Below are 243,793 nucleotides of genomic sequence, written 5' to 3'. Positions count from 1 at the left end.
ATTTTTTCCTTAATATGCTTACATTTCCATTCCACTTTGCCCACAGAATTTTAGCCTACTGTTGTATATTTTTTATGTTTGAAAGTCTTTTGTTGATCATCCTGTCATATTCCTCTGCAACTAAATTATTATATAAAAATTTATTTAAATATTTCTATGACCATAATGTTCTATATTGGAGAAGGCAATGGCACCCCACTCCAGTATTCTTGCCTGGAAAATCCCATGGATGGAGGAGCCTGGTGGGCTGCAGTCCATGGGGTCGCTAAGAGTCGGACACGACTGAGCGACTTCACTTTCACTTTTCACTTTCATGCGTTGGAGAAGGAAATGGCAACCCACTCCAGTGTTCTTGCCTGGAGAATCCCAGGGACGGGGGAGCCTGGTGGGCTGCCGTCTATGGGGTCGCGCAGAGTCGGACACAACTGGAGAAACTTAGCAGCAGCAGCAGCAGCAATGTTCTATATGGGGAATTTCTTTTGAACTGAGCTACCACTGCAATTGTGGTGCTGGAGCAGCAAGCAGCCAAGAGGAGACACCCCACGTCCAAGGTCAGGAGCAGTGGCTGTGCTTTGCTGGACCACCTGTGAAGAGATACCCCACATTCAAGGTCAGAGAAACCCAGTAAGATGGTAGGCGGTGGAGCAGATGTAAGGAGACACCCCACATCCAAGGGCAAAGGAGAAACCCCAGCAAGACAGTAGGAAGGGCGATTTCGTGTTAGGATCAAACCCCATTCCTGCCAGAGATGCTAAGAGGGTTCAAACAAACCTTGTGTACACCAGGACCCAGGGACCCCACAGAGACTGAGACAGAACTGTGTTTGAGCATCTCCTGTGGAGGTACAGGTCAGCAGTGGACTGCCACAGGGACAGGGGCTCTGGGTGCAGCAGACTTGGGTATGGCATAAGCCCTCTTGGAGGTCGCCATTAATTCCACCATAGAGCTGCCAGAACTTACACAGGACTGGGAAATAGACTCTTGGAGGGTACAAACAGAACCTTGTGCACCAGGACACAGGAGAAAGGAGCAGTGACCCCACAAGAGACTCACCCAGGCTTGCCTGTGAATGTCCAGAAATCTCAAATAGAGGCATGGGTTGGTGGTGGCCTGCTGCAGAGTTGGGGGCACTGAGTGTAGCAGTACATGCATGGGATCTTTTGAAGGCAGTTACCATTATCTTCATTACCTCCATAATAGTTTGGCCCCAGGTAAACAGCAGGGAGGGAACACAGCTCCACCCATCAACAGAAAATTGGATTAAAGATTTACTGAGCATGTCCCTGCCCATCAAAACAAGACCCACTTTCCCCCTCAGTCAGTCTCTCCCATCAGGAAGCTTCTATAAGCCTCTTATACTTCTCCATTAGAGGGCAGACAGACTGAAAACCACAATCACAGAAAACTGACCATTCTAATCACATGAACCACAGCATTGTCTAACTCAGTGAAACTATGAGCCATGCTGTCTAGGGCCACCCAAGATGGACAGGTCATGGTGGAGAGTTCTGACAAATTGTGGTCCACTGGAGAAGGGAATGGCAAACTACTTCAGTATTCTTAGTTTGAGAACACCATGAACAGTATGAAAAGGCAAAATGATAGGACACTGAAAGATGAACTCCTCAGGTCAGTAGGTGCCCAATATGCTTCTGGAGATCAGTGGAGAAATAACTCCAGAAAGAATGAAGAGACAGAGCCAAAGCAAAAACAACACCCACTTGTGGATGTGACTGGTGATGGAAGTAAAGTCCAATGCTGTAAAGAGCAATATTGCATAGGAACCTGGAATGTTAGGTCCATAAATCAAGGCAGATTGGAAGTGGTCAAACAGGAGAGGGCAAGAGTGAACATTGACATTTTAGGAATCAGCAAACTAAAATGGACTGGAATGGGTGGATTTAACTCAGATGACTATTATATTTACTGCTGTGGGCAAGAATCCCTTAGAAGAAATGGAGTAGCCATCATAGTCAACAAAAGAGTCTGAATTCAGTACTTGGATGCAGTCTCAAAAACGACAGAATGATCTCTGTTCATTTCCAAGGCAAACCATTCAATATCACAGTAATCCAAGTCTATGCCCCAACCAGTAATGTTGAAGAGGCTGAAGTTGAACAGTTCTATGAAGACCTACAAGACCTTCTAGAACTAACACCCAAAAAAGATGTCCTTTTCATTATAAGGGACTGGAATGCAAAAGTAGGAAGTCAAGAAACACCCAGAGTAACAGGCAAATTTGGCCTTGGAATAAAGAATGAAGCAGGGCAAAGGCGTTATTCTGTGCCAAGAGAACACTGGTCATAGCAAACACCCTCTTCCAACAACACAAGAGAAGACTCTACACATGGACATCACCAGATGATCAACACTGAAACCAGATTGTTTATATTCTTTGCAGCCATAGATGGAGAACTCTATACAGTCAGCAAAAACAAGACCAGGAACTGACTGTAGCTCAGATCATGAACTCCTTATTGCCAAATTCAGACTTCAGTTGAAGAAAGTAGGGAAAACCACTAGACCATTCAAGTATGACCAAAATCATATCCCTTATGATTAAACAGTGGAAGTGAAAAATAGATTTAAGGAACTAGATCTGATAGACAGAGTGCCTGATGAACTATGGATGGAGGTTCATGACATTGTACAGGAGACGGGATCAAGACCACTCTCAAGAAAAAGAAATGCAAAAAAGCAAAATGGCTGTCTGAGGAGGCCTTAACAAATAGCTGTGAAAAGAAGAGAAATGAAAAGCAAAGGAAAAAAGGAAGGATATACACATTTGAATGCAGAGTTCCAAAGAATAGCAAGAAGAGATAAGAAAGCCCTCTTCAGCGATCAGTGCAAAGAAATAGAGGATAACAACAGAATGGGAAAGACTAGAGATCTCTTCAAGAAAATTAAAGATACCAAAGGAACATTTCATGCAAAGATGGGCACAATTAAGGACAGAAATGGTATGACCTAACAGAAGCAGAAGATATTAAGAAGAGGTGGCAAGAATACACAGAAGAACTGTACAAAAAAGATTTTCATAACCCAGATAATCATGATGGTGTGATCATTCACCTACAGCCTGACATCCTGGAATGTGAAGTCAAGTGGGCCTTAGGAAGCATCACTATGAACAAAGCTAGTGGAGACGATGGAATTCCAGTTGAGCTATTTCAAATCCTAAAAGATGCTATTGTGAGAGTGCTACACTCAATATGCCAGCAAATTTGGAAAACTCAGCAATGGCCACAGGACTGGAAAAGGTATGTTTTCATTCCAATCCAAAAGAAAGGTAATGCCAAAGAATGCTCAAACTACCACAGGATTGTACTCATCTCACACACTAGTAAAGTAATGCTCAAAATTCTCCAAGCCAGGCTTCAGCAATACATGAACCATGAACTTCCAGATGTTCAAGCTGGATTTAGAAAAAGCAGAGGAACCAGACATCAAATTGCCAACTTCCATTTGATCATAGAAAAAGCAAGCAAGTTCCAGAAAAACATCTATCTCTGCTTTATTGACTATGCCAAAACCTTTGACTGTGTGAATCACAATAAACTGTGGAAAATTCTGAAAGAGATAGGAAACCTAGACCACCTCACCTGCCTCTTGAGAAACCTGTATGCAAGTCAGGAAGCAACAGTTAGAACTGGACATGGAACAACAGACTGGTTCCAAATAGGAAAAGGAGTATGTCAAGGCTGTATATTGTCACCCTGCTTATTTAACTTATATGCAGAGTACATTATGAGAAACGTGGGGCCGGAGGAAGCACAAGCTGGAATCAAGATTGCCGAGAGAAATATCAATGACCTCAGATATGCAGATGACACCACCCTTATGGCAGAAAGTGAAGAAGAACTAAAGAGCCTCTTGATGAAAGTGAAAGAGGAGAGTGAAAACATTGGCTTAAAGCTCAACTTTCAGAAAACTAAGATCATGGCATCTGGTCCCATCACTTTATGGCAAATAAATGGGTAAACAGTGGAAACAGTGTCAGACTTTATTTTGGGGGCTCCAAAATCACTGCATATGGTGATTTCAGCCATGAAATTAAAAGACACTTACTCCTGGAAGGAAAGTTATGACCAACCTAGACACCATATTAAAAAGCAGAGACATTGCCTTAACTACAAAGGTCCATCTAGTCAAGGCTATGGTTTTTCCAGTGGTCATGTATGGATGTGAGAGTTGGACTATAAGGAAAGCTGAGTGCCAAAGAATTGATGCTTTTGAACTGTGGTGTTGGAGAAGACTCTTGAGAGTCCCTTGGACTGCAAGGAGATCCAACCAGTCCATCCTAAAGGAGATCAGTCCTGGGTGTTCATTGGAAGGACTGATGTTGAAGCTGAAACTCTAATACTTTGGCCACCTGATGCAAAGAGATGACTCATTGGAAAAGACTCTGATGCTGGGAAAGATTGAAGGCGGGAGGAGAAGGAGATGACAGAGGATGAGATGGTTGGTTGGCATCGCTCATTGGACTCAATGGACATGAGTTTGGGAAACTCTGGGAGTTGGTGATGGACAGTGAGGCCTGGTGTGCTGCAGTCCATGGGGTCACAGAGAGTCGGACACAATTGAGTGACTGAACTGACCATTGCAATAATTAGTAATGTACATCTGATCAAAATAACACACATAAATTTTGATAAACTTTATACATGAAAAGTAAATGCAGAAATGTGTTTAAGGTAGTGATTTCTACGTTTAATTAGTTTGTGTATCTGTGAACAAATATTATTTTCTGCTACAATGATAGTGTTCATCATTTCTGTTACATATTCTGTTTTTTTTTTTTTTTTTTTTTTTTAAGATATACAGTGGGGCTTCCCTGGTGGTTCAGATGGCAAAGAATCTGCCTGCAATGTGAGAGAGCCAGGTTTGATCCCTGGGTTGGGAAGGGATTGCTACCAATTCCAGTATTCTTGCCTGGAGAATTCCATGGACAGAGGAGCCTGGCAGGCTATAGTTCATGGGATTGCAAAGAGTTGGACACGACTGAGTGACTAACACTAACACAAGTACAGTAGCTGTGCATGTCACATATATAAACAAATGGGAATGGAGGTAGTTTGCTTGTATTGTGCAGCAATGCTCTACTTTGAACTCCTGAGTGATTTACCAAAAATGAAGGACTGATAAAATACCGAAGATGATTTAAGAGGCTTATCAGCTGACAAGTCAATTAGGTTCTCATTTAGTTTTCTTGAAAACAACTGAAAACCACTTGAATTGCAGAAGGATTTATTAACCACCCATTAAGGTCATTCCCTTTCTCAATACCTGCACCATATTTCAAATCATTTCTTTGTCATTTTGTGTCATCCCAGAGGCAACACAGTAAAACTGGTAAATGGATGAACAGCTGGCCTCTATTATGAATGAGAGTGGGAGATTGGCAAAAGGGAAGACCTTGACTCAGGCTAGATCTCAGGCAGGTCCATTTTATGACAAAAGTGTATACGGAGGTTGACATCCGCAAAGTAGCCTTCATGCATCCTTTGAAAACCTTCATCTCCCCTCAGAGGAACACCACACTAGCTTGAGGGTCTCTGTGTCACATTAGTACAAAGCTCCTGAACAATGTGAGATTTCTCCTATAATTTTGTCCTTCCTATACCTTTTGATTATAAGCAGATGTTAATAAGACCAGGAAATGTTTGACAAATGAGGCAGAGAGTTAGTTCTTCTTTCTGTTCCAGGTATTTCTATGTACCTCATTTTCTCTAATAAAAATGGGGGCTTGCATCACTCCAAAATATGACACGGTTGAACAGATTATTAAATAGTCTGAGACTTCTGATTGGAATTTCAAAGGGAGTATGCATTCTCAAACACCTAGCATTTTATTGTAGAGCTTATGTTTTCTGATATTTTGAAAAGTATAGCTTTCCCGTCGCAAGGCATGATATTAGAGGGAAGGATAAAACATAATAAAAGGGGGAAAATGGTGAGTTTGAGAGCAGCTTCTAAAGAATTCCAGTTGTATTTATTCCCTGTTCTTTTGTACCTCTTGTTTCTGGCCACGTAAATGGGAACATCTTTCAAATGACACAATCAGGTGGTTTAAGAGAGTAAAGAAAATGTTATTAAGGTCAGAAGTGTCCTCTCAAGGGCCACAGTCCTTGAAGCTGTTGGAATATTTCACATGCTAGATGAATCTTTTTTAAAGTCTTCTTTTCTCAAATAAAAGTCTTCTTTTCCATTGCAATCTAAATTATTGATCTTAGAAGTTTTAAAGAACTCAACTATAATTTAAATTTAAAACACCAGAGTTTACAAAGTCATAGAAAAAGCTTCACTCAAGTAATTCAGGCCCTTCTTTTGTTGTCCAGTGACTAAGACTTCAAACTCCCAATGCAGGAGGCCCAGGTTCCATCTCTGGTCAGAGAACTAAATCCCACATAACACAACTAGGAGTTCAAATGCCAAAACTTGGGATCCTAAATGCTGGAAGTAAAACCTGGTGCGGCCAAATAAATAAATATTTTTAAAAATAAAATTGTTAAGAAAGAAATTCAAAACCTAATTCTTCCTATCTTTACTTTGGTTGTCTATTTTTCTTTTGAATTATTTAAATAATCTATCATATTCTTTGGTTGATACTGACTGGAACAGTAAATAACCCTTTTCTTATTGATACATTATATATTAATGAGGTTTGATTTTTATATCTACAAAGTAAACAAAAATATGTAAAAATTCACATATAATACCTTCAGTTCAGTTCAGTCGCTCAGTCGTGTCTGCCTCTTTGCTAACCCATGAATCACAGCACGCCAGGCCTCCCTGTCCATCACCAACTCCTGGAATTCACTCAGACTCACGTCCATTGAGTCAGTGATGCCATCCAGCCATCTCATCCTCTGTCATCCCCTTCTCCTCCTGCCCCCAATCCCTCCCAGAATCACAGTCTTTTCCAATGAGTCAACTCTTCGCATGAGGTGGCCAAAGTACTGGAGTTTCAGCTTTAGCATCATTCCTTCCAAAGAAATCCCAGGGCTGATCTCCTTCAGAATGGACTGGTTGGATCTCCTTGCAGTCCAAGGGACTCTCAAGAGTCTTCTCCAACACCACAGTTCAAAAGCATCAATTCTTTGGCGCTCAGCCTTCTTCACAGTCCAACTCTCACATCCATACATGACCACAGGAAAAACCATAGCCTTGACTAGACAGACCTTTGTTGGCAAAGTAATGTCTCTGCTTTTGAATATGCTATCTAGGTTGGACATAACTTTCCTTCCAAGGAGTAAGCATCTTTAAATTCCATGGCTGCAGTCACCATCTGCAGTGATTTTGGAGCCCCCAAAAATGAAGTCTGAAACTGTTTCCACTGTTTCCCCATCTATTTCCCATGAAGTGATGGGACCAGATGCCATGATCTTCATTTTCTGAATGTTGAGCTTTAAGCCAACTTTTTCACTCTCCACTTTCACTTTCATCAAGAGGCTTTTTAGTTCCTCTTACTTTCTGCCATTAGTATCTATTTAATATTCCTCTTCAGAGAAGGCAATGGCACCCCACTCCAGTACTCTTGCCTGGAAAATCCCATGGACGGAGAAGCCTGGTAGGCTGCAGTCCATGGGGTCGCTAGGAGTCGGACACGACTGAGCGACTTCACTTTCACTTTTCACTTCCATGCATTGGAGAAGGAAATGGCAACCCACTCCAGTGTTCTTGCCTGGAGAATCCCAGGGATGGGGGAGCCTCGTGGGCTGCTGTCTTTGGGGTCACACAGAGTCGGACACGACTGAAGCGACTTAGCAGCAGCAGCAGCAATATTCTTCTTCCTAGAAGGAAGTGTATGTGATTTTTTAAAAAGTCAGAGTTTGGACTGAGAAGACTTGAGACTGATTATGATTTTAGACAAGCCACTTAATTGAACTTCTTTTTGCTTATCTATGAAATAGTGATAACATTTTTCCTCTCTGACATTATTACATGTATGTGAAAGACATATGTGAATGTAGAGTGAATGTAAATACATATACTCAAAAATACAGACCAATGAAAATAATTCTCTCTGCTCTACTTTGTGGAGTTTAAATTTTAAGGAAATGACAAAGAAGATTTTAAAAGTCTAGTCTTACTTATAAAGGATCATTTATGTCATATATATACATATGGTTTATTTATGCTTTTAATAATGAAACTGTTTATTTATGCTTTTAATAATGAAACTAGGGAAAAAATCAGTTCAGTTGAACACATAAATAATTTTATCAACATAGTATTTTCAGAGAAAGAATTCACTTCATTGAACTATCACAACACTGAATTTCACAGTTAAACCCACATGCAGATTGTAGGATAATTTTACAGAAAGTGTTTTGATGGAATGTGTTAAATATAAAATAATCCAATGCAATTTCCATTTAGCACATTGTACAAAATGAATTCTTCAATGGAATTAACAAGTTCATAATCTCTCCCATAAGGTGCTATGTATTCAAAGTGCTCTGTAGCAATGAGGTTGAGATCAGAGAAAAAATACTGTAGAACTCCACACAAACGCAGCTTAGCAATAAATGAAATTGGATATAATGGAGAGGAAACCTATTTTTAATGTAAGACAGTGGAGATCTATGATGTGCCATGAGTGATATTCATCCTTAAAAGGGGGTGGGGCTGAAGGATTTCACATACATATCATTACAGTCATAATAAAAATGAGTTTAAAGTTGAGGTCATCACTTTTATAGTGACCATCATTTCCTCAAGTGAAAAGGGAGAAGAGACACAGAGGGTAGAAGAGACAGAAAGAGACAAAGTTCACAATACCTCTGCAATCCATTTTCCAACTGAGACTAATCTTCAATACAATCAATAGTCCGTGACAGCAGTTTTCAGACTATAGTGTACATCAGAATTACCCAGAGGGCTTGTTAAAACACCAATTGCTCTGCCCCACCCACAGAGTTTCCAATTTAGTAGGTATGAGACGAAGGCAGGAATTTGTATTTGGAACAGTTCTGGGTAATGCTGATATCCTGATCAAGGCCGCGTTTTGCGAACCACTGGTCCATTATATTAATACCTTTGATCACTGAATGACTCCTTTATTAAAATGAAACACACCTCTAAAGATAAAAAAAAATAAAGATAATATGCCTGATTTTTAGGGACATAGGGCAACCAGTGTGGACTGTATAATGATTAGGGAAGCAATTCTCAACTTTTTCTACATAGTAAAATCAACTGAAAAATTAAAACAACAAAACAAAAAACTAATGCCTACACCTATCTAAAACTAATTAGATCTGAATCCTTGGGGTAGGATCAAGGATTGATTCATTCATGAAAGTGCCCCATGAAAGTCTAATGTGTAGTGTAACTGGAGAATCACTGCTTTAGGACATCTTCTTTCACCTCCTTACGTAATGAAAAGATAGCCAAACATATGCACCCTTCGGGACACCGGTGTATGAACAGAGATATCACAGGGAAATTGAAATCCCCAAGAGACACAGCTACACAACTATTTCTAGTGATATGGGGGGCAGGGGTAATTTAGAAAGCAGTCATGACCGTTGATTTGCAGTGCACTGCAGGGTTAGTTTCACAGGTTTGAAATAACAGAACCTGGGAAGGTGAGCAGCATGCTAATTTAATCCAAGTTTCTTTTCCACTGAATGACACCAACCAGAGTCTAGAGTCTAGAATGTTGGCATACAGGCTGATGTGCAATGTTTACCTGCTATAATGATTGTTACTCATTTTACTCGGCTAAATTATTTACTACATTAATTTAATTTGAGTGGCCCTATAAATAAGTCCCTCAAGGATAAAATGCTGCAAGCATTTACCTGTTCACCTCAGAAAGCAAGACTATAGAAACATGCAAAAAGAAAGGGCATTTTGAAATAAGATTTAGACCTTAAATTACTGATCTGGCATAAATAGAAATATACTATTCTACTATGGCATAATAGACTATTTATAAGTAAAAAAACATGCCATGGAACCCTTTTCTGGAAGGACTTACAGGTCTGGAACAATCTTTAGCACTGAAGGTACCTGGAAGAACATTTAGAGCTCATTTTCACAGACAAAGCCAAAGATTTTAAATCAAATGCTCATGTATGAAGCTGGGACTAATATGTGATTTTAAATAAATAGGAATTTAAAGAAACCCCAGATATCAGGACTGGGCCTTTCGGGTAATCTTTGGTAAGAGTCAAGCTTTTGAAAATGATAAGTTTGATTTGAATATAGACATGTTAACTGTGTAGAATTAGGTAAGAGCCTTCCAATCCTCCATCAGAAACCAGCACTCTAGGAAGGAGCTGAGCACCTCTTCTCAAGGTGCATGAGATGCTACAGACCAGCTGGCAGATTGGGAATCACTCAGACAAGCACAGGGATTAAAAAAAAAAAAAGTCCCGGTGAGATATTCAGGTGAATCCTTCTCCTCCACTCCAAGTCTTCTGGAAGACGTCTTGAAAATATCCTGAAAGACAATAAAAAGCGTAGAACTATGAATATAATCACTCAGAATAGTAGAAACCAGGCGTTAAGTATACATCATGCAAATAGTAGAAACACAAGGAAATGCTAGAAATAATTTTGGTCTTTAGTTACATCATCAGTATTTTACAGATATATTTTTTTAACAGGCTTCAAATATTTTAATATATTTTACTAATTTATGCTATATATATTTATTAAACTTCACAGAACTTCAGAAATGAAGACAGAGAGCCCATATAAAGGCAAAGTAAGCCTTTTTCCTTTTGTCCCCATGGCACACGCTCTCCTCTGTATCCATCTTCCTGCCCCTGTAAGGGAGAGGAGGAGGATCTCACTGCTTGAGAGCCGTGCTTGCAAAGGCAGAGGCTGGGATTTAGAGTTGTACCAGAGGTAGAAATGGGTCCCTGTATGCCTCTGGTCTGCCTGTCCATCTCACCCAGCCCCTATCCTGATGGGCTCAGCAGCCCCTGGAACTGAAGCCTGTGTGTGCAGGCACTGATAAAGGGATGAGACAGCCCACAGGAGAAGAGACCCCAGGTGGGATATCTGTGTAATCCTACAAACAGGTTGAGCTTAAACTCACCATCAGCCATGAAGTCTCTTAGGCCTTCCCCGGACTCAAGGAAACATCCAGGTCCTCACTTCCTCTTTGCACAGAAAGCTCTTGCTTCTCTTGGATTTCCCTGCAGTTGGGCTTTTCAGAAAGTGTTTCTGCATCCTGTGGACTCTCTCTCCTGGCCTCTGACCCGCTCTCTTGGGATAATTCTAGTCTAAATTCTTCAGCTTCCCCTGACTCCTGCTCCCCATCAGGACTCCCCTTCCCTGCCTCCTCCCCCACCAACTCAGACTCAGCCCCTAGGGTTGTTTCAGCCTTCTCTGCCTCCCCAGCTGGCCCTGGCTTTGGAACCTTCCCTTCCAGGTTAAAAGGTTCCTCTGGAGCCTCAACCTCAGCCTCCAATGCCGAAATCGCAGTCATCTCCTCTGCCACTGGTACATCCTCCCCGCTCAGCACTATCCCCTCTACAGCCACCTTCTCTGCAGCTGCTGTTTCTCCTGGCATCTCATCCACTGTGTGCCAAGCTTCCTCCCCAGCAACATCTGAAAAGGAGGAGACTTTATTTGCTTCTATTTTCCCCTCAGCAGAATCGTCCTCCCTCTCTGCAACTTCTTCTGATGCTCCTCCTCCTTGATGGGGATCTTCCACAGTCATAACCACGCCATGCGCGCTCCCGTCCCCCTTAGGGACCCCGTTCTTCGGCACTCCTGTCCCCAGCGTGCACTCTTTATCCACCTCCTCCTCTGCAATCTCATCCATCACTTCACGGAGTTTTCCTGCCATCATGGAATCTCCCTCAGGAACATCTTGGGTCAAGGCTGTGACGGCTACTCCCTCTGGCCCCTGTAAAGGCCCGTCTTTATTCCTCCCCTCCTGGTTGGTGACCACGTGTTGATCTTTGGTTGCAGACCCTTGGGCCTCACCTGCACCCCTGGGAGTCTGTGCTTTCCCTGTGGACTTGGTTTCGGGGGCTCCTGACACCCTCTCTCCTGCAGGGGTAGACTCCTCTTCCTGCTCTTCGTGGGCCACATTCTCACTAAAGAGCAGCTCTGTTGAGCCTCTGTGCTCTGTGGTTCCGGCATCTCTCAGTCTTTCCCCTCCTTCCCCTTTCCCCCAAACCGTTGTGTTTTCTAGGGAATTTTCAAATCCAGGGGCCGCTTCAAACATGTCTACCTCCTGGTCTCTCAGTGAGTCCTCTCCTTGTTGCCCTGCGTCTTCAGTCACCTCAGATGCCACCGTGGCTGCTTCACCCTCGGCATCACACTCCGTTTCATTTGGGGAGGCTTGTGTCTCTTCCTCTGGTCTTTCTTCCTGCACAGGTTCCCCTGCTTTCCCTTTAAGATTTTGTTCCTCTTCTAAAGTGTCTTCATCCTGAAGCACCTTTGCCCTTGTCACCTCTTCTCTCTCAGATTCAGTTTCCCCCAGAGGTGTTTTTGAACTCTCAGCTTTCCTCTTGTCTCTCTTTTCTGAGTCTAATTCCTCAGGTAACATTTCTTTCCTATCATCATCTGTATTAGACTCTGACTCCATCACCATCCCCTCCTTTTCCACCTGGTCCTTACGAAGTCCTTCCAGGCTGTCCACTGAACTCCCCATCTGAGTAGCCTCAACTTTCTCAGAAGTGGAGGAGCTCAAAGGTGTCTCCATTCCTGTGACTGCCTCTCTCTCTTTGGTCGGCTCGTCTCGCCCCAGCATTGCCTCTTCTAAACCCTCCTCTCTGTCGGATGTAGCGTCTTCCATGGGTCCCCTGTCCTCTAGGTCTGTACATGCTTCCTCTTCACTGTCCTCCACGCCCAGCTTTGCAGACCCAACTGCACTCACAGCCGCGCTCTCAGACTTTCCCTTCTCTGGCCTCACTGCCTCTCTTAGGGCCGCTGTCTCCTGAGCACACCCTGAGTTCAGAGCTGCTGCCTGGCTTGCCAGCACTGCCCTCTCTGAAGCCTGCCCACCTTCAGAAGCTGCCTGCTCCATCTCCAGCACTGTTTGCATCAGGGCCCGTGCCTCAGCAGCCTCACCTTCATTCAGACCTCCAGAGTCTTTTGCTGCTTCTCCTTCTCTGGCACCTAACCCTTCTTTATCCTGCCTTCTATCCCCTTCTGCTTCTGCCTCTGCCTCAACTGCTATGCCCTGAGAGAGCTCTCTTTGCTCCGTAAACTGTCCTACTAATGCCAGCTGTTCTACTTTTGGCTTCCCCTGCCCCGAGGGAACCTCATTAACCCCGGCTTTTCCCTGCTGTGCTGTATCCCCTTTTCCTTCTGTGTCAGCATTCCTGTGTTGAGGACTTTCACCTTCCTCCACTGCTTCTTTCATCTCCAGGGTATGCTCTTCTGATGCAACTTGCTTGGATTTCTTGTTTGAGCTGAGTACAGTCCTTTCCTCCACCACTAGATTCCTATCCAGTGCTATAAAATAAGGTTAGAAATCAAGGTTACTTTAATCAAAGTGCAGGAGGAGACATTACATATAATTTTCTATATATAAGAGATATTTATGTATAATATCAAGGGGCTACTGATATTATATTTCATTTCCTCAACTCTAGGATTCCATCAGCTGTAACATGCACCATGATTTAATAATGGCTTTTCGTGATGAAAAAAGAAGAAAAAAAAGAGCTATCAAATTTAATGGACACACATTGATATTAAAGGAAATTGAACATCAGAACTGTTGAAAACAAACAAACAAAAAAATCCATGCCTTAGAATAATAAAATCTCTCTCCCTCCCTCTCTTTCTTATACACACACACACACACCCCATACACACATACATATATCCCACTTTCAAATGAAATATTAGGACTTGCAGAAAAAATTATGCAGCAAGGAAAATAGTGAGGATTTCATTTTAGCAATCATTGTTCCCTACAGGACCATAATATGCTTGTTCTCAGCCTAGGTTTCTTATACTCATGTGAGCATTTAGCAACAGAATCATAATACAATATGAACTGATCATTATCCCATACATTGCTCCCATTAAAGCTGCTGCTGCTGCTAAGTCACTTCAGTCGTGTCCAACTCTGTGCGACCCCATAGACGGCAGCCCACCAGACTCCCCCATCCCTGGGATTCTCCAGGCAAGAACACTGGAGTGGGTTGCCATTTCCTCCTCCAATGCATGAAAGTGAAAAGTCAAAGTGAAGTCGCTCAGTCATATCCGACCCTCAGCGACCCCATGGACTGCAGCCATCCAGGCTCCACCGTCCATGAGATTTTCCAGGCAAGAGTACTTGAGTGGGGTACCATTGCCTTCTCTGCCCATTAAAGCTACTATATCTAAATTTAGTCATCAAATAACTTCGTAGCTCAAGGTAAGACTTTTTACTATAGATACAAATTTGTGTTGTAGGTCAGAATACCTCCCCTCTACCTTCAGAATTTGATTTGCCTTTGGCAAAAGAGGATCACAGAGCAAGACAGGACTTTGTAGTCTGGGACAATTTTCAACATAAATAACCTACTTGAAGCATTTCATAAGTTTCTCATCCATACTTTCCTGCAAATCTGGGTGTGTTAGCTATCATACTTCAATAAATATAAGTTCAGTGTGTTTCTTAAAAGGCTCCAGATAGATTTCTTATCCTTTAGCAAATATGTGCATTTCTGTTACAGTGATCCACGTAAAATAAATAAAAGCATTCCAGACCAAAGGCCAAAGCATTTAAAATTTTCAAATGCAGAATAATACTTAGGGAGATTAGAGCTTCTCAAATGGTCCTCTCAATGCTTTCTATCAATCTAATCTTCTTTGTTTGTAGAGAACACTGGAATAGATTCTACAAAATAAGTTATAATGCCAGGATGCCGACTTCCAAATGGTATAAATGTATAATGTAGGCAAGTGTGTCTTCCTCATGGTTTTCTCTTGCTTGCCCTTTTGGCTAACCATCTCACCCCTACCCCATCACCAACAATCTCCCAGAAACTGAAAGCCCTGATCTTACTCACTTCATCCTTACTCTGTTACTCCATCTGGGACTGTCCTATAACTGCAGTTCCTCTCCTAACACCACACATGACTGTCCTTTGTTCCTCCTCTTGGCCTCTTACCAGCTATTAAAACAAGCCATTATGAAGTTAGAAAATAACAGCTGATATTAAATTTCCCTTTAAAAATGTATTTGGAAGGTAACTTTTGATATATTCATTCAAAGGAGTAATAGAAACTTCTCCAGGAGAAGGGATAAGCTAAACCCACTCCAGTTTTGGGGGGCTTCCCTGGTGGCTCAGTCAGTAAAGAAGCCCACTTGCAATGCAGGAGACCTGGGTTCAATCTCCCTGGGTTGGGGAGATCCCCTGGAGGAGGGCATGGCAACCCACTCAGTATTCTTGCGTGGAGAATCCCCATGGACAGAGGAGCCCGGGAGGCTGCAGTCCTTGGGGTCGCAAAGAGTCAGACGCAACTAAGCACACAGCACAACACAAACCTCAGGTCTATAAGTAGGGTGCTGTTAACTTTTATAGGAGGTCCTCAGCATACCACAGCAGCTATTTATTATATTAAATGTAGAGCCAAATGGGCTTCCATGGAGCCAGTTCACCTGAAAGAATATGGTTTGTTTTATTTCCTTACAGATTACTAGATTTAAAACAAAATTAAATGAAAGCCATGAGAAACAACATACCAAGTCTCTTTAATAGTATATCTATTACTATTCAAATTCCTGCATGAAAGTATACTTCAATAGTCAGTTATAAAAAACATTTAAGGAAAGTCCTCTGTTTTGCTAAGTTGACCTCTAAATTTATGGATTAATTAAAGCACATTCAGGAATACAGCAGGGTAATAAAATTGCCTAGCCACTATGTAATAACATATTGTGCCTAAATTCTCAGAGAAAAAGTGCTAGTGGCATCTAGCTGAGTTATTACACACACACACACACACACACTCATAGGGCAGTCAGACATGACATTCCTGAAGCAAGGGAGAAAGCGTAATTGAAGCCCTTCTAAGAAATATCAATACAAAAACATGATGTGTTTTTGCTAGTAACCTCATGGGCTTTTGAAAAAAAAAATGAATATAAGAAACCAAGCAATATTCAAAAACAGGGGCAATTTGATTTAGTGACTGAGTGTGTACTTGGGAGTCAGACAGATCTCGGTGAGAATACCAGCTCTGCCACATAATTGTGTGAACTTGGGAAACATATCTCTAAGCCTTCATTCTCTTATCCATAAAGCGATAATAGCAATCCTTAACTCACAGAATCTTTGTAAGAACAAACCATAAAATGCTTGGCACACTGCCTGGCACACAGAGAGCCCTAACAAATCTTCCTTCCACATTCCCCTCTCACTGCATACAATATGTGATATTTTCTTGCTTGAATCAGATTTAATAGACAACAACTACTCTGCCTGCATTGTTGAGGAGGTATGTTAGAACTCCTCTGGTTGAATGGCCACTATGAAAGCCTTGGGTTCTTGAAGCCCAGAGTCCTTCTGCAACTCAGTCCACTCAAGTTCAGGTGTCACCTGGCCCTCTCCACGTTCCCTGGGGGAACTTGAGCTCAGGGAGCCAGCCTAAGTGCAAATCATCTGGCTGCTACTATTTGCCTTGAGTAACAAAGTCCTTTTTCTCTGAGCCAGGAATCTTGTATCTTCTAATGCATCTGTGAGACTGGCTAATTTGTCTGCTTGAAAATAGAGTAAAATCTCAAATACCTTAGAGGGCTTGATGCCCATCATTAAAAATTGGATGTGGGGGGTAATGTGACCACATGATGAACACAATGAAGCCCCCTCTCCCTCCCCCTACTTCCACACACACATACATGTATTTAAATCGGGCTATTTTAAAAAAATTATTTACTAAATACAGGGAAACCTGATTTCAAGGACACAGGCTGTGTGACTAGATATATATGTGTCTGTTGAGTCACTCCAATAGGCACTCCTGCAGCTGGAACACTCATCATCAAAAGCCAGGTCATTTGCTGATGGCAATGAATTCTTGCCTAATTTTAAAAAATAAGGAGTTCAAATAAATCACCATGAAATGTGTCTGGGCTCTTCAAGTCTCCAATGGGTCAGTTAGGCACATCCACCTAACTGGGAGACATGCTAAGAAATAATATTGGTCTGAAAATCCCTACCAATATTTTCTGTTATTTGCAGTCCTTTTTTATTATCTGAAATCCTTTTTTAAAAAACAAACTCTAGGCACCAATGTTTTCAAAAAAAGGATGATAACTTTCATATCTGATGTCAGCTCCAAAGCTCCTCTTAATGCCGCTCAACCACCTCCTGCCATCACATTCACTGGTCAAAAAGAAAATAAAGACGGAAAGAAGGATAAGAAGATGAAAGATGGAAATGGCACTGCCTTTTGCAGAGGCTTTCTGAAGATCTTTCCTAGGTAATGATGCACCCTTACCTGCACCTGTGTCAGTCTCCAGCTTCCTTGAGAGTTCCTCTCCTTCTGTGCTGCTAACACCAGCCTTGGAGTCATAGTGGCAGTGGAGGCTAGAGTCCACAGCTTCAGCTACTACCTGTTCAACTGATTGGAGACCACATAAAATACCAAAAGGTATTAAAAACAGGTCAAGGAAACATTGTAAATGAAACAGCAGCAAGTGGGGTTAATTTAAAAGCATTCACATTAAGATCCTGTTTTTAAAATGTCAGGATTAAACAATGCTCAAGCTATGATTTCAAAATGAAAACAAATAGGAAATCATGAAGAAATCCATGCAAAGAGATACTTACATAAAAAAAAAAAAAAAAGGCAACAGCCAGAAGCAGTGACAGATTTGCCAAAGGCACATGCAATGAAATGACTGTAAAGGAATTTAGTTGCCTTTTCCTTTTTAGAAACGTGTTATGGCTTTTATAATCCCAATCATCACTATTCTTTTAGATCTCTAAAACTACCAGGACTGACTATACTATAAGCATTTCGTCCGTTAGTAGATATTTCAGTGATGTGACTCCAACACTCCATGTGGACAGAGCAGAAAAGATATTGCATAATTCCTATAAATTTGACAGTAAAAGCTGCTGTAGACATTTCTGTTTACCTGCACTGATTACTAGCACTGAGCTTTAGGAATGCAAAGACCTAAAGAGTTCAAGTTCCACACTAACTGTGTCACCTTGAGTAAGTTCTTTGGCCTAAGGCTCAGCCTCAACTTCAGTATACTCATCTGTCAAAAAAGAGATATCTTAGTGATTATATTGGGAGCATTAAATGAAATAATACCTGTAGAACATGTTTATATTTAACTTATTAACAAGTGCCTAAGCACCTAATGGGGCTTCCTTGGAGGCTCAGTTGGTAAAGAATCTGCCTACAATGAGGGAGACCTGGGTTTGATCCCTGGGTTGGGAAGATCCCCTGGAGAAGAGCATGGCAACCCACTCCAGTATTCTTGCCTGGAGAATCCCCATGGACAGAAGAGCCTGGCGGGTTACAGTCTGTGGGGTTGCAAAGAGTCGGACATGACTGAGTGACTAAGCACAAGCACCTAATACATAATAATAGATGAAATGATGAGTATGTTTATTGCAAGTATTATCTCCCACTTTCATATAATTCTAGGCAACCTGTAATATCCGTTAAGTTTGTCTTTAGTTTCTGGCACAACCCTGTCTACATCCCTTGCTTATCATCTGATGACCTGTGTCTCCAAATCTCTGACAGCTATCATTACACCACTTCCTGGTTAACAAAAGCTCACAAAAGAATACTAGACCTAGATTATCCCTTTTATATAAAAACATAGTTTCTCCAAAATATCCTCCCTCTCTATCTTTCTCTCCCTTTCTTTCCTTGCCTCCCTTTTCTCTTACTTCCTTGCTTTCTGTCCTCTCAGATAGGCTGATGCAGTTGATCCAAAGATTGTACTTCAAAAAAAGCAGAACTAGAATGTGATCCCTTGCTCAATTTAAGGTGAGTTGCTAAGAGGCAGTTAGTTACTTACTCATCCCTCTGTGTTTGGAAACAAATAGTGAGATATCTGATTCACATGGCTTTCAGGGAAAAAATGGAATGACTTAACTACATTAAGAGAAAAAATATGGAAGTGAAAAGAAGTGCTTCACATAGGCCAAATGTATGCTCTGTAAGAAGTCTTTGAGCATCAGTTTTCCTCACTCATCCAATCCACCGAATACAAAAAGGTTTTTTTTTTTTATAATAATATAGTTTAGAGATGACATCAACTCATGACAATTAGGTTATCATTGTTTTTTTTAAACCAAGTCAATCTTTATTTTAGTAACTTTATAACATAGTATATATAAGTTAGATATCATCTTTCCCACTACACTAATGCTGGCACTGTTTAACTAGAGAGTCTAGATAAACAGTGTTTTAGGTCTTTGTGTATAAATCTGCTTGGTCCACTAAGCAACAGGTTGGCAGGACAGGAGGGTGGGGCGGAATCTGATTTGGTATCAATTACTGAAGCTCTGTTTCATCAGAGCCAACAGGACATCTAGGCTTTTCCCCAAGTAGTCCACAAGCTATAAAGAAATATGGTTTACTATAGTTACAGAATCGTTATGTTGTATATCTGAAGTTAATATAATGTCGTGTGTCAATATTACCTTAATAAAATATTTAATATGATTTACAATAATAATAACTAAAATAAACAATTAGCAGCTATTGAACCAAAAGACTATTCTAAGAAGCCAAATAGTACTAGCATAATCTATAAATTACAGACTCACTCAGAATTTCCTGAAGCTTGTAGTCCTTCTCTCTCAGGACTGTAATCACCACTTGCCCACGTCAGCTAGTTTCCCCCAGGAGGGTTAGGCTTTGGAAGTTGATGAGAGCCTGTACAGTTAGGTGCTGCCTGATTCAGGTTTAGCAAAAATGGGACACTGGCCTGAGCATCAAGGATTTATTAGGTGTGAGATCAGAAAAGGCCTCACTTGGTTACTTTTTTCTCAGATGTTCTTCTGAAACTGAAACTTAAAAAGCAAGACCTCAGCCAGCATCTAACCTTGACCATTTCCCACCTACTGTAAGGGAGGACCATGCATGCTGAGACTCCCATGTCAGCAGTGTGACACATCGCCCTGTTTCCTCTATCTATTTAGCCCTTCATCCCTCAAGGCTCTGCTCCTTCACCTTGCTATAAAGATGACCATTAAAAGCAAAGAGAACTGTCAGTTCCCATAGCATCTGCAGCAAAATGGAAGAGGCTCATACAAAGAATTTCATAGGAAAACATCTTTTCCACTCAAATGTTATAGGGTATTTTGAGATATTTTTAAAATACCAAAATATTATTACATTACAGTATTAGCTTTCTATTATGAAAACAAACATTTTAAAAATAATATATGTTATTTTCCCCAAGTATGAAAAGAGTACATATTCACTACTTGAAGCTTGAAATAATAACGATAAAAAAATACAGAGACAATACAACTAAATACAACAATATCCTAGTTTCACCATTCAGAAACAACTAGTAGTCAACATTTTGGCAGGTTTCTAAGTATTTTTTTTTCACTTTACTACATCTATAGATAACATTTTGTATCCCATTTTATTCATTTAGCAAAATATTGTGACCGTTTCCATGTATCATTTAATAAGAACTATTCTTCAATAACTGCACAGAATATTCTAATAAAGTTTTACTAAAATGTGGTTGACCAATTGCCTGGTGTTAAATGTTGAATTGTTTCCATTTTTTGTGATTATAAAGCTACTTCAAATACAGATCATAATTATTTTATTATTTCTGACTATTGCCTCAGTATAAATTCCTGGAATTGGAATGATTGGGTCAAAGAGCATGATAACTTTTAGATGCTTTTGATATATGTTTCTCTATGTTCTTCAAAAAAGGAGGTCAATTAATAATTTCACCTCTAATGATAAGGAGTCTTATGTCCCTGTACTATTGCTGACAGCTTCTCAGTTTCCACCAATTCCTTCTAAATTTGATAATTTAGTCATTGAAAAGTGGTGGCAAGGATATGGTTTTCAACATTAGTAGGCAAGCTTTCTAAATTCATTCCCTTTCCTCTGCTTCTTTTGAAGCTAAACAAATCAGCAGTTCTGTATCAGAAGAAAGTTTTGCCAAGAAATGTTTATCTGAATTTTAAGAGCCTAAGAAGGCCATAAAAACAGAGTAAATATATATCCAGGTTTATTCCAAGTTCCCAGTCACTTTGAAAACTATGACTGTTCTTTGATCACTTTTTGTGTCGCCAATCAATTATCTTCCCGGCAACTCCCCGTGACAAAATTCATGACTAACATCATTTCCTACACAGTGAAGATGTTCATATGTTACCTTTGGCATTGAAACATGGCTTACAAAAACCCAGGATTAATTACAACTCAAGACCACACCTGTTCAAAGATAACAGATTCAGAAAGCTAAGGTCTATCCTCTACACAGTGGTGAGAATAATCTTTTCACAACTTTCCACTCATGTCATTTGTATGCTCTGATTTTTCCAGTGACTTCCTATCACAGAATAAAATCCTCCTAATGGCATAAAAGTTTTTTTCCCTCTGGCCTCATCGTCTCCCACTCTCAGCTTGTCCATTCTGCTCCTGTCACAATGACCTCCTTCCAAATTCTTCACTCAAAAACTATGCTCCCAATTTAGACTCTGCATTTGCTGGGCTCTCTGCTTCTTGTGCTTCTTCTTCAAATGACAGAGTGACTTTCCCCTGCACCTCATTTCCCTCTCTGCTCAAATGTCCCCTCACTGAGAGAGGCCAGCCCTAAAAAATACTACCCCTTCCTCAAACCATCACTCTATCTCCTTACCTTGATTTTCTTTTCTGCTAGCACTTAGCCCATATGCTCCATTACATGTTTGTTTTTCACTTGTTGGGCATATCTCTTCCCAGAATATAAACTTCAATATAGGCAAGCACTTTGTTACGGTCACACTGAGAACAGTGTGGCATAAACAGATACCTAACAAATATTTCAGAAGGAATCTATGAAAACAAATAGCTATATGCTTTCACAATTCACTCAGAATAAAAATAAAATATAAAAACAAACAAACAAAAAACAACAAAAAAGAAATTGTATTTAGAACTGCAACTCTTAATGCATGATTTTCTTGTTCTTTTATCAAGACCATTCTATCCTGCCTCAGATCAGATCAGATCAGTCGCTCAGTCGTGTCCGACTCTTTGCGACCCCATGAATCACAGCACGCCAGGCCTCCCTGTCCATCACCAACTCCCGGAGTTCACTCAGACTCACGTCCATGATGATAAAAATTGCATTTTATTTAAATCCTACTATTTAGGTTTATATTACTTGGCCAAGCACTATGACTTCTTCTGATTCAAATATGAAAGTATAAAATGCCTACTTCTATATACATTTTACATTATATAAAACTTTATTAATATTTTATTTATATTCATAATGTATAAATTATATTAACTTCACATATTAAGGCACATAAATTATTCCACCATGAGAATACAATGTGTCAAAATGCATTAAGACAGTTTAAACTAAAAATAACAGAGAAAACTAAACACATTTAAATAACACTATGCTCTATAATACTGAATTAACTCCCAAGGACACCATCTCATTGCAGCTAGCAACTATAATCTTTTACTTTACCCACTTCACTGCATACGACTTATCTTTTCTATAAATTCACCTGATTTTTTGGTGGACTGGACAAAACCTAATTAAGTGTGACATATTATAAAATACTTAGAAGGAAGCTACCACTTTATGTTATCAACATGAAAGGTATGAAGGCATTAAATGCAGTACTTTACAAATTTATCCATTGCTATAAGTGAAAACAATTCAGATTAAGTTAAGTTAGACACAACAAAACATCATTAATTGTGTGTGACTTTTTGGCACAGAGACGTTCTTAACATAATCACAATTTTTATTTGAAGTCTAGTGGAAAATGATTAATTCAGTGCTATGCAAAATGAGATAGAATCTTTTACACATTATCTCAGCCCCCATTTCATTTCAACCTAAGGTTCTAATCAGGGAGCTAAGTAAAATATTAAAATATACACATTTCAGTCTTCACTAGCTTCTGGTTTAATTTATATAAGCTATGTTTTGCAGCAGAGTCACCTAAATGACCTTCATTTCAAGCACATAACTTTGGTTCCATCCCTTTCTCCCTCAGCCACCTAACTGAAGATTTAATTAAGGAGAAGGAACCACCATAACCTCTCTGCTTGGTATCAATATAACACATGATGCATTCAAGACCTGGTTTATTTTATCTGAAATTTTCTTAGGAATGTTTACTCATATAAAGACTTTGAGAATAGTTGTCATTACCTATTATTTTAAATATTTACAAATTTATTGCATCATTTCCTGGAGTTTATTTTAAAAACATCAGTACTCAACTGTCATTAATCTACTAATCCTTAGGGGTTTTGATGCCATAATTCTTTTACATTATCCTGAGTATTTTACAAGGTTCTTGTGCTATTTTGCTTATAAATGTCTCATTTTCCACTGTCTTTTAATCTCTCTGCCTTTAGGTCTCTCTAACCCAGAAATTTTATTCCTTTGTGGAAAATAGGCCATAAAACAAATCTACCAATTCTTACACAGAAAGCAATATTTAAGAAAAGTTGCAAAGTTATAAGATACTAAGGCAATACAATGGCATAAAATGTACAGTAAATAAGAATAAAAGTACAGTTATATATGCAGATATGAAAAGATATTCAAGATATAGTGTTAAGTGAAAAACAACAACTTGTAAAACAAATGTGTTTCTATCGGCATATAAAAATGACATCTGTATATATAATATATAATATGATACATTTAGATATGTTTATATAGAGAGAAACTTTTCTGAAATCATGCACACAAAAAAATACTTATCCACAGTTTTTGCTCAGGAAATAGAAAAAAGGCCAGGCAAGGAAAACCCTAGCTTTCATCTTATTCTCATCTATTCTGTGTTATGAAAACTTTTCAACCAATCTTTTATAATAAAAAAATTTTTTTTCAAAAACTTTAAAATGTCTATTACCTTTGATCCAGAAATTAAACTTCTTGGAAACTAGCCTAAGAAAATAATTGTTAATTTTAAATTATCTTAGGTAATAAGATATTAGGGTATGATTAACAGTAGTGAAAATAGGGGAAAACTTATGGAAATGGTAAAATTATGAAAAAAACACAGGATAGAATAATACACAGACATTAAACATATTCATGAAGATTACATAATAACATAAAAATGTTTATGGTATAAAGTTAGGAATAAAAAGCAAAATACAACATTTTATAGAATTTATGACAACATAGATTTGTAAACTCTAACTTTAGAAATAAAAAGCCTGACCAAATGTTGAAAGTGATTTTTGTGTGTGATAAATCCACAGATATTTTGAAGACCATTTTTCACAATCTCCTAAATGTTATTTTGTAAACTATTAATGAAAAATAAACACCAAAAGAGGTCTGGTACATACATACAGTTCAGTTCAGTCACTCGGTCGTATCCGACTCTTTGCGACCCCATGGACTGGAACATGCCAGGCTCCCTGTCCATCACTAACTCCTGGAGCTTGCTCAAACTCATGTCCATTGACTCGGTGATGCCATACAACCATCTAATCCTCTGTCTTACCCTTCTCCTCCAGCCTTCAATCTTTCCCAGCATGGGGGTCTTTTCCAATGACTCAGTTCTTTGCATCAGGTGGCCAAAGTATTGGAGTTTCAGCTTCAGCATCAGGATCTTCCCAATAAATACTCAGGACTGATTTCCTTTAGGATAGACTGGTTGGATCTCTTTGCAGTTCAAGGGACTCTCAAGAGTCTTCTCCAACACCACAGTTCAAAAGCATCAATTCTTCGGTGCTCAGCTTTCTTTATAGTCCAACTCTCACATCCATACATGACCACTGGAAAAACCATAGCTTTGACTAGATGGATCTTTTTTGGCAAGCAATATCTCTGCTTTTTAATATGCTGTCTAGATTTATCATAGCTTACCTTCCAAGGAGCAAGTGTCTTTTAATTTTATGGCTGCAGTCACCATCTGCACTGATTTTGGAGCCCCCCAAAATAAAGTCTCTCACTGTTTCCATTGTTTCCCCATCTGTCATGAAGTGATGGGACCAGATGCCATGATCTTCATTTTCTGAATGTTGAGTTTTAAGCCAACTTTTTACTCTCCTCTTTCACTTTCATCAAGAGGCTCTTTAGCTCTTCACTTTCTGCCATAAGGGTGGTGTCATCTGCATATCTGAGGTTATTGATATTTCTCCCAGTAATCTTGATTTCACCCTGTGCTTCATCCAGCCCAGCTTTCACATGATGTACTCTGCATAGAAGTTAAATAAGCAGGGTGACAATATACAGACTTGACATACTCCTTTCCCGATTTAGAACCAGTCTGTTGTTCCATGTCCAGTTCTAACTGTTTCTTCTTGACCTGCAAACAGATTTCTCAGGAGGCAGGTCAGGTGGTCTGGTATTCCCATCTCTTGAAGAATTTTCCACAGTTTGTTGTGATCCACATAGTCAAAGGCTTTGGCGTAGTCAATAAAGCAGATGTTTTTCTGTAACTCTCTTGCTTTTTCTATGATCCATGGATATTGGCAAATTGATCTCTGGTTCCTCTGCCTTTTCTAAAACCAGCTTGAACATCTGGAACATTCACAATTCACATACTGTTGAAGCCTGGCTTGGAGAATTTTGAGCATTACTTTACTAGCATGTGAGATGATTGCAATTGTGTGGTAGTTTGAACATTCTTTGACATTGCCTTTGTTTGGGATTGGAATGAAAACTGACCTTTTCCAGTCCTGTGGCCACTGCTGAGTTTTCCAAATTTGCTGGCATATTGAGTAGCCAGCAAATTTTGTAGCACTTTCACAGCATTATCTTTTAGGATTTGAAATAGCTCAACTGGAATTCCATCACCTCCACTAGCTTTGTTTTAGTGATGCTTCCTAAGGTCCACTTGACTTCAGACTCCAGGATGTCTGGCTCTAGGTGAGTGATCACACCATTGTGGTTATCTGGGTCATGAAGATCTTTTTTGAATAGTTCTTCTGTTCTTGCCACCTCTTCTTTATATCTTCTGCTTCTGTTAGGTCCATATAATTTCTATTGTGCCCATATTTGCATGAAATGTTCCCTTGGTATCTTTAATTTTCTTGAAGAGATCTCTAGTCTTTCCCATTCTATTGTTTTCCTCTATTTCTTTGCACTGATTCCTGAGGAAGGCTTTTTTATCTCTCCTTGCTATTCTTTGGAACTCTGCATTCAAATGGGTATATCTTTCCTTTTCTCCTTTACCTTTAGCTTCTCTTCTTTTCTCAGCTATTTGTAAGACCTCGTCAGACAACCTTTTTGCCTTTTTTGCATTTCTTTTTCTTGGGCGTGGTCTTGATCACTGCCTCCTATAATATGTCACTAACCTCCAGCCATAGTTCTTCATACATTAGATCATAAGAAAGTCATAAACCTTGCCATCTAATGTTGAACCCATTTGAATGAAAAGATAACAAAATGTTTTAAAATTATAGATCTGATCAAGTCAAGAACACAGATTTCCCATAATAGTTGAGAAAAACAATAAACCTGTACACTTTTCATTTCACAAATCCGGAGGGAAAACCCACTTTTTTCCAAGTGACATGATTCTAGTTGAATGCTTCTATTAGTCCACGTATCACATAATTAGAGCCCATATTATGTGCAGATTATTTTACAGAAAGCTGTCTACTTTCATAAATCCAAGTAAACAATCTAGTTTTCTGATGTGGAAATAAATGAAATAATAATGTCAATGTTGCTACTGAACTTTAACATTCTACCTTTTGGGTCAGCAGTTTGCTAAATTGTACAAATATTCTAGATTATATTCCATGTACCAGAATTGAACAATGAAATCCAAGATCAAACTTTTGAATTATTTTATTAAAGAGCTTCAAATGTATTTTAATAGGAGTCCTAACTCACATATGGGAAAATCATTTTGAAAATGTAGGGGGTCTTAATGTTATAATTCTAGGGCAGAGGTTGGCAAACTTTTTCTGTGAAGGGCCAGACAGTGAATCCTGAGGGCTTCGTGGGTGATAAAGTCTCTGTTGCAGCTACTTAACTCTGTTCTTGCAGAGCAAAAGCTGCAACTGAGAATATGTAAATAAATAAGCATGACTCTTTTCAATGAAACTTTATTTTCTGGAACTGTAATATGAATTTAATATAATTTTCATGAGTTATCATATATTCCTTTGATTTTTTTCCAATCATTTAAAAACAAAAAAAATATTATCTCACAGGCAATACAAAAAGAAAAGTGGTAGACCAGATTCAGCCTGTGGGCTGAAGTTTGTCAAACTGTTCATCAGAGTTTTTAACTTATTCTAAGCTAATATCCCTTGCTACTTCCCCATATTCAGCATGCTTTTATCCTCCTCCATCCCACCTTCAAAATCCTATCTAACCTTTAAAGTCCTCAAATATGTCCTTCATGAAAACTTTCTACGTGTTCTTTATCAAATGGGCCTTCTCTTCCTTTGAAACTTTCATTTGTACTTTCTCTGGTTTTTATACATGACTACTGACCTTGTCCAGTTATGTATATGCCAAGCCTTCCTCTTAACATTTTGTGGATGAACCCACTCCAGTTCAGTTCAGTTCAGTCACTCAGTCATGTCCGGCTCTTTGCAACCCCATGGACTGCAGTACGCCAGGCCTCCTTGTCCGTCACCAAGTCCCAGAGTTTACTCAAACACATGTCCATTGAGTCAATGATGCCATCCAACCATCTCATCCTCTGTCGTTCCTGTTCTCTCCTGCCTTCAGTTCTGTCCCAGAATCAGGGTCTTTTGAAATTAAACCGTCTCTTACACATTTCTTGTTGATCATGGTGCATGGCAGAAGGTTAATGATGATGGTTGAATGGAAAGATAACTATTTGACATCAGTTCCTGGATATGGGCCCCAGTGGTTTAATAAAAGCTTTTAAGTTTCTTAAAAAATATTGTAGACATTAAAAGTATTCATAAGATTTAAAACATAGACGGATTTTAGCAATATTAAAATGTGACAACAAATTTTATGTCGGAGTCAAAAAGAATGCCCACCATGTTGGTAGAGAAGATAGATGGAGAGATGGGAGAGATATAAGGCATGGGGTGCTATGTGAGAGCCAAATATCCACAGGACACAACTTAGTCCTTTAACTGTCCTCCTAGAGTTGAAAAAAGTATCAGACCATCCACTGCCTGTGGTATCAGGGCCTGATTATCCTGGGACACGTCTTAAGACTTTCAATGTCACATTGAACTTCTTATACACCCAGGAAACCCCTGGATCAGAAAGTTACTCAGCTTCAGACAACTCAAAATTAAGTTTGGAGATTTCTACGAAATCTTTAAATTTTCATTTAACTCTAAATTCCTACTGCACAGATGCAATAGGAGATGTTCAGAAACTGGAGCCACTCTCCCTAAATTCACATTCTAGGAATGTTTCTTATTATCTATATGATCCTTGACATCTTACTTAACCTCTCCAAACCACAATTTTGTCATCTGTTAAAAAAAGAGACAATGACAAGAGAACCTAACTCATGGGGATATTGGACCATTGTGAGGATTAGGCAAGTTTCTCTATCTAAGTACTTAGCACTATTACATAGAAATCATCTATCAGTGTTAGCTATATATACAGGTGACTGCATATTTAGAAAAGAACAAATAGCATTGCTAATATTAAATAACCTCTAAGAAGCCACGCATACCCTTGCCTTCAGACATGTATTTTATTTGATTTTTGAGATAGAACTGCCATAGGAAGGAATTACAGAAAATAGGAGACAAGTTATATAAGAATTATCAAGTAATTTTTTAAATGCAGTAGAAGGAAAACAGCAAGCTGAAAATACATGTATGGTTATGTGACATAGAGAGAAATAGGAAAAAATTGAATCCTTCTGGCATTATCGCAACAGTATTTCCCAAGCTTTGGCAGAATGCAGTGATCAAGATCAGGTTCCATGCACAGGGACAATGGCAGGTCAACTCAAAGGCCGTACTTACCACCTTTATCCACCCTATGGGGACCTGCCTTTTTGTCCTTCACCTTAGCAGTGCTTTCTTCCCAAAGCTTACTCTTCCTCTTTTCCTTTTCTTCCTTGGAAACATGTTCCCTGGACTTCTCAAATAAGCTCTCTGCAATCATTCCAGTTCCTTTCTCTGCTTCTTGTTCAAGAACATTCTCCAAATTTTCCTCTATCAGCAGAGGCTTGGTCTCCATATCTGTTTTTATTATTTCTTGTTCTTCAATTTCTGGAGAATCCTCAGTTGGAAGGTGGGTTTTTCCTGGCTTATCATTTTCACTCAACTCTTGAGAAGATGGACTTCTGACACTTTCATCTGGACTGTTTTCAGCGTTGGTCTCCTGGTCCCCCACTGCAGATTCATCTTCACTAGAACTAGAATATGGGTGACTTCTGGATGAGGTTGATGAAGCAGTTTTTCCATCTATGAAAAATAAAAATGATGATATCACTGTATTTTCATAAGGGGAAATTTAATAATTATTGTGGGAATTACGTTCATAATTAATCATATTGACATTTTAAATATAGTTTAGTAGATTTGATTCCCTTTTCCCATATATTCCACATACTTATCATGATAAAGAAAAATCTATGTAATCTGTGAGTCTGTAAAAATTTTTAGTAGAAAGTCACATTTGAAAACAAATAGTGTTTATTTTTGGAGAGCCATATCATTGGAAAAAAACTATCTGTTTTGTTATAGAAGAAATGGAATAATCTTTTACTTGTTCAGCAGAAGCATTTATTTCATTATCATCTTGGGTAGCCACAGTATTCTCTGTACATAAAGTTTATATTTTTATCTATTGCAACACCCACCATACTAGTATAGTCTGGTAGCTGAGTATAGTAAAAATATCCATCGTTGTTGTTGTTCAGTCACGCAGATGTATCTGACTCTTTGTGACCCCATGGACTGCAGCATTCCATGCTTTCCTATCCTTCACCATTTCCTGGAGTTTGCTCAGATTCATGTCCACTGAGTCAGTGATGCCATCCAACCATTTCATCCTCTGTCACCCCCTTCTCCTCCTGCCCTCAATCTTTCCCAGCATCAGTTATCTTTGTATTTGCATAATACCTAGATACTTAATAAATATTTTGAAATAATGCTCATGTGTGTGTGTGCACGCGCATGTGTGTGTGTAGAAGGAAATGTCTTTTTTCGGGTTCCCCAGAAGCAGATGCTGATGAGGATGCACAGGCAAGTGATGAAATGAGAATATGCTCCAGGAGAAGTTCTTCCAGCGGGGGGGAAGCAGGGAAGGGAAGGGAAGAAGTCAATCAAGGGAGCTATTTCAAGCAACATCTCAGCCTCAGCCCAAACTCAGGGGAAACTCTGTAGTCTAAATTATATTAAAATTTTTCCTCCCTGGAGGACTCTGGGCTCACACACTCTGCTCCAGTTAGACATGGCTACAGGCCACCCTGGGGGGACATAAACTCCTTGGCACTTTCAAGCTCTTTGTGCCTCAGGGTGAAGCCAATCCGGTAGCCCAGGGCTGTCCTCTGAAGAAGACAGAGGATGCAGAGCTGGAAATGGGCACACAGAATCAATAAAAGAGATTCTAGGAGATTTATGAAGTATGCTGATGTGATGCTACAGATACCCAGTCTAGAAACTTACCACAGCCAAAAATGGTTTAGCATTTGCTACCTGCAAACACTTCAAAGTATCTCCAAGACAGTCACACACACACTGACTCTATAAGGAAGATGTGCTGCCTCAATGTCACGGCATACACTGCCATGGGCCAGAAAAATACAAACCTGCCTTTGATTGTTTTAACCAAATAGATCCACGTTATAATTGTTTTTTACAAAATACGTTTTTTTATTTCCCAAATGAAAGAGCCCACACTTACAAGCTGCTGAGCTTTCTTGTTTTCTCTTCTCTGTGTGCTCTGGACTCTCTTTGTTTCTTTCTTTTCTGCTTGGCAGCTACCCAGATGGCTATAGCAGCTGAGGCAGAGTTTAAGGGAAGAAATACCTGTCTTTACTCTTATCCTCTTTCCTCCAGCCCCAACGGCTCTCCATGACAAGGTTTAGCATTTTAAGTATAGTCACTGAGACATATCAGAGTCTCCACAAAGATTTCAGAGATGCTACCCAGCAGTAAAAAACAAACTCCAAAAAGCCTTTAAGCAACAGAACCCCTTAAGTACAATTCCATTTGTTCTTATCACTCAACTACCTTGACAGGCACCAGATGACCACTGTTTCTCAAAGGAGTCACATACTTCAGCGGCTCATTTTTTATCTCTGTTGTATAAGATCTAGATGTGCTGTTTCTCGGTAGGGAATGTACCGATCAAGGACAGACGTTCTCTATCTTATTTGTACTAGTTGAGAAACTTCAGGGACTATGATCTCCCCCTCTCTTCAGTGTGTCTCACATTTGTTTTTTTTAAGAAAAGAAAAACAACTCCTGTTTGCTAGTGGTTTGATCAGTGGTTTTCATTAACTGCACAATTAGCTAGGACACAATGTTATATTGATACTTGTTATACATCCAAAAATATCCATATCTATCATCTGAATGTTGACATGAAGATGCTCATTTTTGGCTCTGCTGCTGCTGCTGCTAAGTCATTTCAGTCGTGTCCGACTCTGTGCGACCCCACAGACGGCAGCCCACCAGGGTCCCCTGTCCCTGGGATTCTCCAGGCATGAACACTGGACTGGGTTGCCATTTCCTTTAGCTCTGAGTGTTGTTCATATAATTTAAAAAATGAAGGCTCCTCTTTCTTTAGCAGCTTCTATTAATTATTTTATTTCAAAGGCTGAAACGAGCTATGGTTCATTTTTGAGTCAGTCCTTAAGAGAAGAAAGATCAGCAGAATGAATGGCGAGGCTATTTGACCTCCCTTATAAACTCATTTCAGTTTTCAAATTTCTCTCCAACCTCCTTGCATAATCTTGTTTCACTCTCATTTCTTATTTTCATCTTCATACAGATGCTGGGGCAAGGCTTTGCCTACAAAAAAGCTCAAGGTGCTTTAGGGCCACGGAATGGGATTTTCAACACTAATTTTATTTATTCTCTTAGAAATAAAGTTTTTATGTAAAAATTTTTATATAAAGGAAGTTTGAGAGCAGACATGTAAATTGTAATTTTTTTCATCAGGAGGGAAAAAATTTGTCTTGGAGGCATGTTAGGAGACTTCACTGTCTCCTACCTGGAGTAGGAAATGGCAACCCACTCCAGGATTCTTACCTGGAAAATTCCATGAACAGAGGAGCCTGGTGGGCTACACAGTCCAGGGGATCTCAAAGAGTCAGACACAACTGAGCAACTGAGCATGCACTGCCTCCTACCAAAATTCCATTAGTCTCTTCAACGCTCCTTTAGGTACTGATGCTAAGAATTTACCCTTGGTCTCCATGGTAGCGACCTGACTTGCACGCATTCCCTAAGTCCTCTGCCAAAACCATCATGTTTGGTGCCACAGCTCTACCTCCTAAGAAGGATCCCTAACTTGTCTCTCTCCACATTCAATCAACCCCAAATCCCTTCACTATCTTTTCTCTTCATGTAATCATAACTACACAGTGATAATAATATCTTCTTTTACATCACTATTTTGCACATAAGATTGAGAGAAAACACTATGTTTTTCTGTAAAACAACCCTAGGTGCTCCAATCATGACTAAGCTACTCATTACCTACGACTTTGGTTATGCTACTTCTCTAAGCCTCTGTTTTCTTGGCTGTAAATTCTACCTATTGTTCTCAATAAATAATTACAGAAATTACATGATAAAATTAATCTCACCAAATCAAATAATAATTTCTTTATGATTTTTAGTCTTCTTCCCTAATATCATACATGATAGTCAGTTCAGTTGCTCAGTCAGGTCCGACTCTTTGCAAGCCCATGAACCGGAGCACACCAGGCCTCCCTGTCCATCACCAACTCCGAGAGTTTACCCAAACCCACGTCCATTGAGTCGGTGATGCCATCCAGTCATCTCATCCTCTCTCATCCCCTTCTCCTCCTGCCCTCAATCTTTTCCAGCATCAGGGTGTTTTCAAATGAGTCAGCTCTTCATATCAGGTGGCCAAAGTATTGGAGTTTCAGCTTCAACATCAGTCCTTCCAATGAACACCCAGGACTGATCTCCTTTAGGATGGATTGGTTGGATCTCCTTGCCGTCTAAGGGACTCTCAAGGGTCTTCTCCAACACCGCAGTTCAAAAGCATCAATTTTTCAGTGCTCAGCCTTCTTTATAGTCCAACTCTCACATCCATACATGACCACTGGAAAAACAAAAGCCTTGACTAGACCAACCTTTGTTGGCAAAGTAATGTCTCTGCCTTTTAATATGCTGTCTAGGTTGGTCATAACTTTCCTTCCAAGGAGTAAGTGTCTTTTAATTTCATGGCTGCAATCACCATCTGCAGTGATTTTGGAGCCCAAAAATAAAGTCAGCCACTGTTTCCACTGTTTCCCCATCTATTTGCCATGAAGTGATGGGACCGGATGCCATGATCTTAGTTTTCTGAATGTTGGGCTTTTTCACTCTCCTCTTTTACTTTCATCAAGAGGCTTTTTAGTTCCTCTTCACTTTCTGCCAAAAGGGTGGTGTCATCTGCATATCTGAGGTGATTGATATTTCTCCTGGCAATCTTGATTCCAGCTTATGCTTCATCCAGCCCCGCATTTCTCATGATGTACTCTGCATATAAGTTAAATAAGCAGGGTGACAATATACAGCCTTGACGTACTCCTTTTCCCATTTGGAACCAGTCTGTTGTTCCATGTCCAGTTCTAACTGTTGCTTCCTGAGCTGCATACAGGTTTCTCAAGAGGCAGGTCAGGTGGTCGTGGTTTCCCACCTCTTTCAGAATTTTCCAGTTTATTGTGATCCACACAGTCAAAGGTGTTGGCATAGTCAATAAAGCAGAAATAGATGTTTTTCTTGCTTTTTTGATGATCCAGTGGATGTTGACAATTTGATCTCTGGTTCCTCTGCCTTCTCTAAAACCAACTTGAACATCTGGAAGTTCACAGTTCATGTATTGCTGAAGCCTGGCTTGGAGAATTTTGAGCACTACTTTACTAGCGTGTAAGATGAGTGCAATTGTGTGGTACACTTTGAGCATTCTGTGGCATTTCTTTTCTTTGGGATTGGAATGAAAACTGACCTTTTCCAGTCCTGTGGCCACTGCTGAGTTTTCCAAATTTGCTGATATATTGAGTGTAGCACTTTCACAGCATTATCTTTTAGGATTTGAAATAGCTCAACTGGAATTCCATCACCTCCACTAGCTTTGTTCGTAGTGATGCTTCCTAAGGCATGATAAGTAACATTCTAATAAATCTTTCTTGTGATTTCACCCTGTACATTATATTATGAATAGTAGTCACAGTCACCATTTAATGAGTAAAATAAGACAAAACTTGATCATGATTATGCACCTACTCTACACCAAGCAATAAGGTAAGCACTTTACAAGCAATTCATTTAATCCCAAGGAATACTTATCTTCTTTTTATTGATTTAGAAGGTAAAAACTACAGAAGTTAAATAATATCCACTGTCCATTAGCTATAAAGGAACAATTTTTGTAAAATACTGCTTTTGTAATGAGATGTTTCCCCCCGAGTTCAATCCCTGGGTCTGGAAGATTCCCTGGAGAAGGGAATGGATACCCACTCAAGTATTCTCGCCTAAAGAAGTCCATGGACAGAGGAGCTTGGTGGGCTACAGTCCATGGGGTTGCAAAGAGATGGACACAAGTGAGCAACTAACACTTTCACATTTTCAATGATATGTTTGTATTTGGTGTAAGGGAGAACATATGTCCTCTCTTGATAATGAAATGAGTTCATTATCAGTGCATCAGTAAGATAAATATATACATTACTTTGTAAGGGTAAATATCTAAAATAAATTCAGATGTAGCAGGAGGAGAAGAAGCAAGCTTAAAAGTTCCTCCATATTTAACTTTAATTGGGTTTTCTAAACATTAATATGAATACTTAAAATACTGAGAATATAATCAAATCATGTATCACACTGTGCTGCTTAAGTCTTTTTCAATTTATCCATTAATGTAGTCCACCAGCCATGCATTTCACAAGATTTTATTGAGTGTCTCAATAATATCACTGCCATGTACAAGGCAGATTCAAAACTATAGAGAAGCACCTCATAGATAAGTAATTTATGGGAACTAAAAGATGATGCTGTATTTAAGTATCCATCTGAAAGCCATCCTACTTCAGTGATCCAAAAGTGAAGATAAAATGAGGAATTCTTATAGTTAAGAAAAATTAAAATGTGACTAACCATGCAAAAAAATGCAGATTTCTGACCAAAAGCTGCCTACAATCTTCCCCTAACCCTCTGTTGTCTAAGGATTACTGAAGTCCACAGAGTGTGGTTTCAGAGCATATGCAATTTCAACATAGAAGGAGCATCATTCCCTCATATCCATCTCTTCAAGCCCATAGTCAGACCCAGAAAGGAAGAGTGAGATATCTGAAGTATGTCAGGTAAAGAGAATATTTTTGTGACACTGAGATTTTTAAAGTATTTAAGGCCGACTGCTTCAATAGAGTGAAAAATAGCACAAGTGAAATATTATCTTTTTTACTAGAAAAAAATTGCTTTAATTCTTGTTCCTTTCTTTGTGTTATGGGAACAGATGCCGCCTCTGTCTCTCTCCCTCCGCTTCCCCCCGTTCTCTTTCTCATAAGGAGCTACTTAGTCTTTACCTCTTACTCATAGGTACTATCAGCCAAACTGTCCACAAAAGTCTGTTCTCAGCAACATGACACTTTCCCCCTCAACCTTATAACATTTATCTATGACAATGTATTTTCAAGTGGTGAATTAGCTCCCAGGGTTGTCAACACAAACGCAGAGAAAAGGAAGCTGTCATTCTTTTTAAATGAAGGGAAGTCTCACACATCATTCTCAAAGTAGGGTCTTCTCTTAGTGGGTGCTCAGTCCCTGGCACTCCATCACTTGTGAGCCGCTCAGCACAGGGTATTTATCAAGGCAGGCCGATACAATTGTTTGCTGGCAGTTTAAATGGGGCCGACTTGTCACGGGAGTGACAGCCTGGGCAATTGTTTGCCCTCTGGGAACAGGTGCAGGCAGGTTCAAATGAAACGCATCCAAACACTAACAGCAAGATTCTTAATCATGTCAATAAAAAGGATGTACCAGTGTCTAGGATGCAGTGGTCACAATATGCCTCTTAGACTTTTGAAGATGAAATGCTGTCTGGCTTTTCAATAGAGCGTACCAAGGAATCTATTATGTCATTATCATTTTTAATACACATTTCTTGTTTGCCGGATGAAATCTCTAATTCTGATACTCTGCATGCTAAAAAGAATATTTTTGAATAACACAGGGTCAGGTTATCAAAATAATGGGATGGAAAATAAAAGAGCCTGTAGGTGGAAGAAAGAAATGGTAATAAGCAATGAGATTTTTACTTCAGAATAATGGCAAAGATTAAATGTAAATCTCAGGAATGCAAAGGAGCTCTTAAAAAGGATTGTTAAAAAATGTCATTACTGAAAGAAAAATAGTTAACCAGTTTAACTTGGGGCTTTTAAATGTCCCAACATTGTGGACTAGATTCTACATGTTCTGATAGTTTTCGTTACATAACTATTTAAAATATTATGTATTCTATACCTACCTTATGCAGCTAACTCTACACAATGTTTTGAATAAAATTCTAATAATAATCACATAGTGTAAATGTAACTAGATAGCATGGCACTGACAAAAGTATTTTGGGACTCTTGGTGTTAATCAAGTAATTCTTAATATTCACAAAATATCCTTTAGGAAATTGCCTCTGTGAGAAATAACAAAAACAACACTGTCTTAGCTTTTGTAGTATAATTAATCTGTGTGTTATTAATTTGGGTGATTAATTTTAAAGGCAAAATTTAACACACATGGAACTGTAAGTGGAAAATGAATTATGGCATGATAAAGTTTCATAAAATAAAGAGCTCAGTGAAGGCTGTGGAAGTAGGAGAGTCTCATGGAAGAGGAGGGCAATGAACTGGAAATGAGCAACAGGCCGGGGAGTGGATCAATGGAAGAGAAAGGTAAATTTAGGTAAAATTAAAATTTTTCCATTTTATTTTCTTCTGTTTAAAAGCAAAACAAAATCACAAAACAGAAGCTAAAAAATAGAATAAGATGAAGAGCTCAAGATAAATGCCTCTTTAAAATATACATTCTTAAGGAAACAAAATCCTTTTATTAGAGGCATTTGCATTAATTTTAGACAAGTAGATGTTGACTGATTTGGAGAAACGTTACATTGTTTTTCTCCAAAATCCAGGCTCTGAATTTTGCGTCTTGGCTCCACCACTTTCCAGCTGTGTGAGTTACTTAATCTCATTATTTCCAAGTTTCTTTACTTGTAAAATGGAGGCAAAAAGTACCTGCTTTTTTAAAAGTTGTTTGAGGTAAATCAGATAATTCATGTGAAATAGTTAATATGAGCTCGGCACAAAATCGAGTCTTATAAACAATACCTATAGGATTCTTTCCTAAACATGGGATTCCAGTTATTTAACTGCAAGCAGTATTCAGTGTTAAAGCTTACCCATCATTGTCAGCTATTCAATAATCACAGGTCTAAATGATTAAAGCTTTCCCTCCAAGTAAAATTCAAGTACTGCATATATCTTTGTCTGCTTGAACATTAAAAAATTATTCGATCTTGGAAGAAATTCATTTGATCCCAGGAAGGAAGTTGATAACACAGCACAAAAATAATCCTCAGATGACCATATATTGAAATAATGTACTGACTCTTGACAAAATCAATAGATGACAATTCCCTACCATCATTGAAGAGATAAAAAATTGAGTTCCTCTTTGTTTTGACTAGATTATATTTATACACAAACACATTTTCAAACTGTTTTCCCGGTTCAAGTATAGTGTCTTTAAAATAGGATTCAGGTGACATCACTTTTCCATACAATTCTTTTAACTTTTTCTATATCATATAGGAATATGAATTAAATTCAACATTTACATTCAAGATGAGAAAAGAAACATATATTAGGCATGCCTAGAAATATAAAATGTTAAGTACTGAGAAATTTAAAAGGCTTAATTTAAGACTTTACTAAAAATTTTCAGTGCCTGACTATTAATATACAGTAGCTCTTTCAACTGTAATTGAAATGGCAGCAAATCTTTTCAAATGTATTGAAAGTTAAAGTCATTCTAGTTTTTCACATTGTGTTTTTTACAATGTGTTGTCACATTGTGCTCTTCACATTGCTTCACTCTTTGCTTTGACTATCAGGAAGTTCAGGATTATTTTAACTCAAGGGTAGTCATGATCCCCTATGCAGCTCCTAGCAAAATTATCTTCTCTCTTACTCTAAATAATTTCTGTTCTTTATTTTGTCTGCATGAAATTTTAGGATAGGTTTTCTTAAATTCTTTCTTGAAGAGGACAAAGTGACAAACTATTTGTTCTTGTGATTACTTCATTACTTAATTTACTCTTATTTTGTATAATTCAAATATATCCCTTGAATTCAAACTTTTGATATTTTTATACAGGAAAAAATTTGAGAGGTGAAAAATGGAGAAAATGGACAGCAATTCAAAAACTCATCATAATGTGACCTCATTTCTCTAGTTTAAAGCAAACTGCATAGACATACACACACTTAAATATAAGAGGCTATTATTATCACTGATAAAATGCCCAGAATGTACCAGGGAAGATATATCATTTATTTACTAAGACCTACATAGCCTTGGCCAAACATTTTCAAGGGACAAAGCCAGAAATGGATTCCTTCTTTGGATATTATCTTAGTAACTTGACATGTTTTTAAAAATCTTAAAAATTCAAGATATGCCACATATAATGAGGGTTTTTTTATCTACCTGAAATATTATGTATTTTCCCTATGAAATTCAGAATCATTTTAGGCTTGAATATTGTACAGGGGAAATTTTATCAATCTTTCCATAAACTGATATACCAGCATCTTGTGTTCAAAGTAAATTTAAAAAAAATGAGCATAAATGAGGGAGAAATTTTCAACTTTCCTTTAATTGAATAGGAACCACTTTTCATTTTCCAAAGCCAAAAGAAATGGTCTATATGTGTGTGCACATAAGAGAACACTGAAAAAAAATTTTTTTTAATGAGGTAACTTTCTAAGTAAACAGGAGATGTGTCACTACAAGTTTTACCTGACGCCTTGCTGGAAAATCCCAGCAAATTAAAGAGAAAGGATTCCATAATGGGTATCTATGGAAGATGGGGTGACCAGCACCTTCTGGTAAGGGTACCACGTTCTAAACAGTCTTAAAGGAGGCTTATCTCATTAAATATAAGGGAAAGTAGCGACACTTGCTAAACAGCCTATGCCGCATGATAAGCTAAACAACTTGCCTTGTTTATCATCTTCCAATTCACTCTCCGAGCATCCATCACCCTCATCTTTCACATTGTCATCAGCATCTGGTGCCTTCCACAAAGAGGTTTCACTTTCCCTTTCAGGGTCTAAATGATCTTTTTCATCCTCCGAGGGTGACTTCGACATTTCATTCATTTGATCATCAGCCTGTCCTTCTTCATTAGCTTTCCCATCTTGTTTCTCTTCGTCTGCTTCAAAATCTTCTTCATATTCTGAGAAAAGAAAATCTCCACTATGAGAATGAAAATAGAATCCCTAATACTGAGCCCATTTCACTTAATGAGGACTTTGACTCCATTATCCTCTGCTCTCTGGGCCTTTCTGCACTTCTTTTTCACACAATTAGTGAACATGGAAAACTAATAGCAAATGATCAAAGATAGCAATCAGTTACATATACAAGAGCACTAAAGAAATGAAGCTCCAAATGACGAGCCTGAAACCCAATAAAAGCTCATTTACAAATGGACATCGTCATCTACAATAACCAAAATGGACAAGAGAAGGACTCGATAGAAAACAATAAATTAGAAATAAATTAAAAATGAAGAGAACAGGATTATAATAATGAAAGTTAATTTGGAGACCCAGTGAGGTCATATTTTATAGGAAGAATGTTCAAAATATTTGGATATCAAGTTAATGAATAGTGAAGTAGAAAAATTCAATTAATCAAGCCCAAAGGCCCTGAGAAGTAACACTGTGAATAGTAAATTCTTTGAGAGTACCAAACGGACATCAAAAAGGCATTATGAAGGATTCTATACCTGGGCTAGAACTGAAATCATATGCATTATTCATTCCTACAATCAATAAAATAATTACATTCCAAGGATAAAAATTCTTATAAAATAGAATATGCTTGTCACAATCATGAATTTGCTTCATTCCCTACAGAAGTGTAACACATCTGCAGCAGGAAAAGGAATCTGTCACATCAGATAAACGCCATCTGTCCCTTGTGGTTATAATTTTTCACCTTTCATATTTAATTATTCCCCTTTTTCTTCCACCAAAAACTAAAAATCTTGAAGTGACAACATGCCAAGGATAGACAGCAAAAGGATTTCATGCAGAACCAATTAAGCAAATAAACAATTATCTTTAAAATAAAGATTACAGGGAAAATAAAGGTTTCCCTTTTTCTGTGTTTTAGTTATTAGATAGTCTGGTTTCTTCTCCAGTGGTGGGAGCCTCTTGGGAGAGAAACTTAATTCAGAAATGCATGCCCTGTGCATAAGTAGAAAGCTCTTTCAATGCAGAGAAGGTACGAGGGTCATGTTAGAAGAAAAGTGAAATCAAAAACTGTAACAAAAAAGCAAACAAAGAGAACTTGTGAGAATATTTTCATGAAAGAGAGTTAATATGTAAAAAGAGAAATGCAAATTATCATAGGACAAAATTATAAAATAAGCAAGAAGATGAAAAATTTGGTTTCTATTGCGTAATATAAACAGAAAGTACTAATGAAAACAAATACCTTGATTCAAATATTTCAGGCCAAGTAAGAGGATAACTCCTCACTTGGTCCAGTAAGGTTCTCTTTATTGAGAACTTCCCAGGTGGAAGAGGATAAAATCGCAAGATTAAAGACATTATAGTAATACAGCCCCTGCCTATCAACGGATATCCAATTTTTGTAGAGGAAATAAGACATAGATACACAAGAAATACTGTACTCATGTTTGAATAGTTTTTATACATGACCCTCAGTAAGTCTAGTTCTAACACTATTGGGCTTGATTGCTGTAGATTTTTATATAGGACTCTTGATTAATAATGTGAAATAATGTCAAACAAGTGGAATAGAGTCAAATTTAAGAGAGAAAAGTCATTTGGAGATTGTGGAAGTCTTCCTAGGGAGTAGCTGAAGTTAGCCACAGAACACACACACACACAGAAACACATCAGAAACAGGTATTTGCTGCTGGTCATAGGATAAGCAGAGACAGATAGTACATGAATAAATTGCTTCAGTTTCATGAACTATTACAGAGTGGTGAAGTATGAGGGTTTTGGAGTCACACTGTCATGTGTCCAGGTACCAAACACAGCTGTGTGATCTCAATTTGCTGAACATCTTTAAGTTTCAGTTTCTTCATTTATGGTATGAGTGGTACCTGCCTCACAAAACTGGGGAATATTAAAAGCAACAATGCTTAAAATGTGCTCAGTATAGTGCCAAGGAAAGTAGGTACCTAACAAATATTGTTTTGTTGTTTTAGTTGCTAGGTGGTGTCTGATTCTTTCGTGACCCCATGGACTGGAGCCTGCCAGGCTCCTCTGTCCATGGGATTTCCCAGGCAAAAATGTTGGAGTGAGTTGTCATCTCCTTCTCCAGGGGATCTTGCCCACCCAGGGATCAAACCCTGGTCTCCTGCACTGTCAGGTGGATTCTTTACCACTGAGCCCTCAGGGAAACCCAAATAAATATTAGAGATCAGTAGTAATTGTGATTGACTGGGGAGTGGAGGGAGTTGGTAGTAGCACAGGAGAAATCACACACAATATGTGCTATATTGACAGCAATACACTCTAACGGTGGCACCTGATTAAAATGAGAGAAGTACAGTGTCCACAATTAGGACACAATTGCAGTCATATTATTGAAGCAGAGGAAAAATCCCTGCATCCTTTTTGGCAGGAGCTTCAGTGCTTTCTCTCAAATAGGAAATTCAAAGCTGCCCCAGCTTTGTTCTATCATCACAGTTAAATACTAGTCTTCTATTAACCAGGAGCTCTGCATTAGCATCAGAGCTCAAAACAACTCCTTCATCTATCTACTCATGTTTTCAGTATGAATGAACTAGTGGCATGCTTTCTGGATCCCTTTTCATAATTTCTTCTGTTTCTGCATTTCATCTTTATTCTCCCTGAGAATGTAATTAGGTTGTTGTTTACCATCCCCACTAATGAGGAAGCAAGTCAGTGCAAGGTCAACATCAATCCAGCCGCAACTCTGCCTGGCTGACCTCCACACAGGCTTCTTGCTGCCCTGACCATCAGTGACTGTTTTACAGAGAGCTGAAGACTTTATCAGCTTTTTCTCCTTTCTTTTAAATGGAAATGGGCATTTAAAATCCATTAGAAAGATCTTGAGAAAAGCTGTATTACAGGCATAAAGTATGCTACTCATAGCACCATTTTGGTTTAAGAAAAAAAGTACAGAAATTGAACATGGCCCAAATAAACATACCTATATGTCCTGAAATAGATGGGGGAAAAGTGGAAACAGTGACAGACTTTATTTTCTTGGGCTCCAAAATCAGTGCAGACAGTGACTGCACTATGAAATTAAAAGACACTTGCTCCTTGGAAGAAAAGCTATGACAAACCTAGACAGTGTATTAAAAAAGCAGAGACATCACCTTGCCAACAAAGGTCCATATAGTCAAAGCTATCGTTTTTCCAGTAGTCATGTACTGATGTGAGAGTTGGACCATAAAGAAGGCTGAGCTCTAAAGAATTGATGCTTTTGAACTGTGGTGCTGGAGAAGACTCTTGAGAGTCCCTTGGACTGCAAGGAGATCAAGCCAGTCAATCCTAAAGGAAATCAACCCTGAATATTCACTGGAGTTGACTTACTGGGTATTAAAGGTAGCAGAGTATGCCACCACACACTATGCCACTTGGGCATAAGGATTATTTTGAGCTGAAGGCAACTGAGAAGTTGTAAATAGAAGAGCTCTCAGCCCTCATCCTATTTCCCTAAAAGCAAGGCATAAATTTTTCTCTTAATTAATTAATTTTTTTAACTGTGCTGGGTCTTCCTGGCTGTGAGAGGGCTTTCCCTGGCTGCCGAGAGCGGGGGCTACTCTCTACTTGTGGTGCCCAGACTTCTCATTGCGTTAGCATCTCTTATTGTAGAGCAAGGGCTCTAGAGTACATGGCTTCAGTAGTTGGGATGCACAGGCTTAGCTGCCCCTGATAGCATTTGGGATCTTCCTGGACCAGGGATCAAACCATGTACCCTACATTGGAAAGTGGCTTCTTAACAACTGGACCACCAGGGAATCCCAGGACATAAATTTTTGAAGGTGTCTCCCCTTTCCTCTCTCCCAGGAAGGACAGAAGTTAATCATAGGAGGCAACTCTGATCCTTAACAGCCCAAAGATGGCACCAAAGAAATCAACATAAATTTCACTGAAACTAGCCCTTATATAATGTTAGTTTCCACATAATATTTGCTTTCCCACAATTTGCTGTCCCTGAAAGCTCAAAGTTCTTTTCCTTTGCCTCGTCACTTCTTGAAAAAATGTATTATTCTTTTGTTAGATGCCACATAAGCCCAAGTTCTAACCACCACTTTGAGTTACTCAGCTTTGAGTGCTCCCGTCCATATGCACAATGCACCTGCTAACACGCTTCTGTTTGCCCTTTTTGATCTCCTATTGGTTTTATTTACATGGACACAGCTAATGAACCTGAGATGGGTAGAGGGAAAGCCATTTTTCCTTTCCTACAGTATGAATCCTAGCTCTGCTACTTTCTCTCTGTATGTCTGAGCCTTATTTTCCTAAAATGGAGAGAGTAATAATATATACTACATCAAAGGAAAGCTATTACAAACCTAGAGAGTGTATTAAAAAGCAGAGACATTACTTTGTAGCAAAGGTAATGTAGTCCATATAGTCAAAGGTCCATATAGTCAAAGCTTTGGTTTTTCTCATAGTCATGTACAGATATGAGAGTTAGACCATAAGGAAGTCTGAAATGTCTTAGAATTGCTTTTGAACTGTGGCACTGGAGAAGACTCTTGAGAGTCCCTTGGACAGCAAGGAGATCCAACCAGTCAAGCCTAAAGTAAATCAACCATGAATATTTATTGGAAGGACTGATGCTGAAGTTGAAGCGCCAATACTTTGGCCACCTGATGGAAAAGACCCTGATACTGGGAACGATGGAGGACAAGAGGAGACAAGAGTGACAGAAAAAGAGATGGTTGGATGGCATCACTGACTCAATGGGCACAAGTTTGAGCAAATTCTGGGAGATAGTGAGGGCAGGAAAGCTTAGCATGCTGCAGTTAATGAGGTTGCAAAGAGTTGGACATGACTTAGTGACTGAACAACAGCAACAACATCAAAAGATGAGGATGTGTGTATATACATATAAGGTAAAGAGATATATATATACACACACATACATATGTGTGTGTATGTTTAAAGGGGAAAGAAGGGAGGAGAAGGAGGCAGAAGAGGAGGATTAGAAGGAAGAAGATGCAGAGGAAGGAGGAGAGCAGGGAAGGGGAGGGGAGGAGAGGGAAGGCAAGAGAAGAAAAAAATAAAAAAAAACAAGAAATGCAGACAGGCTCCAGGACCCCAGGCCTATATTTTCAAATGTTTTCAGTTATGGAATATTCTTTCATTGTATAATCATACAGGCTGTGCCTTCCTGATGCCAAAGTATCAATTTCATCAGAGCAAATACATCAGTTCAGTTCAGTTTAGTTTCTCAGTCATGTCCAACTCTTTGTGACTCCATGGACTGCAGCACACCAGACCTCCCTGTCCATTGCCAGCTCCCAGAATTTACTCAAACACATGTCCATTGAGCCTGTGATGTCATCCAACCATCTTATCCTCTGTCGTCCCTTTCTCCTCCTGCCTTCAATCTCTCCCAGCATCAGGGTCTTTTCAAATAAGTCAGTTCTTCTCATCAGGTGGCCAAAGTATTAGAGTTTCAGCTTTAGCATCAGTCCTTCTAGTGAATATTCAGGACTGATTTCCTTTAGGATGGACTGGTTGGATCTCCAGTCCAAGGGACTCTCAAGAGTTTTCTCCAACACCACAGTTCAAATACATCAGATACTGAAAAAAATAGGTAAAATTCTGGTCTCTCCCTGCAGAAGTGAACAGAGCCTCTGCCCACACAGATACAAACTCTTCCCTGACTCCCCTAAAAGCACCTCCAACCTCCTGGAGTTAGGCAGCCCTCCTCTAAGACAACTTACACTGAGTGAAAGTGAAAAGTCGCTGAGTCGTGTCCAACTCTTTGCGACCCCATGGACTGTACAGTCCATGGAATTCTTTAGGCCAGAATACTGGAGTGGGTAACCTTTCCCTTCTCCAGGGGATCTTCCCAACCCAGGGATAGAACACAGGTCTCCCACATTGCAGGTGGATTCTTTACCAGCAGAGCCCAACTCAACAAGGGGAGCCCAACTCAACAAGAGGAGCCCAACTCACATAGAACTCCTCACAAAACAGTGGAGGAAGGTGATCAGGGAGAGTCCTCCTTGCAACAGAGTTGCCTGAGGATCAAAACTGAGTAACAACATTTAATGGATATTTTTGCAAATTTTCATAATTACATTCTAAAGACTTCAACAAAAGAACAGCAACAACAAAAGAAAACCGTGTCATGCATTACCGTATTTAAATATGTTTTCTTGGTCATCTTCCCAGACATCTTGCCCTGGTTTTTCTTTACATTCCATTTCTTCCACAGCGGTTCTCACTTCACTGAGCCCTGCGTGTAGTTCTTGAGCTGAAACAATGGCTGAAGCTGAGGCTTTGCTCCCCTCCATCTCTCTCCTTCTTGGTATCAGGTACTCTCTATCCTTTCTCAGTTTCCCCTCACCCTTCTTCTGTCCCTCTTTTTTCTCAGCGTTCTTTTCTTTCCTGGGTTTTGGAGAAGTTGTTTTTTTGTCAAGGCCCATTGCAATAATGCACCTAGGAAAAACATTAACATAAAGAGTGATTAATCTTTATGCACAGCAGAACCGCAAAGATCTTTAAACTACTTCTCTTACCCCAGTAAGAAATGTTACAAGAAACATATTTATTATAGTGTACATAGTTAATTACAAATTAACTACTTTTTCCTTATTAATATAACAATCTTGTAAGTAAACACAAAAAAATTCTTAGTTTTACCTACAATAATAAAAAAGAAAAGGAAGCAACTTAATAACTATGAATTATAGTCTCAAACTAAGCTTTGTGCCTTAAAGTATATTTTTGGCTCTATAATAGAGTCAGGTAGAGAGATAGAAATTTAAGTCTTTAAATTAGAATTATGTGATAAATGGACATTCAGGTTTATCAGAAAAAGGAAGCTGAGATAATAGTTATCAGAAGACGTCATTCAGTCTTTGATAATGTATTATTCCAACATCACAATCAAAAAAAGACTTATATATAAAGTTGAATCTAAATAATTGACTTTTTTTTAAGAAACAGTCAAATATTTTCACACCCTTTAAACAAATACTTCAGGAGCCTGAACGCTTATTGTAATAGAATTGTCATCATTACTTTTAGAATGGTCTTTTGAAGCCTGTGGGCTTCCCTGATGGCTCAGACAATAAAGAATCTGCCTGCAAAGCAGGAGACCTGAGTTCCAATCCCTGGGTCAGGAAGATCCTCTGGAGAAGGGAATGGTAACCCACTCCAGTATTCTTGCCTAGAGAATTCCATGGACAGAGGAGCCTGGTAGGCTGCAGTCCATGGGGTTGCAAAGAGACACAACTGAGCAACTAATACATAACAACTTTGAAACCTGTACCACAATCTTTTGTTGATTTTTGTTTGCAATAAGTTTTTGTGCTTTGAAAATGGCAGTGATCTCTAGAGGTCATATGGTCATTCAAATTCAAATCTGGTGAGCCAGCAGATGATATGAATGTATTAAGACATTAAAAAATATTTTTAAAAATCAGTTATAAAAAAGATAAGATCAATAAATTCTTCTATAGTTTTTTCCTGTTTCTCAAGATAATATCAAAATAGGAATTGTAATTATGATAATACACATTAATAAATATAGTGACTATGATAACAATAAAAGTATCAAGTGCTCCTTCTGTGCCAGTCTCTTTGCTAGGTACTTTGTATACATGATCTTATAGGATACATTCCCCTACAGACCAATTAAGAATTATCATCATCACTCTACAAACGAGGAAACTGAGGCTTTAAGGGTTCCATGACTTGCCCAGTTTTACCCAGCAGGTCAATGATGAAACTGGATTTCAGCTCATGACTATTAGACTCCATCACCTCACAGTCTTCTCAGATGACTGCTTACACAGACAAATGTCACACGGCCGGGCTTACCACCAGGGCAAGTACTCACACTCTCACCAGAGACTAACACAAAGTGAGAAGTTTTTACCAAGGCCTAGAGACAATCTGTAACCCCAAACAGGTTCCTGGTAGTTACTGGTCTCCCTACTCCTCCTCTAGAACTTTGCCCAGTTATTTCTCTCCATGTCACACAACTCATGGTGAACTGAGCCAATTAGAGTGGGATTAGAATGTAGTCAAGACTTGTCAGTCCAGGAAGAATCAAAACAATATGTAAAAATCTGAAAATCGTCTCAGTGTGAATCAAAACTAATGGCAATTTCTTCAAATGAAGATCGTGCTAAATTTCAGCCATCCCTAGGCTAGCAGTAGCAAATATGAGGGCTTAGTTAATCACTTATCCTTTCACTATCTCCCCATAAAATAAGGCTAAATGGATAGGCACTCAAAGTAACTATCAGGGGCTGTGAAAAATGGGATAATAAGAACACACTTACCTCACCCATATTAGCATGATAAAGTATTTCTCAACTATAATGATGATATACTTAGCACATTGCTTTCCTTGGAATAAAGGTGTCATGAATCTTCAAAGACTATGATTACTAGCATTGCCTTCTGTTCAAGCTGTTCTTCCCTTATCAATGGCAACACCAAATCCATTGATTTGGAGCCTCTGATATGCTGTTACTTTTAGTTTATGTTGTGACTGTGTAGAGGCTTTGATGCCTCCCTACTGCCTGTGCAGACGTTTTATGGCCCATCTGCTTAAGGGAATTAGACAAACAAAGTGGGTAACATCTGTGCTCTCCTCGTCACTGACTACCTATTTGACTTCTGAGTATAATTTGAGGTGTTGATTCTGATTACTGAAGCTCAAAGCAGTATGCATTCTACTTGGTTAGGCAATTTTTCTTCCTGTGTTTCACTTCAGCAACTGAAAATAACTACCATGCCTCTTCAAAGAGGTCCCATGATTGAGGGATGGGTACCAGTGTGGAACCTCCATACTTTGGTAATGAACACTGCTGAACTTTTCTTGTTTTCTAAGGACCTCAAAACAGGTAATTCCAAATCACTTTTTAAAAATAGAACTCCCTATTGTTTTAGTTGCCCTTCTTCTCATAATAAAAGTTCAAGGAACCAGTATGTTTTAAGTGAATTAAAATGAACTTCATTTTTAACAAACTGGGAGAAGGAAAGCACATCTCTCAAAATAACTAAAGAAAGGTATTATTATGGGTGTGACAAAAGTTACAGAATAGTATAAGTGATATCAATCTCCTGAGGGATAGTTTTAACTTTTACCGGAGTTCTGCAGTGTTGGTGCTTCTGGAATAAACAAAGTCATCTCAAGTAGAGTAGAACCAAACAAGCAAGGCTGTAGCCCTCACTGGTCCAACCCTGCCCCATTTAAACCAATCTGCATTGAATTGACTTTCACCTGAGCTGCAGCACGGACACATCAAATGACACCACATGTTCTACTTGGGACATTCACAGATTTCATTTGGAGAAATTATTATGAAGCTAACAAAACGCTGGAAACCAATGTCCTGTGACAACTGTGCATTTTAGTTGAGGGTCAAGAGTTATCTGGAGTAACAGGCAAATTCAGCCTTGGAGTACAAAACAAAGCAGGTCAAAGGCTAACAGTTTTGCCAAAAGAAAGCACTGGTCATAGCAAACACCCTCTTCCAACAACACAAGAGAAGACTATACACATGGACATCACCAGATGGTCAATACTGAAATCAGAATGATTATATTCTTTGCAGCCAAAGATGGAGAAGCTCTATACAGTCAGCAAAAACAAGACTGGGAGCTAACTGTGGCTCAGATCATGAACTCCTTATTGCCAAATTCAGACTTCAATTGAAGAAAGTAGGGAAAACCACTAGACCATTCAGGTATGACCTAAATCAAATCCCTTACAATTATACAGTGGAAGTGAGAAATAGATTCAAGGGATTAGATCTGAGAGACAGAGTGCCTGATGAACTATGGATGGAGGTTTGTGACATTGTACAAGAGGCAGTGATCAAAACCATCCCCAAGAAAAAGAAATGCAAAAAGGCAAAATGGTTGTCTGACAAGGCCTTACAAATAGCTGAGAAAAGAAGATGCAAAAGGCAAAGGAGAGAAGGAAAGATATACCCATTTGAACGCAGAGTTCCAAAGAATACCAAGGAGAGATAAGAAAGCCTTCCTCAGGAATCAATGCAAAGGAATAGAGGAAAGCAATAGAATGGGAAAGCCTAGAGATCTCTTCAAGAAAATTAGAGATATCAAGGGAACATTTCATGTAAATATGGGCACAATAAAGGACAGAAATCTTATGGACCTAACAGAAGCAGAAGATATAAAGAAGAGGTAGCAAGAACACACAAGAAATATGCAAAAAAGATCTTCAACCCAGATAACCATGATGGTGTGATCACGCACCTAGAGCCAGACATCCTGGAGTCTGAAGTCAAGTGGACCTTAGGAAGCATCACTATGAACAAAGTTAGTGGAGGTGACAGAATTCCATTTGAGCTACTTCCAATCCTAAAAGATGATGCTGTGAAAGTGCTGCACTCACTATGCCAGCAAATTTGGAAAACTCAGCAGTGGCCACAGGGCTGGAAAAGGTCTGTTTTCATTCCACTCCCAAAGACAATGCCAAAGAATGCTCAAACTACTGCACAATTGCACTCATCTCACACGCTAGCAAAGTAATGCTCAAAATTCTCCAAGACAGGCTTCAACATTGTGTGAACCGTGAATGTTCCAGATGTTCAAGCTGGGTTTAGAAAAGGCAGAGGAAACAGAGATCAAATTGCCAACATCATGGAAAAAGCAAGAGAGTTCCAGAAAAACATCTATGTCTGCTTTACTGACTATGCCAAAGCCTTTGGCTGTGTAGATCACAACAAACTGTGAAAAATTCTTCAAGAGATGGGAATACTAGACCACCTGACCTACCTCCTGAGAAATCTGTATGCAGGTCAAGGAGCAACAGTTGGAACTGGACATGGAACAACATACTTTTCCAAATCGGGAAAGGAGTACATAAGGTTGTATACTGTCACCCTGCTTATTTAACTTATGTGCAGAGTACATCATAAGAAATGCTGGGCTGGATGAAGTGCAAGCTGGAATTAGATTGCAGGAAGAAATATCAATAACCTCAGATATGCAGATGACAACACCCCTATGGCAGAAAGCGAAGAATTGAAGAGCCTCTTGATGAAAGTGAAACAGGTGAGTAAAAAAGTTGGCTTAAAACTCAACATTCAGAAAACTAAGATCATGGAATCTGGTCCCATCACTTCATGGCAAATAGATGCATCAACATGGAAACAGTGAAAGACTTTATTTTTTGGTCTCCAAAATCTGCAGATGGTGACTGCAGCCATGAAATTAAAAGACACTTGCTCTTTGGAAGAAAAGCTATGACCAACCTAGACATATTAAAAAGCAGAGACATTTCTTCACCAACAAAGGTACATCTAGTCAAAGCCATGGTTTTTCCAGTAGTCATGTATGGATGTGAGAGTTAAAGAAAGCTGAGCGCCAAAGAATTGATCCTTTTGAACTGTGGTGTTGGAGAAGACTCTTGAGAGTCCCTTGGACAGCTAGTAGATCCAACTAGTCCATCCTAAAGGAATCAGCCCTGAATATTCATTGGAAGGACTGATGCTGAAGCTGAAACTCCAATACTTTGGCCACCTGATACGAAGAACTGACTCATTTGAAAAGACCCTGATGCTGGGAATGATTGAAAGTGGGAGGAGAAGGGGACAAGAGAGGATGAGATGGTTGAATGGCATCACTGACACGATGGACATGAATTTGACTAGGCTCTGGGAGTTGGTGATGAACAGGGAAGCCTAACATGCTGCAGTCCACGGTATCACAGAGTCGGACACAACTGAGTGACTGAACTGACTGACTGAATACACGTTACTCTTAAATATCAAAACCATTTTATTTGTTGATGTTGTTCAGTCTCTAAATTGTTTCTGACTCTTTGAGACCTGATGGACTGCAGCATGCCAGGCTCCTCTATTCTTCAGTATCTCCCAGAGTTTGCTCAGATTCATGTCCATTGAGTCATGTTTTCATTGACTCCACTGAATCATGTTTTCATCGACTCCACTGAATCATGTTTTCATCAGACTCCATTGAGTCTGATGTTTTCTAACCATTTTTTCCTCTGCATGCCCTTCTCCTTTTGCCTTCAATCTTTTCCAGCTTGAACATTTCAAAGAAAGAAGCTAGAGGAAACCAAGTGAAATCATATAAAGAATTGTACAGATACTCCTAAGAATTGAATAGGAGAGTAGATGCCATCAATCAGATTTGGGTACTGATTATTAAACCTCCATAGAAAGTGTTTAGGACCAAACATTTTACAGCTTGGATTTATACAGCAATTCCCAGTGAGTGCTACGTGTTCACACATGCGTGATTGTATGAGAATTCATTAGCTTTCCTGCGAGTTAAACAGAAATGTGTTAAATGACTTGCCCACAAATATGGAGAATGCGTATTTGACTTGGAACGAAAAGCAACTGCAGGCATGGCCTAAGTACACCTCAGCATTCCTACCACTTGCCCTAGACCATTCACTGTGCCACTTGTACCTCTTCTCTCACCTATAATTTCCAGATTCTTCCTCCCTTAGCCTTAACCTCAGCTGACAAATTCTTGTTTGACCAGAAAATAGAGACAATCAGCAGAGAACTTCCAGGTGGTCCAAAAACATACACCAGTTTACATCTCTTTCTGCCCTATAGCCATCTTTCTTCTTGTTACTTCATCTAAGGCTAATACCTCCATTTGAGCCCCAGGTCCCATCTCTTCTCATCTACTCAAGCACTAAATATCTCCCTCTATATCATGCCTGATCAATGCTTTTCTTCCTCAGGTATTAATACTATCTATCAGCTTTTAACCATATTATAATATCTCCAATCTTAAAAAATAATAAGTCCCTCTTGGGCCCCTGCATCCTCCCTCCTGGCTGCCACCCAATTTCCATCCTTCAGAGCAAAACTCTTTAATAAGAGCTGTCTATAATCTCTGGCCTCAGCTCTTCTCCAATTGTGTATTAAACCCACTCCAATCAAAGGTGCATTCCTACCACTCCCTTATAGCAACTTGTGTCAAGATCACCAATAACCAGCACATTACCAAACCATGCTCAATCCAGAGTCTTCACTTTGCTTCACCTAGCCACACCTTAGACCCAGTTGATCATGCCTAATTCTTTAAACATTTTGTTCATTTCCAGGACATTGCTTTCTCTAGGTTCTCTGTCTAATCATTGGCCTTCCTTCCCTAGGCTTTTTTCCTGGTTCCTCTTTATCTTCCTTCCCTTTGAATGAAAGTGACAAGAGCTCATTACTCAGACATATTCTCTTTCTGCCTTCCATTCTTAAGCAGATTTATCCCATCTTATGACTTTAAATGCCATCCATATGTAAACCATTCTCAAATTTATATCTCCAGCCTGGACATCTCACCAGACAACAGATTAACTGATCCAACTACTTATTCAACATTTCTACTTGACTCCAACTCAATGTATCTAAAACCAAAATGCCTTCCTTCCACTCCCAAACCTACATCTTCTAGTCTTTCCTGTGTTAACTGGGCATCTTTCGAGTTGTTTAGGCTAAAAACTTTTCAATCACTCTGACTTAGCTCTTTATCTCATGCCCTGCATCCAATCCATCAATAAATCCTATAAACCCTACCTTCAAAATTCATCTAGAACCTAATTTCTTATAACTCTTTCCACTATTGTCTTGCCTCTAGATTAAAGTAGTTTCCACCATTTCCCCACCCTCCCTAGTTTATTTTTTCCATAAGAGCTACTGTCAGATCATGACAGGCCATTGCTCAAAACCTACCTTAGAGGCTTCCCATCCCCCTCAGAATAAAAGTCAAAGTCTTTGCAGTGACCATAGGACTCTGCATGACTTGACCCCACTGTCTCTCTGACCTCATCTTCTATCACTGTCCCATTCCTCATTTGTGCTCTGACCACACAGGCTTACATACACCAAGCATAATCCTGTCTCACACACTTTGTCTATGCTTTTCCTCTACCTGAAAACCTATTTTAAAAAGGGAACATTTTTTCTGGTTTCTGCTTGAAAGACATCAGAGAGGCTTTTGTTATCCATCCTACATAATAGAATACTGCCTTCTGACCCTTTATTCCTTTTATCTCCCTTACCTTATCTTGTGTTTATGTTTATTACCATCTCATATATATTAAAAGAAGACAGAGCACCAAAGAATTGCTGCCTTTGAAGAACTGTGGTGCTGGAGAAGACACCTGAGAGCTCCTTGGACAGCAAGGAGATCAAACCAGTTGATCTTAAAGGAAATGAACCTTGAATATTCTTGAAATCAGTCCTTGAAAGGACGGATGCTGAAGCTGAAGTTCCACTATTTTGGTCACCTGATACAAACAGCTGACTCATTGGAAAAGTCCTGATTCAGGGAAAGATTGAGGGCAGAAGGAGAAGTGGGCATCAGAGGATGAGATGACTGGATGGCATCACCAATGCAATGGACATGGACTTGGGCAAACTCCAGGAGATGGTGAGGGACAGAGTCCTGGCATGCTGCAGTCCATGGTGTTACAGAGAGTCAGACATGACTGGATGACTGAATAACATACATTAATTGGTTGGTGTACTATTGGTATATTGGCATTGATTTATTGGTATATTACTTGCACTTCCCCAATCAGAAGACGCTCCATGGGTCAGATTCTTTGATTGGCTTACTCCCATGTTCTATCTTGGCACAGAATCAATTAATTTTCCATGAGTACTTTCAGGAGAAAGTTAAACAAAGCCTACAAGAAAATGTACTGATCTCAAATAGAATGTCCAATATGAAAACGGATAAATAGTAGTCAGAACTGACCTGTTTACATGTATTTTTTTACGCCTGAGATTGAAACTAGTGGCATGAAAATGATCTTTGGGCTACACAATAATGCAGGCATAACTCTAATACACATAACCTATAATATCCAATTGTATAAGCTGGATACTTGACACATGCTCTGGAGCTCAACCCAAAATCAATTACTACAAGGAATGAGGTGGGAAAAAAGCCTCCCTCTTTCCCTTTAGAAACAGAACTTAAGCATCATGAGGAAAGGAAGGGGCAGAAAAGAAATAGAATTTGAAACACCACCAGCTTTTATCCCCACTATATAACACAACTGAAAATCTACTTTTCATCTTATAATTTTAAATACAACACACAGGATTGTGATAAACAACCTTAACCCTAGATATTTTAGGCTCATCTACATTAATATGATTCTTAACAAATTGTGCTGAGAAATACATCAGTAAAAGCATACAAAGGAGCATGTAGCAAAACCTGCCCTCTCCCAAAGGACATTTGTTTCCATACTTGTAACAAGGCGATGATCTCTCGACACACACAAACCCGAAGTAGCCTCGTTTGCCTCCAAGTCTGGAACCTTTTCGATGCTTATATTCACAGCAGGAGCTTAACCTGTTCACCTGTATCCCATTCAGGAAAAAGGTGAGGCTGAACGGGAAACCTTGGTGCCTTTTGGAAATAAACTGAAAGGTCTCTGGAATTTAAAAAGGAAATACATTAGTGAAAGCAACTGACCTTGAACTAGCGTGTTCTAAATCACATTTTTCTGGTAGATAAGTACAATATTATTTTCTAGATCTCCTTTTTTTTTTTTTACCTGAGGACAATTTTTAATCACAAAAACACATTCTATTACATATATATAGTCTAACAAATACTCCAAGGTATTATAAAACTCTTTGACTTGTAATAAAATAATAAAACCTAAAATTATATGAACACTTAATATGGCCAGACATTACGCTTGATTACTTTGGATGTATTATTTCTAGACAACCATATGAAGTGTAGATATTACCATCATCAGTTTCTATAATGCAGAAATTTAAGTTTAGATGGATTCAGTAATTTAGCCAAGATCATACAGTAGGAGAGTCAGTGTTTGAATCCAAACATCTCTCTGGACTCCACACCTCTATGTTGCTATGCTATCTACCAATAAAGCACATAATGAAAGGCGACTATGAGCTCAGTGATGCTTCTATATGACTATCTTTTAATTCAGTAGTGTTTTTAAATAAATTTATTTTTTAGTGGTGACTCAAAACATCCTGATACATATATGGATGAAGCAGAATCATTCTATCCTTAGTCCATTCTCAGTTCTACCTAGATTTGAGATCCTTTCTTGATCCCCTACCCACCCAAAAGTCTCACCAATAAATTAAGAACCACTACTTGTAATTAACAGGTTTTAATCGTTCCATGTCTCTATAGTGCTCTTTGAAGAAGTCTCACCCTAGACATTCCAAAACCCAATTCTCCAGGTAAGAATACCAGAGTGGGATGCCATTTCCTCCTCCAGGGGATTTTCCCAACCCAGGGATCAAACCCACATTTCTTGTGTCTCCTCCATTGGCAGGTAGATTCTTTACCATTAGAACTACCTGGAAGCCCTCTAGCAGGGAAGAACATGCCATAAGTAAACTGCAGTTTCACGGTCAGTGGAGGATGACTTGATTTGGAAAAAAAAAAACTAAAAAACTTTGGTCAGTGGCATTATGAGTAATAATCTACAATCTCAGAAGCAAATTAACAGGGAAGGTCAGAGGTTCTTCTAACCATGAGATTGTAGTTCTAATTAGAGGAAGCAACAGGTCAGCAGACTAGCCAGAAATTTAACAGGGAGATACAGGCAATAAGGCAGTCACAGACACATTCAATAAGCTTTCCACACATCCCCAGCTAACTGGAAGCAGCATGGATTGAAGTAGGCCCAATCTATTTACACATCCCTGTCCTACTGGGAGCTTGCACCTGTGTACAAAGGAAATATGAGAGCCTGGTGGAAAATAAAAGTTGAAACATACCTGAAAACTGTCTGAACTTTGAATGTACTCCTGAACCCACTATAGTGGGTTGAATATTGCCCTCCAAAAATTCATGAATACTCAGAACTTCAGAATGTGACCTTATTCTGAGATAGGGTCTTTGTAGATATAATCAGGGAAGGCTCAAGATGAGATTATCCAGAATTTGTTTTGTCCTAAATCCAATGACTGATGTCCTTATAAGAAGAGAAGAGGATACACACACACAGATACGCAGAGAAGAATGACACGTGAGGATAGAAGCACAGGTTGAAGTGATGGAGCTGCATGCCATAAAACACAAAGGATTTTGCTAAGGATCACCAGATGTTGGAAGAGGCAAGGAAAGATTCTCCCCTTAAGCTTTTAGAGGGAGCATGACCCTGCTAAGACCTTAATTTTAGACTTCTGGCCTCCAGAACCACAAGATGATAAATTTCTATTGTTTTAAGCCACCAAATTTAGGAGCATTTTCTATGTCAGCCCCAGGAAACTAATAAACCTACAGAGAGATTCATTGGCAGAAGACAGAGGGTATATTGGCTCAAAGTGTTTACTCTGACAAATCATTGGATGATCACTAAACTATGAAAATACAGAGACAAGCCTAAGAGATTAGCCTAAAAAATATAAACAAAATTAAAAATAATCAGAGCAGAGACATTAATAGCTATATACCAATGAAAGAGGGCATGAACTTCAGATTTGTTCTAGATAAGCTACTAAACAACAACAAAACCAAGAATAACTTTCCAGAGGGAAAGTGGAATTCAGAATCCACAGCTGCTGTAATACATGATCTAAAATGTCAAGTTTTCAACAACAGCAAAAAAAAAAACCTCAAAAAGAAACTGGAGAGGGTGTGACCCATTCTCAGGAAGTGAAAGCCAACAAACCCACTCCTAGGATGTAGCTCAAGAGAAATGGTAACTGATGTTTACACAGAAATCTTGTCTTTGTAAATCATTGCAGCATGATTTATAATAGTCCCAAACTGGGAAAAGTGCAAGTGAAGTGAACTCACTCAGTCATATCTCTTTCTGACCCCATGGACTGTAGCCAACCCATGGTATTTTCCAGGCAAGAATACTGGAATGTGTTGCCATTTCCTTCTCCAGAGGATCTTCCCAACCCAGGGATCGAACCCAGGTCTCCTGCATTGCAGGCAGACTCTTTACTTTCTGAGCCACCAGGGAAGCCCACCAGGGAAACAATACAAATGTCCACCAATTGGGTAAATGAATAAAATGTGGTAGATCCACAAAATAGAATATATTCAGTGCTATGAGAAGAGAGCAACTATTGATAAATGCTACAATGGATGACTCTCAAAAATACTATACCTATGGCTGATTCATGTCGATGTATGGCAGAAACCAACACAATATTGTAAAGCAATTATCCTCCAGCTTCCCAGGTGTCTCAATGGTAAAGAATCCACCAGCCAATCAAAGAGACATAGGTTTGATCCCTGGGTCAGGAAGATCCCCTGGAGAAGGAAATGGCAACCCACTCCAGTATTCTTGCTGGGAAATCCCATGGACAGAGGAGCCTGGTGGGCTACAGTCTATGGGGTTGCAAAGAGTCAGACACAACTTAGTAACTAAACAACAACAAAAAATAAATTAATTAAATTTTTAAAAATTATATACAATAAGTTTTAAAACTCCATATGCTAACTGAAAGAAGCAAGATACAAAATCCTACCTATTGTATGATTTCATTTACAAAAGGTCCAGAGAAAGCAGACCTGTAGAAACTAAAAGCAGATCAGTGCTACCCTGGGGCTGCCTATGAGAGTGAGGATTCATTGTCAAAGCGTGGGCACAAAGGAAAACAGAGATAATGACTGCACAGCCCTATAAAATTCCTAAATATCAGTGAATTGTCCACTTAACAGTGGATGAACTTTATGGAATGCAAGCTACACCTATTTTTAAATTTTTTAAAAAAAATCAATATATAATAGCAAGAAAAAAAAAAAACAGTTAACATAAGTCAAGGTACAATAAGATACTTCAGTTTTAGGTACAAAGAACCATGACCAATCAAGAGAGAGGGATAAAACAGAATAGAAGTCAGCTGAGAAAACTTCACAACCTTAATCTGAATCTTAAAAGATGGGTAAGATTTGAATTTAAAATACAGTTTTGATTTTAAAATTCTTTGTCCTGTTACAAAGAAAAGAGCACAGGAAAAGATCAGATAACAGTGTGTGGTGGGGATGGGAGGAGGAGGCAGGAGGACCAGAGAAGCAGCTCCTGCGCTTGTGAAGATGTAGTGAGCGATGCACAAATAGTTACAACAGGATCAGGTTATGGAAATACAAGAAAATGGGGCAGAAAGGGATTATAAGAGAGCCAGAAAAAAGGTACTTTGTTCTTGATATCTACATGAACCCAGGAGGCCAACTTCTGCCTTATTTGAAAGGATGAATGGTAAATAAAACTGCTGTGAAGAACTGTACTCTTTACAAGTAGCAAAAATATTCTGTGACTTCACAGGTGTACATAATACACAATCAATCTATGGCCTGATGTCTAAAATCAAACTGCAAGACATCATGAATCACTATGATAATGAAAGATGCACTTGCTATGTTCCTAAATAATTAATTGTATTGTTATACTCATCCAAAAGCAAGACAAATTAACAAATGCCACATTTTTAATGAGTTTACTGCTCCAAGCATAATGCTAAAGGCCCTTTTTCTTAAAGCACAAATCTAAAAACCTATTCACATTTCACTGAATCACACACAGCTTTGATTTGTAAAAGGGCAGATGGGCAGATTCTTTTCAGTCCAGTTAAATTGCTAAGATTGCTGAACTACAAGTCAACTTGAAGCCACCCAACTTTTTCAGGTTTGAACTTTCCTAGCAATCAAGGGCAAGCTGAGATAAAATTATTGTGTGGACAGGATTCAATTATTTAAGTCCCCATTCCATCCTATTACTTAAGATTGTCCAATGACATAACATAAAGTCAGTCCTAGGATCAATATGCACGCAAAATAACAGTCAGCTGAGTAACACTCTCCAGTAGCCTTTTGCAATCTTATCACACAGTGTATATCATCTCCCAGAAAATCCTTCAGCCGTCTTGTTCTTTTTTCAATTGTATGTACATTTTCCAAAGTCAAAAAGCCATTCGATATGAATTCTGTTGAATAAAGCATGATCCAAGACCCAGGAAAATTTTCATTATGTTAATTCCAATTTGAGGCTATAGCTAATTTTAGAAATTCTAAATTAATAGTTGAAAATGACACTTTCAAAAAATAAGTGCAATCATTTATCATTAGGGGTTTCATAGCCCTCATATTATAAAAATATTTGAAACCCTTTGCTACTGAGAATAGCTAACTGGGGCCAGATAGTATTTAATACTAAACAAGGGCCCTGCACATAGCGGCGGGGAGGGCTGGAATCAGCTCTCAACCCCGGTCAGAGCTGGGAGTGTGACCTCGGGGAGGTCGGTACCTCTGAGGCCTCTCCTTTTTCTCATCTACACAATAAAAGGAACAAATACTCAAATGCTATGACAAAATAAAACAAAGTAAATTCTATTTCTGGCAAGTACACAAAATGGGAAAAATAATTTCTAGCGTTATTTTTTAAAAGACATTTTTTACACTTTTATAAAGAAAAATTTTTTTCATTATAAAACTATATAGTTCATTATATAATTTGATATGTATATAATTAATTATAATATATAATATTTTCCTCTAAGTTAAAACCAACATTCAAATGTTTATCCTTTCTTATGTTGGAAAGTTTTCAATATTTTATCCCTAAATATGTATAGTTTTTTTTAAGTTCTAGAACTTTTTTAAGTTAATAGTCACTGTTTTTGATTGATGAGGGAAATCAGAAAGTCAAAAATAAAAACACCATGCTTACTTCCAACTCCTCCTTTCAATCTCTAAGTCTATATCTAGATTACCCAAATATAAATATTTCTTTTAATCAGTAAAAACTCTATCACTTTCTAAAGAGTTTCTTAAGCAAGGAAATAACAAATACAGTCCTATAAAAACACTTCCTTTTAATTGCAGTTCTACAGAACTAAATATTGACCAAAAAACACTTTGGTATAATATGTGAAATCCTATGCAGCCATGAAATTAAAAGACGCTTACTCCTTGGAAGGAAAGTTATGACCAACCTAGAGAGCATATTCAAAAGCAGAGACATTACTTTGCCAACAAAGGTCCATCTAGTCAAGACTATGGTTTTTCCAGTGGTCATGTATGGATGTGAGAGTTGGACTGTGAAGAAAGCTGAGCGCCAAAGAATTGATGCTTTCAAACTGTGGTGTTGGAGAAGACTCTTGAGAGTCCCTTGGACTGCAAGGAGATCCAACCAGTCCATTCTGAAGGAGATCAGCCCTGGGATTTCTTTGGAAGGAATGATGCTAAAGCTGAAACTCCAGTACTTTGGCCACCTCATGCAAAGAGTTGACTCATTGGAAAAGACTCTGATGCTGGGAGGGAATGGGGGGAGAAGGAGAAGGGGATGATAGAGGATGAGATGGCTGGATGGCATCACCGACGTGATGGACATGAATTTGAGGGACCTCCGAGAGTTGTTGATGGACAGGGAGGCCTGGCGTGCTGCAATTCATGGGGTGGCAAAGAGTCGGACACGACTGAGTGACTGAACTGAACTGAACTGATATTGGATATAAAAATTATCTTATGCTAACAAACATGGATTTATAATCAAAGGGAAATGAAAATGTAATAAAAGCATTTAGCCAAATTTTGTACTGCATTATTTAGGTGTGGTCCATCCTGAATGTTACTGGATTTGTGATTTATCTCAGCATACTTCTAAAGAACAAATTGCCAATCTAATATTTTTCTCTTAGGATAATGTATGATATAATTCACTATGGCAAGCCAAATAGTTAACTTGTAATTTGGGGGACAGTTATTCGTGCAACATTTTAATGATCATATATCTATATCTCAAGATTAATCTGTTACTGGGTTAAATCACTCCAAATTCTTTCTTCCACAATCTGCAAGAGTAATTGCTGCTTCAGTTTCAATCATGGAGCAGTAAATCTGGATTTACTTTTAGGCAGCTGGTTTATAAGTCCCTGGATATGCATAATTTTATACAGTGATTGAAGTCATTTTGATATTATATCAACAATAGCTTATCTATAGCATCAACTGCAAGCAATTAAAAAAATTCACATTTTATGTGTACCTTTTTCAAGTAGCTTGCCTGTGTAGACACACAGGTTTTCTCCACCACAGTGCTGTTGATAAACTTTTATTTCATCCCGGAAATCTGAGTGATCATAAGCTAGGTGCACACTTTTCCCCAAATAGATCATTGTAATAGCTGCATTACTATGTAGTGGTGTTTTATGAATCCTTCTTGAATCCTAGAATAAACAAAAAGGGGGACTTATTAACTAATCTCCTTCTAATCAGAATGTGAAGACATTGTAATACAAAGAATACAAAAGGCTATTTTTAGGTACCTAGCAAAAAAAACCTTTATAACATGTCAACATATACAGTGCACAAAAAGTCAACCCCATTACAAAATGAATACTCTTAACAATTATAACATACATACACTTTGGCTTTGTATTTTTAATGTAAATTCTGGGCATCTGGACAAAGTTTGTCACCTTTTAGCTCACGTATGTGTCTTTTTTTCATGCAACAAAAACATCAATGATGTGAAGAGGAAAACTACTCTTGGTTCTTTTAGCTGGTTCCCAAATAAAAATTTAAATCAAATTAATTAAATAATATTGGTGACATAATTTTCTTCTAATCCAAATTGACGTTCACTGTGATTTAGCAATTGTTTTTATAATTGAGTGTTATCTTTTTATGTTTGTGCACTGACAAGACATCCTTCCCTGTGTTTATTCTATGTGAGAGGGAGAGACATACATTTGATTATTCCTGCAGTCACCCTGAGGATCAGGAATAATATATGTCAGATATTTGGGATTATCCAGTTTAATAGGAGCCATTCAGTTCAATGAAAAACCAACACTATCAATATTAGCCTTAAATAGCAAACAATACATCCAACCAAAAAATATCACCTCATAAGCCTATCTGATATTCTATGGCACTGACCAATTTAAATTATGTATAAAATAAACAATAAACTCAAATGTGAGATTAAATATCCAAAGCCTTACCTCCTGGTTTATATTCTGAAGTATTTTTTCATAGTAGTGAATAAGCACACTGTTTGCCTAACCTCTAAGAGGAAGACAGGGAAAGGGAAGTAAGAAAAGGAAGAGGAAGAAGAGGCAGTGAAATAGAATGGCTCCTTGAAAGACTTCAAGAGGTCCCAGTAAGAATATTGTAGGCTGCTAGAACTATACAGATACAAGGCATTACTTTTAATCTACTTCACTTTTCTAAAAGTCAATTTTTAGCTAAATTAAAAATGTGAAGAGACCAGCTTTCAGTGAATCCAAGGCAATGATCTGAGTTTGATTTCATTGACTTACAGATGCCTTGGAAACATGCATTTTATTGAGAATGACAAAGCTAAAAAAAAAAAAAAATTCTGAAGGAACTTCTATAATACTTCTATCTCTAAATCCATTTCCTTCTACCTTGGAGTATTCTTTCTTTTTTTTCATTCACTTTTATTTCTTTGAAACAAAAACCAGAGGAGGTAAATTTGATGAAATTCTGCAAATGACAGTCTGAGATTTAAAATTTGAGTGCACTGTCTTGCCTGTGGACAGAGCTCCCAAATAGAGAGAGATAATCCAGGGAACTATTTCAGGGACTTCGGGAGCCATGACAGCAAATCAGCAAACTGGATAATTCTCTGCAGACTAGAAACTTCACTCTGCATCACAGTTGAAAGCATAGGTATGATGGCAGGCCCAGCTCCTAGTTGCAAAGTCATCCCATGTTTCCTCTTGCCTGAGCGACTATGGAGCTGTGACACGCACGTGTGCAGCCCAACCCACAATCACCAGCCTAAGGCAAATCCAGCTCCAAGCTCCCACTAGAGCATTTAATGATATGGAGGATTAAATAAGAACATCGCACTTCGTTAAGCAATACTTTCTGAAGTGGCATGGATTCACAGGTAGTCCTGAGAGCTTCTAGGAGATAAGCACTACATAAATACGAGGTAATAGTGGGATTAGAGTGGAGGAAGGGCCCGCCTCATCAGTGCAAAAGGAAAACCTGGATGGAAGAATGTTTAAAAATAAAATCAAGGAAAGCTCTTCACCCTTTTCATTTACTCATATTCATATTTTTTCTGCTAAAGTATATTTCTGATAGCAACATCTCTTTTCTCTTGGGTCTGGTTGCTTCATTCCTTTTTAAAAGATTCCCCAATCATTGCCACCAAGTAACACCTTCTGTGTTCTAATAGGAGGCCTAAGTGACAGCTCATGATTAAATACATCCACTAAGAAATGAACGATTGTTTCTTGCAGTTGACTAAACTGCCTCTAAACTTACAGTCTTCCCAGGTTATAATGAACTCAGACTGATGAAACTTTAACAAGGTTTCATGGCCCTTTCTGTGGTCCTCAAGCAAGTATCAGAAGCTTCCATGAAAATTCAGTTGCATTTCAAGAACAGGAGCAAGTCTCAAGCTTCTGTACATCTAAGGATTATCTCTCCTACTTCCTTGACCAGTTGCTTATGACTTTGCTTCTCATTTCTTTTCAGATTTCTCAAGCAAGTATAATCCGAACTGACAAAAAGCAAGCCTATTGAGTAGTGAACCAGTCAGCTACTATATATTTGTAATACTTAGCATTCAGTGGATATATTAAATTTTCACTGGCATCTCTTTATCCCTGCCCAGGTATACATAACAGGTAGATTTTAAAGACTGAATAAGTGTCAAAGTTCCTGTTTTTGTTGATGTGTTGGGCAGCCCCTCCTCTCTATCTATAAGACAAGCCCTGATGAACTCTGAACATCATATCGTACCTGGACCACTGTAATTAACTTGCAGTTAGAATGCTAGAAAAAAAAGAGCATAAATTTGAGCTGTTCCAGGAAATCTGGATGTATGATTACCTTACTAATTGACCCCCACACTTTTATCCTATTGTCCTTCAAATTCTCCCTCCTCCTGGATATCAGAGTGATCTGCTGCTGCTGTTACTGCTGCTAAGTTGCTTCAGTCATGTCCGACTCTGTTTGACCCCACAGACGGCAGCCCACCAGGCTCCCCCATCCCTGGGATTCTCCAGGCAAAAACACTGGAGTGGGTTGCCATTTCCTTCTCCAATGCATGAGAGTGAAAAATGAAAGTGAAGTCGGTCAGTTGTGTCCGACTCTTCGCGACCCCATGGACTGCAGCATACCAGGCTCCTCCGCCCATGGGATTTTCCAGGCAAGAGTACTGGAGTGGGATGCCATTGCCTTCTCCATCAGAGTGATCTACTGTCACTAAATAGATCATGTGACTCTCCTGCTTAAAGTCTTCCAATGATCCCCAATATCCATGGGATAAGGTTCACTATTCCTCAGACAGTAAAAAAAAAAAGTCTTATAGTCTCTAACTCCTACTATCTTTCAACTATTGCAATTTCTTGTATTACATCTAAAGGTACAGCAACTGAATTAATTGTAATGGTCCACACATGACCAACATGCTTTTAATCTCAAGGCCTATATAACTGTATGAGTCACATGGCATTGACCTGTTTCCTTGTATTCCTCTCTCTCAGTAGATAAGGACAGTATCTTACCGATCTTTATGCCCCACCCCCTATGTCTTGTCAGTGCTGACAGCTGTGCTGTGCTGTGCTTAGTTGCTCAGTCATGTCCGACTCTTTGCAACCCCATGGACTGTAGCCCACCAGGCTCCTCTATCCATGGGGATTCTCCAGGCAAATATACTGGAGGGGTCGCCATGCCCTCCCCCAGGGCATCTGCCCAACCTAGGTATCCAACCCAGGTCTCCCACATTGCAGGTGGATTCTTTACCATCTGAGCCACCAGGGAAGCCTAGGAATGCTGGAGTGAGTAGCCTATCCCTTCTCCAGGGGATCTTCCCTACCCGGGAGCCAAGCTGGGGTCTCCTGCATTGCAGGCAGATTCTTTACCAGCTGAACTACTAGGGAAGCCCACTGACACCTAGTAAAAGCCTAATAAACATTGATCTGACTGGACACAGCCATAGAACAATTAGAGATTCCACATTCTGACCTTTGCTGAGACAAAAGCAGGCTGACCCCACCCAAAATCAGAAGCTTTCTACATTTATAGGAATTCAATAGGTACTAAAGCATTAAAAGTGATTCATGGTGTCCTGTTAAACAAGACACCACCTTTGTTGATTAAGCCTGGATATTGATAAAAAGCCTGGCCATAAAGAGCGGCAGACAGTCTTCATGTTGACTCTTGATTCAGGTCTTGCGCAGTCACTAAGTCAAGCCCAACTCTGCGACCCCACGGACTGCAGCCCGCTTGGCTCCTCTGTCCATGGGATGTCCCAGGCAAGAATATTGGAGTGGATTGCCATTTCTTTCTCCAGGGGATCTTCCCGACCCAGGGATTGAACCCATGTCTCCTGCACTGACAGGCAAATTCTTTACCACTGAGCCACCAGGGAAGCCCTATTCAAGTCTTTAGGAGAGGAAATTCTGACTTGAGCTAGAAGAGTGTTGCAATGTTCATACTCTAATGTTTCAGGAAGCCGCTGGTTGTGATGGAAACCTGTCTTCAATCTCCTCATTTAGTTCTGCTCTTTCCCTTCTCTTTCTCACTGGCTTTAACTTGTTCTCTCCTTCTCCTTCCTTTGCTTTTACCATGCATCTTCCTTGCACTTTATCCCTGCCTGTTTTTCTTATTACTGTATGACCTATATCTCATGCAAATTCCTGACCTAACCCCAAATGCCTTGGTCTTTCTGGACTTCTGGAGGAATCTGAGCTCCAGATTTTGAGGACGCTGAACTGACACTGTATCCTTTACTTCCTCATCTCCCTCAACAGAATGAATTCATTAAGTCTGTTAAGACCAGAAATTATCCAGCTGGATTTTGATTTTGGTGAGAAGGCCCCCAAATCGGACCCTCTTAGTAGTGGTCTGCCCTGACTCCTAGAAGCATTTCTGGTTCTTCCTTTCTTCTAGGGTGTTGTTCCACAATGCCAGCTGCAAAGATATTTTGATTGTTGAATTGACTTTTTTTATACTGTTTTTAAGTTCTTTTTAGTTATGTAGTTACCAAACTACAGTGCTAATTTTAAGCAAAAGCATTGTTTAAAAGAAAATGTTGCCTAAAATAAATCAAGCCTGCCATGAAATATGTTGAATTACAATATATTAAAATCATGCGATGTTTTTCCTTTTTCATTCTCAAATCTTAGTCTACTGATGAGAAAAACTAAGAGTAAAAATACCAAGGTAATGCACTGGCTAGGAGAAATTTTTAAACTATTTTAAATTTTAAAAATATTACTTAAATTAAGTCAAACAAAAGAAATGCGTGATTTCCCCACAAAGCTAATATTTGTTAGGCTTTATTTGTTACTGGAGAAAAGGGATCTATACCTGAAAGGCATAATTATCATCTACAATATTTACCTAAGCTAAAAAGTATAACTAAAACTTACTCTTTGCATGGATAATAAAGCAATACCCATTTATGAACACACTGCTAATAAACATGTGACTAAATGTAAATAAAATCAAACACCTGCTCTCAACAAGCTTTATAACCTGGGAGTAGAATTAAGAATAAGGGTACATGAATATTTATGCTAAGCAGAAAATATTAAAGAACATAGGAAAAGTAACAAAGTCCTCTTGAAGGGAAGAAGAGATGGAATCCTTTTACTGTGTACAGAAATACAGTATAGAGCATAAAGTCTTTGAGAAGATCAGGGAAAGATAGGTAGGGAAACACATTCTTCTTATCTGTTATGCATTCTCAGTCAATTCATAGAATATCTGGCATAAACTAATTTTTAAAAAGTATATACCTGAGATGGGGAAGTAGAAGACCAACCAGTTGAGGGTATAGAAAATAGTTCAACCAGTGTGGAGATTTCTTAAAAAACTGGAAATAGAACTGCCTTATGATCCAGCAATCCCACTGCTGGGCATACACACTGAGGAAACCAGAAGGGAAAGAGACACGTGTACCCCAATGTTCATCGCAGCACTGTTTATAATAGCCAAGACGTGGAAGCAACCTAGATGTCCATCAGCAGATGAATGGATAAGAAAGCTGTGGTACATATACACAATGGAGTATTACTCAGCCATTAAAAAGAATACATTTGAATCAGTTCTAATGAGGTGGATGAAACTGGAGCCTATTATACAGAGTGAAGTAAGCCAGAAGGAAAAACATAAATACAGTATACTAACGCATATATATGGAATTTAGAAAGATGGTAACAATAACCCTGTGTACGAGACAGCAAAAGAGACACTGATGTATAGAACAGTCTTATGGACTCTGTGGGAGAGGGAGAGGGTGGGAAGATGTGGGAGAATGGCAATGAAACATGTAAAATATCATGTAGGAAACGAGTTGCCAGTTCAGGTTCGATGCATGATGCTGGATGCTTGGGGCTGGTGCACTGGGACGGCCCAGAGGGATGGTATGGGGAGGGAGGAGGGAGGAGGGTTCGGGATGGGGAACACATGTATACCTGTGGCGGATTCATTTTGATATTTGGCAAAACTAATACAATTATGTAAAGTTTAAAAATAAAATAAAATTGGAAGAATAAAAAAAAAAAAAAAAAGAAAATAGTTCAACTTGGCTTGGCTACGAGCAGAGAGAAAGCTGGAAAAGGGCCAAAATCAGAAGCCCTTAAATGCTAGTACACTAAGCATGCCCCTTTATTCTGATGTTTTGACATCTGGGTCCTTGCTGACCCTGGGATATAGCTCACCCAAGACTAACCAGTTCCTAGACATGGGCTTCCCTGGTGGCTCAGTTGGTAAAGAATCCGCCTGCCCAATGCAGGAGATGCAAGTGACTCTGGTTCAATACCTGAGTCAGGAAGATCCCCTAGAGAAGGAAATGGCGACCCACTCCAGTATTCTTGCCTAGGAAATCCCACGGAAAGAGGAGCATGGCAGGCTACCGTCCATGGGGTCACAAGAGTTGGACACAACTTTGTGACTAAACCAATAGACATAATAAATGACTTGCCTAGGAGAACATTTATCACATATAAACCAAACAACTGAGAGCCTATATCCACCCTCCCCCAGTCTCTAACAAACTGGGCCCACATTCCGCTACCCTTACCAGGCACCAGACAACTGAGGACAGCCCAACACCGAAGCCTGCCAAAATCATTCATACCATCCTGTCCTAAGCCTGCTTACCCCCCGTTGCCTGATCCTTCCTCAGAAACCACAACAGATGCTCTTTCCCACCTTTTCCTCCCACCCTCACTCCTGACAGTCCTGGTGCTTCCCTGGGTGACCCTACAAGGCCTGGTGTGATGGTTAATTTCATCTATCAACTTTGCTGAGCCACAGTGCCAGATATGTGGTCAAACAATATTCTAGATGGATGCCTGACTAAAATAAACAGGGATTTCCCTTTCTCTTGAGAACTGTAAGTGACAAACTTAAAGGCAAGTATCCTGATCTATAGGTCGCAACATAGGTGAACAATAATGTGACATTTTAAAGCAGGCAGACTACACCTCACTTTCATTAGGAAAGCAGAAGCTAGTGAAAGATTTTAAGCAGGCAAGAAAAAAGCTGGAAGCCAGTATACAAAGTTTAATTTTAACACCATTATATAGAATCTACTACTACTGAGATGGACTGTGCTTACACTCCTCTCCCATTCCTGCCTTTAACTCTCTGCTTCCTGATTTTGTTTGCTAACTTCCTATCCATGTTTCAGGCATCTGTAATTGCATAGGGCTTATCTGAAGTCTGGAAGGTAGACAGGGGAACTCAGGCAAATAGGAGAAAGCTCCAGACTAGTTCAAGCCTGGAGAAACTCTTTGCCCTCTCTTTCATAAAACATATAAGAAATTAAAGCAAACTATGTTTCATTTTTTAATTGATAAACATACTGTTTAAGTGGGTTCTTATTTGGACTTCCCTGGTGGCTCGAGTGGTAAAGAACCAGCCTGCAATGTAGAAGATATGGGTTCGATCTTTGGGGTAGGAAGATCCCCTGGAGTAGGAAATGGCAACCAACTCCACTATTATTGCCTTGAGAATCCCATGGATAGAGGAGGTTGGCAGACTACAGTCCATGGGGTTGCAAAGAGTAGGACACAACTGAAGCAACTTAGAATGCATGCAATTTCTTATTTGAAAGCCTTTATTTCCACATCTATAAACACTATATAGGACATCCACGTTTTTCAGTAGGCAGCTGTGTAGAATAAGTGATAGGCAGTCCTGAGTGGAAACACAAAAATCTGCAGATCAGTGAGGTAAAACTCAGAGTAAAATCTAACTAGTCGCAGAGATTCCATAGAAGCATTATAAGCTCTCTAGGTATTATATATTCACATTATAAAGCAACAGGGTACAGAAGCAATGTGCTGGGCTGTGAAATTTACACTATGTCATTTGGCTTCCTGGATCATGGCCTAGAGACAGAGACCAAAGAAGCCAGGGATCCTGTTCTACATATGCACAGAGGAACAGGTGATGGGCCGCCAACAAGCCATATTTCTTTGGCTCTTTCTTTTACCTCTTTCTTTTAAGAGCATTTTCTTTGGGATGGTAGTCATGAAAGTATGAATTTAATGTGTAAATTAATCATGAGAGCCACCTTTCCTTAAATGAGTCTTTTCTAGATCAAATATAAAATAAATCCAAATATTTAAATGAAAATACATGATTTACCCCACTGTGCCAATTTCATTCTTAAACCCAGGACCTAAGAGCTAGTGACAAATCCCAGAGACATCTAGAAAACTACTGAAGCCATGTGAGAAGATGATCACATCTTGAATTTTGAATAGAAAGACAAGTGTCAAGGTCTAAGCCTATGGTGATGTCCAGGTTTAGGGGTGAAGATGAAAGAGATGTAGAGGAGCACGACAGTAGGTAAAAGGAGAGAGCAAAGAACCATGAAAGTAGAGTGCCACGAGGCAAGAGAGAGAAGCTTCACGGAGGCGGCAGCAATAACATAAGATACTACTATCAAAGGAAAATCATGGTAAGTAGAAAATATAAACTAAGATGGTAGAAATAATTCTAAACATACTGCAAAATAAAATAAATCAGTAATTAAACTCACTAATTAAATGGACAGATTCTCAGTTGAAATAAACAGAAAGCACACATATGCTACATAAACATATTTAAAGTCTAAAGCTTTAAAGACATTGAAGAGTGAAAGTAAAAGGAATATAAATATATATATATTCATATATATATAAATAATCTTTCTGTGATTGTGGTTTTCCTAGATAGGAAAAAAGTTGAAACAGTGACAGATTTTATTTTCTTGGACTCCAAAATCACTGCAGACAGTGACTGCAGCCATGAAATTAAAAGATGCTTGCTCCTTGGAAGCAAAGCTACGACAAATCCAGACAGCATATTAAAGAGCAGAGATATGACTTTGCCGACAAAGATATGCCTAGTCAAAGCTATGGTTTTTCCAGTAGTCATGTACAGATCTGAGAGTTGGACCATAAAGAAGGCTGAGTGCCAAAGAACTGATGCTTTTGAACTGTGGTGCTTGAGAAGACTCTTGAGAGTCCTTTGGACTACAAGGAGATCCAACCAGTCAATCCTAAAGGAAATAAGTCCTGAATATTCATTGGTAAGACTGATGCTAAAGCTGAAGCTCCAATACTTTGGCCACCTGATACAAGGAGCCAATTCATTGGAAAAGATCCTGATTCTGGGAAAGATTGAGTGCAGGAGGAGAAGCGGGCAACAGAGGATGAGATGGTTGGATGGCATCATTGACACAATGGACATGAGTTTGAGCAGACTCCGGGAGATAGTGAAGAACAGGGAAGCCTTGTGTATTGCAGTTCATGGGGTCTCAAAGAGTCAGACACAACTTAGCAACTGAACAACAATATATAATCTAAAGAAAATAAGGAGAAGTACTATTAGACAAATAGATTTTGAGGCCAAAAGTAATAATAAAGAGGATCTTTTTTTAATAATAAAGAATATTTTCACCAGTAAGTTAAAGTATCCTAAATCTGAGGGCATATAAGTATGAGTATTGAGGGCAAGTATTCTCAATATTTACAAGACAGAACTCAGTTAACTACAGAAAGAAACAGACAAATCCACAACTACAGAGAATTAATTCTCACTAGAACTCAAGAACTAAGAGACCACGTGGATAAAAAGAATAATAAGGATGTAAAATTATGAGTAACACAATTGGACATTTCTTACCTATTGGAAGAATTCTGCTCCCAACAATTAGAAAAGCACATTCTTTACAAAAACTGAGCCTATCTTAGCCCACAAAGCAAATCTCCACAAGTACCAAAGGATCAAAATCATACAGAACAAGATGCTTTTTAAGAGTAGCATTCAGTGAACAAAAGGAGTTCTAGGATTTAAAATATGGCAGGAAAAGAAAAATGTCAATAACCCACAGATATAGAGAATGGGCTTGTGGTTGCGGAGGGGAAAGGGGTTGGGGAAGGAAAGGTTGAGAGCCTGGGATTAGCAGATGCAGACTATCATACACAGGACTGATAAACAACAAGGCCCTAATGTCTAGCATGCATGTGTGCTCAGTCCTGTGCAACTCTTTGCAACCCTATGGACTATAGGCTGCCAAGCTCCTCTGTCCATGGAATTACCCAGGTAAGAATACTGGAATGGGCTGCTATTTCCTTCTCCAGAGGATCTTTCTGACCCAGACATTGAACCCACATCTCCTGCGTCTCCTGCATTGGCAGGTGGTTTTTTTTTAACCACTGAGCAATCTGGGAAGTCCAATATATAGCACAGGGAACAAGATGCAATATCCTGTGAAAAATCATAATGGAAAAGGATATGATAAAGGATATATAACTGAGTCACTCTGCTGTACAGTAGAAATTTAACAGAACATTCTAAATCAACTATACTTCAATAAAACTTTAAAAAAGAAAAATGTCAATAGAATGTGTGGAAGATAAAATTGAAGAAATCTCCCAGCAAGTAGAACAGAGAGGTAAAGAAGTAGAAAATATGAGAGAAAAGCTAAGAATATTAGAGCATCAGTCTAGTGGTACCAACATTCTCAAAATAAGATTTCCAAAAAGAGAGAATAGAAGTTAAAAAAAAAAAAAAAAGACCAAGTCAGACTGAAGCCTTGTGAACTCAAGAGCTAGACACACCAAGGTCTGTCAGAGCCAGGATGCCTGCTGACAGCCGTTGTGTTCCTAACCTGAAGTAGAATGCCCAGGGGAAGCTGGCTCAGATGCTTATCTATGCTTCACTGGTCATGACCACAGGGTGGAGAAGTTGCTGCTCTCTCCTCTGTGCACAGCTACAGAAGCCCATTTGCCTGAGTATATTCTGGCTGGACATCCAGCATCTACCTCACATGAGGACTTCACTAGATGCCCTGATTCTGGTGAGCCCCATTTTTCTAAGAAAATTAAAAGACACTTGCTCCCTGGAAGAAAAGCTATGACAAACCTAGACAGCATATTAAAAAAGCAGAGACATTACTTTGTTGACAAAGGTCTATAATAGTCAATGCTATGGCTTTTCCAGTAGTCATGTATGGATGTGAGAGTTGGACTGTAAAGAAAGCTGAGTGCCAAAGAATTGATGCTTTTGAACTGCAGTGTTGGAGAAGACCCTTGAGAGTCCCTTGAACTGCAAGGAGATCAAACCAGTCAATCCTAAAGGAAATTAGTCCTGAATATTCATTGGAAGGACTGATGATGCTGAAGCTCTAATACTTTGGCCACCTGATGCAAAGAACTGACTCATTGGAAAAGACCCTGATGCTGGGAAAGATTGAAGGCAGGAGAAGAAGGGGATGACAAAGGATGAGATGGTTGGATGGCATTATGGACATGAGTTTAAGCAAGCTCTGGGAGTTGGTGAAGGACAGGGAAACCTGGCATGCTGAAGTCCATGGGGTTGCAAAGACTTGGACACGACTGAGCGACTGAACTGAACTGATTTTTTTAGAAACACTCATGACCTGACCTCTCTTACTTCCCTGCCAGGAGCTCTTAAAACTGTAAGGAACCAAACCTAAATGGTGACCCACAGCTCTATTCAGCTTATTTTCTCCTGGAAATATTAGCCTTTCATTACGATGCTAAGTTTGAGCTTTTTTATGAAGTTTTATGCATATAAATAATAGAACTCCAAAGAAAAGCAGGGACTCAATTAACACATTTGTCAGTATACTGCTTGCTCTGAGAAGGAGTCAGGGATGTAACAAGGCAGGAAATAGGGGGCTTATCATATGACAAAAGTCTGCTACTTGTTGAGAAGTAATGGTATATACATAGATTTTTAATTGTTGTTTAACCTGAACATAAAGATTTTACATATTCTTATGGTTTATATGATATTTAAACATTTTTTAGAAAAGTAGGACTGGGTAGAGTTTATCCTAGTAATATATTTTTAACATTAGAAAATAAAATCTGCCACCAAATAAGGACAATGAAGGAGAAGGCAATGGCACCCCACTCCAGTACTGTTGCCCGGAAAATCCCATGGATGGAGGAGCCTGGTAAGCTGCAGTCCATGGGGTTGCTAAGAGTCAGACACAACTGAGCAACTTGACTTTCATTTTTCACTTTCATGCATTGGAGAAGGAAATAGCAACCCACTCCAGTGTTCTTGCCTGGAGAATCCCATGGACAGAGAAGACTGGTAGGCTGCAATCCATGGGGTCGCACAGAGTCGGACACGACTGAAGCGACATAGTAGTAGTAGTAGTAATAAGGACGATGAAGAAATTACAGTTCTTGCAAATGGAGGCCACAGCCTTTAAGACAGCATGTTTGTTGGCCTGGTGGAGACAAATGCCAGCATTCAAAGAATACATAGTAAATTTGTGGATTAGTAGATTCTAATATCATGGCTCCAAATATTCACTGCCACCTCTTTATAAGAGGATGATACCTACACTCTATGTCAGGCTTTGGTTATGGAATTCAAGTGTAAGTGACAAGTATCACTCCTGAATGGAATCTACAAAGCATTCCATGACTCTGTTTGTCCACGAGGCAAACACACCCCAGGCAGGGATGATTCATCCAGTCTGGGTCTCAGAATTGCCACTGAACACCAACTGACAATAATGATAAAAAGAAGTTGCTGCTGTAATCTGAGTCATCTGGGGTTGCTTGTTAGAAGGAAGCTATAGTAAACTAGACTGCAGAGAACTCTGTAGTAGGAAAGGAGATAACAGAAGTCCCAGGCTACAGAATATGAGTAAAGGATTTAGTTACTCTATATAAGGCGTGGGTATATAGAGAGACAGATGGATATTAGAGGAAAGAATAAACATCCAAATAGGAGAGAAGAATGACAGACAGTGCAAAGTGCCATGTAATGGGAAAAATACGCTCAAGGAACAGGGCTGGGGGAGGAAGGGGAGGGAACCTCCAGGATGAAGGATACAATGCTCTGTCAGAGACCGTTACAAAGATAGAGAATTGGTGAAAGGTAGATTGAAAGAAGGAAACCTAAGCAAGCAAGAGGAAAGTGAAAGTGAAGTCTCTCAGTCGTGTCCGACTCTTTACAACCCCATGGACTGTAGCCCACCAGGCTCTTCAGTCCATGGGATTTTCCAGGCAAGAGTACTGGAGTGGGTTGCCATTTCCTTCTCCAGGGGATCTTCCCAACCCAGGGATCAAACCCAGGTCTCCCGCACTGCAGGCAGACGCTTTACCATCTGAGCCACCAGGGAAGCAAGAGGAAGACAGTCACAATTTTTAGAGAAGGTTATTGGTGAGGATAGCTGCTAGGAGAGAGATGTGGATGGGGGTAAATAAAGCACTTGAACTAGGCTGGTTTTGAGGAGCCAGCATGCTATCAATGTGCAGTGTTGGAACTTCACTCCCTGATTCTCCAACAGTGAAATGTTGACCCAGCCAGTTGCTAGTAACCACAAAAATTGCATATAACAGCTTATTGGTTGTGTATTTACACTATAAAGTAAGAGATTTTTGACCTTCATACTAGCCTGTATCTGTAAAAGTGTAAATGCCCTTAGAGCTACATTCTTTATCAGTATTTTGAAGAATGATTACAACAAAACAATATATTTTAAGGACATGGAAAGGAAAATATTTAGAAATATTATACAGTAATTTGCCAAAAATTATTAAAAGTGAGTTTTAATATTTTATATGGCACATTGCGGTTTTCAATATGTTACTGAATATTCACAAATTAAACGTTAAATACTTCCTGACATGATTTAATGGCAAACTGAAGGACATAAATGATTTGGAAATGGGTATAGTACAAACTAAATTTGAGTATAAGATTTACTTAATTTTTTTGTCAATTATGCTAAATTATTCAACTGTATTACTCAAATATCTGGTTTAGGATTCATTCAAGTTTACAATTACTATATTTACAAAATTATTATATTTTTTATGCAAGTCATTTGGTATCAATTTCCCTAGATTCTGTTACTGCACATCTAGAAATCTAAAAGTGCAATGTAATCGGTACTAAATTAATGAAAGAAAAGTTGATTCCATAATCACCTTAGTAAAGACAGGTTCTAAGCCATTTGGAGCAGTGGTTGGACGAAATCTTCTCCTTCTCCATGTTTCAGGTCTATTTTCTCTTGTGATTTTTCCACTAGTGGGAGGAAGTGGAGGAGGAATAGGCATAATGTAACGGTTAATGCTCGGAAATTGGTATCGATTCATTCCCTGTGAATTGTCCATGGAGTTCCTGAACTTCATCATTGCCTTCTTGCCCTATAATTAGATTTCATGACATAAGAATGAGTGAAACAGATTTGGTAACCCAACATAACTCAAAATTACAGACAAGACTATGATTGACATTGCAGGCAAACACAACTGATATTAACAGGCAAACAAAGTGAAAGTAAAGTCGCTCACTCATGTCTGACTCTTTGCAACCCAATGAACCCCTGCCAGGCTCTTCCATCCATAGGATTTTCCAGGCAAGAATACTGGAATAGGTTGCTGTTTCTTTCTCCAGAGGATCTTCCTAACCCAGGAATCAAACATGGGTATTCTGCACTGCAGGCTGACTCTTTACTCTCTGAGCCACCAGGGGAGCCCCACTTAATAGCCCTGTAGAGATATCCTCAAGAAAATTAGAGATACCAAAGATGGGCTCAATAAAGGACAGAAATGGTATGGACCTGACAGAAGCAGAAGATATTAAGAAGAGGTGGCAAGTATACACAGAAACTATACAAAAAAGATCTTCACAACCCAGATAATCACGATGGTGTGATCACTCACTAGAGCCAGACATCCTGAAATGTGAAGTCAAGTGGGCCTTAGGAAGTATCACTATGAACAAAGCTAATGAAGGTGATGGAATTCCAGTTGAGCTTTTCTAAATCCCAAAAGGTGATGTTGAGAAAGTGCTACACTCAGTATGTCAGCAAATTCGGAAAACTCAGCAGTGGCCACAGGACTGGAAAAGGTCAGTTTTCATTCCAATCCCAAAGAAAGGCAATGCCAAAGAATGCTCAAACTACCACACAATTGCACTCATCTCACACGCTAGTAAAGTAATGCTCAAAATTCTCCAAGCCAGGCTTCAACAATACGTGAACTGTGAACTTCCAGATGTTCAAGTTGGTTTTAGAAAAGGCAGAGGAACCAGAGATCAAATTGCCAACATTCGCTGGATCATTCAAAAAGCAAGAGAGTTCCAGAAAAACATCTATTTCTGCTTTATTGACTATGCCAAAGCCTTTGACTGTGGGGATCACAATAAACTGTGGAAAATTCTGAAAGAGATGGGAAACCGAGACCACCTGACCTGCCTCTTGAGAAACCTGTATGCAGTTCAGGAAGCAACAGTCAGAACTGGACATGGAACAACATCTGATTCCAAATAGGAAAAGGAGTAGGTCAAGGCTGTATATTGTCACCCTGTTTATTTAACTTCTATGCAGAGTACATCATGAGAAACGCTGGGCTGGATGAAGCACAAGCTGGAATCAAGATTTCCAGGAGAAATATCAATCACCTCAGATATGCAGGTGACACCACTCTTATGGCAGAAAGTGAAGAGGAACTAAAAAGCCTCTTGATGAAAGTGAAAGAGGAGAGTGAAAAAGTTGGCTTAAAGCTCAACATTCAGAAAACTAATATCATGGCATCTGTTCCCATCACTTCATGGAAAATAGATGAGGAAACAGTGGCTGACTTTATTTTTCTGGGCTCCAAAATCACTGCAGATAGTGATTGCAGCCATGAAATTAAAAGACACTTACTCCCTGGAAGGAAAATTATGACCAACCTAGACAGCATATTAAAAAGCAGAGACATTACTTTGCCAACAAAGGTCCATCTAGTCAAGGCTATGGTTTTCCCTGTAGTCATATATAGATGTGAGAGTTGGACTATAAAGAAAGCTGAGTGCAGAAGAATGATGCTTTTGAACTGTAGTGTTGGAGAAGACTCTTGGGAGTCCGTTGGACTACAAGGAGATCCAACCAGTCCATCCTAAAGGAGATCAGTCCTGGGTGTTCTTTGGAAGGACTGATGTTGAAGCTGAAACTCCAATATTTTGGCCACCTGATGCGAAGAGCTGACTCATTTGAAAAGACCCTGATGTTGGGAAAGATTGAGAGCAGGAGGAGAAGGGGACGATAGAGGATGGTATGGTTGGATGGCATCGCTGACTCAATGGATATGGGTTTGGGTAAACTCCAGGAGCTGGTAATAGACAGGGAGGCCTGGTGTGCTGCAGTTCATGGGGTCGCAAAGAGTCAGACATGACTGAACAACTGAACTGAACTGAATCACATTTCATAACATAAGAATGCATGAAGTAGAAGTGGTAACCTAACATAATTCAAAATTACAAACTCAAAATTACAGGCATTGACATTATATGCAAACACAACTGATATTAATAGGCAAACGTAAGACACCTCAACCTGTTGAAAAATGGCATTTTGCAGTATCCATAGCAAATCAAATTTTCATGGATTTCTAAACTTATTTAAGTATATATTTTAAACCGAACATATAATCATGGCATTTTTATTGGTCTTTGAGGATTTTACCTCAGAGATTCATTAAATCTACGAGGACCCAGTACAGTGAAACAATTTAGAATCAATAGGTTTGAAGTGTTGTACTTCAAGACAGGATTGGGTAGTCCACTCAATGATGGGATATTTGCACTTTTTCTTTTACATTGATTTCACCCATCCAGGTGTTACAACATTCCTTGATAATATGGTTTCAAGGAATCTAAAACCTTGACTCTGACCCAAAGTCTCTATTCAAGTTATTTTTACCTAGAAATTTAACTTGTAAGAACAAATTTTACCCAGTTAACTGCACAAGTACATTTATGTAAGTGTGTAATAGGATATACACACACAGGTACACACACAAATATGTCTAAAAAATTTAATTGATCAGCTTGGGATTGACATGTACACACTGCAATATAAAATAAAATGTTTGTCCTTGACAAAAAGAGAAAAAAAATTTAGTTGAACTACCAAGTCCATCAGTAAAAGGATAATTAAATAAAATTTGCTTTATTATAAAAGATTCTCATCAAGCTTTAAAAAGAATATTATTAATCTATTCTTTCGGAGTCCTGACATAAAAAGCTCCATGCAGCATGGTCATACATTTCATTTAAATAATTTATATGTGGATTTTGATAAAATCAGGGATGACTGGAAGACTCTGAACACAGGGTTGCCTTTAAGGATTTGGATTATTTGTGGGAGTGGAGCATATAAATTTAGTCAACATTTAGTATCTTAATGACTAAAAAGTACCTAATGTATAATCAAAAATTTTAGTTTCACGTGTATTTGAGCCTCTGAATTTTCGCATATTGATAATTTTTGTATATCTGAGGTAGTTTTCAAACTTTAGATTATCTTTAATCATTTAAATCTGTCTTATACCAATTTATTTAGTATTGTTTTAAATTTATTTTCAGCCAATTTATCTTTTATTTTGAGATGCTTAAATTGTAAAAAGTTATTTTTAAGAAAGAGAAGTCATTCCCCAAACATTCTCATTGCTATTAAACAAAAGCAGATTAAATAAAGGCATGGGTACTTCATACTTTGATTGAAATCAACATTTTTATGAACAGAAGGTATTTAGATAGATATTCACCAAGGGGCTTAGAATTATTAGATTGCTTGATGTTGCAGGTATTATTTACGCTCTCATTTTTTTCTTACATTTTCCAATTTTTCTCTGCTGGTGTGCACTGACATTGTAATAACAAATATAAATTAAAGAAGTGAAAATAAGATAATAAAACAATAAAATCAATGAATTCAGAACTTTTTGGTCTTGGGAGGTTCTACTTTTAATTTCTAAGTAGTTATCCATCATTGGCATGCCTTATTTGGTAATGAAGTTTAGTAAATTTTTTAAAAATTAAACTTCTACTCCATACCTTTCTTTTTTTTCTAGCCCAAAGAATCTTGGACATCTCCCTATGGCAGTATAAATAATTTGCCTTATTTTTAAATATTATTTAATATGCTACAACATTTTTAAACAATAAATTCTTAGGTGTCTTCCAAATGTTCACTATTGGAAATATTATAATTCTAAAGTTCCTGAATCTATTTCTCTTCACATGCATGTATGTTCCTAGGATAAATTTCAATATGCTAAAATGCTTGAGCATGTTCATTTAAAATGTTGATAAATATTCCCATACTGCCTTCACAAATAGTTGTACCAATTTCTGTTCTTATCAATAGTGTATAAGAAACTCTCATTCCAAGTATAATCATTTTCAGTCATGTCATTAATTTACTCAACAGCATCTCAACCAATCTGTTTTGACCAAATTGCTTTTGCCTAAATCAAAGATCCTTGCTCCTAATACTTGGAAAATTCAACTTACTTAAGTATGTCACACCTTCAAACAATTCCCCCATACATATCTTTTACTATTTAGTTGGTGCTTACTACATACTCAGCAGTCATGCAAACTATTATTCTTTAGGAATTTCTTGTCTGATTTTATATTAAGTAATTTTCATCATCAGTGCCATTGAAAGAATTACATGTCTTTCTTGGTGGTATATTTTGACTGTGTACATCGCAGTAGAAACTCCAAAAAGTCAGAGAACATTGTCTGCTTTGATAATTGATATATTACTAATGCCTAGAGCAGGACCCAGTCAATAGTAAATGCCCAATTAAATTCCACTGTATGAAAAATGTTAAGTTTAGCTGGTTGAAATTAACATGGAATTGATCTCAACCTTGTCAGCACGTATGAGCTACCATTTTTTAATTAATTTATTTTTTACCTGAAGGATAACTGCTTTACAGAATTTTATTGTTTACTGTCAAACCTCAACATGAATCATAAGCTACCATTAAATGTCAATCCCTTACTCACTCACATTCCCAAACTTGGAAATGGTTAAATAAAAGGTCCTGTAAAGATTTAATTAATAAATCTACCCAGTGCCTCAGAGCAGATTTGGAAAATCACCTAAAAGAAAAATCATTTACTAGTCAGAAGAAATTGAATATTACCTGATTGATAATGGTCACATATCTAACAGAAAGTGGGTCCGATCAAGTAGAGTTAATAGATAATAGGAATTTAGAAAAGAATATAATCACCTTGGCAAACATGGAGAGTGCCCATCTGAGTACTATCTAAGGGAGAGGAAATCCCACCCATTGGACTTTGAATATTTCCAGTCCTAAAGGCAAAGTTATCCCTGGAGGATTCAGAGGGCTTTAGCCAAAGACCTTTGAGCTTTCTGGTACCTTTGGCAAGCCCATTCCTAAGATGAGACAGATGCATCAGGCTAAGACAGCCTGATGCCATTAACATTCCATTCTACCATATCCCTTCATTCTGGTTCTGTACTCTCTAGGCAACCTTCTCATTGTTATCTGGCTTCCCATCTAGGTCTGCCTACAAGGGGAAAATGTACTGTTTCTACAAGCTTTGATTTGTTTGATATCTGGTGAATTAATGGCCCCTAATTATGATTTGACTCCCTATTTTGATTTACAATAGTGATAAAAATGGGCTTGTCATGTCTTAGTTTAGTTAGCTTGAGACAATATCTCAGGACCTGACGATTCCTGGACACTAGCTTGAAATGGGAAATCTCTGGACATTTAAAGTGGAGATCAGATCCTAGAAAGTGTCAACCGAATTGGCTTATGACCCAGTAACTTCTGCCCAGCTCTAAGTAGTATTCCCTAGACAAAATGCCACCACTTTTTAATTTATCCTTCTTTCCAAGAATGTACTATTAAATTAACTAAAGTAAGGTTTGTGAAAAGTGCTTCACCAGCTAAAAAACATATTAGTTGGATTAAAATATTTATCATTTGGGGGTTATATTTATACTTTTAATGTGAAAGATAATTTATTTCAATTAATTTCTTAGTGACAAAGTCATCTGTCAGCTTTAAGTAAAAACATCTTAATTTCATATGTCTTATGTTTCCTAATAATAAATGGAACTAAATTCACCCATTTGAGCATAATTACAATTGTACTCATAACACAGGTTCTTTCTTAAGCTGGCAAATGTTTCTTCTTGGTCTTAGAAATACAAACAATACCTTTTCTAATTACTAAATGTCCCAATTGTCCTTCCCTGTTAGAGTAACTCATGTTTTATGACTTCCCTGCATCCTTCCTGTGCTCTGTTTAAAATAAGTGAAAATTACCTGAGACATAACCTTGAAAAAGAAGCATAGTCAAGCTTCCGAGTGTGATTAATTCAGGATTTTTTTAGGACAGACATTCTTTTCCTTCTATATCCAACCTTCTCCAGAGTCAAACTTGAAGCAATTTCATACACTGATGGTAAAGTAAGTCAGCATGCAAATGCCAACCTATTCTTGGAAATTTTCATTTTCTAGGTTTCATGCATTTTAAAATTTGGAAGCAGTCAACACTGTGTCTATTCTGTTAGAAGTCATATCTAGCCATAAAAAGATCCTCTTTGTTTTTATACAACCTTTCAAGTTCATGAGAGATCATCTTATATTATTACAAGTCTATTCCTTACTATTTTTCCCAATAACACAGAAATTATAGGTCTTCCAATTAAAGTAAAATATAATTAAACAGAAGTACAGAGCAAGTGTTTAATAAGTACACAATATAAATTTCATTGATCAGATTAATTGAATCTAGCATCTTAAAAACTGAGAAGAAAAAGCATTTACCCCAATGGGAAATGAAGTTTCAGTTTCCAGCAATGAGGTTTTTGATCTGGATCCCAAAGTTATCTTTGGAACAGTTCGTACTGCAGAATTACTGGGAAGAGGTTGTAATCGAAATGGAGGCTGCATATTTCCAGGAGCAGTGTATGGTCGAGGGGCTGTCTAGACAATTAGGGGAAAAAATTCCATTTAAATTAGTATCTTGACATGTTTCCAGAACCAATTAATAACTCAACAAATTGCCTAGAGTAATTAATGGTGCCTTTTTACTGAACAGATTAAACTTTAATTATGTCCTTCCATTATACATACCCTTATGACCCAATGTATTTGTTAAAACATATGGTGTGGAAGTCTTCTACATACCTAAATGCCACAATTGTAGAGTATTTTAGATAAAGACGTTCTCTGTTAGGTTCCTGTATTTTATTCATACTGTAAACTCACTGACAATGCCTAGTTGATGCTGTACATAGAATGAAAGTTTTAGTCGCTCAGTCATGTCCAACCCTTTATGACCCCATGGACTGTAGCCCACCGGGCTCCTCTGCTAATGGAATTCTCCAGGCAAGAATACTGGAGTGTGTTGCCATGCCCTTCTCCAGGGATCTTCCCAACGCAGGGATCAAACCCAGGTGTCCCACACTGCAGGCAGATTCTTTACCATTTGAGTCACCTGGGAAGCTCTTTGTTCAATTAAATGTTAAGTTGAATAGTGTTCCGATTTTAAAGACCTAGGGCATATAATCAGAATGAACTCATTCCAGGTTTTAAGCCTTAAGACTAGTGCTGAAGTAAAAGCAGACAATATGATTCAAAACGAGGGAAGGCGAATGCTTACCTCTAATGCGTTACCATTTATTTATTCTATCTCTTCCTTGAACTATTAGGAAAACAAAAATGAGAACTAGTGACTGGCAACTTTGGAAAATACTATCAAAATGTAGATGTTTAGAGATGTTTTCCAAGCTAGACGGTTTCCATTTGCTCCTCTTCTCTACCTTCTCCTTTCTGCTCTGGCTGCTGGGAGTCATTTCTTAATGGACCATATCAACTAACCTCAGGTTTCCAGTCGGATTTGGCCAGTGAAAGACACTGGCAGGAGATCAAAGACAGGAGGGAAGGAGACTGGGGTCCTAATGCTGCTGGACCCTCCTGCCAAGGTCACGATGGGCCAACTGGGTCCCTCCACCAAAGTCCACAGCTCTTCAGGAAGTCTTCTTCCAGAAACCGCCTGCTGGTTCTGGTGTCCAATACCTCCCTTTCCCCTTAGCCCTACATGATGTGGTTCCCACTGTGTTCACCCCAGCACGCTTTACATCCCCAGTTGGTTGCCCTTAACCCTGCCCACATCTTTCTAAATAGTTTCTTATTAAACTCGTCCTAATTACCCTATTAGTGTGAGCCATCTGTTTCCTGCTGAGACCCTGACTGATGCATTTTCTAATCAAGAATGTACTGCAGAGAACACCAAAAGTGTCAGTTCAGAGCATTAGATGTGCCTGTGGGAGCACTGACAAAACATTGTAACCTTAGCGTAAAGATCAGCAATGTTTCAAAAATGGAAAAAACAAAATGTTTGGCCCAGTTGTTCTATTACAATAAAATACTGGTAAACCTGTTAAGAATAATACATGCAAATTTGGGTAAGAGGGTGCGAGAAAGATAGTATGTAAATGATTCATAAAAAAGATTTATTACATTGACTCTAGTAGTGACCACAAATATTCAACTCTGGAAAAGTGTTGTATAAATACATAAAAAATGGTGATAGGGCTGCTCCCACCACCAAAAATTGATCTTAGTACCATCTTGACAAGCATGTTATACGTTGCTAAAGCTCTGCTTTTGTTAAGTCAGCACTTACTGAATTCCAACTCTAGTCACTGTGAGGAGATGAAACAGTAATCTAATGGCAACACAAGACAATCAGTGTCAAATGAACCACACAAATACTACCAAAGAGAGAATAATAACAAAATACCTGCAAACTAACGAACATAGAGCTAAAAGTTATTTGGAATAAGCCAATGAGACAAGTATTAAAAGTGAAAGTTTCACAGAAGTAGTTACATTTTATCCAAATGAATGAGCAATAAAGGATAATGTTAAATAAAAAAAAGGGATGGTGAATTTGGACATCCAAGTAAGAAGAATCAGTTGTGAACCAAACATGGGAAGGACAGCAAAAGTAATATATCCCAAGATCTGCTTTCCTTTCTTTATGTAATGTAACATTTATTAGGGAACATGTGTGCTGTGCTTAGTCGCTCAGTCGTGTCCAACTCTTTGCTACCCCATGGACTGCTATCCATGGGAATTCTCCAGGTTAAGAACACTGGAGTGGATTGCCATGCCCTCCTCCAAGGGATCTTCCCAGCCCAGGGATCAATCCCAGGTTTCCCACATAGCAGGCAAATTCTTTACTGACTGAGCCACCAAAGAAGCCCCAAAATACTGGAGTGGGTAGCCTAATCCTTCTCCAGGAGTTCTTCCCAACCTAGGAATCAAACTGGGGTCTCCTGAATTGCAGGCAGATTATTTACCAGTTGAGCTACCAAGGAAGCCCATTAGGGAACATGGCTATAACAAATAAGAACTATATTTCCCAGCATCTCTTCCAATTCTATATAGACGTATGCCTCAGTTTTGTCCAATAAGATATGAGCAGAAGTGATATATGAAACTTCCAGATCATGTTCTTAGAAAAAAAAATGTCTTCACTTTCCCCTATCCTCTTCTTTCGGGCTGAAATACCCACATGGTAATATACAGGGATGCCTGGCATGCTGCAGTCCATGGGGTCACAAAGGGTTGGACATGACTGAGCAACTGAACAACAAAAATATGCCATCGTGGCTTGAGTGGATGAAGACAACACACTAAATATGGCAGATCAGTGACACAAAAGGAGTCTGAGCTTTTTATGACTGAGAAAGTAGAGATAGCACAGGACTTGAAACTTAAGGTGGGGAGCAATCCTCACATTAAAGTCATTATTTTGGTCTCTGCACACAAACCTAGACAGGAAACCAAGTGGATTGACTAGAACAACATTTAGTTTAAAGAAATAGGATATAAGCCTCTATGAGCCAGAAGGTGCAAGGTCTTAAAACCCACAAAGAGAAATCAAACTAGATGTTTTCTGAAAAAGGGAATCAGATTATCCAAAAGAATTCTTTTGATCTCTGTGAAAGAAATATGCCTTAAGACTCACTCCTGTCTAAAAATCAAACCGAACACAGAAACACTGAATGTAGGAGTTGGAAAGCAGGTTACTATAAACTAACACATGATCTATTTGCTGCTGTGCTCTAAATGTTACTTCCCCACATTTGCATTCAGTTAGATGAATGTGGCAGTCAAATGTTTAACTGATTACATGTATCTCTAAAAAACAAATCTGTACCATTCAACTAACAGCTGTGAGCTACAAACTGTTATAGTTCACATCAGAAGCCACCTTAAATTTGCTACACTTTAAACTGTTCATAATGTATTTTCTGGGAATAAATATGGCACTGTAGCTTAACATTTTCAAAACTGTACCAGAATGTGAATTGAAATTCACTACCTGGTGATTACTCAGCATAGCTGAGCATTTCTAATTCTTCTAAGAAGATCTCTGGGGTGAATTTTCCAAGCATGTACAAAATTACCTGAATGACTCTCCACAGTTTTAATGGCACGGTGCAGCTAAAAGCTACATGCTATTTTGAAAGTCCAGGTGCAATTAGTGATCAAGTGCAGTGACTATTCACTGTATGCTTTCCTTATTCATTCAAGAAAGTTCAAAGAGAAAAAGGGATGGCAGTATCCCCAAAGGATTATCTTCATCCCAATAGCACCTAGAGAGATCAGGAGTCAAGTTTAGAGGATATGTAAGAAAGTCAGGAAAACAAAAAAGAAGGACTTGAATTTCTGTAAAATGCAAAGTACAATTCCAAGATCACAATAGGTATCCCTTCCAGGGCAGAAGCACCGCAGGGGGTGATCAAGTGAGGGATCCTGGCTTACCAGATAGCCTGCTAAAGTGCTGGTGCAGTGTTTCCTGTAATTTTTAAATTACTTTCTCACTCCTGCCACATTAAGATCTCCTGGATGTATCATAAACTACTTATTGAGGCTGTTCAGCTGGAAAATTGAAAAGAAAGCCTTTCAAGGGTTTTTTTCTCCCTAAAACAGGTGGGAAGATAGAAAACGGAACTTGATTATTTCTTTTGTTTCACCCAGGATAAGCTTTTGGGATTCTAGTGAATCTGCCACCCAACGAAAGAATATTTATGTACATATACATTTAAATGAAGCCTGGAAATTCGGTAACAACAAAGAAAAGACAGTTGCTTTTTATAACTTGAGCTGTTCATCGGTAAATGTCAAAACATATTTACCTTTGAAAAATGTCAAAGCTTAACACTATATGTGATGAATCTACTTCAATAATCTGTGAAAGCACTGCAATACCTCTATAAATACTATGCAATCCAAAAAATGTTCATGCTAACAAGGAAATATATTAGGCCACAAAAAGCAAGAATAAAGATGTCATCAAAGCTATTTGTTGAAAGCTGAAACCATCAACTGCCAGCAAATATTTTGCAAATCTCTTCCTGTATTTATATTGTTTCAAGCGACCTATTCCTTCAAGCAAATACCACCCCTAGGTTGTAAATGAATTGAACTAGAATGAAATGTAGGGGTGTGTGATTTCTTTAATAGAATTTTTGTGCATTTAATTATTTTTCTTTTAGATTATGACATATACTTCTGATAAAAGAAGCTCAGATTTAAGTATCTGGTTCGTGTTCTGTAGTACATTGAATTTGTGTGCATAAAAAACCTTTACAGATAAGGTAAGAGAATAGCAAGAACAAGATCCAGAAGTCAGAAAATATAGAACATGTATGGAACAACCAACAGCTCAATTGTGCTGCACTACAGTCCATATGGTTGCAAAGAGTCAGACACAACTGAACTGACTTGGCACACTCGCACATAGGGTGCTAAAGGGTAATGATGAGGAAAAATATTAAGATAGCTAAATTGATGTCATGTGGTTTAGGGTCTTAAATGTCAATTGCAAGAGTCTGGATTTCTCTATAGGCGACACAGAGCCAGTGAAGGTACTTGGGCATGTAAGTAACAAATAATCTGCACTTCAAGAAACCTAATCTAGTAGTAACAAAATGGATTTGAGAGTGGTGACATTGGATGAAGGTGGGACATTCAGTAGGCACAGACTTGAATGGATATAAGACTATAAGGATGATACAACCATGTACCCCAAGAGCATTCTTCCTGAGAGTTATAAGAAATCATGAATTAATTATTGGCATGGTGCAAGTCAGCATGATTAATGTGACTCACCGGTGTTACTGGACTGGAATGCCCTTCATCGACCAGAACACTATGGCCACGGTTAGTCTTGGGGCCAACGGGGGGGCGGGGAGACAGGAGGGGTGTGTTATTTTCTATAGTCCATCTTGTGTGCTCTCCCTAGAATAAGAAAGTGATTTAACAAATCAATGCATAACTACTCATCTAGGTTAAATTAATACCTGCCAGAGAAGAAATGTTATATGAGTAGAGAAGTTCTTTCTCGTGCTTTTCAAAAGTACTCCATCCAAGGACCATCATAATAACGAGGAGATGTTTTCACAGCTGTATTAGAGAGTTAGGTATGGTAGTGAAAGGCAAGAAACTGAGTATGCTTTACCTAAAGGAATAGCCATGCTCATGGTAAAAGCCACAGATGCAATGTATCCTTAGTTTTAGCATAATGTTTAATTTGCTTGAAGCAGATCACTGAAGAAGCACAGTGTTCCTCACTACTCTGATCAGTAGACACTACCACAAAGTATTACATTTCTGTCTCAAAAAAAAATTAAATAATGCCATAAGCAAAAGGTTATACATGACATAAGGGGGGCCTAAAATATAAGTCTTTTGCCAAGTGCAGCTACAGGTGAAAATTGTGATGAATCAAAACCGTACAAGGAGGAAATAAAGTGCCTATCAGGAATTTCTGCCAATGTTGCAACATGCCCATGTACCTGGTTAGTGTGTCTGGCCATACAGGCAAGAGTGAATACAACACTGTTTCAGAAACCATTTCCAGTTACTATTTTCTCCATCAACACTTCAGCAGATAAATTGTAGACTCTATCATTCCTTGACAGAGAACACTATTGGCAAAATTGACTTAACTACAAATCTTTTCACACCAACTTTTCTGATCCGGAGAAACTGACCTATTGTCTGTTATTTAACAACACTTTTATAACAATAGTATGTTTTGACCAAGATAAAATAGACAGATTTGAGTCTATCAGGCAAGAGGGAAAATGACTGTTTCCTACTGCAAGTTATTCCACAGAAGCTTCACGAATATTCATCAGTTTGTGAAATGTGTCTTAAGTCCCACATTTGTAGCACTACACTGAAAATGAAGAACAACATGTGGGCTTGAATGACTCAACAAATTGAGTAAAACTGCCAATCTAAACTGAAACCTTTCAAACATGCCTAATTGAATCTCTCATCTCTTAATTTAAATTTATACATTTCCTAAGTTGACTGCAAACAAGAAATATCAAATGCAAAAGTAGAAAACAGGAATTTTTAAATGACTTCACAAAACCTCTAAATCTTATGTTTTGTTTGCTAATATAGATCTTTCCTACCATATATTTTTCAAAGGTCACATTCACATGAAAAAGCACCATTGGATAATTCTTAAAATGCTCCATTTTCGATAACATTGAGAACATCACCGTCTATTTTTATCTTCTTATGACAAACAAATCTTTTGGCCTCTATCACAAATCAATCAAGAAAATACAAAAGCAAAATTTCAAACTTGAGGACATTTTCAAGTTTTTCTTTGAATTAATTGTGCCTTATACAGTTTCTCTTGTACAGTAGCTCCTATTTTATTATGATCTTCCAAAATAACAGTGGCCAAGATTCAAGTATGGTGGAACCATTTGATGTCAGTTATGAGTTACCCCAAAATAAAGTGACTCCAAAGAGCTTCAATAATAGTACCACTGACCTTCAAAATTATGAAATAATATTATGAAGTAAAATAGTTATGGAACTCCTTACCTTAAATCTCTGAATTCGCTCCTTCCTAGCTAAGGTCTCCAGTTTCTTTTTTATTTCAAGCTGATGGTAACGCTAAATAAAGAGGAAAGAGTGAAGGAAAGCATCATATCAATTATAGTAAAGAATTTTTGAGAGGAAAATAACCCCACTAGCTAACGGTATTCTCAATTACCCCTCTTGTCACTGAGATGGAGAAGAATCATGTGCATAAGTGTGCACATGGGAATATAAATTGGTACAACTCTTTGGAAAGCCAATTCCTAACATACATTAGGCAGTTAAAAGTGCTCCTACTGATAACCCATAAATTTCACTTCTAAACCTAGGGGGAAATCTAAATAATAATTTAAAAAAATGTTTTATGCACAAAGATGCTGTCTGAAAGTTTCTTTTCCTTCAAAGCAAAAATTCAGAAGCATTATAAACCTTAAAGAGAATGGTTTAAGTTTGGGGCACATCCATATAAACGGGACAGAATGTAATTTTTAAAATAAGGTTCCAAAAGATTTGGCTTTAAAAATGGAAAATGAGTGTAATGCTGATAAAAGTACAAAGCTGAACTGCATGGAAATGCAATTTTGTTGATCGAGCTCACATCGTGTGCCTGTCCCAGTGCTGGGAGAGTGCTTCGTGAATATCATCTCTTCTTGAACAATCCCAATTGCCAAGCAGTCTCAATGGCACCCCACTCCAGTACTCTTGCCTGGAAAATCCCATGGACAGAGGAGCCTGGTAGGCTACAGTCCACGGGATTGCTAAGAGTCGGACACGACTGAACGACTTCACTTTCACTCTTCACTTTCATGCATTGGAGAAGGAAATGGCAATCCACTCCAGTGTTCTTGCCTGGAGAATCCCAGGGACAGGGGAGCCTGGTTGGGCTACTGTCTATGGCGTCGCACAGAGTCGGACACGACTGAAGCGACTTAGTAGAAGCAGCAGCTAGTTTCACAAATGAAGGAACTGAGGCAGAGGACCATGAACTTACCCCAGGTCACACATCTAGTCAGTGGTGGAAATGTAATTTGAATCCTAGTCCTGGGCTTCCCTGGTAACTCAGCTGGTAAAGAATTCGCCTGCAATGCTGGAGACCTGGGTGCGATCCCCTGGAGAAGGGAAAGGCTACCCACTCCAGTATTCAGGCCTGGAGAATTCCATGGACCGTATAGTCCATGGGGTTGCAAAGAGTTGGCATGACTGAGCGACTTTCACTTTCTTTCTGACATTAACTTCCTGGCTTGTCTTTTTTTTTTTTTGGAGAAACCATGTTTCTCTCACACCATGATATGGGTTTATTAATGTCTATATATGAATAGACAAAAGACAAAAAGGAAATGTGACTGTTAACAGCAGTTATCTCTGAGAGGAGAAATTATGCACAGTTCTTTTCCTTTTTTAATGCTTTCTTATGTTTTCCAAAGTTTTGGTAGTATATTAGTTATATAACTTAAAAATAAATTTCATGTAAAAATAATCTGCTTATAATTCAATTTGAAATCATTCAGACACCTTTGAGAGTGTTTGATATTCTGTCGCTTTTAAAAAATGTTTTTTAACTGCTCTTGATCCCCTCCGGCTGCCTTTAAGACCCTGCAGACTCAATCATTCCCTCTCTAAGTATCATCAATCCTCTTCTCAAAGCCTTTCTTCTCTTTCTGTTATCTCACCCACTTATCACCAAACTTCATTAGATTTACTATCAACCACTTCCACCTTCCGTTTATTCTCACCTCACTGCAGTCCCCCTCTCCCATCCTCACTCCTCTCTGTGTGTGTGAGAGTGCTCAGTCGCTTCAGTCCTGTCTAACTCTTTGCAACCCTGTGGCCTGTAGCCCACCAGGCTCTTCTGTCCATGGGGTTCTCCAGGCAAGAACACTGGAGTGGGTTGCCATGCCCTCCTCCAGATCTTCCAGACCCAGGGATCAAACCAGTGTCTCCTGCATTGCAAGAGGATTCTTCACTCACTGAGCCACCCGGGAAGCCCCTTTCTTTTCTACCATCTCTGAAACCACTTTTCTCCCCAGTAGTCTTCTTACAGAACCATTCTGCAGCTTGTAAGACCCTGCTGGCTTCCGGGTCAGCACTCTATCAGGTTTTCCCACCAGTTGGAGGTTCTTATCTAGTCCATGTCATTGTTCCCAATTTCCTGCAAGGCACACACCACCATGCTAGAAACCTCAGAGTGGCTCAGGTGCCTCCCTCCCTCTCCTGGCCCAGGCAGAGTCAGGCTCTCTGTTCTCTCTCCCTCTTCCAGATCCCCATGGACAGCTGCTTCTCCCCGGCACTTCCACTACTGCTGTGAGCCCACACCCTCTGGCAACAGCTTCCTAATTGACCTCCCACCTCCAATCTTTTCCAGCTCATTAATCCATCTTCCACATTTTTAGCAACATCATCTTTCTAAAGCAGCTCTGCTCATTAATTTCACTCCCCTGCTGAAAAATGTTTCATCGCCTCATCACCTACACACCTAACCTAGCTGAGAATTGAAGGCCTCAAGAAACAGGGCCCCAAACTTACTAGAGAGTGTCACTTGCTGCCACTCTTTCAGCCAACTCACAGTGCAGTCTGGCCTCAGTGAGCTTTCTTTTCCACCCACAATGTCCCCTCACACCTCTGCAACTTCACATCTGCTTTGCTTAGATTTTTTCATGTCAGGAATGCTTTGCTTAGATCTTTTCATGTCAAGTTGCATTCAGTCCTCCAGGCTCAGTTCAAATGGGAGGACCTCTGTTCAGCTTCTTCCTACTCTCACAGAGGCAAGGAATGACTTGCTTTTCGGGCTCAGTCTCTTTGTTCCTCTCGTTTAGCATGTGATCCCTTCCTACAGCATTTTAAAAAAAATTTTATCTCGCAGCTACATCATGTAACCCCATACTGGTACATGGTAAGCTTGCAGTTAACTTTTCTTGCATGAATGAATATATGAATATTAAAACAACATTAGTAAACAGTATTGGCATAAACTAAATGTGAGACAAAGGTGATAATTTAGAAATACTGAATATTTTATTTTAAATTATATTAATATATTGTGTATAATATAAAATTATATATTACACATTAACATTTATCTGAACTATTTATTTCAAACTTCAAGAATACACAAAGACTTTAATAATTGCACATTTAATAGTTATGATGTGTGTATTATATGAAACTCTAGAAAACCAAAGTTCAAGGATCAAGACTAATATAGAATTTGGTCCCTATTGATTAAGTTTGAAATTATGTATAGGTTAATTTTACACTGTACTGTTTTTTCAACATTAGTTGTAGAATTCCAACTAATAGTTTTACAAGGAAGTGAATTTGAGAGCCATAAACAATGATTCTATATAATTCATGCACATGATATAAGTCACAAAGTGACTCAGTCATGATTTAGTCGCTCAGTCATGTCTGACTCTGCAACCCCACGGACTGTAGCCTGCCAGGCTCCTCTGTCCATGTAATTCTCTAGGCTATTCTTGCCTAGAGTGGGTATCCATTCCTTTCACCAGGGGATCTTCCTGACCCAGTGTTTGAACCCTGGTCTCCTACATTGCAGGCAGATTCTTTACTGCCTGAGCCACCAGAGAAGCCCATAAATCACAAAATGAATTCCTAAAAGAACAAATCATATACATCTGAAGTGAGCATAACACTTGCTCACTTTAGTAGCAGCATACTAATAAATATTTTCAGTAACACTACACCCACTCCAGTACTCTTGCCTAGGAAATCCCATGGATGAAGCAGCCTGGCAGGCTACTTCATCCATGGGGCCGCTAAGAGTCAGACACGACTGAGCAACTTCACTTCACTTCACTTTACACTTAATATTGGTTTACTCTTGATTCTACAGTTGCTCGTAATTGTATGGTGCACCCACAGGTAGATGGTTTCATGAGCCAAGTTTTCTGATTTACTGCTACTTGGTCAAGCAGAGAAGTAACATGCTTTTTCACAGACATTAAAACGATGTTGATGCTTGAAACTACAAGTTCCATGGAGCAAGGCTAAAATGATTTATAAAGTTAACTAGATATCCTTCTAAAAGTGCCATGTCAGAGTGGAAAAAAAAAGTTGTTGATGCTTGGGTTGTGAATCTATGCTGACCAATGTAGCCTAAAGTGGGAGGGACGGCAGATGTTCCAATGCCTGTTCCCTGAAATTTAGCATACGGCTGAGCTTGGGAGCCTTCAAAGAATAACAAATCTGAAATAATTCATGGCAGTTAGAATTACTGATATTTAAACAGATGTCACTTTTTTTTAGTAAATGGAAATTGAGGTACAGATGGTGAGGACTGGTATGTTTTAAAGTAACCATTATGGACTAAAAATCTACATTTGTTAAATTAAATATCACAAATTATACAACGATGTCCATATTTTTCCCTAACTGAAATGAAGAAATGCTTACTTTGGTGTCTTGCCTCCTCTCACTACCTAGAGAGGTATACAGTATTTCTTGTTTCATTTTCACCTTGTTTCATTCGTTTTTAACGAAATACAGGAAGAATTTCCCCTGATTCTGGGTACAGAAAGTATGAATTTTCTTACTGGAAAGTATCAGTTGTGAAGGAAATAGTTAATACTTGTACCTCCATATCAAGAACCTTATGGAAAATAGCCTGGGCTAAGCACTCCCGGATATATTTTTGGTGATCCTTCTTCATGATGTTTAGTTTGTATTCCTTTTCAGAAAGTATTCTTCCATTTCTTGTGATCTGTCAATGAATAAATAAAACATACATAGAAACACAAAGCAGAGAAATAGAGGGACAGTCAGTCAATCAGAAAGAGAAATAGGCAGCATCTTTAAAGCCTACAGAGTATAGTACTATGGTTGATAAACTTTCACTTTTAATGAATGTTTCATAAGGGGAAAAAAAGCAAAAGGCAGTCTCATAAACTCATCATTGGGAAAACACATACAGGTGGTGCACTTGATGTTTAAAACAAGGTTTTCATTAGCGTAACAATTTTCCCTTGATAGAACCCAGGTGTTCTTTTCATTTCTTTTTTTGAACACATTGGGGAAGAAGGGATGGAGTGCTACCTTGAAACAATGAATAGGAGCAGTGATCACAAGGCCCATGATCTCACAGGAAATACTTTGAAGGGCAAAACATGTAAGCTACAGAGGATCTCATCAATTTGTTTTTAAAATAATTGGTTTCATTACTTTGTTTTCACACTGCTTTTCTTCTTCTACTTTCCAGCCCAGAATGTAATTTAATTTGCTGTGATTCAGATATTTTCAGATTATACAGTACTACAGATACAAAGTATTCCAGGCAGGTTTCAAGAGACATCACTGCAAGTCCCAGGAGTGATAGTTTCTGATTTTTATTTTATTCCTTCCTATGTCCTATGGGCGTATTTGTTCTATTTTTAATATCTTCCCTAAACTGAGGATGTTATACTTCCTAGAATGTTCATCTTCTTCCTTTTCCTCTATTTAAATACTGTTCTTCTCTTCACATCTAATTCAAGACCACGTATTTCTTAACTGATAACTAGGTTTTTAGCACTGTTATTGCAACACATTGAAGTATTGAGATCAACTAGAATTGTGCTACAAGTGATTGGTTATTGATCATCTTTTTCATGAATGCATTTTCTAATGGAAGAAAGGGGTGTAGTTATAGAAAGTGTGCTTGGAATTGTGAATAAATCAGTTACAGACCTTGAAATGTGTTGTCCATGGGATACCATGTCCTGTTTATCCAATCAGGAAAAATTGTTGAGAACTTCCTGTACTGCCCCTCCCTCAGCAATTAACATTGTTATTTCTCCCCAGTTGGACTGGAAGCTCCCATAGGGCAGAAGTGCTTAAACTTGAGACGAAAATCACCTGGAAGACAAGCTAAAGACTGATGGGCCCTCCTCCAGTTTCTGACTTAATAGATCTGGAGTGTTGTTGTTTTGTTGCTAAGTTGTGTCTGACCCTTTGTAACCCCATGGACTGTGGCCCACCAGCATCCTCTGTCCATGGGATTTCCCAGGCAAGAATACTGAAGTGGGTTGCCATTTCCTTCTCCAGGGGGTCTTCCCTGATCAAACCTGCATATCCTGCATTAGCAGGTGGATTCTTTACTATCTGAGCCATCAGGGAAGCAGATCTGGAGTGGTGCTCTAACAAGTTCCCAGATGATGCTGAACACTCCCGATTTAGGGACTGTATTTGTACAACTGCTCTAGAGAAAGGGCTGTGTCTTTGCTGTTTGAGTTGCCATGTTTATAATTGGTATTCAATAAGTGCTTGTTAATGATGTTGATAAGAAATACAAAGTCCTTCCCATTTCATAGGAAGCTCACAGACTGTTATCCAAAGAAGCAGTGTTAATAGCAACCACAGTAATTACAACAACCATTTTTTCTACATCTCTGATTGTCACAACTCTGAGTGCTGGGTATCATTATCTTCATTATCTTTCTTCAACTGAACACTTTGGAGCTGAGAAACTTAAGTGTTTTGCTGAAGATTTTGTCTTCTAAATGGCAGAGCCAGGTTTCAGCCAGGTCTATCTGATAACAAAGCCCCGGGAGACAAAAAGCAAACTCTCTGAGATCTACCCAGACAGACTGCCAAGCACAGAAACAACAATTAGAAATGCGATGCATATCCTTTCAACACCATGGCAACGAGAGTTAAGGAAACTCACTGTGTTTTAAGAGAGTAAATAGCTAAAATCGTTAGTCACACTTTTTATAACCACACTCCTTACTTTGAATGGAAAACTATAGTATTTTTTTAAAGGTTTTCACATTATAGACATTTAGAGAAGTGGAAATTTTCTGGAAATGATAGTTTTGGAGCTAATGAAAGACACTAATGTATCAATAAACTGTCACATGAAATGAAAGAGTTTTTAAAAATTTAGAGGAAAATTTTGAACTGTTCATATCTTCCACATCATATCCTGTGATTATTAAAAACAATATTTTTTCCTGAAGACAGTAAAGACTTCTCTATCCTAACTCCCTAATAGTTCCTGGTTTATACAATATGTTCAATAAATATGTGCTGAATAAATGAGTGAATAAACAAATGAAATATGTTGTTAGAAACTTACAGGGATTTTCCTTAATAATTTATAAGTTGCCTTAGCAGCCCTCCCGACCTCTCTTCTTATCTTTTGAAAGATAGACTCAAATAGATAAATCAGAGCTTTGGAAAGGAAGTAATTATTCTAAAGTGAGGGAAGGGAAAATATGTCATTGTTAAGCTCAAAGAGGAAACTAGGAAAGATAGGGAAATATTGGACTTAATGAAACAAGGGGGCAGGTAGAAACAAAACCAAATCTTACCAGCCCTGATCTTAAGAGATGCCGCCTTATCCTTGTATTGTTAAAATATCCAGCCAGGTGTTTATCCGTGAGACTATTATATGCAGCAAGTAATCTGGAACAGAAAAATGAAACCATTAAGGTTTTATGAAGTGTTACTTGATAACCAAAGAATTCTTGACTCTCATCCCCAAAGTGTGCATTATCTTTCATTCATCCAGCCAACCAGTCATTCATGTACGTGTTTAACAAACAGGTGTTAATCACCTATTGGGGCATCCCTCGTGGCTCAGGTGGTAAGGAATCAGCCAGCAATTTGGAAGACCTGGGTTCAATTCTTGGGTTGGGAAGATCCCCTGGAGGAGGACATGGCAGCCCACTCCAGTTGGAGAAGACTCTTGAGTCGCTAGGATAGCAAGGAGATCAAACCAGTCCATCCTAAAGGAAATCAGTCCTGAACATTCATTGGAAGGACTGATGCTGAAACTGAAGCTCCAATACTTTGGCCACCTGATGCAAAGAGCCAACTCATTAGAGAAGACCCTGATGCTGGGAAAGATTGAAGGCAGGAGGAGAAGGGGACAACAGAGGATGAGATGGTTGGATGGCATCACCAACTCAATGGACATGAGTTTGAGCAAGCTCTGGGAGATGGTGATGCACCGGGAAACCTGGTGTGCTGTAGTCCATGGGGTCACAAAAAGTCAGACACGACTGAGTGACTGAACAACAACAAGCACCTATTGTTTTCTAGGTTTGATGATAAGAACTGGGAGACAGTTTGATGCCATTTTATCCCACAGACAAGTATGGAAATCAGATGTGAACTATTAAATTGGTTGTGAAAAATCCAATAACAGAAAAATACAAAAAAAATGGGGACACAGAGAAGGAGATCAGCAACTCCTCTTGTCAAGAAAGTCTTCTTAGAACTTCCACAGTGGTCCGGTGGTGGGGAGTCTGCCTGCCAGTGGGCCTGATCCTTGGTCCACATGGATCCACACGCCACCAGGCCACTAAGACCTTCCTTAAGAGACTTGTCTTGGGTGGTTGCAAGATGAGTATCTCTCCACACCTGCCCACCAGAATCTTAAAACCTTATATAGAGGCCTTAACTGGGTTCAGTCATGTACAGGGTCCAAGTGGTCTCAACAACACATTGCTCTCTCAAGTCTGGGGCATACATTCCATGGATGCGGAGTGGGGGGTGAGGAGCCTCTGATTACCCAGGTCCATATGCTTTCAATAACCTCATTCAATACCTCTGCTAGATTTGAAGACCAGGATGGCACAATATTTTCGTATCCTTACTGATGTTATTGATTAGATAGAGTGCCTGATGAACTATGGAATGAGGTTCGTGACATTGTACAGGAGACAGGGATCAAGACCATTCCCATAGAAAAGAAATGCAAAAAAGCAAAATGGCTGTCTGGGGAGGCCTTACAAATAGCTGTGAAAAGAAGAGAAGTGAAAAGCAAAGGAGAAAAGGAAAGATATAAACATCTGAATGCAGAGTTCCAAAGACTAGCAAGAAGAGATAAGAAAGCCTTCTTCAGCAATCAATGCAAAGAAATAGAGGAAAACAACAGAATGGGAAAGACTAGGGATCTCTTCAAGAAAATCAGAGATACCAAAGGAACATTTCATGCAAAGATGAGCTCGATAAAGGACAGAAATGGTATGGACCTAACAGAAGCAGAAGATGTTAAGAAGAGATGGCAAGAATACACAGAAGAACTGTACAAAAAAGATCTTCACGACCCAGATAATCACGATGGTGTGATCACTGACCTAGAGCCAGACATCCTGGAGTGTGAAGTCAAGTGGGCCTTAGAAAGCATCACTATGAACAAAGCTAGTGGAGGTGATGGAATTTCAGTTGAGCTATTCCAAATCCTGAAAGATGATGCTGTGAAAGTGCTGCACTCAATATGCCAGCAAATTTGGAAAACTCAGCAGTGGCCACAGGACTGGAAAAGGTCAGTTTTCATTCCAATCCCAAAGAAAGGCAATGCCAAAGAATGCTCAAACTACCACACAATTGCACTCATCTCACACGCTAGTAAAGTAATGCTCAAAATTCTCCAAGCCAGGCTTCAGCAATATGTGAACCATGAATTTCCTGATGTTCAAGCTGGTTTTAGAAAAGGCAGAGGAACCAGAGATCAAATTGCCAACATCTGCTGGATCATAGAAAAAGCAAGAGAGTTCCAGAAACCCTCTATTTCTGCTTTATTGACTATGCCAAAGCCTTTGACTGTGTGGATCACAATAAACTGTGGAAAATTCTGAAAGAGATGGGAATACCAGACCACTTGATCTGCCTCTTGAGAAATATGTATGCAGGTCAGGAAGCAACAGTTAGAACTGGACATGGAATAACAGACTGGTTACAAATAGGAAAAGGAGTTCGTCAAGGCTGTATATTGTCACCCTGTTTATTTAACCTATATGCAGAGTACATCATGAGAAACGCTGGACTGGAAGAAACACAAGCTGGAATCAAGATTGCCGGGAGAAATATCAATCACCTCAGATTATGCAGATGACACCACCCTTATGGCAGAAAGTGAAGAGGAACTAAAAAGCCTCTGGATGAAAGTGAAAGTGGAGAGTGAAAAAGTTAGCTTAAAGCTCAACATTCAGAAAACGAAGATCATGGCATCCGGTCCCACCACTTCATGGGACATAGATGGGGAAACAGTGGAAACAGTGTCAGACTTTATTTTTCTGGGCTCCAAAATCACTACAGATGGTGACTGCAGCCATGAAATTAAAAGACGCTTACTCCTTGGAAGGAAAGTTATGACCAACCTAGATAGCATGTTCAAAAGCAGAGACATTACTTTGCCAACAAAGCTTCGTTTAGTCAAGGCTATGGTTTTTCCTGTGGTCATGTACGAATGTGAGAGTTGGACTGTGAAGAAGGCTGAGCGCTGAAGAATTGATGCTTTGAACTCGGTGTTGGAGAAGACTCTTGAGAGTCCCTTGGACTGCAAGGAGATCCAACCAGTCCATTCTGAAGGAGATCAACCCTGGGATTTCTTTGGAAGGAATGATGCTAAAGCTGAAACTCCAGTACTTTGGCCAGCTCATGCGAAGAGTTGACTCATTGGAAAAGACTCTGATGCTGGGAGGGATTTGGGGCAGGAGGAGAAGGGGACGACAGAGGATGAGATGGCTGGATGGCATCACTGACTCGATGGACGTGAGTCTGAGTGACCTCCGGGAGTTGGTGATGGACAGGGAGGCCTGGCGTGCTGCAATTCATGGGGTTGCAAAGAGTCGGACATGACTGAGCGACTGATCTGATCTGATCTGATCTGACTGATGTTATTTATTATGTATCTAAATAATGATGTGTTCAACACATGAAGATACAATTTTGTTTGTGACACATTCTTATTGGTATAAGTTTCTAACTAGCTTAAGTTCAGCAATTTAGAAATGTTAACTTCCACATATATAGCTAGACAATTTCATTAATTCCACATCCAGAACCCCCAAAAAAGAGAAATTCATAGAATTACAGTTGATTTTTAGGGTTTTTCACTTAAAAGAGAACAAATTGGTTCCCTGGTCATATGCTACACCTTGGTAGATAGTCAAAATAAGGGTATAAATCAAAGTTTGAAACTATGTTTTCTAAGTTTTAACCTATCTTTCATTAACTGTTATCTTACAAAAGCAGGTACATTATACATGTACACATATGCATGAATGTGCACACACATATATATACATACACATAAATATGACTGTGTGTATATACATAGAGAGACATAGGGAATGAAAGAAAACACATAAGCCTAAACACAGCCCTAACATAAAGCTGTCCTAAAAAATGCATGCCCTATTACCTGCCATAAAGATTAATAATCTATATGTTTACTGAACAGCTGATCCTTAACTTAAACTTATTCTGAGACCAGAGCAGGGACACTTATTATAGAATGAAGTAAATGTCATTAGCAACAATTTTATTTAGCTATTTGCACTGCCTTAATTACATGGAGATGGTATTGGTGACCTTTTCCTGTCTCTTCTCCTTAATGCCCACCTCAGGAAAGTTCCATGCTGTTGAATAGTATGGAAAGTTTCATTTCGTCCACAAAAGAGAGTGAAAAGCATTTACAAAGCTCAGAAGCCAAGGTGCCACACGAGAGTTGCAGATGCATGAACAACTGCGGAAACCATTATTTCACTGGGTTTACGTAAAAAGACAACCTGAGGGCTTCAGTAATGCACACACAAAACCGGCTCTGGGTAATGCTTTGAAATCATCTTTTAAATGAACTGTCTTGGTGTCCTATAGTTCATCAAAGGTTTCCTGTCTCCAAAAGGTCAACGTTGTATCCCTTACCCTTTCTGAATCTCAGAATACCTTTTCAGCAACTCATTTCAGAAAGGTGAGCAGGTGTCTCTCAGTCCTAACAATCATGATTCCACAGTTCACAGATTCTTAAGATAAATCATTAGACTGATATCATACATAGTCTTTTGTCTGTTTTTCAGGCTCACATTTTTAAAAATCAATAGTTTTGGAATAACTGTGAGTGCTAAAACCCTGATTAAATGTAGTAGGGTCAAAATGTTAAGATAATGTGAACCTCAACTTCCTTATTGACAGTAAAATATCCCATTCTTTTCATTTAGACTTTGAAACATTTTTAATATTTAGGTCTTAATAGGAAAGCTTAGCCAGCTTTGGCACCATCTCGTTCTAATTCTGCTCTCTCAGGCTCCTATTGAATGAGTATGTGTCTGTGAGGCCCCTCCAATCTTACTGAGAGGTGCAATAGATCTAGGCAAGTTGAAATCTTTGCACACATCTGTTTTCTCACCTTCTACTGTTTAGGAAAGACTGAGGGCCCCTGGTAGGGATGCTATGTGTAAAGCATCTCTTTCCATGACTATGAATAATAACCAGCTGGGTCCCCCTAGGCTCAGTTATTTCTTTTTCAGACAATGCCTTAATTTTTTTTTAACTGAAATTTTAGATAAATGAATTGTTTGCTAACAAGAAACTATGCTAAATTATATACAGATTTAGTAAAATGGTTGTTACGGATTGAAAGTATGTTTCCCCCCAAAATTCATAGGTTGAAGAATTCCCTGGCAGTCCAGTGGTTAGGACTCTGAGATTCCACATGCAGGGAGCATTGGTCAGGGATCTGGGATCCCACAGGCCCAGTGGTGCTGCCAAAAAAAAAAGAAAAAAAATCACAGGTTGAAACCCTATTCCCCCATGTGATGGTATTAGGAGGGAGGGCCTTTGGGAGGTGGCTAGGTCATGAGGGTGGAGCTCTTATGAATGAGATTAACGCTGTATAAAAGAGACCCCAGAGAGCTCCCGTGTCCCTTCTACCACGTGAGGACACAGCAAAATGGCCATCCACGAACCAGGAAGCAAGTTTTCATCAGACACTAAATCAGCTAGTGCCTTGATCTTGAATTTACCAACCTTCAGAATTGTGAGAAATAAATTTCTGTGGTTTATGCTGTCATAATACCAGTTTATGGTATTCTGTACAACAGACTGAACAGAGACAGCAAATAATGCAAACATTTCCACAGTCAACATATAAATGTCACCCTCATTGTGACCATCAAGCCCCCTTCACAGGGAGAGGGTAGCAATCCCATGGCTCAGTCACAGCCATGATCTGTCTCATCCTTTCCACTGTTTCTCTTCACAGGTCTTGGTATGATTTGCAGCTTCCTTTTGCATGTATTCAATGATAAGATTTACAATTACAGCCACACTTAGATTTAGTAGAACTCTTCTGATCTTTCTGCCTTGTTCTCTCCACTCACTGCCACTGTTTCTCCTCCCCAACACACACACACACACATTGTTTCCTTGCACCCAGCACAATCCTGGACCAGATGAGGTCACCTCGCCTGGGTTGGGATTGTGCTACATCTTGAATATTCCATTCTCTTGTAAGTTACTGTCGGCATCCATCAAAGCTGGACTTCCTGGTCACCAACATCGGCCCTGTGATCCTCTCCTGCTCCTATCCATAAGATCAACAGCTGTGTTGGTCACAGTGACCACCTGGCTACTGTGACCACATCACTCACACGCCATGCTGTTTACACAAAGGCCCATAACTAACTGGCCAAACCAACTTGTTGGCTTCTTTACATGATGGACAAGACTCTTTACCCAACCCCAGTACCCTGGGTGGGGAACGACCCACTTTCTGACTCAACGCACTGGGAAAACTGCCCCCCAGAAAACAAAGCAACTCTACGATGGTTCCTGTTTCCCCCGCTTCAGTCTGCATCTCCCCATTCCTGTGGTGCCTGAGTATTAACGAGCAGCTGCTGAGTCACAGGGAGAGCGGCCTTCCCAGCTGCAGCCTTTCAACATTTGACCCTTCAACCCTTGACTCCTGCCTCCCACCATGTAGATGATATAATAAGGGCTCTGAACTAAAAAGGTCAGTTCTTATCAATCCCTCCATCTGCCCCTTAGAGAGTCTATCCCATAGAAACCCAGACTAAAAGGAAAGTCACTATAATATGCATCACAGACCATTTACTGAGTACTGACTGTTTTCAGGGCATTCTGTACAGCCCCAGGGACCCAGAGATGGCACAGACACTGTACTCATGGAGCTCCAATGGGGGGCTATGCATGTACATAGGTGTGTGTGTTTGTGTGTGTGTGTGTGTGTGCGTGCGCACGCTTGATTTCTTCCCATGTCATAGGCTAATTCTTTCACAAATAGTTACTGAGTGTCCCCATGTCAGACACCATGCCCTCAGCTGGGGAAGGAGTGTGGAATCTCTGTCCCATTGTGCAGATTACGCTTTCACATACATAGTCCCATTTGTCTGCTTCCAGGCCTCTGGGATGTGAGCAGTATCTGTTACAGCTCTTCCATCTTCCTGAAATGGAAAAGCTCCAAAACAGGATTATTGCTTAAGGTGAGTCAGTCCAAATAAAACATGATGAGAGTCAGGTATCCTGGACCACAGTGATAGAGGAATCTCTTAAACCCCAATACCTACTCCCAGCATGCCAGTCCCCACAATCTCTACTTCTGTAGACAGAGGGATGTAGGGAGGGAGAGGGATGTAGTGGTGAAGACTGCAGCTTCAATCCAATCTGGTTTTACCATTACTGGGTCCACAGCTGGGAGCACATGACTTAAATTCCCCATGCCTTGATGATTCTGCCTTCCACAAAACACTCGAACAGTCACACAATTCAGTCAAGTTCTTTGCTACTTTCAACAAGGATCACCTTTCCTTCAGTTTCCGATAACATATTCCTCATTTCTGTCTGAGACTCCATCAGAATGGCCATTACCATCTGTATTTCTACCAGTGTTCTCTACTGTGATGTGTTGTGTAGGAAGGCAGATGCTTCCTCTCCTGCTCCCTTTTCTTTGAGTCCTCATGAGAATTACCTTTAAAAGCCCCTTCAGGAGAAAATATTTTCACACCATATGTATCTGATAAGGGGTTAATCTCAAAATTATATAAAGAATTCATACAACTCAATAGCAAAAGCAAACAAAATAAAAAGCAAAAAAGACAGATAATCAGATTAGAAAATGGGAAAAACACCTGAATAGATATTTTTCCAAAGACTTATAAGTGGTCAACAGGAACATGAAGAGGTGCTCAGCATCATTAGCCACCAGGGAAATGCAAATCAAAAACACACTGAAATATTATCTCACACCTGTTAAAATGGTTATTATCAAAAAGACAAGAGATAACATGTTTTGCCAAGGATGTGGAGCAAAGGAAATCCGTGTGCACTATTGGTGGGAATTTAAATTGGTGCGGCCACTGTAGAAAACAGTATGGAGGCTTCTCAAAAAATTAAAAATAGAACTCCCATATGATCCAGCATCCCATACGTGGGTACATATATAAAGGAAATAAAATCACTATCTCAAAAAGATATCTGTACCTCCATGTTCATTTGGAGCATTATTCATAATAATCAAGACATGGAAACAACTTAAGTATCCATCAATAGAAAAATGGATAAAGAAAATGTAATACATGCACACACACTTGAATATTATTCAACCATAAAAAAATGAGGAAATCCTGTCATTTATGACACAAACGGACCTTGAAGATAGTCAAGTGAAATAAGCCAGAACGTGAAAAAGGAACCCTGTATGATCTCACTTATATATGGAGTCTAAAAAATCCAAACATAGAAACACGACAGAATGGTGACTGCCAGGGACTCAGGGGTGGGAGAAATGGAAAGACTGATTAAAGGTACACACTTCTGATTATAAGGTAAGTAAGTTCTGGGAATCTAGCACACAGCATGGTGACCTAGCAAGGTTATGCACAAAATCCTTCAAGCTAGGCTTCAGCAGTGCATTAACCAAGAAATTCCAAATGTACAAGCTGGGTTTCGAAGAGGCAGAGAAACCAGAGACCAAATTGCCAACATTTGTTGGATCATGGAGCAAGCAAGGGAGTTCCAGAAAAACATCTGCTTCATTGACTATGCTAAAGCCTCTGACTGTGTGGATCACAATAAACTGTGGAAAATTCTTAAAGAGATGGGAATATCAGATCATCTTACCTGTCTCCTGAGAAACCTGTATGTGTGCCAAGAAGAAACAGTTAGAACCAGACATGAAACAACTGGTTCAAAATTGGGAAAAAAGTATAACAATATTGTATATTGTCACCCTGCTTATTTAATTTATATGCAGAGTACATCATGCAAAATGCTGGGCTGGATGATGTGCAAGCTGGAATCAAGATTGCCAGGAGTATTTACCCCACAAAAATTGGCAAACACTACAAGTCTCTTATTTTCTTTCTGAAAACCCAGTTTATCAGCACACCACTGACTAAATTTAAAAATGAGTAGCAAGATATATAACATGGGATAAATAAAGTGATTAATTATATGAGCAAAAATATAGAAATATGTTTTATATACTTTTAATTCAGAAATTGATCTTTTGTATTTAATATTTGACCAAATGGCCTCATATTCCTATTCAACTTTCTCCTATCCCTAACAACAACAACAAAAAAACATAAGGGCTCCAACAAATACACTGACATTTTTCAGCAGCATTTCAATCAGGAAATTTTATGCAAGATGTCTCTTTACATTGCCACAAATGGAAAGACTCAACTCATCTACCAATCTGGAAAACCTGATTACACCATTGTATGCTCAACAGAATCAAGTGAGACTTAGGTGAATGAGCACAGTTTTATTACTAAGGATGAGAAGCCTAATCAAGAAGTGCTTTGGATTTCAGAGGTCACTAAATCTGCAATTTGTAGATTTTGATGGGGTCCAAGGTGGGGGCTATATCAAATCTCCGCTGCCAAAGCAGGCTTTCAGCCAGATAAAATTTTTCCTCAACTCACATACCAAGTGCTTATACTGGGAAAGCAAGTTAAACAAACTACAGGATATTATGGCTTGATTGCCTTCATGTTACAGTTCATGGAGAATGGAGTACAGTGCACCAATCCAAATGTCTCTCTTTCTGTCCATCAGAAAAAAATTTGCAAGAATCCACTGAACTCCCACTGCATGAAGAAACTCATCACACTCAAGCCAGCCAACCAAATCAAAGATTTTGAATCACAGTAAGAGTCTTAGCAAAGAAAGTTAATAATATCTAGATGGAAACAACTTCCCCAAATGAAATATTTGAAAGCAGCACTAATAACTAGAAAAAGCTTTCTATCATTAAAACTGCAAGTTTGTTATTTAAGAGTCGGAAATTTAAGAAATATGTGACCTGACATCTTAACTCTTAAGAGGTGCAATGATTTTTCTGCAATTACTTAAAACAAATGCATCTATAACACTTCCTGCCCAAAGTAAATTTAATGAGATTTAAAAAAAGGAAAAGATTGGGAGCCAGAAGGCTTGAGGTCAAATAATAACTCTACCCCTTAAAAGATGTCTGGCCCTGGAGAATTCAATCTTCTTCCCTTTATAATTATTGTCACCATGAAGTAAAATGCTGTGACTGCTTCCTGAAGTAGATGATCTATGCTTATGGGTCTGGAAACAGATTTACCTGGAGCCCTCCCCAGGTGGTGCTAGTGGTAAAGAACCCACCTGCCAATGCAGAAGACATAAGAGACACCGGCTTGAACCCTGTGTCAGGAAGATCCTCTGGAGGAGAGTATGGCATCCCACTCCAGTATTTCTTGCCTAGAAAATCCCATGGACAGAGGAGCCTGACAGGCTATAGTCCATAGGGTTGCAAAGAGTCAGACATGACCGAAGTGACTTAGTACAGCATATTACATCAGTGGATTACAGAAATTCATATGTGAAAAGGTCTGGTCAACTCCCTCATTTTATATTCAGGAAACTGAGGTTCTAAAACTAGGCATGATTCCTTAGTACACTTAGATCCATGTCCTCACAAAGAAAATGCAGAATGTCTCAGGAGTTCCCACAAAATTGTTCCTATCCCTTTCCTACGGTCTTTGTCTTGCCTTCCACCAGAATTTCTTTCATCCATGTTTAATTACTCCATTTAGATTAACAAGATTCTTCCCTGTACACTTTTCATCTGTTGTAGTATGGAGCCAGGTCCACTGTAAATACCCATCCAAAACTGGTTGAATGAATGGTCAATCAGTTAATAGAAATCAAATATATTAGTCCAATTCATTGATGTATAACCTTTAAAAAAATCACGTGGAAGAATCATAACATTTCTTCTGCTTCAGGATAAGAACTGAAAACAGTCTACAACAAAAGAGATTGAAGAGCATGTTTTACATATTTGGACTTTTTTAAATTCAGAATGCTCAGTGTGGATGAGCACACATCGCTGACAGTGTTAGTCTTGTTGTTTTGGTTTTGTCAAATAAGTGCCTTTGTGGTGTGCTTCAAAGTTACATTAGAAGAGAAGTTCCCAGGGAGGCAAGGAAAAAAAAACCTTTTGAGGAAACTTGAAGAAAGACCAGGACAGAAGAGCAATTGACATAGGGTCAATTATTTTCCAACCCTTTATAAGAAAACTCTGCCAGCTAAAATTAAACAGTGAGTTTCTGCTGCCTGCCCCTTTGTAGAGGGTGATTGGACTGATATCATATAAACAATTTTGTGTTACATTCTTCATTCTTTTTTATTTACATCCAAATCTGCCATATTTCAGCAATTATGCCAAATATTGATTTACAATTTCTCTTAGTTTATTCTAATTAGGCATCCAGATGTGATCCATCAGGTTATTTTATTTATGGCCTTAATATTAATAGTGTGGTTCAGTTCAGTTCAGTCGCTCAGTCGTATCCAACTCTTTGCGACCCCATGAATCGCAGCACACCATGCCTCCCTGTCCATCACCAACTCCCGGAGTTCACCCAAACTCATGTCCATTGAGTCGGTGATGCCATCCAGCCATCTCATCCTCTGTCATCCCCTTCTCCTCCTGCCCCCAATCCCTCCCAGCATCAGGGTCTTTTCCAATGAGTCAACTCTTCACATGAGGTGGCCAAAGTATTGGAGTTTCAGCTTTAGCATCATTCCTTCCAAAGAACACCCAGGGCTGATCTCCTTTAGAATGGACTGGTTGGATCTCCTTGCAGTCCAAGGGACTCTCTAGAGACTTCTTCAACACCACAGTTCAAAAGCATCAATTCTTCGGCGCTCAGCTTTCTTCACAGTCCAACTCTCACATCTATACATGATCACTGGAAAAACCATAGCCTTGACTAGACGGACCTTTGTTGGCAAAGTAATGTCTCTGCTTTTGAATATGCTATCTAGGTTGGTCATAACTTACCTTCCAAGGAGTAAGTGTCTTAATTTCATGGCTGTAGTCACCATCTGCAGTGATTTTGGAGCCCCCAAAAAATAAAGTCGGACACTGTTTCCCCATCTATTTGCCATGAAGTGATGGGAACAGATGCCATGATCTTAATTTTCTGAATGTTGAGCTTTAAGCCAACTTTTTCACTCTCCTCTTTCACTTTCATCAAGAGGCTTTTGAGTTCCTCTTCACTTTCTGCCATAAGGGTGGTGTCATCTGCATATCTGAGGTGATTGATATTTCTCCCAGAAATCTTGATTCCAGCTTGTGCTTCTTCCAGCCTAGCGTTTCTCATGATGTACTCTGCATATAAATTAAATAAGCAGGGTGACATTATATAGCCTTGACGTACTCCTTTTCCTATTTGGAACCAGTCTGTTGTTCCACATCCAGTTCTAACTGTTGCTTCCTGACCTGCATATAGGTTTCTCAAGAGGCAGGTCAGGTGGTCCAGTGTTCCCATCTCTTTCAGAGTTTTCCACAGTTTATAGTGATCCACACAGTCAAAGGCTTTGGCATAGTCAATAAAGCAGAAATAGAGGTTTTTCTGGAACTCTCTTGCTTTTTTCATGATCCAGCAGATGTTGGCAATTTGATCTCTGGTTCCTCTGCCTTTTCTAAAACCAGCTTGAACATCTAGAAGTTCACAGTTCACGTGCTGTTTAAGCCTGGCTTGGAGAATTTTGAGCATTACTTTACTAGCGTGTGAGATGAGTGCAATTGTGCGGTAGTTTGAGCGTTCTTTGGCGTTGCCTTTCTTTGGAGCTGGAATGAAAACTGACCTTTTCCAGTCCTGTGGCCACTGCTGAGTTTTCCAAATTTGCTGGCATATTGAGTGCAGCACTTTCACAGCATTATCTTCCAGGATTTGAAATAGCTCAACTGGAATTCCATCACCTCCACTAGCTTTGTTCATAGTGATGCTTTCTAAGGCCCACTTGACTTCACATTCCAGGATGTCTGGCTCTAGGTCAGTGATCACACCATCGTGATTATCTGGGTCGTGAAGATCTTTTTTGTACAGTTCTTCTGTGTATTCTTGTCATCTCTTCTTAATATCTTCTGCTTCTGTTATGTCCATACCATTTCTGTCCTTATCCAGCCCATCTTTGCATGAAATGTTCCCTTGGTATCTCTAATTTTCTTGAAGAGATCTCTAGTCTTTCCCATTCTGTTGTTTTCCTCTATTTCTTTGCATTGATCGCTGAGGAAGGCTTTCTTATCTCTTCTTGCTATTCTTTGGAACTCTGCATTCAGATGCTTATATCTTTCCTTTTCTCCTTTGCTTTTCACTTCTCTTCTTTTCTCAGCTATTTATAAGGCCTCCCCAGACAGCCATTTTGCTTTTTTGCATTTCTTTTCCATGGGGATGGTCTTGATCCCTGTCTCCTGTACTATGTCACAAACCTCCATCCACAGTTCATCAGGCACTCTATCTATCAGATCTAGTCCCTTGAATCTATTTCTCACTTCCACTGTATAATCATAAGGGATTTGATTTAGGTCATACCTGAATGGTCTAGTGGTTTTCCCCACTTTCTTCAATTTAAGTCTGAATTTGGCAATAAGGAGTTCATGATCTGAGCCACAGTCAGCTCCTGGTCTTGTTTTTGCTGACTGTATAGAGCTTCTCCATCTTTGGCTGCAAAGAATATAATCAATCTCATTTCAGTGTTGACTATCTGGTGATGTCCATGTGTAGAGTGTTCTCTACACATAGTGACTAGTAAAAACAAAGGTAGTCTCCAAACTATGCTGACTGCTGGTAAGATAGTTTTTGCAGTGTTCACAGACAAGGCAAGAGAAAAACAGGTCATGGGGAGTCAGCAGGGCTGAGACACACTAAGGTTGACTAATTGTCTATAAGAACTAACTTGAGCCACCAAGCTCCTCTCTGGAGACTTAAGAATTGTATATCTTTTAATAACAAAACACTTCTATTCATTAATACAAGAATAATATCCAAACTAAGGGAGCAGACTAGGCTGTTTGGAGGAAAGGTGACCAACAGGAAAGTTCTAGAAACCAATAATTTTTATCACTTGTATTTATTGATCATTTCCTTTTTTGTAGTGCACAGTAAAGTCTCTATATTAGTTGTTGTTGCTTGGTCACTCTTTGTGACCCTATGGACTGTACCCTCCAGGTTCCTCTGTCCATGGGATGATCCAGGCAAGAATACTGGAGTAAGTTGCTATGTCTTCCTCCAGGGGATCTTCCAGACCCAGGGATCTAACCCACATCTCCTGTGTCTCCAGTATTGGCAGGTAAATTCTTTACCACCGAGCCATCTGGGAAGCCCAAACTCTCTGTGTAACCCACATCTCCTGTGTCTCCAGTATTGGCAGGTAAATTCTTTACCACCGAGCCATCTGGGAAGCCCAAACTCTCTGTGTAACCCACATCTCCTGTGTCTCCAGTATTGGCAGGTAAATTCTTTACCACCGAGCCATCTGGGAAGCCCAAACTCTCTGTGTAACATGCACTGTATACTTTAACTCTCAAAACAATTCTGCAAAGTACTATTATCCTCCCTCTTCCTAGATGAATAAACCGAGATGTAGAGTAGTTTTTATAGACAATTAGCTCACAACTAGTTAAAAGGCATATTCTGAAATCAAACAAGGGGCTGTTGTGCTGTAATCACTAAACTGAACTGTGCTCAATGAGGTACAACTGCCCCACAGAGCTCAACCTGGAGAAGGAAAGGCATGTAGGGTGTCAGGTAAGTGAACAGTCATCCTGTAAAAGGTGCTAAGAAAGCAGGACTGTGACAGGTGACGAGTGAAAGTTCAGGGAGGATGTATTACCTCCGTAAAAAGAAGATTGTTCAAAAATCAAAGGAAGGGCCTGTAAGATGGTGTGCCCCACGCTTCCAGGACTGGATGGTTTTGTGACAGCAGTGAAGAGTTTTAACAGGGAAACGGTACAACCAGATTACCCTAACCCTCCTTTTAACACCAAATTCCCTCCTGTTGTGTCTTGAGGAGGCAGAGTGCAGTAGGTAGTTAAGAGTCTGACCTCTCTAGTCTGTTTTCCTGAGTTTGAACCTTACTAGACTAGCAATCAGAGGCAAGGGTTACAGTACAGTACAGTTCAATCCCTCAGTCGTGTCTGACTCTTTGCAACCCCATGGATTGCAGCACGCCAGGCCTCCCTGTCCATCACCCACTCCCAGAGCTTGCTCAAACTCATGTCCATCAAGTTGGTGATGCCATTCAACCATCTCATCCTCTGCCATCCCCTTCTCCTGCCTTCAATCTTCCCCAGCATCAGGGTCTTTTCTAATAAGTCAGTTCTTCACATGAGGTGGCCAAAGTATTGGAGCTTCAGCTTCAGCATCAGTCCTTCCAAAGAAATCCCAGGGCTGATCTCCTTCAGAATGGACTGGTTGGATCTCCTTGCAGTCCAAGGGACTCTCAAGAGTCTTCTCCAACACCACAGTTCAAGAGCATCAATTCTTCGGCGCTCAGCCTTCTTCACAGTCCAACTCTCACATCCATACATGACCACAGGAAAAACCAGAGCCTTGACTAGACGAACCTTTGTTGGCAAAGTAATGTCTCTGCTTTTCAATATGCTATCTAGGTTGGTCATAACTTTCCTTCTAAGGAGTAAGCATCTTTTAATTTCATGGCTGCAGTCACCATCTATAGTGATTTTGGAGCCCAGAAAAATAAAGTCTGACACTGTTTCCACTGTTTCCCCATCTATTTCCCATGAAGTGGTGGGACCGGATGCCATGATCTTTGTTTTCTGAATGTTGAGCTTTAAGCCAACTTTTTCACTCTCCACTTTCACTTTCATCATGGTAACAAATATAGAATTAAAAATTTGAGACATTGCAAGAATTACCAAAATGTGATGCAGAGACATGTAGTAAGCAAATGCTTTTGGGGGGGAAAAAATGGTGCCAATAGACTGCACCATGAAGGGTTGCCACAAACCTTCGATTTGCAAAAAAAAAATGCACTATCCTTGAAATATGATAAAGTGAAACACAATAAAATGAGATATGCCTGCAATGGAAGGACAGTCTGATGTATTATAATCATAATAGCTTATCATACTTGGCATACATGATCTCATTTAATCTTCAAAGCACCCTATGCACCAGATTTTTAACCCCATTTCACAAATAAGTGAACTATGCCCACATAGGATGAGTATCCCAGGAGAACTGAAATCAAAACTGGGTCTTGAATGACAAGTCAATTGTTAAGGGAGAAAATAAATGTAAACAGGTGATGAAAAGGGCAGAAATGCTGTTCAGACTCATGTTAAGAAAGGAAAACATTATATACAAAATGTCCCAAAGAGAGAGAACACAAATCCCCAGTACTCAAGTTGAAACTTGTTAAGTATTTACCATAGAATTAGTGCAATCAAAGAGAGTTGAGTTCTGCAATATTACTAAATCATCAGTTAAGTCAGTTACGTATTATATTTCAATAGGCTTCAGTGGGTTGTCTTGGCTTAGAAGTCTGGTCATTGTTTATATTTGACCTTGGAATATAACTTCATATCAATGCAAAGAGCTTCTTAAAAAAATAAAATAAATAATACAAAAAACCAGCCACTAATGAGGGCAAAACCAATAAAGTTACCAAGCATGTTGGGTGGGAAAGGCTAATATAATCAACCTCTTTTAAGATTGTCTCATTCCTCTAAAATGTAACTCTTATGTGCAGTAGTGAGGTTTAAAATAGTAAGGACATCCAGCCAAAGGTTAAAGAGGTTGACTAAATCTTAAATGATCATTTTTTAAAAAGTACTTATAAAATTCACCAGTCCTTCTAGTATTTGTCAATGTCAATGTAATGATGCAGTTTTCTGAGTTTGTCCTTAGTTCTTGAATTAGATAAGAAAACTAAGTATTCTAGAGAAGTAAAAATGCTCTGGGTCAGAGTTTCCATTTTACAAAAATTCTCAGTTGTCCAGATCATGGTTTCTTTAAAAGGGTAGTTTCATTTTCAAGGTTATGAATAAGTGGATCAGTGCTAATTTTCATTGTAAAAATCCATGAATTTAAAAACAGGTTACCATTTAAAATAAATTAGTTTAACTGAACAAGAAAGTGATTTATGGACTAGAAATACATTCCTTATCTTCCCTCTCAGTTAGTTTAGTCTATTTCTACTTATTTTGAGCTGTACATTTACGTATTTTTGGTTGATGTACTTCAAGAATGAAATTTTAAGGATTTGATAATCTTATAATAATCATTTCATAATATATACATATATAAAATCATCATCATTGTTCACCTTAAAATTATACAGTGTTATTGGTCAATTGTATCTCAACAGAGCTTGAAAAATTGAACTAGAGGAAAAAACAAACAGAGAAAAATACATATGCAGCATATGCTTTGCACAAAGATCAAAGTAAATACACAACAGCTGCCATTCATTGTGTCTATAACATGTGCCAACATTCCTGCAAGCGAGGTATTTATATTTACCCCATTTTTTGAAAGAGGAAAGTGAGACACAAAGGAAATTGACTTTCTTGAGTTCACATAAGGCACAACTGAGATTCAAACCTCTACCTTTCTGACTCCAAACATGCTTATTTCCTATTTTTTAAATGAAACATTGAGTTTCTTCTTGGAATATCATTGCTTTTCATTTAGAAAAACACAAAAAAATAAGGACAATTCTCACACACTTCTAATCCTGCAGATACTTCAAACCTTTGCTTGTTTTCCCTTTGAAACATTCCAGCCTTCTGCCCACACTCCCCAGGACAATTTCTTAATGTTCTTCAGTCCCACACCCCAGCTTCCTTCTTGAGCTGCCCTGCTCCCTGTCACTTGGGATCCCTGGGACCTTGGGATCAGTTCTTCCTCCTTGCTCTTTTATTTGGCCCTGAAATCAGACTTCTTCCCTTCTGAGTCAATATCCTCACTAAGAACTGGAACTTCAAACCCCTCTCTACAGACTGTAGCCTGAGATTAGCCTCACTCACTCCTTAAACCTACTTCCAACTCTCAAAGATACCCACCAGGGTCAAAGCTCTCAGTCTCAAGTCTGATTGAGGGGGAAAGAGAGTTTTTATAAGAAAGAATTTAGCAATGATAACCTTATGTAAATTCCTATGAACTGTGGTGAAAAAGTCATTTGCTGGCAGTTAGAGACAGAGAGTCTAATTTCAAGGAGAAAAAACACTCAAACTCACTTTTTAAAAGATTTTGGAGATGAACAGAGATAAATCAGAAATTAATTTTTTACTTAGAATTGAAGGCAAAGATCTTTCAGTTAAAAAAGGAAATCCTAGTGCACACACTTGGTATCATATCCAAGGTTCTAAAACTTGAGCAAAAGAGTCTTGAAAGAGACAAAAACAAATTTGAAGTATCTCAGGTAAACCAGATTTTGCTTGGTTTTACAGCATCCTTGCCTGCTCCTAAGGGTTTGTCAACTAAATAAACAAACAATGTTGTCTTCTTTCACTTATTCAAAGTCACAACTGGCTACTCTTACCCTGGCAATGATGATTGTACTTATAATACTGATTTTAGAGAATACTTTTTACTTTTTTAAAATGTGTCCAGATATCTTTTCTCCCCTCTTTCAAAACTCTTCCCCCAAATTTAATCTCTCCAGCATACCTCGTCCAATTAATCCAAGTCTACATCTGGCTTGGAACTTGGGTATGCTAGTTCTCCTAAAGAAAGCTGGGCTTACTCACAAACGTTGCATCTAAGCTCTCAGGCACTCAGTTAGCATATTAACACTTTCTATGTGCTAGGCCCTGTGCTAAATGCTTTAAAGTATTTCATTCAATCCTCACAAAACCTACAAAGCAGACATATGTTCCACAAGGATGAAAAAAAACAAGTCAGAGACATGACAGAATTTACGTAGGGTCATACAGCAGCTATGTGGCAAATCTCAACTCAGACTACCCATATCCCGAGCCAGACAGCTCATTACGGAGGCTCTGCACTGGACACTGTTGACTGGCTCCTAGAAATCTTTCCCAAACCATTCTCTCTTGCCTATTGCCCACAGATGTTAGGAAAGTCAAACCTATTCTTTCCCACTCTAGTAAGTAGGCTTGTTCATTGATGCCTACGTGGCATCAATGATATTCTTGGGCAACAAGATATAAAGGAGAGTCTAATGAAAACTTCTGGAAATGTTTTCCTCCCAGATTAAAAGAAAGCCATCTTTTTCTTTACTTTCCTTTGTATTTTTAAAAATTTATTTATTTCTAATTGGAGGATAATTACTTTACAATATTGTGCAGTTTCTGTCACACATCAACAAGAGTCAGCCACAGTCAGCCCCTCCCTCTTGAAACTCCATCCCACCTCCTACCCCATTCCACCCCTCTAAGTTTTCACAGAGCACCAGTTTGAGCTCCTTGCATCATACAGCAAATTCCCACTGGCTATCTATTTTATATATGGTAATATATATGTTTCCATGCTACTCTCTCAATTCGTCCCACCCTTTCCTTCCCCTACTGTGTCCATAATCTGTTCTCTATGTCTGTATCTCTATTGCTGCCCTGCAAATAGATTCATCAGTATCATCTTTCTAGATTTCATATATACGCATTAGTATATGATATTTGTTTTCTCTTTCTGACTTACTTCACTCTGTATAATAGGCTCTAGGTTCATCCACCTCATCAGAACTGAAAAAGTCATTTTTTTCATCTGTATTTTTCCTTTCAGTTTGGAATGGTTTTATAAAGCTATTGTACATGGATCTAGGATGGTCATCTTGGTATCATAAGGAAAAGACCAAAAAAAATTTTAAATAAGGACCTTGATATGATAAAATAGAATCACCTACCTCCCAACTACTTATGAAATAAACAGTAAGTGTTGTTACAGTTTTAAGTGAAAGTGTTAGTTGCTCAGTTGTGTCCAACTCTTTGTGACCCCATGGACTGTAGCCCACCAGGCCCCTCTGTCCATGGAATTCTCCAGGCAAGAATACTGGAGTGGGTAGCCATTCCCTTCTCCAGGGGATCTTCCTGACCCAGGGATCCAACCCGGGTCTCCTGCTTTGCAGGCAGGTTCTTTACCATCTGAGCTACCAGGGAAGCCAATTTGGCTTTCTGTTACTTGCCAATGAAAATATCCCTGTCTGATACCTACTAATCACCCTGCTGCCCAAGGATGGCAAAATTTAAGGAAGGTCAGTGACTTTTAAATCTTTTTTTAAAAATAAAACGTACTATTCCGGTCTTTTCTAGAACTCAAATGACTTTCTGGAACTAAGTGTGTGCTGAATATGATAACCATAGTAAGCACTCAGCAAATATTAATTGAATTGATGAGCAAATGTACTCTTGGAATTTACCATAAATGGTCATTAAAACAGTTGACATATGTCAGCAATTCCTGAGCTAAATTCTACGGATACTGGGCCAACACAAGATATAGAGAGGTGTGGTCTCTACCCTCACGGAGTTTGCAGTTTAGTTAGAAGAAGGAAGACAACTGGAACACTATGAGGGCAGTGCCCTAATGGTACTTTAAAACAGCAGAGTCTTAGAAACAGCTTTTTTAAAAAAGAGAGCTTTGATAGTATCACTTAAAAATAGGAATATTCTGCAGAAAAATGAAGAAGAAAATGACCAAAATGATTATTTATGGATGGGAGGATTTCAAGCAATTTTCATTTCCCTCTTTGAATTTTTCCACATTGAAAAATTTCAAAATATAGATAAGTATTAGAGGGAAAATAAAAAATCTATTGTGTCACTAGTACCAAGAGATTTGAGATCCTTTCTAAGTCTATTATTCGAATTTACAGCAGATTAGTTTTACTTGAATCTAAGCAACAGAAACAATATTATTGTAAATATCTTGGAGCAAGCTATGAAGAGAGAAAACTTCTTAAAATGAGAGCCACATAATATTCACAAATATGAAATATTATCATTCATGGTATATAGAGAATGCCAAATTAACTGCTACTATAAAACATTATGATTCAATTCAATTTAAAATCCTTAGCTTTTAATGCTGTTTCGTAACTACTATGTGCAATTTATATTGTCTGTTTAGTTCCCTGCTGTGTCTTCTCTTGTTTCAATATTTTGCCCTAAGAATTTTCATTAATTTATAAATGTTTATTACTATTATAAGAAAATAATAACCTTCATAGAAAAATGGATCACCAGCTTCAAATGTTCAATTTTCTATCCCAAGTAGTATCAGACACTGAGAGGTGGGGACTAATTTGATTACTAATCAGACTTAACAAAAGAGAAGCTCAACACTTACCAGTAGAGATCATTGACTTATCGCCTTAATTATTTCTCTTCACTTAGTCCTTTAATCATATTTTCTGTTTGCTTTCAATTTTATCTCCCTTTTTGAATTTCTGGCTTGCAATCTCCACTCCCTATGACCCTCATATTGTTAAATCACTTATTTTCAGTGATCCTACACGTCATAAAAACCATCTTCAGCTTTAGAAGGACCAAGTTGGGAAAAAAAAAAGCATCAGGAATTGCAAACAGGTAGTATCATTGTGCCACTGCTGCTGCTACTGCTGCTAAATCACTTTAGTCGTGTCCGATTCTGTGAGACCCCACAGACAGCAGTCCACCAGGCTCCCCCGTCTCTGGGATTTTCTAGGCAAGAATACTGGAGTGGGTTGCCATTTCCTTCTCCAATGCATGAAAGTGAAAGTGAAGTCGCTCAGTCATGTCCGACTCTTAGCGACCCCATGGACTGCAGCCCACCAGGCTCCTCGGTTCATGGGATTTTCCAGGCAAGAGTACTAGGGTTTCCATAACAAAGTGCTGCAGACTGTATGGTTTAAACAGAAATGTACTGTCTCACAGTTCTAGAGGCTGAAAGTCCAACATCAAGTTGTCAACAGGGTTGATTTTTTCTGCGGGCCACGAGGGAAGGATAAGCCCCACCCTTTCTCTTGAGCCTACAGATGGCCATCTTCTCCCAATACCTTCTCATGGTCTTCTCTCTGTATGTACATGTCTGTGTTCTAATCTCCTCTTCTTATAGGGACCACAGTCATACTCGATTGAGGCCCACACCATTGGCCTCATTTCAGCTTAATTAACTCTTTAAAGACTTCCCTGGTGGCTCAGAGGGTAAAGCGTCTGTGTACAATGCAGGAGACCTGAGTTTGATCCCTGGGTCAGGAAGATTCCCTGGAGAAGGAAATGGCAACCCACTCCAGTACTCTTGCCTGGAAAATCCCATGGACAGAGGAGCTTGGTACAGGCTACTGTCCATGGGGTCGCAAAGAGTCGGGCACCACTGAGCGACTTCACTTTCACTTTCATTTACAAATAGAGTTATAGCTGAAGTATTGGGTGTTAGGCTTCAACATAAAAATTTGTAGGGAGGGGAAAGACAAAATTTAGCCCCAGACACAGCTATAACCAGAAAGATGATCGATTTAAGTAGGTAACATGGACTTAGACAAAGGTAACAAAGAACATGCTTCCTGGGTTCAAAGAAATGCAAGCTACTGCACTTTAACTTTGAATTATCTGTGCTGACAAACAGAAAAGATCATTGATGATCCATCAAAAGAGGAAACAGATACCTCCTGGATCCCACCACATCTGTGCAGGGAACTGGGTTGGATGACAAGAGGATAATCAAACTCTCCAAAGACAGTCCCCAGAGCATGGGGCACAAGAAGAAATGGCACCTCACGGTAATCTGCCCATAGACAAAAGAGTTTGCCTTACAAAACGGGCAGGAGACAAGAGGAATAGTGAGAGGGGTCCCACCAGACAATGAGAAATTATTTAAAAATCCAAATCCATACACCTACACTTGAAATGTTCTTCACTTGTTAAGTACATTTCTTGTGGCTTACTATAAAAACAATTTGACAACAATTCTCAAAAAACCTTTAATCCTAATATCGACCAGAATCTCTCTAAAGCATGATTTTTCAAGCTGTGGCTACTGTACTTGTCACATCTTTTTCTCTTTTCTCTGGAAAGACATTAATCCAGAAAGGCAAGCTCCCAGGTGGATAAGTTTAATTCAAATATATTTTCTGATACAACAAGGCACAGCAATGGTCTTGTCAATGAAGGATGTGTTCCCTAACTGGGAGCCCTACAAACAGAGTGATTTGGTGCCTCTGGCTAGTGAAAGAACCAAATGGCTTCTTCTGGGCTGGAAACAAAGGTATAATGCATATTACATTTGGGTTGGGGCTTCCCTGATGGCCCAGATGGTGAAGAATTTGCCTGCAATGTAGGAGATTTGGGTTTGATCCCTGGGTCGGGAAGATCCCCTGGAGAAGAGAAGGCTACCCACTCTGGCATTCTTGCCTGGAGAATTCCATGGACAGAGGAGCCTGGTGAGCTATCATCTGTGGGATCACAAAGAGTTGGACACAGCTGAGCAACTGACACATACACACACACACACACATACATATTTGGGTTGAATTTTTAGCCAGCACAAGATACAAATGAACTATGTAGTAAAAATTATCATTGAAATTTTAATTCATAAAGTATAATAATGGTTTTCTGTATACCATCAGTTCAGTTCAGTCGCTCAATCGTGTCCGACTCTTTGTGACCCCATGAATCGCAGCACGCCAGGCCTCCCTGTCCATCACCAACTCCCGGAGTTCACCCAGACTCATGTCCATCGAGTCAGTGATGCCATCCAGCCATCTCATCCTCTGTCGTCCCCTTCTCCTCCTGCCCCCAATCCTCCCAGCATCAGTCCTTTCCAATGCTATTCAGTAATTCTTGTTATGGGTGAGCCATAGGAGCTAGGGCAAAACAAGGAACTAAGAAAAAAATCAAAATGCAGTGTCCAACACTCAAATAACCTACTTTTGAGGGCACTAACCAAGTCCTGTTCAATAGCCCTTGTTGCAGTGCTGCAGTGCTTGCCCCTGAACACATCTCTCCTCCAGCAACAAAATACAAAGAAACTATATGGGATGAAAAATAACTACATGCTTGCGGCAGCTGGGTCAAATTCTGGACAAAAGATACAAAGAGACCAAAAAACCCAACTGCTGCTTTGAAGAGCCCAGAGCGACAGTGGGGTACTGCACATGTCCCCTGCACACAACAGTACCTAAGGGGTGGGCAAACTATCTAAGCCACCCCTCTGACTCAACCCCTGGATAAACCCCTACTCTCACCCCATATAAGGAACAAGCTCACCCCTAGCTCAGGGGGCAAGTAAGCAAGGGAAACTGTAAGAATACTGGACTGGGTTGCCATGCCCTCCTCCAGGAGATCTTCCCCACCCAGGAATCAAACCTGCATCTCTTATATTTCCTGCATTGGCAAGCAGGTTCTTTACCACTAGTACCACCTCAGAAGTCCACATTCATATTTATCTTATTGTAACTGAAAGCATAAATGTATGTCCTTTTTTGTAGTGTAAAAGGTTTTCCTCCAAATGCCTCAACTGATTTTCCTCTTTCCTCATCCTCTTTAAAAATATAAATCATATTAATAATGTATCATTTGGGATTTCAAGTTTAAAGAAAAGTGACAAAAGACACTTGCAAACCAGTATGAATGCAGAAACTTAATTTTTTTTCTCTTTTTCAAAATTTTCAGTTCAGTTCAGATGCTCAGTCATGTCCGACTCTTTGCAACCCCATGAATCACAGCATGCCAGGCCTCCCTGTCCATCACCAACTCCTGGAGTTTACCCAAACTCATGTCCATTGAGTCAGTGATGCCATCCAGCCATCTCATCCTCTGTCATCCCCTTCTCCTCCTGCCCCCAATCCCTCCCAGCATCAGGGTCTTTTCCAATGAGTCAACTCTTTGCATGAGGTGGCCAAAGTACTGGAGTTTCAGCCTCAGCATCAGTCCTTCCAATAAACACCCAGGACTGATCCCCTTTAGGATGGATTGGTTGGATCTCCTTGCAGTCCAAGGGACTCTCAAGAGTCTTCTCCAACACCACAGTTCAAAAGCATCAATTCTTCAGCGTTCAGCTTCCTTCACAGTCCAACTCTCACATCCATACATGACCACTGGAAAAACCATAGCCTTGACTAGACAGACCTTTGTTGGCAAAGTAATATCTCTGCTTTTGAATATGCTATCTAGGTTGGTCATAACTTTCCTTCCAAGGAGTAAGTGTCTTTTAATTTCATGGCTGCAGTCACCATCTGCAGTGATTTTAGAACCCCAAAAGATAAAGTCTGACACTGTTTCCCCATCTATTTGCCATGAAGTGATGGGACCAGATGCCATGATCTTAGTTTTCTGAATGTTGAGCTTTAAGCCAACTTTTGCACTCTCCTCTTTCACTTTCATCAAGAGGCTTTTTATTTTCTCTTCACTTTCTGCCATAAAGGTGGTGTCATCTGCATATCTGAGGTTATGGATATTTCTCCCAGGAACCTTGATTCCAGCTTGTGCTTCCTCCAGCCCAAAGTTTCTCATGATATACTCTGCATATAAGTTAAATAAGCTGGGTCACAATATACAGCCTTGACATACTCCTTTTCCTATTTGGAACCAGTCTGTTGTTCCATGTCCAGTTCTAACTGTTGCTTTCTGACCTACATATAGGTTTCTCAAGAGGCAGGTCAGGTGGTCTGGTATTCCCATCTCTTTTAGAATTTTCCACAGTTTATTGTGATCCACACAGTCAAAGGCTTTGGCATAGTCAATAAAGCAGAAATAGATGTTTTTCTGGAACTCTCTTGCTTCTTTGATGATCCAGTGGATGTTGGCAATTTGATCTCTGGTTCCTAAGCCCACCAATTGGACAGTTTATTTTAAATTGACAGACATTTATGGAATCATTCCAAAGAATATACGATTTTCTACTATTTGTATGGGGAACCGAGTAAGTCATAGAGGGAAAGATCCAAAGATTCCATGTGCATACTACTTCTTTTGTTTTGTACCAAAATCAGCAACTAAAGCTTAAGAATTATTTCAGTACTAAATTCTAGATTCTGAAGTTTTCATTGAAACTGATATCTGTGGAAACCAAAAGTCTTGAAAATACATAAACATCCCAGATCAGGATTATTCAGGTTGATTTTAGAATTGCACAATGAGTCAGTTGAACATTTAAAATGTTTTATTTTCTTGTCTCCCCAAAAATCTTTTCATAGTTATTAATAACCAAAGTAATTTGGGGGAAGTCTCTACTTCTAACAGCTTAGAGATGCCGATCTTCAATAGGGAATGAGAGAAAGAAGTGTGGATTGCTACACCGCAGCCTTCATTTGACAGCACCCTGTGTGCTAAACCAGAAGTTTGTAAACTGGGATATGTACTCCCATGGGATACCCAGAGATTTCCTAGGGGAACCCAGGCAAGGAATGTTTGAACGGAATCAATTTTTAGACCCTTAAGTTTCCTCCATATACTCTCCTAATACTGGTCTGTCTAAAAAATGCACTCCAAGCCATGTTGAGCCAGCTCCTGCCTTTCCGTTTTATAATCAACTTTCCACTTTCACAAAAGAAATGCATACGTCTCACCATATGGTGTCTTCTTAGGGTGTACTGAACTTAGAAAAGCATTTGTGAGACAAAGGGACAGTTTGAAGTAATTATGTAGGTGTTGATATAATAAATGGCTTTGACTGGGCAACAAATATGATTGCAAGTAGTTTCCAATGTCTGCTTCCAGCACAACTGAAGGAGGACCTAATTGAGCTGTAATTTGACAGATCATTGAAAAAAAAGGGGTAATAGATCACTATGTGATGTTTGTCATATATCTCTGAAAACCTCAAAGAACTGAGTGATGTTGTATAGCAAATAAGGCTTCCCAGGTGGTGCTAGTGGTAAAGAATCTGCCTGCCAATGCAGGAGACATAAGAGACATGGGGTTTGATCCCTGGGTCGGGAAGATTCCCTGGGGGAGGGCACAGCAACCAACTCCAGTATTCTTGCTGGAGAATCCCCATAGACCGAGGGGCTTGGTGGGCTATAGTCCACAGGATTGCAAAGAGTCGGACACGACTGAAACAACTTAGCACGCACTCATGCAGGCATAAAACAAATAACAAATCCCTTTCCATTCCCATCTAGTTATGTGAACAGGTTTGTTAAGCAAAGGGATAGAGATGACATCTCTTCTATAAAAAATAAGAGAACAAACTCTGCAACAAAATGATCAGAGAGGAAGCCAAGACAACTGAGCATGTTCAATTCACCTCCTTTAACCAGAAACAATTTACTCCATGAAGTCATGTTAATATTTAATGTGAGGGTAAATAGAAACTACCCAATTTGAAATCAAGTATTTAATTACTTCAAGTCTGAAATTCTGTGCCACAGATAATTTTGGTGTAGGAGTTGTGAGCAACAAAGAGACTAGAATGCTCCTACAAAGTACTACACTTGCTAGTAAGGCAAAGATACTGTAATCAGTTTCATTAACAGTCAACCCTACACATAGTTACAAATTATGTACACGTGTGATATCTTTTAAGATCTACTCCCTTAGCCACTTTCAAATTTAAAATACAGTATTATTAACTATTGTCACCATGACGTACATCACATCCACGTTTATTTATAACTGGAGGATTGTACCTTTGACCACCTTCCCCCATTTTCCAACTGCTCCCCCAGCCCCGACCCCTGGCCACCACCAATCTATTCTCTGTATCTATGAGTTCATGTTGCTGTTGTTGTTGTTTTAGATTCCACATATAAGTGAGATCATTTGGTATCTGTGGTGATCATTTTGCAACGTAGACAAATATCAAATCATTATGTTGTACACCTGCAAAGAATATAAGGTTGTATGTTAATTATATATCATTTTTTAAAAAACAGAACAAGAAATACCATGCTGGATTGATAAAAAGAAGGCAGAGACAAAATGCAATGGATATTCCATATGTAAATGACATGTTGGTTTATAATCTTTTGGATATACATATACACTATAAACTATCTAAAAATTGATAATTTTACCCATAGCACTTTGTACTCTGCCTTTGATGAAATAGAACTGAGTGATTTGAGAGTACTAAGGATATGATCATTCTTTCTAAATCACAGTTCAGCATCTTCTGTTACTATAGAAACATATCTTCACATTAAACGGTATAAATTAATAAGTCTAAACCAAAAAAGAAAAGTTTCAAAACCTTGGAATAATCTTTCCAAACATACATCTTCTGCATTTTTATTTTCTCATAAACTATAATGCTTCCCATTCTTCCAGTTCCTCAAAGCAAATTTACAGATGAGTGTGACTATCTCTACTCAGAGCCAAGCTTATCTTTCACACAGGGAGCCACTGCACATGGATTCAGTGATGATCCTTTGAAGGAGTCAGAAGAGCCATATCATTTTATCCTCATGCATGACTGAGGGGTATAAAATCCCCATTCCACCTCCAGGACTAGAGCACAACCCACAAACACCCACACAAACAAATAGCAACTCAGGATGAAATTGAACAAACTCGAGGGACTATCAATTGAAATTTTCCACTCTAAAACAATTTCATTAGAGATGGCATTGCCAGAAACAGTACGTTATAGTTGACTTCCCCCAAATTACAATGCAGCTCAGAAACAAAGTCTCTATTATCATCTTTGGCAGAAGTTTTTAAGACCATTTTTATTTACTCCAAACTCTATTGGAACAAAGTCAGTACCAGGCCCTTTGCAATTTTTACATCAAGTGTTTCCTGCTGTAATTAAGGAAGCAGTGGAACTCAAAGCAAGCACCAAGAGAAAGTATCTTATTGACTGGTGGAATTTTAGGAATTTCAAATTTCTGTTTTGCTGTACAACTACATTTTATTACCACTTTAAATCTTAAAATGTAATAAATACAAATTGCTTCAGTAATGATGGAAAACTTTCTCAGCTTTAATGAAACCTTTTATTTGCTACTGGAACTTTTATTCTTTCCAAATGGTAGCATAGACAAGAAAAATAATGACTACTTATTTTGAGGGAAAACTTTAGCAATTTGAATAATTTTATTCTTGGGTGACTTTTAAGGCATTTGGAGTTTTTCTGTTTATTGTTTTCATTTATTTTTGAAGTACAAACAAAAAATATACACATATAGACACTATCACAATATTATTTTCTAATTCTATATCAAAATACTGATAGCTATGTACCACTAACACCTGTCAGAGGTTGGTCTGATCTGATTGAGAATTTTCATGTATTTAGGGCTCCCCCACATCTCAGCTCTTGACCATGAGAGGCAGATCGTGTAAAGGTTAGTCACACAGGCTCTGCAGCTGGACTCCTTGGCTTTTTATTAGAGCCCTGACCCCCTCCTACCTGTAAAATCTCTGAAAACTTCTCAGTCCTCAGTTTTCTTATGTGTGAAAAGAAGAGTTACTAGAATCTGCCTCGTGAAGTGAGTGGGAAGATTAATGAGGTCCGTCCTGTAAAACTGTAGACTAGAGTCTGGCACATGGTAAGCACTTAATAAATATTTAGCTCTTATATGGTTTTCTTTTGTGAATCCATCCACTTCTAGACTGGATGCACTGTCAGATGATATCATTCATTCATTCCACAAGCATCTGTTGAGCACTACTTTATATAGGAATAAGCAAAGGGGGCACAAAGATGAATGAGACACAGTGTCTACAATTTTAGTGCACGATTATTATTGCATCTTGCTATCTTTCTTGCAGAGTACCATGAAGCACACTCTTTCACTAGATCACACATTTTCCTATTTTTCCCATGTGCTTGGAACTAATCGAGCTTCAGAAAAATTTCACTTCAGCTTCTGAAATCTTAATCATGCACAATTTAGCCAGCAGCTACAGGTTTTTCCACATTGGAAAATAGATGATTAAATGGTCTAATCAGATTCTGACTTAGCCAAAAACTTGAAAAACATAGGAAGACAACCATGACTGACACATTCATTTTCCTGAATGTGGACACTACAAAAAGCAGCTGCAGAAAAATAGTGCCATTTACATCCCACTGACCCACAGCAACTAAAACTGCACAGTTCAGCATCAAACCCTTCAAGTACCTAAGTGTTAGTCGCTCAGTCGTGTCTGACTCTTTTCGACCGCATGCACTGCAGCCTGCCAGGTTCCTCTGTCCATTGATTCTTCAGTATTCTTCAGAATACTGAAATGGGTTGCCACGCCCTCATCCAGGGATCTTCCAGATGCAGGGATCAAGCCCCGGTCTCCCCCATTGCAGGCAGATTCTTTACCATCTGAGCGACCAGAGGATCCCCTCAAGTACCTAAACTGAACTCAATTTAAGATAAAATAGGAAGCTTATTTAGGCGTAGTTTCATCACTTTCCAAAAAGTTCTGAAACTGACTTCCAACAGGGCACCTTATAGGCCTTTAGTTTTTTCAAACAATTTCATTTATGTCTTGCATTCAGAGAATTCATTAAAAAGCAAAATCTTTAAGTTTGACTATAAATCCTGAACCCAGCGACTAATGTGGTATTTCAGACATCACAAACTCCAAATGATCTTAAATATGTTGTCCTCTGCTAATTTGCTGCTCTTGAAAATGTGCAATAAATTCAATTAAAAAGGAAAGCATCTTCAAATTAGTTGCAAGATCAACTAGGATATTATCTGCTTACTAGATGTATCATAATAAAAAAAAAAACATCTAATATGCATTACATTGTTTAATTCAAAAGGAAACTGGATATTCTCTCTTCCAATAAAAGGACCAAGATCCGTTGGGGGTTGGTTTTATTTTTTTTCTTTTCAACAGCCAATAATGACTGTGTTAACTTTCTAAAACAGACTGAATAATTGCCAAAATATGTCTTCCGAGGAGTCACCCTGCCCAACACAACAGGAGATCATGTGTAAACACAAAGGCACCCTTCTTGCTTCTTCCTTCTTGCCTTTCTGCATCACACCACCTCCCCTGGTCACAATATTTTTTTTTTAAAAAAAACCCTATGATCCTTTTGAGATGGGGCAGATAAAAATCCTGAAATATGGGGTACCCTCACAGGAAACCTCCCTCAGTGCGTGGCACAACTCGTTTGAATGCAAGACGCCACAGTGAGAATTTATCTCTAAGCCTTGATTCTCCAAACGAATGCGCATGTTTTGACCTTTGCTTTTGTATTTAAACACGTATGTTCCATCAGGCAGGATCCTCTTGGTCTCAGCTAATGTCCTTGCTTAATGTATGCATTTTTCACATCCATTTTTAAATCCTTCCTGAGTGAACATTTCAAAGGGGGTAAACGTCATGGAAAGAAGTGAGGGAGGGGAGAGGGGAGATACGAAGCCTGGGATGTCTGCCATCCTCGCTGCGACCCAGAATCCGTATTCTTTTCCTCCTCTCCCCAGCCCCCTCTCCCCGCTCGCCCCTTCCCTCAGCAGCAGGAGGAACGGGCGGAGGGGCCGCTGGCTGCAGCCACCACCTGCCGCGGCGTGGAAAAGCTCCAGTTGTCACTTACCCAGCAGGGTGAGAATGGCTCATTTTTGCAGGATCCCTTTTGGACCCGCGGCGGGCACGGAGGGTGGGTTCGGGGGACCTGTGCACGCCGGGGCCGCTACAGTCGCCTTTGCCGGGTGGTTCCGCACTGCGGTCGCCAGTGCGCGGGGCACTGGGGCTGGGCCGCCGCCCCTGGGCGCCCGGGCTGCACGCAGCCTCCCAGGGCCTCACCCGCCCGCGGTATCCACGTCCTCCGGTTGCTAAGGCGGGAAGGAAGGCAAGCGGGGAGGATTTAGAGAAGCCCAAGCGCTGCTGGAGCCGAGCCCAGGGAAGGTGGAAGTGAATCCCAGCTTCCAGCGCTTTTACTGGGCCCAGATGTGAGAGGATACCCAGGCCCCTGCTCTGTAGCTCTAGGGCTCTCGTTCCCTAGGCACCTGCGATCTGAACACACACACCCACTATGCGGACAGGTTCCCTAGGCACCTGCGACATGAAAACACACACATACACACACACACACGCCCTGCTTATGCTGGTGTGCTTTCTGCTAGGCCCTGGGAAGGGAGGGTTAGTTCAAGCTGTGGCTTTTGATTTTGTTACTCCAACTGCCAGGGATTGCTGTTCCTGGATTTCCTCCTTGGAAAACCCCCAACCTTGCTCCTAACTGAGGTCACTACTTCTGGCAGACAGGGCTGAGGGTTCTGATATTCAGAAAGTGGGAAAGATGCTGTTCCTCACTGAAGCATGCTGGCTCCTGGAACTTGTATTTGAATCTAGTAGGGAAAATGCAAGGCTTAGACAGAGAAGCCTGGGTTTATTCAAGGGGGCCTTGGTGTGGAGGAAGTTGAAAGCCTAGGATTCAGATGAGCTATTCCTAGTCCTGTTTTTGCTTTGTCAGGTTCTATACTGGGTAATTTGACCTCCGGCCTCAGGTTTGCCTTGTATAAGTCAGGGTTGGACACATTCAAGGTGACTGAGTTCTCCATGGATCTCAGTTCTAGCTCAGCCACACTTACCAGCATGAAAAGCATCATCTCATTAATGGCATTCTGCTTTCCCACGCGTCCTAAAGGCCCACCAAGAACGTCAGAGTCCAGTCTGCTTCACATGACATTCAAGCCCCTTTATCATCTATCCCTAGCATCCTTTGTCAACCTCATTATGACCACTTTCTCCGCCTCTGCTACCCTAAACTCTAGCAAGACCAAATTTTCACTTTCCCTCTCATGGGAACATGCTTCTACCCTGACAACTTGACAAACTTCTATTCATCCTTCAACTCTTACCTCAAATCTTGTCTTCTTTGACATCTCCAGGTGAGTTTATGACTCCTGCCTCTGGGGTCCCACTCTGCCTGGACATATCTGTTTCACACTTACTTACTGATCTGTGGCTGCCTTTCCTACTTGAACCTGAGCTTCTCTATTTCATGGTGTATATCTACATGTATATCTATTATTTTTCAGTAGTCTCAGAGGCAAACAGCAGTGTAACAATTGTTTGGAGTATAAATGAAGGCAAAAAGAAAAATCTCTTCAAAATGGTTTCATTTTTACTGCTGCTGCTGCTACTGCCGCTAAGTCACTTCAGTCGTGTCCGACTCTGTGTGACCCCATAGACAGCAGCCCACCAGGCTCTGCCGTCCCTGGGATTCTCCAGGCAAGAACACTGGAGTGGGTTGCCATTTCCTTCTCATTTTTACTGAGTATTTACTAAATGCTCTCCTTGGTCTTTTATTGAGCACTTACTAACTGTTCATTATCTCACTTAATCCTTACCTCTATTCTCTAAAGTTGGTTTTTTTCCTCCATTTCATAAGACACCAAGAAGTTATTTTTTTTGCCTGAAGTGTATAATAGCTTCTAAGTGGGAAAACCAGGATTCAAATACAACTCTGATTCCAAAACCTGGGTTTTTAACAATTACAGATTCCTTTCTCCATAACTCCTGTGCATTGCTGCAGAAGTCAAATTTTCTATACTATCAGAGTTTTCTGACCTGAAAGACCAAGAGTCATCTCTGTAGAGACAAAATAGCATTCTAGCTCAATAGCTTAGGTCCTGAGACAGAGGACTCCAAGCTGCTTTGGGGAGCAGATGGCTAGAGCAGCTAGAGAGAGGCCAAGGTTGTCAAAGAAGAAATATGTGATTTGAAGTGGCATTTTATGTTTAAACGAGGAAGCCTCATAGATATATACCTAATCACTGCACAGCCATAAATGGCACTTGAACCCACCCTTCCCCCATAAGCTTACTCCTATTGATTGTCGTTTCCCTTGGATGATGTCCTGAAAGTTCACTGTAAGAAGATTTCACCTGGATAAAAACTGGAAGGGAGAGAGAAGGACTACAGAGAGACTTCATCGTTTTCCTAAGTGCTCCCAACCCCTAAGGATGGTGTAAATAAAATAATATTATGTAAGTACTAGTTGTTACATATTAATTCATTTGTGTAAATAGAAAATGGTATTCTCTCACTGGTGGAATGAGAAAGAAAATTAAGATCCACTATTTAGATACTCAGGGTTTGTAGGAAAGACTATCTGGCACGCAGCAGACAGTGAGGTACCCTGAGCAGCATGTAATAATTCATAAATGGGGTTTGAGTTCACTACCCCTGCAAGCTGCACAATTTCACATCCCTGATGAAAACTGCAAGGAAGCTACTAATTTTCACTTCAGAAAATGCTCACTGTGAGAATGCATTGGGAATTTAGCCAGAAGGAATTTTTATGTTAATTTCTAGTATGGAGATGGGAAAAAGGAAAAGAGAGAAAAAAAAAAAAAACAGTAAATTAAACTGTTTCAGAGACCAAATAGTCACTAGAGTCATTTTCATTTTCTCACAGGGAAACAAGTCCCCATATGTCCCTGGTAGTATCATAAATACAAAGAGATTTCTGTTTTGTACAAAGACCTGTGGAATTGTGCTTTGTGGACAAGAGGTTGATAGAAGCAGGAGAGAAGAAACACAAGAACTACTCCTAGAATGATGACTGGATCTCTGCTTTGGTTGAATACTAGCTGAACCTGGAAATCACAGATCTAAACCATCAGCAACCATCTCCTAGGTCAGGAGTGGGAAATCCATGGCTCAAGGGTCAAATCTTTGCTGCTGCCTGGTTTTTTACATTCCACAAGTGTAGAATGGTTGCTACATTTGTAAATTGTTTGAAAAAGTCAAAAGAAAAATAATGTCATAGGATACATGAACATTACATGAAATTCACATTTCAGTATCCATAAGTAAAGTTTTGTTGGAACAGAGACACACATTTGTTTATAAATCACCTATGGCTGCTTTGGTGTTACAAAGGCAGAATTGAGTAGTTGTCACAATGACCTTATGGCTCACAAAGACTAGAATATTTACTATCTAGTCCTTTACAGAAAGAGTTAGTCCACCCCTGGCTTAGATTGTCACTGTAGTCCGAGAGGTAATTTACCCTCCTGGACTTTGAGAACAGATACCACATCTTTTATCTTTTATCCTCAGTACCTACCACAGTGATTCTCACAAAGTATACCCAACAAGCAAATGAAGGAAAGCATAAACAGATGAGCAATAAGTTTTCCCAAGGGTTTATTTTCTCCCACAGGTAAAGATCAACTCATCAGGATTTTCTCCTCGGATACAACAGACGTGCATGACGATCTGACGTGACCTTCTTTCAGCACTATATATAACTCCACTTTATTTTCTTGGGCTCCAGAATCACTTAAGATGGTGACTACAGCCATGAAATTAAAAGACACTTGCTTCTTGGAAGAAAAGCTATGACCAACCTAGACAGCATATTAAAAAGCAGAGACATTACTTTGCTGACAAAGGTCCGTATAGGCAAAACGATGGTTTTTCCAGTAGTCATGTATGGATGTGAGAGTTGGACCATAAAGAAACCTGAGCACCAAAGAATTGATGCTTTTGAACTGTGGTGTTGGAGAAGACTCTTGAGAGTCCCTTGGACAGCAAAGGACTGTCCAAGTCCCTTGCTTTTAGTGCATAAATCTGAATCCTGGGAGCAAATGTTATGCTTGAAATGTATGAGTGTGATTAGCTTCCTACTTAATAATACATATTTTATTTTTAAAAATCAACATATTTTATGAAATATACACACAGAACCATGCAAAAAACTGTGTGTGGTTTTGTGCACAGTCACATCCCAAAGGGTGTCAATCCTAAAGGGAATCAGTCCTGAATATTCATTGGAAGGACTGATGCTGAAGCTGAAGCTCCAATACTTTGGCCACCTGATGTGAAGAACTGACTCATTGGAAAACATCCTGATGCTGAGAAAGATAGAAGGTCAGAGGAGAAGGGAATGACAGAGGATAAGATGGTTGGATGATATCACCAACTCGATGGACATGAGTTTGAACAAGCTCTAGGAGTTGGTGATGGACAAGGATGCCTGGTGTGCTGCAATCCACAGGGTCGCAAAGAGTTGGACATGACTGAGTGACTGAACTGAACTGATAAAACTCCAGTGAGACTTCCCAGGTAGCTCAGTGGTAAAGAACCCGCCTGCCAATGCAAGAGATGCAGGAGACATGGGTTCAACCCCTGGGTTGGGAAGGTCCTCTGGGGGAGGAAAAGATAACAGCCCGCTTCAGTATTCTTGCCTGGGAAATGCCATGGACAGGAGTCTGGCAGATCACAGTCCATGGAGTCACAACTGAGGGTCACATGACTGAGCATAAAACTCCAGTAGAAAGTAGTGTAAGCATTTCATCAGGGCACAAGTGTAGATGGTTATGTTTATAAGAGAGCTTCCTAATACCTTGTATCCTCCAACATTAGCTTGGGTCCTTCAGAACTTCAGCATTGAGAAGTTGGAAAATAAAGAACAAATGTACACGGATTTAATTTCAAACCTGAACTGTTTTCCAGCTTTCCCTAATAATCTTCCCTAATTAGCTTAATTCCAGTGAGTCATTTGGTGAAGCATGGTATTGGATATTATATAGGAAGGGCTTGGCAGGCATATACAATGGATACAGAGACAAACTCAAGCAGACAGTCCTAATTTAGAGTTCTGAGCAACCGGGATAGGTGAGGTGTCTCCAAACCCTTCTACCCCTATTTCTGAGCTAGAAAGAATCTACAGACAGATTGGAATGGACATTCAATAAACTTATTTAGTGGCCATGGGAAATCAATAGCATTTACTGTACCTGAGGCCTCACAGACAAACAGACTGACTGTCTGCCCTGAAGCTGAAGTATATCGGCTACATAGACACGCAGATGAAGAATGACAAAGTAAGTGCAAAGCACAGTGATAGAAGTACGGATATGGTGCAATACAGGGGTGCCTTTTGACTAATGGCCTCATCCTACCCCATCACCATCATTTCCTGTCAGGTACTCACTCATTGTGATGATGAACACCAGTTCTCACTAATCACATTCTTATTTCAACTAGCCTTAATACCCTGATTATTCCTCACCATTTCCCAGGGATTCTATGCCAGGAGAGGGAGAAGACTGGCTACGTTGGAAGAGAAACGTAGAAGCTGTTGGGAAGGCATAACCATAAGAAATCTGAGAGTAAAGGATATTTGTGTTTTAATTACCATTATAATTCTGATATATGCATTTCCCACCCCATCCCAAAATTTCTCTAGGCAGATCAAGGAAGGACTCACAGAGGAGGCAGTGTTTAAGATGAGCCTAAAAAGATGTGTAGGAGTTGGCCAGGAAGATGGGGCTTTGGCGGGAAGAGGGTGTCTTCCCCAAGCCAGGACCTCCCCATTTAAGCCTCTCAAGCTGACAGTGGCCTCAGCCAGTCTGTAGAACCTATCCTGATTTCTGCAGCCCAAACATTAATGGAGGTTGTGATTTGGAAGAGAAAAAAGGAAGAGGAGGAGAAGAAGAGGTAGGAGATGATGGTTTTATCAAGAAAATGGGAACTGAACAGAGCTCAGTCATGTTAAGCCACTGCTTTGGGGCCGCCCCCTCTTCTAAGGCTTTTTCTGCACTGCTCATGCTACATAGGCATATACTGTGTTTTGCATGCATGTCTCCTCCAACCCCAAGCTAAGTTTCTGCTCTCCACACCAGGCCAATCAAATTGCCATGAATTTAGGAAGCCCTTAATAAATATTTGTTAAGTAAGTGGTGTAAAGGGTATAATCTATGTTGTCCTAGACACTCCATTTGGAAGAGAGGATGTGAAGCAGGTGATAAGAGTCATAATAATTATTTTCCTGGCTATGGCTCTAACCATGTAGAAGTGAATTTGTTAGATATTAACAAGCTCACCTTGTCTGTGATTATCCACCATTAGCCAAAAACTGCTTTCTAAGTCATAGGCATTGAATCTGGGGAGAGGAAATGAGCAGAGATCTCACAATGTCTGGATGCAATGGAAGACTTTCTTCCATTGGACTTTCTTCCAATAGGTTTGCTTATTTGGTCCAGTGTTTCCTAAGCAGCTGCAGATGGCTGACACTACTGTTTTCCATGAAAAATAGCATATCTGGAGTCCACAGAACCCCGGTCTGGCTCCTCTTGACCTAACAGCAGAGAATATCCATTGACTTTACTGTGGACCAGACGCTATGTTAGGTGCTTCACTCCTTGAGTTCTCACAACTGTAAGGTGGGTGTTATTTTTCTTTCTATTTTATAGATAAAGAAACTAAGATTCAGGTAAGTTAAATACCACCTACTGAAAGGCACAACTGGGATTCAGATTCCATTTTCTGTGATCCTAGAACCCCCAGTTTTAAACGCTTTGCTCTCTTCTCTCCCACCTTAAAGAGGTAAGGAATACAGCCACACATGGGGAAGGTAATTGCTGTAAGTTCACTGACTGCAAGAAACTTGTCCTCGATTATACCAACTATTCCCCTAGCTTTCCCCATGCATCATGTCTCAATAATATGCTGGTGAAAAGAAACCGACAAGCAGGAATTTCATTTATTACCGCACATCTGTTTTCTGAGAGAGTAAATAGAATGGTCCACATCCTCTAGCCCTTAAAAGAAACGATCTCTAAAATGTTTTACAGCTTCATTTGATTTAAATGGCACTGGACTTGGCTCTTCCATGGGAGCAAACTGCATTGAACTTTAAGCATTCCAGCATCAGAAAAACTGCTGACTGAATTTTCTTTTCTCTAGCCAGAAGAAAGGGGGGAATGTATATATAGTACTCTACAATGAAATTGATTGCATAAACAAAAAGACTGCATTTCTTAAACTCAGGTTAAAAGTAGATTCATGGTGTTAAAGAGAAGACTAAGATTGTTCATATAGGAGGTGGATGATAGTGAAACTTGTGAAACAAACCATCTGAACTGTGGTATGTATTTTTAAATAAAAGCATAGCTTTACTGGGGGGCTTCCCAGGTGGCACAATGGTAAAGAACCTGCCTGCCTGCAGGAGACACAGGAGATGGGGGTTTGATCCCTGGGTTGGGAGAATCCCCTGGAGGAGGAAATGGCAGCCCACTCCAGTATTCTTGCTTGGAAAACCCCATGGACAGAGGAGCCTGGTGGGCTACAGTCCATGGGGTCACAAAGAGCTGGACATGAGCATGCATGCGTGCATAGCTTTATTACCTACAAATTCATATTATAATTCAAGCTAGATTAAGGTCTTAATCCCAAAATTAAGGTAATACTTGATAAGGTCCTTGAGAAACAAATACTGACTAAAGATATTTTTTGCTAATTAACATGTTAGTTACATGTAAATAAGTACCCCTAGAGGAGTTTGAGTATGCTTTCCCTAAGAACTGCTCAGTTAACACTTTCTTCCTAAGAACTGCTGCTAAGTCGCTTCAGTGGTATCCAACTCTGTGCAACCCCATGGACTGCAGCCTACCAGGCTCCTCCGGGCAAGAACACTGGAGTGGGTTGCCATTTCCTCCTCCAATGCATGAAAGTGGAAAGTGAAAGTGAAGTCGCTCAGTCGTGTCTGACTCTTAGCGACCCCATGGACTCCAGCCTACCAGGCTCCTCCATCCATGGGATTTTCCAGGCAACAGTACTGGAGTGGGGTGCCATTGCCTTCCTAAGAGCACGAAGGTTAAAAAAAAAAATAGTATTGTCATTGTTAGAGTGACCACAGATTCTGAATTAATGAGACTTTCCTATCCTGATCAAAGAAATGGACCTGTGGACCAAGCAGCAAAGAACATACAAAGGGGAAAATACCATTCTGGAATGGAAGTTGAAGACTGAAATTATCCACCTGTCAGCTAGGTGAAGGAAAACGCAGAACAAGTGAAAATAAATCAATAGGTGGGCAGATTAAAACAGCAAAACCATGAGTTCCTGAGCTCTACAGATGTATTTGGAAAGAAAAAATCTGGTGATTCTGTGAAATATGGATTATGTAACACAGCCCCCATAGCTGACCCAAAGTCAGAATTGTGGGGGTTCTCCCTTGCTCTAAGTTTTTTTTTTCTTTTTTTTGAAATGAGTTTTTCTCTCATTTAATAAAGACCATTTCAGATTCCACAATTCCGTAGAGGAGGAGGCACCGCGACCACAGGGCTTATTGTCTGCATCTGTGCAGGGTTGTCACCATAGGGAGCTTTTGTCCCTGAGCTAAATGGTCAGCCCAGGTGGGGACACAGGAGAAGGGCTCTGAGGAGCCAGAGTTCCACATCACTGGACACGGGAGCAGGAAATTTCGTGGCCTCATTCCTCCGATATGTTCTATAGGCTCACACGGTAACCAAGACTATTTCCCCGCTGTAAGCCAAAGGGGAAAAAAAGAAGCTGTTAACATTAAGGTGTGCTGTGGTATGTAGATGCTTTTGGCAAGCAGGGGAACTATAGCTTTAGCGACTTAAAAGGTACTAAGTGGCAAAGAAAGAGGCAAAGTCTTAAATGGAAGGTACTTAGTTTCAATTATCCACAATCACAAAAAAGTGAAATACATAAATCCCCTTCACTTTGCTTGGTACCACGTCTTTGCACTTAGACTTAAGTGGTTATGTATATGTGACATTTAGATTGTGAGAATTTTCTTCAGATATACCAATGAGGCCATGTTATAAAGAACAGGTTTAAGAAAAGTAAGAGTTTCTATCTCCCCTGTTTCATCCAGATTTAAATCAGAGACTGGGGTTTGAACTGGAATGCTGTCACCATGTGAGGTGACACCCATCTGCTTCTTGTCCGTTTCAGATGGGGCTTGCACATCTCTGTCACCTTGACATTAGGCACGGCCATAATTCTTGTTCTAGCTGAGGAAATACAAGTGAAAGATGACGTGTGTCACTTTGAGGTAGAATCATTTGAGGGCTCTGCAGGATTCTCCATCTTTTATCCCCTGTTGTTGTTGTTGTTTTTGAGTCTCTCAGATGTGTCTGACTCTTTTGTGATCCCGTGGATGGTAGACTGCCAGGCTCCTCTGTCCATGGGATTCTCCAGGCAGGAATACTGGACTGGGTTGCCATTTCCTTCTCCAGGGAATCTTCCCAACCCAGAGATCAAACCCCCATCTCCTGCAATAGTGGGTGGATTCTTTACCACTGAGCCACAGGGAAATCCCCTTTTACCCACTGGCCCCAGCAATCAGCGACATTCCTTAGCCTATTGTTCAAGTAAGGAGATCGTGAAACGGAGTCTCCTGCAAACTCGACATGAACACAAAAAAGGAACAAACTTTCACTTTTTGAAGCCACTGAAATATGGGGGTTATTGGCTATCACAGTTTGCTGACCTAATACAGCCGTAGAGTGGCTATGAAAGCTACTGACAGGCTCCATCCCTCAATTTTCTCATCAGAAAACAAGGGCCTGGTATATGGTGAGCTTTCAAAGAATGGTAGCTTGTTCATCCCCATAATAAGAGCCACTCTTTAATAACAACTTGTATTCTGCCAGTTGATGTCTTCCCTTTCCATGCATCATCTCTCATCCTCACACCAATCTCATAGGGGAGGTGTTATTGATCTTTCTATAGATGATGAAACCAAGGTGCAAAGAAGTATACTAGCTTTATAAAAGTCTATCAGTAAGCTTGTAAGTAATAGGAACCAGATCTTTCTGAGCCAGAGCTCTTACTTTTCCCACCATGCCTCCTCCCCTCAAAATAGCTCACCTCTACATAAATGAGATATTAGTAATTAAGCCTCTTGACCAACGAAGGATTAGTCTCCAAAATTTACAAATAGCTCATGCAGCTCAATACCATAAAAACAAACAGCCCAATCAGAAAATGGGCAGAAGAACCCAATAGACATTTCTCCAAAGAAAACATATAGATGGCCAAGAGGCACATGGAAAGATGTTCAATGTTGTCTTAGAGAAATAAAAATTGAAACTACAATGAGATATCACCTCATACCAGTCAGAATGGCCATCCTCAAAAGAATCTACAAATAATAAATGCTGGAGAGGGTGTGGAGAAGAGGGAACCCTCCTACAGTGTTGGTGGGAATGTAAATTGGTACAGCCACTATGAAGGACAGTTGGAGGCTCCTTAAAAAACTAAAAACAGAGCTGCCATATGATCCAGCAATGCCACTCCTAGGCATATATCTGGAGAAAAACTTGGTTCAAAAGGATACATGTACCCCAGTGTTCACTGCAGCCCTGTTTACAATAACCAAGACATGGAGACAACCTAAATGTCCATCAACAGAGGAACAGATAAAGAAGATGTGGTATGTATATACAATGGAATATTACTTAGCCATTAAAAAGAGTGAAATAATGCCATTTGCTGCAACATGGATGGATCTAGAGATTATCATACTAAACGAGGGTAAGTCAGACAGAGAAAGACAAATTATCATATGATATCACTTATATGTGGAATCTAAAAAAAATGATACAAATGAAGATATTTAAAAAACAGAAGCAGATTCACAGACTTAGAAAATGAACTAATGGTTACCAGGGGAAAGAGTGAGGGGGAGGGATAGATTGGGAGTTTGGTATTGACAGGCACACACTGTTATGTTTAAAATAGATAACCAACAAGGACTAATTGTATAGCACAGGGAACTCTGCTCAATATTCTGTGATAACCTAAATGGGAAAAGAATTTGAAAAAAATTTTTAAGTGATAAGCATCTTATTAAAAAACAAATGAAAATAGAATAAGTTATTTAAAGCTTTAAATCATCATCTTTTACATACATGACATCTTTCTCACTAAAGACTTGGTTTTAATGATTCTAGCTAAAGCCATAACCAGCAATTCCTAATCTGAGGTTGCCAATTGCTAAAGGTTTATTAAAGTAATAATGTGGGTTTTCAAGCTATTTTCAAGATTTCCACAAGTCTAGAAAAAATAATATAGCTTTGGCAGGTGACATGGCTAAGCTAAATTAAAAATATCACCATTTTATTTTCTATTTTCTCAAAAATTATGGATCATCTCACTGTGGCACATTTAGATTTCTCAAAGGAAGCAGTATTTGTTATCATTCTTGAATAAAAATGTAGTCTTTTTCAGAACATGAGATTTATGATGATTAAAAAAATAATATACAAGGAGCTCTTGGTTATAAAAAGGTGGTCAAACTCTATTTTGGCTTCCCAGATGGTGCTAGGGTTAAAGAACCCACCTGCCAATGCAGGAGACATAAGAGAAATTGGTTTGATCCCTGGGTTGGGAAGACCCCTGGAGAAAGGCATGGCAACCCACTCCAGTCAGTATTCTTTCCTGGAGAATTCCATGAACAGAGGAACCTGGTGGGTTCTGGTCTATAGAGTCACAAAGAGTTAGTCAGTTAGAGTAAGTCACAAAGAGTTAGTGACTTAAGCGGCTTAGCAAACACTTTCATATCCCAAATCTCAAATTTTGACTCAAACAAGCCTAAATTTACTTTTCTCCATCTTTTTGCATATTAGCTCCTAATAACCCAGGTTGCCCGCTAGAGTCCAGAGAGGCATTGAGAAGCTGCACAGCAGGAGACATAGATGCCGGCATAGGAGGATGGCAAATACTGCAGTGTTAGTAGAGAGATCAGCAGGGGACGGAATTCAGAGGAATCCATAAGGGGAGCAACTCCTCTGTAGTTAATTCAATAAAAGAAAGAGCTGATGGGTTGAAATGAAAGGGACAGAATAAAAGTAACCTGTCACTTTTGGGGATATGCTCATGACACCTAGAATTAGGGAGGGGATACATCTCAGAGGAATTTACAAGAGATATTTGTAGGAAATGTGGATCAGAATGAATGCGAGATGATCAAATGGCATTCTGTAGCCATTCCTCCCCCCATCTCCCTCTGCTGGAAACCTGCTACTCACTTTCAGACTTATTAATTAGAGGTGGTCCTGGCGTCCGCAGAGCAAGCACAGTAAAATGTGTTTCAAATGGACCTTTTGTTCAGGTTTCAGGAGGACAGTTTCAGCCTCATCATCAAAGCAAATAAGCAACTCAGCTATAGTTGCAGTAGCAGTACAGTAATGACAATTAAGGAAAAAGAATCACTGAATATGTGTTGAGTGCCAAGTTCTGTGCTAAACACTTTAAATGTCATGCTTCATCTTATATTCAAACACTGGTATTTCCCCCTATTAACAGAGAAAGGTGCTGAGAAGCAGGGAATTGAAGTAATTTTCTCAAGTCACAGGCTTATAAGTGGTGACACTTTCTTAACAATGGCACTCAGCCCTTGTGTTACACTGTCCCCTGCAGGGTGACTCAGTTCAGTTCAGTTCAGTTCAGTTGCTCAGTCATGTCTGACTCTTTGCGACCCCATGAATCACAGCACACCAGGCCTCCCTGTCCATCACCAACTCCTGGAGCTCACTCAAACTCATGTCCATCGAGTCAGTGATGCCATCCAGCCATCTCATCCCCTGTTGTCCCCTTCTCCTCCTGCCCCCAGTCCCTCCCAGCATCAGGGTCTTTTCCAATGAGTCAACTCTTCGCATCAGGTGGCCAAAGTATTGGAGTTTCAGCTTCAGCATTAGCCCTTCCAATGAACACCCAGGACTTATCTCCTTTAGAATGGACTGGTTGGATCTCCTTGCAGTCCAAGGGACTCTCAAGAGTCTTCTCCAACACCACAGTTCAAAAGCATCAATTCTTCAGCACTCAGCTTTCTTCACAGTCCAACTCTCACATCCATACATGACCACTGGAAAAACCATAGCCTTGACTAGACTATGGGTGACTGGGGATGAACAAATCCACCAATGAAGGGTGTCATCAAGAAGGCAGAAGGGAACTGGTATTTATCAAACTCTTAAAATGTGCTAACCACCCTCACATACCAGCCCATTAAACTCCCACAATTCTAGGCCAGGGGAAGGAGAGGAGGAGAACACTGAGGCTCAGGGAGATTCATGGATTGGTCAACCAGATAGACAAGGTGAGACACAAACCAAGGCAATCTAAATCCACATTTGATGCTGCTGCCTCTGTAGCAAGTTGATTCTGATTTGACCTCAAAAAAAATTATTTTTCCACGTAAAATATCATGATACATGACCCAATTGCAGTTTATATGAGAAATACCTAGATATTTGCTTGGAAACTCAATACAAAGTCATTTTGTTACATGGCAATTAAAAACATCAATGTAATACTGGTTTACATTTCAGATGGACAAGTTCTTCTGTATTATGCATTGATCTGGTCACATCTAGACCCTGTGCCCACATGATAGGGTCCTGTCTCTAGGTGCTTATGTCACTGCATTCTCCAGATTCAGAGGCAAGGCCCAACCAAGCTCTCTGAGTTTTATTCTGAAATCCCTCTTCATTTGGTTCAAGGTAAGGGAAAAGCATTTCCCTCTCATCCATGGTACATAGTTGTGGAATCAGGGAGAAATCAACATGTGTATAGCTTTTTCCAATGAAATATTTACCACCAGCTTCTGCCTTCTGGCAATGAATTGCCTTCCTTCTTAAACCCTGGTAGTGAGTGAGTGATGGGTTAATGCACATCCTCTAAGTGTGATCAGCACTTCTAAGAAGTGTCTGGGACAGCCATGTAGGGTCACGAAGGTTGTGCACAGCAAGTACAGTCCCAAAGTGTACTGTTCACAGACCATGATGTGAATGGTGCCCCCTGCAGTTGGGCAACTGGCAACCTTACTGGCACCTATTATTTTATTCTCCATCTAGGGGACCTCTGCTGAAATTAAGATACAAAAAGACCGTTTCACTTATTTCTGGGTATTACATTCAATAATCCAAAATAAAATAGTTGCATTAAAAAGGCAATAACAAGTATAAATTTATCAAAATGGTGAGTACTCTGGAAAGCATCTCATTGACAAATCCACTGAAATAACTGGTGATGTCTAAATTAAACATGACTTGTAAAGTATCAGTGTCAGTAAATATCTGAAAGGATTTCATGCAAAAGAGAGAAAAGCCTGAGAAGTTTCATGGACGATAACTAAGGAAAGAATCTATACGATAATTTTTGGTTAAGTAAAAGAAAGAACCTTCCAGAACCAAACAACAATTATAAATCCTATTGCAATGACTCTATAGGTGAGAACACATGTTATATCCATGTTATAGAGAATGTGTCCAAAAAAGCAGTAGGCAGTGTTTGATGATAAAGAGGTCATTATCTCTTCAAATAATGAAAGAGAAGAATCAGAAATGTTCTTGAGAAGATCCTCACAGAGAGTTATATTGACCTAAATGGATCATTAGGCTTCTCCTAGGAAATTTTCACTTGATGAATGCATGATAATGGCAATCCCCTGTGATCCTCCAGCCCTGAAAGAAGGAAAGCCCATCACCTTCACCAACCCTTATATGCGGCAATTTAGAAGTTTCTCTTGGGTATCTAGAGGGGTTGAGGAGAGTGGGATGAATTGGGAGAGCAGTATTGACATAGTTCAGTCCAGTTCAGTTGCTCAGTCATGTCCGACTCTTTGCAACCCCATGGACACCAGGCCTCCCTGTCCATCACCAACTCCCAGAGCTTGCTCAAACTCATGTCCACCAAATCAGTGATGCCATCCAACCATCTCATCCTCTGTCGTCCCCTTCTCCCCCTGCCCTCAATCTTTCCCAGCATCAGGGTCTTTTCCAATGAGTCAGTTCTTCTCATCAGGTGGCCAAAGTATTGGAGAGCTTCAGCTTCAGCATCAGTCCTTCTAATGAATATTCAGGACTGATTTCCTTTAGGATGGACTGGTTGGATCTCCTTGCAGTCCAAGGGACTCTCAAGAGTCTTCTCCAGTACCACAGTTCAAAAGCATCAGTTTTTCAACACTCAACTTTTTATGGTTCAACTCTCACATCCATACATGACTACTGGAAAAACCATAGCTTTGACTAGATGGACCTTTATCAGCTAAGTAATGTTTCTTCTTTTTAATCTGCTGTCTAGGTTGGTCATAATTTTTCTTCCAAGGAGCAAGCATCTTTTAATTTCATGGCTGCAGTCACCATCTGCAGTGATTTTGGAGCCCAAGAAAATAAAGTCTTTCTCTGTTTCCATTGTTTTCCCATTTATTTGCCACGAAGTCATGGGACCAGATGCCATGATCTTAGTTTTCTGAATGTTGAGTTTTAAGCCAGCTTTTTCACTCTCCTCTTTCACTTTCATCAAGAGGTTCCTTAGCTCCTCTTCGTTTTCTGCCGTAAGGGTGGTGTCATCTACATAGCTGAGTTATTGATATTTCTCCCTGCAATCTTGATTTCAGCCTATGCTTCATCCAGCATGGCATTCCACATGATACACTCTGCATATAAGTTAAATAAACATGGTGACAATATACAGCCTTGACATAATCTTTTCCCCATTTTGAACCAGTCCATTGTGCCATGTCCAGTTTTGCCTGTTGCTTCTTGACCTACATACAGATTTCTCAGGAGGCAGGTAAGGTGGTCTGGTATTCCCATCTCTTTAAGAATTTTCCACAGTTTGTTATCAACGTATCAAAGGCAGAAGTAGATATTTTTTCTGAAATTCTCCTGCTTTTTCTATGACATATATAAACTGCCGTATGTAAAATAGCTAGCTAGTGGGAAGCTGCTGCAGAGCACAGGGAGCTCAGCTGTGCACTCTGTGATGACCTAAAGAGGTAGGATGACTTGGAAGGGAGTTCTAAGAGGGAGGGGATATATGTATACATATAGCTGATTCAGTTCACTGTACTGCAGAAACTAACACAACATTTTAAAGCAATTATATTCCAATTTAAAAAGTTTCTGTCAGGGCTTTTATAACTAAGCAAACAGCCACAGAGAGTACACGGTTTAGTGAAGCAGCTATATGTTTTCTTTTCTGAAAGATCCAAGAATCACAATTCGAAAAGGGAGTGGGAATAGAAATAAGAAACCCAACACTTCTTTGTATGTTAATGAGTTCTACTGACTCCTCTGTATCCAATCTAGGATGATTTTCTTCCTCCTTCCATCAGGAGTCAAAAACCCCAAAGAGAAAGAGAAAGTAAGACACTACGGAGCAACAGGGCTGTAGCAGACGTGGTCACACGGCCTGCCTAAAACTGGGCTCCAGAGCTCATTTGTTTGTTACTTTCTAGAAATGCCTTGTAGAAATGCCACATCTTGTTTTTCCAAAGAAGCTAAAATGCCAGATGTTTTTGGTGAAATTTTCTGATTTTTAGAACATTATGCAAGCCAAACAAAAATTATCTGTGGTTAGAATTCTGCCCACTGACTTTCAGTTTATGACAGCAGATGAGGAGTTGACTGTCTCTGGAAAGGAAGGCTTGTCCTTCAGAGAAGGGTGGGCGGGAGGTCTGGGCAGGCAGTTACATTTCCACGTGAGCCAGCAGAATTCTGCAGGGAGGCGGAAGATAAAGCGAAGTGTGACTGGCTGTATCCGTGGGCAGATCTAAGGAAGGATCTCTCAGGGTGACTCCCCGACGTAACGCTGCACTGCAGGGTTCGATATTCTGCCCTGCACTGCCCTGCTGGAGCTTCTGGGCATTCCTCTCTCCCCTCAAGATCAAATCTGGGGAGACTGCTGGACCCTCAGGCAGTTTCAGCCTCTGTACTTGAGGACTACATTTTCCCCAAAGGGTACATGAAAATTCTCCAGGCCAAGTTTGACTCTGAGAAAGACATTCTTAGGAAGAAGCAGAGATCTTAGGGAGTTCAGCAAAGATAGAAACTGGGATGACCACCAAGAGATCTTCAAGACTGTTTTAATTCCTTGGATGTTTTTTCCTCAGACTAGGGGAAAAGTCACATTTACTGTGTAATTTTAAGTGTCTTTCCCTGACTAAGGTATAATGCTTTAGTTCATAGCACATCTGACTACAGCCCTGTTTTTAAATGTAAGCTCTTACAGCTTATTCATATGAATTTTAGTTTTGATAAAAGTTTGGTTAAACAACAAAGCATGAGAAACACCACCAACAACAAAAAAAAGTGACAGGTGTAGAATAATTCTGTTTCACTCTATAGGGGAATGTGTTTAAGAAGGATAAATGGAGAAAGAACAAAATTTGAGATACGGTTGGATTGTAAAGGTAATGGAGCTCATATACAGAGATTATAATAAGCCTCAGAGAGGCAGTCCTCAATTTTCCAGACTGAGAAGAAACATGGTAACTCCAGGGCTTATACATTGTTTTTCACTTCTTAGTGAAGCTCAACACACTCAGCTATTCAGAGAAATCCATCAGCGTGGAGAGGCAGCCACATGATAAAACGGCCAGCCAAGTCAGGCCAGATGGCGTCCAGCCTGAACCGCCCCTGCACAAAAATGGGTGTCAGACAAGGTCGTCAATAGGCCCTAAGCTATCTAGCTTCCCTGCGCAAGGATGCTCAATCATGCAACAAAAATCATGAACATCTGGGTAGAACGTGCAGCTGCGCCTCCCCAGAGCTCTCTGGTCTCATCAGATGGCTGGCCTCCACTAATGTCTTTAGGGCAGGCCAGCCCTGAATGACTGAGTGCTAATGACTATGAACTGCAGGGTCATACACCTGAGGTTGTATATCTGATTGTCAATCATTTCTCAAATTTGGCACCACTGCACAGGCTGACAATTAGCCTGAATAAAACTAAGGTGATGTTTTTAGTTGCCCCAGGCAAATCGGGCAAGCAACCAAAAATTACCATCGATGGCGTGGAGTTAAAAGTCATATTCAATTCCCACTGCCTATGTAGTCTCCTTGCTATATAGTAACAGGTCCTCTCCTCTGCTTTTCTGTGGTTCTTTGAACAGTCACCAGTAGCGGAGCTCATTATTGGAACAAGGAGTAACAACGCATTTTAATAAATCCAGCTTACTTGGGGGAACTTGACAGACAGGATTTGTGGTGATAAAGAATCTGATTACAGATAAAAACCAAAGTGCAAGACTGCCCTGCTGTCCAATCTCCTTTGTGCATGTAAAATTTAGTTCATTACTGTTACCTCCTGGAATAACATTAATTCCACTCGGCAAAAAACATCAAATGGCAGCAACGGTAACCTTGTCAAGGAATAGAGCTACTCATCAGCAATTGACATAATATTTGACCTGCCTTTTTAGGAACTGGCAATAGTTTCAGTTCAACAGTCATGGATATAATGAAGTTTTGCAGAAGTGCACAAGAAAATCTATGGAGTTATAATCCATTGCATAGACTGCTAATATTCTAACAGTGTTTGTGAAATACTGATCCAAACTTCTATAATTTTTTAAGGAAGAAAAGTTTAATTTCCTGCACTATTTGGTTTCTTTTGGCAGAAAATAACTCAAATGTAAAAGCTGAAGACAAATAAAAGGAGAGAATATTAGAATCGAATTGAGGACATAAATTGCTGTAGAAGGTTTGCTTTCTGCTGAAAGGGTTTTGCTTTCAGTTGAATTAAATCTTGGACTTTCCTTTCTCTCTTTTACTATTGTAATTTTTGCTTCTTCTTTTTCACCAAGTGCATATGAAGTAAGTTAGAATAATAATATTCTTGATACCAATGCATACAAAAGTGTGTACTTTCAAGAAAGCAAATTTGCCTGTCCAAATCCACTTATTCTGGAATGGAAAAGACAAACTACTAAACAACTTAAAATCATATGTATGTATTGAAACCAACAAACTAAGAAATATGGATCTCCAACATTGAAAGATATAGAAACTGATCTTTATTTAGTAAATGTTTGTTGAGAGCACATTCAGGGGCAAGGTTATTCCTGTTGTCTCTCAAGGTGTCATCTTCCAAAACTGGTTTTCTCCTGTAATAGAAGAGAGCTTCCAACTGAAGAAAAAAGTCTTATCTATCTACCGCTTCAGGTGTAAAAGGTATCTGCAATCTTGATCTGATGACAAATTCCTTTATATCTTTTTCCTTCAAAAGGAAGCTTCGAGCAGGAACTTATTGGCAAATACACCCAGGGCTTCCTTTACAGCACCAGGTCTAACTCCCACTGCCACAAGACTACCAATTCTGACAAAGCTCATCCTGCATAAAAATCCCTCAATGTTGAGAGACTGGTAGTAATATCTATAATTTCCATATGTGAGAGATGTGTACAATAAGTCCCCTCCAACAAAACTTCAACTTTCAAACTTTCAAAGATACAAATATGCACAGAGAAAGGATGTAGATAAAGAGAAAGAAGAAGTAACTGATGAACTGAAGAGATTCACGATGCAGGAAATGGCAAGGGGATTTTCTTTATTTGAGGAGGCACTGTTAAGTTTTTCAGGCACAGGGCCTGAACGTAGAACCTTGCACGAAGATCCAGTGCTACCATGTCATCTATGATGAGAAAAAAAGGGCTACTACTCAGACACCACTGAACCATTTTTTCAAGAGGGTAAATAGAACTGAGTCTAGCATCAGAAACAGAATCTGTGCCATTAACATGGGGGTGAGTGAAACTGTGGCTTGCCCTCTGTCTCCTTTGCTGATGATCCTTCAGCTCTACCATCTCCTACCTCCTCTATCTCCTCCAGTCTGTAACTCTTCTTGCATGGTCACTCAATACCAGCCCCTGTATGCCAGCTGTTGTGCTTCTCAAGGCATTATTTTTATGTATTATTTGTGTGAAAATTATTATAATCTTGTTACAGTAATGTATAGCTGATTGTGTTACTCGGGTACCTAGGCAATCTTGTTGGACTTACAAACATGTTCTTGGAATGGAACTTGTTCATATGTAGGGACTTAACTGCACTGAAACACAGAGATGACCAGGAGTGAGTGTAGGGACTTGTGAATGCAGTTCAATGACTAGGTGAGTCTTGCCTACTGGAAGAAATCAAAGGTATTTTTATGTCAAGTGTTCCCCAGCACTTACCTGCAACAGGGTAAATGCTGAATAAATGTTAATTTCACGTTTCTCCTCCAATACTACTTTATGTTGCTATAGCATTTTAAAGAACATGAAGCGTATTTATATGCATTTTCTTATTTGACCATTACAACACAGTTTGGATATCAGCTTTATTTTAAGTTTCAAAATACAGACAATCTGAGAGGACAAATCTATATGGCCTGAGGTCACCCAGCTAGTCTTAGAATTCATAACCCTGATCTTCAGATTCCAAGACTCAGTCTCTCCTCTACTGTTCCAAGCTGCAAGTATTTAGTAATGTGTATCTGGCCATTTTCTATCTTATTTTAAAAATTCTTTTCACTGTATGTCTTCACACTTCCAAGGATCATTTATCATCTCCTTTGTTTTCTTTTCTGCTTGTTTCTCTGTTTCCCTGATTCTTAGGTTGTGCAAGTATTAGACGTATAATATTCATAAGTGCATGATTAAAGGTTCTTTATGCAGGATCTTGAGTTCCTCAAAGCTAATGATACCCTACAAACAAAGCACATTTTATTCTGGGCTTTGTTTTTCCTTCGAGCCCTTTTGCTCAGATACTAAACACAATTTGCTTTTTGCTTGTGAGATGGAAAGAAACAATTGTGTGGCTACAGCTATTATCATGCCATTACCAATCTGAGGTGTTGATTTTGTGCTTCACATTTTTCCTGTGTTCTTAACTTGATGTCCCATCTTGAATTTTTATTTCACTCTAATCATCTTTTAAATTTGAAGTCTTCTTTTTTACTTTGGCAATTTCAGTTGGAACACTAGGTTTGGAAAAAATGTTCACAGAAAAACTGAAGGTTAAATCAGTTTTATTCTGTAAACAGTGCCTAAATTATCATCTCCTTCCCATAACAACCCAATTAATATGTGAGAGCGGAACAGAAAAGCCAAAACGTGCTCTAAAAAGATAGAGCTAGTGCGACACCTACTGGTAAAGAAAAAACTGCACTTTGTCATCAGTAACAAAATGGACTTCAGTCAACGGTCCTCCCAGAGAGATTTTATTTCAACAGACCTATATTGTGCGACTACCTGGTAGGTCTCAGGCTCTGTGACATGCACTTGAACTACTGATAGGAGAGAGATGACCCTTCCATTCAGTAATCTAGCCATGTACTGGGGAGGAAATGTCCATCTACACACCTATCTTTAGGGAGATGACAAGTATGTCAGTACTGTATTTGGGTTGGGGACACGCAAGATGTTACAGGGGTCACAGAAACAATTTACTCTCATGGATCAGGAGGGATCCACAGAGGTGGTGATGTTGAAGCCCTGAAGGATGAGTAAGTTTAAGGCAACTTTTAACTGGGGTCAGTGTAGAATCCCAGAGCTGATCTGAAAATCACGCTACTTTGGGTGTGACCTTGGGTGACTTTTCTAAGAGAAATAAGGGAGTGGAGGGTTGATTGCATTTTTAAAAATCTAACGCAAGGTGGGGAAGTTTTTTATAATATTTTGGGTTTTTTTTTTTTTCTATTCACATTTTCTTTTAGCCTTGAATTCTTACTAAATTTCCTCCTGATTTTAAAATCTTGCTTCTAACCTGAGAATTTGCTATCTCAGTACTTAATGCTACACTAATTTTTCAAGAGTTCAAGGTACTTTAACACCAAAACATGGTCAACAACTTGCAGCCTTTCAAGCACAGTAACGAGTAGGGTGTACTGAGGGAAAGGAGCTGCAGGTTGGAAATCAGAAGTTATTCTGGTTCACTTGGAACACAGAGAGTGAGCAGAGAGATGAGCCTGGAGAAATGGAGAGGCCCCAACCCCAGGGGGCTTTGAAAGCTCAACTCAGGAGTGTGGGTTGATGGTTTAGGCTTCAGGCACCACTGGAAGATGTACACATGACAGTGATAAAATCAGATTTTCTAATTAGAAAAATTACCCTCATTGCAGTGTGGAGGGAAGCAGGAAGACTGGTGAAGGCCAGGCAGGTAAGGTTCAAAGCTGTTTAAGAGCTCAAGAGACAGGAGAGCCTGAACTGGGGCAGGAAATATGGGGATGGGCAGAGAAGAAAGTGCTTTAGGAAGGAGCATCAGCCAATATTAGAGTGTGTCTGGATGTGGACTCTGAGAAAGAAGGATTTTTAAAGACACTTTATGCTTGCTTATATGGCTAGAAAAAAAAAGAGGACATTTCTTTTCCTTAAACAAAGAATGTAAAGCAGATCTTTTTCTTTGTATCTAACATTAGGAAAGAGTTAAAATATTTCTCATCAGGTAAGAGCATAATTGTTCCACAAGCCAAGCATGCAGTTTTACAAACTAAATTTGGAAATTTTCAAAAAGTATTGATCTCACCTGAAAACATTTAATGAATGCAATTGGGAAACAAGGGCCCAGAACTGGCAATTTGTATCAACAGTGCCTTAGTACTACCATAAAAACCACACCCACGATCTCTGGGAAATTTGGATCACCATAATATCTTCCAAAAAAGTTTGAAAATTTTTCAATGAACAGCTATGATTATAAATTGAGACATCAGATATAATGTGAAAGAGACCATGGTTTTCCCTTGCTGTCAAAGTAATTCTAAAGAATACATTTTGTCCATTGAGTATCAGAGTAGAGCATGCACTTATTGATACATTTATTTATTCTACAAATATTTGTTGAGTGTTTGGATGAATGAGCTGCCGAGAAAAATACAAGTTTGAAATATAAATCTCTAACCTTCCATGAATGGATAGTTCATTTATTTTTCAAAATTTCTGTATGTACATCCTACCTACACTTATATGTATGCATACATGCACACGTGTATATGTGTGTGTACATATTTATCATACATATCCATTAAACAATAGTTTTAAAACTATAAAGTATGAGGAAATATTCTAGAAATAAACAATAAAAATATCTTCTTTAGTAAACCTATTTGACCTGTGACAGTTGAAGAGTGAGAAGAGATTATTTAATTCAGGTCTTATTTATATAAAAACATAATTTTACAGCTTTAAAGCATACATTACACTTTTAACCATCTATATCATACTACCTAACAACAACTTGCTGTTGTTGTTCAGCTGCTAATTTCGTGTACGACTGTTTGCAACCCCATGGACTATAGCCCCCAGGCTTCTCTGTCCATGAGATTCTCCAGGCAAGAATACTGGAGTGGGTTACCATGTCCTCCTCCAGGGGATCTTCCTGACCTAAGGGTCAAACTGGTATCTTCTGCATTGTCAGGAAGATTCTTTACCACTGAACCACCAGAGAAGCCCAATATAATATTCCTCCTTCAATTGGGTTCATTAAATACAGCTTATAGAAACTTTAAAAAGAAAAAGTCAGGTGACTATTAAAGTTATGATTATGATTTATATATATATATAGTTATATATAGTTACACACACTTCTTTGGGTACTACGTAGAGAAGATATGCATTTTGAAAACTGTTTCATTTAATACTTTACATGGTTCCAGAAGAATAATCATTACACACAGTATTCTCTTCAAAACAAAGTATTTATAAAGTATATTAAAAGCAGCACAAAGGAGAATAAAAACAACATAAAGTGAGTAAGGTTGTTACAACCATCACCTGGGAACATGTATCCTATAGTAGCTAAATAGGCAAACTGAATTATTTTTATCTGTAAAATTATTTGATCAAGAAATAAATATTATGTTTATTATAAGGTCTGTTTTTGAATCATCTGCTTGATATCTGCAACATGTATTTCAGATGCTAAATTAAATGTCATCAGGTAGCATTTATCCATGGTTTGGAATTTTACATTGTTCTGAGATACAAGAATTGAAAAAAGACAAACTCTAACTTTCTTATAAAAAAAAACAACAACAAAACAGCTTTGGCTACATTACCTGGATTTGTTTATCAGAATGTTTACCACATCCTGACCTATAAAGCAATGAGCCTTTATGAGGGTCAAATAAATAAGCAATGCTGCTAAGTGTGCAAGGTGTTTGGGCCCTCCATCAGGCCTGGGAGGGAATAATTGTCCATAACCAGCTTTCTCATAGTTTTGACATGCTTTACATGTAGACAAGTGAACTCAAACTAAGGGATAAACTGATTTCTCTTTTGGTATTAAGAAATGAAAGATAACAGTTTATATCTATTGAAATCTTTGGATGTACATAACCATCATAGGCAAGATGACTTTAAGCTTTGATTCATATAGCCATACACATTTCATTCTTGGTTTTACGGAGATGTTTAGTCAGTTTTCAATAAGATCACATGAGTACATTTCCCCAGGATTGAGCCATGCAATCTGTTTTGTGGTAAAATGCATAAACTGTTGAGTGAATGAATGACATCAGTTCAATGAGTGAGTGGACCTAGATTGTAATATTTCATCTAACACAAAATTACACCAACCACCATAGTCTCTCACTGGATCATGGTGATGGCCTCTCTTTGTATATTCTCCACATAGCAGCCAGAGTGGTCTTGTTGAAACAATTCAGATCGTGTATTTCCTTGACGTCTTCCTGTGGTAGATAGTCTATTGGGGCCCCTTCTAGCCTGCCTTCCTGTATGCGAACGCCAGAAAGACAAATTTCATGATAAGTTCCCCCAACTACAGACACCCAAGCCACATTTGGAAGACAGGTTCATCAGATTTGGCAGACGAGTTAATCATCTTCCTGCCGTTGGGCCATTGCCCTGATAAGCAGCACCTTAGAGACCTCAGGATTTTCCGCATCAGTGCTCTCATAGCCAGTCACTCACTCTTTGGGTGGTGAGAACCAGATGTCATATTGCTGGTGGTTTGTTAGCCCTGGATTGTAGCTAACTCCCCATCTTCTTTATAGGAGCAGAGACAGCAATGCCGCTTGGAAGGTGCTTTAAAGACTTGTTCTAGGAGTCTTTCCAGGAGGTCCAGCCTAGACCCCCATCCCTCTCTCCCTTCTAGTGATGTTCAAGCACTTATTCTCTATATAAACCACTTCCTGCTTCACAAAGTGCTTTTATTTCTGTATCGAAACACTAATTGGTACACTTCTGACTGAGATTAAAAATCTAAATATTTTCACTGATCTCTGATTCCATGGTAATCTCCTTGTTACTGTGCGGATGTCACCTTCTATTACTCTCCCTCTTCCTCATTCCACCTTGGTCACAGCTTCCCGATCTTGTTGAGATACACCACATGCTCCTTCCTCGGGGCTTTGCACTTGTTATTCGCGTTGCCTTGAATACTCTACGTCCAGGTATTTTATCTGCATGCCTGACTCCATTACTTCTTCTAGATCTCTTGTTCAAAGATCACCTTCGTGGGTGGCATCCTTAATCACACTACATAAAATAGCAATGGCTCCCAACACTCTCCTGCCCCTCACTCTGCTTGATTTTTCTCTATAGCTCTTATCATCACTCAACATTACGTGTACTTAGCTGTCTACTTGCTTATCACTGCCTCTTTCCACTAAAGTGCATATGCTATGAAAACAGACACTGTCACTGACCTATAACCTGCCTAGAGAACAATGCCTGTCTGAGAGCAGGTGCTTAACAAATAATCATTAAGTGAATGGTGTGTGCTAAAGTAGTTGTGAAAGTCTTAATGGGAGAGCTAGAGATTTTCACAATTTACCAACCAGTTACTATGTGGCAAGTACTATTCTCTACCTTACATGAGACAAAAGACCATCACCTGTCCCTGGACAAATGGTAGTGGTGGTCAGACAAGTCAAAGATAATTGTAGTCAATTATACATCAATAAAACCGGGAAGAATAGATAATTGTAATTTATTCACTCATCCAACACATATTTATTGAGCACCTACTAGAAGAGAGAGAAAATTTTCACAAGCTTTCTATGTGCCAACCATTGTGAAAAGGCACAATAAGATTTATCTAATATATTTCACAGCAACCCAATATGGTAAGTAATTGTGATCCCTGATTTACAACCAAGAAATCTAAGGCTACCTGAGGCCCAAGGTTGCCCTATTAGTGAAAGATAAAGATTAGACCCTAGTTCTGTCTGACTCGATACTATTATTCTGCTTAAAGGGACTTGGAAAAAAGCCATCTGTTATGAGACCAGAAGAGCTTTCTGAGTAGAACACTGACTCCAAAAGTAATATGCTGAAATTAGGCAAAGATTGGAGGGTAGGGCAAGCCAGGCTGATTGAATGGCATATGTGAAATATTGTGATAGTCTACTTTGCCTGAAGAAAGAAACACAGGTTTTCTGGGTTTCTGTTTTCATTGATAAAGTATGCTAAATTTTGGCCTTCTGAATTACAAAACACACACACACCACTATAAACAATGGCAAAATCAATTTAATATATGATATAAATCATTCATGCAATACAAATAATCAGCATGAAAGAATTACATATAAAAATGAGATTGAGGAAGATCTAGAATTCCAGAGTCTAACAAAAGAGATATGATTGCCTATAAACAACATTTTCCATTTATAGCATATAATTAAATAACTTACGTGACAATTAAATTACATGCCAATTAAATAGAATTGCAAGCTTTAATAAAACAAGTTAAAAACAAGTGGAAGTTATTACTGAAGCACATCAGTTGCTTTTTTTTCTGCTAAGTTGAATTGACATTCTAAAAATTAATACTGACCTACATTATGCACTTTCTGTATTTAGAATATAAGTTTAAGAACAGGCTACTAAACATTTTCAAGGTAAAAATTAAATGAGGTTAAGAGGATTAGATGCTTATTTCATCCAAAAAATAATAATAAAGGGAAATAAATGTTTTGAGGGATGGATTGGTTTTACTTTTATTTTTTGAAGAATTTCATTTTTTTTTCTGTTGACCATCCAAAGTAAGGTTTTCTTTGAAGCAAGATAACAAGAGCTAAGCTTTGATAGCACATAAGGTCAACTTTTTCATACTTGATCCAAATGTCAATTTTGTAATTTATAGTTAATGTACAAACCTGTATAGATACCTCTGTGTTTTCTTCTGTGACACAATTTAAACTTCAAATTAAATATGATATACATTGTGCGTGTGTGTGTGTGTATTAGTTGAGACAGAAATTTTACAGGTAGGAAAACCTAACCCACCTTTATCCTCCTTCATTCTTCAAACATTTGAGTGCCTGCTTTTGGCTAGCACTCTGCTAGGTCTTATTCCTCACCTCAAGAAGCTTAAGTTCTAGTGCAAGAAAGTTAAAGGGAAAGATGAGAACATTCAGTCCTCCTGATCCAAAACTGCTAATCATACTAAGCTTCAGTGATTCCATCTTCTTTCCAATTGTGTTTTTTAAATTTATAGAAATTCATGCCCACAAATGGTTTGAGTGACATCTGATGAATAGCTGCTCCCACATTCTACCTACCTTCCAGAAGGAAAAATGTCTTGTTCATCTTCTAAATACATGCACACAGGAATACATGCAAATCATCATAAAATTAAATGATGAGTTTCCAATTTTGTCTGGAGAAAAGGTTATAAATGGGAAATAAATGACATGGACAGGAGCAAGGGCAGGAAGAGTCTGAGTTTGAAGGGCAAGTCAGAGGGGAAGGCTGAGCAGCATATGCTACATGCAATTGGATAAACTTAAATGTAGATGAAGCAAAGTAGTGAAAATAAGGCTGGAAGTTGAAGATTGATTATAGGTTTGATCCAGGGTTAGGTTTCCTTGAGTGGCTTTTGTACGAACGTGGCTCAAGGCAGTTGAGGGTTTCTAATGACCACCCTAGGCTTGATGGAATGGGAGGTTAAGGCCAATGGACTGAGGAGAAATGAGGGGTCAAATGAATGAAGGGACTAAGTGAAGATGAAGAGCAGGAATCATTAAAAGAAGGAAAAGGATTTTAAACTACCTCTGCTCTGGAAGCTGATTTCTCCCCTCTAATCACTTTAGAAAGGAGCATTAAATTGTCCTGGTCCTCACCCTGGGGGCTGGAAGTGAGGTAAATGAGGTCACAGCCATAGTAATAACACAGATTCTATTATTTCAGTGAGTCCAGTCATGGGCTCAGGGCACCCAGCTCCCTGAAAAATCTTCCCCAAGTATTTCTGTCTAGACAGAGTCTACTTTTCAGGAACCTGAGTGCTGTTGCTTCTGTACTGCACAACCCAGTCCCCCAGTCAGCCTCTGAATACCCCTACCCTGGGGGAAAATTGGGTAGAGTGCTTGGACCACCTGGTTGCAAATTCCCTATCTTTGGTGAAATCAAAGTGTTCTGAATGTTTACTTTTAAAATGCATTTTGAGTATATTTTCATGCAGAAATGAAGGTATATTCCACAAATTAGTCCATACTGAATATTTACTCATTTATTCAAGAAATACTTGGTAAGTTCCTTCCGTGTGTGAGGTACAGAGAATTCAGGAAATGAAAGACAGAGTCCCTACACTCAAGACATTTACACTACTGTAGTTATGGAAGCAGGCAAGTAAGTAGTAGATTGCAATAGCGTAAGATGTGCTTATTTGCTTCTATGTTTGTGGGGGCTGTGTGTGTGTGTGTGTGTGAGTGTGTGTTTAGACCTATCTTCTTCCAAAACAGAATTTAACAGTCTAGGCAGGGTGGCAACTGTTCACATTTACTCTAGGAGTACAGAAAAGGTGCCCGACTCTGACTAGATAGGGGTGGTCAGGGAAGACTTTGTCCAGGAGGTTATCATATTGCAAGGCTTGAAATTTCATGTGCTGCCTTGACCTCTTTCAGTCTCACAGGGTCCCAAAAGCTTAGCCATTGCATTCCTCTACTCTTGCCAGATATGCCTTCACTTGGCAGGAAAGCCTCCCCACCCAGCTAGTTCCTCTGTAAGTCAGACTGGCTACAACTATCCTGTCCTCAGTTTAATGAGTTTTCCCTGGAAGCCAGCCTGTGAAACTCTTCAAACAAACAAATCACACCCCAACAGGAACCACAGCATCCTCTACCCTCTTGTTACTACAAAGCCTGCCTCTCACACTCCTTCTGGTTCATTCTGCCTCTGAATACATCCCCCTTGTGACCCCAGATGGCATTCAGTGCCTCTTCCCTGGACTGTGAGTACATGTGACTAGTATCACTTTCCAATTTCATCCAACCTGTGTTGGGTGTTGCGAGTTTGGCCGTCTCACACTGTTTAGGGCAAGAGATTGATAGCTTATGGTGAATGGTGTAGAATTCGTGACCTCCAAAGAAGATTTAGCTTCCGGATTAGGGACCAGGCTTGATCACTCAAGAGCTTTTGTGTAGCAGAGTTTTACTGAAGTGAAAAAAGGGACAGAGAAAGCTTCTGACACAGACATCAGAAGGGGGATGGAGAGCGCCCCTCTCGCTGGTGTTAGCAAGGGAGTGATATATGTTTTTTAGTTAGTTATTACAATAAATCAAAAGAATGTCTCAAGGTTGTAAAGATCTTACTAGACCCACTCCCGTAATTTACATTTTAAGATAACAGGATTAGCCAGAAGGTTTTCTGGAAGGAGAAACTGTCCTCAAGCAGGACACATTGTTGTTATATAATCTGGGGCTCTCAAGGAGGAGATAGGGGTCTGGAATTCTCAAAGAGGAGGAAAGGACAAATGCCTTTTTTTTCCTCTACATTCGTTAGTCTTAGTCACGTAAAATATTTTTTTATGATTACATGACAAACAACTCAGTTTAAACTCTGAGAAGGGTGTCAGAGCAGAGAGATGAGTATGGTGTATTGTCTAAAGGAACAATGTGTTGATTAAGACCCCATGTAGTGAAGGCTGAAGCTGCAAAGGCAGGGCCCTTTGTGCAAAGCTGTGGAGCTCATGGTTCTTCCTAAAATGCATTAAGCTATTTTAATCAGACATTAAACAGAGAACATTCTGGCAGTGTGTAGCCAATGGATTTAAAGTAGGACAAGAGTAACAGTCGAGCAGCCAGTGAGAAGACCAGGATAGAATTCCAAGCAGGAAGTACCAAGGGTTCCAACCAAGGCATGGGCAGTGAGTCAGATTCTATAGGTACAAAGAGAATAGAATCCATTCAACTTGGTGACCAACTGGATGCAGGACTGGGGACATAGGTAAGGGAAGAAGAGAGAATGATTGCTGGACTTGGGTCAGCAGGTTCAAAATTATATTCATGCACTGAGATAGGAAATACAAGAAGAGGAACAGGTTTGTGACTGGGAAGAATTCAGTTCTTGACATACTGATTTGGAGAGGTTCACGAAACATCCAAGTGCTTTCCAGTGGGGAAGTCCATATGGGCCTTAGAGAAGATTGGAGATAAAAGTTGGAGAGTCACTAGCTCAAAGGTGATACCAATGCCTGGGTTCAGGATAAGGGAATGCATAGAGAAAAAGGAGTGCCAGTCAAGGGCAACATATACAGGAAAGAGTCAAACACAGTGAAGCACATTCACAGTTAAGAGGTGAATGGAAGAAGCAGTGTTTGTAAGAAAACTGAGAAGGGTCCAGGGGTACCAGGAGAATGATGTTCTGGAAGACCAGATGGGAAAGAAATTGAGGTGTTTGTATTTTAAAAGAGATAATGAAGGTACAAGATTGAGGGGCTAACTGATAGACCAAAGTTCATGAAGAGGCCAGAGCAATGGGATTCAGAGAAAAGACAGAAATTATTCTTAATAAGGGATGTTATCACTTCCAGTGAGGCAGGAGATAAAGACAAAACAAAAAAGAAGTTAAGTTGCTCAGTCGTGTCCAACTTTTTGCGACCCCATGGACTGTAGCCCACCAGGCTCCTCCGTCCATTCTCCAGGCAAGAATACTGGAGTGGGTTGCCATTTCCTTCTCCAGGGGATCTTCCCAGCCCAGGGATTGAACCCAGGTCTCCCGCATTGCAGGCAGACGCTTTAACCTCTGAGCCACCAGGGAAGCAGGCTGCACATAAATTTGTAAGTGTGAATAGGGTTAGTGTTTTCTTCAATTAGAAAAAAATTTCAGATAAATTGCTTACCATTGGGTGGAATAACACTCTGGAAAACAGTATTCTTCATTTGGTTAACCAGCAGGCTGATGATAAAAAGGCAAAGAATTCCAGCATCTTAAAAGTTTTCATTTATGTGGAAATGTAGTTTGATAGACATAAAAGGAAGAGAATCTGAGATGCACTTAGAAGTTAGTGATAGATCTATAAACAAGAATATGTGAAACCAGCTAATAAACTCAGAACCTACTCCAGGATGAAAGAAACTGCAAGACATGTAAAAACTCAAATTACATGGATAAACTGTGAAATAGAATTACAGTGTTAATTCCTAAGAAAATAATAGCTCACCGAATAATGCAAGGGTACAATTTTGTTAAAACACATTTGTCACACCTACTAAAACTGCTTTGATTAGAAGTGAGGCTTTCAGTTGGATTTCAAATGTGATGCTGCAATCAAAATAAACATCCAAAACAAATTGATGAACCCAAGTTCATCTTGGGTTTTATATTAACCATGAGTGAAGTCTGAGAGTTCATTACTGGGAATGTAAACACAAAGTTTCCTCAAGATCAGGTAGTTCTTATCACCAAAAGAATCTTTTTTAAAAGAAAATGGAATATTTTCAGAGGACAATGTATTATTTCAAAAAACAAGAATAAAATAAATAAATCATTATGATCCACTTAGGACAAATTTAATACAAATACACTATAATTTTCTATGGAGCATGTCATAAGGAGAAATCATAAATTATCAACACAGGTAAGAACTAATTCTGGATGTGCAGACATACAGTTATAGAAGAGTCAAAATAAATATATGACTCTGAGATGTAATAAGTTATTTATTTTGATATTAAACTCTTTAAATCTTTATTTTAGAAAATACTTCTCTTAAATAGAAGTTAGCTACTGATTTGTCAGAAATAACATTTTGTTAAAAAATATTTGAAAATGTCAGAAAAATAAACGTGTTGGGGAAAAATATTTATAACCCCATCACTAAGATTAAACATTTTAAAAAATAACTACCAGATATCTCTTGCAATGGTCTTCCTGATGATTCAGCAGTAAAGAATCTGCCTGCAGTCAGGAGATGTGGGTTCGATCCCTGGGTCAGAAAGATCCCCTGCAGGAAGAAATGGCAACCCATTCCAGTATTCTTGCCTGGAAAATCCTATGAACAGAGGAGCCTGGCAGTCTATGGTCCATAGGGTTGCAGAGAGTCAGACATGACTGAGCACGCACCCATCACTTGCAATGCTTTAAGTAAACACAGATAACAATATAGAAGTGGAATTATAATATGCATCTTCTCTATCCTTTAAACTTAATATTCTTAATACTATGTCTTGAACACTACTAATCCATATCTGTTATTGAAGTTCTTTTTTCACTTCTCCTAATTTGCTCTTTCTTTTATAATCTAAGCTTTTGAATAATAGTAGGAAGAAATTTTCACCTCTAAAGATTGTAAAAATAGTCTATCACATTTCTGTTTTATATAATTTCATTTATCACAGTTTAAACGTTCTAACCATCTAAGTCTTTTGATACTATATGTGAAGTCAGATTGCAGTCGTTTTTCTCCAAATGGGTACCCAGTTCTCTAAGTAACTTTTCCCCTCTGAAAAGCTATTTTTATCACCTGCGAAAGTGAGAAACATTTCTAGACTGTTTGTTCCACTGCTTTATTGCTATTCTTGGATTAATATGTCTCTACTTTAGTAACTCTAATTTGGGGGAAATTTTCATGTCTTGTGAGACTTTTTCTAACTCTTTCGTTCTGAAGATTTCTGCTTAGTTGCCCGCTTTTTTTTTTCTTCCCATAGACACACACACACACACACACAAACGCACACACAAAGAACTTCATAAACATTTTTTCAGGTTCCTCAGTTCAGTTCAGTCGCTCAGTCGTGCCCGACTCTCTGTGACCCCATGAATCACAGCACGCCATGAATCATGGAGCACGCCCGGCCTCCCTGTCCATCACCAACTCCCGGAGCTCACTCAGACTCATGCCCATCGAGTCAGTGATGCCATCCAGCCATCTCATCCTCTGTCATCCCCTTCTCCTCCTGCCCCCAATCCCTCCCAGCATCAGAGTCTTTTCCAATGAGTCAACTCTTCACATGAGCTGGCCAGAGTACTGGAGTTTCAGCTTTAGCATCATTCCTTCCAAAGAAATCCCAGGGCTGATCTCCTTCAGAATGGACTGGTTGGATCTCCTTGCAGTCCAAGGGACTCTCAAGAGTCTTCTCCAACACCACAGTTCAAAAGCATCAATTCTTTGGTGCTCAGCCTTCTTCACAGTCCAACTCTCACATCCATACATGACCACAGGAAAAACCATAGCCTTGACTAGACGAACCTTTGTTGGCAAAGTAATGTCTCTGCTTTTCAATATGCTATCTAGGTTGGTCATAACTTTCCTTCCAAGGAGTAAGCATCTTTTAATTTCATGGCAGCAGTCACCATCTGCAGTGATTTTGGAGCCCAAAACAATAAAGTCTAACACTGTTTCCACTGTTTCCCCATCTATTTCCCATGAAGTGATGGGAGCAGATGCCATGATCTTTGTTTTCTGAATGTTGAGCTTTAAGCTAACTTTTTCACTCTCCTCTTTCACTTTCATCAAGAGGCTTTTGAGTTCCTCTTCACTTTCTGCCATAAGGGTGGTGTCATCTGCATATCTGAGGTGATTGATATTTCTCCCGGCAATCTTGATTCCAGCTTGTGTTTCTTCCAGTCCAGCGTTTCTCATGATGTACTCTGCATATAAGTTAAATAAGCAGGATGACAATATACAGTCTTGACGTACTCCTTTTCCTATTTGGAACCAGCCTGTTGATCCATGTCGAGTTCTAACTGTTGCTTCCTGACCTGCATACAGATTTCTCAAGAGGCAGATCAGGTGGTCTGGTATTCCCAACTCTTTCAGAATTTTCCACAGTTTATTGTGATCCACACAGTCAAAGGCTTTGGCATAGTCAATAAAGCAGAAATACATGCTTTTCTGGAACTCTCTTGCTTTTTCTATGATCCAGCGGATGTTGGCAATTTGATCTCTCGTTCCTCTGCCTTTTCTAAAACCAGCTTGAACATCAGGAAGTTCACGGTTCACATATTGCTGAAGCCTGGCTTGGAGAATTTTGAGCATTACTTTACTAGCATGTGAGATAAGTGCAATTGTGCAGTAGTTTGAGCATTTTTTGGCATTGCCTTTCTTTGGGATTGGAATGAAAACTGACCTTTTCCAGTCCTGTGGCCACTGCTGAGTTTTCCAAATTTGCTGGCATATTGAGAGCAGCACTTTCACAGCATCATCTTTCAGGATTTGAAAGAGCTCAACTGGAATTCCATCACCTCCTTTAGCTTTGTTCGTAGTGATGCTTTCTAAGGCCCACTTGACTTCACATTCCAGGATGTCTGGCTCTAGGTCAGTGATCACATCATTGTGATTATCTGGGTCGTGAAGATCTTTTTTGTACAGTTCTTCTGTGTATTCTTGCCATCTCTTCTTAATATCTTCTGCTTCTGTTAGGTCCATACCATTTCTGTCCTTCATCGAGCCCATCTTTGCACGAAATGTTCCCTTGGTATCTCTAATTTTCTTGAAAAGATCTCTAGTCTTTCCCATTCTGTTGTTTTCCTCTATTTCTTTGCATTGATCGCTGAAGGCTTTCTTATCTCTTCTTGCTATTTTTTGGAACTCTGCATTCAGATGCTTATATCTTTCCTTTGCTCCTTTGCTTTTCGCTTCTCTTCTTTTCACAGCTATTTGTAAGGCCTCCCCAGACAGCCATTTTGCTTCTTTGCATTTCTTTTCCACGGGGATGGTCTTGATCCCTGTCTCCTGTACAATGTCACGAACCTCATTCCATAGTTCATCAGGCACTCTATCTATCAGATTTAGGCCCTTAAATCTATTTCTCACTTCCACTGTATAATCATAAGGGATTTGATTTAGGTCATACCTGTATGGTCTAGTGGTTTTTCCCTACTTTCTTCAATTTAAGTCTGAATTTGGCAATAAGGAGTTCATGATCTGAGCCACAGTCAGCTCCTGGTCTTGTTTTTGCTGACTGTATAGAGCTTCTCCATCTTTGGCTGCAAAGAATATAATCAATCTGATTTCAGTTCCTAAAAAGTCCTATTGAGATTTTAGTATGAATTACTTTGTAGAGTATGAGGGGAAGGAAAATCTTTACATAAATCTGACCTAGAAATCTTTGAGTGTTCTTCTATGTTTCCCAGGAAAGTTTTATAGTTGTTTTTTAAGATCCTATATGCTTCTTTTAGATTTGGTTAGTTATATTTCACTGTCTTTGAATTAGTAATGGTTGTACTGCCATTGTGAATAAAGTCTTTTCCCATTATATTTTCTAACTGATCAACTGACTTTTATTAATTTATATATATTAATTTTGTATATTTCTTATGCAATTAACTACTTTCTGAACTCATTAATAGTTTTTCTGTTTGTTCTCTTGCATTGTCCAGGTTTTAAATAACAGAACTGTAAATAGTGATTCTTCTGCACACTCTCTTCAAGTATCTGATTACATAAAATTTTAAAAACTTAAATGATATGCTTATTACTCATACTTTCCATTGATTTTGCATGGAGAAAATATATACTATTAGTGAATAAACTTAGCTCTTTTGGTTGGCTCAGTAAAGATTTCCTTAATTACTATTTTTTCCCCCTGGGTTCTTTGGAGGGAGCACACTTGTAATTCAAAGGATGCATTTAGGACTTCCCTAGTGGTACAGTGGATAAGGATCTACCTGCCAACGAAGAAGGCATGGGTTTGATCCTAGTTTGGAAAGATTCCCCATGCCACGGAGCAACTAAGCCCATACACCACAAGTTGCGCGGCCCACGCACTGCAACTGCTAAAGCCTGTGCATCTAGAACCTGTGCTCCACAATAAGAGAAGCCACCACTAGGAGAAGCCTGTGCACCGCCACTAGAGAAAGCCCACGCAAGGCAACAAGACTTGGTGCAGCCAAAAACATAGGTTGGGTTTGTATTTGTTTTTTTTTTTTTTTGGCTCTTAGTTGTTTTCTCATCGCTTTTCTTTACATTTTTGAAGAGGGATAAAATTTACCCATATGACCAATGAAGTTTACTGTACTCAGTAATGCTGACTCGTACCTCCTATGGGAATTTGTATTTAGGTTTCCTTTTATTTTTTGGCGTCTTTCAGGATGCTCCATCTTCATTCCTCTCTTTTCTCAACTTATTTTTTATGGTTAATAAAAATGAAAGGATGATTATTTTAGACATTTTCTGCAGGACTGAAAAAAGTCAGTTTTCATTACAATCCCAAAGAAAGGCAATGTCAAAGAATGCTCAAACCACTGCACAATTGCACTCATCTCACACACTACTAAAGTAATGCTCAAAAGTCTCCAAGCTAGGCTTCAACAGTACGTGAATTGTGAACTTTCAGATGTTCAAGCTGGTTTTAGAAAAGGCAGAGGAACCAGAGATCAAATTGCCAACATCTGCTGGATCATGGAAAAAGCAAGAGAGTTCCAGAAAAACCTCTATTTCTGCTTTATTAACTATGCCAAAACCTTTGACTGTGTCGATCACAATAAACTGTGGAAAATTCTGAAGGAGATGGGAATACAAGACCACCTGACCTGCCTCTTGAAAAACCTGTATGCAGGTCAGGAAGCAACAGTTAGAACTGGACATGGAACAACAGACTGGTTCCAAATAGGAAAAGGAATATGTCAAGGCTGTATATTGTCACCCTGCTTATTTATCTTATATGCAGAGTACATCATGAGAAACGCTGGACTGGAAGAAGCACAAGCTGGAATCAAGACTGCTGGGAGAATTATCAATAACCTCAGATATGCAGATAACTCCACCCTTATGGCAGAAAGTGAAGAAGAACTGAAAAGCCTCTTGATGAAAGTGAAAGAGGAGAGTGAAAAAGTTGGCTTAAAGCTCAACATTCAGAAAACTAAGATCATGCATCCAGTCCCATCACTTCATGGCAAATAGATGGAGAAACAGTAGAAACAGTGGCTGACTTTATTTTTTTGGGTTCTGAAATCACTGCAGATGGTGACTGCAGCCATGAAATTAAAAGACGCTTATTCCTTGGACGGAAAGTTATGACCAACCTAGACAGCATATTCAGAAGCAGAGACATTACTTTGTCCACAAAGGTCTGTCTAGTCAAGGCTATGGTTTTGCTAGTAGTCATCTATGGATGTGAGTTGGACTATAAAGGCTGAGCGCTGAAGAATTGATGCTTTTGAAGTGTGGTGTTGGAGAAGACTCTTGAGAGTCCCTTGGACTGCAAGGAGATCCAACCAGTCCATCCTAAAGGAGATCAGCCCTGGGTGTTCATTGGAAGGACTAATGTTGAAGATGAAACTCCAATACTTTGGCCACCTGATGCAAAGAGCTGACTCATATGAAAAGACCCTGATGCTGGGATATATTGAGGGCAGGGAAGAAGGGGATGACAGAGGATGAGATGGTTGGATGGCAACACCGACTCAATGGACATGGGTTTGGGTGGACTCCAGGAGTTGGTGATAGACAGGGAGGCCTGGCGTGCTACGGTTCATGGGTTGCAAAGAGTTGGACACGACTGAGCAACTGAACTGAACTGAACTGAACCACAGGACAGAGTGCTAATAAGTACTTTGTAGATATTATCTTCAGAGAAGGCAATGGCATCCCACTCCAGTACTCTCACCTGGAAAATCCGATGGACGGAGGAGCCTGGTAGGCTGCAGTCCACGGGGTCTCTAAGAGTCGAACACGACTGAGCGACTTCACTTTGACTTTTCACTTTCATGCATTGGAGAAGGAAATGGCAACCCATTCCAGTATTCTTGCCTGGAGAATCCCAGGGACAGGGGGAGCCTGGTGGGCTGCCATCTATGGGGTCGCACAGAGTCGGACACGACTGAAGCAACTTAGCAGCAGACATTATCTTGTTTAACTTGTACAAACTCTCTGAGGTAGATGTTACTACCATATTACAACATGTAAGGAAAACGAGACTTCGGATCACTTGGTAACTTGCCCAGGACTCTACAACTAGTCAATAGTAGAGCCAGGATTTAAAGCCAGGTCTTCTGCCTCCATAACCCATGCTCTTAACCCTACCAGAGGGCTTCATGTACCCTGGCTCTCCTCCCTGCTCATGAGGGAGCCGTTCTTCTCAGATCTATACCTGGAGTGAGGTGGCCTCTTAACTACTTGCTCAAGTAAGACATGAATGTCTTCTGCTCTGTCACCTACAAATTGGCACTTGCCATCTACCTCTACAAGGATCAAATTATGAGCTGCTGCAGCTGCTGTCTTTCAACACCCCCTGGGGTGAAAGTTCACGTGAAGATCAGCAATGAGGAACTTTGTACTCTTGGAAAACCTGGCAGAACAGGTTTCAGATAATTAGATATTTTCAGAAGATTTTATGAGCCCAATTCTTGCATCTCTTTGTATCTAGAAAAGCATTAAAGTCCTTCATGGTGATGTCTGCTCATCGTGATTAGCAGTGACCTTCACAAGACTAGCAGCAATATGCTGCAAAACCTATGTGCTTGATTGCATGTAATTCCCCTTCACCAAAATCACATATATACTGACCATCTCCTCTACCTCTTTGGAGCAGTTTCTCAGAGCTATTTGAGACACTGTCTCTGGGCTATAGTCCTCATTCTGCCCCTAAAACTTAACTTTAACTCTCATGTTTTATTTGTGCCTTTTTCCTCCAATTGACAGCTCTTAGTCTGGCTTTTCTAAAGTCAAAGACAAATGTCTGTTACGTGACTGCTGTGTAGTCTCCAGCATTTGCTACAATCTGAGTCTGCCACTCTCCACCCATTTACAAGGCTTTCTCTGGAGGGACTGTATATCCAAGAGTACGAAGTCGCCCTTCCCTTGAACCTGAAGTTGTACCAAAAATTTAATCCTGTAGTCTATAAAAAGGAGATGAGGAATGCTGAGGCCTGGGCATATGTCTCTAGCTGGCTCAGATACTTTGTGTAATAAGGTTTGATACTCTAGGTGGCCTGCATTAGAGGTAGTGACTGAGTGGAGGCTTTTTCTTTTTACCTACTCTGCAGGTAATTTGGGTCAATATGTCAAATGACTGACACTGGAGTTAGTATATATTCCCAATGGATTTTGGCACAGGGTTTCCTCTTTAGTTATTAGTACTGTTGTCTCTTTGTGGATACCTTCACATGAAGCTGGGAAAAGATAAAATCAAGACTGCTAATCGGTGGCCACATTTACTTGCGTGCATTTGTGCTCAGTCACTCAGTCATGCCCAACTCTTCTGTGACCCCATAGACTGTAGCCTGCCAAGCCCCTCTGTCCATGAATTTTCCAGGCAAGAATACTGGAGTGGGTTGCCATTCCTTTCTCAAGGGGGTCTTCCCAACCCAGGGGCTGACCCCATGTCTCCTGCACGGGCAGGTGCATTGTTTCCTATTGAGCCACCTGGAAAGCCCATCGCCACATTTAACACATGTTTAATGAGCATCTGTATCAGGCAATCAGTTGGGATCAGTGTTAGACTCCCTCTTAAAGAACATACTTGGACTGTCCCCATCAACACCTATCGATCATTGACACGGTCCAAAGTGGATTTAGATTTCTTTCTATGATACATTTCCTAGACTCCTTCCTTGGCTGGAGGAAGCTCCCATAATACAAGCTATTCCTAAGCCCTATGGATTAGCAAAATTGTCCTCTGACAGTTTTAAATGACATTTTAAAAAAAATCACTGGACCAAAGGAAAAGGTAGCATTGGAAAAAGAACTAAGGATTGAGCTGAGGTGTTTTCCTGTCTGTGAGACATGGTTGAAGAGGCTGAAAGAGCCAGGTCAAAGTGACCTGCTGTTCTTGAGTTATCTTGTGCAGAAAAAAAGCTTTTACATTGTGAATTGTGGAGGCCCCTTGGCACACATAGGATTTTTTGCCTCTGTAAAGCTGAACTAAGGACATTATAAAATGCTACCTGATTTTTCTTCCCTTTTCTGAAGCATACAAGTTATTTTGTACTTCTCTGGCCAAAGCTACTTTGGATAGCAGGAGCGAACAAATGCATTGAAATATTAAGTGTGTAGCTGGCAACCTCAAGCTACCCTAGGTGTCCCTCATTTTTGTCCCTAGGTCACCTTTTGTGATGGTCAGTTTTCTGTCAATGTGTCATGTTGCAAGTAGATTGTTTTACGTAGATTGCCCTCCATGATGCAGGTAGGCCTCATGCACTCAGTTGAAAGCCATAGGAACAAAAATTGAGGTTTCCCAGAGAAATAATTCTGCCTTAGTACTGCAATACAGAAACTCATCAGGCCCCATAATTGTATGAGAAAATTCCTTAAAATAAATCTATCTATCTATATATATACACACACACATTTTACTCCATGTGTTTTACTCAGCTCTCATCTCTACTCCATTCTAAGCTTAAGAATGTGGACTATGTCTTATATACCTTTGTATCCTCAAATCCCAGCACAGTGCCTTCTAAACTCAATGTATTCAATATTTTGAAATAATAGAATAATCCCTTCATAAAGGACTTGAATCAGAAGGTAAGTGACAACTGAGGCAAAGATGATTAACAGGGTCAGAACTAACAATCTTGGGCAAAATGAGGCCAGAAACCAGGCAGCCCAACACGTGTTGTAGCCAGGGTTACAAGCCAGGAATGCCAAAGGCCTGGAAATTAAATGAGTTTAATTTCAGCCCACCAACATAATGTCAGCTCAGGTTTATCCTACTAATCATGTGACCACTGGCATGACAGTTCACCTTCTTAGGCTCAGGGTGGCTGATCTGTTTGATCTTTTAACCACATATTATATGATTCTAAGCAAATACTATTCTAAGGTCAAAGCAAATGGACAGAAATTCAGATGGTTAAAACATGAAATAATGCTTGTTGATTCTACAAGTTATTCTCTACTTTGTATCAGGGACAGCACTGGTGACTGGGATAGTAGCCCTGGGACTACAAGCAGCAATAGTGCTGTGAAAATAGTTTGCTGAAAACTCAGACAAGGACAGAACTAGAATGACAAGGAGATGTGTACAGGAAATATGTCCAAAGCTGCTGCTAAGTCGCTTCAGTCGTGTCTGACTCTGTGCAACCCCATAGACGACAACCCAGCAGGCTCCCCCATCCCTGGGATTCTCCCAGCAAGAACACTGGAGTGGGTTGCCATTTCCTTCTCCAATGCATGAAAGTGAAAAGTGAAAGTGAAGTCGCTCAGTAAGTGTCTGACTCTTCGCGACCCCATGGACTGCAGCCCACCAGGCTCTTCCGTCCATGGGATTTTCCAGGCAAGAGTACTGGAGTAGGGTGCCATTGCCTTCTCTGATGCTGTATAATCATAAATATGGTAGTTAATGCATAAAATTTGGCTAGTTTTTTCTTTGAAATAAACTGAACTGTATTAATGAATTGTGCAGTGTTAAGTTAGCAGTATGCTTTAGCTTATTCAATAGATGAGGCAAATGTGAAAACAGATTAAGCTGACTTTTACAAAATAATTATTCCTTTATCTTTTTGAATGGGAATAAATCTTCCATTTTGAAATGTATATAAAATGCTAGTCTCTAGATTCATAACATTGCTTTTTAAACAACTTTTTAAAATGTTATTTTACTCTACAAGACTAACCTGTAAAAGAAATAACAAATAAACTTGGAAAATACAAATAGTAAAAACACTTCCACATGGCATATGAGCCAGAAGCCAATGATGGCCCTGAATTATAAAAGTTAGCAGTGCTTTCTGTTCACTATGAAAGCAGGATTCCCTGTTCAAACTAGCAGTTGTTATTCAACAGAACAAATCAGGTCAAGAGAATCAACCATACAACAACAGACAGGAGGCTGTGTTCACATGAAGAAAAACAAGAACAAAAATAACAATCAAACCTCATTTCCTGAGACATAATGTTAATGGCTTCCCTAGTGGCTCAGTTGGTAAAGAATCCACCAGCAATGCAGAATGCAGGAGACCTGGGTTCGATTCCTGGTCAGGATGATCCCCTGAAGAAGTAAATGGCAACCCACTCCAATAATAATGCCTAGGAAATCCCATGGAGAGGATCCTGGTGGGCTAAGTCCATGGGTTTGCAAAGAGCTGGACATGACCGAGCAACTAACATATACATTATTGATGGCAAGATTTCCAGGTAATTATCCTTTTATTTAGTTTAGATAAAGACTTCCAACACAGAACACTGTTAGGAAGTAACCTTAGTTTGGTGCTATGTAAAACTGATATAAGGCAAGTACTACATGTAAAATAAACTAGAAAACCACCATTTTAAATTGCTTCTAGAATTTATTGCAATTACCATGTTATAATAACAAAAGCAGATCATTCTTAATGCATCTAATTTGATTATTAATTTAAATAACAATATATGATCCCAATCACACAAAGAGATAATTCTAAATTTACTTTGAAGTTGAATCAATCAATACATATCTATTTGGAACCTATGCACCCAGTATCATTATAGCAGAAAGAAAGCTGCTGTTCTCACAGAATATGTGGCTCATTAACCTAGTGAATATCATAAAATATTGGGAAAATAACAAATTTCTCTGGAAACTTTTTATCTTGCCTTTCTGAGAGACTTGTAGATCTAGATGAGTTAGTTTGGGAAAGGGGTCTCATTTACTCCAGAGAATCATCAGAGTCCAATATAGTTCTGGGCTAATCAGAGATTAAAGAACCTTTATAAGGAGAAATAGGCTTGGAAATGGAGAAGGCAATGGCACCCCACTCCAGTACTCTTGCCTGGAAAATCCCATGGATGGAGGAGCCTGGTAGGCTGTAGCCCATGGAGTCGCTAAGAGATGGACACGGCTGAGCGACTTCCCTTTCACTTTTCACTTTCATGCATTGGAGAAGGAAATGGCAACCCACTCCAGTGTTCTTGCCTGGAGAATCCCAGGGACAGTGGAGCCTGGTGGGCTTCCGTCTGTGGGGTCGCACAGAGTCGGACACGACTGAAGCGACTTAGCAGCAGCAGCAGGCTTGGAAATCAAGCAGTCCTATTTTGAATTAGTATGTTTTAGTCAAAGGTATGGGATTAATGATTAGTATCGGTTAGGAATTTCTGTAATGTCCTCCAATGCCAAGTGACCACTAACATCCTATTTCCTATTACAATGATTCCTTGATGAGAAGTAGAAGGCATAAAGAAAGTTGCCAGCTATAAAATAAACAGTACTCCAATGCTTATGATCACTAAAGACAAACCTTTTTTTTTAAATGTTAAGGAACTCACTGAATCAAATGAATGCTAAGTAGAGCAAACACAGTGTACATAAAACTGAGATATGAAACCTCTAATTACACAGGAAATCAATGGAAGGACTGATCAGTTTAAGAGAAGAATCATTTTTCCAGTAGCCCCACTACTATGAATGATATTTTCATGAGCTTGGGTAGCCTTCTCCAGTAAATACTGGGGACCGATTACTGGTCTCAACCAACCAATTTCCATTCCAGCTTGAAGGGCTGCTGCAAACTGCTGAAATTCCTCCTGAGGGAAAGAAAACATCTTTTTCAGTAGAGGAACACATGACAATTTTCAGAAGCATTAACATTTTTCAGAGTCTAAGAAAGCAGTAAGAGTTTTCTCGTAAATGTGTGGCTTTTGTCAACTTGTCCAGAACTACAAAAAAGTAGTTTCCTATAGGTTAACCAACACTGCAATTTGTCTGTGGCGGTCTCAGTTTACAAAATACTTATTGTTGTGGAGTAATTAGTAATTACCAACAGTATCTCCTCTCTCCTTCATAAGTGCCCTGGCTTGGAAAATAAATTATACTGTAACCCTAGTTACCTTCCAGGGATTAATCCTTAACCCACTTAGATAACTAACCTTAACATCGACTTAAATTTTCAGTCTGCCTGACTAGGCAAATTACAGCAATGTATCAGAATCACTTTTCTACCTTGGTAGATGAAAACAGAGTAACTCCTTTTATGCTAGATTCCTTTGTCATGGTGTCCCGTGGGTTTATTTCAATAGTGCCTCTGCTGCCAACAACCTAGTATGAAAAACAACATGTCTACAGTTAAAGATTACTGCAAAATAGTGTTAAATTACGAAAAAACTGCAAAGTGATAAAAAAAAATGAAATACTTACTATTACTCGTCCTCCGTGTGACAAAAGATTCAAATCATTACTAAGATTTACGTTAGCTAACATTTCAATAATCACATCAACTCCTTTTTCACCAACAGATTTCTATATAATATAAAAGAATGCACAGTAGATTAGGAAAAAAAAAGATTATCATAGTGCCATATATTACAGAAATATATTTCAAATGACACAAGATGCTATATTTTAAAGAGTAATAATGCCAATTCTAAGATAATTTAATTATACAGTGATGCTGTAATTCCAAGGTACCAGCCACATCTAAAATGACAGATTTGTATTAAATAAATTGCTATAATGAAATCAAATTTGTCCAAAATTTTCATGTGTTTAGACTCAACTTGACTATAAAGTACTTCTTCCTTAGGTGAAAATTTTCTGTCTTCAAAATATATTTTAATAGAGGAAGAAGCAACAAATCAAAAATCAAAAACTGCATTGGTGCTCCCATTTTTATTAAAAAACAGACAACAAAAGAAAAAAAATACTGACTTTTTGGTATTGCAGTATTCTGTGTGTGTGTGCATTTAGTTGTGTTCTCAGTAGTCTACAATCAGCTTGGCACACTACTCCTTTTCTTTTGGGCTTTCTGATGTCAATTCCCAACATCTAAAACCGGCTCTTAAATAAGCTAAGCTATACATTTTCATTTTAAGAAAAAAATGAACACCTATGCCCAGCACTGTGTGAGGTCTTATGAATGTCAAGATGGACATAGAGAACCCAAAATAAAGAGGAAAATGGAAAACACTACAATTAAAGGTGTGATGTGATGGGCTAAGTACTGCATTGAAAGTGAAAGTGAAAGTGAAGTCGTGTTTGACTCTTTGCAACCCTATGGACTGTAGCCTACCAGGTTCCTCCGTCCATGGGATTTTCCAGGCAAGAGTACTGGAGTGGGGTGCCATTGCCTTCTCCAGGGGATCTTCCCAACCCAGGGGTCCAACCCGAGTCTCCTGCACTGCAGAGACGCTTTACCACCTGAGCCACCAGGGAAACAAACCATAGGTTTTAGAGGGAAAGTTACAATTCTGATCACCTGTAAAGGTCAAAGGTAATTCCACAGGGATGACAACCTGGCCCTGAGGGATAAGTAGGAGTTCTTAAGTAGAACAGAAGGAATAAGGGGCAAGGAGAAGCTAGACAGGAGGCAGTCAGTCTGGACCAAAGAAACAGAAGAGCAAAGATGTAGGGATGGAGAGTAAAAGCTGGAACTGGAAAGTGGCCCAGCAGAGCTGGAGTATGCATTTGTGAAGGAGATGGGGGCGGGGGTGGGAGCGGAGAGGTAGGAGATAAGAGACTACACATTGGTTCAGACCACGAAAATACATCAAATGCCACATTAAAAGATTTGGACTTTGTGGACACAGATGTTCATTAGTTAATTCTTGTGCCAGGCACTGTTTTAGGCACTGGAAGTACAGCAAGGAACAAGAAAACAGAAATTCCTATTCTTGTGGAGCTCTCGTTTATTTCTGAGGATGTTTTTCTTTTTCTTTCTTTGAAACAGAGAACCAAATAACTCTGGAGACAGTAGAGGAGACAGAAGGGGGCATTAGCTCAGCCGTGAGTAAGAGTCAAGACTGGAAAAGATGAGGACTAAATGAAGTTACAACAGTGAAGGGGAAAGAAACAGAGACATATATGAAAGGCATGTCAGAGATGAAGCTGATAGATAACGTGACCAATTTGATGTGCAGGAGGGAGAAAGGTGATTAAACAACAGGAACAGGAAATGAAATGTGGGTGTCTATCCTGAGGGACCAGATGAATGGCCATGTCAAGCAGGCTGATGGTGTGAAGGAATGAAACAGGCCAGAGACAGTGCTGGAAACCAGCAGCCTAAGGACGTGTATGAGATGGATCAGGATGAAGGTGCAGCACCAGAGAAAGCGAGAGACCAAGAAGAAAGACCTATGGAAGACCAAGTGAAATGAAGAGGAGGGAGACTAAAAGTGAAGTTAGAGAAGTGAGAAGAGAGCCAGCTTCCAGGAGGTGTGGTCAGGGTCAAGTTCAATGAGAACTGAGCCAAGAGCAGCTGACTGGTAAGGGGATTATCAGTGCCCCTGACACGCCCCGTAAGTAGCTGGTGTGTGCATGCAGGCTAAGTCACTTCAGTAATGTTCGACTCTTTGTGACCCCATGGACTGTAGCCCACCAGGCTCCTCCATCCATGGGATTCTCCAGGAAAGAATATTGGGATGGGTTGCACTTCTTGAGGGTATGTTCCTGACCCAGGGATCAAACCTGCATCTCTCACATCTCCTACACTGTCAGCCATGTTCTTTACCACTAGGGCCACCTGGAAAGCCCTGGGGTGGAAGCAAAATTGCAGTGGGAGGTAAGGAAGTAAAAGCAGTTTAAGTACTCCCTACTTTTTCAAGAAATGTGTGGTAAAGGAGGGAAGGGGAGGAGAAAAGGTTAAGAGAATGTTTTTGGAGAAAGAGAGACTTAAGCAGAAGGAAACAGTATAAGGAGATAGAAGCTATAAGGTCTTGTGGTCTTAGAATTATATTGCAAAACAAAAACCTATTCTTAAAATAACTGGCCAGTTTTCATCTTTGATAATGATACCAGGAGTGCATGCTCAACCAATTTTGTATTCCTCAACATATACAAAGGACAGCCTTTATTCAGTTTTTTGGCAAGATGATTTAGAGGTAATAAACAAACTCACACTCATTTTCCCCTCAGTTTGTAATGACCTTGTTTACACTGTCATCAGTACCTGGGATATCCTAATTCTTTCTCAACATGAGCAAGTAGTTTGAGGTCAGCAAAGTAATCAGTGTTTAGTAAATTGTTACTATGGCAAAGATGGAGAACTCCAGAACCTGCTTGAATTCCACTGCAACAATGGAATAGATGTAACAGCAACTAAATTCTGCCTCACTATTTTTGATGAGGTAGTGGTTTCTCCTCCAAAAACATCCAATAAACAAAGAAACTTAATTCCCTAGGCCAGACAGATCCAGTTTGTAATCCATGGATAATTCAACTTTCTATGGAAAATTTACACCAATAGAAGTTATATTAAGAATACCTTTTTGATGCCAGAGGTGGGGCAAGGGGTGCGGGATGGATGAAATGGATAAAGGTGGGATCAAAAGGCACAAATTTCCAGTTGTAAAATAAATAAATCATGAGGATGTAATGGACAGTGACTACAGTTAGGAATACTGTTATTACATGTTTGAAAGTTGCTAAGAGAATAGATCTTAAAAGTTCTCATCACAAGAAACAAAATTTTATAACTATGTATGGGGACAGATGTTAACTAAATTTACTGTGGTGCTCATTTCACAATATATAAAAATACATGTTTAAAAAATGCCTTACAGCTGCAAATACAAAGCTGTGGCTTTACTTAAAATGTGATTTGCATTAAAGAGCACTGATTTTTAATAACTATAAGCCTCTAGAGAGGCTATATTTTATTTAGTAAAAATAAACAAGACAGAAATGATAGTGAAGGTTCGAAAAGTAGACATCTCTACTTTTTTAAATTAATTAAAGCTTTAAAACACATAGGCAAAACAAACAACTTTAAGAGAGTAGTTGATAAAAAAAAATTACAAAAGAACATGAAACAAAATGTTAGTTTTATAAAATTATAGAACAATTTTACCTTAATTTTATCAATATAGTTAGCTTCTTTGTGATTAAACACTTTGTGGGCTCCATTTTCCAAAACAATCTTTTGTCCTTCCTCAGTACTAGCTGTGCCCAAAACCTTTAAGCCGTAAGCTCTTGCAATTTGGCATGCTGCTATTCCAACCTTAAAAAACAAAATACAGCCCAGGAGTTTTAGGAACTTTGCATCTCTGCAAACATTTATTAAATACATACAATTAAAATAAGGTTCTTCTAGGTTCTAGAGTATTGCTAATAAATGTTAAGGGTCTAAACAAAGAAATAAGAAACACTGTGCAAAACACTTAGCATCTGCTTTGTGCAGAAGATATAGGGTTTAAAGATGGTCAAAATATGCTCAGTGACTTCATACTTTAACAGTACACATAAAATACTACATAACAACAGTAAGTCATCTATCACTTACGTAGAAGAGATAGGTATGTACATGGGCAAATCTATATTCATGAATACGATAAATATTTATTATTTACTACGTGCAAGACATATGATAGACGGAGTGCCTGAAAAACTATGGATGGAGGTTCGTGACATTTTACAGGAGGCAGCGATCAAGATCATCCCCAAGAAAAAGAAATTCAAAAATGCAAAATGGTTGTCTGAGGAGGCCTTACAAATAATTGTGAAAAGAAGAGAAGTGAAAGGCAAAGGAGAAAAGGAAAGATATACCTTTTTGAAGGCAGAGTTCCAAAGAATAGCAAGCAGAGATAAGAAAGTCTTCCTCAGAGATCAATGCAAAGAAATAGAGGAAAACAACAGAATGGGAAAGACTAGAGATCTCTTCAAGAAAATTAATGATACCAAGGGAATATTTCATGCAAAGATGGGCACAATAAACAACAGAAATGGTATGGACCTAACAGAAGCAGAAGATATTAAGAGGTGATAAGAATACACAGAAGAACCATACAAAAAGGATCTTCATGATCCAGATAACCATGATGGCGTGATCACTCACCTAGAGCCAGACATCCTGGAATGTGAAGTCAAGTGGGCCTTAGGAAGCATCACTACAAAGCTAATGGAGGTGATGGAATTCAGTTGAGCTATTTCAAATCCTAAAAGATGATGTTGTGAAAGTGCTGCACTCAATATGCCAGCAAATTTGGAAAACTCAGCAGTGGCCACAGGACTGGAAAAGGTCAGTTTTCAATCCAATCCTTAAGAAAGGCAATGCCAAAGAATGCTCAAACTACCGCACAATTGCACTCATCTCACATGCTAGTAAAGTAATGCTCAAAATTCTCCAAGCCAGGCTTCAACAACCAAGAACTTCCACATGTTCAAGCTGGATTTAGAAGGCAGAGGAACCAGAGATCAAATTGCCAACATCTGTTGGATCATCAAAAAAGCAAGAGAATACCAGAAAAATATCTGCTTTATTGATTACACCAAAGCCTTTATTGTGTAGATCACAACAAACGGTGGAAAATTCTTAAAGAGATGGGAATACCAGACCACCTGACCTGCCTCTTGAGAAATCTGTATGCAGGTCAAGAAGCAACAGTTAGAATTGGACACGGAACAACAGACCAGTTCCAAATAGGGAAAGGAGTATGTCAAGGCTGTATATTGTCACCCTGCTTATTTAACTTATCTGCAGAGTACATCATGTGAAATGCCAGGCTGGATGAAGCACAAATTGGAATCAAGATTGTCAGAAGAAATATCAATAACCTCAGATACGCAGATGATACCACCCTTATGGCAGAAAGCAAAGAACTACAGGGCCTCTTGATGAAAGTGAAAGAGGAGGGTGAAAAAGTTGGCTTAAAACTCAACATTCAGAAAACTTAGTTCACAGCATCTGGTCCCATCACTTCATGGCAAATAGATGAGGAAACAATGCAAACAGTTACAGACTTTATCTTTTTGGGTTCTAAAATTATTGCAGATGGTGACTGAAGCCATGAAATTAAAAGATACTTGCTCCTTTAAGAAAACCTATGACCAACCTAGACAGCATATTAAAAAGCAGAGACATTACTTTGCCAACAAAGGTCCATCTAGTTAAAGCTATGGTTTCTCAGTAGTCATGTATGAATGCGAGAGTTGGACCATAAAGAAAGCTGAGCACCGATGAATGATGCTTTTGAACTGTGGTGTTGGAGAAAACTCTTGAGAGTCCCTTGGACTGCAAGAAGATCAGAGTAGTCAATCCTAAAGGAAATCAGTCCTGAATATTCATTGGAAGGACTGATGCTGAAACTGAAGCTCCAATACTTTGGCCACCTGATGTGAAGAACTGACTCATTAGAAAAGACCCTGATGCTGGGAAAGATTGAAGGCAGGAGGAAAAGGGAATGACAGAGGATGAGATTGTTGGATGGCATCACAGACTCAATGGACATGAGTTTGAGTAAACTCTGGAGTTGGTGATTGACAGGGAAGCCTGGCATGCTGCAGTCCATGGGGTCGCAGAGTCGGATGCAAGTGAATTGACTGAACTGATGTGCAAGATGTGGTTCTTCACACATGAACGTACGTTCTTAGGAAGGGGGAGATAATAAACATGTGAAGAAATAAACAAATAAAGTAAATTCAGAGAATGAAAAATACTTGAAAAAAATAGCATATTGGGTTATAAAGAGATAGAGAACCAGGCCAATTAGGTCATCAGGAAAGGCATTCTGAAGAGACCTGAATGGAGAGAGGGACAAGCACCGTCTGGGACAGGTCTGGGACGCCTGCTGGAGGATGCTATAGGCTGAATGGTCACGGCTATCCTGCTGAAGTGCGAATGAGCTTGGGGCATTCAAACATCAGAAAGAGGGTCAAGAGGCTTAAGGGCGGGACATGTGGAAGGGAGCAAAAGATGAGGCCAGAGAGATACAGAAAGGCCAAGGCACACAAGGCCTTGAAGGTAAAGACTTTGGATTATATTTAAGAGCCATGCAGAACTACTGGAGAGTTTAAGCAGGAGAGGGATATGATCTGAATTGGGCTTTTAATAGAACATTCTAATTATATGGGTGGCAAAAAGAAGGTAGGAGGTCATGGGAGCAAGAAGATAAGGACTTCATCAAAGACTGGAGGTGGGAGGTGAGGAATAGAGAAAAATCAAGAATGTCTCCTCGGTCTCAGGCCAGAATAACTGGGTAGATTGACTTGGATGAGGAAGATGAGAGAGGATCAAGTTTGTGACAGCATCAAGAATTCACTTTGAACACACTGGATTCACCCAACTATAGATGCTCAATCATTAGTTGAATATGATAATGGACTTGAAAAGAGTTCAGAATTGGACACATACATTTGAGAATCATCAGTTTATAGATAGTACTTAAAGCCACAGGATTGCATGAGATCACTAGAGCACTAGATAAATGTGCTAAGCATAAAGGAGAAATACAACTATTTTAGGAATATAGATAAAAGCAATCATTTAAATTCTAATACTAGGAAACATGTTTGACCCCATGCCAAATGAACGGTACAGATAAGGGTCAGCCCATACATTTAGAATCAGCTTTCTCATGCTTGGCGCTATTGGCCCAGGTAATTCTTTGCTGTGGGGACTATGCTGTGCAATGAAGGGTGCTTAGAAGGAGCATGCCCAGTTTCTGTCCACTGGATGCCAGACCCTTTCATCCAGTTGTGACAACCAAAAATGTCCCCAGACGCCACCAAATGTCCCCAAGTTGGAGAAGAGATGGTATGAAATTACCCCTTATTGAAAACCACTGATTTAAAGGAAGATACAGTCATTATGGACTGGGCAAGATAGAAGAGAATTGAGATGAAAAAGATGATGGAAACTAATTAAAATTGTAACAGAATCACAAACTCCCAAGCCTGAAATAAGACCTTAAAGACTGTATGGCATATGGGAGTGAGGAGCCTGAACCCTGCTGGGTTATGATGAGGATTTGTTTGATTTAACCAAAACAAACACAGGGAACTCACTCTGAGTGTGAGAGACATTCAGTTCCACGAAATACCAATACACCATGGGGTTAGCATGGCTGATTTTTGCTACTTTAATTTTTCAATTAAAAAAAAGGGGGGCCTCTAATAAAACCACAATTTAACCTAAGAGATAATGTAAATATTATCTCCTTATGATCTAACTACTTCAAAGGGGCACTCAAGAGCTATTTTAAAGAGTTGCTTATTCTATTCTTGTCAACAATTATACTAACAATATTTCTTCAATAGATTATATACTATTATGTGTCAACTATTTTTTCTTCTATTTATTTTGCTGACAATAAAACAGAGCACTCCCCACCAACATATCAGGATGTTGGCTGTGTTCACAAATTCTAAACAGTTTTAAATACACAACATAATCCCAAAGGAATGTGATTTAAATGAGGACAGAAAGTACAAATAGAAGCAAGACAAAACTCAGCACTGTTTCCCCCTGATGGGCAGAGAGGATCAGAAGCGCTTCACACACCAGGTCGCCAGCCTATCCCTGCCAGCCAAGGATTTAACAAACTCAGCCAGCATGGAGAACAGTCTGGATTTGGCTTTAAAAAAAAAATCATGATGAAGCGACCTGGCTTTTTACAAGAGGGTAAAGGGAATAAAAAGAGATTTTCTATAAACTCGTCTCTCCCCTTCCTACTGAAATCTCTCTTTTTGACACAGATCACAAGGTTAGCTCTGTGAAAGCCAAGGCAATTTAAATAAATGCATGTTGGACAGATTCTGTCCTTATTTAGCATTAAATTTATTTATTTAGGGCTAAATTTAATTTAACCCCCAAACTGCCTCTTCAGTGAGGCTAAACAATGGGAGTTTTTGACAAGGGTATGTGTCATATTTTCTCAAGCCCCAGAAAGACGATCTTGGTGTTTTTTTAAGTAAACAGTCTATCTGTGAAATCCTTGAGTTGATCTATTGGAAGTACATAGGAAGCTGGGCTTGAAACCTCATGATACATCCACGGAAAGTAACAATTATACAGAGGTTTGAATTCTCTGTACTACCTGTCCACTTTTAGAGGTAAATGCATTTTCAGGATGCCCCTCATTATGCCGGAAACAATCTGCCATTAATAGGTTACTTCTTTCCATCTCCTCTCTGGAATACAGTGTCCTGAAAGGGTTAATCTGCTTCCTCATACATCCAGCCCCAGGCCCTGTATTTTAAAAAAGCGAAATCGTGTCTCCAAAATTTCTAAAGCCTCTACATGCAGGATAGAGGTCATGTGGATTTCTTGTTAAATTCCAACCTCAGAGCTCTAACTTTTCCTCTAAGCTCCTCGGAGGCAGATTGACAGCCAGTTTCTTGAAGAGGTTTCTGACAGCTCTGTGTTGGGTGATTTCACTGCAGGGCTGGTTTGATAAGTTCTGAGCATTCCCCAACCCCCACCCCCTCACACACACCCATTAGCATTTTAAGTTGTGGGTTGTGGTGTGAAGGACACAGCTGTATACTATGCACCCTGCGAATGTCATCAAAGCGCAGCAGGCGAGCAGGAAGGGAGCTGGAAAGGATGAAGAACTCACAGTGTGGCTTTGCAGTGCTGTCTGGGGCAACAGAGGTAAAGCTTTAATGAGCCTTAGTTTTCTTATCCAAGGGGATGTGGAATTTATATTAACCTTAAAGAACTGTTTAAAATTCTAAATAAATATTCTTATAACATTCACTTCTTGAAAAGAAAAACAAAGCCCGTTTATCTTGGTCCATACCCAACACAGGTGGAAAACCGAATGCATACATTTCTGATCGGGTAATCTGTTGAATTTATTAACCAAGAAATGCTAAACGAATATGATGGGGAATCACCTTCAGAAGACAGAATCTAAAGTCTCACTACAAAAAGAAAAAAGTCATCACCCTTGACTATATTTATAAATTTGGTTTTTAAAAGCAACTTAAAGAAATATAATGTGAAACCCACAAACATAACCTCTAAAAAAAAAGCAAAAAACTTAAAGAAATACTTACTCCTCCACTAGCTCCATGAACCAGAACACTTTCTCCAGGTTTCACACTGGCACTGAAAAAGAAAGCACAGGTTCATCGCCTTACTTTGGAGCTAATTAAGCTCAGTATTTGTCATAATTCTTAAGAAAATTCTACCTTCTCTTCAACCAACAGTTACCCAAAGAGGAAACTCATCCTGATAGACAACCCGAGATATTCTCCACGCTCCCCAGACTCAAACAATGGTTCTTTAGAGCCACAGATAAAAGAAAACATTCAATTCATTTATTCATTCAACAAATGTCTACTGGGAGTCAATCATGTGCCAGATATTGTTGGGGCGCCAGGATCATAATTGTGCTACCTGCTAAGAGGCTTTGTGGATGTGCCAAGGGAAATTGTTTCACCCAGAAGAACTGGAGTCTCCCATTCCTTACCATAGAAAGTGTCTCAAAAACGGTCATTACAGCTCAGTCTTTATTTCATGGTTCAGACTCACACCTGAGTAAATGCAGCAGCTACTGTCTTCCTTCTCCATGACTTTCAAAACCTGGCTCCAAGCCCTTGTTTCAGAAACCAATGCTGAGTCAGCAATGGGAAGAGAGTAAGAAATATAACAAGTCCTGTCACACAGGTTCCCCTACCACCCCCTAAAATGCCCAGAGCCTCTGGTAGAACGACATATTCTTTTGACCTCTGGTTCACCCACTCCTTTTCTATTACACTGAAAGCAAAAACATGCAGCAAGACACAGTGATGCTTTATTATTTCACATGGACAAATGCTGATGTCACAGGCCAGCAACAGCTGTGTGGTCCAGATCTGACTCTCAGTGAGGATCCCTTGTTTACCAGGACAGTAGGGGGTGGTCACCCTGTAGAGTGGAGAAGGAATGGAAACCCACTCCAATAGTTTCACCTGGAAAATCCTATGGACAGAGGAACCTGGTGGGCTATACAATCCATGGGGTCACAAAGGGTCTGATACAACTTAGCAACTAAATCACACCACCCTGTACAGATATTCTGTTCAATCTGAGAGTGAGAACACAGTCACCCAGAGTCCTGCTCAAGGCCGTGTGCCAACAGCTGACAAATGGCAGCTGTGAGTCAGTAAATGAAGTTTCTCCAACATGCTCGCTTGGGGATGGGGGGTTGAGCACAGTGAGTTAAACTGAGGGTTTGGAGTGATAAACTGAGACAGCTATTCCAAAACACTTAGACATTTTAAAAAGTAAAATACAAATTTAAGGGAATAGGATTACTAATATTATACTCTGGGTCATGAAATACTTTCAATGATTTTTTTCCAAATCTTATAAACAAGTCTCCACACACTAAGTACATTGTCCTAAACCCCTGGGCCTGCAGCAGGTGGAGAAAAAGCAGGCAAACTGTCTACTGGGTCTCCATGGCTACCATCCTTCTAGCCTTGTGGAGTCACTGTGATGGTGAAGTTTAAGTGTCAGCTTGGCTGGGCCATGGTGCTAGATATGGGTCAAACATTCTGGATATTTCTGTGTAGGTGCTATTTTGGATGAGATTAATGTTTAAGTCAGGAGACTTTGAATAAAGCAGATTATCTTCCATAGTGTGGGTTGGCCTGGCCACTTGAAGGTCTTAACAAAACAAAGACAGACTTCTCCTAGAGCAAGAAGAAATTCTGACAGCAGACTGTCTCTAGACTTGAACAGCTACTCTTCTCAGGCTCTCCAGCCTGCTGGTCTTTCTACTGATTTTAGACTCAGCAGGACTCCATCCATCAATATACACATTCTGTTGGTTCTGCTTCTCTGGAGAACACTAATAGTCCTCCGCCCCTGGGGCCTGTAGCAGGGCTGGAGCATGTGGCCTGGCTTTCGGTGCTGCTGTGTTACCCCCTCCTAGTCACTGAAGCCTAGGACCTGGCTCATAGGTTTCCTTGTTGTTCAGTCTCTAAGTCATGTCCAACTCTTTGTGACCCTATTGTCTGCGATGTGCCAGGCTTCCCTGTCCTTCGCTATCTCCTGGAGTTTGCTCACACTCACGTCCATTGAGTCAGTGATGATATCCAACTATCTCGTCCTCTGTTATCCCCTTCTCCTCCGGTCCTCAATCTTTCTCAGCATCAGGGTCTTTTCCAATGAGTCAGCTCTTCGCATGAGGTGGCCAAAGCACTGGAGCTTCCGATAGGTTTCTTCTTCCACCCTAAATCCAGCCTCAACCTGAGAGATTTCAACATTCATGGGAAGAAAACTCACAATTCCTGAATTCTCCTATATTTCTACCACTCTTCCCACACCTAGTAGTTATCCCTAACCATTCTACCTGAGGAATATCAGAAACTAATAACCAGTATTGATCTCCTGTTCCGATTCGGTAACCCCATATTCCCTCAAAACCTTTTCTTTGGCTTCACAGAGCTTTGCCGTCTGCTCCTTTTCTGCCCTCTTGCTGCTCCTGCCGCACTCCCATCAGCCTGGATGCCACGGGACACTACCCCAACTTCTTTCTTTCTCTCCAGTGTTCCCATTTCCTTTGTACTCTTCAATTTGCCACTAATATTCCAGCCCTGGATTAATACTATGGGCTACTTTCCCTGGATAATGTATCCAAATGGCTAAATACCCTAAGAAAAAAAATCACATGACTATGCATTTTGGTACCACTACAGTTCTGATTCTCAAAAGGTCACTTTGCTTCCTATTTAGTTATGAAAATGAAGCAATCACATACGAGTTCCTTCAATGCCTCACCTCCCTGCCCACAAACTTTCCATTAAGTATACCAACGCTGAAAGGTTGCTATTGAACCACAAAAGACTCTGGGATTCTTGGGAATTCAATCTGGGGCTAGAGGCGAGACTTGATTGCTCAGAACTTTTGTGTAATAAAGTTTTATTAAAGTATAAAAGAGATGGAGAAAGCTTCTGACACAGACATTAGAAGGGGGCAGAAAGAGTGCCCCCTTGCTAGTGTTAGCAATGAAATTATATACTTTTTAATTAGTTATTACAATGAATCAAAAGAATGTCTGGAGGTTGTAAAGATCTTACTAGACCCACTCCCTTAATTTACATTTTAAGATAACAGGATTAGCCAGAAGGTTTTTTCCAGAAACTGTCCTCAAGCAGGATACACTGTTGTTATATAACCCTTAGTACAGAGTTTAAACTGAGTTGTTTGTTGTGTAATCATCAGTTCAAAGCTTAAAGATAAACATGACTTATGTGACTAAGACCAAGGAATGTAGAGGGAAAAAAAATTTGTCCTTTCCTCCTCCTTGAGAATTCCAGACCCCTCTCTCCTTGGAGACCCCGGGACTTCTTATCAACCGGCCCTAGGAATTGACTCTCTCACTGCCTCTTCCAGGTTCAACAGGTGAGTTCTCCTTTTGATCAGAAGCCAATCTCTCTACCTCTGTGCTAAGTTCAATCCTTGCCCAGCACAGGATCTTGTTACATCTGCTATTTTGCCCTCTTCTCCAAGCCTCCCATCTATTTCTGCTACATCCTTTCTTAGCTATAAAAATAACCAAGTCCTGTCCATCTTAAAAAAAAAAAAAAAAACCCTTTGTTCCCACACTTTCTTCAAGTAGTTTTCCTATCTCTTTCTGCCTGTCTCCCTGCTTTTTAAGAGTAGTCTCTATTCAAGAATCGATTTCCTTTTCCTTTCTCAACCCATTCATTCAAGCTTTGCTCCATCACTCTACCGAAAATGATCTGACAAAAGCCACCACTGATCTCCTATCACTAAGCCTGGCTGTTATTTTATTCTCAAACAGTCAGTCCTCACTGCTGCACTGACAGCTAGTTTCCCTCCTTGGTAGCAACATCAACTACCACCCCTAACAACATCCACACTGAGCACTTGTTCTGTACTATTCGCATACTAACAGCTTTATATATGCAGGTCAGGAAGCAACAGTTAGAACTAGACGTGGAACAACAGACTGGTTCGTCAAGGCTGTATATTGTCATCCTGCTTATTTAACTTCTATGGAGAGTACATCATGATAAACACTGGGCTGGAGGAAGCACAAGATGGAATCAAGATTGCTGGGAGAAATATCAGTAATCTCAGATATGCAGATGACATCACACTTATGGCAGGAAGTGAAGAGGAACTAAAAAGCCTCTTGATGAAAGTGAAAGAGCAGAGTGAAAAAGTTGGCTTAAAGCTCAACATTCAGAAAACGAAGATCATGGCATCTGGTCCCATCGCTTCATGGGAAATAGATGGGGAAACAGTGGAAACAGTGTCAGACTTTATTTTTTTGGGCTGCAAAAATCACTGCAGATGGTGATTGCAGCCATGAAATTAAAAGATGCTTACTCCTTGGAAGGAAAGCTATGACCAACCTAGATAGCATATTCAAAAGCAGAGACATTACTTTGCCAACAAAGGTCCGTCTAGTCAAGGCTATAGTTTTTCCAGTGGTCATGTATGGATGTGAGAGTTGGACTGTGAAGAAAGCTGAGTGCCGAAGAATTGATGCTTTTGAACTGTGGTGTTGGAGAAGACTCTTGAGAGTCCCTTGGACTGCAAGGAGATCCAACCAGTCTATCCTAAAGGAGATCAGTCCTGGGTGTTCATTGGAAGGAATGACGCTAAAAGCTGAAACTCCAAAACTTTGGCCACCTCACATGAACAGTTGACTCATTGGAAAAGACCCTAATGCTGGGAAAGATTGGGGGCAGGAGGAGAAGGGGACGACAGAGGATGAGATGGTTGGATGGCATCACCAATTTGATGGACATGGGTTTGGGTAGACTCTCAGAGTTGGTGATGGACAGGGAGGCCTGGCGTGCTGCGATTCATGGGGTCACAAAGGCTCAGACACGACTGAATGACTGAACTGAACAGCTTTATAAGCATTACCTCATCTAATTCCACCACACCCCAAGGTGCTTGCTATTATTATCTGTATTTTTCAAGTCAATAAACTACAGTTGAGACAGGAAAGCAACTTGACTAGTAGTAGGTGGAGACAGTACTAAAACTGAGGCCTTCCTGGCTTCCACACCTACAAGCTTAACAGATGTTTAACAGACTCAGTGACCTCTAGACTCCCTTGGCCTTGGGTTACACGCCCTTTGCCTCTCTCAGGACTGTCCCCTACCTCTGATCACATTCTAAATGTTAATGCTCAGTACAGTTCCAGTCTCTCGCCACTGGTGTTCTCACTCCCTGAGAAATTTCATTGCCTTTCATTTCGTCAGCTCTTACCACATGCTGACAGCCCCAAATTTAAAGCTCCAGCCTTTGAGTTTCAGACTCTTTCATCCGACAGGCTGCTGGACTTCTCCATGATGATGTCTGTCTCAGTTTCATGTCCAAAACTGAACTCAGTTTCCTTTTGAAACTTTTCCCTCCTTCTCTTTGTCAAGTCAAACATTACCCGTTATAAAGCTGTAAGTATTCTTAGGCTCTTTCGTGCCCTCATTTTCCACATGCAAATAGTTACCAAATATTTCTGATTTTACTCCCTAAATAGTTATCCTTTCCTCTCCACCTCTACCATGAGCCTTGCTCTGGCCCGTAAGTATTAATAATGTTCAGAGGGTACTTCTGTAAGATTCTCGCATGTCTTTCTCCACTCCTGTCATAACATCCATCCTTCCCATAGCAGATGGGTGATCCTAATAAAACACAGATATGACAATATCATTCTCCCAAATAAAACACTACATGACCCCTAAGTCCTTACAGAACAATATGTGAGCACTATAATCTAGCTTTTTACAATCTGAGGTGCACCTATTTGATAATGACAGCTAACATTTACTGAGAGATTACTATGTTCCAACTTTATTCTTCGCCACTTTTTGCCTTGAAATCTTCTAACAAAAGCAAACTGCTATAGCTCTTCTCCCCAGATACCCCAATGTTTGCTCCCCACACCAGCTCTTCCCATTCTCTAGAATACCCTCCCTATTCCCAGCTACCCTTCCCCAGGATAACGCTCTCTGATGCTTTTCAAATACCTAGGGAATTTGATTAAGATATAGATCCTCAGGTATCAGCCATGGAAACTGACCAGGGGGACTAGGGTAGAGCCACTGTACTTTAAAGTTGCAGCAAGTAGTTTCTGGAGCTGGATAACGAGATTTTTGAACCATGGCTTTAAAATAATCCAAGACTTATGCCTTGCCAGGAAGCCTGACCTCATTACCACAGGCATGTCCCTTGTGATCCCGTAAATCCCTACGCACATCTCTACCACTGTCCTTTCCACATTATACATCAGTATTATTACTCTTATGTCTCTCTCCCTTACTAGACTATGAGCATCTTGAAGACAAAGATGGGGTTTTGCTGTTCTTGTCTTTTTCTTCAGTGATTAGAACAATCTACCAAATTAGCAGAGTTTCTGCTCCATAAACCTTAACAGTAACTTAATGGGAACCAAAAATGACCAATGGGTAGACGGGTGGTAGGAAGCATAAATTATATATTACCTTCCTCCAATTAATATCGCCCTCCTCTGGTGCTGGTTATAAAGCTGACAGAGTGTGTTATTACCTGTGGAGCAGAGCTCGATAAGCAGTAAAGTATGGGATGCCGATGGCAGCTCCTTGTTTAAAGTCCAGCTTTTCTGGCAGTGTGTAAACAGTGTGATCGGCTGCCAGAGCATACTCAGCATAGCCCCCAGAGATGGTCCTGGTAGTGAAAACTCTGTCACCTTTCTGCGGAAAGCAATAAATTAATAAATGCTTCAGGGATTAAAAAGGTTGTCAACATGGGTGCAACCCTTTAGAATGCAACACTTATAACAAGAAATAAAATGAGTATTTATATATTGTTGTCTACATCCTAAGGTCTCATAAAAACAACTTCAAAATATGGAACATTTTTCAATGTTTTATTATGGAAACTAGGAAGAAGAAAAATCAAGGGAAATAGGAAAAATAAGAAAAGAGAGAATGTCCAGAATGGTCTAAAGATTATGATGATAACTTACCTTTATTGACAGCTTGCTGCGCAAGGCACAGCATTAAGTGTCTAATGAGTGTTCTCTAATTTGATCTTCACAACAGTCTATGAGGAAAACTTTCATTACCTCCCTTTAGATAATCCCACTTCAAAGATGAGGAAATGGAGGCATAAATAAGTTCAGTAATTTGCTCAGATCAAGCAGTTAATAAATGCTAGTTAACATACATGTTTTTTATACAAAACACTGGGGAGAAGAAACAAATACAATGTAAGGTTTCTTCCAAACTGTTCCAAATCCTTTCTGTAGGTTTGTTCCCGCATTCCCCTCATTTTTTATGCATGGACCAAAAGGCAGGCAACTCTGCCTGGATCCCGACAACAAAGATGAGCCAGGAAAAGTGTCTTGACCTGTTGCAGCACCAGAAACATATAACAAACTCTCCATAAACGCCTGCTGGGTCCTCACTACTGGAAGGCAGATGTGTAACTGAGGGTGAGGACAGGCACCATGCAAGCACTACAAGCTGGCTCCATGTGGCCTGTACACCAAGGAAATTAGACTGCTCAGTACAAGCACCTTTTCTAAATCCTGTTTCTTCAATTAAAAAAAAACAAGTAAATAGTCCTTGGAATAAGCAAAACATTAAAGCAATAACTCTCAATACACTTAAATTTGCCCTATAATACAACACTATAGGGTGAGATAAGAGACAGAAAAGGTTCCAAGGGCACCCAGGAGTCAAAGACAAGTATCACTGCTTAACAGTGTTGCCTGCAAATGGTCAAGTATGACTAACATCAGATTAATCCTGTTTTTACAGCTTAAAAACACACTGCATTGATTTGAATATAATCCCAACCTGTTTAAGAATTCACTATGAAAAGCAGTACTTTTAGTTCTGTGATGGATATTAATAGCAAGACATTCTCCCTAATCTCAAGCTTCTTAAACTACAGGAAGAGGGAAGAAAAGGAGAGAGAGAATTTTAAAGCAAGGCAAATCTGATGAGCCATCAAAGATTTGTACGAGAAAAAGAAAGAAACCTTTATGCAGGTCAGGAACCAACGGTTAGAACTGGACATGGAACAACAGACTGGTTCCAAATAGGAAAAGGAGTACGTCAAGGCTGTATATTGTCACCCTGCTTATTTAACTTCTATGCAGAGTACATCATGAGAAACTCTGGGCTGGAAGAAGCACAAGCTGGAATCAAGACTGCCAGGAGAAATATCAATCACCTCAGATATGCAGATGACACCACCCTTATGGCAGAAAGTGAAGAGTAAAAGTGAAAGTGGAGAGTGAAAAAGTTGGCTTAAAGCTCAACATTCAGAAAACTAAGATCATGGCATCTGGTCCCATTGCTTCATGGGAAATAGATGGGGAAACAGTGGAAACAGTGTCAGACTTTATTTTGGGGGGCTCCAAAATCACTGCAGATGGGGACTGCAGCCATGAAATTAAAAGACGCTTGCTCCTTGAAGGAAAAGTTATAACCAACCTAGATAGCATACTGAAAAGCAGATACATTACTTTGCCAACAAAAGTCCATCTAGTGAAGGCTATGGTTTTTCCAGTGGTCATGTATGGATGTGAGAGTTGGACTGTGAAGAAAGCTGAGCGCCAAAGAATTGATGCTTTTGAACTGTGGTGTTGGAGAACTCTTGAGTCCCTTGGACCACAAGGAGATCCAACCAGTCCATTCTAAAGGAGATCAGCCCTGGGTGTTCTTTGGAAGGAATGATGCTAAAGCTGAAACTCCAGTACTTTGGCCACCTCCTGTGAAGAGCTGACTCATTGGAAAAGACTCTGATGCTGGGAGGGATTTGGGGCAGGAGGAGAAGGGGACGACAAAGGATGAGATGGCTGGATGGCATCACAGACTCGATGGACGTGAGTTTGAGTGAATTACAGGAGTTGGTGATGGACAGGGAGGCCTGGCGTGCTGTGATTCATGGGGTTGCAAAGAGTCGGACACGACTGAGTGACTGAAATGAACTGAAAAGGTTCCTAGAGTTTGCTGATGTGGGCCCTGCAACACAACTTTCTGTGATGATATAAATGCTCTCCATCTGCACTGTCCAACAGTGGCCACTGGACACTTGGCTCTATTAAGCAGCTGAAGAGTAGAATTTTTAATTTTAATTGAATTTGAATTTCAAACAGCCACATATGGCTAGTGGCCACCGTATTTGGAAAGAATAGGTCCAGCTTCTAAGCTAAAGATATCACACTAGATAATGGAAACTGAGGGAGCATATGAGCCCATCATGAAGAAGGAAGAGAATACAAAAGGCCGAGTCTACGTAGGGTCAGTGGGCACTGGGCAACACCAAGAAGTGAGGAACATCTAGAGAAAAATAAGATTGAAAAAGGATGCTCAGAGAGGAATGGGAGGTGGGGGTAGGGAGGAGACCTGGAGAATATAATGTCACAGAAGCTGAAGAAGAAGGTTTTTTTTTTTGTAAGAAAAAGTAAGTGGCTGAGAGTGTCAAATGTCCCAGAGAAGTCAAGACAGATAATAACATAAAAGGACCCATTAGCTTCAGCAATATAGAGGCCATTAGTGACATTAGTAAACATCGTCTCAGTGGAGCGGTGGGGGCAGGAGCGGGACTGCTGAGGCAGCGGAGTAGAAAGCAAAAGGAATTTTCCTGGCTTCCTGGGCCAGACCCTGTTCATCTTCGCTCAGTTCAATTTTGGTAAATGTGCTGCCACAGTTGAGCAGGTCAAGGAATGATGAGGACAGATGCTAGAACATGAATATGCTATCTAGGTTTTTTTTATCTTTTTGTACATAAATAACAAAAGCTCTGATCATAACTCATAACATCTACATTGACTCAGCCACCTTGGTCTGAATCATAGCTCTAAAAATGTATAGTTGGCCTTGCATTTGTTCATCTTTTACTTATTATTCAAAAGAATTAGCCTTCCCTTTATTTTGTAGAACTAAATTTTATAGAAGGAAAAAAAAAGAAAAAACTTTGTTGGCTGAGTATTATCAGGAGTTAGGAAACAGTATAATTTCCTTGCTTATTATATTCTTTCCTTAAGTATTTCTATTAAATCAAAGGATCACAGTTCAATTCTATGGGGATGTGGAGACACAGAAATTACCCAACACTTATTTCCAACAATGCAAACAAGCAAGGTCCCTGGATAAAAGGTAATTTCTTTTTTGACTAGAGGAGTCCCCCAAGTGGTAGAAATTGTGTAATAGAGCCTTTTAAAGACTTAAATACAGACACATTTTAAAGCTATGTCAAAATGTTAAAAAATATACATATTAAGCTAAAATAGAAATAATTTAAAATGTAATACCTTGAAAGCAGATACACTCTCTCCAACAGCTTCTATTATCCCAGCCACATCGAAGCCAGGAGTATAAGGTAGAAGTGGTTTTATATTGTGAGTGCCAGAGCGAATGTATGTGTCCACTGGGTTTACACCACACGCTTGGACTTTGATGAGAACCTGCAATGACAATGTACTTCAGTTCATACAGAGCAGTTAGGCATTCATTCAGCATTTTCATAGGACTGGAGTGGAGTGATCATGGGAGCTACAATAATAGAGGAGAACCCTGCCTTCAATGAGCTCACATTCCAGTTTTAGAAATCACCATATAAATAAAAAGGTAAGACAGAATGGTCTACATGCTATACTAAAAACATCTGGGGAAAATAGTGGTGGAGATATCTGAGGGGATGTGTGCAGAGACTCTATCAAACCTATTTTCTCCTCCTGGACAGCAAGGTAGGAAGAATATTCCTTCCTGGTTTCTTCAGAGTTATAAGCAGTCAAATGGAATGTAAACATAAGTGACGAAAGCTACTTTCGGGACTGACCCACAGAGTCCTTCCTAGGCAATGTACATAGTGTTTCCACCCTTTCTTAGTGACCTCAGAAGACAGGTGTTGAAGGTGGCAGAGCCACACAAGGGAAGAAGCACAGGTCCCTAATCACTTTGGAAAGAACTCGATCCACTGACATTTTAGAATTGTGGAATTTAGTGAATGAGAACCACTGAGATTTTTTTTTTTAAACTTGTTATTTTATATTGGGGTATAGTCAATTAACAATGTTGTGATAGTTTCAGGTGAACAGCAAAGGGACTCAGTCATACGTATACACGTATCCATTCTTCCCCCAACTCCCCTCCCATCCAGGCTGCCAACCATTGAAATTTTGAGGCTACATCTATTATAGAAGCTCATCTGACCTTAATACAGAATGATTACTTCTGCTATCAAAGTAAGGAGAGGCCTTATGAAGGAAGTGGTATTTGATCTAGATCTTAAAGGATTAGTAGATATCTTTCAGAATGGAAGAAGTATATTTCAGGTTAAAGGAACAGTATGTGCAAAGACAGAAGGAATGAAAGGACCTCTTGGGGAAACCAGACAAAGCTTATATTGTCACAGCAGTCTACTGAGAAGAAATGATAAGAAATAAATCTTTGCCAAATCATAACCAAACTGTAAAAACTCTCATAAGGCTTGCTAAGGAAGTTAGACATGGGAGTGATGGTAGGTGCAGTAATAAAAATATACAATTTTTATTGAAAAAGTATATTGTTAAAGTCACTGGAAATGATTAAAATCTATATTTAAAATCTCTTGTATGTGAAAAAGCATGTATGCAGAAGAAAATTATTCTCCCCATGCATAAAACAAAGATCATGAAAGACTGTAATTGAATAATCATGACTCCATTCAGAAAAATCCAATTACTTCACTACACAGATGATTTTCAACTTCATTCTTTTTATACATTTACTTCACTAGTTAGAATTATATGTTCTCTTTGTCGGAGCTTAAGGTGTAAACAGAAGTGAAGGTAGCTCAGTCGTATCTGACTCTTTGTGACCTTGTGGACTGTAGCCCACCAGACTCCTCTGTTCATGGGATTATCCAGGTAAGAATACTGGAGTGTTTTGCCATTCCCTTTTCCAGGGTCCGTCTTAAAGCAATGTCTTTATAAATCATTCTTTCGAACAATAACTTCATGTGCTAGAGACATACACTCAGTATAATTATTGCCTGTTTATAAGTAATGATTTCCACCTGATGGTCTTTTGGAATTGGTACAGCAACATCCGACTGGAGTTTCAGCACTTCTGGTCCACCAAATTCAAAAACTCTAATAGCTCTCATCAACTTCTGTCCAGTTGCCATGGTGATCTAGATACTAAGAAAAAAAACCCAACATATTGTCATATTGTATCTAGGCTATCACTGTGTTTTCCCCCCTGGAGGGGGAAGATCAAACAATTTTTCAAACAACAATTTAAATCATGAGCTTACCACTGATCTCATTTCATGTTTAAGGACCTTTCATCTTACAAATCCTTCAGCTACAAAGCAAAATGCTTCATATTATTTCCTGTAGGGATTCAGTGCTTTCAACAAGGGAATCAAACATACAAACAAAAACATCTGGATAGACGATGCATGATACAATTATCTTAGGTTTCGTTTTGTGTAAGCTTGGGCTATAACATCTTGGAAATTCTAGGAGCTAATGTAAGTTTTCTTAACATTAGATAAACAGATCTTCTTTTGTTAGATGATATTTCAGATATAGAGAGAAATGTAAAACATACAATAAACATTTACCTGCTACCCAGCTTTAACAAGCCTTACCACTGTAAAAACCTAAAACGTTGTATTATAGATACAACTGAAGCCGCCTCTAACCGTCCCCAAACCCATTTCTGTTCCACAATTCTAGGAGGTAACTATTCCCATAAACTCAGAGCTCATACTTCTCAGGCAGGATGTAATTCCACTGCAACATGTATTTGCACTGTTAAACAGTATGTGTTATTGTTATTATTTTGCATGTTTTCAAACTTTATAAATAAAGTTTATAATCATAGTGGGTCATATTGTACTGAATTCTGAAACTTGCTTTTTCCTCTCGGTATTAAGTTTTTGAGATTTATCCATGCTGAAACATTTAGTTTTATGAAGTTCATTCATTTTAACAAAGAAGAATAAACAGCTAAAAACTGCTTTGAGTGTAATCCTCTGTAAATCATAAGTGTAATTTATAGTTACCCTTTCTCTTCTACCACTGTAAATACTGAAATGAAAACTCGAAGTTAAAATAAGCTTAGAAAGGTAAAGAACATATATATAGACAGAGAATTGGGTAACTGGAAATCTTACATCTATAGAGATGTAATGAAAGGGCTTTGTCTGACCTCCATAATTTTGCTTGTCTGCTATGACAATTTCTTGAAATTAACCACACCAAATATTGCTAAACTCTGCCACCACCAGGAACATCTTTGATAACTTCTGGAGTAATCATATTCACCAACCACGAGCAGCTGAAACATCAAAAAGAGCTGCAGAAACTAAGAGTTGAGATGAAAGAATTCAGACTTCACTGTACTGAAGCCCAACACAGGACTCCTTGGAACAAGCTCATGCTAACTATAAAATGCCCTTCCATGTGTGGGGGGAATCAAAGCACTTTAATGGTATTATTAATGGAAAGTTCTTGATATAATTAACCAAAAGTTGTGCCATTTTAAAACTCTTTATTCAAAATGATTTAATACAGTACCTAGTATAGAAGAGAAAATAAACTCTCCATTGCTAAAAGGCTGTTTAGCAATGAAATAGCCTAAAGGGCAGTATTCTTACTAAAAAAGGGGGTGGGGTCAGGAGCAGGTGTAAGCCTCACGCACTGCACAGCAGCTGACCAGTCCTAGGGTAAGAAGCCCGTGCAGGAACTAGGACAGCGGAACAGGCAGCTCATGCCGAACCTACCCCGCAGTTTCACTCCTGCCTTTCTGTTTGGATCTTCACTCAAGCTGAGTATTTCTTAAGACTTGAAAGCGAAAATATATATAAAGAAAATAAAACAGAAAAAGAAAAGGGTGTACAGACCAGAGTTTTCTACTCTGAAAATAAGAACATAGCTCTTTTTTTCTCCTTTTCGTCCTCAGCATGGTGTTGTGAAAAGAGTGCGGGCTTTGGAATCTGACAGCTCTCAGTATGAATCCCAGATCTATCATTTACTAGCCATGTGGCCTTGGGCAAGGCAGTCACTTTTTTTAAGCTTCTTCATCTGAAAACTGAGTTCTGCTCAGGGTTACCATGCAAGAGCCAGGGTAGGTATGAAGCACAGAACCCAGCAAATATTTACTTCTATACATAGTGATATCATGATTCCTTTCCCCCTCAGCTTCTCCTTTCCAATTTCGTATTCATTAAGATATCTTTGGTTCTATAATCCTATAGTCATCTTTGATTTAACAATATTTATGGGACTATTGTAAAATCAAGTCCTTAACCTCAAAAAGTTCACAGTCCAGAGAACTATTCAAACAAAGCACTAATACCAAACATTGGTTGTTATTCATTCAACATGCATTTTTGAACATTAACTATAAGGGAGGCACTGTGCCACACACAGAGAGCACAGAGCGCAAGGATAACAAGCCCCAGACTCCCCACTCTGCCCTCATCTCCCTTCAATGCCTGCGCGCGTGCATCACACACACACACACACACACCATGTTAAGAGGTATAGCTCTCTTTCCACTTTCAATATCTACTTACTTCCTCCCTATTTCTTTCTTTCAAGCTCTCACATCTATCTTCTCACCAATGGACATCACTAGTACCCTCAAAGAACTGCAGCAATAATAAAAGCAAAATTACCCTGAAATAGGATCTGTCAAAAATATCTAGCACATACATTTTTTTCCTCGCATCTGGACATTTGCTAAGTTGGAAGAAAAGAACAAAGGAAGAGACTCACCCTTAATCCTGGATTTAGAAGACCCCACCTCCAGCCCGGTCTTGCTCAGTACTACCCCTTAACCTGTGGAGCTCATAAGGAAACAGGGCATGACCTTGACAACTCTAACTTCTACTTTGCTTCTGGTGGTCTTATTTCCTGCTGAGCCCTTGCCACTATAATTGCTCAGGCTCCAATCTGCATTCATTGCCTTTGAACCCCCTCGACTACCTACAGGATCATTTGCTTCATAATATAGGTGCTAAGCTAAAAAATTGTTAAAATACTAATTATTATTCTTAAACCCTTGCAATACCTGATTTCTTCTAAACAGCATATCTTTCACATCCATTAACAGAATTTTCACAGAAGCAAGTTACTAAAACCACCATTTAATTGTATGCAGAACTGGAAATAAAATCACCATCCTTCTTACAGATGAGGAAACATCTAAGGGGTTGAGATTCACCAGGGTCACACTGAAGCCGAGCTGAAACCCAACACCTTAAATGTTATTGGGCATTTTTTCCCCCTAACTGTAAAATCCTTTTCATCTCACCCTTTGAAATATTGGCAGAGAGGACCTTTAATTTCTTAGAGATAGAATTTATAATGATGACAGTGAGACAGACTGAGGTAGAGATATGAAATTCAGCTAACTTGGAGGTAGCATTACATATTTTATGATTAAGACACCTGCTTTGAGTCTGAAATTTTTCAAATGCCCATAAGTTAAGGGATCTACTAGAGATACACAGAATGTGATTCTTTCAGGAAAACTATAATAATAATAATAATAATAAATAAGTTTCCTATCTATAAAATGGGGCCAATGCTCCGTTGTGAAGATGAACTGCAGCATCACATGGGGAGTGCTTCAGAGCACGCCTGACAGGCTGTAAACTCTATTATTCACAGTAAATCACTTAGTCAGCATCGGGCTCATCACACTGCTTGTGTTTTTTAATTAAAATGTACTTTAGCAGGTTTTTCTGCTATATTTATCAAATATAAACTTTCAATCAGAGCACCTTGGTTTATTGTTCAGTTTTACTTATTAACCTATGAAATGTTGCCAACCATATTTTGCAAATAGAGGAAATACAGAATTTAAAATTCTTCCTTCAACACTGATCTTTTTCAAGCTATGCTTGAATCCATTGGGTTTAAATGAAAATTAAAGGGATAGGGAAAAAGTTGGAAATATATTCTCACATAGAATGAACAGATCGATTCACAAAGCCAAAGCAAAGATATATTATTTTTTTAAAAATTCGTACTTTTCAAGAATTTCTAACAAGAAAAAAAAAAAAAACTTGGAAAGAGAATCAAACATTATAAATGTGCTACGGTTGATCAAGAATGACTCATAATATCATTTATTCTTAAGCCAGAAAAAAAATTTTTTTAATTAAAAGCAGCCAAAGAAAAGTCTCTTCTTAGCTGAATGACCTTGTCAGGATACTACTTCATGGGCCTGGCTCTTAGTACCCACTTCTGATTAGGAGGGAAGGAGGAGTTGATCAGATAGTTATTCTAACCCCCTGCAGGTGTCTGGGAAGAAAAGATTGGGTGGAACTAACTGGTCAGGCTCTTCCTGCCCTGGGGCAGCAGAGCTCCGTGGGATTTACTACTGCTGACCAGACACTCACAGAGTGTCCCAAAGGTTTCAGTGGGAATCACACAGCCATTTTCCACCAACGCTGTGCTATGCTCAGTCCTGTCCGACTCTTGGGGACCCCATGGGCTGTAGCCCACCAGGCTACTCTGTCCATGGAATTTTCCAGGCAAGAATACTGGAGTCGGTTGCTATTATTTCCTCCTGTATGGGAATCTTCCCAAGTGAGGAATCAAAACTGCCTCTCTTACCTGTCCTATGTTGGCAGGCGGATTCTTTAGCACTGTGCCACGTGGGAAGCCATTTCCACTAGTTGCTGACAATCAGTCCAAACTTTAGCCCTTCAATGGTTGAATCATTAATACACCTTCCTTGGTCACTGAGATAAGTCTCCTCTAGAAACGTGTACATACCCAACGACGTGCTAACAGGGAATTTTGTTTTTTGAAGAGTCTTCTAGATGAGGGTCATGGCGGGGTAGAAGGGGTCTACACAATTCTCTCCAAGATGTCATCAAAGCAGGAGGAAAGACCGGAGAGAAGGAGCCCTAGGAAACCCGAACCCGAGTGGCCGCGGGTCACAGCAGCCGCGAGAGGCCGCAGGAATCCAGAGCCCAGGCCGAGGGGAAAACTAGTGGGGGGCAGGCAGGCAGAGGCTGCGGGGTGGGCGCCCCGCTGTGGGACCCGAAACGCGGACCCTGCCAGTAAGCAAAACCGGGCTCTCAGGACCAGTAAGTCAAACTTCCCCTGGTGACCAACGGGTGATCAACTAGCAGCCCCTGGTGCGGAGTAACTTTGGCCACAAACTCATCCCCGTCCTCCGGGAGGACGGGGCGCAGGAAAGGAACGCAGCCAAAATCCAACTCGGTTCCTTTTGGACGAGCGCTGGGGAAATCCTAATCCTGAACTGAGGGACTTTTAAAACCACTTACCCGGTTCTAGAGTGGAAAATCAAAATTTGCGAGCGTCCCCCGAGATTGCACGGGAAAAGCGGGCGGGCCCGACCGGCCCCGGCCGACCACAGCAGTTTCAGGCTCCGCCCCGCCCCGCCCCAGGGGCGGGTCCCAGGAAGGAGTTTGGACCTTCCCGGCCACCATTGACGTCAATATGGCTGCCTCCAGGGAAAACAAGGCTAACGTGAAAAGTCCAGACCCTAACTCTTTCGTCGCATGGATCTTAGCGCAGAGTTCAAGAGGTGGAAGGCGCAGTGTCTGAGCAAAGCGGACCTCAGCCGGAAGGGCAGTGTGGACGAGGACGTGTTAGAGATTGTGCAGCTCCTAAATGGGCAAGAACAGTTTTTCACCACCAGTTCCTGCGCTGGCCGAATCATCCTCCTAGACGGGGTGAGGACCCTTTGTGCCCTTCCAGCCCTGCCCTGTAGTGTGCACGACGGGAACTCCTACACCCGCCCGATGTAACACCCCAACCCAGCTTGCCTAATTTGTTCTCTGATAGGTGATCTCGGTCTCTTTAAACTGACAGCGTTACTTAAACCGATGTGTCTAAAATTTTAATGTGTTTATTAATTACTTGGGAGAACTTTTAAAATACATATTCTGATTCTATACGTCAAGGCTAGGGCATAATCTGCATTTCTTACAAGCCCCCAAATGATGCTGAAACTACTAGCCTGGGAATGATGTTGAGTTGCAAGGGTTAGAGACTTTTTTTGGTAAACACTAAGGGAATTTTAATTTTTTCAATACTAAGGAGATTTAAAGATTTTTAGTCTAGCGAGGCGGCTCCCTTCTGGTCGACCGCTCTAACAGACCATTGTTAACCAGTTGATTGCTGCTCGCTATGGTTAAGGAGTTCACTGCCTCCTAGTGGCCCACTCCATTATTACAACTCTGGTAATTTTTAGGAAGCCACGAGGGAAGCCCTTGTGTCTCAGTTGATAGAGAATCCGCTTGCAGTGCGGGAGACCTGGGTTCGATCCCTGGGTTGGGAAGATCCCCTAGCGAAGGGAAAGGCTACCCACTCCAGTATTCTGGCCTGGAGAATTCCATGGACTCTATAGTCCGCGGGGTCACAAAGAGTTGGACACAACTTTAAAACTTCAGCACCCTGCCTGGCATATGAAGTGCACTATAAAAGTTAGCTGTGTGTTCACTTTAACATTAAGATTGAATTCAGAGCTTGCAAGACACCATGCTTGTAAACTCATTCTTTAGATCTCTCACTGACAGGTCATGTGAATGTCTCCCAAGTTAGCAGGGTCTATTCATTCTTATTTGCTTCCATTGCTTGGCTTGTTTTCTCTCTTTCTTCCCTCATTTCTCCTGCCCTGTCTTATCTGAATTTACGCAGTGATTTCCTAACAGGTCACTGAACTACCAGTCTCCCTACTCCAAACCAAGTTACACGCTGGTAACAGATTCCCCTTTATAAAGCACAGTTTGTGTGTGTCACTCATCTATGCTGAAATACTTTGTGCTTTGTTGTGCTTAGTCACTCAGTCGTGTCCAACTCTTTGCAACCTCATGAACTGTAGCCCGGCCAGGCTTCTCTGTCCGTGGGGATCCTCCAGGCAAGAATACTGGAGTAGGTTGCCATGCCCTCCTCCAGGGGATCTTCCCAACCCAGGGATGGAACCCAGGTCTCCCACATTGCAGGTGGATTCTTTACCGTCAGAGCCACCAGGGAAGCCCTGGTGTTTTTCAGCTGTTTTTCCCCTCTGACTCTTCATCTTAAGCTGGTCACTGAAACTGAACTATTCTCTTTTTCCTCTTACATTTATCTGCCTTTGTTCATCTTTATTTTTCCTGAAATGTTTACCTCCATCTTTGCGTATCTGAGACATACCTCCCCAAACTCCCCTTTCCTACCTGAGCACACACACACATGTCCACTTGGAAGCAATGACTACTTCTTCTGAACTACCTTTAGGACTTTTTCCTGAACATCTTTTCATTATATGTGTTACCTTATACCTTGTTTCACTTTGCCTTATTTCTGGAAGAATTTGGATCAACTTACAAGTAGGCATTACAAGAAGGAAAATAAAAAGTGAGAAAATCTGGATAAAAGGAGCATAGATAAGACAAAGCAGAAATGGCATTAGTCCTGAAAGTATATCACTAGACTGTTAATTTGCTAGAGGTGGGTCACACATTTGGTTGTAAGATTTAGGGCAGCCAGCATTAGATCAGAAACATCAGTCCCTGACTGAGGTCATTCAGTGAAAACAGATCAGTTATTTGGAGAAGCACAATGCTTCTCCATTCCAAAGCCAGATGGCAAAGTCTCCTGTGTTCCTAATGTATAAAAGTCCCCTTGTGGAAGTATGGTGATTGATTTATTTTCATGAAACACAGCATGACTATATTTTAATACACAACCAAAATATAAAACATCATAGTAAATTGACAGTAAAATATGGTATTTCATTTTCATTGCCTGACAAATGGTTAACCTTAGTCATAAATGAGCTCTTGGAAACCAGTAACAAAGACATTGATAAACCAAGACAAATAAAACAAAAAGAAGAATAAGAAAATGAAATAACATGAGTGACTAGTAAGGATTAAGCATAAGAAGATGACTGAGTTGAACAGTAGCAAACAAAAAGCAATTTCTTTACAATACCATATTTGGATCTGACCTGGGCCTCCTGCATTGCAGGTGAATTCTTTACTGTCTGAGCCACCAGGGAAGCCCAATATTAACATTTGTACAGTTTTAGGAAACATACCCACATAAACACTGGGGGCCAAGATTGATGAAATCCCCTCTGTATAGTAGGGGGAAATCTATTATAGTTTAGACTCAAAACAATAAATTTTGGATATTTTTAGTCCTAGCAGTTCCAATTTGTTGGAATTATTTCAATAAGTTAGTTGGAAAAATTTACAGTTTATATATAAACCATGTTTACTGCATAGAAAGTACATGTGGTTTCCTGTATCCTTTCTCAGCTGTCCTTGAGGATAGGATCTGTTTATATTTATTGTTGTTGTTCAGTCGCTCAGTCAAGTCAGACTCTTTGCGACCCCGTGGACTGCAGTAAGCCAGGCTTCCCTGTCCTTCACCGTCTCCCAGAGCTTGCTGAAACTCACGTCCATTGAGTCAGTAATGCTATCTTACCATCTCATCCTCTGCTGCCCTCTTCTCTTTTTGCCTTCAGTGTTTCCCAGCATCAGGGTCTTTTGTAATGAGTCAGTTCTAAACATTAGGTGGTCAAAGTATTGGAGCTTCAGTTTCAGCCATCAGTCCTTCCAATGAATATTTAGGACTGACTGCCTTTAGGATTGACTGGTTTGATATCCTTGCTGTTCAAGGGATTCTCAAGAGTGTTCTCCAAAACCACAGCTAGAAAGCATAGTTCTTTGGCACTCAGCCTTCTTTATGGTCCAACTCTCATGTCCATACATGACTACTGGAAAAATCATAGCTTTGACTATGCGGACCTTTGTTGGCAAAATAATGTCTCTGCTTTTTAATATGCTGTCTAGGTTTGTCATAGCTTTTCTTCTGTTTATATACAAAGTACCTAATAGAACTTGACAAATAAACATTTTTACAGTTAATAAGCAAAGAATACTGGTAAAATATTTGCCTTCTTGAAATTCTGAACTTTCAGTCTTAGCTCTTTGGTGCTCTTTGGTGCTACATATGAAGTCTAATCCAGAGGTCACAAATTTATGCCTATAGTGACTAGGGACATAGAAAGGTATGAACAGATCAGGCATCAGTAAAAACTGGTAGGTCCTGTGTGGGACTGGAACAGTGCTTTCTTACAAAAGGAATTTTAAAAAATGTTTTTAATGTTCTGCTAATCATATAAAACAGCTAGAGTACAACTTAGGGGCTACTAGTGTACAACCCCTTGTAATAATACCTTTTCTCCTAACAAAAACAAGACCATATTTCAGGAAATGTTAAGTATTTTTATCTTAATAAACAAATTACTTTCTTTCTATCTCAAATAATTTCATTTTTGTTTTATGTTTAATTTTGCCCAAAAGCCATTCAATTGTTCTTAGTGATTCCTAATTCTTAGGAGAAAGCCTAAAATGGGCTTCCCTGATGGCTCAGACGGAAAAGAATCCTCCTGCAGTGTGGGAGACCTGGGTTGGATCTCTGGGTTGGGAAGATCTCCTGGAGAAGGGCATGGCAACCTACTCTAGTATTCTTGCCTGGAGAATCCCCACGGACAGAGAAGCCTGGGGTCGCCTAAGAGTTGGACACGACTGAGTGACTAAGAACAGCACAAGCACGAAATATGCTACACATTGTACTTCTTATTTTCTAAATATTATGTGACTAACTTAAATTATGTTATTTTTTCATTTTAGAGTGTAAATGGTTCTGAGGTTCAGAAACAAAACTGTTGCTGGCTCCTGGTTACACACAAAGCCTGTGTGAAAGATGATGTGGTAAGTTTTTATATGTAAATTTAGAAATAAACTTTAATTCACAGTCACTTTAAATATATATGAAAAGAATAGAAAATTCAATTTATGTGCACAATTTTAATGACTGCAGATTACAAGGCCTAAAGAGCACTCATTACAATGGCTATTTTTTTATTTGTGGGAGACTGCTGTCTATGCTGGATTATTTAGTTCCCTAAATTAAAATGTTTAGGTGAGTTCATATAAATTCATATTAGTCAGGCGTTTTACATTACCGGCTCAGGTGCTTAAATGTTGTCTTCAGAGTACTCACTCAGTCTCCTCTGGGTACTGGTTCTCTCTGTATGTTTGCATTTCTCTTCTGCTGCAGATAATCTTTGTGGTGGGAAAGATAGCTGCCAGCAACCCCAGCAGAAAAAGGTTCACTTTTAAGATCCATGCATTATTTCCGAAGGATTCTGAGTCATCCTGCCTGGTGAGGTGTTCTCCGCCAAGATGAGTTATCTTTGCCAGTAGAATAGAATGCTCTCCTTGATCAGACCCAGGCACTCATTGTCTGATATTATATAGTGGGAGCCATGAGCGACAGGGTCACAACTGACAGTCGCACCAGAATCAAATGATGTGAAGGAGGGAGAATGGTGCAGGTAGGTTAGGCAGACAGAAGTAACAACTGCCTTGTCCAGATTCTGTTGTTCAGTCATCAAGTCATGTGCGACTCTTTGTGACCCCGTGGACTGCAACACACCAGGCTTCCCTGTCCTTCACCATCTCCCAGAGCTTGCTGAAACTCATGTCCATTGAGTCGGTGATGCCATCCAACCATCTGTCGTCCCCTTCTCCTGCCTTCAATCTTTCTAGCATCAGGGTCTTTTCCATGAGTCAGTTCCTCCCATCAGGTGGCCAAAGTATTGGAGTTTCAGCTTCAGCATCAGTTCTTCCAATGAGTATTCAAAACTGATTTCCGTTAGGATTGACTGGTATGATCTCCTTACAGTCCAAGAGACTCTCAAGAGTCTTCTCCAACACCACAGTTCAAAATCATCAATTCTTTGGAGCTCAGTTTTCTTTATTGTCCAGTTCTTACATCCATATATGACTATTGGAAAAAGCATAGCTTTGACTAGACAGACCTTTGTAGGCAAAGTAATGTCTCTGCTTTCTAATATGCTGTCTAGGTTGATCATAACTTTTCTTCCAGGGAGCAAGCGTCTTCTAATTTCATGGCTACATTCATTGTTCACAGTGATTTTAGAGCCCAAGAAAATAAAGTCTTTCACTATTTCTCTTGTTTCCCATCTATATGCCCTGAAGTGATGGGACCAGATGCCATGATCTTTGTTTTTTGAATGTTGCGTTTTAAGCCAGCTTTTTCACTCTCCTCTTCCACCTTCATCAAGAGGCTTTTTAGTTCCTCTTCACTTTCTGCCATAAAGGTGGTGTATCATCTGTATATCTGAGATTGTTGATATTTCTCCCAGCAATCTTGAGTCCAGCTTGTGATTCATCCAGCCCAGCATTTCACATGATATACTCTGCCTATAAGTTTAATAAACATGGTGACAATATACAGCCTTGACATACTCCTTTCCCAATTTTGAACCAGTCTGTTGTTCCATGTTCAATTCTGACTGTTGCTTCTTGACCTGCATACAGATTTCTTAGGAGGCAGGTTAGGTGATCTGGTATTCCCATCTCTAACAATTTTCCACAGTTTGTTGTGATCCACACAGTCAAAGGGTTTAGCATAGTTAATGAGGCAGAAATAGATGTTTTTCTGGAATTCCCTTGCATTTTCTGTGATCCAATAGATGTTGGCAATTTGATCTCTGGTTCCTCTGCCTTTTCTAAATCCAGCTTGAACATCTGGAAGTTCTCGGTTCACATAATAGATTCTAGCTGAAGCATAATAATACATGTGTCTCAATCTTCAATCTAACAACAAAGCATTTAGACAGATCTAGTACGGTCTTTCAGAGAAGGCAATGGCAACCCACTCCAGTACTCTTGCCTGGAAAATCCCATGGACGGAGGAGCCTGGTAGGCTGCAGTCCTTGGGATCGTTAAGAGTCGGGCATGACTGAGCGACTTCACTTTCACTTTTCACTTTCATGCACTGGAGGAGGAAATGGCAACCCACTCCAGTGTTCTTGTCTGGAGAATCCCAGGGATGGGGGAGCCTGGTGGGCTGCCGTCTATGGGGTCGCACAGAGTCGGACACGACTGAAGTGACTTAGCAGCAGCAGCAGCAGCAGTACAGTCTTTACATTCCATATTCCTTTATTAAAAATATAAAAGTAAATAGTTTACTTGTTTGAGGTATGGTTTGAAAGAATGCCACAGATAGTTTATGAGAGGATTAGAAATCAAGTGTCTTAAAAGAATAAGCAGATGAATGAGTTTTGGAGAAAGAGATCCAAGAAAGCAGAGTGAAAAGTTACTGTGGAAGAACGATGCAGAATGAGTGTGAAAGTTCCTTGGAAATATTGAAGGAACATAGGATAAAGGGTCACCAAGGAATAGGATCATGTATTTGTGTCTAATCCTAATATTTTCCGTATATTTAGATTGTGGCCCTGCAGAAAGCGAAGGGCGATGCCATTTTGAAATTCGAGCCACTTGTTCTTCACGTGCAGTGTCGACAGTTGCAGGATGCACAGATTCTGGTAAAATTTTGTGATTATACTTGAATTTATAGGTATATGAGTAGATTTAGTTTTGAACTTTAACTCTTCTACCACAATTAATGCAATGCTCGTTTAATCAACTAATGTTTTATCTAATTATAGATTTGAGGTTATATTATGTTTCAGCAGTTTGTAGAGCTAAAGTGTTTATCTGGTTAGCCAGATGATCAGAATTTAACAAATTTATTTTCTTACAGCATTCAGTGGCAATAGATTCTGGCTTCAGGAACTCCGGCATAACTGTGGGAAAGAGAGGAAAGACTATGCTGGTAAGGTACCTTTTGGTAAAAAGCAATTCTTTGATCATGAAGTAATCCACATTATCAAATAACCTTCTACTCAAATCGTCCTGCCATTCCCTGCTCAGAAACCTTCAGTGACTGACTTTTCTATACAGGGCAAAGTCCAGAGTTCTTAGCTTTACACCTGAGGCCTTATAATATTCCTCTCCACTTACTTTTCTGCTTCCTTGGTGCCTCAGATGGTAAAGAATCCGCCTGAAATGAAGAAGACCTGGTTTTGATCCCTGGGTTGGGAAGATCCTCTGGAGAAGGAAATGGCAACCCACTCCAGTATTCTTGGCTGGAGAATCCCTTGGACAGAGGAGCCTGATGGGCAACAGTCCGTGGGGTCACAAAAGAGTCAGACATGACTGAGCGATTAACACATACACCACTTACTTTTAACCTGATTCTCTTTGGCCTCCGCATTCTGAATAGTCACGGCCCAATTTAATGAGCACCATGATGTATTGGGAAGAATCACAGATGGGCCCTAAAGTCCTCTACAGGGATCCATCAGGGACTGAACTTTTTCAGCTGTATCAGGGATCTATCAAATTGCTGCCCTAGGGCCACATCCAGCCCACGGGAGACTAGTTCCAGTACCCCTGTTTGATGAATTGCTGTCTAAGGTTGCTTTTGTGCTACAATGGCAGACATTATATGGCCTGCAAAGTTGAACATATTTACTATCTATCCTTTTACAGAAAAAGTCTGCCATCCCCTGGACTAGAGGATCTTTAAACTTCCTTGCAAGTCCCACAGCCTCTCTGAGTCCTTTCCTGGCCAAGCCAGCCCCTAGTGACTTTTGCCCTCTCCTGCAGTAGCTACTGTTCGTGTTTACTGTTTGGCAATGTGCGCATTGTTTGCTTTTGTAGTATTTCAGATTGTCTTCCATTCTAGCTCCCAAGACTTCCCAATTTTCTATCTATTTTTAACAAATAATCTGCTTTCCAAAAAGAGGTGGCTTACGAAAGAAGACATCTGTATAGCATGAGTAAACAGAAAAGCAAAGTTCATGGTACTGATTTGAGTCCACATCTCCCTCCCACTATGTACATCTGGTGGCCCAAGCAAAAACAGAACCACTCTTCCACCTTTCTCTCCTTTGTCTTCTATATTAAGTTAGTGACAGATCTGTCACATCTACCTCTAAGTCCTCACTCCGGACTCCACCTCTCCCAGCCCTCTTCCACTGCCCCTACTCAAGCCCTCTTCATCTCTCACCTCTGTCTTTACAGCAGTCTCTTGTGTGGTCTTTGTCCTCCCCATCTTTTCCTTCAGTCCCTCTAGCCAGTAGTGTCAGAATGCCCGTTTTAAAGAAGTCAAGGTCACCTGGTATTTTCTCTGACTTTCAAGACCTTATATACTTAAACTATTTTCCATCTACCTTATCTATGCTCGTGTTCCACTAGCATGCTTCCACGCCAGCCAGATAAAATGCTGTTGGTCATTTCCCGAATGTATTATGCTTTTCGTGTCCTGTTACTATAGAAAAGTTCTTTCTCTGGCTGAATGCTCCCCTTCTCCCATTTTTACATCTGGTGAAATTATATGTATGCTTTAAAATCCCATAAAACCACCACCTGTCTCAGTCAGTTGCTCCTCTTCTACTGAATACGTTTCCTTAGTTTTTTGTGTGTGTGTGTGTGTGGCACATGCGTGCGTGCACACGCACATTTATGTGTTTCTTCTTAGTACTGTGTTGGATTGTGATTCTTTGTTCACTTGGTTTTTTGTTCAGACGTGTTAGCTGTCTTTTAGATGGGGACCATGTGTATTCATCGGAGAAGGCAATGGCGCCCCACTCCAGTACTCTTGCCTGGAAAATCCCACGGACAGAGGAGCCTGGTGGGCTGCAGTCCATGGGGTCTCGAAGAGTCGGACACGACTGATCGACTTCCCTTTCACTTTTCACTTTCCTGCATTGGAGAAGGAAACGGCAACCCACTCCAGTGTTCTTGCCTGGAGAATCCCAGGGACGGTGGAGCCTGGTGGGCTTCTGTCTATGGGGTCGCACAGAGTCGGACACGACTGAAGTGACTTAGCAGCAGTAGTAGCAGCATGTGTATTCATCCTATATCTTCATACCTTCCGTGGGGCCTGGAAAATTGCAGACATTCAGTAAAGGCTCGTTGAATGAATTTTTCTGCCTCATAAGAGTTTCTGTTGTTTCTTAACCTATATCCAGTGTTTGGGTTTACTGGGAACATGCTGACTGTTTCCTCGATGGGGTTACTAAGACTGGCAACCCTAAAGCATCAAGAAAGCAGCCACTTTGTGTGATGGAACAGGCCTGCTTTATCTTGTAACCACCCTGCAGAAGCAGTGCTAAGAGGCCCTTCAGCATCCAAGCCATTTTGATTTTTCCTTAAAACTTCTGTTGAGGTTTCATTTATTTTATTTAAATAGTGTATTAAAACTTCCTTAGATTTAGTGAGATTGATACTATTAAGTTTATTGGGCTCGTTGATAATATCCGCTTCTCTGAAAGACAATGTATAAAATGATTTTCTTTGCAAATGACTTTATATGATGGGAAAATCTATTTACTCTCCTTTGATTCAACTGTATTTGACTAAATTGTATCAAAGTGCAAACCTAAGTGCTGTAATGGAGCTAAACTATATATAAACACAGCCCTGAGTTGACTGTTCTTTAGTTATCTTCAGCGTCTCTAGTACATAAGTCATCCAATCTAAATTGTTCCTTGTAGGCTGTCCGGAGCACACATGGCTTAGAAGTTCCTTTAAGCCATCAAGGAAAACTGATGGTGACAGAGGAATATATCAACTTCCTGTTAAAGATAGCAAACCAAAAAATGGAAGAAAACAAGAAGAGAATTGAAAGGTATGTTAATGATATATTTCTGTGTTAGTCTTATATACCTAGGTCTTCTTTGAAAATATTAATACACATCATCTCCAGCTTATACTCCCAGCTGCTTTTATATTTGTAGCCTTATCATGAATAATAAAGATAATGAAAATAATTGATGAGAGTAGGCCAGTGGTAAGGAACCTGCCTGCCAGTGCAGGAGACATAAGAGATGCGGGTTCGATCCCTGGCTTGGGAAGATGCCTCGAGAAGGAAGTGGCAACCCACTCCAGTATTCTTGCCTGGGAAACCCCACGGACAGAGGAACCTCGTGGGGTACTGGCCACAGGGTTGCCCAGAGTCAGACACAACTGAAGAGACTCAGCACATAGTACACATAAAGGCCAAACTGCAGTGGGTACTACATGGGGCACAAAGGGGAGGAAGCTCCAGCAGGAGTGTGGGACATGCAGCTGCCAGCACCAGGCATTAAGGAGAAACAGTCACTCAGGTGAGAGCGAAGCAGCCACAGGGACATAACTGATCCAGCCGAAGGCAGCCAGGGACACGGTACACTCTGCCCCCAGGATGGGACCTACTGAAGATTACTTAAAATCTCCTTTTGAGGAGAACAGCCTGGTTAATTTTAATCTGATAAATATTTTATACCTCTGGCTAGATCAGAACTCAGCTCTTGTCATGAATTAGATTTGAATTGGCATAATTGTCCCAGTCAGAAGGATTATGGCTGTCCGTGCACATCTTTATATTTCCCTTGTTTCTGCTTGATTAATTTTACATTACTCTTTCTCAACTTTTTCCTCAGAATAGAATTTTTGATATAAAGAAGTGACAATTATGCTGCTTTTTATATGTGAAGATAAATGCCACTAACCTACCATCAGTAAGATGTGTATTTCTGAGTTATTGAAGAAATCATCTCATTGTCATTTATTATTTCCTTTTTGCTTTCTCCCCACCCCTTTGGTCCAGAGAAGGCAATGGCACCCCACTCCAGTACTCTTGCCTGGAAAATCCCATGGACGGAGGAGCCTGGCAGGCTGCAGTCCATGGGATCACTAAGAGTTGGACACGACTGAGCGACTTCACTTTCACTTTTCACTTTCATGCATTGGAGAAGGAAATGGCAACTCACTCCAGTGTTCTTGCCTGGAGAATCCCAGGGACGGGGAGCCTGGTGGGCTGCCGTCTATGGGGTCGCACAGTCGGACACGACTGAAGCCACTTGGCAGCAGCAGCAGCAGCACTCGTTTCGTCCCCTCACAACCAGTCAGTCACTGCCGAAATCACTCCTGACTCATTCTTCTCTCCCCACCCTTCCTGCCACATTCTTCATTCAGGACTACTGATCTAAGAGTAGAATGTTTCCAGGGTGTCTCTCTGCTTAGCCATTCTCCGTATTACCATCAGAATCCTGTCTGTAAAATGAAAAGGAATCCTCTTGCTTAACTCGTCTGCTTAACATTCTTTAATACCTTAACATTCTTTAAAACCTAGAATTTTTTACGAAACAGCTAAAGCCAGAAGCCACTCTGGCTGCAGAGTGGCATGATGGAAAGAGGTAGAATTGGGTTCCAGAGGCAGAACCGAGTTCAAATCCTACACCCACCACAACTTAACTCTCTTGGCTTCAGTTTTCTTGTATCTGTCTTAACAATTTTAGCATATTTTAGACAGCATATATCGAATGACAGGCCCCATCTGTGTCATGTCATGATTCTTAGGATAGCCTTTCTCCTTCTTCACTGACTCATACAGAGAATAAACCTATAATTACATCAGTATCATCATCCAGGCTTTTTCAGCCAGAGCTCCTTATTTGAACCATAAAATTAACAAAATTATGCAAGTGACTATTTCTCAGTTCTCCCAGCAATGCCATATAAATTATATCAGCCAAGATACATTGGAGATAAGTTAATTAATTCATGACATATTGTGGCTGTCTGTGGGCATTAAAAGTGATTTCAAGAAAGTAACTGAAGGTACCCAGCCATTCCACCAGGCTGCTGCTGCTGCTGCTAAGTCACCTCAGTCGTGTCCGACTCTGTGCGACCCCATAGACGGCAGCCCACCAGGCTCCCCCGTCCCTGGGATTCTCCAGGCAAGAACACTGGAGTGGGTTGCGATTTCCTTCTCCAATGCATGAAAGTGAAAAGTGAAAGTGAAGTCGCTCAGTTGTGTCCGACTCTTAGCGACCCCATGAACTATAGCCTACCAGGCTCCTCCGTCCATGGGATTTTCCAGGCGAGGGTACTGGAGTGGGTTGCCATTGCCTTCTCCATTCCACCAGGCTACAGAGTTTGAACTGTACATAGGTATTTATTGGTGGTTTTTCAGTCGCTAAGTCGTGTCTACCTCTTTGCAACCCCATGGACTGCAGTGTGCCAGGCTGCAGTATTTATTGGTACCATTCCAAAAGTTGGCTACATTTGTTAGTATTCTAACTGTGAGACTGTTGGTGAAAAAGTAGGAGGTAGGAAATCAGTTTCTCTGTTTTCTTACTTGAATTTCAACAAGATTATAAATATAGCCCAGGATCAACTAACTATACACCTGGTGAAGTTAATTGAGCCACGTTCACCAACTATAAAATCAAATTATGCTTTAAATCCATTGACTCAAAAATATGTTTTGAGATTATAGTGTGCATGCTGCTATCAAGAGAGTCATGCTCATCATATAAAATCAGTGAAAAATTAAAGAAGGGTAAAAAGTGTCTTAAGATACTGATTAGAAGATTACATGTGAATTCAGAAAGAGTGAACAAATTAGGGAGCTCCTTGGGGAACAGCTGTATATTCAACCAAATGCAGAAAAAGAGCTACTCTTCTGATGTGGAAAAGAGAAAAATTAAACACTGGAGGTGATGAGTTCTGCAATCAGATGTTGAGTATAAAATTGGTTTGTCATGGGACCAAAGTTTCACAATTCAAACAGCTGTAATAAGAGAAGTTTTAAAAGTCAAAATCCTAATGAGTAGCATTCTAGCAACAAGAAATATTCTTGAAATGTGATAATCAAAAGTTAAAATATTATTTTAATAGCAAGAGGTCTCTTTCATAAAAAACAATTCCCAAGCCCACTTCTTCATGGGAAGAGTAAGATAATTTCATCTATAATGATTTCCAGGTGAAACATGGGAATTTTGGAGGTTTATTTACCAATTACAAGAGGAGGGCTTGTAGCTGTTAATAAGAGATCAAGACTGACTTAGATTGGATGAAATTAGCCATGTTCCTCTTCTCACCAACTGTGTAATAAGAAAATAAATGTTAAATAAAATGTAGAATAAAAAGTCCAAGTATATTGGCATATAATATTGATAAAAATTAAGCAAATTAGAGCAAAAAAGTAAATATTTCTAATGGTTGGTTTTTTGTTTTTTACTTTTTTATGGTAAAATATACATAACATAAAATTCACAATTTTAGCCATTATACAGTTCACTGGCATCCTTTCCTCAACGTCCTTGCCAACACTTGTCTTTCGTTTTGTTTTGTTTTGATAAGTGCCATCCTGGCAGGTGTGAGGTGATATCTCATTATGATTTTGATTTGCATTTCCTTGATGATTAATGACATTGAGCATTTTTTCTTACACCTGTTGGTAAGCATTTGTGTGACATCACTTTGCTACTTTCCTTCTGGTGCTTTTTCTTAGCTTCCTTCTGGGTTTCTCTTGTTATTCTACCTATTGGTTAAATACTATTGTTCTCTAAGATTCCTCGCATGGCCCATTGCTTTAGCTTCCCCAGACACTGGTTGCTAAGACGCTTCAGTCATGTCTGACTCTGTGAGACCCTATGGACTGCAGCACTCCAGGCCCCTCTGTCCATAGGGATTCTCCAGGCAAGAGTACTAGAAGTGGATGCCCTTCTCCAGGGGAATCTTCCCAACTCAGGGATTGAACCCACATCTCTTACGCCTCCTGCATTGGCAGGAGGGTTCTTTACCATTACCGGCACCTGCGGTAGATCTTCCAAATATCTCCCAAGTTCTGGGCCCATATATCTAGTAACCTATTGAACATATCTAACCAAATATCCCAGCAGCCTTTCCTTAATATCTTATCTTAGTCTCAACCTTTTTTTAACAATTTCCTTGGTTCAGAGTCTTAACATTTACAAACATTATTACTGTTATGCCTCAGTGCAGAGAGAAATGTGAACCATATTGAATTACACTTATTTAATTGCATGTATGTCTTTTTTCCCCACCTCAAGATGGTCACCTTTTAAATAGGACTAACTCCCCCCACACACAGATACCAACCAAACACATGTCCATACATACCCACACTTTAAATATCTCTTATCCTAAAACTTTATAGAGTAGAAACCCAATAACTTTATTGAATTAATCATAAATAATAAAGGAACTTAAAAGTCAATATATTATATTGAGCTCCCCAAAGGCAAGTACAGTTTCTTATCATTTTCTGAGTGTCTGGTAGGAAAACAGTGGTTAATAAATGCTTGCTGAATTTATTTGACAGACTTGTTCTAACAGTAGTGCTACTTAAAAAAAAATAGTGCTACTTTTATGGCTTCACAGACTTAAGGTCATTATTCTGGAAGACATGTAAGATGGCTTACTGATGGGGCTACCAGAATAGACCTGCTACACAGTCTGGGTAAGAAGTAACAGGACTCTAAGTAGCAAGGTGAATGGGAATGATCCTGCAGAGCGTAATCCTAACGTGGCAGCAGATAGAAATGAGGGTAGAGGAGGAGGAGGAGTCAAGTCTTACTTTTTTTAATGGAAATAAAGCTGGTAAATAAATAACTCACACAATTCTCTATATACTTATGGTCAGAGAAGTAAGTAATATAAAGGGAAAACATACATTTTCTGGTAGTTTCTCCTTGGATGTCCCCTCCCCTCAGTTTTTCCTCTCATAATTCCTCTCTGTGCCAGAAGAGGGAGGAATTCACCTCGCCAGCTCCCATTCATCCTTGCGATTCAGCCCAGGCTTTGGGGTTTTTTTCCCCAAGGAGGATTTCTTGATCTTTCTTGGAGCTGAGTGCCCCATGTTCTCCTATTTTATCTTAGCTTTTTCGTGGCACATTGAATGTATCTTTACAGCTCTGCCGCTCCCATCAAACCCTGAGCTCCCTGAGGGCTCAGGCCATCTCTTACTTGTTTTTAGCACCTAGCACAGGTTCTGTCACATACGTTTTTTAATAAAATGCTAGAGTTTAAAATCAGTTAAAAATCCAAATACATAATATATGAGAATAGTCTTCTTTTGTTATTTGTGAATAATAGAAGCCTAAAAGGGTGTGAGGGCTTCCCCAGTGGCTCAGGGTTACAGGAATCCACCTGAAACACAGCAGATGCGAGTTCAGTCCCTGGGTTGGGAAGATCCCCTGGCAACCCACTCCAGTACTCTTGCCTGGAGAAGCAGTCCATAGCATTACAGAGTCAGACACAACTGAAGCAACTTTACACACATGCACGCATGCAAAAGAACATGAAGTTGTGCTTAAGATTTCATTAATTGTATGTTCCTATTTAAGAAGTCAGAAATACCAGCTTTTTATTGCCCATGGTCCCCTAACTGATCTGAAGAACAAAAATTCGTTTTCCCAGAGCTGGTCTGAAAAGTTCTGTCATGAAGAGAACTATATACAAGTTGCTCTGTGTCATGATAATCTTGACTACAGAGGTGGAAAAACGGAAGACAACTTGCTTTTCTTTGGAGAGGAGCAGAAAAAGAGTTGCCTGAGCATATATTTCTTTTTATTCTCCCAGCTCTTTTTGTTGCCTTTGAAAGTTGAGAAAAATATACTTTGAGAATCTGGCTTTGGAATGCTGTGTAAAGGGTCATAGCATGAGAAGAAAACATGTAATTGAGAAACAAATTTCTGCCTTATTGAGTAAGATAGTTTCCCAAAGGACATTTTAAAAGTTCCCTTAACAAAGAAAAAAAAGTAGTTGAAATTGTATTCTTGGCTCTCAACACGGAAAAGGTCTTTGTTCCTTTTTACCACTTTTTTCTTTGGTCCCCCAAGGATTATAGCTTTGAATTCTTAGGTTGTTTAATGGAAGATTAGAAGTAACACACCCATTCCTCTTTAATTACCTTTTTAGTGTGGTCAACAAGGTATTTTACACAGCTGTTAATTCGCTGTGCTCATAAAAGAGGAATTTAATCTTATCTTTAATTTTCTAGGAATACAGTAGAATCCAGAGAAAAGACCTGGTTACCTAAGTTTAAAGAGCAGGGTTGGGGAGAGACTGATAGAAGAGAATGTTGAACATCATGAATAGCCTCTTATGATCAGATAAGGGTGATTCATACCATTTTGTAGCATGCTTAGATTTGTTTTAGATAAAGCAAGTCATTCTACTGAGGCATTTTTAAAAACTATGCTATATAGGCAGTGTGGAAAATGAGAAGAAAACCAATCATTGAAGTCACCCAGGATAATGGCAAGACCTGGAGACAAAGATCAGGCCAAGTGTAGAAGTTTTCATGAGTGTAAAGGACTGAACAGAATATTGGTAGATAATCTGAGGGGCTGATAAAGGAGTTTAGTCTGGAAAAGTATTGGTGAGGCAGGTGAATTCTTACCTTATTGTTCACCTCTCTGGTGGGCAGGATACTGAAAGAATAAGCATTCTCCACTTGACAGGAATGCAGCCAGTGGTGTGTTTGTGGGGAACCAGGTTTCAGTTAAGCAAGGATATAAGGAATACGTTAAATGAAAAGGTTGTGACCATGTTATGGGATCTAAAATAAATATCAGTTTAAATTTTTCAAAACCTTTTGCTCTAATTCTTAAAGTACTGTTTTCTCTTTCACTGTACCTTCCTCTTTGAGATTGATTTATTCATTCTAGAAATACCATTTAGCCCTAGTTATCTGCCAAGAATGGTGATAAATATCAAGATGTATAGTGGTGATTACATAAGTTCTTAAAATATGGATAGGAAATGTGGTAATCATGTTAGGTATATCTTAGCATTGTGTGAAGTATTTGGGAAGAGGCAATTAGCTTGGTTTTCTGAGGGCAGTTTTAGAGCTTTTGCAAGTGGAACTTAGCCTGTTTATTGAATTAAAATAAAGAACATAATTGGCTCAGATAGCAATCTATCCTGTAGATGTCAAAAACTTCCTGTCATAATCTCCCATTATAATAGGATATAAGAGCATGATGGAAAAGGGAATGGCAAACCACTTCAGTATTCTTGCCTTGAGAAGCCCATGAACAGTATGAAAGGGCAAGAAGATATGACACTGAAAGATGAACTCCCCAGGTAGGTACCCAGTATGCTACTGAAGAAGAGTGGAGAAATAACTCCAGAAAGAAAGAAGAGATGGAGCAAAAGCGAAAACAATGCCCAGTTATGGATGGGACTGGTGATGAAATTAAGTCCAATGCTGTAAAGAACAATATTGCATAGGAATGTGGAATGTTAGGTCCGTGAATCAAGGTACATTGAAAGTGGTCGAACAGGAGAAGGCAAGGGTGAACACCAACATTTTAGGAATCAGTGAACTAAATGGACTAGAATGGGCAAATTTAATTCAGATGACCATTATATCTACTACTGTGGGCAAAAATCCCTTAGAAGAAATGGAATAGCCATCATAGTCAACAAGAGTCCAAAATGCAGTACTTGGATGCAATCTCAAAAAGGACATAATGATCTCTGTTTGGTTCCAAGGCAAACCGTTCAATATCACAGTAATTGAATGCCCCAACCACTAATGCCAAAGAAGCTAAAGTTGAATGGTTCTATGATGACCTACAAGACCTTCTAGAACTAACACCAAAAAAACATGTCCTTTTCATCATAGGGGACTGGAATGCAAAAGTACGAAGTCAAGAGATAACCTGGAGTAACACGCAAGCTTGGCCTTGGAATACAAAATGAAGGAGGACAAAGACTAACAGAGTTTTGCCAAGAGAACACTGATCATAGCAAACACCCTCTTCCAACAACACAATAGACAACTCTACACATGGACATCACCGGATGGTCAATACCAAAATCAGATTGATTGTATTTTTTGTAGCCAAAGATGGAGAAGCTCTATACAGTCAGCAAAAACAAGACCAAGAGCTAACTGTGGCTCAGATCATGAACTCCTTATTGCAAAATTTAGATTTAAATTGAAGAAAGTAGGGAAAACCACTAGACCATTCAGGTATGACCTGAATCAAATCCCTTATGATTATACAGTGAAAGTGAGAAATAGATTTAAGGGACTAGATCTGACAGACAGAGTGCCTGATGAACTATGGACAGAGGTTCATGATGTTGTACAGGAGGCAATGATCAAGATCATCTCAGAGAAAAAGAAATGCAACAAGGCAAAATGGTTGTCTGATGAGGCCTTACAAATAGCTGAGAAAAGAAGAGAAGCAAAAGGCAAAGGAGAAAAGGAAAGATATACCCATCTGAATGCAGAGTTCCAAAGAATAGCAAGGAGAGATAAGAAAGCCTTCCTCAGTCATCAGTGCAAAGAAATAGAGGAAAACAATAGAATGAGAAAGAATAGAGATCTCTCCAAGAAAATTAATGATATCAAGGGAATATTTCATGCAAAGATGGGCACAATAAAGGACAGAAATGGTATAGACCTAACAGAAGCAGAAGATACTAAGAAGAGGTGGCAAGAATACACAGAAGAGCTATACAAAAAATATCTTCATGACCCAGATAACTACGATGGTATGATCACTCACCTAGAGCCAGACATCCTGGAGTCTGAAGTCAAGAGGGCCTTTGGAAGCATCACTACGAACAAAGCTAGTGGAGGTAATGCAATTCCAATGGACCTGTTTCAAGTCCTAAAAGATAATGCTATTAAAGTGCTGCACTCAGTATGCCAGCAAATTTGGAAAACTCAGCAGTGGCCACAGGACTGGAAAAGGTCAGTTTTTATTCCAATCCCAAAGAAAGGCAGTGCCAAAGAATGCTCAAAATACCTCACAATTACTTTCATCTCACATGCTAGCAAACTACTGCTCAAAATTCTCTAAGCAATTCTTCAATAGGACATGAACTGAGAACTTCCATATCTTCAAGCTGGATTTAGAAAAGGCAGAGGAACCAGAGATCAAATTGCCAACATCTATCGGATCATTGAAAAAGCAAGAGAGTTTCAGAAAATCATCTACTTCTGCTTTGTTGACTACCTCAGAACCTTTGGCTGTGTGGATCACAATAAACTGTGGAAAATTCTTCAAGAGATGAGAATACTAGGCCACCTGACCTGCCTCCTGAGAAATCTGTATGCAGGTCAGTAAGCAACAGTTAGAACTGGACATGGAACAATGGACTGGATCCAAATCGGGAAAGGATCAAGGCTGTAGATTGTCACCCTGTTTATTTAACTCATGTGCAGAGTATATCATGTGAAATGCCGGGTTTGATGAAGCACAAGCTGGAATCAAGCTTGCCTGGAGAAATATCAATGACTTCAGATATGCAAATGACACCACCGTTTTGGCAGAAAGCAAAGAGTAACTAACGAGTCTTTTGATGAAAGTGAAAGATGAGGGTGAAAAACCCAGCTTGAAACTCAACATTCAAGAAACTAAGATCATGGCATTTGGTCCTATCACTTCATGGCAAATAGTTGGGGAAACAATGTAAACAAGAACAGATTTTATTTTCTTGGCCTCCAAAATCACTGCAGATGGTGACTGCAACCATGAAATTAAAAGATGCTTACTCCTTGGCAGAAAAGCTATGACCAACCTAGACAGCATGTTAAAAAACAGAGACATTACCTTGTTGACAAAGGTCCTTATAGTCAAAGCTATGGTTTTTCCAGTAATCATGTATGGATGTGAGAGTTGGACCATAAAGAAAGCTGAGCACCGTAAAATTGATGCCTTTGAACTGTGTTGGAAAAGACTTGAGAGTCCTTTGGACTGCAAGGAGATCCAACCAGTCCATCCTAAAGGAAATCAGTTCTGAATATTCATTGGAAGGACTGATGCTGAAGCTGAAACTCCAATACATTGGCTACCAGATGTGAAGGACTGACTCATTGGAAAGGACCCTGATGCTGGGAAAGACTGAAGGCAGAAGGAAAAGGAGATGACAGAGTATGAGATGGTTGGAAGGCATCACTGACTCGATGGACATGAGTTTGAGCAAGCTCTGGGAGTTGGTAATGGACAGGCAAGCCTGGCGTGCTGCAGTCTATGGGGTCCCCAAGAGTCGGACACAACTGAGCGGAACTGTTAAAAGCATGATAAGATCTCAACAATGGCAGAAGTGTTCTCAACTTTTAGATCATTTTATTTGGGACCTAGGATAGCACCTCGGATGTTTACCTTTTTTGTTCAGTTGTTATTTATTCACTTATTGGGCATATTTTTAACCAGGTGTGGCTACACTGTACTCCATGCTAAGAATATAACAGAACAGATGACAAGATAAATGGAGTCCTTGGTGTCATGGAGTTTATATTCTGTAAGAATAGTCACATTTGAGAACTTAATCAGTGCCAGGGTCTGTGGTAGGTACTTACATATATAACCAACCCTCTGACAACCGTGCTAGGTACAGGATAACAGCTAGTTTTGTAAATGAGGAATTCGAGATTCAATGAGGTTGAAATTAGCAACCTCAGCTTTCCCAATGGAGCACTGATGTGAAGCACACGGAGCAAACCAAGCCACTTGCTGCTTTCCGGTGTCTGCCGAAAATGAACACAAACCCTCCACTGGAAAAATGAATAAAGGAGAAGAATAATTTACGGTAAAAAATTCAAATAACAATAAACAAAAAATATTCACTTTCAAAGAAATAAAAACTTAAATAATGAGAGACCCTTATCACCTATCAAAGTCAAGCAGGTTTTTGATGTAATATTCACTGTATGAATGAAGTGGTCTCAAGTTCTGCTGTTAGGAGCATATTTTTTTTGAATACCCATTCTGGAAAACAGTATTTATCAAGAGCCTTAAATATTTATACCTTTTAACCATGTAATTACTTTCAAAGTATCTATCCTAAATAGCTAAAAACTCAGATCATATTATTTCCAAAATGTTTATAACATTTTTATATTGGGCAAACTTGAAAATAAAGGACAATCTAAGTGACATGATGTTATATTACCATTTAAAAGTATTATTTTGTAATTCATTTAGTGATGTGGAAAGTGTTTTCAATAAATATTAAATTTGAGAAAACAAAGTAAAACTTTGTAATATCACAATTGTATAAAAGACAGGTATATGTATACATGGACAGATGTATTAATTCAGAATACACTCAAACTGGAAAAAATAAAAATATTGAGAATGGTTATTTTTAGGTAATTATGTGGAGGTCATTCTGTAACTTCATATATTTTCCAAATTCTCTAAAATTGACTTCTGTTACAGTTATGATTTTTTTTTTAAAGAAAAATATTTCTGTTCTTTTTTTTAGCTTTGTTTGACTCCTACATCTGGAATAGAAATTAGGTAGGATAGAGGTTGTCAAGAGGATTCCAATCCAGTTTTCAAGACTGTTCTTAAAGAACTGAAAATGCATTTCTTTTCATAAATAAGCAATCATAAAAACAAGAAGCACATTATTTCTGTGATTTATTTCATATCTTTAGGTTAACATGAGATACCAGATTTATGTAATTTTATGTTTGAGGTATATTTCAGTCATTTTGTTTGAGAACACACAGATACATAACAGAAGTGTTCTATTTCTTTACAGGTTTTACCACTGCCTACAACATGCTTTGGAAAAAGAAACTGTTTCTACAACTTCACAACCTAAAGAGAAAGTTAATACATCATATATTCGTAAAAAAAAAAGGAACCCAGAAAAAGCACGTGGCAAATGTGTTAATGAAGAACATGATAAAGAACTTGAAAATAATGACCATGATGATCCAGGAATCAGTGATACTATCTTCCCTGAAGGTTACTGAGATTTGGTAGATTGGTATTCTACCAATACCAAAATGTATTGGTAGAATGATGTTTCTAATAGATATTATAAAGCTGCTCTTAATAAGAGTTTGTTGAGTGTATCAGACTTTCAGAAAAAACAGATTTAACTTTTCTCTATATTTTAGGGTAACTCTTAACTTTTAAAAACAACTGTGTATAATATTTACTCTTATATACTTTTTAAATCACATAGTCATTGCAAAAATAAAATTATGATTTTTTTTAATGCCTCTAAGTTTTGGTGTCTACTTCAGAACAGAACTATAATACCATTCCAAGGGAACCTTAACATTAGGAATATTTGAGTAAAAATCATAACATTTTTCTTAGTTTTCACTTTGAAATGAACAGCTTTCAAGGGGATCACTTTGCTGCTTATTTTCCTGGAGTCCAAGGACAGGATTTTTCCTTTCTTTAGACTCTGTGAATAAAACAACTGACATCTTTTTTGTTCAGGACAAAATACTTATACCTTCTTTCCCCATTATTTCTCGTAAACCAGAGCTTGCCACTGGCACAGCCTCTATGGAACAGGTGGGCATAGCTTTTCACTATCCTCAGTCAGAAATGATAACTTAAGACACAGAAATTTCAATAAACAAATGTGCTGTGAAAAACCGCAAAGAGTCAGAAGCCTTGGTTTGAGTTCTGACTGTGACAGAGAAGTTGGAGGTCCTTGAGCAAATCAATTTCCAAGGGCTTCCATTTCCTCTTCTGCTTAATAGTAATTCTAATCCCTTCCATATTTATACCAAAGGAGTGCTGACATCTAAGTTAAATAAAAATGTGAAAGCACTTAATAGACCATTTTGTATATATATTACTATTTTGCTATTTATTTTCACTATAAATTGAAGACATTTCACAATGTATTTTCAGAATATCAAATTATAAAAAATATATATTTAAAAAGAAATTACTAGTTAGCCATAGAGCTAATAACTTGAAAGACAAAAACACCAGAACATCAGATAAAAATTGTATGAGGTAGTCAACACTGAGTTGTGGTTTTGGCATTTCCTAATATTTCAATAATTTAAGTCTTCATATAAATTATTTTTAGATTTGCATCACAGATGCTTTCCTTCTGACAAATACCATTTTATACTCTCATTTTAACAGTTGATCAACTTGATAACTATCTGCTATCATCTAAAATTTATCAGGAATGGGATCCAGGAAGCTCCAAAGTTTCTGTTGAGATTTTTCTTTATTCCTCTTTTCTATTTTTAAAAAAATTATTATTCTTTCTTAATTTTTACTGAAGTATAGTTGATTTACAATGTTGTGTTAATTTCTGTATTCATCCTAAATGTAACGGTTTGCCTCTGTTAATCCTAAACTCCCAGTCCTTCCCTCCCCCACTCCTCTCCCCCTTGGCAACCACAAGTCTGAATCTCTATGAGACTACTTCCGTTTCATAGTGCATTCATGTCGTGATCTAGATTCTGCATATAAGTGATATCACACGGCATTTGTCTTTTTTACCTCACTTAGAGTGAAAATCTCTAGGTCCATCCCTGTTGCTGCAAATGGTATTTCATTCATTATGGCTGAGTAATACTCCATCATCTATATGTACCAAACCGAATCTGTGTCCATTTGTCTGTCAATGGACACTTAAGTTGTCTCCATGTCTTGACTATTGTAAATAGTGCTGTTATGAACATAGGGGTGCCTGTATCTTTTCAAATTATAGTTTTGTCTGGATATATGCCCAGGTTTACTCCTTTTTTTCTGTCACAGCTCTGAACTCTCTCTTTGGCCTTAAAAGTAAGAACTAATATTTCCTTTAGTCATTTAGAGTCCTCCATCTCCTTGCCATCCTGTAGCACTTGGCCTGTTAACACTCTTCTCCCTGAATTTGCCCTTTCATCAGCATCCTGAATGCCTTCTTCTCAATCATTTCCCTATTTATAATCTTTCTCAGTTCTTTTTCTCTCCAAACTTTTAACATTTTCCAACATTTCTTGCACCTTAGAATCATGTTTAGAATGTTGAAAAACACAAAAGACCTGAGAAAGTCCAGGGATAAGCACATTTTTTTTTAAAGCTCCCAAGTTGTTCTCTAGCTGGAAACCAAAGGATAATGACATTGTGCGTGTGTGCGTGCTAAGTCGCTTCAGTCGTGTCTGACTCTCTGACACCATAGACTGTAGCCTGCCAGACTCCTCTGTTCATGGGATTCTCCATACAAGAATTCTGGAGTAAGTTGCCATGCCCTCCTCCAGGGGATCTTCCGGACTCAGGGATCAAACTCGCATCTCTTTATGTCTCTTGCATTGGGAGGCAGGTTCTTTACCACTAGCGCCACCTGGGAAGCACTGTAGGCATTCCCAAGTCTCTGTCTTTGGCCTTCGTCTTGTATTCCTGTCTACACCCTAGCTAAACTCGTCCATCCCAGGAGCCTTACCTTCTGAGACAATGACTCCTGCCTCTCCTGGCCTGGTCTGTCTCCTACACTCTGAATAACTGCTGGGCCTCTCCAGTACAGCTATTACTTTTCAGAAGTTTTCTCTTGTTTGACTATTTCCTGGTTCTTTGGCTAGAGAAAGCAGACTTTTGTTGTGTTTTTTTGTTTGTTTGTGCCCATCTGCATTTCCAGGTTGCTGGCATTTCTAGAGCCCAGTCTGGGATATGTGAGGTCAAGCAAAAAGCCAGGGAACTCATGACTGTGTTGTTCTTGAGGTTCCCAAATCCCTAGCTGGTCTACCTTTCCCTTGTCACTTTTCAGAGTCTTCTTATGTTTGTTTTATATGTAGTGTCCAGAGTTTTTATTTTTTGGCCATGCTGTGTGGCTTATGGGATCTTAGTTCCCTGACCAGGAATTGAACCTGGGGCCCTGCAGTGAAATTGCTGAGTCCTAATTGCTGGACATCCAGGGAATTCCCTGTGCAGAGTTTTTAGCTGCATTTAATGGAAGGAGTAGGAAAAAGTGTATCTACTTCATCTTTGAGAATTAGAAGTCTAGTGTATTTTTATAATTAATGATACCACACCGTGGGGTATTCTTGAGGATAGGTTTGGAACCCATCCAGATAGCCACAGCTCCCTCGACTTAGTATTGCCCCTTGCCTCCCAGTTTGTATGCTTTGCTGCTCTTGCTTTAGGCTGCTGCAGCCTCTTCATTCTAAAGTAGAGGGAAAAAATGCCTGGAAGTCTGTTTCCTGTCCTTTACCCGGGGTGGAGGGTAAAGCTCCACCCCCACCACATACATACTCCCTGTCTCACAGCCAATAATGACAAGTGCAGAGCTTCAAAAGACAATTCTGTTGCCCAGAAATGGGATAAACTTGGATGTGCAATTGCCATTTAAGCTTCCCATCAGGCTGAGGTTTGGACTTCACCTGAACCCTATCATATTTTTCCCACTCCCTTCCCCATTTCTCCTGGGAGCTCCTGCTTAATAAATCACTTGCACCAGAATGGTGTCTTCTGCAAGAACCTGACCTAAGACAGATATTGGGAGTATTTTGGCTATATTTTAGAAAGTGATGGCATACATTTACTATAAAGAGCTGATGTTTTAATGTGTTAGAAATTATATCCTTGGTAGTGATTTAAACTTATACATAAAATGCAAATAAATTTTTTATATTAGGTACAGAGTTTTAAAAATTCTTTGGGGGTAAATATCTAGCCAACAATATTTGAGGATCACTGCTATAATACATACTCTTATAAGAACTTAGAGTGAAGTAAGTCTTAGAGTGAAGTAAGTAAGACAAAGGGAAATACAATATCATGATATTGCTTATGTGTGGAATCTTAAAAAAGGCTACAAATTAACTTATCTACAAAACAAATAGAATTACAGATGTAAAAAATAAACTTATGGTTATTGGTAGGTAAGGAGAAGAGCGATAAATTGAAGACTGGGATTGACACATACATACTACTATACAGAGAATATATGACTAATAAGGACCTATTGTGTAGCACAGGGAACTCTACTCAATATTCTGTAATGGCCTATATGGGAAAAGAATCTAAAAAAGTGGATATGTATAGATACATGTATATCTCTATATTATATATATATATATGTGTGTATATATATAAGAGAGAGAAGTCGCTCAGTTGTGTCCAACTCTTTGCAACCCCATGGACTGTAGCCTACCAGGCTCCTCGGTCCATGGGATATTCCAGGCATGAATACTGGAGTGGGTTGCCATTTCCTTCTCCAATATATATGTATGGATATATGTATAAATTCACTTTGCTGTACACCTGAAACAAACACAAGATTATAAATCAGTTATACTCCAATAAAGATTTAAATGAAAAATTTAAATCCTATATTAAAAAAAAAAAAGAACTTAGAGACAAGAATAATGGATTCTAGGCAAGGAAATACTACAAGTCCAATTCAAGGGGATACCATTTTGTTTAGGTCTTAAAGGCCAAGAAACAAGTTCACTTGACAGAAAAAATCCAAGAAAAATTCCTGTTGTCAGAAGGAATGTGTGTATAATTGAGGCACCAAAGAACACGATGTATTCAGTGATGGTAAATATTCCAGTAAAGCTGAGATACAACATGTGGTGTGAAATGAGTCAAACTGGTTGAAAAGCAAATGTGAAGGGCCTTGTGGCCTAGCATGGAGGTAGACCAGTGTTTCCAATATATTAATTAGTTAAGTCACTGTCCTTTTCCTTAGGTCTAAAACAGCTGCCAGGAGGAACGGCCACATGGACAGCTGTGTAAGTTGAACTCTGTATAAACTCCGGGGGGAAGAGGCATTCCCTGTATTTGACAATGTGAATGGCACTCCTTGAAGCTGTGCAGTACACATTCTTATATACTAACACATACAGCAGTCTTGCCAGGAGGGAATATGGGGAGAAAAAACGTATGGCCTCAGAATATCTGGAACATTTCTTCTAATTTAATGAGTAGAATATGAAAATACTTGTCAGGCAGGTAGATGGAAAGAGAAGAGAAACAAATTTTTACAAATAATCCCTATACACAGGAATTGTAGGAAAAGGCTGTGTGTATGGAGAACAGCAGCCTGGGGTGGAATGACTATGTGTTCTCTTGTTCAAAAATCTCTCTAAAGGGCTTGTAATCCATTGACTTTCCTTTACTTATTCAACCTGCCCCCTGAGGGAACTATGTATTCTAAAGATTTGATAAACAACAGGATCCTACCGTATTGCAGAGGGAGCTATATTCAATATCCTGGCACAAACCATAATGGAAAAGAATGTATATATGTGTATAACTGAGTCACTTTACCATACAGCAGAAATTAACACAACATTGTCAATCAACTATATTCAATAAAAAAGATTCAGTAAACAGCATATGCATAAGACTCTGGAAGAGAGTCCACATTTGCCGCCTAACTGCTTTATCTAAGGAAACAGAATTACCCTGGACCTTTTAGATTGGTAGAGAAGAGACCGGGTGCTGCCCTGGGCCCGAGAAGACACCGAATCCCACTCCCTCCTTGCCATGCCGTGGTAAGTCACTTCAGTCACATCCAACTCTTAGCGACCCTAAGGACTGTAGCCTACCAGGTTCCTCTGTCCATGGGATTCTCCAGGCAAGAATACTGGAGTGGGTTGCCATGCCCTCCTCCAGAGGATCTTTCCAACCCAGGGATTGAACCCACAGCTCTTATGTCTCCTGCACTGGCAGGTGGGTTCTTTACCACTAGTGCCACAGGGAAACCCCACTCACTCCTTAGCATCCTCTCTTATTGCAAAAGAATTTTAATACCTACACATGCTTATGTTCAATGTCCTGGATATTTATGTATTTGTTTTTTGCTAGGTATTTATTTCTCAGTCCTTTTTCTTTTTGCCTCTAAAATGGTTCAATTTAAACTTTAATTTTAACCCATTGCATATGTTACTGTTTATTTATTTAAATATGCTTTATTTTTTTAGAGTAGTTTTAGGTTAACAGAAAAATTAAGAAAAAGGAAAGAGAGAGCTCATATATATCTGTCCACTTCCCCCTTCCCTGGCACAGTTTCCCACTTAAGTTATTGTGTTGCTTTAGTTACAATTGAGGAGCCCAATTTTAAACAGAATTATTAACTAAAGTCTGGATTTCATGCTGCTCCTCATCTCTAGTCTCTCCTTATGAAACTGCTGTTGGTCATATACATTGGACCTACTTCATCTATTTTCCATCTCTCTCACCCTTTTCATCTACCTCCTCTCCCACCCCATCTGTTTATGTGCTTCATTCTGTGTCATGTATTCAGGTTATCTTTCAGTAAATTAATTCCTTCTAATTTACAGTCTAGCTTGCCCCACTAAGTTTTATATTGTAAAGACTATGTTTTTTAATTTATTTTTATTTATATTTTTATTATTTCTGGGATGTTCTCTTTGGTTCATTTTCCAAAAAAGCAGCAGATTATTTAAATACTCTAGGAATTTCTTTCTCTTCCTATATACATTTTTTCAGATATTTCTGTCAAAACTTTTTGCACAGCTGACTATCATAGAAATGGCCTACTTTCTCTAGCTATTCCAAGGATAACTGAAAAGAGTCTTTCCTCCAAATATGTCATTCAAGAGGAAAAGTGAAATCTTTGCCAGTGACCAAATTGTTTACTTGCCATTCATACATGTATGCAAAAACTGCACAATGGTTTTATTATTTATTTACTTGGAAAACATCGAGTGCCTACTATGTGTCAGTCACATAAAGACAAAACAAAGTCCCTCTCCTTGCAGGGTTTTCCTCCCAGTAACACTATTAAAGACTTTGTGTTATGGTCACTGTTGTGTGGTTGCTAGGTTCTTCTGTGCTCTTTAAATTCTACGTATCAATCAAGGCCCAGCTCAAGTGTTGCCTCTTCTGAGAAGCTTTCTAGATAGCCCATACCAGAATTAACTCCTTCCATCTCTGTTTTGCCATAGCTATACTACTCTGTAATGCTGTACATTACATAGCACTTTGTTTTCCTCTCTTTAATAATACATATCAAAGAACAACTTTTCCTTACTTACCTTTAAAATAATTTTTTTATTGGAGAATAGTTGATTTACCATGTTGTGTTAGTTTCAGGTGTATAGCAAAGTGAATCAGTTATAAATATATCCCACTCTTCTTTATGTTCTTTTCCCATGTAGGTCCTCACAGAGTATTGAGTAGAGCTCTCTGTGCTATACAGTAGGTCTTTGCATGTGTGCGTGCTAAGTCGCTTCAGTCATGTCCGACTCTCTGGACGCTATGGACTGTAGCCCTCCAGGCTGCTCTGTCCATGAGATTCTCCAGGCAAGAACACTGGAGTGGGTTGCCATGCCCTCCTCCAGGGGATCTTCCCAACCCAGGGTCCTTACTGGTTACCTAGTGCATATATGTCAATCCGAATCTCCCAATTTATCCTTCTTACTCCTTTCCCCCTGGCTACCATAGTTTGATTTCTACATCTGTGACTTCATTTCTCTTTTGTAAATAGGTTTATTTGTACCATTTTTTTTTAGGTTCCATATATAAGCGATATCACGTGACATTTGTCTTTCTGTGTCTGACCTACTTCACTCAGTATGACAGTCACTAGATCCATCTATGTTTATGCAAATGGAATCATTTTTTTCCATAAAAAGGCTAATATTTCATTGTATATAGTTACCATATCTTCTAAAAAAAGGAGAGGGGGGAAGCTTGATATGTATTAATCTCACACATACATATCCACCACCATCACCCTACTGAACTTTGACTGCTCGAAGGAGAAAGTTATATTTCCCTTATTTTTGTATCTCCAATGCCTTGCCCATTGTTCAGTTCAGTTCAGTCGCTCAGTTGTGTCTGACTTTTTGTGACACTATGGACTGAAGTACGCCAGGCTTCCCTGTTTATCACCAACTCCCAGAGCTTGCTCAAACTCATGTCCATCAAGTCGGTGATGCCATCCAACCATCTCATCCTCTGTCATTCCCTTCTCCTCCTGGCTTCAGTCTTTCCCAGCATTAGGGTCTTTTCCAATGAGTCAGTTCTTCACATCAGGAGCCAAAGTATTGGAGCTTCAGCTTCAGCATCAGTCCTTCCAGTGAATATTCAGGACTGGTTTCCTTAGGATTGACTGGTTGCATCTCCTTGCAGTCCAAGGGATTCTCAAGAGTCTTCTCCAACACCATAGTTCAAAAGCATCAATTCTTTGGTGCTCAGCTTTCTTTATGGTCCAACTCACATTCAGACATGACCACTGGAAAAACCATAGCTTTGACAAGGTGGACCTTTGTCAGAAATGTAAGGTCTCACCAATACAGTATACTAACGCATATATATGGAATTTAGAAAGATGGTAACAATAACCCTGTGTACGAGACAGCAAAAGAGACAATGATGTACAGATCAGTCTTATGGACTCTGTGGGAGAGGGAGAGGGTGGGGAGATTTGGGAGAATGGCATTGAAACATGTATAATATCATGTATGAAATGAGTCGCCAGTCCAGGTTCGATGCACGATACTGGATGCTTGGGGCTGGTGCACTGGGACGACCCAGAGGGAGGGTATGGGGAGGGAGGAGGGAGGAAGGTTCAGGATGGGGAACACATGTATACCTGTGGTGGATTCATTTCGATATTTGGCAAAACTAATACAATATTGTAAAGTTTAAAAATAAAATAAAATTTAAAAAAAGAAAAGAAATGTAAGGTCTCTGCTTTTTAATATGCTGTCTAGGTTAGTCATAGTTTTTCTTCCAAGAAGCAAGCATCTTTTAATTTCACAGCTGCAATCACTATCTGCAGTGATTTTGGAACCCAAGAAAATAAACTCTCTCACTGTTTCTGTTGTTTCCCCCTCTATTTGCCATGAAGTGATGGGACCGGATGCCATGATCGTAGTTTCTTGAATGTTGAGTTTTAAGCCAGCTTTTTCACTCTCCTCTTTCACTTTCATCAAGTGGCTCTTTGCTTTCTGCCATAGTGGTGGTGTCATCTGCGTATCTGAAGTTATTGGTATTTCCCCTGGGAATCTTGATTCCAGCTTGTGCTTCATCCAGCCTGGCATTTCACATGATGTACTCTGCATATAAGTTAAATAAGCAAGGTGACAATATACAGCCTTGATAAAACATGGTCCACTGGAGAAGGGAATGGCAAACCACTTCAGTATTCTTGTATTGTGAACCCCATGAACAGTATGAAAAGGCAAAAAGATATGACACTGAAAAATGAACTCCCCAGATCAGTAGGTGCCCAGTATGCTATTGGAGAAGAGTGGAGAAATAGCTCCAGAAAGAATGACAAGGCTGAGCCAAAGTGAAAACAATACCCAGTTGTGGATGTGACTGGTGATGGAAGTAAAATCCAATGCTGTAAAGAACAATATTGCATAGGAACCTGGAATGTTAGGTCCATGCATCACGGTAAATTGGAAGTGGTCAAACAGAAGATGGCAAGAGTGAACATGGACATTTTAGGAGTCAGTTAACTAAAATGGACCAGAATGGGTGAATTTAATTCAGATGACCATTATATCTACTACTGTGGGTAAGAATCCCTTAAAAGAAATGGAGAATCCCTCATGGTCAACAAAAGAGTACAAAATGTAGTACTTGAGTGGAATCTCAAAAACGATGGAATGACCTCTGTTCGTTTCCAAGGCAAACCATTCAATATCACAGTAATCGAAGTCTATGCCCCAAACACTAATGCCCATTGTTGGTTTCTAACAAATATGTTCCCAATTGTTTTAATATAGTTTGGTTCCTTTAATTGATGTATAATTGACATATTACATTAGTTTCAAGTGTATAACATGATGGTTATATATTTATATATGTTGTGAAATGATAACAATAAGTCTAGTTAACATGCATCACCATATATAGTTACAAAGTTTTTGTTGTTGTTGTGATAACTTTTAAGATTTACTGTCCTAGCAACTTTCTTTCTTTTTAAAAATGCATTTCTTTTTGGCTATGCAGGGTCTTTGTTGCTGCACAGGCTTTTCTCTAGTTACAGCAAGCTGGGGCTACTCTCCAGTTCTCATTGTGGTGACTACTCATTGCAGAGCACAGGCTCAGTGGTTGTGGCACATGGGCTTAGCTGCTCCGTGGTATGTGGGATCTTCCCAGATCAGGGATCGAACTATTGTCTCCTGCATTGGCAGGTGGATTCTTTACCACTGAGCCACCAGGGAAGTCCCAGCAACTTTCAAATATGCACTACAGTATTGTTAACTATAGTCACCATACTGTATATTACATCCCATGACTTATTTCTTTTATAATTGGAAGTTTGTATCCTCTAATCTCCTTCACCTATTTCCTCCACCCCTCCCTTACCTCCTGCCTCTAGCAACCACCATCTGTTTTCTGTACCTATAAGCTTGATTTGAGGGATTTTGTTTTTGCTTTTAGATTTCTCCTATGAGTGAAAGTGAAAGTTGCCCAGTTGTGTCTGATTCTTTGCAATCCCATAGACTGTAGCCTGCCAGGCTCCTCTGTCCATGGAATTCTCAAGGCCAGAATACTGGAGTGAGTATCCATTCCTTTCTCCAGGGGACCTGGCCAACCCAGGAATCAAACCCAGGTCTCCCACATTCCAGAAGGATTCTTTATCATCTGAGCCACCAGGGAAGCTCATGTATAAGTGAGCTCATACAATATTTGTCTTTCTCTGACTTATTTCACTTAGCATAATGTCCTGAAATTCCATCAACATTGTTGCAAATGGCAAGATTTTGTTCTTCTTTATGGCTGAGTAATATTCCCGTGTGTGTGTGTGTGTGTGTGTGTGTGACATTCTCAGTCAAAGAGATCTGATTTCCTGGCATTTAGAAATTACATTCTGAACCCTACATGTGTTCATCACAGAAAGTTGCTATTTTTTTAAATAATTATGAAATGACTCATCAGTGTATAATAATCACTAAGTGATCATTATTCAAAGGTTGGCTCTAGCAGTTTACCCCATCTGTGAGATGTGTTGACAGAAATGACATCTAAAACTGTCTGCTAAGTTCATTTCTCTGTGATGTAGCAGCAGGAATGTTCACATTAATATGTGGAAATGCTGTCTCATTATATTCATTTAATGAATTCCTTTGTTCTTTGGCTTTTCATGATTTAATATATACCCCTACCTATTTTGAGGAATATGGTAAGATTTAAATAAGCGGTTCCTCACTCCTTGGAGAAAAGCACTATGCAGAGATGGAGAAATTTTAACTAACTTCATTTTACTTAACAATTGCCAATAATTTATTCAAGCCTCCTGTTAATCTTGCAGCTAATTTGTACTGATGCTTTGAAATGAGGCAAGAGCAAATTAGTAAGTCACATGAAGTAGCCAGTGTTCCCACAGCAACAGGCATATTGTCAAATTGAAGTTTAATCCATTAGTTCTGTAAAGGAGAGGGTAAAGGGAAAAAGAAACAGAAGGCGCAAGCTCACCGTCTAGATGTTTCACAAGCCGCCACCAGGTGGCAGAGTACCACACACAGTGGAGCTAAGCAGAGCAGTTGGAGCATCATTTAAAACTGAAGTGGGAAGTGTGAGTTTTGCTCTGCTTTATTTGCTTTATAAAACCAATCGAGACTATTTTGGTGTTTTTGTTTTTAAGAAACAATGCTACTAAGAAAAATAACTCTGCCATTTACTCTTCTAAAAAATAAAATCACATAATGTCAAATGATATTTTTACTATATGGTATTTTAAGAACAGAAGATAAATATCCAGAGGGTTTCCCTGGCAGTTCAGATGGTAAAGAATCTGTCTGCCAATGCAGGAGACCTGGGTTCTATCCCTGGGTTGGGAAGATTCCCTGGAGAAGGAAATGGCAACCCACCCTAGTATTCTTGGCTGGGGAATCCCATGGACAGAGGGGCTTGGAGGGCTATAGTCCATAGGATTGCAAAAGAGTCGGACAGGATTTAGCGATAACAACAACAAATATCCATAAGCTTTCACTTTTGTTGTTCCAGTATGCTATTACAATTATATTATGTCTAAGCAAAAAATGAAAGAAATACTGGGAACAAGCTATATTTCAAATTTTTATCTGCTTGAATCTAAAATCTATATAGAATTGTAAGATCATCTTCATGTCTTTAAATATTTTTCACGCATATAAGTAATGTATATGTATAAAGAAAATGCTTCCCAAGTGGATCAGATGGTAAAAAATATGGCTGCAATGCAGGAGACCTGGGTTTGATCCCCAGGTCAGAAAGATCCCCTGCAGAAGGAAACAGCTACCCACTCCAGTATTCCTGCCTGGGAAATCCCATAATAAACATTTTTTTTTTTTAACAAATTCAAAAGATAAATCTATATATTTATATATGTATAAGCTCCAAAGAAAACTGCTGTCTCTCTGTGTATCTGTATTCTATATACAGGTATCCTAGAAAAAAAGGTGGGTAATTATAATGAAATTCAGCAGGATTATAGATTTCCATGTCAAATTTTTTTCTTTTGTGTTTTTAATATTACTATTCCTCATGAAATCCTGTTTATTCTTTATATTAAATATAATGTTCAATACTTGGGCAACAAGTAGTTGCCAAATTTACCCACTCCAGTATTCTTGCCTAGGAAACCCCATGGACAGAAGAGCCTGGTGGGCTACATTCCATGGGATTGCAAAAGAGTTGGACACAACTTAGCAACTAAATAGCAGCATCAGTTACCAAATATAAATATCTGCATTCAATCACCAAGTCTATAAATAATCCATTGCTGTTGATTTAAAACAATCATTCTAAGATTGATGTTCACTGATTCCTGATGACAACATATTCTAGATTTTTTTCAGGCACTGACAGAGTTTTTTGATCTCTTGATTTTGAGGGATTTAAGTGACACTGAATTTTCTTCCTGAATGTACAGGTAAAATGTAAAAAGTACACTTTCAATTTAGAGCATAGTGCTGAGGATTCCAAAATTCAGCTGAGTATTTAGGAGCTCAGTTGTGGGTGGTATGGTTGTGAAACCCAGTATGAAAGCGTATCCTTATAAAGTTCACCAAATGCTGACAAATCTTCAGTGATTTGTTTCCTTCTCACTATTTTATGCTAGATGTAGTCGTGATATCACCTGGTTTGTCCTTATAATCTCTAATTTACACTTTGCATTTGAAAAACAAAGGAGCGTTTTTCTCCAATATTACATTTGTATTTTCACTTACAAACTTCTGGAGGTACTTGGCATGTTTCCTCGGCGAACTTACGTTTTTGCTTTCTTGCCTGAATCTCCTTTTTGGATCCGAAACTTAACCGTTTCCCCAGATTTCTCTATACTGCACTCTAAGCAAGTCAGACCTCTCAACAGGAAAATACTCTTTGTGGGGAAATTCTTTCACTCAAGAAATGAAGCACAATTTCCTTAAAGGAGTTACTTTTCATCAACCATTTCTATAGTCACTATGTTTTTCTGTCTTTCCATGTTTTTAAAATTGGAAATCTACATAAGATGCTTTAACTCTTGGTTGATCAGTCACGGGACTGCTGCGCTGTTGACACTGAGCGGTCTAAATATAGAAATGAGCGTATAGCTTGCATCAGTTCCAGTATCATGCCTTGTTTCTATGGAAAATACACGATTCAATTTAATTACATAATCTGCTGTTCTCTAAGACAAGGCTTCCAACAGGGCCAAACAATTCTGAAGCGGGTTCCTCTTTTTTTTTTTTTTAAGAGAGCTAATCAGAAGGGATTTGTGATATTGAAATCACTAAGAGGTAATTATGAATGATTTTGTGCAATTCAGAAATGAAAAATTCCTCCCCAAAGCCCCAAATCTTCGCATCTATTTTGTTTTAAAATAATAGAAGTTTGTTGCTTCACTTACCTTTTATGCTAGTGTTGTGCATGGATTTCTCAAATGCTGAAAATGAAAATATATTCCTACAAAGAAAAATGAATAAAGAATGATGAATGGATCCAAAGTGACAATAAGAAATGATACCTAATATACTTCTGGAAGTAGAAATTTCCACAGTGATGAAAGATAAGAGAATTTATTCCATGAAAATAAAATTAATAATGCCGGTCAACACAGATCTTTTTCATTGTTTCTTTACAACCAGAGAAGAAAAACATTTTCCAGAAAACTTTACAGTCTGTTGACATGAACATCAATTTTTGCTATTAAAGTAGAAACTAGTAATTACATTTTTTAAAATGATGCTCTGGTAATTATGTATTTTAAGTATGAATCTTGATGTTTAATTAGGTCATATGACTGTAATATCAGCTTGCATTAGCAGCAGATTATCAAATCCTGGCAATTCAACCCACAAAGACAAGAAGAAAAGGCTGCTATAATTGTGAGATTTAAATAGAATAAGCCATAATGCAGTACAATATTCTTTAAATATTTTACTGTTTACTGATGTTATTGAGTAATGAAGTTTATCATTATGGCATATTCTTCTTAGATAATTATTCCAGCAGCAATAAGCACATAGGAAGAAGCATGGTGTTTTCAGGAAATCTCTCAAATTAAGCTCAGAACAAAATTCAGAACATATATTTGAAAGTGGTCTTGTGTATTTTTAACATGCAAAATGTGTGTAATATTAACTTATTCTGAAATTAATGACATTGTGCTTGTTTAGGTAAGTAATTTTGATTTTTTAATTTTTATCATAAATCTGTATTTTACTAGCTCTTTTACTTTCTAATGTTCATTGATAAATTATGCAGTGCAAACCAAATCTCCTATTTCAACATAAGTATCTATCATTTACAGTCAATAGGTTTTAAAAAGTTTAAATATATGTCTATGTTTTGTATTTCATTTCATTTTGCATTTACTTATTTATCACGAGTGCAGGATTTTTGTCAATTTTTGTTTTAATCCCTCCTTGCTTCTCTAAATCAGGCTGGACTTTACTAGCTTTATTTATTTGCCACAAACATAGGAAAGTCATAATAGAGTTTAATTATTCATTATTGAATCAATGCAACCCTCTTTCAGTACTGTTTTTCTAAGGTAAAGAAATCTCTTTACAAAGTGTGTGTCGCACTTTTTTGCTACCTTGTAGGAACTTTATTCCTTAATATTATATTTTCCCCCTAAATTTGCTCTTTAAGATATAAAAATTAACTGTTAAATGGCTATAAGATTCATTCATGTAGGTTTAATGATACAAATGTGTTTAAATACTTAAAAATTATAAAGTTTCGTTATAATGCCTAATGATTTACACAGCTAAAATAGCTTGAGTACTTTCCCATTTAGTCCATATAAGCTAGGATTTCCTCTATAGAGGTAACTGTACCACTCAAGAAGCCTGCCTTGAAATTGTTCTACACACTCTCCTTAACAATGCTACAAGAATTTTTATTAAAAACTTCTTTATTTTTTTCTCTTCATAGCTACATCTGCTATAACAAGTATAAACATATATTTTGTAGTGAGAAAAATGTCCCTTCTGAATGACAAAAATCTAATGTTCCTTGGGTGGATCTGAGGATTAGATATTCCTATACTTAATATGCAAAAGAAAAGAGATTGCCTTTATAGTATGCTTTATGTCTTTGTTTTGGCTAAAGCAGCTTATTGTATTACAGTGATAAGATGTATGTGCTATCATTACTGTATATATAAATAAGATTGGTGCTTATAATTTACCCTAAGGAATCTATTTCCTAGCACTAGGGGTCATTTTGGAGAAGGAAATGGCAACCCACTCCAGTGTTCTTGCCTGGAGAATCCCAGGGACAGAGGAGCCTGGTGGGCTGCTGTCTATGGGGTCGCACAGAGTCAGACATGACTGCAGCGATTTAGTAGCAGCAGCAGGGGTCATTTTAGCTTGTAATATTCTAAGATGATTAGTTTTAATAAAATAGGTTAGGAATATGACGTTTCCTAAAAAAGTGCTGTCCTTGAAAAACATTTTCCTGGGCTCAGATCCCTAATTTTTCCCCTCGTTGGACTGTGAGTGGATTTTGTTACTTTATCTAACTTTAGAACTGTAAAACAAAAATATGGTTTGAGCTTCTTATCTAAAGTTCTTTTTTGCTAATTCTACTAAAATGTTTTGGCTACTTTTGAAAGCATGATGTTTCATTTCATGGTTTTGCCTGTGATCACTGCTTCATATCGTGTCAGCTTTGGGGCTTGCTTGGCCTTTTTCTTCAAGCTTTTACATTCTGACACTCCTGAGCCACAGTAAAAGTCTTATTGATTTTTTGCTAATCTTCAAACTGTTTTCAAGTGTAGCAAATGTATTCATTAGAATGAAGATTTCCTTTCCAAAACAAAATGAATGCCTTTCACTACAATATCTCAGATTTCCTACTCTTAAAAGTTTTAAAATTTCAAGCTCTGTTTTAAAGTACTTTGTTTTCCCACTCTGGGACTTAATGATATCAATCCCTTATTTCTTTTAGAAAATTCATTTTAAGGCCATGGTGCTGGGTGTGAGAGATGATATAAAAAATTTTTTTTCAGAGTAACATTATGTATTTTAGAATGTGATACAGATTATGTAATATGAATTATGATCCTGTTTATATTGAATGGAGTGGGTAATTGCAAGCTATAAATCATTTTGGGGTATCCAAAAATTTTAGCCTTCTTACTCTAGTTATACACATAAATAAAGATAGTTGTATTTGTTTTTCTAAAGCTAATTTTTTAGATCTGCTTAAAATCTATTGTTCTTCAGAAAACATAGTATATTATGTTTAACATTTTCCATTTAAAATCAAAGTATTTCCTTTGATTCAAAAACTAGATATATTTTTTTATACCCAGTATTTGCCAGACATATGGAAAATACCAAAAGGAAGTTATTTTTTTCTACTGAAATGAATAAATAAGTTTAAAATGCTTATGTTTACATTGATTCAAACAGTAGGGAGTTCCACTTTTTCTAACTTAAAATTAAAACGATGACCTGATTTTCCAGGCATGTCAATTGCCTTTTGTACAGCTGCAAAGGCCTGTATTGTGCCCACAGAATGCTTCTGCTGGTTGCCTACCACCTGGAAAGAGAAATGAAAGAACAATAGTGTGTTTTGGTTCTGCTACTAATTGTCTATTCTGTCTTGGATAACTGGTCTTAATTTGGGGAATAAAAGAGAAAGAAGTATATTTTCAATTGATGGTATTTGAATCATCTTATGTCATAGGAACAAAAGGGTTCTAACCTACAATGAAGTTTTGCTACAAAGATAATGGAACATGAAGAAACATGCAGAAACAATATTATTGCTCACATGATAGGCTTAAAGTTGCATGTTGATGTTAAGCATATCCTATTACAAAAATCACTGGTGTTTGTACTATATGAGGCAAACATGCCATATTTTACTAAAAACAGATAATTTAGAGCCACTTTGAAGAATGATATTGAAAGAATAAGATATAATGCAAAAGGTGTATTGGTGGGAGTAAGGATATTCAAGTCTCAATTTAATCTGTCACTTAGTAGCCCATGACTTTAGGAAGTTACTGCCTTTTCCCAGCCTTTGTCTCCTTATTTGCATAATAATTAGGCCGAATAGGGTGAACTCCACTATCTTTTTGCCATTGTGATTATATATATAATTCCTCTGTCCCATACTCTTATAGGCTAATTTTCTTTCTCAGAATGCAGCATGGTCCAAATCTCTTTCATATAATATTACATGAAATATGTATGCTTAGCTGCTTTCTGAAGAAAATGTGTGTCTTGCTTGGTAGAAAATAATTACATTAGTCTCCTAAATAGTACCTATGTAAAAGGTATCACATATTTATGAATGTAAAAGGTTAATGAAATGATTGCTACATATATATCCATTCTAATGTACAAATTCAAAAATAAAAGTGTAGAAGGTGACCATATATCACTATATTTCCATGAGCAATAACTTATCTGAGCCAAATCCATCAACACTGCAACACTCAATGAAAAAGCCCATGGAGTATTTAACAGTGGTTTTTTTTTTTGTTTGTTTTTTGTTTTTATGAAATCAAATTCTCCAAAAGGTCAAAATCCTTTCTAAAACAAAGATACTCGAGGACACTCACTCAAACTTATTTTAGAGTATTGTAGATAAATGTATACAAAAGAATTGACAACTCCTCTTCTTCCCTTTTTCTTTGAAGACCTATAACTTTGACCATATTGAAACATGTGACATGGCATAAGATATCACCATTAAAAAAATATTTCCAATATATATTAGTTGCTATTCTAGCATGGCAGCAATGGGATTTGATGTCACGTAAATGGTAGCCCACAAGAGAAACACATTACAAAAGCAACTCCTTTCCACCCTCCTCCCCTCCCCCTGAAATAATAACAATTTGCTAAATTGTTGGGAAGTTGTTATAATTCCTTTTCCAAATTATTACTCGCCCTTTAGATTAGAAATGAGGCCAGGGTTAGCAATCAGCTATAAATGGTAGGATTTTTCAAGTAAGAAGCACTTGTCTGATTGTGAAGTGGAGGCCATTACTGCCTTGATTGGGCCTTTTTTTTTTTTTTTTAGCTTGCTTGATTTGTGGTTGAGAGTGCGTATTCACTCCTGTACTGTGAGCAATCAGAGCCTCCCCTCTCTCATTTTTGCTCAGTGATTTAGGGTCCACTACTTTGGCACAGCTGCCACCTTTTAGCCTCCATCATGCAGAATATCTCCTTTAAAAAAAAAAAAAGAGTGGGGGATGGGAGCAGGTAACTCATGTACATTTGGCTTCTTAATGTGCCTATTTTACATTTTCAGAGAGAACTTTTCACTCAAAATAACAACAATGTTGGAACTTGGATTTCTACTCCTAATAAATAAGTTTGGACAGAGACTTGAAACTTGCGAGAGCACATTTTCCATTTCTTTCTTTATCCCACTGGGGTGGGGGGATGGGGGAAATAGGTATGGGGTACAAAGCTGATACTCAGGCATCTGAAGACATGTGTGGCTTGTGTACCAGCATACTCTTTGTTCTCTGGGGAAATGATACAGAAACAAGGGTTTTTTTCTTTGCTTTGGGGCATGGGGGAGCATTTCATAACTTTTTCACCAGACTTAAGGTCTATAGGAAGAAAGTATTAACAAGTCTTAAAAGTGGAGTCCTATTGTCAGGTTTAAAAATTATTTAATACCTCTTCTAATTTAACACAGTCTATTCCTGCTGTTGACAGTGAAGGATTATTTTTGCTAGGAGTTAAAAAGTTCAGCACATCTCATTCCTTGGAACTCATTAGAAGAAACGAGTTTCAAAATTAGAATTAGCTGATTATCGTGGGCAACTTCCTGGATCTTGTCAATCACAGGCAAATAATAATGCATGTGAACATCCTAGTTCTGCTCCTGTTTCTCCAAACCAAAATGCCCAGAAAACTTCCATGAAATAAATACCATACTTTTATCTTTCTAAATACACTTAGTTGGGATCATAACAAACCTGTAAGATAAAGTGAGGCTCCCAAAATTAAGAATACCGTCTGGTAAGTAGTAGTCTCCCTTAGGATCTGGATCAGAACTCATAAGAAATCTTTCTTTTTCCTCCAGTTCTATTGAAATATAATTTATCAGTCATAAAACTTACATATTTTAATATTCAATTAAATGAATTTTAGTATATTTATAGGTGTACAACTATCACTACCATCTAATTTTGGAATATTTCCACAATCCTGAAAAGAAACGCACCCACTAACAATCGCTCTCATTCCTACTCCCAGCCTAATGCGACCAGTTATCATCTACTTTTCTGTCTCTATGTTGGCCTTTTATTGAACATTTCATTTAAATGAAATAATACATGTTCTTTTATGTTAAGCTTTTTCACTGAGCTGTTTCTGAGATTTGGCAGTTCACCCATGCTGTATGTAGCATGCTGTCCCTTTTTACTGATGAATAGCATTCTACTATATAGATATACTATATCGTGTCTACTCATTCATTCAAAGACAGCCATTCTGGTTTAGACTTTTGGGAGACTTTTTATTGGCACTGGTGTACAAGTCTGTGTATGGATATATATTTTCAAATTGTATGGCTAGATACATAGGAAAGTAAAAGGGAAAGTCACTCAGTTGTGTCTGACTCTCTGTGACCTCATCGATTATACAGTCCATGGGATTCTCCAGGCCAGAATACTGGAGTGGGTAGCCTTTCCCTTCTCCAGGTGATCTTCCCAACCCAGGGATCGAACCCAGGTTTCCCACATTGCAGGCAGATTCTTTATCAGCTGAGCCACAAAGGAAGATACATAGGAGTAGAATTAAAAAACTAAGATCATGGCACCTGGTCCCATCACTTCTTGGCAAATAGATGGGGAAACAAAGGAAACAGTGACAGACTTTATTTTCTTGGGTTTCAAAATCACTGCAGATGGTGTCTGCAGCCAAGAAATTAAAAGACACTTGCTCCTTAAAAGAAAAGCTATGACAAACAGAGAGAGCATATTAAAAAGCAGAGACATGACCAACAAAGGTCCATCTAATCAAAGCTATGGTTTTGTATGTAGTCATGTATGGATGTGAGAGTTGGACCATAAAGAAAGCTGAGCGCCGAAGAATTGATGCTTTTGAACTGTGGTGTTAGAGAAGTCTCTTGAGAGTCCTTTGGACAGCAAGGAGATCAAATCAGTCAATCCTAAAGGAAATCAGTCTTCAATGTTCATTGGCAGGACTGATGCTGAAGTTGAAACTCCAATACTTTGGCCACCTGATGCGAAGAACTGATTCATTGGAAAAGACCCTGATGCTGGGAAAGATTGAGGACAGGAGGAGAAGGTTGGATGAGATGGTTGGATGGCATCACTGACTCGATGGACATGAGTTTGAGTAAGCTCTGGGAGTTTGTGATGGACAGGGAAGACTGGTGTCCTGCAAAGTGGGACATGGGGTCCCACATGGGGTCCCACATGCAACCCACATGGGGTCGCAAAGTGTTGGACATGACTGAGCAACTGAACTGAAATGAACTGAAGTGGACTGAGTCACTCAGTCATGTCTGACTGTTTGTAACCACATGGACTATAGCCCACCAGGCTCCTCTGTCCATGGAATTCTCCAGGCAAGAACTGCCGAATCATATGGTAAATCTATGATTAATGTAATAAACTGCCAAACTGTTATGCAGACTGGCTTCATCATTTTCCATTTTCCATCAGCAATGTATGCATTCTAATTCTTGCCAACACACATTACTGACCACCTTTTTTTTATTATTATAGTAATTCCAGTGGGTGAAAAAGGGATCTCATTGTAGTTTTGACTTATATGTCCCCAGTGACTAATGATGATGACAATCTTTTCTTATGCATATCAGCTATTTGTACATTTCTGAGGAGAAATGTCTACTCAAACCCTTTGCCCATTAAAAAAAATTGAGCTGTTTTCTAATTATTGACGTGTATGACTTCTTAATATACTCTTGATGCAAGTCCCTTATTGGGTATATGATATATGAATATTTTCTCCCAATCTGTGGGTTGATTTTTCACTTTCCTGATAGTGTTTTTGAAGCACAAAAGTTTTTAATTTTGAGCAAATCTCTTTTGAACTCTTAATGGAGCACAATATTCCATCAGCTCTGAAATGTAATTGTTTAAAGAGAGAGAAAGAGATGTAAAAGGTTAAACATAAAATCAATAATTATACTTGGGTAGTGAAAGAAGAAATAGTTTTACTAATCCATTTCCTTTAAAATAATATAAAAGCTTTCACTAGAAGGATAAGTATTTTTGCTTTTTAAAAAAACTCTTTATTGCTAACTTTGTGGGGGTCATTTGAATCTTTTCTTAACTGGGGTAACAGAAAGGCAAAATTCACCCTTGCCCAGGTCAGAAGTGGTCATGAAGAAAGTTCACATATAAATGAAACTGATGCCATAATCTCTCCTCTTTGTGCTTCTACTTCTGAGTAACAACAAATGACTGAAGAAAAATCAGGGTACAAGAAGATTATTTTCAGGCAGGAGATGTTGAACTTTACCCTCCCAGGCCCACGCCATTACCTTATTTTTGAAATGCCTTCTTCTCAGGTACACCCACATAAGAGATTAGTAGCAGCATCAACTTTACAACCACTGTTGAATACCAAGTTGTCCAGGCAAATTTGGTAGAGAAGTGGATAAACTGTTAGCAAACAATGCGTCTGTTTAGAAACTCCTTGTGGGGAGAAAAAAGAAAGAAAGAAACCTACCTGTGAGTCAGACCTAGAAACTGTTTATAATACCCCACAGATCAGCTCAGAATAGGGCTTCCCTGATGGCTCAGACAGTTAAAAAAAAAAAAAAAATCTGCCTGCAATGTGGGAGACCTAGGTTTTATCCCTTGGTTTGGGAAAATCCCCTGGAAAAGGGAATGGCAACCCACTCTAGTATTCTTGCCTGGAGAATTCCATGGACAGAGGCTACAGTCCATGGGGTTG

The 243,793-nt window shown here is 39.3% G+C and overlaps 3 protein-coding genes across 11 annotated transcripts; 1 reads left to right on the top strand and 2 right to left on the bottom strand.

Annotated features, from left to right (window-relative positions):
- Window positions 1–8,199: 8,199 nt before the first annotated feature.
- On the bottom strand, window positions 8,200–128,793 carry ERICH3 (glutamate rich 3). Of its 7 annotated transcripts, none has more exons than XM_061411570.1 (15): window positions 128,374–128,793; window positions 97,222–97,315; window positions 94,509–94,634; window positions 89,921–89,992; window positions 88,181–88,309; window positions 82,817–82,975; window positions 76,154–76,372; window positions 61,729–61,909; window positions 54,984–55,170; window positions 45,892–46,193; window positions 39,494–39,730; window positions 29,053–29,496; window positions 17,416–17,538; window positions 11,057–13,431; window positions 8,200–10,453 (listed from the first exon to the last, which is right to left on the bottom strand). In XM_061411570.1, exons 1-14 carry the CDS (start codon window positions 128,394–128,396, stop codon window positions 11,075–11,077), a joined length of 4,653 nt encoding a protein of 1,550 aa, XP_061267554.1. In that variant the 5' UTR covers window positions 128,397–128,793; the 3' UTR covers window positions 8,200–10,453; window positions 11,057–11,074. The 7 variants fall into 7 exon arrangements, with proteins under 7 accessions (XP_061267554.1, XP_061267553.1, XP_061267557.1 ...); XM_061411569.1 differs by lacking the exon at window positions 128,374–128,793 and adding an exon at window positions 103,103–103,199; XM_061411573.1 differs by lacking the exons at window positions 88,181–88,309; window positions 128,374–128,793 and adding an exon at window positions 103,103–103,199.
- A 42,843-nt stretch (window positions 128,794–171,636) lies between these two features.
- Window positions 171,637–199,466, bottom strand: CRYZ (crystallin zeta). 3 transcript variants are annotated; one of them, XM_061411566.1, is made up of 10 exons: window positions 199,333–199,420; window positions 198,653–198,948; window positions 194,092–194,215; window positions 192,347–192,499; window positions 188,608–188,771; window positions 182,127–182,178; window positions 176,200–176,349; window positions 172,554–172,655; window positions 172,359–172,454; window positions 171,637–171,943 (listed from the first exon to the last, which is right to left on the bottom strand). In XM_061411566.1, the coding sequence occupies exons 3-10, from the start codon at window positions 194,200–194,202 to the stop codon at window positions 171,779–171,781; spliced, it is 993 nt and encodes a 330-aa protein (XP_061267550.1). In that variant the 5' UTR covers window positions 194,203–194,215; window positions 198,653–198,948; window positions 199,333–199,420; the 3' UTR covers window positions 171,637–171,778. The 3 variants fall into 3 exon arrangements, with proteins under 3 accessions (XP_061267550.1, XP_061267551.1, XP_061267549.1); XM_061411567.1 differs by having other exon boundaries at window positions 198,653–198,796; XM_061411565.1 differs by lacking the exon at window positions 198,653–198,948 and having other exon boundaries at window positions 199,333–199,466.
- Window positions 199,467–199,479: 13 nt separating this feature from the next.
- Window positions 199,480–221,718, top strand: TYW3 (tRNA-yW synthesizing protein 3 homolog). Its single transcript, XM_061411568.1, has 6 exons — window positions 199,480–199,743; window positions 203,698–203,778; window positions 206,325–206,423; window positions 206,642–206,713; window positions 209,442–209,575; window positions 221,254–221,718. The coding sequence occupies exons 1-6, from the start codon at window positions 199,570–199,572 to the stop codon at window positions 221,468–221,470; spliced, it is 777 nt and encodes a 258-aa protein (XP_061267552.1). The 5' UTR covers window positions 199,480–199,569; the 3' UTR covers window positions 221,471–221,718.
- The last annotated feature ends 22,075 nt before the right edge of the window (window positions 221,719–243,793 follow it).

Source organism: Bos javanicus, chromosome 3 (assembly GCF_032452875.1).
Source record: "Bos javanicus breed banteng chromosome 3, ARS-OSU_banteng_1.0, whole genome shotgun sequence".
Lineage (NCBI taxonomy): Eukaryota > Metazoa > Chordata > Mammalia > Artiodactyla > Bovidae > Bos > Bos javanicus.
The sequence above is the reverse complement of the archived record's forward strand: the minus strand, read 5'-3'. Positions and strand labels throughout refer to the sequence as shown.

Coding starts and splice junctions, on each gene's coding strand:
- CRYZ (XM_061411565.1), bottom strand. CDS start 194,202: ATGGCAACTGGACAGAAGTTGATGAGAGCTATTAGAGTTTTTGAATTT. Junction 182,179..188,607: donor TATCGAGCTCTGCTCCACAG/GTAATAACACAC, acceptor TTTCTTTTTCAG/TGCCAGTGTGAAACCTGGAG. Junction 176,350..182,126: donor TTCATGGAGCTAGTGGAGGA/GTAAGTATTTCT, acceptor TTGTTTTTTAAG/GTTGGAATAGCAGCATGCCA.
- TYW3 (XM_061411568.1), top strand. CDS start 199,570: ATGGATCTTAGCGCAGAGTTCAAGAGGTGGAAGGCGCAGTGTCTGAGC. Junction 203,779..206,324: donor CCTGTGTGAAAGATGATGTG/GTAAGTTTTTAT, acceptor CCGTATATTTAG/ATTGTGGCCCTGCAGAAAGC. Junction 206,714..209,441: donor AGAGAGGAAAGACTATGCTG/GTAAGGTACCTT, acceptor TGTTCCTTGTAG/GCTGTCCGGAGCACACATGG.
- ERICH3 (XM_061411569.1), bottom strand. CDS start 103,167: ATGCCGACAGTAACTTACAAGAGAATGGAATATTCAAGATGTAGCACA. Junction 88,310..89,920: donor AGCGAATTCAGAGATTTAAG/GTAAGGAGTTCC, acceptor TTCTTATTCTAG/GGAGAGCACACAAGATGGAC. Junction 46,194..54,983: donor AGATCATCGCCTTGTTACAA/GTATGGAAACAA, acceptor TGTTTTTCCTAG/GTGCATTATTGCAATGGGCC.